The sequence below is a fragment of the Ochotona curzoniae genome, unplaced genomic scaffold (genome assembly GCF_017591425.1).
Source record: "Ochotona curzoniae isolate NIBS_2020 unplaced genomic scaffold, NIBS_Ocur_1.0 contig_908, whole genome shotgun sequence".
Taxonomy (NCBI): Eukaryota; Metazoa; Chordata; class Mammalia; order Lagomorpha; family Ochotonidae; genus Ochotona; species Ochotona curzoniae.
In genome coordinates this window covers 14,558,268-14,801,747 of record NW_024466607.1, presented here as the reverse complement: position 1 = coordinate 14,801,747, position 243,480 = coordinate 14,558,268, and the positions used below count along the sequence as shown (strand labels likewise).

General features: G+C 46.6%; 7 protein-coding genes across 13 annotated transcripts; 5 read left to right on the top strand and 2 right to left on the bottom strand.

Annotated features, from left to right (window-relative positions):
* The first annotated feature begins 7,006 nt into the window (after positions 1 to 7,006).
* Positions 7,007 to 15,384, top strand: SPINK8 (serine peptidase inhibitor Kazal type 8 (putative)). The gene is made up of 6 exons (XM_040994991.1): positions 7,007 to 7,074; positions 7,628 to 7,707; positions 9,528 to 9,577; positions 10,656 to 10,777; positions 12,991 to 13,033; positions 15,237 to 15,384. The coding sequence occupies exons 2-6, from the start codon at positions 7,641 to 7,643 to the stop codon at positions 15,246 to 15,248; spliced, it is 294 nt and encodes a 97-aa protein (XP_040850925.1). The 5' UTR covers positions 7,007 to 7,074; positions 7,628 to 7,640; the 3' UTR covers positions 15,249 to 15,384.
* A 4,671-nt stretch (positions 15,385 to 20,055) lies between these two features.
* NME6 (NME/NM23 nucleoside diphosphate kinase 6) lies at positions 20,056 to 25,914 on the top strand. 4 transcript variants are annotated; one of them, XM_040994391.1, is made up of 6 exons: positions 20,056 to 20,125; positions 21,554 to 21,650; positions 23,320 to 23,422; positions 24,380 to 24,419; positions 25,020 to 25,180; positions 25,441 to 25,914. In XM_040994391.1, exons 2-6 carry the CDS (start codon positions 21,561 to 21,563, stop codon positions 25,605 to 25,607), a joined length of 561 nt encoding a protein of 186 aa, XP_040850325.1. In that variant the 5' UTR covers positions 20,056 to 20,125; positions 21,554 to 21,560; the 3' UTR covers positions 25,608 to 25,914. The 4 variants fall into 4 exon arrangements, with proteins under 4 accessions (XP_040850325.1, XP_040850328.1, XP_040850324.1 ...); XM_040994394.1 differs by having other exon boundaries at positions 20,057 to 20,152; XM_040994390.1 differs by lacking the exon at positions 20,056 to 20,125 and having other exon boundaries at positions 20,207 to 21,650.
* Positions 25,915 to 29,098: 3,184 nt separating this feature from the next.
* Positions 29,099 to 30,691, bottom strand: LOC121165969 (cathelicidin antimicrobial peptide). Its single transcript, XM_040994990.1, has 4 exons — positions 30,454 to 30,691; positions 29,918 to 30,025; positions 29,704 to 29,775; positions 29,099 to 29,279 (listed from the first exon to the last, which is right to left on the bottom strand). Exons 1-4 carry the CDS (start codon positions 30,628 to 30,630, stop codon positions 29,154 to 29,156), a joined length of 483 nt encoding a protein of 160 aa, XP_040850924.1. The 5' UTR covers positions 30,631 to 30,691; the 3' UTR covers positions 29,099 to 29,153.
* A 13,922-nt stretch (positions 30,692 to 44,613) lies between these two features.
* Positions 44,614 to 62,424, top strand: CDC25A (cell division cycle 25A). 2 transcript variants are annotated; one of them, XM_040994388.1, is made up of 15 exons: positions 44,614 to 45,122; positions 45,926 to 46,002; positions 47,131 to 47,173; positions 47,893 to 47,929; positions 48,348 to 48,449; positions 50,217 to 50,336; positions 51,484 to 51,618; positions 51,995 to 52,069; positions 53,585 to 53,758; positions 55,392 to 55,490; positions 57,142 to 57,204; positions 57,296 to 57,394; positions 58,640 to 58,770; positions 60,262 to 60,373; positions 60,569 to 62,424. In XM_040994388.1, exons 1-15 carry the CDS (start codon positions 44,953 to 44,955, stop codon positions 60,707 to 60,709), a joined length of 1,578 nt encoding a protein of 525 aa, XP_040850322.1. In that variant the 5' UTR covers positions 44,614 to 44,952; the 3' UTR covers positions 60,710 to 62,424. The 2 variants fall into 2 exon arrangements, with proteins under 2 accessions (XP_040850322.1, XP_040850323.1); XM_040994389.1 differs by lacking the exon at positions 50,217 to 50,336.
* A 35,591-nt stretch (positions 62,425 to 98,015) lies between these two features.
* On the top strand, positions 98,016 to 202,158 carry MAP4 (microtubule associated protein 4). The gene is given in 22 exon segments (XM_040994382.1): positions 98,016 to 98,113; positions 132,199 to 132,440; positions 138,186 to 138,254; positions 158,040 to 158,162; positions 163,964 to 164,077; positions 167,200 to 167,334; positions 169,298 to 170,509; positions 171,101 to 171,220; positions 172,840 to 172,856; positions 172,858 to 176,092; positions 178,108 to 178,158; positions 189,013 to 189,119; positions 189,758 to 189,976; positions 192,586 to 192,769; positions 193,340 to 193,399; positions 193,517 to 193,806; positions 194,718 to 194,831; positions 196,297 to 196,389; positions 198,497 to 198,578; positions 199,757 to 199,869; positions 201,651 to 201,840; positions 201,966 to 202,158. Coding segments are annotated over 21 exon segments (6,759 nt in total). The 5' UTR covers positions 98,016 to 98,113; positions 132,199 to 132,217; the 3' UTR covers positions 201,974 to 202,158.
* Positions 181,557 to 183,923, top strand: LOC121165668. Its single transcript, XM_040994386.1, has one exon. The coding sequence runs from the start codon at positions 181,959 to 181,961 to the stop codon at positions 183,480 to 183,482; it is 1,524 nt and encodes a 507-aa protein (XP_040850320.1). The 5' UTR covers positions 181,557 to 181,958; the 3' UTR covers positions 183,483 to 183,923.
* Positions 202,159 to 204,289: 2,131 nt separating the features above from the next.
* DHX30 (DExH-box helicase 30) lies at positions 204,290 to 238,425 on the bottom strand. Of its 3 annotated transcripts, XM_040994385.1 has the most exons (23): positions 238,348 to 238,414; positions 236,250 to 236,332; positions 233,036 to 233,090; positions 226,061 to 226,156; positions 225,037 to 225,065; positions 218,364 to 218,494; positions 216,983 to 217,093; positions 211,037 to 211,338; positions 210,552 to 210,672; positions 209,955 to 210,104; positions 208,507 to 208,659; positions 207,396 to 208,232; positions 207,110 to 207,185; positions 206,925 to 207,029; positions 206,534 to 206,709; positions 206,104 to 206,310; positions 205,924 to 206,005; positions 205,663 to 205,856; positions 205,401 to 205,560; positions 205,137 to 205,294; positions 204,940 to 205,043; positions 204,718 to 204,857; positions 204,290 to 204,612 (listed from the first exon to the last, which is right to left on the bottom strand). In XM_040994385.1, the coding sequence occupies exons 5-23, from the start codon at positions 225,041 to 225,043 to the stop codon at positions 204,359 to 204,361; spliced, it is 3,468 nt and encodes a 1,155-aa protein (XP_040850319.1). In that variant the 5' UTR covers positions 225,044 to 225,065; positions 226,061 to 226,156; positions 233,036 to 233,090; positions 236,250 to 236,332; positions 238,348 to 238,414; the 3' UTR covers positions 204,290 to 204,358. The 3 variants fall into 3 exon arrangements, with proteins under 3 accessions (XP_040850319.1, XP_040850318.1, XP_040850317.1); XM_040994384.1 differs by lacking the exon at positions 225,037 to 225,065 and having other exon boundaries at positions 238,348 to 238,425; XM_040994383.1 differs by lacking the exons at positions 225,037 to 225,065; positions 226,061 to 226,156; positions 233,036 to 233,090; positions 236,250 to 236,332; positions 238,348 to 238,414 and adding an exon at positions 220,274 to 220,519.
* Between the last annotated feature and the right edge of the window lie 5,055 nt (positions 238,426 to 243,480).

Sequence of the window (243,480 nt, the reverse complement as noted above, 5' to 3'; positions counted from 1 at the left end):
GGTTATAGGGTCCCAAGGCTTTGAGCCATCCTCAACTGCTTTCACAGGCCATAAGCAGGGAGCTGGATGGGAAGTGGAGCTGCCGGGATTAGAACTGGCGCCCATACGGGATCCTGGCACTTTCAGTGTGAGAACTTTTAGCTGCTAGATCACCATGCCAGGCCCTCCACAACATTTTTTAGAGAGGCTTCTCCTAGTTGGAGTTTGCAGAAACCAATTCATGAATGCTACCTTGGATGGTTTTGGTCCCTTTCTTGTCTTGTTTCCCCACTTCACCTTCATTTCTTGATGTTATCTCCCAAATAAAGTATGTGATTTAAGTCTGAATTTCATTGTCCTCTTTGCCAAAATCAAATCTATGACTATTGGGACAGCAAATGGTAATCAGATAAGTGATCTATTGACAGTCATTGGCACGGTCAGTGGCCTACAGTCAACATGTTCATGATGGCCATTTAGCTAGTAATAACTGTTGTAGGCTAGTCACACTGGACGGAGACCTGGTAAGTTGGGCTGTGGGACAGACAAGAGAGGGAAGTGCTACTTTATGCTTTAGTACTGGTACTTAAGATCTAGGAAGCAAGAGTTTGGGAATATCCTGGAGCTGGGTGTTGGGCAAACCTGAGGACCCAGGCACATGGTGAAAGCCATTATTCCTTTCTGGCAGCATCCGAATAGGTCCTCAGTTCCTGTAGTGAGAAGGAAAACTGAAGGTGGGGCTTGTTTCCAAGGCAGAGAAGTAGAGTTACAGGATGTTGAGGGGTGGGCGTTTGGCCCACTGGTTAAGATATCTGCCTTTCACATCATGGTGCCCAGGTCAAACACTGGGCTCTGGCTCCAGTTCCTGACTCCAGCTTCCTGTTAATTCAAACCCTGGGAGGCAGCAGATGGTGTCTCTAAGTCATTGGGTTCCTGTCACCTGCATGGGAGACCTGGATTGAGTTCCCACTTTGACGAACTCAATTCCAGTCATTTCAGGCACTTAGGGTAAGGGGGGACGCTCTCCGGCTCTCAAATAAGTAATTAACTTTTGTAAAGAAAATGGCATTGGTAGGGCTGCCGCTGGGGCATAGTGGATAAAGCTGCACCCTGCAGTGCTGGCATCCTATATGAGTGTCAGTTCAAGTTCAACCCCTCCATTTCCAACCCAGTTTCCTGCTAATGGCTTGGGAACACAGCGGAGGATGGCCCAAGTGCTTGGCTCCTGACCCCCATGTGGGTAGCAGAAACTCCTGGCTCTTTAAACTGGCCCAGCTCTGGCTTTTGCAGTCATTTGGGAAGTGAACCAGCAGATAGAAGATCTCTGTCTCCCCCACCTCCCGATCTGTAACTCTGCCTTCCAAATAAATTACTGAATCTTAAAAAAAAAAAGGAAAGAAAGAAAGCACCAATGGAAAAATAAAATGGCATTGGTGGGAGAAAAAAAAATGGACCTTATTCTTATTTACTTGTGTCTCCTTGACAACACCATTACATGCTATTTTTACTCCTGTGCTCCTATTTTGCTGTTTCTATCATGAATACCAGGGTATCTACTGTTTACAAGGATACATAATTCCATCTGGAAAGTAGAATTAGATTTTCTATATTCATTTCCTGCATCTGAGGAGATCTGTTTCCCATCACTCTGGAAATTGCTGGAAGTTTTCCCTCCTGCTGACTTCCGGCAGTCTCTGTGGCCATTTTCATTAAGCACTGTTGATTGTTTATGATAATTAACATCTTGGATAATCTTTCTTACAGCATTCATATCATGCTTCCTTGCAACGCTTCAATCCTACGGAGAAGGGTAATCGCAGCTCTCAGAGGAGAGGAGATTCAAGACCATCAAAGATAGAGCCCAGCCTCATTGCACACTCGTGGCCTGGCACCCCTGGGCGCTGTTTTGGCACCAGAAGCAGGTGGATCGGTGTTCATGTTTTTCAATTAAGAGGGATTTCCAGGAGTGATGTGTCCAAGATCCCTAACAAGGAGGGAGCCATTTCCTACAACTGCACAGTGCCCTGGTTGAGGTCCTTCCCTTTGTGGCCGGTGGAGCTGGCTTTGTCTCTTCAACTTACCCACTCTGTCTCTGGGGGGAAAGCCCACAGCCACATTTTTATCTGCAAAGTAAATGTCCTAACACACATCCCTCCTGCCAGGCAAAGATGTGATGAGACAATTAAAGAAAACTTACAGGTACGCCATCCAGGGAAGTGTGGGTGGCCTGAGAAGGAATCAGCCATTGCTGAGTACTGGGAGTTTCACTATGTCAAATGCCACAGAATTGTGAGAAGAATGTAGTCTGACAGCTTGGTCCAGGGGACCAGAGCTGGCACCACTGTTTCTACAGGGCCTACCCAACAGAAGTTTGACCCTTGCGTTTGGCCTTTGATGATCATCCCAGTCCCATCATGCATGCAAAGTGTGACCCTGTTATCTTCTCTAGAAATCTAAGATACTGCAACATTAAAAGTGCCCTATCAGAATTCATCAAAACAGCCTTGGGCCAGCATTTTGGCTCTGTGGGAGAACACTGGTTCAAAAGAAAAATCAAAATGGCTAGTTCTGCATTGTTTCTGTAAAGAAGACAGCAATACTTATCTTCCATCTACTGGTTTACTCTCCTGATGATCGCAACGCTGGGCCCAGTTGATGCCGGGAGCCAAGAGCTTCCTCTGGGTCTCCCATATGTCAGGTCCAGAAGAGACTGGTCCTAACTTGATTTTCTACTCTGGAATCCAAGTCGGACAGCAGTGCTGAGTGCCACAGCCCAAAGGCAGAAATAACCCAAATGTCTGTCAAAGGTGAGGCCAACTGCAGTGTATTCATTCCTGCAGTGAATTCTCATTCAGCCATGGCAATGAAGCAGTGATAGGTGCTACGACGTGGATAAACCTTAAATACATTATCAATGCTGTGACTGTTTAATTAAAATGGTAAATTTTAGGAGTAATTTTATGTATCATGTGGAATTGTATTTTTATAATATGATAATATAATGATACACAGAAAGATTGATGATAGCACAGCTACACCAGGGTAGGCACAGACCAAGTACAAGCTTTCTTTGACTGGTCTCACATTCCCCTTATTTGTTTATTTGCAATTCAATGAACTAAGTAAGTTCTTGAATCTATCCCTCCCAAGAAAAACTAGTAAGGCAGCAGTTACAAATTGCCTCTAAACTGAGCCTGAGGCAAGCACTGTCCTTGCTTCGTGATGTCCATCTGTTTGCCTCATTGGACAGGAAGATAAAACGGAAGCTGTGAGGGGGTCTCAAAAAGATCTTGATTTTGAGGAACACACACATGTTCAGCCAAGCATAAGCAAAGTATGTGGGGATGCTGGGAGTACATACGAACACTAAGGCCCGTCACCGAGATTCACATACAGGTAGGTCATCACACCGTGGTGCCCCAGTGTCAAAGCCCAGGAGGTGAGACCGGAAGGGCAGCATCAAGGCAGCATTTACTCACTGGTTGGTATTCATCATCGCACATGGGAGTAAACACACAGGAATGGGTACTTTCCCAGCACAGCTGTCGGTGGGGACTCACAAAACAGGTTGAAGGGATAAAAACCCTGGGCAAAATCGTGCGTGGTGCCATGGAGGGTTTCACTGAAGAGAATATTCAGCAGAGAAAGTTTCTGACTTCCTACCACACAATCGCAGGTAGAGAGAGAGACCCATCCCAAGAACCCCGTGGGCTGAGGAGGCTGCTGGCCTCTGATCCTACTGCTCACCTCCCCAACTCGCAGAGGTTGTCATCAGAGGGAGTCAGCGACACTCCAAGCGTCATGTGAGGTGGGCTCAGGCAAGGATCCAACCCACCAGCCCTCACGTGGCCATGGCATGATAGGAGCTGGCACTTGCGTTAAGCCAACGTCTAGCATCTGGGTAACACTTTCTCGGGTACACTGGGGTCTAGAGAAGAGAGGTTTTATAACCAAGACTGGGTTCTTTTGCTTTCCAGGAACGAAAAGTTACATAGGTCAATACAATGGATTGTTTGTCAACACAACATAATTGGATTTATTGCAAAGTGATGGCTTTTAAGGAATTCAAAATGACAGGCTAGAGAAGAGTGCCAGGGTAGAGAGAGAAAGCCCTGGAGAGAGAGAGGGAGAACCTTGGGGTTTGTGAACTGTAACTACTTTCACTACTGGGGTCCACATCCTGGCCATCCTAGCCCACAAATAACTGACATGGACCACAACATCCTGATCTCAAGAGCAAGCTGCCTGCCATGGCCGGGGGAGGTGTCCACTCCACTGTGTAACAAGTACAGTCTTAATTAACTATATAAAGATTGTCAAAATAAAAAAAAAAAAAACAAGTACAGTCTTCTAATTGTAAAGACTGATTCCAAGTCACAGCCGACTTAGATAAAGAGGTAAATAAGAAATAGAATTTGGGGGGCCGGCATGGTGCCACAGCCAGTTCAGTCGCCTCTTGCAAAGTTTCCCATCCAGCTCCCTCCTGATGTACCTAAGAAGGCAGCAGTGGATGGTCCAAGTGCTTGGGTCCCTGCCACCACACAAGACCCAGATGAAGTTCCTGGCTCCTGGCTTTCACCTAGCCCAGCCGTGGCTGCTGCAACGTTTGGAGAATGAACCAGATGATGGGACATTTCCCTCTCTCACACACACTGCCTTTCAATAGATAACAATAAATATTTTTTTAAAAAAAAATTATATTTGGGGCCTGGCAAGGTGGCCTAGAGGCTAAAGTCTTCGCCTTGAACGTGCCAGGATCCCATATGGGCACTGGTTCTAATCCCAGCAGCCTTGCTTCCCATCCAGCTCCCTGTTTATGGCCGGTGAAAGCAGTCAAGGACGGCCCAAAGCCTTGGGACCCTGCACCTGCATGGGAGACCTGGAGGAAGTTCCTGGTTCCTGGTTCCTGGCTTTGGATCGGCGCAACACCAGCCGTTGTGGCCACTTGGAGAGTGAACCAACGGACAGAATATGTTCCTCTCTGTCTCTCCTCCTCTCTGCATATCTGACTTTACAATAAAAATAAATAAATTTTTTTTAAAAAAAAAAAAGAGAGAAAGAGAGAGATTTGGGCTTAGCATGATAAAGTCTTCACCTTGCACATGCTGGGATCCCATATGGGCGCCGGTTCTAATCCTGGTGGTTCCACTTCACATCCAGCTTCCTGCTTGTGGCTGGGAAAGCAGTTAAGGACGGTCCAAAGCCTTGGGACTCTGCACCTGCATTGGAGAACCAGAAGAAGCTCCTGGCTCTTGGCTTTTCATCGGCTCTGCTCCAACCATTGTGGCCACTTGGGGAGTCAATCAACAAATGGAAGATCTTCCTCTCAGTATATCTGACTTTCCATTTTAAAAAAAATCTTAAAAAAAAGAGAGAGATTTGTTATGCTCAAACCCTTGACTTCCATCTTTACTCTTTCTTCCCACAAGAATATTCTGCTCAGTTGACTATTCACTCTTCCCACAACCTGTTTCCCAGTGTAGAAAAAAAAGAAGGGGACTGGGTCTCTCCCATCTATCCTGAATCTTATCTTAAGCCTGCTAAGGGTAGAAACTTTCTAGACCATTAAAGGAACAATTTGGAAACCCAACCCTCTGAGGACTAATTCTATGGGAGTAACTCAGAGAGGAGCAAAAACACTGGGCATATCTAGGAGTAATTTTATTCACAAACATTTTTCTGTTGAACCCTTCATATTTACTCAATGCAAGAAAAAATAGTAAGTGTTTGAAGTGATAGACATGTCAATTACTCTATCATCACACCTCATACACAGATATTAAGATGTTATTCCACATTGCGTAACTATTGATTTACTATATTATCATTTAAAACAAAAAACTGAAAATAACTATAATTTCATAATTTAACCCTGTTTAAATTTATGATACAAAATTTATGTGTAATGTCAAAATTGTTTAAGCAGGCACTGAATTTAGAAGAATTGAAAGCAAAAACGTTGAAGACATTGCATTCAGAGAAGTGGCAAGAACATGCATTTGACCTCCTAGAACCGAGTGACATGTCCACAGTTGAGGCCATTCATTCAGGATGTGGTCTAAAAATTAGTGATACACAGGAAGCTCTGAAATTTCCGTTTAATAAAGAGATTGTGGCACAGTGGGTTAAGCAACTGCACAGACAACATCAATAGCAGGAAGCATAGGATGTAGTCCAAATTCCATATGATTCAAGTTTATGTTGATATATATCCTAGGAGGCAGCAAGTGACACCACCCCATGGAAACCTTGCTAGAGTTCTTGGTTCCTAGTTTTAGATCGACCCAAAGTCTAACCCTACCTGAACCTAGCTCTAACCTTATTTGAACCTAGCCTTAACCCTAACCCTAACTCTAACCTTAACGTGCTGTTGTGGGCACTTGGGGAGTGAATCACCAGATGGCATATTTCTTGTTCTGTGTGTCTTCTCTCTCTGCCCTCCCCTCTCTAATGCTCTTGCTTCATTGGCATTTTGAGGAATTTTTATTTTGAGTGGTGGTAAGAACTACCATTTAAGGGAAGAAACACTCTCTCCTAGAATTGCTCAGCTCTACTGAGGCTGAACTCGGCAGATTCTGCATTAGGCAACTTTCCACTTTAAGATTCTATGACTCAAGAGCAATATTCCAAAGTAAACATTTGAGTAAAGTAGAAATACAGTTTTGACTATTGATAAAAAAAATCAACTGCACGTGCAGATATGATCATTTATAGAACTGCATGCAATCTGAAGCCTCCTTGAATATAATAACTACAATACACATAAACAGTAGGAATTCAAACACTAAGCATGACGTATCTCTAAAACAGTAAATTTGGGGTTGGCAAGAAGAGATAGTTTCAGGGTGGAAATGGACAGTCCACACCACTCTCAGAAAACAGAAATCTGAACTCAAAAGAATCAGGCATTACACAACTTGGAGCTGAATAAGCTTACAGTGTGTCCACATTTCCTATCTCAAAAGTTCTTCCAAGGCCAAACATTGCAACTGTGAAAGGACACGTGTCACCCCGCCCTCTTGCTGTTTCATTATTGACAAACTGTCCTGCCCAGCCAGTTACTCAGCGCCACTGCCACCGTGGGAGTCATAGCAGGTAAAGTGGACATCTTACTTTGAAAAATTTGGAATAGGGAAAGTATTGTATTATTTTTATTTCTTAAAAATTAATTTACTTAATGGAAAGGCAGAATTACACAGAGAAGGAGAGACAAAGAAAAAGATTTTCCTTCTGCTAGTTCAGTCCTAAATGGCCGCGGCAGCTGGAGCTGAGCCAGTCTAAAGCCAGGAGCTTCTTCCAGGACTCCCACATGGGTGAAAGGCCCAAAATAGCTTGTGCTATCCTCAGTTGCTTTCCCAGGACACAAGCAGGGAGCTGGATGGGAAGCGAAGCATCCAGACATGAATCAGAGCCCATATGAAATTCTGGCACTTGAAAAGGGAGGATTAGCCAATCTAGCCATTGCATCGGACTCCAAGATGATTTTTTACTAAGTTCAATTGCTCTGGGAAAATGAATGGAGCAATTGCATTTTATCAGACACCATTCACTCCACTCTGACCCGAGGAATCAGATCCTGGTGTATTGGGGAGCCGTGCTTTGGGTGGAACATTCTCTGTCCCGTCATCACAGCTGGATCTTTCCACAGCTCTTCAGCCGCCATGACTGGGATCTTCCCAAATGCTGCCCTTGTTGTGGTCATTGCCGCGTGGGCTGTTTTCGCATCTGGTGAGTTACTTGCTCTTTCGTTTTTTTAATTTATTTTTAAATTTTTATTTGAAAGACAGATTTCACAAAGAAATGGAGAAATAGAGAAAGATCTTCTATCCACTGTTTCACTCTCCAAATGATCACTACAGCAAGCGCTGGGCTGATCCAAAGCAAGGGACCTCCTACAGGTCTCGCACACAGGTGCAGCTTTAGTCATCCTCCAGTGCTTTCCCAGGCCATAAACAGGGAGCTGGAAGGGAAGCGGAGCAGCTAGGACATAAGCCAGAGTCTATATGGAATGCAGGTGCTTGAGGGCGGAAGACTAGCTTGTTGAGCCACGGGCCAGCAGGGGCCCCACGTTTCCCGTGGTGTGGCTGGAATCCTGTAAGATGCACAAGAGGTGTGCCTGAGGTGAGTTGTGTGTAATCCTCCTTTCCCAAATGACAGATGTAGAGAGGATTCACCCAGCAGCAGTAACAGCTTTCTCACTTTTCTTCAGTAATTCACTCTCCATTAGGTCTCTCTCTCCCAGCAATTTTTTTTCAAGTTTTCCTCATCTTAAAACCAAAGGGATTCAGAACTATTCTTTACATCTCTCCTGTCTTAGGGGAAAAACAAAAGACATCATTTCCTTTTCCTCCCTTTCCCTGTCAAATCTGTGTGCCACTGCAGAAGTCCTTACCTTTCCCTGCACCTCACCCTGGGGGGACTGGCGGGGAGGGGCCCAGAGGCAGAGGCTCCCTGCAAGGACACCGCATTCCTCCCTGCCACCTGCACCCTGCCCCGTGCTCACCCTCTGGGAACACACTGTGACTCAGCCACTTCCCCATTCCTGCTTTGAAGGTTGTCTGGCCTTCATGTTTTCCTTCTGTCTTTCTCTCTGTGAGTCTGTATCCAGCGCTAGAGTTCCATGGGCAGAACACTTCATGCATCACATAAATCCATGTCTTGCATATTTCCACGGTGACGTTTTCCCATCGCTGTTCCCTGAGACTATCTGTGTTCTCCAATGTGTCCCTGGCATCCAGCCCACATCCTCCATGCTGCTGCCATGCTTTTCTTTGGTTAGTGCAACTCCTAGCTTTGCTAAACCCAAAAGCTTCTGGGACATGAGGAATCCTCAAAAGTTCATGGAAAATGTGTGCTATGGGGAAAAAACTATACATGGATTTCAAATTCTTTTGCACTGAAATAAGCATGTCTTTAATCTCATTTTTTCCTTGTACTTTTTGAAGAATTATTTTTTTAAAGATTTATTTATTTTTACTGAAAAGTCAGATATACAGAGAGAAGGAGAGACAGAGAGGAAGATCTTCACAATGACCAAAGTTGTGCCAATCCGAAGCCAGGAGCCCAGATCCTCTTCTACATCTCCATGCAGTGCAGAATCCCAAGGCTTTGGGCCATACTTGACTGCTTCCCAGGCCACAAGCAGGGAGCTGGATGGAAAGTAGGACTGCAGAGATTAGAACCAGCACCCATATGGGATCCAGGCGCATGCAAGGTGAGAACTCTAGCTGCTAGGCTAACGCGCCGGGCCCAAATTCAGTGTCTCTTAAAGCATCTCAACCCAACTACTCCACGGTAACCCTCAACGCAGAGCAGGTTTCCTAAAAGCAGCCGGCAATAGTGTCTGTTATTTTTCCATGACAAGTCAGGGCCAGAATTCAGATCCCCGTTTTATGAGATATGAGGGGCAGAAAGTTCCTGACTCTACAGTTCTCTAGAGGGAATCGGCCCCTCTTTAACGAGATCTGACACCTACTGTATGCCAGCCAGCCTTTCCCTCCTCAGATCTCCCTGCTCCAGGCAATCCTCTGTGTGTGTTTGTCTTCCAGATTTCCCTCTCCCAACGGCTTCCAAGGGGGCTCACCTAGAAGAGACAAAGGTGAGCTCTGCTTGCTTGACCTCCACCATGGCAATGGGTACACATCCAGTTTCGCTCCTATCCTAGCTCTTCCTTCTGGGAGTTGGGGAACAGAGGACACTTGTGTAGGAATCCCACAAATCACAGCTGTTCAGTCACTAAGAATATTAGCACATTTTGTATGTTCTGGGCTCTCTTTTCCTGGGCTTTAATCCCGCCAGCTCCAATGACTCTCGTGTGGGGCAGCAGGTAAGGATTCTCACCATTCAAGTTGGTCCTACACTACAGCAGACACTCTTTCCTCCACAATGTGCCCAGTCATATATGCCACCTCCTTCACACCAAGACCCTGTGATCTTCCCGTCAGTTCTCTCCTCTGTCTTATCCCGACTGGGACCAGTTTGAGCCTGCTGCCACCTGAGGCATCACATCTGATAAGCACTCGGCCAAGTTCACAATAATTTCTGACCCTGAAACACATGTCCTACTTTTGTCACCTAACAAGCACATTTTGTGATTGGTAGGTCAAGTATTTTCATCTTTTAAATTTTTTTTAATTCATTTGTTTGAAAGAGAGATGGAGAAAGGAAGAATCATGCATTCACTGTTTCGCTCCCCAAATGGCTGCAACGGCTAGACCCGAGCCCGATCAAAGCCAGGAACCAGGAACTTCATCCAGATCTCCCCTGTTAGTGCCAGGGACTCATTATACTTGGGTCATCTTCTGATGCTTTCCTAGGCATGTTAGCAGGGAGACGAATTGGAAGCTGAGCAGCCAAGACTTGAACCAGCACTTCAATAAGGGACACGGGGGTCACAAGCCACAGTTTTGACCTGCTATGTTTACCTGCTATGTTACACCAGTCCCAGATTCTTAATGAGGAACTTATGGGGGCAACGAGGGAGTTCACAGCTTAGACAGAATACTCTAACTACATACGCACTGTTCATGCTAAGTGCCAGGGTCCAACACCGGCTTCTAAAGGCCACTCCCCTAACTCTGGATCTGCTGCTGCCTCCTCCTTGACCACGCATGCTGAGCATGACCCGAGGGCCTCAGGGAGCGTGTCTGAAGCAGTGGTTGGTGTCTACCCTTCAGGCTGAATGCATGAAGAACATAAACAAGTGCTGGCTTCTGTCCTACTTCAAGCCTAGCGAACCCATATGTGGCAGCGACCAGGTTACCTACAATGGCGAGTGCCATCTCTGCTCCAAAATCCTGTAAGTACTAGTATTCTTTTTCCTTCTCAAGCTGGGAAGGCTAATGGTGGGGGTGAGGGGGCAAAATAGGGGTGACATCCTCATCCCGCTTTCTGTCATCCAGCTGGCTCTCCCCCTCCAGAGACTCCATTGTTTCCATCTTGCCCAAATGCTTTTCCATTTTTTCTTTAATATTTACTTATTTTTACTGGAAAATCAGATATACAGAGAGGAAGATTTTCCATCCACTGAATCACTGCCCAAGTGGCCACAATGGTTGGAGCTGAGCCAATACGAAGCCAGGAGCCAGGAGCCTCTTTCAGTTTTCCCACATGGGTACAGGATCCCAAGGCTGACTACTTTCCCAGACCACAAGCAGGGAGCTGGATGAAAGTGGGACCACCAGGATTAGAATCAGCACCTATATGGGATCCAAGTGCATGCAATGCAAGGATTTTAGCCACTAGCTACTGCTGTAGGCTCTCTGCTCTGCTTTTCTAGAAGGTTTAGGGGTCCCTATTCAGATCCTGCAGGGACAGAGAGCCACTGAGGTGAGAGATCAAGCAAAAGGAACTCAGCAGCAAGTGAACAGCACCCAGATCACAAGACTACAGAACGCCCAGCCCCCTCCCAGGCCAAGGAACTAGAGGATGAAGCCGGGTGACACATATTCCCAAGTAACGGCTTCTTGATCCCTGAGTAGATATTATTCCTCAAAACACCTTCCTTCCATTGTCAGCACAGTTTGGGCCTATACCATGTTGGAAGCTTTAGGAAACACCCTTATAAATTGCCCAACATGAGTCAGGAGATATCGAGGAAGAACCCAAGAGGGGGAGTTGTCCCTGGCATCTGTTCTCTTCTTTAAAGATGAAATCCACACCCTTGTCCAGCTCACATTTAGAAAGTAAGTCCACTATCTTGAGAGAAAAGCAGGGGCCTAGTAGACAGCCAGCCTCTGTGCCTACGGCGCTGGCATCCCACATGGGCATCAGTTTGAGTCCTGGCTGTCCCACTTTTGATCCAGGTCCCTGCTAACATGCCTGGGAAAGCAGTGGAGAATCGCTCAAATAGAAGACTCAACTAGGAGACCAGGAAGAAACTCCTGGCTTCTGGTTTCAAATAGGCCCCGTCTCAGCCATGGTGGTCATTTAGGAAGTGAATTAGTACATGGAAGCTCTTTCTCCTTGTCTCTTCTTCTCTCTGTGTAAATCTGCCTTTAAAGTTAAAAAATAATAATAATAATCTTTTAAAAAGAGAGGGAGAAGCAAAGACACAGCAGGCTAAATTTCTGTCTCTCCTCTTCCTCCTCTTGGCTTTTCCTCCAGAGAAAGAACAATACCCTTTTTGATTGAAATGGGAAACATTTGGCTGGGCATACTCGGGACTTTTCTTTTCATTCCTGGCTGTACAAATACTAAAACTCACACTAGAAAGCACAGAAGAGCTACGAAGTAAACAACTCTGGTGCCTGTCTCAATTGCTGGCATGGACCCTTAGCCATGAGAATGCCTGCAGACCCCCAGCACCTCAGACTCAAAGGACAAGGGAGACATCTGAGAGAGGGCCTCCCAGGGGTTCCCCTCAACTGCATTCAAAGAATGATATTCATAGCAGGTGTTCTGAGGCTGACAAAAAATATTAAATTATCCCAATCTAATTTGGGTTAATGGCAACCTAATTACAGAAGCACTCTTTCATAAAAAAGACTTCTCCAAGGGCCTTCCTTCTCCATTTGCACAGCTACCTCTGCCAAAAGTTCACTTTTGAATGACGACATCAAAACCAAAGGGGAACAACTTACTGAAGGTCTGATGGCTGTGAATGAGCCAAAATGCATTCTTTTTTTTCAAAAATTGGGTTGAAATTCAGATGACAGAATTAATTACTGCAGAATGAACATATCAGTGACATTTACATCATTTATACTGCCAGCTAAATACTACCTTTGTTTAGTTTCAAAGCGCCTCCATCACATAACACAACGCCACATCCATTAGACAGCTATTTTCCATTCCCTCCTCCCATTAGTCCCTGGTAACCAGCAATCTGCTTTCTGTTCTGTTTCTGTGGATTTAGTGGTGTGTGTGTGTGTGTGTGTGTGTGTATTTTAAAATCACTGTGAGCAGAATATCTTCTTCTCAAACTTAGCCCAAGATAATCAGGTAAAATTTGATCATCACATATTATTTACCACAGAGAAAGAAAAATAATTTCACAACATTTTCTTTCAGATTTCAAGGGCTTAACCTAACTAAACTGCATGATGGACTATGTGTAAGTAAAGTTACTTTCATTTTTCCTTTTCAGAGTTATATAAATGTATTTAAGAGCAAATGGTTATAGACAATGTTAATGTTAGGAAAAATTTTAAACATATGAAATGTTACATAATGACATATATAATGAAGTTCATACACCTAGCACATGGATTCAACAAAGTGTAAAGTTTTTGCCCATGTCCTTTCTCGGTTTCTTTTCTATTTTCTTTGATGAAGTACTTCAGCCCAAGCATCAGGCATCGTACCATTCACTCTCATGTAGCAGAAGGTATCTGGAAGAAGTAAGGAAGCATCCTTAACACAATGTTGTTACTACACTGAATTACAGCCTTTTCATCTTCTCGGGGTACCTCCTCTCCAAAGGACCTGATAATTCAATAGTAAAAGGAATGGGCCACCCTCTCTCGTTCTTGTCAGTATCTAAGCTGTTAAAAAAAGAAAAACACTCGGAATGGGAACAATTATGAAACTGGAAGGATCAGAACTTCCCTTAGGCTTGGGTTGAGATATTGTCTTTGAGGCCACTGGAGTTAAACAAGAACAGCTGATGCCATAGAGCTATCTGTGGCATGATGAGGGGCATGGCAGTGAGATTTGGACTAATCATTGCAGAAGAGGAAATAAAGCAGGCAAAGCTGGGCAGTGACATATATAATGTAGTCATAACTGTATTACAATATCTTCCAACACAACCTTCACCATGAGTGCACGGGCTCATCTGATATCAGGGAAACACACACATTTCCTGGGAAGGTCTACAGGCTAAATGTTCTGTAATTCCATTAAGGAAAAATCATAATTCGCAGAAAAGCCTGTTTCATCCTCTCCTCTCACATCTGGATTCCACCTCCATTCTCAGCTCTTGTCAAATGCCCCTCTGGCCTGATGTCTGTTTCAAATTCTTCACAGAGATGCACTGAAAAGTCAAACATATCTACAGAACGGTGTCTACCGTGCTCCAAGCATCACTGCGTACTAAAGTACACATGAATGTAAAACAGGGGAGAAAGGTTTAAGGATCATGGGGGAAGAGGGGTTGACAAGGAAAATACAGAAGTATAAACTAGTAAAATAGCAATAAAAATAAATAAATAATAATAAAATAAAACCTTTTAAAAAAACATTTATTTTTATTGGGAAGGCAGATATACGGAGAGCAGAAACAGAGAGGAAGATCTCCCATTTGTTGATTCATTCTCCAAGTGGTTGCAACAGCCAGAACTCAGACAATCAGAAGCCAAGAGCCAGGAGCTTCTTCAGAGCCTCCCATGTGGTTGCAGGGTCCCAAGGCTTTGGGCCGTCCTCAACTGCTTTCCCAGGCCACAAGCAAGGAGCTGGATGGGAAGCAGGGCTGCCGGGATTAGAACCTGCACCCATAAGGGATCCCAGCACGTTCAAGGCAAGGACTTTAGCCATCAGGCTAACACACCAGGCCCTCTCCCTGTGGTTTTAAAAAGAAGGATTTATTTATTTATTTAGAAAGAGTTACAGAAAGGAAAGGAGAGACAGAAAAATAGCTTCCATTCATGGTTCACTCCCCCCCCCCCCCGCCCCGGCCTCATATGACCCATATGGAATCCTGGTGTATTCAAGACAAAGACTTTAGACGCAGGGCACTGAGCCAGGCCTGAAAATCACTGTTTTATTTTTTAAAGATGTATTTATTTTGGGGCTGGCATGATGGCTCAATTGGCTAGTCCTCCCCCTTCAAGTATCAGGATCATATATGGGTCTAGTTCGTGTCCCAGCTGCTCCACCTCCCATCCAACTCCCTGCTTATGGACTGGAAAAAGTATGAGACGATGGCACAAAGCCTTGGGAACCTGCACTCAAGTGAGAGGCCTGGAGAAAGCTCCTGGCTCTCAATCAGCCCAGTTCTGGCTGTTGCGGACACTTGGGCAGCAAACCAGCAGATGGAAGATCTTTTGTGTATTTCCTCTCTGTAAATCTACCCATCATGTTTTCTGTACCCATGGGAGTTACCAGAGACATTTCTGGGGTCCATGCCCTCATCCAGGTATCCACATGCTTTGCTCCCCTTTTCTCTGCCTAGTGCCACTCCCCTTCTGCAATGAAATTAGAATGTTTCAAGCCTGCAACTGCTGAGTGAAGGGGTATGGTTACCAAAATGATGGCTTTTTTTTTTTTTTCTGAATTCCTCCAAATTCAATTTCTCTAAGCAGATAATTCTCTTGCAGGACAGTTCCTGAACTGATCAGAAAGAATAATCTACACCTCCAGATCATCAAGTACATCCTCTTTGGAGGAAAATTCTGGCAATGGAGGAAACCACTGGTTAGGATTCAACTCCTGGGCTTGCTTTTGCAGTAAATGATTCTCAGCAGATCTCCTGCCTGGCCAGCATGACTACTGTCCCTAAGCTATAAGACTCTTGCCATGGGCTTTCATTGAGCAAACATTCACTTAAACCCCAAACAAGGCACAGGTGCCTCAATGGCAGTGTTTATGGCCTGAGGGCACTGGCCCTTGTGGAGATGAACATAGACCTTTGTGAGTGACCTGGTTTTCAAGACATCAGATTTGAGGTTCAGAATTTTCAACCACTCCAAGAAAGGGGCTCAGATATTCAAAGGGAACTCACTGAGCGTAATACTTGTAGTTGTGCCTGACCAACGTCAAGATTTCTAAATGCTTCACTATTACTAACTTAAATACATTCTCATTTTATAGAAAAAAAGAAACTAAAGCTCATAGATTTCTCACAATTCCATGAGATAATTTCTACCAAAACAAACTGTGTAGATTCTTACATGAAAATCTGAACTAGTTCTTGTCCCAGGGTCACAAGAAATTAGGATATGGGAAGGGGGGCAGCCTTTCTCTCCCTGTGGGCACAAGGTGAAAACAGAAACATCTCTCTGCCCGCTCTACCCCTGTGAATTCCTAATCTTTCCAATAAATTTAAATATATATATATATTCAGTAAAAAAGAATTGGCCATGCTCATAAGGAAACAGACCAAGAATGAGAGTATGCATCTTGTGATACTAAATGTGTTTCATTATATAATATGCTGCAATGCTCCTTTTTTCAAACATTCATTTATTTTTATTGTAACTCAGATATAAACAGAGAGGAGGAGAGACAGAGAGGAAGATCTTCTGTCTGATGCTTTAATGCTCTTTAAAGCTCCCAGGGTAATGTCACCAAGGACTAAGGAAATTCACTCAGCATGATCTACTACTAGTAGGGGAGAAGTTATAGTCCCTTCTTCCAGTTTCTTCTCAGTTCTCAGGACACAGCACAAAAAAAGAACGAGACCACAGGGGTGGCTTGGTGGTACAGCAAGCTGATCCTCCACCCTGTGGTGCTGGCATCCCACCTTGCTGCCAATTCGTGTCCTAGCTTTTCCACTTCTGATCAAGCTTTCTGCTTAGGGCCTGGGAAGGCAGTGACTGGAGGACGGCTCAAGCCCTTGGCTCACTGCACTCACGTGGCAGACCCAGAAGAGGTTCCTGGCTCCCAGCTTTAGATCAGCTCTGCTCTGGCCACTGTAGCCATCTGGTGAATCAATCATCAGATGGAAGATTTTCACTGTCTCATCTCTTAAGAATCTGCCTTTCGGGGCCCAGCACGGTAGTCTAGCAGCTAAAGTCCTCACCTTGCATGTACCAGGATCCCATATGGGCACTGGTTCCCATATGGGTACCAGTTCTAATTTGAGTAGCCCCACTTCAGCTCAGCTCAGCTCCAGCCTAGAGGTTGAAATCAGCAAACAGAAGATCTTTCACTGTCTCTCCTCTCTAAATCTGATTTTCCAATAAAATAAATAAATCCTAAAAAAAAATCTTCCTTTCAATAAAAATAAAATAAACCTTGAGGTATTTTCTTTTCTTTTTTTTTTTTTTAAAGATTTATTTATTTTTATTGGAAAGGAAGATATACAGAGAGGAGAGACAGAGAGGAAGATCTTCCGTCCAATGATTCACTCCCCAAGTGAGCGCAACGGTCGATGCTATGCCGGTCCGAACCGCGTGGGTGCAGGGTCCCAAAGCTTTGGGCCGTCCTCGACTGCTTTCCCAGGCCACAGGCAGAGAGCTGGAAGGGAGGCGGGGCTGCCGGGATTAGAACCGGCACCCATATGGGATCCTGGGCGTGCAAGGCGAGGACCTTAACCACTGCGCCACCGCGCCGGGCCCGAGGTATTTTCTGAAATGAATCTCAGGTAACAAACAGTAATAAAATAAAAAGCCCTCCCAAATTCAGGGACTCTGATGCAAAATCAGATTTCAGCATCATCTTATTCAATTATCTTTGAGTACTCCGATGACATCAATATCCTACAAGTTAAAAAGTCCGATTTGTTTTTTCATTTTTAAAGATTGGGGCCTGGTGTGATGGCCTAGTGGCTAAATCCTCACATTGCATGTGCTGGGATCCCATAAGGACACCAGTCCTTGTCCAGGTTGTTCCACTTCCCTTCTAGCTCCATGTTTGTGGCCTGGGAAAGCAGTCAAGGATCCCCCAAAACCTTAGGACCCTGCACCTGGAAGAAGCTCCTGGTCCCTGGCTTCAGATTGCCTTAGCCCAGCTGTTGTAGCCACTTGAACCAGCAGATGGAAGATCTTTCTCTCTGACTCTCCTTCTCTCTGCATATCTGCCTTTCCAATACAATGTTAAAAAAAAAAATACTTACTTATTAAAGATTTATTTATTTGTATTGGAAAGTCAGATTTACAGAGAGGAGATAGATATTTATTTTAAAAAATTACTTATTTTTATTGGAAAGCCATTTCCTGGCTTCAGATCAGCTCAGCTTCAGCCTTTGTGGCTACTTGGGGAGTGAACCAGTAGATAGAAGATTTTTCTGTCTCTCCTTTCTGTAAATCTACTTTTCCAATAAAAATAAATAAACCTTTTTAAAATATCCCATAAAAAGCCTGAAGTAAAATAGGTAGAGATTGAATAGGATGCTGAAACTCTCTATGAGCAGCAGGAGGGACTGTCTTCCATCTGCTGGTTCAGTCCCCCAAACCTGCGCAACATCCAGGGCTGGGCAAGCCAAAACCAGGAGACCAGAGCTCCACTGGGGTCTCCAACCAGGATGGCAAAGGAGCCACTGTCTGTTGCATTAGCAGGAAGCTGGATCAGAAGCAGAACAGCCAGGACTATAACGGCCACTCTGACATGAGACACAGGCATCTCAAGCCATGGCTCAACTGCAGCACCACAGTACCTACCTCAAGATGGCAATACTTTTAGTCACCACTAAAACACACATTAGTCACCAAAATGCCATACATATCTATTTAGCTGTCAGGCAACAGAACAGGCCAGTAAAAAAAGAAAACATACAGAGGGTTGGTGTTATGGTATAATGGTTTAAGCTTTTGCTTAAGACTTTGGCATTGCTATGAGAGAGCCTATTCAAGTCCTGGTGGCCCCACTTCCTATCCAGCTTCCTGCTGATGCACCCGGGCAGGCAGCAGAGGATGAGCCAGATACTTGTGCCCTTGCCATCCACATGGGACACCTGGATTGAATTGTGTGATTCAGCCCCAACTCAGCCCAGTCCTATCTTTTGCATTTGTTTGGGAGTAAACTGTGAGGAGATGGCTTCTTTTAGTGCTTAGAAAGAAGGCATGGGGCCTGGTGCGGTGGCCTAGCAGCTGAGTCCTTGCCTTGAACACACGGGGATCCCATAAGGCCACCAGTTCTAATCTCAGCAGCCCTGCTTCCCATCCAGCTCCCTGCTTGTGGCCTGAGAAAGCAATTGAGGATGCCCCAAGGCCTTGGAACCCTGCACCGGTGTGGGAGACCTGGAAGAGGTTCCTGGCTCTTGGCTTTGGATCAGCGTAACTCAGCCCGTTGTAGTCACTTGGAGAGTGAATCAAGGGACGGAAGATGTTCCTCTCTATCTCTCCTCCTCTCTGTATATTCGACTTTCCAATAAAAAGAAATGTCAAAAAAAAAAAAAAAGGAAGGAAGGAAGGAGAGAAAGAAAGTAAGTAAGTCATGGAGTTTGGGGATCACTTCTCAATACTGGGCGGCTATAAGAAGTGGTTACAGAAACTGCAAGAAAGCACAAAGTATTAGTTGAGCCACAAGGTGGCATAGCCATAAATGTGACCAACATTTGGCATATACTATGCAGAATTCTACAAAGGAGAGATTTTCATTTTTTACCTAGAATAATATCTAACCTTAGCCGGATTTGGTACTTAATGATTCAGGCATCCTGGATAGAGGCAGGACAATGGTAAGTCACAAGCTGCCTCAAAATTTCATGGAGGGGCCCAGTGCAATGGCTCAATAGCTAAATCCTCAGCCGTGATCCCATGTTCGTGCCAGTTTGTGTCCCAGCTGCTCCACTTCCCATCCAGTACCCTGCCTGTGGCCTGGGAGGGCAGTGCAGTGGAGGATGACCCAAAGCCTTAAGACCCTGCACCCCAATGGGAGACCCAGAAGCTCCTGGTTGCTGGCTTCAGATCGGCACAGCTCCGGCCTTTGCGGCCACTTGGGGAGGTGGGGAAGGACCAGCATACTGAAGATCTTTCTCTGTCTCTCCTTCTCTCTGCCTCATCGTGTCTTCATGGCCCCCCGCCCGTCTCCCTGCTGCCCACACCCCCAAAGCCATTATTAGTACGTGCTTGTCTCACACCCTGAGCACCCCTGGACGCCAGCCAAAAAGGGTCCTCCCGAATCACATTAGTCAAATGCCTTCGGGTTTAGGTTAACAACTCGCAGCTCTGGTCAGACTGCGCCCCATCAACCCCACAACCCAACCACGGACCCCGGATACCAGCCCCTCCGCGCGCCTCCAGACCCTCCTCTGGGAAGCGGTTCCCATAAAGCTGAGCCCACCGCATCCCATCTAGCCCGGGCCAAGCATTAGAGCGCGACGGACACTCCCGAAAGATCGCCCTACATTAAAACGCCCCCACAACACTACCCAACCGCTCCCACTGCCCCGACTGAGCCTCCGTGCGAGGACCCCAAACAGGGCTGCCCAGCCGAGAGCCTGAAGGACCCCTACTAAGGGCTGTGCGGGCTGACTAGTGCGCTGCCTGGCGGCCGGGCTCCGCGACTGGAGGGCCAGAGAAATCCGGACCGAAGTGTTGCTGAAGTACCTCCGAAGGGGGCTAGATCGCGGGTACAAGGGGTGGAGGTCACGCAGCACGGGCGTGGGGGAGTGAGGGGACTGGAGGAAGCCACAGGTAGGGGGACCACAGGATCCCGCCGCACGCCGGAGGACGGGCGTGGGGTGCCCAGGCCGAGGCAACTTTTTAAAGTCTGTAATCGCTCTGAGGAGTGACTCCCTATGTTGAACAAGTTTCTGGGCATGTCTACGTTTGTTTCTAAACCAAGAAACAAGACAGCCCTAACTTGCCCGACCTCAGGAACGGGACTGGGACCTCTCTGCAGACCTTGCATTCGTCCCTGGAATAGTGGGGTGTGTGGTGAGGAACACTACTTGAGGCACTCAGCCGATGCTGCTCCTAGCCAGTCCTGTGCCAGGCACTGTGTATTAAGTTATGAGAATATATGATCATGAGCAAAATAAAATAAAAACAGTGCTGCTTTCAAGGAGCCGGCCTGATAACAAGTTGAAAGCTGCAGAAAAGATAGGACTGCAAGAACCGTTGCACTAGTTTCTCCACTGGGGCCAGACTGCACATCTAATAAGGCTATCAGGGCCACCTTCATGCTGCCCAGGCTCTGACCCTGTGTCTTCTTGGATACCTTCCCCGTGTTTCTTGGCAAATTTGAGTTATTGTGTTGAGACCCTGTCATTACTGCTTTGGAACTGATCGGTTCTTTACAGGTCAACAGGTGGGGGAGACCGTGGGTGCAGCCCAGTGCATAAACACTTGTATGTTGAGTATGATATGTCTACAGGACATTTTACTGGACACTAGGGGACAAGTGAGACTGTGCACATCCGTTGAGTTGGTAAAGTGAGCCTGTTAGTGCCGGGCACTGTCTGCTGCCTCAGACACGTGACTGTCTTCCGCAAGCCTTACTCAGAACAAACTCAAAATCAAACTCAGGTTTGATCTGGGCAGAGGAGGTCCTGGCCTGTCCGTCACACCAGATAAGAGATGGTGGTTAGCCAGGCAACTTCTCTTGTATCGCCCCATTCCAATTCTAGAACTGATGAGAGCACTGTGGACCCTCTAGAAGACAGAGGCCCATCAACAGGGAATCAGGCATTATACCTTACTCAGGAGTGTCAATTATTAGACCTCTGTAAAACACAGGCTTGGAAGGGAAGCACACATTGGCAGAGCTGGGTAGTGTTTGAGCCTAGATTTCTCTTTGAATGGGTACCTCCCTTGTAGAAGTACAAAACAGATTATGTGTTCCCTGGGGCAACTTAAGAGCTGCCTACCACTCTTCTTAAACCTATGAGCCCAGATAGGCAACTGAATAAAATGTAGGCAGCTTCATGCTGACACAGGCAGGTGGCTCAGGAGTGACAGCACGGTGCCTGAATGGGGAGGGGTGGAGAGTGTGACACTCCTAGGTCCCTAACCCAGCTCTCTGTTGGCAGGAGTGAGATGACCTCCATCTTGCGCAGCCCCCAGGCTCTCCAGCTCACTCTGGCCCTGATTAAGCCAGATGCAGTGGCTCACCCACTGATTCTGGAGGTAAGAACAAATGGAAGCAGCCCCAGGTGCTGTGGTACCTGCTGCAGTGCTGTCTGCTATGACGGCCAACAAAATGCTGAGCCAGATGCTGCAGAAGAGAAGCCAGGAGCAGTGGGCTCTGCCTGTTAGGAAACTAGAAATGTGTGGGACGCTTGGGACAACTCCTAAAGACAAGACTCAGTACAATAACAGAGGGAACCAAATGACAGGAAGATAGGAATACATACTGATTACATATTGCTACTTAACAGATGACCACAAACTTGACAGTTCAATGCTTTTTTTTAGCTCAGAGCTCTGTGACTGTGTAGTTCCATTGGCTAGGCTTGGGTGAATACTCCTCATAGGAGCTCACGAGGCCAGATCCACTTCCAGGCTCGCGAAGGTCACTGTGGGACTGAGGGCTGTGTCTCCCCACTAGCCAGCAGGCAGCAATTGCTCTCTCAGGTCCTAGAACCACCAGAGTCCACATCACAGGCTACGTTCCATTTCCCAGACAGCAACAGGGCATCAAGCCCTTCTCATACTTCAGATCTCTGACTTCTAATTCTCTCTCCTGTCAGAGAAAACTACTTTGAAAGGGGCGCCTGTGATTAATTGGGTCCACTCAGATAGTCTCCCTTTTAATGAAAGCAAATTCAACTGATTAGAAACCTTGGGCCCGGTGGCGTGGCCTAGCAGCTAAAGTCCTCGCCTTTAACGCGCCAGGATCCCATATGGGCGCCAGTTCTAACCCCAGCAGCTCTGCTTCCCATCCAGCTCCCTGCTTGTGGCCTGGGAAAGCAGTGGAGGTCGACCCAAAGCTTTAGGACCCTGCACACGTGTGGGAGACCTGGAAGAGGTTCCTGGTTCTCGGCTTCAGGTCGGCGCAGTACCAGCCATTGCACTCACTTGGGGAGTGAATCATTGGACGGAAGATCTTCCCCTCTGTCTCTCCTCCTCTCTGTATATCTGACTTTGTAATCAAAATAAATAAATCTTTAGAAGAAAAAAAAAAAAAAAGAAACCTAAATTAAACCTGCCAAGTTCCCTTTGTTAGGTACCACATCATGATCCTGTTGGATCCTATTCACCGTCCTGCAGATAGGGGTAGAAATCATAGAGTCAGGGTCCCACTATAGAACTCTGCCCGCCCCATCTGTTAAGTACCAACTGAGCAAGCCTGCTAACTCTGCCTTGGTGCACAAGACCACAGTGGTCAGGAATGGTGGCTTGGCAGTGGCTGCCAGAGCCAGCCCTCAAGGGAAGGGTGGAATCCTGGGAATGTCTGGAGGACAGGTGCCTAAGCAGAAATGTGTGTGCCTTGGTTGTGGGAAAAGGACAGAGCACACAGGGTAAGTACTGGGCTAAGGCAGTTGTATCTTATTCTAAAACCGTCTGGCCAGAGTGACGTATAAATTATAGGGTGCTTAGTCTATCTAGGGCCATCATCTGGAGAATGAAAGACTCTCATGGCACTGCAGGCAAGCCCCCTGCTGGGATAGGAGGGACAAAAACTCGTTGTCACCTGCCCCCCCTGAGGCCACACCCTGCATGACCAAAGCGCTTGGCTGCACCCCACCTTTCCACTGTAGCCCTCAAGTCCTGGGCCCCAAGCTCCTCAGGTTTCCTTTCAGTCTGCCTGAGTTTCCTGACTTTTTTTTTCCCTTTGGGGTATGTATTTATCCAGGCTGTTCATCAGCAGATCCTGAACAACAAGTTCATTATCGTGCGGAGGAGAGAACTTCAATTGAGAAAGGAAGACTGCCAGAGGTTTTACCAGGAGCATGAAGGTAGGAGTGACAGCACCATGCCTGAGTGAGGAGGGTTGGGGGCTGTGGTCCTCCTGGTTCCTTATTCCAGCTCCCTGGAGTGAGAGGACATCCACCTTGCAACAGAAATAGGATCAACAGTCCTCCAGATGGGCTGTTTCTCAGTCCCCGGAGGCTTCGATGAGCACTGTTGGTAGGATCACAACTGGCAGGCCCTGTCTGATGCCCCGTGTGAACCTGCTCTCACCGCCTCAAGTCCTGATTCAAACACAAACTTGGTGTGATTATCAGGTTTTTTTTTGTCCTCCTCCTCTATCAGGTCCTAACCCAAACCTTAATTTTTATGTCCTGGTAAGAATATCAGTTGTCAGTACTAAGTGTTTGCTCTGTCATAGTCGAGATGCTCCTGTCATCTCCTGACTAGCCCAAGTGCCAGGTATGACAAAATATCCAGATTAGGGAATTTGGTGAGGGAGGGTCATGACTCACTGCAGCCACACGGATTGGATCGTAGGTAGCAGAGTGTGGTTGCAGATCATAAAGTGTCAGACTCTGGGATCCTTGGTTTTGCTTTTAAAGATTTATTTATGTATTTAAAAGTCAGAGAAAGAGAGGATCTAATATCCACTAGTTCATTCTGCAAAAGGCTGCAGTGGTCAGAGCTGGACCAAGCTGAAGCTGGGAGCCAGGAGCTTCTTCCAGGTACCCCATGTAGGTACAGGGACCCAAATATTTAGGCTGTCTTCCACTACTTTCCCAAATGATTAGCAAGGAACTGGAAGTAATGTGGAGCAACCACAAACCAGTACCCATGTGGGATGCCAGTGTCACAGGTGGTGCCTTTACTCATTGGGCCACAATTCTGACCCCCTTATTCTTTCTTCTAGAATAGCTTCTATGATTCCATTTAAGGAGGTAGAAGTACCCCCAAAATTCTCCTGGATTCCAGCATCTCAATGAAGTTACTCTTTCTTGCAGGGCGTTTTTTCTATCAGCGGCTGGTGGAGTTCATGGCCAGGTATTTCTAATTTTGGTTTTAATATCTTTATCCACTGAGGCATATATTTCCAGCCCCCTAAACAGATTTCTTTTTTTAATTTGCCACTCTTTTTTTAAAAAAAAAAAAAAGATTTAATCAAGATTAGAAAGGCAAATTTTTACAGACAGAAGGAGAGACAGAATGATCTTCCATCCACTGGTTCACTCCCCAAAAGGCCACAATGGCTGGGGCTGAGCTGATCTACAGCCAGGAGCTTCTTCCCCGTCTCCTACATAGGTGCAGGGTCCCAAGGCTTTGGGCCATCCTCTACTGCTTTCCCAGGCCACAAGCAGGGAACTGGATGGGAAGTAGAGCAGCCAGGACATGAACTGATACCCACGTGGGATGCTGGTCTTTAAAGCTGAGGATTAGCCAGCTGAGCCTCTGCATCAGCCCCACAGCCTTTCTTGTATGTGTGCAGGGGCCCAGCCTCTTCCATGTGAAGCAGCCCTGGTACTCCACAAGGAAAACGAGGGCAGGGTGCACAGGGAACTTTGATTTGTACCCAACTCACAGTGGTCTGCAGTCCCTCCTACACTGGACAGCAGGATTCTTTCCATGGGCTCCTTTTGTTCACAGCGGGCCAATCAGAGCCTACATTCTCGCCCACAAGGATGCCATCCAGCTCTGGAGGACACTGATGGGGCCCACCAGAGTATTTCAAGCACGCTACACAGCCCCAGATTCCATTCGTGGGAGTTTTGGCCTCACTGACACCCGCAACACCACCCATGGGTCAGGTCGGTCTGCCTCCTCTGTCCACAGCCAGAATGTTGAGGGGATGGGTTATATGGTGGGACTGACAGCTGGCCAATCTAGCCAGTTCCATCTGTTTCTGGCTCTTTGTAACCATCTCGCAGCTGTGTGGCCTATGGATTTTCTTTCCATGCCCAGGACTGAGGGAGCCAGCAGGGGAAAGTGCATGCCCAGGTCTCTGAATCTGATCATGACCACCTCACTCCTGCATCCTGCACTTCCTGTGTCTGACCTTCCCTTGCAGACTCTGTGGCCTCAGCCAGCAGAGAGATTGCTGCCTTCTTCCCTGACTTCAGTGAGCAGCGCTGGTACGAGGAGGAGGAGCCCCGGTTGCGCTGTGGCCCCGTGTGCTATAGTCCAGAGGGAGGTATCCATTGTGCAGCTGGGACGGGAGGCCCAGGCCCAGCCTGATGGACACGTCAGTCCAGGAAGCCCCTGACTGGGACCAAGATGCCCTCTCTGCTGGGCACCACCACCTGCCAGAGAGCCTGGCTCATCACTACAAACGCTCCAGCACCTTGCTGTCTGTCTACCTCCTCTCTGGAATGTTCATGAATGGCTCAAGAGAACAGACTCCTTTTTGCTGACATGTTCTTCCTTTAAGGAGGAGCAGGCCTAACTGCATACCTAAAAAATGTCGTGACTGGGGACCAGTGCAGTGGCCTAGCAGATAAAGTTCTTGCCTCAAACGTGCCAGAATCCCATATGGGCACCAGTTCTAATCCTGGCAGCCCCACTTCCCATCCAGCTCCCTGGGAAGGCAGTTGAGGACAGCCCAAAGTCTTGGGACCTCGCAGCCATCTGGGAGACCTGGAGGAAGTTCCTGGCTTCTAGCTTCAGATCAGCATAGCACCGGCCGTTGTGCTCACTTGGGGAGTGAATCATCAGACAGAAGATCTTCCTCTTTGTCTCTCCTCTTCTTTGTATATCTGACTTTGCAATAAAAATAAATAAAATCTAAAAAAGAAGGAAGTGCCATGACTCTTTAAGAAACACCTGGGTTCTCTCCCTCAATAAAAGTCAACATTCTGCCGATTCCACAAAGTTGGAGGCACCCCACTGTGAATTCTCTCACACTCAAACCTGACAGCTTTTATTAAAAATAATAATAATAATAGGGTTCTCAAGTAGAAAACACTACCATCAAGGTTAAAAATTATTTTCACAACTGTGGTGCATTTGAGCTTTAGACTGTAGAACAATCTTAGGAAAATTCATTGTTTTATTTTATTCACAGAAATATTTCGTATTCAAAGGAATTTTGCAGACACTGAGCCCTGAGCCAATAAAAGTTTAGGTACATACAGGAGCTTTCAATGAGATGCAAGAATGTAGAATAATTGCTGGTGAAGGGAGCTGATGAAGCCACTGCGCATGACACCAGCATCTCACATAGGCATGGGTTAGAGTTCCCCACCTTTCTGCTCCCCATCCAACCCACTGCTAATGGCCCAGTTGATTGGGCTCCTCCCACCCCATGGGAGACCCAGAAGCAGCTTCTGCCTGCGGGCTTGCCTCTGACCCAGCCCTGGCCATTTTGGGAGTGAACTGGCAGATGGAAGATTTGTTTCACTTGCACCACTCCACTCTCTGTAACTGTCTTTTAAATGAATAAAATAAAAATTAAATATTTTTTAAAAAGGGGAGGGCAGCAGAAGCTAGTCCAAGTACTTCAGTCCCTGCCAGCCACATGGGATAAAGTGATAAGCTCCTGGCTTGACCTGGCTCTACCCTGGCTGTCATGGTCATTTGGGAGTGAACCAGCAAAGGGGAAGATTCACTCCCGTCCAATGATTCACTCCCCAAGCGACCGCAATGGCCGGTGTTGCACCGATCCAAAGCCAGGCGCCAGGAACCTCCTCCAGGTCTCCCACATGGGTGCAGGATCCCAACGCTTTGGGCTGTCCTTGACTGCTTTCCCAGGCCACAAGCAGGGAGCTGGACGGGAAGTGGAGCTGCTGAAATTAGAACTGGCGCCCATATGGGATCCCCGGCATGCATGGTGAGGACTTTAGCCACCAGGCCACCTTGCCAGGCCCCCCATATGGTTCTAATCCCAGTGAGCAAATGTACAAGACCAGGGTCAAGGCCTAGGGATGAGGGTCCACACCTGGGCCACAGCACACAGCCACAGGACTCTGTGCTTAAAGAAATTCTTGAGATAATCACGTACTGACTCTGTGCTTAGGACACACTGCTGCGCCCTAATCCTCAAGCACTCCTTGGCTAACATCAGTGTGGGATGCAGCAATCAACTCTGTGCCACTTGGCTCCCCCAGCCGTTCAATAAGAAATAAAGCAGCAAGCTTCCTGGGTCGACCTCCTTCATCAGAGAAGGGGGCTTCCCTCTGGCACACAACTCCCTTAGTCTTTATCTGCTGTCTGTCTCATTTCTTATTTTCTCAGTTGCACTTCATCCCCTCTTCAACCTTATCCATGCCACACTGTTTGGGATATCAACAAAACCTGCTAATGTGCCTGGAAAAGCAGGGGAAGGCGGCTCAAATTTGTGGTCCCAGTACTGGCGTGGAACTCATGAAGTCTTTCCACAATATGCATTTCCACAAACTTTTTGAAAGTCCCACACACAAGTGCTCACTGACTTACTATGTATGGGGTTTTACCTCAATAAAGCCACTGAATGCATCATTAAGTCAAAAATGTCTCCAAACATCTAAGCTACTGAACATCTCAGCTTCACCTAGCATATTTTAAACCTGCTCTGAAACACACACTCCGGCTTCCTGCTGCGGAGAGCACCGTGTGGCACCCTGCTGGCCCCAGCGGAGGACAAGAACGCAAACTGTGGTTTCTACCATGTACTGCTTCTGCACCTGGTAATATTAAAACATCAAACCATCTTAAGTCAGAGACCATCTGTAAAATTCAACATGCAGCTTCTCACCTGTACGCAGCACATCACAAATGCTCAAGAGCCACCACTAAATGATGACAGCCAGAGAGGGTAGGGCAGACCTTCTGTGTCTTGGAACCCCAGGCCCCGAGCAAAAACAGATGGGCACCCACTTCGCCATCATCAAAATCCCCCAAAGCAGAGCATTGGCTGGGCTAGAGCTGATCAACCAAGGAAAATATAAGGCTTGCACAATCCGAGAACGCACAGGGGACTGCCCACGGACCTCATTCTGTGAGAGTCCTCACCCTGTACCCCCAGCGGGAGTTAAGGCCATAGCCACCCACGCTCCTCACCCTCCACTTTGCAAAAGAAATATCGGCTTTATTCCCCTACCCCGGTGACAAGGGTTGGCTAAAAACGGGAGCTGAGAAGGGCGCACTGACGCAGGGTTGAGAGCTCCACACTGAGGGACAAGTCGTGGAGAAGCGGCTGTGGGAACCGTGGGCGAGATAGGAGGGAGACACTGGCGCGAGAGACACTGGACAGCGCGAGAGGAGCCAGCACCCCCACTCGGCGTCCGTACGACCAGGCAACACGGCGGCGGGGAGGCGGTTTTGCTCTTTTCGACCTGCCTGGACGGACACACTCACCGCCCGCGAGCAACGCCACCCGCTGCTAGGCAGTGGACATCCGGTAGTGCTGCCTTCTCCACTAGGGCGTCGCCGGAGGAAGTGCGTCACCGAACAGCGCGCAGCCTGCCGGGACGTGTACTTCTGGGTACAGGGGCATCTAGCGAAGAGAGCTGGAAGCGCGGGACAGGGACTGTCTTGCAGTCCTGGATCCCTATGATCTGCTAACTCCCGCCTCTACACTTACAATTTTTTTCTTTTACCTCTTGCCTCCTGGAGGAGTAACTGCCCCCGGCTCTTTCTCTCTCTTACACACACACACACACACACACACAAACACTCTCTCTCTCTCTAATCCTCTCTCTCTCTCCCAGAAGTCGTAATCAGACAACAGACCCGACACCTGGAAAGGTTGCGTTCACATCGTTTATTGTTCAGAGTCCCAAAGCCTGAACCAGGACAGAGCAGACTCTATTTACCCCCGGGGAATGGTACACGGGGTATATACGGGAGAAACCTCGGTAATTTCCGCAATGCATTTCCAATCTTCTTCCTAATTCTTCGTAAGGACCTACGAAGCCCGGTGGCTTCCTTGGCCTGTTGCGGGGGAACACCAGTATGGAATGAACACCCTGTGGGAACTAAAACCTCTTTCCATCTAAACTCCCTATCCTGGGCCACCCCACTTGGAATCTTGGGAATATGTGGTTGAGCCTCCTATCCCCCAAAAAACAGGAGAAAAAAACAAGTCCCAGCGAAAGCAAGCCCCCAACACAGGACAGCTCTCGGTCAAGGGCTCGTTACTGTAAGGCAGGCTGTCAGATTTCAGCAGAGAGGAAGTTGGAGGTGTGGGGGAGTAGGAAGATGGAGGGAGGCCTGGGAACCTGCATCTGCAACAAGTTCCCAGCTGAGGACCACACCTTGACAGCCTCTGCTCTAAGGCGCTGCCCAGCTGCCTCTGGAGATGGGGTTCAGGTGGAGGAGACCGGGGTGCCCCTGCATCCCACAACAGCCCACTCACAGCATCACAGTTGAGGTCAAAGGATTCCCGGGCCTGGTTTAGCATCACGGTCCCCGCACATTGCTCCACCAGCTGAGGAGAGAAAACTCAATAACTGGACCACACCCACCCCTTGTGCCCTTCTGCCTCACCCGTGGGGCAGGACATGTTCCCCCGGGAAACCCTTGAGCAACCTCCTCTAGAGGGGAAGCTCCCAACCAGCCCCCAGCCTCACCCCGTCCTCCTTGAAGTCACACTGCTCTGGTAGCTGCTCTGTTGTCTTAGGGCACACCGTCTCCTTCACTGTGAATTTCACAGGCTTCGGGGTATTTGGGTCATTGTCCTGGCCAGAGGGAAAATGGGGAGACCAGGTTTGGCTCTGTTCTTGCCTCCTCTGATTGCTTCCCTCCGCCTCCCCCTACCACAACTGCCAATCTTCCCACAACACCTGCTGTGTGCCAAGCACTGAGGGAGCTGAGCACACACTGGGACCAGCCTCAGTCCAGCGCTCATCTGGACCCTCCAGGCTGAGCAGAGGCAGGGGAATTAAAGCAGGGGAGCCAGTGGCCTCGTCCTTGTCTCCAGGACCTGCAATGGGAGTGGGCACCCATACCACAGCAGGGACTCTGGGACAGGAAGTTCTCATGCCAGGAGAAAACTGAGCTCCAGGAAGCCTTCCTGTGAGAGACAAGCGGGCAAAGCGTAGCAAGAACAGAGGAAGTGCCCTGAGGCTGGCTGGAGCAGAAGTGCATTGTGCTGGCCCCAGCTCACCTCCGGGGGCTGGGATTCCAGATCCAGGAGGCGGAAGAGGTTGTCATGAAAGGACCGCTGGTTGAAGCTGTCCACAGCGCGGAGCACGGCCTCCTGGTAGCTGAGGATCTGGGCGGTGGCCACAGGCATCACCAGGCCCAGCAGCAGCAGGGAAACCGCACGCCTCTGGGTCTCCATACTCCCCAAGTCTGTCTCCGCTCTGCCCCCAGGAAGCCCTTTTATGCCCAACCTGAGCCACCCATCCTCGGCTGCCTGCCAGGGCGGGCTGTGGGGCCACGGCCTTGCCTCAGCTCCTGCCATTGCCTCACAGGCCTGCTGGGCAATGACCGGCTCTGCCCATGTGCAAGATGGCAGGATGAAGAAATGGTTTCCCCATCTCCTGGCCACTGTCCTGGCCTCTCCCAGATCCCGCAGGGGATGGACATAGTCAGGATGGTTACAAGCACCCTGTGCACTCAGCAGGGGAGGAGGAAGGAGAAGTGTGTGCTGCCATACAACCTGGTGTCACCATCCAGGTGTTGCCCCACAGCCTCTTGGTCAAGCAGGATTTGCACACATGAGGACCCTTCGTAGCAGCTGGGGAAGGGGTCACCTGGGGTATTGCACTCTTCCATTCCCTTCACCTTCCTTACTGGCTTCAGAACCCCTAAGAAGACAAAGTGGGAGAGGTGCGGGTTACCAAGGCAGGCCTGAAACAAGGACACGCCTGCCCAGCCCTGCTCTCCTTTTCAGAGCCCCTGCCTGCTGCCAGGAGGAGAAACCACACCTGGTCCAGTGCTGGACCTTCCTGCTACTTACATATGAAGCCAGCCAGAGCCAAGGGGCTTCCATTGGTCCCCAAAACACCCAGGCATCTGGCCTCGAGGCCTTGCCTTCCCTCTCTGGGCTATGGCACAGGGTGCAGGAAGGAGTCCTGGCCAGAACTTGGGTCAGTGTCTTTGTGAAGGAGGTGAACTCTCTTAGACCCTGAGAACTCCATGGCTGCCTCTAGCAAGGGGTGGGGGACTCTCTGTTTGCAATGTGTCACCCCATCAACTGGGTGGTCTGCAGATTCGCAGAGAGGCCCGCATTAGAGAGAGCAGGCCAGGTGTCCCTATCCCCCTCCCCGAACACTGAGCTTTCCCCAAGGCCAGGGTGGTGCTATCCGTCAGGCAAGTTCTGTGTGTGTGTGTGTGTGTGTGTGTGTGTGTGTGTGTGTGTGTGTGTGTGTGTGTGTCTGATCCCCATCTCCTCTGCTCTGAGTGGCTCTAGCTGGCACTGCCATTCCACACTCTGCTAACCTAACAGGCAGCTCCTGCACTTGTGATTGGGACGTTTGAGCCACTAAAGGCAGCTGAAAGTGCACTGGTTAGTGGGAGCTGGAGCCCCTCCCTGACTAGAATCCCCCCTCTTTAGGAAACAAGTCCCATTATAGCCCCCTCTCTCCCTGCCTTTCACGGCTCCCTACGCACTGTTCCAGAGCCCAACAGCCCATGGCTGTCCAGGGTGAGGCAGCCACCCTCAGGCTTGCTGGCCCATGGGCCTTCACCAAGACAGCCAGTTGTTCTGAACAACAGAAGGCCATTGCAGACAGCTTGTCCTCCCATCAGGGAGCACTGGAAAGGGGAATCTCTGGAATCATATCTGTCCCTGGCCTCTGCTGTGGGCAAGCCCCTATCCCTCTCCCACACAGGCTGCCTGAGCTCCAGGCTCAGCCTGCCCTGTCCGGCTGTGTGGTCTTGTACCCCATACGTGGGCATTGGTCCTGCACCTCAGTCTTCTCAGCAATAAATAGGGGTGACCCACACAGGGTCCTGCTTAAACAACTACTGTGTCAGTCGTAATATGGTATGAGCCCAGGACATGTAAGTTACTGTTTTGTGTTAGTGTGATTGTGAGCTCAGCAGGTCGAAATATGAGCATGTCTGAGAATCTGAGCTAATTTCCTTCAGGGGGTAAGGGGTATTTTGGTGACAGCAGAGGTTCAAATCACTGCTTGGCATATGAGCATTCCATATGAGCACTGGTACAATTTCTGCTTCTGATCCAGCTCCCTGTTAACGCACCTGGAGAGGCAGTACAAGATGGGCCAAGAGCTTGGCTGGTGTTGTACCAATCTGAAGCCAGGAGCCAGAAACCTCCTCCAGGTCTCCCACATGGGTGCAGGGTCCCAAGGCTTTGGGCCATCCTCAACTGCTTTCTCAGGCCACAAGCAGGGAGCTGGAAGGGAAGTGGAACTGCTGGGATTAGAACCAGCACACATATGGGATCCCGGTGTGTTCAAGGTGAGGACTTAAGCCGCTAGGCCACCGCGCCAGACCCATGGCCACTAATTCTAATCCCAGCAGCCCCACTCTCCATCCAGGTTTCTGCTTGTGGCCTGGGAAAGCAGTAAAGATGGCCCAAAACCTATGGACCCTGCACTCGTGTGGGAGACCTGGAAGAGCTGCTGGCTTTGGATTGGCTCAACACTGTCCGTTGTAGTCATTTGGGGAGTGAATCATCGATGGAAGATCTTCCTCTCCATCTTTCCTCCTCTTTCTATATATCTGACTTTCCAATAAAAATAAATAAATCTTTAAAGAAAAAAAAAGATTTTAGTCACTGAGCCACACTGCTGGATCCTATTCTTCCCTTCAAATAAATAAATTGATAAATTTAAAAGAAAGCAAAATAAAATGAAGACTTCTACATAGAGTGACTCCCAAAAACCTTTTGAAGTTTTACAGAATTAACTCAAAACAAATGCTGAGGTCCTAAAGGTGGGACTTCAGGAATCAGCTTCAGTAAACTCTTCTCATAGATTCTCAAAGTGTTAGGCTATGGAGGAGAGGGCTGGAAAGTCCCAAGTCCAACATCCAAGTGCCACTACCAGAAGCGTCCCCCTTTGCCACACTGGGTAGCACACATGTAGCTTACGGCAGCTCTAGGGGGTGGGTGCCAAAGGGTGGGAGTCATCCCAGCTTACTCATTAATTTATTCTTGGGCCCTTACCTGCCTGCCTGCTCTTCACTCAGCCCTCAAATGAGGTCTTCGGTGGCAATGAGTGCACGTACAAAACCTGACACAGCCACCACCGGAACAGACAGTCCACCCCCTCCGATGGGTCCCAGCAGACTTAAAACACTGCCCAACAGCTGAACGAAGGAGGAGCAGGACCCTGATAACACCGCCTGTTCAACCAGTGGTCGACAGAGGGCGCCAGCCACCGTTTCATCTTGGTCTCTGGGACTTGTCACTCACTGCAGCCTCACTGTTCGGGAACCTGGGGTATGAGGTCATCTGAACAAATATCCCGTTTTCCAAGGAATGTGAAGCTCTGCAGTGTTTGCATGGGGACAGTGAACGAGACAGCCCATGGCCACTGTCAAATTCCAGGGCATGTTCACAAGCTGTGTCAGTGTCAGGTACCTTGTCTTGTGTAGTCTCAGCCACAGCAGACACTGACAGACAGAGAAGCTGGAGAGCTGGTCCCCCTCTTTACCAACATCACCTCCTGCCTGCAGCCCCAAATCTTCATCACATTTTCACTCAGTGTCAGCCTCTCTGGGGACATCTGTTCCATGTCGCTCCTAGTTCCCATCCTAGCCTGATGCACTTCCCACGGACATCAGGCTAGGAGACAGCTCAGAACCCATTCCTGTAGTCTGGGGCTGTGCCCTTAATCAAACTAGTCGCCGGGGTGGGACCCCTGTCTTTTTAGACAAGACTGCTGGCACTCTGGGAAGCCCTAGGCCCCTGTAGATAGGGCTGTGCCTGCCTCCTCCTGAAGCCAAGCACTCCCTAAATGGAGTGAACACAAGATCTCCCACAAACTCCCTTGTGGACACCTGACCCTTTTTTAAGCCCCTTCTCAGGACCTGGCCCTGGGCTCTGCCCTCAGAAAGAACAAGGTGGGGAACATAGGTGGGCCACAGCAGCTGATGATAGACAGGTTCAAGAAAGACCAGCCAGCACCAGGTGGGGTTGGGTGCTTTCTGCCCACGACATACTTGTTCCCTGGAGGACTTATGAGCAGGCCCTGGGAGGTGGCCAGCAGTGGGGAAGGGCAAGCAGATCCGAGTACTGTCCCAAGACTCCAGCTCACGGGACCCCCTATCTTCTGCAAGGGTAGGGGGTCATGGCTTATCTCTTCTGGGGAAGACTGAGGGTGGGGCAGCCACACCCTGTGTTGTCCAGGAGCATCCACCCAGGGCTAGGGCTCCATTGCATAATCCAGGTTTCCCAACCCAGCACTTGCCACTAAAGAGAAAGATAAAGCCTCCACCTTTTGGCCAGGGGACTTTGCCCCGAGCCCTTCCCTGTTCCCAGCCCTTTGTTAGCCTCCCAGGGGCCCTGAGCAGCTTCAGCACGTCTGTGTCTTCCAGTGCCAGGATCAATGCACCAGACTGTCTGCTGTAGTATCTTGGAATCACACCCCTGGACTCTGTCCCTCCTCCGCAGCCCCAGCCCTGACTGGCTTTCCTCTCCTTTCCTGTTCTCCAGATCTCCCTTGTTGCCACTCTCAGATGAGTTACCTGTGTTGGCCAGTACTGTATGCCACATGGCATAAGCTGGGAGCTGGGTAGAAGTGCAGCAGCCTGGATTAGAACCAGCATCAGTACAGGATGCTGGCTTCACAGGCAGATTTAGTCTAAAACACTATGGTGCTAGCCCCTAGATTCCCCATCTTATATGACTACAGCAACCATCTTCCTGGACGGTGCTTGGTACTTTTTTTTTTTAATTTTTTTTAAAGATTTATTTTTGTTATTTTTTATTGGAAAGGCGGATATACAGAGAGGAGATACAGAGAGGAAGATCTTCCGTCCGATGATTCACTCCCCAAGTGAGCGCAACGGGCCGATACTATGCCGGTCCGAAGCCAGGAGCTTCTTCCGGGTCTCCCACGCGGGTGCAGGGTCCCAAGGCTTTGGGCCGTCCTCCACTGCTTTCCCGGGCCACAGGCAGGGAGCTGGAAGGGAAGCGGGGCTGCCGGGATTAGAACCGGCGCCCATATGGGATCCTGGGCGTTCCAGGCGAGGACTTAACCACTTGCGCCACCGCGCCGGGCCCCGGTACTTTTTTTTTTAAACATTTATTTAAAGATTTATTTATTTTTATTGGAAAGGAAGATTTACAGAGAAGAAGATATATAGAGAAAGATCTGTCTGTTGGTCTACTCCCCAAATGGCCACAATAGCTGGAACTGAGCTGATCTGAAACCACGAGGCAGGAGCTTCCTTTAGGTCTCCCACCTGACTACAGTGGCTGAAGCATGTAGGTTATCCTCTGTTTCTTTCATGTGCATCGGCAGGGAGCTGGATGGGAACTGGAGCAGCCAGGACATGACCAAAGTCCATATGAGATCTTAGCACGTGCAAGGTAAGGATATAGCCACCGAGCCATCACACCTGTACTGGAGTCCACCTCTACAAACTGAACTTGGGGGCTACACTGGGATAGGTGGTTTGTACTCAGAGTGTGTTTCTGGGACTAGATGCAAGATTCTCTGTGAAAAATGTTCCTCATTCAAAGAAGTATATAAAAAATCCCCTTGCTTATTGCAAATTCACAATGCACAATTCACATAGGTATTTATTTATTTATTAAGATTTATTTATTTAGAGGCTGTCACGATGGCTCAGTTAACTAATCTTCCCCCTGCAAACATCAACAACCCATAAGGCCATTGGTTTATGTCCCAGTTGTTCTACTTCCTATCCAGCTACCTGATTATGGTCTGGAATGTGGGTGCAGGGTCTTAAGGTTTTGGGCCATCCTCTACTTTAGCCTCTACTTTACCACACTGGACCCACACAAAAGATAATTTCTTGGGCTTGGCACTGTAGCCTAGCAGGTAAAATCCTCGCCTTGCACATACCAGGATCCCATATGGGCATTGGTTCTAATCCCAGTGGCCCACTTCCCATCCAGCTACCTGCTTGTGGCCTGGGAAAGCAGTTGAGGATGGCCCAAAGCCTTGGGACCCTGCAACCACGTGGGAGACCCGGAAGAAGCTCCTGGCTTTGGATCAGCGCAGCTCCCTCTGCTACGGTTACTTGAGGAGTGAATCATCGATGAAAAATCTTCCTCTGTGTCTCTCCTCCTCTCTCTATATATCTGACTTTGTAATAAAAATTAATAAAATCATTTTAAAAACTCTGAGCAATGCTTCAGAGAAGGACATGTGTAGCTCTGGTTAACACTGATTTTTTTCAAAACACTGACTAGTTCTCTTTTCTAGAAAGCAAGCAAGCCTTCCAGAAGGCCTGTGGGCATGATCTCAGGCTCAGAGGGTTCCAATGGGTCTTGCCTCAACTCCTTTTAGGACAGCCATTGCTCAGGGCCAGGAAGACAAAGATATTGGAAGCCATGGCTGGCCTCTCCCTTGTTCTCTCTGCATCACCCCCACTAGCACCTTGCACCATATGACATTGGTCAACCTGCTCTCAGGAGGATGGTGCAAGAGGCTCCAACTCAAACAGCAAGAGGTAGGGGATGTTGTTGTAGCAGCCTGCCAGTGCAGGTGCAATATGCCAGCCAGTCCCCAGCCCTCCCGGTCACAGCATCCATCTTGCCCTCCCCTGTGTACACTCTGGGAAGGGCACAGCACCCAAGCACGGCTGTAAGGAAGGCTCAGCCACAGCCCAGGGCCTCCGCCTTCCAGAAGCAGGAGCCCAGGAAACCTCACAAGAAAACACAGCCCTTGCAGCAAAGGTTACCCTCTGTCCCAGAACCTCTGATTGGCTCTCTACTGCCCCAGTGGCATCCATGTGCTACCCACAGCCTCTGGCAAACATGAGGCCTCAGCGGAGTGATGCCCATAGGGGGAATTGCCTCTCTCAGAATGCCCGCTGTCAGGGTGTAGAGTTACAGCTTAAGAGGAGGCTTGGGGACAGTGAGGCACAGAGGCCCTCACATTTTACCAGCATACTTTATTCTAACCTTCCAAAGCAGATTTGTGCTTTTTGTTTTGTTTTCTCTTGCCAAGGTCCCTGTGAGACAGACTGACTGTGAAAATGGGGTGGAGCTTGGTCATGAAGTGATCACTGTGAGGTCCATATTGGGGTATAGTGGGTTAAGTGGCTATCTGCAATGCAGACATCCTATATGAGTACCGGTTCAAGTCCTGGTTACTCTACTTCTAGTACAGCTCTCTGCTATGTGAGCCTGGGAAAACAACGGAAGGCCCAAACACGTGGGTCCCTTCCACCTATGTAGGAGGTACAGATGGAATTCCAGGTGGCCATTATAGAATGAAGCAGTGGATGGAAGATTTCCCTGTGTCTGTCTCCTGTCCTTTTTCTCTGTAACTGCACCCTTGAGATAAGCAAAATACCAGGCCTGTCACATTGGCTCAATGCCTAAATCCTCACCTTGCAACTGCCAGGATCCCATACGGGCACCAATTTGTGTTCTAGCTGCTCCATTTCCCATCTAGCTTCTTGCCTGTGGCCTGGGAAAACAACAGAGGTCAGCCCGAAGCCTTGGGACCCTGTACCCATGTGGGAGAGCTGGAAGGGCTCCTGGCTCCTGGCTTGGGATTGGCTGAGTTCCGGCCGTTGTGGTCACTCAGACACTCAGGGAGTGAATTGGAGGATCTTTCTCTGTCTCTCCTCCTCTCTGTTTATCTGGCTTTGCAATAAAAATAAATAAATCTTTTTAAAAAACTCAAAGCGTGCCCTCTGGTGGTCTCTGTGGATGCTACACCCAAGGAGATAAAGGAAAAAGCCAAGAAGAAAAATCTCTGCTTTCAGGGAAGAGAAAAGAGACCTGGAGAAGGCCCAGGCCAGAAGGCGGAGGAGGTCGGGAATGAACCCTAGCATTCTTGGTCTCTATCCTCTGCACACCTTTTCCTTGTGCCTCTGAGCCAGGCTCTAGGCTGCTGCTGGGTTCCAGAGTCAGGAAGCCCCAGAGGAGTTCCCTGCTTATCCAAGAGGCCCAAGGCCTGGATCCCACACCCACTAGGAGGGGCCAAAAGCCTCCTGACAACACCACCATTTTATTAACTATTTTAGGAGCACTGAAAATGTTTTTAGAAGGGAGGGGTCAAGTGCACCCAGGGCCTCCAAGGGGCAGCTGCTGAACTGGGCAGGGGGAAGCCAGGGAGACTCTCAATTGGCTTTGGATTCCCCAAATGAGGTTCCTGCAGCACTTGAGCAGAGCTGTCTCTGGTAGAGGTAGGGGGAATTGTGCGTGAAGTGAGCTCAAGAGAAAATAAAGAGAGAAATAAGGCTTTTCTGAGTTTTCCTGGGAAGAGAAGGAGCAGAGCTGGAAAGGAAAATGGCCCCAGGGAAGGTTTCTGATTTTTTTTTTTTTGTCCTAAATGAAAATATCAGAACAGTCAGGAAATCATGAGGGTGCAGTTCAGTGGATTCCAAAGTAACCACTTCCCTGGCTGCAACAATGGACATATGGCTACTTATGAGGAACAATATTATAGTAATAATACAGGTGAACTCAGTGGGGAAGAGGGGATTTCAGGTGGGGTTAAGGGAAATCCTAGAGTCTATAGAACTGTATCATAAAATGATAATAATAATTAAAAATAAATTTTAAAAATTAAAAAGAAAAGAAAAGGACTGGTAGTTGGGGGAAGTTAGGGAACTAACTTGGTCAGGCCCACTATGTGCATGTAATACTCAGGTATTGCACTGAGTTTTATAAAAATATGCAAGTGCTGTTCTTCAAACAAAAATGGAAAAAAACTTCCAAGAACAGTGTCACTTATTGTTAAACTGCTGCCCTGCAGCCAGGTGCCTGAGTCATGCTTCTGGAATCATTCTAGACTCCTCCCTTGCCTTCCTCTCTCTAATCAAACTCTCAGTTATCAAAATCCAGAGAGATCTGCCTCCTTCCTGGCTCCCTGTCCCAAGGTCAGCTAGGTTCTGGACCCCAAATTGTTAAGTCAGCCCTCTCCTGGATACTCAGGCCGCCCCATCCCTTCCTCATGAGGATCACCCCCTATTAACCCTACTGCAAATCTGATTCTGTTATTAACACTACCCTTTGTACACAAAGTGTGACAAAACCTTTCAGCAAGCTCTAAGGACTGTCCCCTTCCTCCCACTTGGGTCTCTTGCAGCCGCTCCACCTCCTCCCCCCCACCCCCGCCCCCATGCCCATTCCAGGCCTGGGCTGCAGCAATGCACCAGCAGTTTCCAGATCCTGCAGTTCTTTCCCGGTTTCCATCTGCCATCAATGGCTCTTTTCCTCCCTGAGAGCACCCCATTTCCCTTCTCTCCTGAGTCCTCTTTTTCCAACAACCCACACCTTCCAGCTATTTGGAAAGTCTCCACTCCCTCCCCTATTTTCTGCCCCACTTCTATCTAGGTCCCTTCCACCCAGCCACCAAAGGCCTCTTTATCATGGAGATTTGCCTATTCCCAGCACCTTAAACTTCACTGATGGGAGTTCCTTGAGGGGAGGAGTAACTATTTCTATTCCAAGCTCTGTTCTAGTAAAGATCAGCCCATTAGTAAACTACCTCAAATAGGGCCCCTTGTGTTGGCTCAATGGCTAAATCCTCATCATGCACACACTGGGATCCCATATGGACACCATCTATTGTCCCGGCTATTCCATTTCCCATCCAGTTCTCTGCCTGTGGCCTAGGAAAGCAGTTGAGGATGACCTAAAGCCTTGGACCCTGAACCTGCATGGGAGACCCAGAAGTTGTTCCTGGCTCCTGGCTTCGGATTAGCTTGGCTCTGACTGTGACAGCCACTTGAGAAATAAACCAGCATTTGGAAAATCTTTCTCTATATATCCTCTTCTCTCTATAAATCTGCCTTTCTAATAAATTGTAAAAACATAAATCTTTTTTTTTAACATTTATTTATTTTTATTGCAAAGTCAGATATACAGAGAAGAAAAAGAGAGGAAGAGCCTCCGTCTGTTGATTCACTCTCCAAGTGAGCGCAACAGCCAAAGCTGTGCCAATCCAAAACCGAGAACCAGGGACTTCTTCCAGGTCTCTCACATGGGTGCAAGGTCCCAAGGCTCTGGGCCATCCTCGACTGCTTTCCCAGGCCACAAGCAGGGAGGTGGATGGGAAGTGGAGCTGCCAGGATTAGAAGCAGTACCATATGGGATCCCAGCACATTCAAGGCAAGGACTTCAGCTGCTAGGCCATCGAGCTGGGCCAAAACATACATCTTTTTTTTTTTTTAAGATTTATTTTATTTTTATTACAAAGTCAGATATACAGAGAGGAGGAGAGATAGAGAGGAAATGACCACATGGAATCCCGGTGCATTCAAGGCGAGGCCCTTAGCCACTAGGCCACACCACCAGGCTCAAAACATAAATCTTAAAAAAACAAACAAACAAAAACCCTACATCAAATAGGAGAGGAAGGAAAGTTTTCAGAGCTCTGGGGTCAGGGGTGGGAAGTAGAAATTTCTATAATGAGGGAACCAGGATAGCAAGATGCCTAAATAGTGGTTTCTGGAGGCAGGGTGGTGGGTGTGGGCAGCCAGCCGATGGTGCCCAGGCAGCTGGGCCTCTCTTACCTGCCTAGCAGATTCATGCAGCTAAGCTGTTGGACAAACCTCAGCTATTGTGAATCCTTGGAGAGGGAATTAGATGGATGATCTCTCTCTGCCCCCCTCTTTTTGTCACTCTGCTTTGCAAACAAATAGATAAATACATTTTATTAGGGGAAAAAAGACTTCCATGTTCCATTTTGGAGTGCCTGGATTTGATACCTGATTTAGTCCCTACTAGTGTAGACCCTGACAGCAATGGTGATGGCTCAAATAATTGAGTTTCTGGTACATGATTGGGTTCTAGCCTTCAATGCGGTCCAACCCTGGACTCTATGAGCACCTGGGGTTGAACCAGCAAATGCATATGGGATCTAGTGGCTTCTTAAAAAACAGTGAAGCTTCTTGGTTGCCAGGAAATAGCGGAGGCCCCTGCTGAGGGTACCAAATAGAAAGACAGCATTGTGGTCCTTCTCTCAAACCACTAGGAGCCCATACCAAGAACCACCTCTCTCCCTCTGCAGCAGTTCATCTCCCTTCTGGCTCAAGTTCCTTCCTTTGCCACTAGGACCGCTGGGGCCTTCAGCAAACTGGTTTCCAGAGAGCTACCCTGCCTGCTCCCTACTTTATTCTCCACTCCCTGGCAAAGGTTATCTTTGTAACATGTAAATGTGGACCCTTAATTTGTTTGCCCTTGCTTTGAGTAAAAGTTCAAATTCCAAAACCCATTGTACCAACCCTGAGAGTCTGAGCCCCGGGCATTGAATTCCTCTGACCTCCCCTCACCCATTCCAGAAGTCCCTTTCATCTTCAAGGCCTTACTTAGGACTTGCCCTAAGAGCAGTCTTGGCCACCTTGTCAGGATTCATCCCCTGAGTCACTTTCTTTGCATTACCCTGACCCAGTCAGATCCCCTTCTGAACACTTAAAACCACAACATTTTCTTCCCAGCATGCATGCATTCAATCCACAAATATTGGAGGAGATCCCCCCTCAGCCAGGCAAGCAGGAGATAAGGAATAAAAGAAAGGCAAGCTTCTTAGCTCTTTAGAGTTTCTAGTAATTTGCAGAACTTCACCTGGTTAGCCACAGAAACAAGTGTGAACACCTGTTGCCTGGAGGGTGGATGATAAGAGTATTCCCTCAGTCAGGCTATCAAAGAATTTAGGGAGGAAATGTGGGTTGAGTGAAGTGGGTAAACCCCCAAGAAAACACTCATTGTGTCTCTGGGGGTCTAACAAGTTAGCAGATCCTTGGTGGCAGTGGCTGAATCAATGAATGAATAAAGTTCTTTTTCCTTTTATATCATGTCTGAAGATGGTCCTCAAACACAACAAAAACCACCACTCTCAACATATCAGTCTCAGAAAAAAAAAAAAAACTGATACATTTCTGTTGTTTCTGGCAACACATGGATTTTCTGGCAGAATGTTTTAGAAAACAAATCCATTCCGGTGGGTTCCATTCATGGGATATCTGCTTGGAGGACCTTCAATCTCTTTAAATGATTGAGAAGCACACACAAATTCAGAGGTCAATATGTTGACCCTTAGGCCCTGTGTGATAACCTAGTAGCTAATGTCCTCGCCTTGAACATGCCAGGATCCCATATGGGCGCCAGTTCTAATCCTGGCTGCCCCACTTCCCATCCAGCTTCCTGCTTGTGGCCTGGGAAAGCAGTCGAGGACAGCCCAAAGTCTTGGGACCCTGCACCCAGGTGGGAGACCAGGATGAAGCTCCAGGCTCCTGACTTCGGACTGGCACAGCTTTGGCTGTTGCGCTCACTTGGGGAGTGAATCAACAGACGGAGGCTCTTCCTCTCTGTCTTTCTCTTCTCTGTATATCTGACTTTGTAATAAAAATAAATAACTAAAAAAAAATGTTGTCACTTGCTCTGGCTTTTAATTTATGCTTGTCAGTATTTTCCAAGGCTATATTTATCTTTGTTTTGGGGGGGGAGCTATATTTATCTTATATTACTTGCATAATATAAACCATTGGAAGCATTTTTTCCCCCAATTTAACGGTTAGGCCCTGAGCAGAGGCAGTGGAAATAACCTCTATCTGATGCTAAAAGTCAATTAAAATAATATACAATCTTTCCTTTTTGTGTGACATTCTTTCTCCCCCAAGGATTTCTTTTTTTTTTTTTTTAATTGTAAAGCAGAATAATATATAAAGGCATCTTCCACGCATTTAGGATACTTCGCAAGTGGCTAGAATTTCTCAGGCTGGGTTATTCAGGCTAAAGCTAGGAGCTGTCAGGTGAGTGATAGGTACCCAAGTATTGGGACCATCTTCCGCTGTTTTCCAAAGAGCATTAACAGACAGTTGCATCCAAAGCTGGCCCAGCGGCATGGCCTATCGGCTAATGTCCTTGCCTTGAACGCACCAGGATCCCATATGGGCGCCGGTTCTAATCCCAGCAGCCTTGCTTCCCATCCAGCCCCCTGCTTGTGGCCTGGGAAAGCAGTCGGGGAAGGCCCAAAGCCTTGGGACCCTGCACCCGTGTGGGATACCCGGAAGAAGTTTCTGGCTCCTGGCTTTGGATCAGCATAGCATCGGCCATTGTGCTCTTCCTCTCTGTCTCTCCTCCTCTCTGTATATCTGATTTTCCAATAAATAAGTAAATCTTAAAAAAAAAAAAAAGGAACCCCTAATTCTCTTTAAAAAAAAAAAAAAGCTGGCAGTGGCGACTGGAACCAGCATTGAGATACAACTTGGTTGTAGGTTAGGGCTTAACCAGCTTGTGCTACACTTTAGGTCCCAATATACTTAAAAGACCTTTTACTTTACAGCCTGATTGGCGCACTTAAGCTGCTTCCTTCCTTTATACAGTTATTCCAAGAGCCACTCCTGGGGCACAGCCTGGAAATTCACCCATTTAGACAGGGAAAATCCCTTTCTTACAGAGTCGAAAGTTTTAAATTAATATAGACCACGCTTCTGGAATGGCACCTGCCACATCAGCAAGGCATGAGCTCATTAGGGTAAGATGTGTGTGCAGAGACAGCACGATACTGAGGCCCCCACCACAGCCAGGTTACAGCGGAGGGTTACGCTCCACGTGGCCTACTGGCCAGCCAGCAATCAAACCTGGTGGTAAGGTTTGCAGTCCCTGGGGGGTCATTCAATTTCCTCCCTCATTAGGCCCTGGAAGCCTAGGAAGGGAAAACGGAGTTCATAGCACTGTAAGGCTAGAAGCAGAGACTTAGCCGGTTCTGAACAGCCGTCTCTCGCCTCGGGGAGTCGGCTGCAGGCCGAGGGTGGGAAGGGAGGTAGCACCGGTGACCTCACGAGGGTAGGAAGTCACTGGACCGCTGCTCGCGATGGGAACTACGCTTCCCAGCATGCAAGGCGGTCGGGGGGGTCGTCTTTCACCGGCGACTGACGCCTCGAAGGTTCTGCTGGGAGTTTTCATTGACCTCGGGTGCGCCGCTCCTCCGGATCCCCGCCCATCACCTCCAGGCCCCGCCCCCTGCGGCGAGCGGATGACCTCGCAGAGTCCCGCGAGCCGCTGCCTTCTTCCCTTTCTCATTGGTCCATCATAGCTGTCATTCGGGCGCGAGGGGGAGAAGGAGCTTCCTGATTGGTGGGTTCTGTTTGGCGCCAACCAGGAAAGGGGGCGGGGCAGCGGCGGCGCTCACAGAGCAGCTATTACCGCGAAAGCCATCTCGGTTGGCACATCCTGCAAGGGAGGCGGGTGAGGGTCGGGCTGCTTCTCTGCCATCCCTGTCTGGCTACGGGGATAAGAAAAAAGACAAGTGTGCGACTTGGCCCGCTCCTCGTCGGCCCCCCGAGTTTGTTTGGATTTGATCCCGGGGTTGCTGCGGTCCGCCTTCCCGCTCGCCTCGCGGCCTGAGAGGGAAGCCACCGGTGCTTGTGTCTGGCACCTGCCTGTCCGCGCCGCCGCTCACCGGGCGGGGTCGTGTTTGTGTTTGGCCCGTGGGCGCAGGCGGCGGGGGCGCGAGGCCCGAGGCCGGTGTCGGCGGGGGAGGGCGCGGCGGAGGAAAAGAGGGAGCGGGAGCCCCTAGGAGGGCCGGGCGCCGCCATGGAACTGGGCCCGGAACCCCCGCACCGCCGCCGCCTGCTCTTCGCCTGCAGCTCCCCTCCCACGCCGCAGCCCGTCGTGAAGACATTGTTTGGCGCGCCAGCCGCCGAGGGACTATCGCCTGTCACCACCCTGACGGTCACTATGGACCAGCTGCAGGGGCTGGGCAGGTGAGAAGGAAGACGCGGACGCGCCATGCCCCCCGGGGGTCGCTGGCCTCGCAGTGGACTCTTGGGGAAGATCGAGTGGAGAAACGGCCTGGGAGGAGGGCGAGTCGGGTTGGACCCACGGCCGCCACTGGGGGGCTGGGGGCAGGTTGGTCGGGCCGGAGCCCCCGCCATGTGCACCCGGCCACCGGCGGGCGGAATGTTGGGCCGCAGCCCGGAGCAGGGCCCGGGGGCTCCCCACCTCGGTCGTGCCCCCCTTGCGGATGGCCTGGCACTGGGCCCTGGCCACCCTCCGAAGGCGCCTAAACCGCAGCGCCCGGTCTTCGTTTCCTGTAAGCTTTGTCTCTTCTGAACAGAAGAGACGTGGCATTTCCTCTCCTGCTGTTTTGTGCGGAGTCGTCCCAGTCCCTCGGCCGCGCACGTTCCTGGTGTCCGTCCACCCTGCATCCCAGCCCACCATTTTCTGAGCCCGTGTTTTTGGCCTGGGGGAAGCAGGAACTCCTGTCCACTCCTTCGTAGGTCTCTAGCTCAGGCCGCAGGACACATGCTCTCCATTCACAAAAAAAAGCTCGGCTTTCCTCGCCGTCTCAGGACTGGCAATGCGGTCGGGGGACCACCCACCCACTGTAATCGTTGGCTCGGGGCTGAGTGTTCTGGGTGGCGAGGTGAGCTCTGGTGTGGTCCCCATGTGAGGGTAGTTCATGCCAGAAATGGCTACTTGTTAAGTTCCTGGCCTGGTTCCTGCATGTGGCCCTTCAGGAATGTACTAGGAATCGCTCAGGTGGAATTATTTCTCTTGGTTTCAGTGAGTGTGAGCAGCCGCTGGAGGTGAGGAACAACAGCAGTCTGCAGAGAATGGGCTCCTCGGAATCCACGGATTCAGGTATTGCCTGTGTGTGTCTGAGTCATTTTGGTCTGCGCTGTGGGCTGCAACATTGGGAAATGGCTAAAGCGAATCTGTGAGGAGTTAGTTGATTCGTGCTTGTGCTGGAAAAATCGGGTTTACAATTTACACCTCTGTGAATGGCATTCAGAAAAACTTAGTTAAAATACAGGGTGAGGGTTTCCTGCTAAGGCCTTCTAGGAGCCAGCAGGTGATGGCTCAACTGCTTGGGCCCTGCCTTCCACATGGGAGACCTGGGGGAGGCTTCTGGCTGGTGGCTTTGCATTGGGCCCTGTGGAGAATCTTTGTCTTTTCTCTTTGTGACTCTGCTTTGCAAATACAGTGAATTTTCTAATTGTGAAGTGTAATATACAATTCTTAAGAACTGGGTGTAAGATTCTTTTACCTGTGGAAGTGGATGAATGATTATGTGAGCAGTTCCAGTGCCTACCCTGTAAGGCTGTGTCAGCATCCCAGAGAGGTGGGAGCCAAGCAGGTGCTGGTGGGCCTGAGTTGGCACAGAAGAGAAGCTGAGCTGTTGGAGCCAGGGACACCTTTCTTGGTGGGTGTCATTTTGTTAGAAGCAGCTGATGTGTGCCTTGTGTGTGATGATTAATATATTTTTATCTTTGTATATTTGGAAAGACAGAGCTTATGGATTTGTTTCACTTCCCAAATGGGGGCTGGGGCTGGCTGAAAACAGAAGCTGAGGGTTCCGTCTGGGCCTTCCACATGTGTGGCAGGGACCCTGCTTATTAGGGCCAGCACTGCTGCCTCCCAGGAAGTTTCTGAGCTGGAGTTCTGAGCTGAACTTGAATCTGACCACTCTGATGTGGAATGCAGGGATTCTTAGTGTTTTAACTGCCGCACCAAATGTCTGCTCTGTAATTGTCTTTGACAAAACTCAGAATTAATTGGAAAGCTTGATAAAATACTTAACTCTTTCAAAACTATTTCAGAATGTGAAGGAGTTGAAGTCATTCTCCTTAAATTCTCTTTTCCTTGATGATATTGTTAAGAGATGAGGGTTAGTAAATAGACTATGAAAATGTTATTTATTTAACAACAAAATGATATTTTATGTATTGTTTCTGATGTTGGGTGTTTTCCCCCCCACCGCCCTTACAGGTTTCTGTCTGGATTCTCCTGGACCCTTGGACAGGAAAGAAAAGTATGTATTCACTGTTTTTAAATGTTTATACATAGAAAAGATTTTTCTTATTTTAGGACAGTTAGTTATTTATTTGAAATGTAGATAGATGGATCTGTCCACAGATTTACTCCCCAAATGCGCATATGGGTTGTGGCAAGGCTGAGCCAAAACCAGGAGCCGGGAACTCCCTTTAGATCTCCCATGCTCCCACTAGTGGCAGGAGTCCAAACACTTGGATTATCACCTAATTCCTTCCTTGTATTTGAGCAGGCACCTGGGTCAGGAGCACAGAGTAGCCAAGCACTATGAATGGGATGCAGGGAAACAGCTTGGCGCACTGTGCCTCAGGTCTACCCCTCAATTTTTTTTTTTTACTCAAGTTCTTCACGCTCGAAATGGGAGCCCTGGATTGAACTGTTCCCCGAGACACTTCCTTAAGTAGTTTATATTCCCTCTCACCCCTATAGGATTTAATTCTCGTTTTGGTGTTCTCATGTCAATTCTTGCTCCACCTCTGACAGCTTTAAGGGAATGTGTGTATTTGAAGGAAGACTTGGGTTTGCTTTGAATGTTCCTGAAAATAGGACATCTTCTGAAATTTACTGTTGTATTTCTTCTTAAAAATGTGAATGTGTTTGACTATTTTTTCCACTGTTGTCAGTTAAACACATGTATCTGTTCAGATGAACACCTTTACTGGCTTTATTCTAACTATTTACCTTTGAATCTCGTTGTAGTCTTGGAAATCCTGTGAAGAGGATAAATTCTCTACCTGTAAGTTGGTTCTCTTGTGTATTTGGAGATCAAACCTGTGATCCACCTGCCAGCTGCACCTTGATAGGAGACTTCAGTTTAGAAAATGAAAACTACTTGGCTTTGGTCTGGGAGTTCTCAGACATTGCTTAGGGCAGCTTTAATAAGGGCTGTCCCTGGAGGAGGTCTAACTTGCAAAATTTAATTAAGCCAGAAAAGGGGTCCCTTATGCAAATATTTGAGGGTTGATTTGGCGCTGTCCTGCCTACTGAGATCTTAGGAAGTGAGACGTGGAGCCCTATAGTGGGTTCTGTTCTGTGGTATGGCCATATTTACAAGTTATCTACTGGCCGTGTGAAAAGCTATCTCCCGCCCCACTTATGAAAGCTTTCCACAGAATTTTTTATGTTTCCTAATTGTTGCTTTTTCACTTTGCTAGCCGAAGCTCTTGGGATGTAGTCCTGCTCTTAAGAGGAGCCATTCTGATTCTCTCGACCATGACATCTTTCAGCTCATCGACCAGGATGAGAACAAGGAGAATGTGAGTGATGTGGTTGCACTAGGCTGGGGGAGAGCGGCTGGGTTTCTTCCTGGGAGTACTCATGTGGCCTTTGGAGTCAGATCTGGGTTTAGGCACTGCTTGTTATTAACTGTGTGGGTGTGACAAGTAACTTGCTTTTTTAGCTTTCTCTGTAAAGTAGGAATTCCAGTGTCTTAGAGAAATTGCAGGAATTAAACTGGGAAATTAGAAAGTTAAATTGGTGCCTGGAAGGTAAGAGTTGGTCAGTTGTTCACTGAGGAGTAAGAATATCTGCATAGTTTACCTGGGAGATTTGCCTTGGCCTTCCTAGCCTCTGTGCCTTTGCTGTTTGTTTGACTCAGGTGAGTTGTGAACTCAGGAGAAGGCTTCTTGGCAGTGTTTGAAAAAGGAGATAAAAAAAATCTAGAATTTCAAGGTAATTTTGATATGATGGCTTGACCATCTGCAAATATGCCCTGACTATGTCTTTAAGGAAAAATGACATAGCTGGTGGCTAAAGAGGTGTTCATGGGCTCACCAGGCAGCCTGAAGGCTTAGTTTTCTAGGACACCAAGGTCATATTTGTTGGCTAAATGATTTAATACATGGGAAATACTTTAAATTGGTATAAATAATTCTGGTGTTGGTTATTACTGTTTTGGTGCTTATAACAAGTTGTTGGGACCAGCATAGTGGCTCAACTGGTTAAGCTGCTGCCTGCGATGTTGGCATTCCATATGAGCATGTATTTGAGTCCTGGCAGCTCCACTTTGATCTGCTTCCTGCTGATGCATCTGTGATGGTAGCATAAGATGGCCTGAGTGGTTGGGCCCCTGCCATGCATGTGGGACACATTGATTGGGTTCATGCTCCTGGCCTTGGGAGCCATTTAGGGAATGAACCAGCAATCGTAGTTAGTTCTCGCTTGCATGCTCTCTCTCTCTTTTCTCTGTAACTGCCTAAATAAATAATGTAATTTTTTTTAAGATTTATTTTTATTACAAAGTCAGATACACAGAGAGGAGGAGAGACAGGAAGATCTTCCATCTGATGATTCACTCCACAAGTGGCCACAACAGCCGGTGCTGTGCCAATCTGAAGCCAGGAGCCAGGTCTCCCTCCCATGTGGATGCAGGGTCCCAAGGCTTTGGGCTGTCCTTGGCTGCTTTCCCAGGCCACTAGCAGGGAGCTGGATGGGAAGTGGGGCTGCTGGGATTAGAACCGGCGACTTTCCGGGATCCCAGCACATTCAAAGCGAGTTGAGGCGCTAGGCTATGCCACCGGGCCCGAAAACCATTCTTGTTGAGTAAACCACTAGGGTTTTTTTTTCACTAGCCCCTTTCCTCCCTCCTATTGTTTTTCATAACATCATAAGTGAAAAAAATTGACTCCCACTGGGTAGGAAATAGCATAAAATACAGAGGAACCCTATGGATGAAAAGTTGGAGTCTTATTCAAAGGCATGATGGGAAATGATATTGTGATGACGTTGCTTTAGGATTGTAGAAAGTATTGGATGCAACTGTGACTCGTATTTTATGAAGTTGGCAGATACTGTGCATTTATTAGAAAGTAAAATGACAAGAAAAATGTGCAGTTGTTAGCCACTGACACAGCCATGCACATTCTTAGTTACAGATCTAGTGCTTTAATTAGATTAGAAACAGGTAAAGCCTTCCTTTGGCGGCAGTTACAAAGGTGATCCATGTCCCGTGCTTGCTTGTCCCCCCACATCAGCCGAGGCCCTTCTTGAGCAGCACAAGATGTCTCGACTATACTGTCTTTCAGGAAGCCTTTGAGTTTAAGAAGCCAATAAGACCTGCATCTCGTGGCTGCCTGCACTCTCAAGGAATTGAAGCGGGTAAAGATCTCTTCACACAGAGGCAGAACTCTGCCCCCGCTCGGATGGTATGTGCTGCTGCCTTGCACAGGGGACTCTGAAGTAAACAAGCACCCTTTTTGGTCAGGAGCATAAGACTTCAGTAGCTCTAGTTGTCTCTGTCTTTGTTTTCAGAAGCTAGACGGTTTTTGTGGTCTCCGGGAGACACAAATCTTTGACCTTGTTGATTATATGTGCTTGTGTGCATAGTAGAATTTTATCATTTTATCTCTTAAAGCTTGCTCTGGGAAGCTTTTGATTTCTTTTTTAAAAATATAGATTTTTTTGAAAGGCAGATTTATAGAGAGAAGGAGAGACAGAGAAATCTGCATTTGCTGGTTCACCCTCCAAATAGCTGCAGTGGCTGGAACTGAGCCAATCTGAAGGCAGAAACCAGGAATTTTTTTTTTAAACCAAACCAAAGCCCTCCCCCACAACAAATAAAAAGCACCTTGTATGTTAGTTTTATGATGAGGATTTAAAACAAAAAAAGAATGTGTAGGTTAACTGATGAGGTGTTAGCTTTTTATTCTAGGAATGAGCCTCTTTGCTAGGGAGGTAGTATAGTTTAAGTACCTGGGCTTTGGAGTCTGACAAGTGAGGTGTGTGACCTTGGTAACATCATTTAGATGTCTTATCAGTTTGCTGGTAAATAAAAACATTGGGATTACACATGTGAAGATTATATATGTAATGGCTGGCACACAGTAAATCCTTCATCAGAGGCTGAGCAAGTGTTAAGTTCCAAGTCTGAAGACTCAGGGAGAACGCCAGCTGGTGTTCTGTGAGCATTCCCTTGGCCGTCTGTGGTCTCTGTAGACACGTTGCCTGTTCCTGCTCTTGCTCCTCCCAGCAGATCATCATACTGTCCTACCCCTTCTGCTTAGAACTGTTCTGATCCCAACGTACAGAGAAGCTTCTCGTCCTGAGCGGGGATCCCAGTACTGCCTGTGAGATCTCTTGCTTCTGGGGAGAGTTTTTTCCTGTTTGATTGGACTGTACTTAAGGCTCTGTGGATAGCAAATGATCTTCCTTTGCTCAGTAGCTGTTGAATTTTACTTGGGATAACCAATAATATTTTTTTTTTTTTTTTTTTGTCACAAAAGCTAGTGATCTGTACAAGGAAACTTAATTTACCAGGGCTCATTGACTCATCAGCTGTGAATTCTCTTCCAGCTTTCCTCGAATGAAAGAGAGAGCAGTGAGCCAGGGAATTTTGTTCCGCTTTTTATGCCCCAATCTCCTGTGACAGCCACTTTGTCTGACGAGGATGATGGCTTCATGGATCTTCTTGATGGAGAGAATCTAAAGGTACTGTATGTACTGTGCTGTGGGGTGTAGCGCATGTGCGTGTGTTCTTATTCAACTGCTGGGAAAGTCATGTAAAAAGAATAAATGTATCATCCTTCTTACTCTGAAGGAGCTACTGTGTGCTGGATGGCCATGTGTCCTAGAGCTGAAGGGGGACTGGATGTTTCCTCACCCTCCATAGGATGACAGGGTGCTGCTGGCTATGTTCAGCTCTCTGAACTGTTGGGTGATGATCTGCTGACCTTAAGGGAACAGCAGAGCGTACGTTTAAAATACAATGCTTGCCATTAGTATCCTAACTGTACTGTCTTGTATCTTTCTGACATCTAAAGCATTTAAACTTCTGGGTCTTTTTAAAATCACTTTCTCTCTTTAGAATGATGAGGAGACCCCGTCATGCATGGCCAGCCTCTGGACCGCTCCCCTTGTCACAAAACGGACTGCAAACCTTGTAAGTGAATCCAGTGTCTCTGGGCAGCTTCGAGTGGTTGGGTCACTAGGCAGTCGTCCTTACCTGAGTATAGCTGAGATGCACTGCAGTGCTAAGCACTTGGGAACCTAGGTTTTAGAGCTACCTTGGCTGCCGCTCTGACTGCAACCTTGGTAGATACATTTCATTTTTTTGTGTTTTCTAAGCTATAAAATAAGAGTGTGGATAAAGAGCATGTCTATCTGAAGCTGAACACAACTGCCTTTTTTTTTTTTTTTAAAGATTTATTTTTAGGGGCCCAGCGTGATGGCGCAGTGGTTAAAGTCCTCGCCTTGCACGCCTGGGATCCTATATGGGCGCCGGTTCCCATCCAGCTCCCCGCCTGTGGCCCGGGAAAGCAGTCGAGGACGGCCCAAAGCTTTGGGAACCTGCACCCGTGTGGGAGACCCGGAAGAGGCTCCTGGCTTTGGAACAGCATAGCATCGGCCGTTGCGCTCACTTGAGGAGTGAATCATCGGACGGAAGATCTTCCTCTCAGTCTCTCCTCTCTGTATATCCGCCTTTCCAATAAAAGAAAAAAAAAGATTTATTTTTAAATTTTTGTTGAAAAGTCAGATATGCAGAAAGGAAGATCTTCCATCTGATGGTTCACTCCCCAAGTGGCCAAAATGGCTGGAACTGAGCTAATCTGGAGCCAGGAGCTTCTTCCGGGTCTCCCACGCGGGTGCAGGATCCCAAGGCTCTGGGCCAACCTTGACTGCTTTCCCAGACTTCAAGCAGGGAGCTGGATGGGAAGCGGGGCTGCCAAGATTAGAACCGGCACTCATATGGGATCCTGGCCACATGCAAGGCGAGGACTTTAACCACTACACTATTGCGCCGGGCCCATAGGGAAACTTTTAAACAAAAAAGAACTGTGGAGCTATCTCTCCAGGTATACAAGTATACATTCTCATTTATGTAAACATCTACAGAACAGTAGATATCGTCCCAGTGCAATTTTAAAATAAAATAAATAAATCTAAAAAGGAAAAAAATTAAACTTTTGCTTGAAAAGCAGAATTACAGGGACAGATCTCTTCCATCCGTTGGTTCACTCCCCAGATGACTGCAACAGCTGGGGCTGGGCTGATCTGAAGCCAGGAGCCTTTTCCGGGTCTCCCACGTGGGTGCGGGGACCCGAGTACTCCAGCCATTCTCCATTGTTTTTCCTGGCGTTAAGCAAGGAGCTGGATTGAACATGGAGCAGGCCGGGACATGATCGGGCGCTCAGGTGATACTGGTGCTGCAGGCTGAGGTTTAGCCTGCTGTGTCAAGGCACTGGCCTGTTGGTAAGCTTTCTGAGGGTAAGGAGTTAAGGAATGCTTTGCTCATCTCCATATGAGGTCATCCAAGTACATATTCGCTAAGTGACAGGTACTCACTGCCTGCTACCTGATTTAGGGTCTTAAGCTATCCCAGGAAGCCCTAGGTGTATTTGCCTTTATGATTTGAGTGAGCCTATTTTAATGAAAGATGAATCTTTTTTTTCCTAAGGGCAATCGATGCAAGCTGTTTGAATCCCCTTCCCCGTGTAGCTCCAGCACTCGGTTGATGTTGAAGAGACCAGAACGACCTCTAGAGGAGTCTCCACGAGGAAACACAAAGCGGAGGAAGAGCATGGCTGGGGCCGGTTCTGAAGAGGCAGCCAGTCCGGAGAAGGCCCAGAAGGTTAGTTTTGCTGCTTGTTTTGTTTTTGGTTTTGGTTTGTTTGTTTGTTTTTTAATTTAGATTGATTTTTATGTTTATTGGAAAGTCAGATATACAGAGAGGAAGATCTTCCATCTTGGTTCACTCCCCAAGTGGCCACAACAGCCTGAGCTGAGCCAGGAGCCAGGCGCTTCTTCCAGGTCTCTCACATGGGTGCAGGGTCCCAAGGCTTTGAGCTGCCCTCAACTGCCTTCACAGGCCACAAGCAGGGAGCTGGATGGGAAGAAGGGCTGCTGGCAAATGAGCCGGTGCCCATATGGGATCCCAGCGCGTGCAAGGCAAGGACTTTAGGTGCTAGGCCTTTGTAGCTTTTCTTTGAGTAGTGATGCTATATTTTTAAGTTCAGCAGTTCACAGCCCTACCAGCAGCAATAATCTGACCCATTGAACCAAAGTCTGCCCAGCACTGAATGTACTATTCGCAGGAGAACTTTTTGTTGTGATGTGACACATGAATCCCCCTCGTTGCCTTTGTGCCAGTGAACTGTACGCAGTGCGCTGCTGCTCTGGACACCGAGTCCCTTGCTCCTTTGCATTGACTGCTCTGTTGATCCTGTGGCCTACACACATGACCTCATCTGTGATTCCTTCTGTTTTATGACCTTGTTTACATTTTTTGTATTTGTATACTGTTCCTGTCTTCGTACTGACCTTCCTTATTTCACAACATAAACTGAAGAGCAGCCTGTGACTTCTAAGGCCTGAGAAGTTTTGGGTAAAATTTAGTCTTGAAAGTTAGATCGTAGCTGGTCAGTATTGAGACCATTTGTTTCCTTTAACTCATCAAACTGGGGATTAACTTTCTAATTTTTATATGATCTCTTCATATATTTTGGCCTTCATGTTTTGATTTGTTTTCACACACTATAGTTTTAGTATTTTTCAGTTCTGTTTTGCATTACCTCAATGTGTTGCCCTCATGCCTAGCATAGGTAAGGTTTTTTGTTTTTAAGATTTATTTTATTTTTATTGGAAAGGCAGATATACAGAGAGGAAGATCTTCCATCCGATGATTTACTTCCCAAGTGGCCTCAGTGGTTGGAGCTGAGCCAGTCCGAAGCTAGGAGCTCTTCCGTACCCATGTGGGATCCCAGTACTTGCAGAAGCAGGATTAGCCTGTTGCCTCAGTGCTGACCCAATCCCAACCTAGCTTTAGCCTCACTATTTGTAGGAGAGATTGTAGCTTCATAGAAATTAACTTATATACTGGAATAACAGCAGGCCTACAAACAAAAATGCCTTTACCAGAGATGGACATTAGCATTTCAACCTTAGGACGTGCTGTAGGTGAATGTTCTCAAGTCCCAGTCAGGGATTTCCTCTTGGGACTGGCATTGTGGCAGCAGCAAGTTAAGCTACTGCTCATGATACCCGGCATTTCATATTCGAGTCCTAGCTTCCTGCTATTGTGCCTGTGAAGGCAGCGGGAGATGACGCAAGTACCCATGTTAAAGCCCAGATGGACTTCCAGCTGTGGCTGTTGTGACCTACTGGGGAGTGCACCAGAGGACAAAAGATCCCTCTGTCATTGTACTTTTCAAAGAAATACTTCCAACAAACACCTCAGCTCACTCTCTCTCTTTGATTTGTTCCAGCTTATACATCAGTGTTTATCCATGGCATCTTCCCCGAAAGGGACCATTGAGAACATTTTGGACAATGACCCAAGGGACCTTATCGGAGACTTCTCCAAGGTAATTTTGTGAACGGAACTGCTCTGAGTGATAGCCTGTTACCTTCTGACGTGGATTCCCGGGTGCCTCCAAGGGGAAACTGCTAGGAGGCCCATACCCCACACTGAGTTCCAGCTCCATCTCTGAATCCAGCTTCTTGCTATTGCATACCGCAGGAGGCAACAGATGATGCCTCCCTGTGATCTGGATAGGAGCACTCTCCCTGAGCCGGCCGTCCGGGTCACGTGGGGAAACAAACTCAGAGATTCTTTGGATGTACGTTTTGGTGCGTTCTCTGAGACTGCAGCCTTTGTTCTACTGGTAAGCCTTTCAGCACAGCAGTCTTGACTTCCAACCCAAAGCCAAGATTCTCTGGGGATGTTGCTTCTGATCAGAAAAAATGGTACAAAGAAGCAGAAACAAAGCTGTATCCTCACTACAGGTTTATATGTTGAAAGGTTAAGATTGAATTTCTTTGCTGTCCAGAGAATTATAACCTTTGGAGGAAAGGGGCCTCAGGAGAGTATGAAGGAAGATGTGCCTGTGGCCTGATGTGTCACAGGGGAAGGTGGCTGTCTTTCAGCTGGCTCTCGTGGCTGTGGAGTAAGCTGCAGTTTGCAACCCACAGCATGTCTCACGTCGAGTGTGTGGGATGCAGCCCTGACTCAACTTCCAGTCCTACTTCCTGCTGGTCATCTGGGAGGCTGCAAAACATGTTCCAACTCCTTGGGCACCTGCCAGATGGATTTTTGGCACCCAGCTTTTTCCTGGTCTAGTTCCGTATCTTGTGAACATTAAGGGAATGAACCAGTAGATAGGTCTCACTCCATTTTTCTGCCTTTCTTATAATAACGAAAAGCTGTGGTAAGGTATGAGGGTGGAACATAGAGTGAATTGGGATTTTTTTTTTTAAGATTTGCTTATTTTTATTGGAAAGGAAGATTCACAGAAAGGAGATACACAAAGATCTAGTTCGTTCTCCAAATGGCCCCAGTGGCTGGAACTGAGCTGATCATGAGCCAAGAACTAAGGATTTCTTTGGGGTCTCTCACTTTCTTTGGCTACAGGTTCCTAATAACTTGAGCCATCCTCCATTGCCTTTCCCAGGCACAAGCAGGGAACAGGATAGGAAATGGAGTGGCTGGAACACAAGCTGGCACCCATATGGGGTCCAGGCGCTTGCAGGGGATGAGAGAAGGATTAGCTGATTGAGCCATCGTGCCTGGCATGATTGTATTTGTGTTAGTGACTATGGTGACAAGTAAGCTCTTGACTCAGTCCAGAGTAATTGCTGATGTGCTCCTGATAGTCCATGATTGGGCCAGGTTTCCCCCCATTCTTAGCACCAACTCCAGACTGGGTAGGGCTTGAACTTGGAGCATGCACGGAGGATGCTCCCTCACTGTGTGTGCGTGCTTTTCATTCTACCTTCTACCTGCTGAGATGAGGATCCTTGACAACACAGGAAGAAAAGGCAGTTATCAGTTGGGTATTCTTGGATAAGGAGCTTAGAGCTAGGGTCTGCAAATGGACAGTATTGGTTTGTGTCAGTGTTGGGTGTGAATGATGTACCTAGAATAAGAGGCAATGTATTCTGACACAGGCCAGCAGGTGTCAGTGTTAACCTTTATGGGGTTTCAGGGAATCTGAATGGTTTTCCTTTTTTTTTAAGGGTTATCTGTTTCGAACAGTTGCTGGAAAGCATCAGGATTTAAAATATATCTCTCCAGAAATTGTAAGTCATTCTTTAGGACCCTTCTATACATGTAGTATTTGAATATTGCTGTTCCTAATGGCCAAAGTTGAATCTTAATGATTTTCCACAGATGGCGTCTGTTTTGAATGGCAAGTTTGCCAACCTCATCAAAGAGTTTGTTATCATCGATTGCCGGTACCCATATGAATATGAAGGAGGCCACATCAAGGTATGGGCTTTTTCAGATTTGTTTGTTTGTTTGTTTGTTTGTTTGTTTTAAAGGCTTATTTTACTTGAAAAGCAGAGTTAGAAGAAGAGACACAGCTCTTCATTTGTTAGATCACTCCCCAAAATGGCTGCAGCAGCCAAGGTCAAGCCAAAGTCAGGAGCTTCATCTAGTTGACCCATATGGGTACAAGGCCCAATTACTTGGGCTGTGTTCTGCTATTTTTCCCAGTCAGCTATTGGATCGTTGAATTGGAATTCTAACAGCTGGGGCTTGAACCAGTACCCCTGTAGGATGCTGCCATCTCAGGCCGTGGCTTTACTTGCTACACCGTAATGCTGGCCCCATAACAAATTTTAAAGCAAGGTAATTGGTTTAGGAGGTATCTGGCTCCTGTGCACAGAACCAGGTGTCTGGTGTACACTAGTCCTTGTCACTCGGTGCTGCAGATGCTCTTCCTGTTCTGTCCTTGCTGCCATCAAAGGCCTTTCAAGGACCAGAAAAGGTTTCATGGGTTTACAAGTCTTGGGTCCAAGGCTCCTGGCCAGGAGAAGTCAGTGTCTGTGCCAACCTTGGCGATGCCTCCTGAGTTTAATTCAGTTGAGCTGCCTTTTGAAGCAACATGTGGAAACACACTTTTAGGAAGAAGGAACTGGTTTAAAAGATTAAATCTAACCTGTACCAAATAAAATCATTTTAAGGCATAATAAAAGTACATTAAATACACTGTCCATTACAGCCACTATACTGCTTTGTCTGAAATGCTAGAACTCCAGGCTTTAGATTTCTCATTACTGTGGAGTACCAGCATGAACATGATGAGGTATCTTGAGAATAGGGTTATGTACACCTGATATTCATAGCCTGTAGGTAATTTAATGCGCCTGTACTCTGAGGGCAACCCACCATGTGGGTCAAATCTCGAATTTTCCACTTGTATCCCTATGACACTCAGTTTTGAGTTTTGGGTCATTTCAGATTTTCCATGTAGCAATGCTCAAGCTGTATCTTGTGGATTTCAGAAACTGCCCAGTGTTGCATATCTGTAAAGTATACCACAGTGACACAACAGGGTTTGAGGCACCTGTTTGTGGTTCCTCTGTGTGATAATGTGAATAGACCTCTGAAACTGTTGGGATGGATACCAGGAGGTCTACTGGGCAGTCAGGAGACCTTCAAAGTCAGAGTGGTCCTATGGACCCTGATTAGATCACTACTTCAGCTGTCTCAAGGGTCTCACCTCCACAGGGCGCAGTGAACTTGCACATGGAAGAAGAGGTCGAAAACTTCTTACTCAAGAAACCCATTGTGCCTACTGATGGCAAGCGTGTCATCGTTGTGTTCCACTGCGAGTTTTCTTCTGAGAGGGGCCCCCGCATGTGAGTGTTACATAAGGCTTTGGGGAAGAAACCTTGTGATACTCTATGGGGTGCCATGGTGTCTGGGCTAAACTTGGAGCATGTTTTGGTATATCAAGCATTCTTTTGCAAAACCATTAATTATTTCCATGTCTTAGGTCTACACTTGTAAATTCATGGTTTTGTGAAAATACCAATTCATTCATAATAGATATTTTCCTAAATTCTCACCCAAGTAATAGTTTGCTTATTCATTTATTTAATTATACCGGAAGAGCAGATTTACAGAGAGGAGAGGCCTTCCATCAGCTGGTTTACTCCCCAAATGGCTATAATGGCTGGAGCTGAGTTGATCTGGAGCCAAGAGCCAAGAGCTTCTCTCGAGTTTCCCACAAGGGTACAGGGTCCCAAGGCTTTCCCAGGCCACAAGCAGGGAGCTGGATGGGAAATAGAACAGCTGAGATAAGACCCAAGTGGGATTTCTGCACATAAAGGGGGAGATGAAAAAAAAGGGGTCAATATATAGCAGCACATAGTTGTTTACTGTGTCCATGCAAAGTGGATTGTAAACCTGGAACATGCAGTATAGTAAAACACAGCAGTGACAGGACCACGCTGCAGGGCAGGTGGAGAGCTAAAACAGGGTGCAGCCTCAACACTAACTTCCAAAGTGCATGACGGCTTCTGAGGAAGCGAGCTGTCCTACATTCAGAGAAAAGCATGAATACAAGCAGGTGATGTTTGTTCATTCATGAGTATAATTGTTCATTCATGAGTATAATTGTTCCCTTAGCAGATACTTTTTTCTCGTTCGTGAGGTCCTTGGTGTGAAAGGGAATAGCATGGAGAAGTAAGCAGAAAAGCCCTGCCCTCATGGGACTTACATTTCAGAGTAGGCAGAAGGCAGACAAATAACGTTTTATGCAGTCTCTTACAAGGTGCTTTATAGTCACAGGTTGCGTGAGGAACAAGTGGTTTGTTTGGGTGGGTGGGGGTGACAAATTGTAGGCCCTGTAAAGACTTTTGATGCTGATAGTTTGCATGAAGAACCACCAGCCTGATGAGGACAGTGGGGGGGTGCACATTCCACATGCACTCCCAGCGGAGGAGTGCAAGCAAGGCCTAATTAAAAACTACAGGAAGGAAAGAATCCCCCTTGGGAGGAAGGTGAGGGAGACTGGTCAGCAAGAAGTCAGGCGTGCGGCAGGTGCAGAGAATGCAGGGGAGGCGGGCTCAGCAGCCGGTGGTAAAATTGGCTGAATGTAGGTCAAACGCTTGACCTGGAGAAAGGGAAGTTGGGGAAGAGACAACTTCCTGGTGCTGGCTGTGAACACTGCTCACATGATCAGGATGGATTATTTTCAAGAAATACAGGGATTTCCAAGAATTAGTGTGAAGGTGGAAGACATGTAAAGAGCACTGCAGCTACAAGCTCTGCTTTTGCTTTTTCTATGTTGTCTTGTTTCTCTGCACTGAAAGAGCTTACCTTGCTCTGGCCTTCTTGTTTACTAGGTGCCGGTATGTAAGAGAGCGAGACCGGCTTGGTAATGAGTATCCCAAACTTCACTATCCTGAGCTGTATGTCCTGAAAGGGGGCTACAAGGAATTCTTCTTAAAATGCCAGGTAAGACGGTGGTCTCTGAAAAGTGTGCCTTCTATGACCTCTGTGCCACACTAGTGAATCTGCCTGCCGGCCGTGACTGTTTCTTAAGGACAAAGTTGAGGGTCCCAGGAGAAGTAGCTGTTCCCTGGGTAGGGAGGGAGCCAGGTTGTGTGCCTGAGGCAGGTGTACCCTAACTTCATCCCCTCCTGTCCCCAGTCTCACTGTGAGCCCCCCAGCTACCGACCCATGCACCACGAGGACTTTAAAGAGGACCTGAAGAAGTTCCGCACCAAGAGCCGGACCTGGGCAGGGGAAAAGAGTAAAAGGGAAATGTATAGTCGCCTCAAGAAGCTCTGAAGGCAGCGGTATCAAGACGGCAGCAGCCCAAGCCCTCTCCGTCCCTCCTGCAGTCGCCTCTTTGCTGCAGAGAAACTTGAGCAAAGGGGCCAGCTGTGTGGTGTTTACAGAGAAGACCTGCAGCTTCTGTGCCTTCAACTTACCTCCCACACTCCCAAGGTTGGGGCCTCCGAGGCATCTTAGTGGCTGCGCCTCTTCTGCCAGTGTAGGACATCCTCCCTGCACATCAGGACTGTCTCCCAAGGCTGTCACAGGTAGCAGTGCAGGCCCGGCACGCTGTCAAGCTGCTTCTGTCTCGTTATCCCCAACAAGTCCAAGAAGCAGCTGGGGCCTCAATGGGCTCTGGTCTTCCCTTGTGAAGGGAGGAGGAGGAGGAGGAAGGAACAGGAAGAGAAGTGCTGCTGACCAGATACCAAAGACAGCCTTGGAAGAAAAAGTCTTCATGGGACCACTTGTCTCTTTTATTTATTCAACCTCACCAATTATTTTAATTTTTTGTAAGCTCTGGAGACTTTTACTGCTTCATTAAGTCAAAATACTGCCATTCTAAGTAGGGTTTTTATCATCCTGGAACTACCTCTGCTTTTAATTAAAAAAAAAGAAAAGGGGGGTAAGAAAAGGCAAAGTCGGTGTGAGTTGTGGGACAGAGAGCAAGGAGCTCTGTCACCCCCAGGAAGCATCGCGGTACTGGGGCTGCTGCTATTTAAATCCAAGGACTGAGCTACTGGTGGGCTAGACCCCGAGCTCAGGCTTGGCTATCGGACATAAACTACACCTCCCAGACTTTGGCCAGAGAGATCTGTTGGAAGGGAAGGTCCCTATTTTCACCCTAGTGCCCTGTGTTGTTGGCTGGCACAGAAATCACAGTGGACACGTTTCAAGCAGCTTTTCCTTGAACCACTTGCAAGTCAGTCCCAGAATGTAGTGTGGGTACCAGGGTGCTGGTGTGGGGATAGGTGGGCCCCGCCAGGAAGGGAGGAGCTTCCCCACCAACTCTCTCCTTGTTACTCTGATACTCTTAGCATTTATTTTTAGTTCTTGAAGTCATGAGTGAAAAGAGTAACAAATCAGTGTTGAATGGGCCACCCAAGTGTAGGGAGAGGGGCTGGGAGACCTGGGCCTCTGGAGGGAGGGAGCTGGTATTGAGGTGTCTGCGTAGATTGTTTCTCAGGAGGGAACGTGGTGGATTTTGAAGGTAAAACTTTCTGGGTTTATCATGTTTTGATTTGAGGGACAGTGGTGGATCATCGCCAGTTGCCCCCTTATCTAACTCCACAGAAGTAGGAGTGTCAGGATTCCCTCCCAGGGAGTGGGGCTGCCTCGACTTCTCCTACACAGGTCTCTTCTTGGCACCTGCTGCTCCTTGCCCTTGTTGCTCCTGTGGGGGACAGCCAGGCTTTTCCTATCGAGAGTCAGTTATTCTTCACCTCTGATTCTTGTTTTGGGGTGGGGAGGGAGTCAGCAATGCTGGAGATGACGGCTTGCTATGTGATGGGTTTGAGCTGCATTTGGCTGTAAAACAATCTTGTTGGGAAAAGCATGAGGGAAGGGAGCCTCATCTTAACACTTCCTGAGACGTAGTACCAGTTAGTCTCCATTGGGTTCTGTTGGTTGCATGCCTCAAGAGGGAGGAGGTTGGGTTGACCTCCAGATTATACCAGCTTTGTTAAACCAACTGTTGTTGGCTCTGAAAATAAAAATGATCTTGAACCCATGATCTGTTTAGCTTTTGATGCATTTAAACGGAACTGCATTTCTGGGGTCACACTTCCATTTCCTCCACAAGACAGGAGCTCTGATGCATGGCCTGGCAGGAGTGGCAGGAACAACCTCATTAGTCTAGACCCTGGTGGTTTGGACTGGTTGGCAAGATGGCAGTAAGAGCCTTAAAATCATTAATTACTTTAATGGAAGTTAACAGAACAAAGGGAAAAACTAAAAGATGGGAGTGTGTGTTGTGTTCCACGGGAGAGGTGTTTGTCAGTCACATGAAGCCAGAGAAATTTACAAGTGTGACGGATACGAGGGCTGGTTGGCCAGGGTGTGTTACGGTCTTACAGAAGAGAGGGGTGCCTTGGATGGAGAAGTGGCCTCTGTCCCTTTCTGCATATGTATGAATGTAGGAAAGCTAGTGGTTCAAATGTCTGACAGATTGCTCTCTAAGTCATAAACAAGTGCTAAGTGTGATACAGTTTACCAGAAATCCCACTTGGGCTTCATTTAGACATCTGATTTCCATCTCCCCCAGTTCACAGCAGGAAGGAAGCTGGAGCCACAGCCAGGAACGCAGTGCAGGTACTCCAGTGTGGGACACCGGCATCCTAAAGGGCGTCTTCACTACTAGGCCAAAACGTTTGGTAATGTAGCAAGAGGAGGTTCCTTGTTAAACCACATCTCCGTAAGGGAAGGGTCGTTAGAGTAAGCAAGTCCATAGAACTTGGTAATCACCAAATCTTCCCCAGTAAGCACCCCATTTCTGAATTTTAAATTTTTTTCTTTTCTTTTTTCTTTTTTTTTTTTTAATATTGGAAGGGCAGGTATTCAGAAAGAGATCTTTCATCTGTTGATTCACTGTACAAGTGGCTGCAACAGCCAGAGCTAAGTGGATCCAAAGCCAGGAGCCAGGAACTTCCTCTGGGTCTCTGACATGGGTGCAGGGTCTCAAGAGTTTGAGCCATCCTCAATTGCTTTCCCAGGCCACAAGCAGGGAGCTGGATGGGAAGCAGTGCCCACATGGGATCCTGACGCATGTAAGACGACTTTAGCCACTAAGCTATTGCACCAGGCCCCATTTTCTGAGATTTAATCCTTCCAGAGACCACATTCAAGCATTCTCACCTCACAACCCTCCACACACATAGACTTTATTTTCACATATTTGTGAGAATGTGTAAATAATGCAGATACAGAGATGATTTTTCAGTTGCATGGGGAATATGACTACTTTAACTTATTCAATCCATTCCGTAAATTCCCTATACCATATTCCTAATGAGAAGATTCAAATCTTGATTGAACAGACCATGTAAGTTTTAGCTTTGGGGGGTGGAAATTGCCCAGTATCTATTTAGAATCCATTTCTGTACTTGTAAGCACATACTCACCTTTCATAAGAAATGATTTAAGCTCAAGCATGTACTTGCACTAGTTTGAACCCACTTTTTCCTCTTTTTGTAAAGATGAAAGATCTACAGAGAAGAGAGACAGAAATATCTTCCATGTGCTGGTTCACACCCCAAATGGCCACAAGAACCAGAGCTGAGCAAATACCAAAGCCAGGAACCTCATGGTGTCCCACACAAGTGCAGGAGCCCAAAGACTTGGGCCATCCTCCACTGCTTTCCCAGACCATAGCAGGGAGCTGGATGGAAAGTGGAGCAGCCCAGACACAAACTGATGCCCATAGGGGATATCAGCATTGAAAAGTGGAGGGTTAGCCTGTTGGACCATGGTGCTCCCCTCTGAACCCATCATATACCCAAAATAGGTGACATGATACAGTATCATTCTAGTCGTGTGGCAAACATCGGAAGCCCAAGTACCCACTTCCATAATTAGGTTTAACCATATATGTGTGATTTTTGTCGACTACTTCATCTTTTTTAATCCTGGAGAGTTTTAAACATATAAAATAATGAACCTGGATTTTTCTTTTCACCCATTATGCAGCTTCAACATTTATGTACACTTAGCTGATCACACAGTTCATCCTTACCTCACCCCCGAACCTGCTTTGCTTTTGAACAGGTGGTACTTCCCTGGATTGTTGCAAGAGCCGGCTGGCTTCCTGTTTGACCTGTCACAACCCACTTGTAGAAATGGTTAGGTCAGCCTATTGTTCCAGAACTTGATCGTTCTTTGTTGACTAAAACTAAAACCTGGACCCTTGATCCCGTGTGCTAAGGCACAACCTCAGCCTCCTGCTGTGTTAATTTCGTGCCCCAGTACCAGGGCACACTTCTGTTTCCAGAAGGCTTCCTGCTTTCTGAACCTTGTTTGTGTCGATTGGAAGCCTGCCACACGGAAAGTGTACTATAGGAAAAGTTTTATACAGATTACACCCACAAGGTCAAGGGTGGGTTAGCTCCAAGAACTTTAAACTCATTTTAAAATCTAAATGCAACTAGTCAATGTGCCCCAGGTTCAGATGAACAAATTTGAACCGTGCAGAAATGTCTAAGAAACATTCCAACACTCACAAGCCGCCAGTTTAGGAATAAAGGACAGAGCAAAAGGCCCCTCCCTGGATCCTGGCGAGAGCATCAACTCCCCAGCCCGTCACGGAGACCATTAACCTTGCCTGGCATTCTTTTCTGTAGAAGGTCTAGGACTACTTTTCATGTTTTCTGACTTTACATGATACCTTGTTTTCTTTGTGTATTCATCTGCAACTTGTTTTGACTTTATTCCACGCCTTGTCTTCCTTGTCACTTGTTCGGGAAGGGCAAAGCCTCAGTCAGTAATGAAAGGTCCCCAGTTCAGCTCTCCCACAGAGGAAGCTGGAGGAAGTCACGTCTCTCAGGCATTTTCTCATGGGCCCAAAAGCCACTGGAACTGGGTATTTCCCTGCAGCCACTCTTGCCCAAAAGATTGTGGCCATGATGTTAATATGACCCTTTAGGTACCTCCAATACTAATCATTTAAGATCTATTTAGGTGGGCCCCGTACCTAGTGGCTAAAGTCCTCACCTTGCACGCACCAGGATCCCATATGGGTGCCAGTTCCTGTCCTAACACAAACCAGTGCCCATATGAAATCCCGGCGTGTGCAAGGCAAGAACTTTAGCCACTAGGCTATCACGCTGGGCCCAATCTCAAATTTCTTTTTAAAGATTTATTTTTTGGGCCCGGTGGTGTGGCCTAGCAGCTAAAGTCCTCACCTTGAACGTGCCAGGATCCCATATGGGCGCCGGTTCTAATCCTGACAGCTCTGCTTCCAATCCAGCCCCCTGCTTGTGGCCTGAGAAAGCAGTCAAGGACGGCCCAAAGCCTTGGGACCCTGCACCCGCATGAGAGACCTGGAAGAAGTTCCTGGCTCCTGGGTTCAGATTGGCTCAACTCCAGCCATTGCGGCTGCTTGGGGAGTGAATTATCAGATGGAATACTTTCCTATTTCTCCTCCTCTCTGTATATCTGCCTTTCCAAGAAAAATAAATAAACCTTTAAAAATAATAAAATAAATCTTTTAAAAAATTGTTATAAGTGAAAGTTAGAGGATTTTTTTTAGATTTGTTTATATACTTGGAAATCAAAGTTGCAACGATCATACATTCATTAAGTCACCCCCAGAATGGCTGTAATTGCCGGGATGGGCTAAGATGAAGCCAGAATTGCAAACATTTGGACCATCTCTGCTTACCTAGGTGCGTTATCAGGGAGCTGGATCATAAAGGAGCAGTTAGGACACGAACTGGCGCCCTGTGACATGATGGCCTTGCAAGCCGTGGCTATGCCAGCTGAGCCACAATGCCATCTGCATAAATAAAACTTTCAAGAAGCAGCACCAAGGATAGAGACAGGTCCAGGGGTAACTGCCCCAGAGTAGGGGCAGATCAGAGGAGGTCACACTGCGGCTTCATCTCTAATGGGAATTTCATGAGACTAATGGATTCTCAGCAAGAAGGAACACACTGCCAAGGTGAAAAACCAGTGATTCCTGGGGATGAAGTAGGGGCTGGAGTCTGGGGGGTGCGGGCAGAGAATATTCCAAAAACCTTGACTACACAGCTGACAGGTCCATAAGCTCCAGGGACTTGTCAATACTCTGGGAACTTGGGAAGATTCCCATTGAGTCTGCAGCTCTGGAATGGAACCCAAGAATCTGCATTCCTTACAAGCTCCCAGTGTTGCTGATCTGGAGTCTGCTGAGCAGCCAGGACATCTGGCCCACCCATGAAGACTCCTCTTGGGACCCCTACATCCCATTGTGGGTTCCAGTCCCAGCCCTGCTCTCAGCTCCAGCTTGCTGCCGATGCACACCCTGGGAGATGGTAGGTCATGGTTCAGTGGTTTGGTCTCTCCTGCCTGCGTGGCAGACCCGAATTGAGTTCCTGGCTCCTGGCATTCAGGGAGTGAGCCAGTACAAGGAGTGGTAGAGAGTGAGGGAGGTCAATCCCTGAGGGTAGAAAGGGTGGTTGGTGGCGGAGGATTGAGCTGCTGTGCCAGCCACAGTTTGAAATTATTTGAAGGGCCCAGCGCGCTAGTATAATGGTTAAGATTCTCACCTTGAACACCCTGGGATCCCATATGGGCGCCGGTTCTAATCCCAGCAGCTCCATTTCCCATCCAGCTCCCTGCTTGTGGCCTGGGAAAGCAGTCGAGGACAGCCCAAACCCTTGGGACCCTGCACCTGTGTGGGAGACCCGGGAGGAAGTTCCTGGCTCCCGGCTTTGGATCGATGCAGCACCAGCTGTTGCGGTCACTTGGGGAGTGAATCATGGGATGGAAGATCTTCCTCTCTTTCTCTCCTCCTCTCTGAACATCTGCCTTTCCATTAAAATAAATAAATATTAAAAAAAATTATTTCAAAAGAAAATATTCTAAAGGGCCCGGCGCGATAGTGTAGTAGCTAATGTCCTCATCTTGAACACGCCAGGATCCCATATGGGTGCTGATTCTAATCCCAGCAGCCCTGCTTCCAATCCAGCCTGAGAAAGCAGTTGAGGATACTCAAAGCTTTGAGATCCTTCCCCCACGTGGGAGACCCGGAGGAGGATCCGGACTCCTGGCTTCAGATTAGCTGCTCTCTGTATGTCTGCCTTTCCAATTAAAAAAAAAAAAAAAAAAAAGGAAGCACGGTGGTGCTGCGTGGACAGGACAGATTTGGGTAATGGATTATCCAGGTGTCTGGGTGATCAGAGGATGAATGTGAGAGGTGTCCAGAGAACTGTCCAGGCTGATCAGAGTGACTTGTCCAAGGAATCCAATGGCACTTGAAGGAACAGGTGACTGGCATGAAGACCCAGGGAAACAGTAAGGAGAAGAGAGGAAGAGCCACAGGTCGTGAGCCACAGAGATGCAGATGCATCACTGAGGAGCTTGGTAGCTGGGGGGTGTAACATGGAGGGGAAGTAGAGGCAGTAGCTGGGTAGCCCCAAGCCAGTCTTAGCATTCTGCTTATGATCTGGTTGAGGGGTCCAGTGTGTGGAGATCACCATGCTGATGATGAGACCTGAAGACCTGGAGCATTCCTCTTTTCAAGCGATGACCGTTGGAAATTGTCAAAAAGCCAGTCTCGAGCCCCTTGGTTGTGCACCCTCAGGGCAGGGGAGGCAGTCCCTGACCAGGATGCACAGGGCTCTTTGAGGCAGGCGGATCCCTCCACCTGACCCCTCCTGTCTTCCTTTGTCCTCTGGTTTTGTTCACAGTTGACCACCAGATGGCACTAGTGCTCTGGGTCAGTCTCCTGAGGTGGCTGCCTTTCCCCTCCCGACCTCAGAACAACACCAGCCGCAGGAGTGGAGCTCTGTTAGCCCCCGCCCCACCCCTGCCCCAGCCTTCAACTGCATATAATGGCAACGTGCCTGCCCCGGGTGTGGGCAGAGCTGTGGCTTATTCTTGTCCAGGCTGCAATCTCCAATGACCTAGTCTGAGCTTGGATTTCATTAGCACAGTGCAACATCAGCAAAAGGAAAAAAAAAGGGGGGGGGGGGAGTCTGGACTATTATTTTCTTTATTTCATAAATACATCAGAGTAATCATAATGGCAAGTATCCGATGTTTGTTGGGTCATACCTACTTCATAGTTTATTTACAATAATGCAGGGTGGAGTCCATCTCAAACCTTTCAATGCCTGTTTCCCCAGGGGCATGACCTTGAACGCTTGCTAGGCTCTAAACAAGAAATAAAAAAAGGTTTGCAATCTAATTCTGCCTCTGTGCCCTGCCAGCTGTGTGACCCTGGGCAAAACACTTCTCTGGACCTCCTGTGGTTGCCACAGGCTCCTTCTCTGCTCGGCCGGTGTCCCTTCAGCCCCCTCACCCTGACTGAACCTGTGGAGAATATCTTCCTTTTTCCAGATCCCTTCACCTTGTAAAAATAAAAAATGTATAATTGTTGTAATCTAAAACTTAACTGATGATTTCAAGTACAGCAAATATTCAGCCAAAGACAGAATTCATGCACTGGAGAAATATGCTAGACAACTACTTGAACTACAATAGTGACACATAAAGTTACCATGGTTACCATGCTTGCCAGGAAAAGCATGAGAGAGATGGAAAGAAGCAGAACATAATAAGAAGGTCTAACTCCATTAAGTATTTTTAAAGAATGTACTATTATTATTATTTTAGTAAGTCAGATTTACAAAGAGAAGAGACAGAAAGATCTTCCTTCCACTGGTTCACTCCTCAAGTTTCCACAATGGCCAGGTTTGAGTCAATCTGAAGCTAGGAGCCAGGAGCCTCTTCGAGGTCTCCCATGCAGGTGTAAGGCCCCAAGGCTGTGGGCCATCCTTGACTGTCTTCCCTGGCCACAGTCAGGGAGCTGGATTAGAAATAGAGCAGCGGGGACATGTCCTGGTACACATATGGGATCCTGGTGCATGCAAGGCGAGGACTTTAGCCACTAGGCTACCATGCCAAGTCCCATTAAGCATTTTGATTTGTTTATTGTCATTTCTTTACCATTAAGATTTTTTTTTAAAGGTTTATTTTATTGCCTTAAAGGGCAAAGTTAAAGACAGAGGGAGAAACATTGGAGAGAGAGGTATTCGATCTCCTGGTTTACTTCCCAGATGGCTTCAATAATCAGGGCTGGACCAGACCAAAAAGAGGACCTAGGAGCTTCTTCCAGGTCTCCCATGTGGGTGCAGGGGCCCAAGCACTGGGACCATCCTTCGCTGCTTTCCCAGGCACATTAGCAGGGAGCTGGATCCAAAGTGGAGCTCTGGGTCTGAACCAGCAGCCTTTGGAGATACTGGCACAAGTAAGAATTTATCTTACTCTGCCATAGTGCTGGCTCTTCACCACATCAAATGTGAGTCTCATAAGAGCAGACTGTATAGGAAAATGGAAGAAAGGAAATTTTTTCTTTTTGATTTGAGAGGCAAAATAATCCAGAGATTTTTCTTCCATCTCTTGACTTGCAATGGCAACATGGTGCAGGGTGGAGGCCAGCAGCTGAGAGCTTACTCCAAACCTTGCATGTAAGTGGCATGAACTAAGAGTCTGCCATAATGGGAAGCTGGATCCAGGAGCCGGAGCTGGACGTTGTACCCAGGCACTCTAATGTGTGTCGTGAGCATCTTTACCAACAATTTAAACCATGAGGCCATATGTCCACCTGGAAAGGCAATTTTTATTTATTTTTTTTAAAGATCTGTTTTACTTAGCAGTCTGCGTGGTGGTATAGAAGAATAACACTCCTGCATCCTGAGTGCTGGTTTAGTTCTCCACGGCTCTATTCCTGATCCAGCTCCCTGCTTGTGTCCTGGGAAAGCATGGGAGACCTGGAGGAAGCTCCTAGCTCTCAGCTTCAGCTCAGCTTTGACTGTTGGGACCATTTGAGAATGAACCAGCAGGTGAAAGTTCTCAATCTCTCTTCTCTGTAAAATCCGCATTTCCAATAAAAATAATTTTTAAACTATTTTTTTTAAAGATTTGTTTTATTTATTCTTAAGGCAGAGTTACAGAGAGAGAGAAGGAGAGACAGAGAAAGCCTGCATCTGTTGCTTCATTCCCCAATGACTTTTAAAAGCTAAAGCTGGGCCAGGTGAAGCTGTTAGCCTGGAGCTCCATGCAGGTGCACTGGCAATGGGGCTGCCAGTACTTGAACCTGAGCTCCGATAGAAATAAATAAATATTTAAGCAGATAGAAGTATCTGTGGCAATACAGGTATACAGTTGTGTGTTGCCCACAATCAAGTAGATATAAACAATGTCATATTTAAATGTAGATTGCACCACCCATGTTTGTATGCGCACTTACATTTATATTTACATTCTTAGATATCATGTTTGCCAATATATATATATCTATGTATAGCAAAATAGCTTCTTCCATGTCTCCTACGCGGGTGCAGGGTCCCAAGGCTTTGGGCCATCTTCGGCTGCTTTCCCAGGCCACAGGCAGGAAGTTGGATGGGAAGTGGGGCTGCTGGGATTAGAACTGGCACCCATTTTGGATCCCGGCACATTCAAGGCGAGGACTTTATCTGCTAGGCCACGCCGCTGGGCCCTTCAGTGGTCATTCTTTCTCGCTGCTCAATCACCTCCTAGGCACGTGATGAATTTGCCTCTTTGAGCCTGGGCAGACTGGTAAGGAGCTGGAATGGGACATTGCAAGTGCCACCTGTAGCAAGCACTGGGCTCTGTCAGTTGGACTTTCCTGGCTTCTGCCCAGGACCCTGTGCTGTCGCTCAATGAGAAAACCCAGGGCCCAGCCTCCAAACCAATGCTCTGGCCCTGCCACCTGTCTGTCAAGTCCAGGTTCTGACAGGAACAGGAAGGTTGTGTGTTCAGTGGTGTTTCCAGGAACAGCAGAGTAGGAAAATACCTTAGGGCCTCAGCCCTCAGCAATACAGAAGGGAGGAAGGATGGGAATTCCAAGAAGTTGGACTTTAGCCACCAGACTACTGTGCCGGGCCAGTTCCCAAGAGATTGGAAGGCAAATGTCTTGCAAAGTCAGAGTCACCGTCTCCTCTCGTGCAGTGCCGTGCCCTGGCCCACGAGGAGCGTAGGGTTCTTGAGCAGATGGGAAATTATTTTGACAGGCCTTTGTGGAATCCTTGATCTCTTTTGTCTCCTCTTTCTCTTAGAAGCACGTTCACAGTGGTGATTTCTTTTCCCTAACACACAGTTCCCCGATATGGAGGCGTGAGCAGAGGCCGCCCCTCAGTAGCCTTCAGCTTCAAGCTTGAGATTCAACTCCCAGAGCCCAGAAAGCCACCTCTAGTTGCCAACAACGCTGAGTTTCCAGGAGACTTAATTCCTTAAACTATGGCAACAACACCCAACTTTCTGTCTCATTTCTGGCTTCAGAAAGGATTCTGAACAGGCAGATTCAGGGAAAAGAGAAAGAGGATCTGGGACCAGTTGATTTCTGTTTGAATGAGAGAAATGGCCTGAGCCCGGCACTGTAGCCTAGTGGCTAAAGTCCTTGCCTTGAATGCGCCAGTGTCCCATAGGGGTGCCAGTTCTAATGCCAGCAGCCCTGCTTCCCATCCAGCTCTCTGCTTGTGGCCTGGGAAAGCAGTTGAGGACAGCCCAAAGCCTTGGGACCTTTCACTGTGTAGGAGACCAGGAAGAGGCTCTGATCTCCTGGCTTCAGATTAGCTCAGCTTATAGCCATTGCGGGCACTTGCGGAGTAAATCAACAGATAGAAGAGCTTTCTCCTCTCTGTATATCGAACTTTGCAATCAAATAAAAAAAGAGGGCCCGGCGCGGTGGCGCAAGTGGTTAAAAAAGTCCTCGCCTTGCACGCCCGGGATCCCATATGGGCGCCGGTTCTAATCCCAGCAGCCCCGCTTCCCACCCAGCTCCCTGCCTGTGGCCTGGGAGAGCAGTCGAGGACGGCCCAAAGCTTTGGGACCCTGCACCCGCGTGGGAGACCCGGAAGAGGCTCCTGGCTTCAGATCGGCATAGCATCGGCCGTTGCGCTCACTTGGGGAGTGAATCATCAGACGGAAGATCTTCCTCTCTCTCTCTCCTCTCTGTATATCTGCCTTTCCAATAAAAAAAATAATAAAAATAAATCTTTAAAAAAAAAAAAAGAAGGAAGGAAGGAAGGAAGAAGGAAAGAAAGAAAGAAAGAAAGAAAGAAAGAAAGAAAGAAAGAAAGAAAGAAAGAAAGAAAGAAAGAAAGAAAGACAGACAAAAAATAAATGGCCTGTGCAGAGGCCATACTTAGTGACTCAGTGCCTGGACAGCGCGTCTCCTCGTGCCAGCCGGGCATGCACAGGCCTTCTTTTTTCTCCTGAGCCTCAAATCTAGCACAGTTCATGTGGTGATTCAGCCACAGTTCATCTGGGCTCTCCTTGTTTCTCCCCACCCCTTGCCCCATGGCCACCCACACTGGAGGGCAAGGGTGGCAGAGCTCATGGAAGTTGAGGCACCTCATCTGCCTGGTATTCATCAGCACCCAAACGACAGGGTGTGCAGAAGGAAGAAGGACGTGCCCTGGCAGCTGCCAGCTCCACAGAGAGGTGGCCCGGCGGGGCAGACACAGGGTGCGGCAGCTGGTCTGGGAGCTCCGAGGCCTGTGCAGACATCCAGCTGGCTCAGGAGGGCCCGGTGTGTGGGCTGACCCAAAGCAGAGACCACGAGTGCCTCATGAGCCAGGGATTTACGGAGTGATTTAGCAGATGAGGCACTGGGTGGATAGATATTTCAGACTCATTATGCCTAAAACACAGGAAAATAGCAGGGTGGTTTGAGAATTAAAAGACATAATACCTACAAAGGAATTAGTACAGTTGCAGTAAGTATTCAAAAATCCCAAGGATGATGATTCTGAGTCCAGCACCTAGGGGAGGGCTGGTTCCGGGAGGTGTGATCCATCTGCTGTCCTCCACGTAACTGCAAAAAACAACAGACAGAAAAATCACAATGGCAACCAAAATCACCTCTCCTGAGTCACTGCAAAGTTCTCTGAGGTGGACCATCTCCTGGAGCCCCTTGCTCAGATGGACAGACAGGCTGTGTGTCACCACCTATGACCAACTGAGCTGGGGGCGTGAAATGGCCATCCAGCTAAGCACCTGGTCCCCACAGTGGCTCAGGCAGAGCAGGTTCCTCAGCCGGGCTTTCCTCACTTCTCCACCCTGCCCTCTCATGCCGCCCACCAGTGGGCCAGAGCAGCCTGCTGGGGCAGTTGTGAGCATCTCCTGATAGATGATGGGCAGAACCAGGAGCTGACAAGCTTCCTCTCCTGACGTCTTCCACAAACTCTCATATCAGTGACTCCCTGGCCTGGGAGCCCTCTAAGAATCACCCCTATCCCGAGCATCACTGTGGACAGGAAGTGGACAGAGCCTGTCGTTTCCACATCACATTGGTGAGTCAGATACAATCCAAGAGGTATTTCCTGAATGTGTTAGCCCAGGAAACCACCATCTAACAGCTCCATTAAAAAAAAAAAAAAAAAAAAAAACCTTTACATACATATTTAAATATTGGAAAGGCAGATTTGCAGAGAGGAAAGAACTTCCATTCACTGGTTCACTCCCCAAGTGGCTGCAACAGTTGGAGTGGAGCTGATCCGAAGCCAGGAGCCTGGAGCCTCTTCTTGGTCTGCTACATGGATGCTGGATCACAAGGCTTTTGGCCATCTTCTTCTGCTTTGCCAAGCCACAAGCTGGCTGGGAAGTAGAGCAGCTAGGAAAAAAAAACAGCGTGCATATGGGATCACAACACTTGCAAGGCAAGGATTTAGCCACTGAGCCATCATGCCAGGGTTGGGGATGGGGAGTTGCCCTCCCCTTCTCCCCAGCATGTCTTTCAGAGCCTCTACCACGTACCAGGCTTCAGGGAGTCCTCCCCCTGAAAAGCCACAGTAGAGGCACAAGTCCCTAAGTGGGTGACTCAGATAAGTTGCTATGTATCATGATCCTGAGTAGGCCTTTGTGGTCCAGGGAGGGGCTGCAGGTACCAGGTATTGAGGTCAGAAGGGAGAGCCCTTCAACAGGCTGCAATTTAACTTGCTTCTTCCCCTCTCAGCACCTCCTCCCCTTCAGAGAGACTAGTGTAGCTTCCCTCCCATCCAGTTCCTTGCCCCTGTGTTGGGGCGAGGCCAAGGCTGGTGTCCACAGGTATAAACCACATGCGTGGTGTGATGCAGAGAAAACGATCACGAAGCTGCTGGGCCCAGGGTTGTCACCCCATACACAGCTTTGTTCCCAGCACAAATGTTTATTTCCTTTCCCAAAGCCAAATGCCTAAGTCTCCCAAGCAGTCCAGCTTCTTTCTGAAGGTCACGGCAAGGTCTCATGTTCCGTTTTGCCCCACTGGTCTTTCCGGCCTGGCTTCCTGCCTCCCTGGTCATCTTCCAGTCTAACCATGTTTCTTCACTGGCCTCAGCTGCATGCTCGTTGACTGTTCTGTGTCCCCCAAACGTTTTCTTCCAGGGTGCACAGTACTGTTCCCTCCCCTTCTCCATACTGCTCATGCCTGCCAGTTCTTCGTGTCCGGTTCGATCCTCCTCAAAGCTTCCAGAGACTCCCCTGGGCAATGTGGTTGTGACTTCCTCTGTTCTCTGGGGCTTGCCCTACAATTATCTTGGACTTCAACATAGCTGTAATGTCTTGACTTTTTTTTTTCTTGCCTCTGGCTCTCCCTATTCTTAGTAGAGTTCACCTTTAAGAAACTAAGGTTGATACAGGTGTTTTTAGGCTATTGGAATGTGGGAATTAGGATGGACCCTGGAACCCATATTTCAGCTGGGCTCTGGAATATTCCATATTGGGCTCAAATGGTTATTCCCGCAGGTTGGTGTCCAGGCAGGAGCCATGTGCTGCCTGGAAGTATGAGCTTCCTGCTACCCGCAGGAGTGGCTGGCTCTCCCAGTGACCCCTGCTCAGGTTCTCAGGCAAGGCAAGGCCAGGAGGTTGTATCTGTCCATGCCTGTGTAGGGTAAGGCCATCCATCTAGGGTCATCTGGAAAGCTTCCTTGGCCAGCAATTTATGAAGTCTTGAGTTCTTTTTATCCTTTTTAAGATTTATTAATATTTATTGGAAAGTCAGATAAATAAAAAAGAAGGTACAGAGAGGAAGGTCTTCTGTCCACTGATTTACTTCCCCAAATAGCTGCAACAGCCAATCTGAAGATGGGAGCCAGGAGCTTCTTCCGGGTCTGTCAGGTGGGTGCAGGGTCCCAAGGCTTTTGGACTGTCCTTAAGTGTTTTCTAGGCCACAAGCAGGGAGCTGGATGAGAAGCAGGGCTGCTAGGATTAGAAACAGTGCCCGTATGGGATTGTGGTGGTTGCACAGTGAAGACTTTAGCCACTAGTCTACTGTGCAGGGCCCGAAGTCTTGAATTCTGATTCTGAGCCCCTGCAGGGGTGTTTTGACCCTCCTGGAAAGATTCTTCACTCTTACCTTTAGAGGATATTGGTCTCCACATTCACACAGATTCAGACAAGGTAAATCTGACATCCTCTGTGGCCTCCTAGATCCTCTGCATACTCTGCTATGCTGGGGTCTCCCCAACCCTGAGACCCACTTGTCCTAGCAGAAGCCAGACCTTTACTTTCCCAGCATGTGTATAGCTGGTTCTTGCCCATGGTTGGCAACTATGAACCCACATGGACATGGGCCTCATTCCAATGCCAGACCTTGTTCTGGGCAGGCTCCAGGAACACAGAGATGGGTCAGAGCTGTCACCTGCCCCACAAGGATCCCACAAGAGAAGAAGGAATCAGGAAAACAAGGCCCTCCAGTGAGGGGCGGTGTCCTCTGTGCCTGCAGCACCAGAGTGTGGGTGGGTAGGGAGGAGTCTCTTACCTATGAATTACCCCATCCTTCAGGCACTCAAGTATCCTAGAGCTGTGTCAGAAGACCCAAGCTGGACTTTAGGGATCCTGCTTTGTCCATGCCTTGGGCAAATCAGTGCTGCCTCAGCACTTGTGTTTTCTTATCCCTGCCTCCATCTACATCTCCCACAGGAGTGTCAGAGACCCAGCGTGTGCAATAAGAGGAAGTTGGAATTGGATATGGAGGTGGTACTTGACCCTGTATACTCCATTGTAGGGTGTGGGTGTCCCAGCTGGAGTGTTAACTACCAAAGACCTTCCTTAGGAATTTATCTTTTGCCTCTGCTGAAGGTGTGGCCTGAGTTTTGAGCCAGGAAACTACTTGAATGATTTTTACTGATTTTGGAAGGAGGGACTGGCCCCTGACTTGCATCAAAAGGGCCTTTGCTCTGTTAACTCCTTGCAAGGGACAGCAGGTATATGCAGGATCAGCCTTGGTGGCCTTGTCACGTGGCAGATGAGAGGGCTCAGCAGTGGAACAGGAGGAACATTCTCCCCAGCTTGATGGATATAGGTACAGAGTCTGTGTGGAGATCCAACCAACCAGCAGAGAAGGTAGGGGTTTGTGCAGAAGGCCAGGGTTTGGGGCCAGAGGTTGCTCCCCACTGTCTGTGTCCACCGAGAGGATGCCATCTGGGGGGCCAGGCAGCATCTCCTCCATCAGGACCTTAGCAGCCTGGTGATGCTGTGCAGGGATGACAAGCCCCAGGATCTTTCACGAGAACTGGGTCAATCCTCGTTTTTCATTCTTTTCTCTACCGGCTGCTTTGAGAAGTTTAATTTAGCTGAAAGGCCCAAATCCTCTAATCACCAGCTTGAAAGCACACAACATTTGGGATAATGAGGAGGACAGTGACAATGGATGGGCTGAGGCTGTGGGATGGCAGGGTCTAGACTGGCTGCTGGGGACACCAGATAGGGAGGGGGAGTGCCTCCTGCCCTGTGCACTGGAGCTGACTCCTCGTCTTGATCTGCCTGTGCCAGGCGCAGACACGCAGGACAGGAGAGGGCAGAGTTGGAACGTGATGATTTACCTTTAAAGATAGTGTTTTTGAGGAGTGAGTTTTGACATAGCAGCTAAAATGTGATTTGGGACACCCACATGCCACATCAGAGCACCAAGATTCCATCCAGCTTCTTTTGGGAATCTGTGCTTCCCATCCCAGCTTCCACTGGTCTGCATACCCCAGGAGGCAGCAGATGATGGCTCCTATACTTGGGCTGTTCCACCAACCCTGGGAGACCTGGGTTCAGCCTGGCCCAGCTCTGGCTGTTGTGGATATTTGGAAAGTGAACCTACTGATGGGAGAATTCTCTCTCTCTCTCTCTCTCTCTCTCTCTCTCTCTCTCTCTCTCTCCCTTTATCTTTTTGTGCATTTCAAAGCTTGTATATGAATGTCCATAGTAACTTTATCCATAATACCCCAAACTGGCAGCAACTCTAATGACAGTCACTGATGAATGGATAAACACAGGGGATGCATCCATATCATGGGGTTCTCAGTAGCACAAAGCAATGATCAAGGGACCTGCCAGGGTAGCCTCGTGGCTAAAATCCTCGCCTTGTATTCACTAGGATCTCATATGGACACTGTTCATATCCTGGCTGCTCCACTTTCCTTCCAGCTTCCTGTCTGTGGCCTGGGAAAGCAGTAGGAAAGCCCAAAGCCTTGGGATCCTATATCTGTGTAGGAGATCCAGAGGAAGCTCCTGGCTTTGGATCAGCTAGCCTCCGGCAGTTGCAGTCATTTGGGAAATGAATCAGTAGATGGAAGATCTCTGTCTTTTTTATAGTCAGACTTAGAAGAAGAGACAGAGAGGAAGATCTTCCATGTGGTGGTTCACTCCTCAAGTGGCCACAACAGCCAGAGCTGAGCCGATTCAAAGTCAGGGCCCAGGAGCTTCTTCCAGGTCTCCCACATGGGTGCAGGGTCTGAACACTTTGGGTGGTCCCCAACTGCTTTTCCAGGCCACAAGTAGGTAGCTGGAAGGGAAGTGGAGCAGCTGGGACATGAATTGGCACCCATATGGGATCCCAGCATATGCAAAGCAAGGACTTTAGCAACTAGGCTATAGCAAAGGGCCCCTCTGGTGGGGATTTCTTCTTATTGTTATTTTTAAAAGATTTATTTATTTTTATTGGAAAGGCAGATATACAGAGAGGAGTAGAGACAGAGAGAAAGATTTTCCATCCAATGATTCACTCTCCAAATGACTGCAAGGGCCAGTGCTGCACTGATCTGAAGCCAGGAGCCAGGAACTTCCTCCATGTCTCCCATGTGGGTGCAGGAACCCAAGAGTTTGGGCCATCCTCAACTGCTTTCCCAGGCCACAGGCAGTTAGCTGGATGGGAAGCTGGGCTGCCAGGATTAGAACCGGCGCCCATATGGAATGCTGACTGCGTTCAAACTGAGGACTTTGACTACTACTCTATCACACCAGGCCCTACTTAATCACTTTTGAATTGACTGTGAAGGCTGGGGCTGGACAGGTGAAAACCAGGAGCCAAGGGTTCCATCTGGGTCTCCTACATGGGTGGCAGGAGTAAGGAGTTATTTAAATATCCCACCATGGACCCGGCGCCATTTCCTCTTCCTCACAGCTCACAAAATTCGCGCCAGTCCAGCGGTTCACCTGAAAATCTCACCCCCAATCTCCCAGCCCCTTCCCCAATCAATCCACCCGCTTACCAGTCAATTTTAGGCAATCACCTGTGACAGTGTCAGGCACCAATCCCCTTAGGCCTGCCCTCAATCCCTCCCAACCCCTGCCCCCAACACCTTGCAGGCTCACCTGAATGGCATAAAGGTCCCCAGGGGTGGCTCTTATCTCTCTTCCCCTTCCGGGCCTCCTCCCGCCCAAATCTTCCTCCCCTTCCTCCTCACCTCCCCACCACCTCCATCTGGTTCCTGCTTCACTGGAATAAACCTGCTAAGGTGTTTTGGCTCATGGTAAAGAGCCAGGCTGCAGGAATTAGCTGCGCATAATAACGTAACAACCAGAACTTTAACTGTTTAAAATAACTAACAGCAGGGGCTCAGATACTTAAGCCATGACCTTCAGAGTCAGGATACAAAGCTAGACTCCCAACTCCAATGTGGGAGCCTGGCAATTTATCCTCAGTGCCAAACATCTGCCCAAGCTAGTTTCAAAGAATTGTGGGTTCCTTCATCTTTGTCAAGTGCCCTGCAGAGCTCTGGCTGCACTACCTGTAAGGGTTGGTTAAGAGCATCTCTGGAATGCCCTTGCACTCCCTCCTCCCGAGGGAAACAATGGCTGGGTGTACATCATCCAACTCAGTGGACCGGCAGCAGTGCTTGGTGACACACCCCCCAGCCCCTCCCTGTCACAAGGTGACCATTGCCTTCTTGTACTTGTTTCCTAAGCAAGAAGGGAGCTCTTTGGAAGTGCAAATCTAAATCCCGTGACCCTCTGAGGCCTATTGCTTCAAGAGTTCTGTCACTGGAGCCCAGAAGGAGCAGCCTCAACACCTTCCAGGACGACTGTCTCTGGTTCAAGACTGAAAATTGATCTCCAATTCATTGCAGCACGGAGAGTGTGTGAAGATCACCTTTGAAGAGCACCTACTGTGCGCAGCCATCCAGCTGACACACACTGAGACATACCATTCCCGCAGTCACCCTGTCCTTGCTGTGTTATTGGGCCCATTTTGTAGACAAGAAAGTTCAGCGAGGCTGAGAGACTTGCCAATTTAGGGCAGAACTGACATCAAGCCCTCAAACTTCTGACTCAAAGACATGCCTGCTCCACTACCCTACAGGGTCCTGTGAATACAAGCCACTCTCACAGTTTTCTGGAAGTTCAAGGAGGGGACAGGAGAACTGCGATCAGTGTGGCTCCTGCAGCTTCTGTCTTGGAATAAAATGTGTATAGAAAGGAATAAACAGCAGGCACAGCACTCACCATGGCCCAGCATTTTCCTGAAGGCTGAGGCAGTGGCCTTTGTTTAAGGTTATATTGTTTACTCCCAAGGGACAAGGGGCGGGGAATTATAACAAGCTGGATGGGAGCCCAGGAGGTCCCAGATCATTTCCTTGGGAGCCTGGAACATGAAGGGCAGGGGACAGAGAGAGCGGAACTCAGGGATCCTGGCCAGGGTGCATGAAGGCCCCTGGGGACCCAGGAGGGCGGGGCTGCGGTTTCCAGATGTGCAGATGACATAATGTCTGCCTGACTTGCAGACATAGGTCCCGCCCCACCTCACCAAGTAGCCCTTTCAAGCAGCAGGGCCCTGGGACCCTGTCCTGGCTTTGACCAGCTGCTCAGGGCACAGGCTTCACCCCAGAGCTGTATAGGATCTTGAGGCTGACACGCTGGGACCTCCCTACTTAGTCATTGCTGCCAGAATCTTAGGCAGCCATGTGCGGAGTCACTTCCTCTGCTTAGTCAGTCCTGATGCCTGCCACCAATTTTCACCTCCCATAGGTGTCCAAACCGCACCTTTCCAGCCAGAACCACTGACAACTGACAGACTTGACAACCAAGGCCTGACACAATGACTAAACTGGTTAATCCTCTACTTCCAAGTGCCAGGATCTCATAGGGGCACCGGTTTGTGTCCCGGCTGCTCCACTTCCTATCCAGCTCCCTGCTGATGCTCGGGGAAAAGTAGAGAATGATCCAAAGCCTTGGACCCTGCACTCACATGGGAGACTTGGAAGAAGCTCCTGGTTCCTGGCTTCTGATGGACTCAGTTTCAGCTTGTTGTGGCCACTTGGGGGAATGAATCAGAGGATGGCAGATTTTTTAATAATAATAAAAGCAAAAATCCAGACTTAGTGAAATGGAAAAGATATTCTAGCCTCTCCCTATCCCCCTAAAAAAGGAAAGGTGGAGGGGGTACTTACTTTGGGCCAGGACAGGGCCAATGCCAGAATCCAGAGACCCCAGCTTTTTCACCTTAGCCGTGCCTATCATTCACACAGACATTCATGATTTCCAGATGGTCATTTATAAATGCTTTCATCTCTCTGACTGGCGAAGGAACCATGGGAACCAGAGGATGTGAAACTTCTATGTTTATAGATGAGCAACCTGGAATTTACGGAGTCTGACCCGTCTGCGCAGCATCACCCACTAGAAGCAACAAAGCCAGTGCCAGACACTAGGGCTCCCAAAGCACTTGCTCAATGCTGCCTTCCTGGTGATGTTAGCGATACCCTGGATGCCCAGAAGTTCATGGAGGCACCTTGGCAGAATCACAATAAGGGCAGCCCCAATGAGTTATAATTCGAGGCTCCTTGGCTGAGCGGGGTCCTCTCCAGTGACTGGGCAGGTGAGTCATGATTTGGGCAAGAATTCCCCTGACCCCTGAGAACAGGCCCAGCATTTCTGGGTGAGCTGCAGCGTGGAGAGAGATCCCTGTTGTTGATCTGGATTCCATTGACCAAGTCCCCACTGGGTCCTGGTGCGTTCCACAGGAGCTACAGGCCTCAGCGTTCTCCAGTGTGGGAGCCAGGATGCAAGGCAGGTGCCAGCCGACTTTGGAGTGCATAACATCATCCCTCTCCCTCAGGTCTTCAGAGAAGGATACTGAACACGCCTGTGGGCCTTGGGCTGCGATTTGACAGCTGCATCTGTTTGCCTTACCTAGCCTTTCCAGAGCTTCCCATCTTCCTTTCCTACCACGAGCCTTGACAATTGTTCAACTTGGGATAAACAGAGACCTTCCAGTCCAACAATGGATAGAAATGGATCTGGCCGTGTTGGCCCCGAGACTCCCAGGTGTGCTTAGTGTTCTTCTTACTAACGTGAAGGAGGAGAGAAGTGGCGCTGTGTGCTCCAAAGTTCACCTGGATCTGGCTTCAGTCTTAGAGCCTTTACTCAGCCACTTCAGTTTGGCTGCTGCGTGCAGCTCGTGGGACTTCAGCCAAGTTCTCTGGGGCAGAAACTTCTGTGTGCGAACCAGTTTGACATGGCTCTAGGCACTGTTTTTGCCTTCTGGGTGCCCTAGAAAGCCCAACAAGGCTGTGTGTGTGTGTGTGTACGCTGTATACCATGGGCTGGGTCCTGGACACGAATGCCAATTCCCTTGGGTTTCCCCGCTGCTATCAGTATGGATCTTTGGCTGGCTCTGGGGTGGGGTGATGTGTGCCAGGAAAGATGCCCAGAGGTGGTTTTCACCCAGCTGGCCTGGGCAGGAAGGGGAGTTGCCTGTCCTGAAGTAGGCTCAGACGTGAACTCCTAGGTATGATCTTAAACACCCCTTACTCCCTGTGATGGGCTTCGGCTTCCTTGAGTATAAAGGGTGCTAACCCAGACCATGTCTCTTCTCTGTCTGGAAAACCAATGGTCTACTTCCTCTTTCTATTCAAATATGAGATGGAGAGGCGGAGCCCAAACCCTCAAGGAAGGTTGTAGTCATAAAACTGCAACATGGACAAAAGAAAGATTGGGAATATCAGCACTAAGGCATCAAGACAGACTCAAGGGGCCCCAGTGCAATGGCTCAATTGGCTAAAGTCCCCACCCCCATCTGGCCACCCCCTGCAAGAGCAGGATCCCATATGGGCAGTGGTTCATGTTCTGGCTGTTCCACTTCCCATCCAGCTCCCTGCTTGTGGCCTGGGAAAGCAGTAGAGGATGGTCCAAAGCCTTGGGACTTTGCACCTACATGGGAGACCAAGAAAAGGTTCCTGGTTCCTGGCTTCAGACTGACTCAGCTCTGGCTGTTGCGATCACTTGAGGAAGATCTTTCTATCTCTCCTTTTCTCTGTGAATCTACCTTTCCAATAAAATAAATAAATGTTTAAAAATAAATAGATCTTTAAAGAAAACTCATATGAAATATGTATTATGAAAAAAGTACATACTCTAATTAACTATGTAAAGATTGTCAAAATATTAAAAAATAAATAAAAAAAATTTTTTTAATTTAAAAAAAGGAAAGAAAAAAGTACAGAGATTTTTAAAATTGGAAGCAAAATAAACTTATCTTTTTTTTAAGATTTATTTTTTATTTTTTTTATTGCAAAGCCAGATATACAGAGAGGAGAGGTTGAGAGGAAGATCTTCTGTCCAATGATTCACTCCCCAAGTGACCGCAATGGCTGGAGCTGAGCCCATCTAAAGCCAGGAGCTCTTCTGGGTCTCCCACGCAGGTGCAGGGTCCCAAGGCTCTGGGCTGTCCTCAACTGTTTTCCCAGGCTACAAGCAGGGAGCTGGATGGGAAGTGGAGCTGCCAGGTTAGAATCGTCACCCATCTGGGATCCTGGCACATTCAAGGCAAGGATTTTGGCCTCTAGGTTACTGCACCGGGCCCTAAACTTATCTTTTTAATATTTATTCACTAATTTTAAAACTTATTTATTTTTATTGGAAAGGTAGATTTACAGAGAGGAGAGATAGAGGGAGAAAGATCTCCCATCTGCTGGTTTACTGCCCACCTGGCTCCCAGGATACATTAGCAGGAAGCTAGATCAGAAGTAGAGGAACTGGAACCCGAACCAGTTCTCCTGCAGGAAATGTGGACATCCCAAATAGCAACTTGATCTGCTGTGCTGTATTGCTTGCCCCTGCCCCCCTCAAGTTATTTTTTTTAAAGAAAGATTTAGTTATACTTTTAAAAGATTCATTTCCTTTTTATTGCAAAGCCAGATATGCACACAGAGAGGAAGATCTTCTGTCCTATGATTCAGTCCCTAAGTGACTACAACAGCCAGAGCTGAGCTGATCCGAAGCCAGGAGCCAAGAACTTCTTCCGTGTCTCCCAGGCAGGTGCAGGGTCCCAAGACATTGAGCTGCCCTTGACTGCTTTCCCAGGCCACAAGCAAGGAGCTGGATGGGAAGTAGGGTTACCAGGATTAGAACTGGCGCCCATATGGGATCCTGGCACATGCAAGATGAGGATTTTAGCCGCTAGGCCACCGCACTGGGCCCCAAGTTAACTTTTAATTCCACTGCCATGACCTTTTTGAAGTCCCCTTGCATAATTAATGGTATTGGAGTGTGATGGAGTTTGGTTCAAATTGCTTTCCAGTTCTTCCTCTTGGTAAGGCGTGTCAGCCCCTCTCCCTCCACTCTGTCCCCCATCCTGTCTCCATTGCATTACTTTTTCCCCCCTTAGACATTCACTTTCCTTCTGTTTTGTTATGGTGAAATGATTGACGTGTTCATCTGCAGTGTGCACTTTTTGTTATTGTTTGATAGAGAGGCAGACAGAGAGAGCTGCCCCAGTACCTGTAAACAGCTAGGGGAAAGCCGGGAGCCAAGTAGTCAATCCAGGTCCCCTGAAAAGAGTTGGCAGAGACACAGACTACTTTAGCCATCAATGCTGCCTTCAGATCTACTTCAGCATGGAGCTGGATCAGGAGGCAGTGAGAGGAATGAACCTAGGCAGACATTCAGGGGATACAGGACCCTTAACTTCTAGGCCATATGCGTGCCCCAGTCTATTTCTCCGGTGCACATGGCACTATGACTAAGACAACCATCCCAAAGGACAAAATAGCAACTAATTAGAGAGTGATATACACAAATAATCACAACACAAGAAGAGACTAGGTGGTCAAACTAAGGGTGAATAGAGCCGTAGAGGGGCCCAGAGAAGAGGAAGATAATTTCCATTGAGGTAATCGGGAAAGACTGCATGGAAGAAATGACACTTGGTTCAAGGCTGAAGAGGCAAAGCCAATTCCAAAATACTAAGAGTGGGGGATGGCACTGTGGTGCAACAGGTCAAGCTGCCATCTTCAGTGCTAACAACCCAGATGGATGCTCCAGTTCCAATCCAGCTCCCTGCTAATGTACCTGAGCGCGTGGACCCCTGCAATCACATGGCAGACATGGGTGAAGCTCCTGGCTCTTGGTTTCAGCCTGGCCCAGCCACAGCCATCGCAGGTATTTGGGGAGTGAACCAGAGGATGGAAGCCCTTTCTCTCTCTCTCTTCTCCCCCCACTCCTTTTCTACAGGTACTTCTGTCTTTCAAGTTTTTTATTTGTTTGTTTTTGTTGTTTTGTTTTTTTCAAAATTGCTGTGTTGAGCTGGGACAACTTTTTTGGATGGAGGACACAGAATGAGTTTAAGCAGGATCCATCAGTGTTTACAGTGTGTGACCTCCTAGGCTTGTGAGGCCATCTATGCCGGGGCAGTTGCTCACTGCCGCGTCTCCAGCATCCAGAAAGGCTGGCAGGCAGAAGGTACTGAGGACACAAGTGGCCCTGAACAGTGAGTGGGTGCGGTGGCTGGAGTGGAGGCAGCCTGGGGAGGCTGTAGAAATGCTTTAGTTATTTGTTGGCGCACAAATAATTCCTTCAAAAACTTATGGCTTAGGGCCCGGCGCGGTGGTGTAGCAGTTAAAGTCCTCATCTTGAATGTGCCGGGATCCCATACAGAAGCCACTTCTAATCCTAGCAGCCCAACTTCCCATCAACCTCCCTGCCTGTGGCCTGGGAGGGCAGTTGAGGATGGCCTGGGGCTTTGGGACCCTGCACCGATGTGGGGGACCAGGAGGAATCTCCTGGTTCCTGACTTCAGATTGGCTCAATTCCAGCTGTTGCGGCTGCTTGGGGAGTGAACCATCGAAGGAAAGATCTTCCTCTTTGTTTCTCCTCCTCTCTGTATATCTGCCTTTCCAATAAGAATAAAATGAATCTTTGAAAAAAAAAAAAAGTATGGCTTAGCACAGCAATCAGTATTTATCATTACATACTGGGAATCTGGGTACAGTTTGCAGGGGCAGTGCTAACTCAAGAACTCCCAGTCATATGATCTGAAGGCTTGACTATGACTGAGGAATCCCCCTCTACCCAGGTTCCCTTACACAGATGGCATGTGAGTGGGTGCTGACGGCCAGGGGAGAATCAGACCCTCCCATGTCTGCTCCTCCTGGGGTCTGTCTATCCTTCCCACAAAGCCACTGATTAATTTCCCACCCGCCTCACCTGCATCAGACTTCCACAGAACAGAGCCAGGAGTTAGCACTAAGCTTTCGTCAGGAAGCTGCTCAAGTCAGCTAGCATTGCTTCTGGCACTTCCCTAGCAGCAGCAGAAGCCTGTCATACTCAGAAATAAAAGAATTAGGCTCTACCTATAACAGGGAAGTTTGTCAAAGAATTTGTATTAATGTATTTTAACATCACAGGGAAGCAAGGCAGGAAGACCTGTGGGAACTCCAGACCCACAGATCAGTGTGGGGTCCAGCCCAATGGCTCAATTGGTTAAAATCCTCCCCTTTCAAGGGATCCCATTTGGGCACGGGTTTGTGTCCTGGCTGCTCCGCTTCCCATGCAACTTCCTGCTTGTGGCCTGGGAAAGCAATGAAGGATGGCTCAGGTCCCTGCACTGTTGTGGGCTCTTGGGGAGTGAACCAATGGATAGAAGATCTTTCTCTCTGTCTCTCCTCTCTGTAAATCTGATCTGCCTTAAAAAAAAATATGTGCAGGAGCTGGGACTCAAAGCAGCACTTCTCTTAAGGCAGGCAATACCTTAGCCCACAGTGTCGTAATAATAGCCCCAGGTATCAGGATGGATTTACACCCTAAAGGGAGGAGCCTGTGGAATACCTACTGTCCCTGAGGAAGCAGCAGATGCCACCTCAGGGCCTTCTCCTTTTGCTGTCCAACTCTGAGATCTGTTCTATCAGCTGTGGGATTATCATTGTGTATCTGTTTAACAGTCAGTGCTGAGTGCAGAGGACACTGAGTAACCAGTCCTTTGGATGTTGTAGTTGTAAATCTCATCTGACCGTGTGACCTTGGGCAAGCTGAGTAGCTTCCTGAGCTTTCAGTTTCTTATCTGTCAAAGGGTGAACAAATTCCAACCTCAAGTGAGAATGAAAGACGATGGTATGTGAAAAACTTTGATCTCTTCCTAGACCTTCACCAGGGTTCAGACAATAGGACCTTTTCATTCTGCCCTTCTTGCAGGGCGAATCTGAGCATGGGACCCAAGGTGCTGTGGCCTAGGTCTATGGGGGGCTGTGATGATTTTTGGAAACAGTTACTGCAAACTCATTGTTAGCTCTTTCAGTCACTCACACTCCCTGATACAGAGACTCTGATCAGCCAGCAGGTCTGAGCCAAGCCACAGTGGCAGTGAGGACCAGGGAGCAAAGAATTAAAGACAGCTCCACGGGGCAGAGGTGCGGGAAGACACCTGCATTTGAAAAGGACTCAGGAGGCTGCTCAGGAGACAGGATCAGGGTGCCTTGAAAGTGGCTGGAAGCCTGGAGAGACATCCAACTGAGGACCTAGGAATGCAGTCAGAGCAGGGCTGCAGGCCAATCCTGCTCCCCTGGGCTTGCTCAGGCTGGAGCTGCAGCCCTGGGTGGTGGCTTAAGGCCCCCTGGGGGAGTGTACACCACCTACCCTCCCCACCCCCCACCCCCAACTTCAAAACGAAGAGGGAGCCCAGAGAGAGAGAGAGAGAAGTGGGAATTAGCACAGGTGAAATTATCTTTGCTGCCTTGTCTCTGAAAAGGCCATGCGAGTAGCCACCATTTCCCTGTCAAAGAAATGGCCCTCATGGTGAATAAAACAACAGGCGACTTTGACCCCCAGTCTTGCTGCTCTCCCCACTGCTGGCTCGCTCCCCCTCCTTCGTTTATTCCTATTGCCAGATGGAGTTTTTCAAGCAAGCCTTTCTCTCTCTTTCTCTTTCCACTCTCTCTCTCCTCTCTCCTCTCTCTCTCTCTCTCTCTCTCTCTCTCTCTCTCACACACACACACACACACACACACGCATGCACACACCCTAAGTTCTATGGTCCCAGCCCCCTGAGTTCTGTGGTCCCAGCCCCCTGGTCTTCTCTGGCACCGTGTGTCACAACATTCTATTTGCTGTCTTGCTGTTTCCCAAACTGGCCTTGCATTTTCATGTTGTCCTGGTTTCTGCTAATGGATTTGTCCTTTCTCCTCCCACCCCCCCTTCCTCTGCTTTTAAGAGCTTATCTTTCAGGCAGTATCCCTAGCCCTCCACCTCTTGGGACTCTCCTTGACCTTGCTACCCTCCTTGCCAGCAGAAATAATCACTTTCTCCTATGCTCCCACAGCAAGCTGGTTATTTGTCTGCCACACCATTCATTAAGTCAGTGCTGAACTGTACAGCATTGTGTTCAAATGTCATTTACCTTTCCAACATTTTATTGACAAACATTTCAGATAGAGAGCAAAGTTGAAAGGACTACGCAATTAGCATGCATATCTCTAGTACTGTGTCTGTCCTTAACACTTTTCACATACTTGTTGCTTCACACAGCTAGTCATCTTTCCATGCCTCTGCCTGTCAATCCACATGACTTTTTATACATTTCAAAGTAAATAATTGACATCAAAATTTTAGACATCAAAGCGTTTCTCCCTAGGGACTGGCATGGTGGCATAACGGGTAACATCTCTGCCCAAAATGCTTGTAACCCATAGGACCACAGGTTCCAGTGTCAGTCCTGGATGCTCCACTTCTGATTGAACTCCCTGCTAATATGCCTGGGAGAACAGTGGAGGACGGCCTAAGTGCTTGGGCCACTGCACCCATGTGGGTGACCCACAGGAAGCTTCTGAATCTTGGCTTAGGCCTGGATCAACTCTAGCTGTTGCAAGCATTTGGGGAGTTAACCAGCAGAAGGAAGATTTGAAAAAAAAAAAATGAAGATCTATCTCTTCCTCTCTCTCAGTAACTGTCTATCTAGTAAATAAATAAATCATAAATTGTTAAAAAAAAAAAAAAGAACACATGAAGGGCAGCAAACTGTCTGGGAGAAATGATTGATTCTAGTTTTTCACAGCACAATGATGGTGCAATGAAGTAGCAGTTGACCTTCTGCCTGTGGGTGTGGCATTCCAAATGGGCACTGATTTGAGTCCTGGCTGCTACACTTCCAATCCATCTCCCTGCTAATGGCCTGGGAAAGCAGTGGTAGATGCCCTAAGTGTTTTGACTCCTCCATCCATGTGGGGGCAACTGGGAGAAGCTCCTGGTCCTGGCTTTGTCTTGGTCTAACCCTGTCCATTCTGACCAAATGGGGAATGAGATAGCAGATAGGAAATCTCTCTCTCTCCATCTTTCTCTGAATCTCTGACTTTTTTTTTTTTAAGATTTATTTTATTTTGGGGGCCTGGCACAATAGTGTAGCAGTTAAGATCCTTGCCTTGCATGAACCAGGATCCCATATGGGCGCCGGTTCTAATCCTGGCAGCCCCACCTTCCATCCAGCTTCCTGCTTGTGGCCTGGGAAAGCAGGCGAGAATGGCCCAAAGCCTTGGGACCCTGCACCCATGTGGGAGACCTGGAAATAAGTTCCTGGCTCCTGGCTTCAGATTGGCGCAGCACTGATCATTGCAGTCACTTGGGAATTGAAGCATTGGACGGAAGATCTTCCTCTCTGTCTCTCCTCCTCTCTGTACATCTGCCTTTGCAATAAAAACAAATAAATGTCAAAAAAAAAAAAACCCTGCCCCCAAAACTGCTTGAACAGGACCCTTTTATTTTTATTGCAAAGTTAGATATATACAGAGAAGAGGAGAGACAGAGAGGAAGATCTTCTGTCCAATGTTTCACTCCCCAAGTGGCCACAATAGCCAGAGCTGAGCCAATTCGAAGCCAGCAGCCCAAAGCCTCTTCCAGGTCTCCCACACGGGTGCAGGGTCCCAAGGCTTTGGACCGTCCTCGACTGCTTTCCCAGGCCACAAGCAGGGAGCTGGATGGGAAGTGGGGCCACTGGGATTAGAACTGGTGCTCATCTGGGATCCTGGCATATTCAAGGTGAGGACTTCAGCTGCTAGGCCATGGTGCCAGTTTTTGTTTATTTATTTATTTATTTATTTATTTATTTATTTATTTATTTATTTATTTATTTATTTATATTGCAAAGTCAGATATACAGAGAGGAATACCTTCTGTCTGATGATTCACTCCTCAAGTGACTGCAATGGCCAGTGCTATGCCAATTTGAAGTCAGGATCCAGGAACTTCCTCCAGGTTTCCCACGCAGGTTCAGTTCCCTGCTTCCCATCCAGTTCCCTGCTTCCCATCCAGTTCCCTGCTTATGGCCTGGGAAAACAGTCAAGGACAGCCCAAAACTTTGGGATCCCGTGTGGGGGACCCAGAGGCAGCTCCAGGCTCCTGGCTCATGGCTTTAGCTCAACTCAGCTCTGGCTGTTGTGGCCACTTGAAAAGTGATTCAGCAGACAGAAGATCTTCCTGTTTCTCTTCCTCTCTGTATATCTGACTTTCAAATAAAAATAAAATAAATCTTAAAAAAAAAAAGAAAGGTAGAATGACAAAGAGACAGGGATTTGTCCACTGGTTCACTCCTCAGTTGGCCATAGTGACTAGGATTGGGTTGAAACCAGGAGCCTGAAGCTCCATTTGGGTCTCTCATGTGTGTGGCAGGGGCCCAAACACCTGCATCATCATGTTCCACTGCCTTCTCAGGAACATTATCAGGGAGCTACGTCAGTGGTAAGGCAGCTGGACCCAGAACTGACTCTCCGGAATGAGATGCTGGCAATGCAGGCAGCAGCTTAATATGCTATAATACCAGGCAGGCCCAGGCCCCAGTATTATGTTATTAAGGAATACAAACTGATATATTGTTTAGGGATAGATAAAAATCCATTGCATATGTGAGCTATATTCAAGTCTCTAAAAAATATTAGTTGTATGTGGAATTTGTGTATAGCTGGTAGTTGAGTGGGCAAAATATGAAAAATCTGTGACTTTTTAAGGAATGTGTAGATATTCCAAAATCTTTTATTCTTGTCACTTCTCAATAAGTTTGACCTCGTTTCCAAATAAAGCATGTTAAAAGGAAAAAAAAAAAAAGGCTCCCTTGCAGAGGTTCCTGCCTCCTAATTGAGTTAGTGCAGTCTGTGCCCATGGGAATTCCAGGAGTATGTGCAACTCCTTCCTAAATAGAAGCAATCTTGCCTAACCTGCCAAATGTATGGTTGCTAGCTCATTAAAAGGAGCAGTGCCAAGAGCTAAGGGGAGCATCTTGCAAAAATCATCCCTTCTTCTTTGTCTCCTTTCAGAAAATCTCCCTGGAGCAAGCATATGCCAGAGCCTTGCTGAACTGCCCAGAGATGCTTTCTGGCTTTTGAGTGGCTTATACCGAACTCTCAAAAAAAGTCCATGGTTTGGATCTGGGCTCCCTCTGCCTGCTTGCTCAGCCAACCCCACAGGGGCCTCCTTCAACTTGGGGAGAGATGGGAACCAGAGCAGAGGTTGTGAATTGTTAAAGCAAGAGCCCCTGGCCCACAGATGTGTTTGGCAGAGGGAGAGGAAGAAAGAGCTCTTTTCTACATCAACTGATTTGTTCCTAGATCCTTACATACTCAGTCAGGGCTGCTTCAGGCTGAACCCAGAATCTTAAAATTCCATGTGGGTCTCCCAAGTGGGTGGCAGGGTCCAAGTACTTGGGGCATCTTCGGCTGCCTCCCAGGGTCCTTGGCAGAAGCTGGATCTGAAGCAGAAGATCCTGGACTGAATTCCAGGGTACTCCAGTCTGAGATGCAGATGTCTCTGGTGGCATCTTTTTTTTTTTTTTAAAGGTATTTATTTTTATTGTAAAGTCAGATATACAGAAAGAAGGAGAGACAGAGAGGAAAATTTCCTGTCTGATGATTCACTCCCAAAGTAGCCGCAACTGCTGGAATTGTGCCCATCTGAAGCCAGGAGCCAGATGTCTTTTCCAGGTCTCCCAGGTGGGTACAGGGTCCCAAGGCTTTGGGCTGTCTTTGACTGCTTTCCCAGGCCATAAGCAGGGAGCTGGATGGGATTAGACCTGGCGCCCATATGGGATCCTGGCAGCATGGATGAGGCAAGGACTTTAGCTACTGGGCTACTGTGCCGAGCCCCTCTCTGGTGGCATCTTAAATGTTTCACCAAAAGTCCACCCCCTAGCTTTTGTGGTGTTTTTAGAAATGTTCAATTCAGGGGCTTGGGGATTGCACCCATATGGGAGACCTAGAAGATGTTCCTGGTTCCTGGCTTCAGATTGGTTCAGCTCTAGCCTTTTAGTGAACAGATGCTTTTTCTCTTTTTTTTTCTTTGTGTAAATCTGCCTTTCTGATAAAAATAAAATGAAAATTAAAAAAAGAAATATTCAATTCATCACTGACACTCAATAATCAGGATGTTTACACACAAATTTGGCTTCATCTTCTCTGGCCAACTGGAGTCATATTATTATTTTTTTTCCCTTAGGTTTTTTTTTTTTTTTGACTCACATTGTTAGCATCTGGCAGTAACTTGCTGGAATGAGGGTGTGTGCCCTTGTGCTCCTCACAGTCCCTCCCTGCCCTTCTAGAGGGTTAGTAATGACCTTGCTCATTTACATCTTCTACTTGGCTTCTGCACTGGACAGTCTCCAAGTGTCTTTTCAGCTGTCATGCCATTTTTGACCAGCAGTCTTGTTAGTGATCGAAGAGGCTGCATGAGCTGAGAGTAAGGGGGAGGATGACTACTCACTTCCAGGATGAGCCTGGCTCAAGGACAGTGACAGGCAGGTTGAGAGTCTGGTACCAGAGGCTCAAGTAGAGGCCTGGATTCAGGGTGACCCTTAAAATTAGAGTTGGGAAGGAACCCCAGATTTACATGGGGAATGAGGGGGTTCAGAATGGAAGAGGAAGAATTGAGAGAAGACTAGTTTTATTCATTTATTTTTTAAGATTTATTTATTTTTATTGAAAAGGCAGATTTACAGAGAGAAGGAGAGAGTCTAACCACTGGTCCACTCCCCAAATGGCTGCAACAGAGGGAACTGAGCTGATTTGAAGCCAGGAGCTTTTCCCATGTCTCCCAAGCTGGTCCCAAGCTTTGGGTCATCATCTACTGCTTTTCCATGATGGGAAGCAGAAAAGCTGGGCTATGAACAAGTATCCATTTGGAATCCTGCCACTTGCAAGAGGAGGATTCTCCAGTTGAGCCAAGTGCCGTCCTGAAAGCTAGGTGTTTGCTGAGCATGCCATGTGCCTGGAATTGAGGAATATCACTGTGAACAGTTTGGGGTCACAACCAATAGTAGCTAAGATTTGTGGCCTGACAATGGATCCTGAAGAGAAAAAGCAGAGAGAGGAAAAGAATCGAAGTATGGTAGACGGAGTACTAGGCAAGGAGTCCAAGGATGTGTCCCCCAGTAGTTGTGTGACCTTCAGCACATCACTTCACATCTCTGAACTTACTTCCTCAATATGGTGTGGCGGGTGGTGGAGAGAGGAGTTGCCCAGTTTGTTTCAGGTTTGTTTTTTTTTTTTTAATTTATCATACTTGTTTTCTTAAAAAAAAAAAATTATTGGAAAGTCAGATATACAGAGAAGAAAATCTTCCATCCACTGATTCACTTCCCAAGCGGCCGCAACAGCTGGAGTTGAGCCAATCTGAAGCCAGGAGCCTCTTCTGTGTCTACCACAAGGGAGCAGGGTCCCAAGGCTTTGGGCTGTCATTGATGCTTTCCCAGGCCACAGGCAGGGAGCTGGATGGGAAGCAGGACTGCCAGGATATGAACTGGTACCCATATGGGATCCCAGCACATTCAAGGTGAGGACTTTACATAGCATGACACATGAATGAGCAAGCTCTTAGCAGCCGTGGAAGTGACCTCACCGCACGAGGTGGACTTCACAAATTGTGCATCAACTTTGCAATACCAGGGCTTGAAGGCCCCTTCTGAGATCTGCCCCCCAGACCTGTCTCCCCTCCCTGCGTTTCACCAACTCTTCATTTTAGGCCACAAGAGGAGCAATCTTTCAGTCAGTGGTAAGGAGTAGAGATGGGCAGAGTGCTCCATTGTTTAAGGAGTCAAAGCCACGCCTCCCTGCCTTGCTTCCTCCAGGGGCGGGTCAATGAAATGAGCCCAAGAAAAGGAGAACAAGTACCTAGTTGTGTGTGTGTGTGTGTGTGTTCCTTTGTATCCACAAAATGACCCAAAAGTGTTTCCTGACTTTCTTGCACATGGTGGGTTGAAGGAGACTGGCCCTTGGAGTTAGTGCTGAAGTCACAGAACTAAGGAAGTTTGTGAGTTCCCAGAGTAGGGAGCTGGATGGGAAGACAGGCTGCAGGGATTAGAACCAGCACCCATTTGGAATCCTGGCACACGCAAGGTGAGGACTTTAGCTGCTAGGCTACCGCGCTGGGCCCCAGAGTTAGTCATATTTTAAGGACACAAAGGGCCACTGTTATATCTAGCCCAGCATGAACAATGATGAGACTACAGGATGCCAGCGATGGGAGAGAACATCTCTCTCTGCTTCCCCCGACAGAGATGAGGAACCAGAGATGAGAATGGCTTGGCCCGGGACAGCAGTGGGGTTTCTCAATCTGCAGTTCTGGGTTTTTTAAACTCTATAAACTGGTTGGGGTTGCAGCGAGCTACAAATGAATGAGACAAGAACCATTTTATTGACAAGGAGTTTCCTGGTTGATGAAGAAATTGAGAGAGGTTGACATTTTCACTGTACAGGAGGCCCAGAGGTCAGAGGTGTGTGGAGTTGTTGAGGGCCATTAGGGACCTGGTGTCTTCCATCATCCTGCTCTTCACCCTCAATCTGAAGTTTTGGTCCTCATTGTCTCAAAATGGCTGCTTTGCCTCTGGGTATTGTCCTCATTCCAGGCAGGAGGAGGAAAGGCAGCTGAGTTTGTATTTTATTTCTTTTTTTCTCTCATCTACTTGGAAGATCAAAAGAGAAAGAGAGAGAGAGAAGGACTATCTGTTGGTCTACTCCATGAAAAGTTGCAATAGGGCCTGGTACAGTAGCCTAGCAGCTAAAGTCCTAGACTTGAATATACCAGGATCTCACATGGTCACTGGTTCTAATTACAGCTGCCCTGCTTCCCATCCAGCTTCCTGCCTGTGGCCTGGGAAAGCAGTAGAGGATGGCCCAAAGCCTTGGAAACCTGCACCGACATGGGAGACCTGGAAGAAGATTTGGGCTCCTGGCTTCGAATTGGCTCAGCTCCAGCTGTTGAAGTCACTTGAGGAGCGAGGCATCAGACAAAGGATCTTCCTGTCTCTCCTCTCTAACTTTGCAATAATAATAATAATAATAATAATAATAATAATAATAATAATAAAATAGATCCTATAAAACAAACAAAACCAGGGCCCATAGGGGATCTGGTGCGTTCAAGGTGAGGACTTTAACCACTATGCCATTGCGCCAAGCCCTGTCTCTTCTTTTGATTCCTTTGTATTTGTATAAGCTCTTAACACTTTTTTTTAATAGTCACTGTGATTTTAACAGGAAACTCTAAGTGCTTATTAAGTACTGTATACCAAACTAAGCACTTTTATTACATACTATCAAGTACATCCATAAAATAACTCTAACAAGGTTGGTGCCATTATTACCTGTCTTTTATGGCTGAAACTGAGGTATGGATGGATCCAATAGCTCCTGCAAGCTCACCTAATTTGCAAAAATAGCAAGTGTCTGGATTTGCATAATGGAATCTGGGTCCAGAGTCCACTGTAAACATCTACTAGAAGCTGCCTCTAGGTCATCTGATTAGAGACAGAGAGGCTGGCCACTATCATCTCAATTTTATAACTCATGCAGCAGAAGCTTCACCTTCCCCAAGGATGCACAGGTGGAAAGCAGCAGAGCTGGGTCTCCAACCCAGGACATTCAATCATGTGTTCTTTGCATTAACCAACGCAGTGCTCAAGGAAAAGTGTGTGGCCCCAGCACCTGGTTACAGAGCAAAAGCTCCATTCATGAAAATACTGGCCTGTTGAGACTAAGTAAATGACTAAACTGTTTCTTTTTCACTAGTAACATGTGAATAAGCCATCATATAGGATTGATGATGATGAAATTAACTATGTTTCTGTACTTTCAAGAGTGCCTAGAAAGTGAACATAGTATATATTAGGTGGCACTAATACATTCATGGACCAGTGCTATCCAGTTGAAGTAGCAATTTTAAATTCTCTAGCAGCTACATTTGAAAAAGTTTTTTTTTTTTTTTTTTTAAGATTTATTTTTATTATTTTTTCATTGGAAAGGCGGATATACAGAGAGGAAGATCTTCCGTCCGATGATTCACTCCCCAAGTGAGCGCAACGGGACGATACTATGCCGATCCGAAGCCAGGAGCCTCTTCTGGGTCTCCCACACGGGTGCAGGTTCCCAAAGCTTTGGGCCATCCTCGACTGCTTTCCCAGGCCACAAGCAGGGAGCTGGAAGGGAAGCGGGGCTGCCGGGATTAGAACCGGCGCCCATATGGGATCCCGGGCGTGCAAGGCGAGGACTTAACCACTTGCGCCACCGCGCCGGGCCCCATTTGAAAAAGTTAAAGAGGGCTCCCAGTGGACCCAGTGACTAACGGCTCAGTGACTAAATCCTCACCTTGCACAACCGGGATCCCATATGGACGCCATTTCATGTCCCGGCTGCTCCACATCCCATCTAGCTTCCTGCCTTTGGCCTGGGAAAACATAGAGGATGGCCTTGAGATCCTATCCGCATGGGAGACCTGGCAGAGGCTCTGTGCTCTTGGCTGCTGGCTCCGGATCAGCTCAGCTCTGGCTGCAGAGGCCACTTTGGGAGTGAATTAGTGGACAGAAAATCTTTCTATGTATCTCCTCCTCTCTGTAAATCTGCCTTTCTAATAAAAATAAATGTTTAAGACAAAAAAGTAAAACGGGGTCCAGTGTGTTAACTGGATCCTTGTGATACCAGCATTCCACATAACCTGCATTTCAAGTCCCCATTTGTTCCTCAGCTTCCCATCTGGCTCCCTGCGAATGTGCCTGGAGAATTGGGAGATGGCCCAAGTGCTTGGGCGAAGCAGATACAAGATCTCTTCCTGTCTCTCCCTTTGTCTCTGCCTTTTCCCTACAAATAAATGTTAGGAAAACCTTTAACAGGAAATGTAAATACAGATACACATATATATATTTTAAATATTTTGTTTACTTTTATTTTAAGTCAGATTTATAAAGAAGAGATAGAGAAAAATCCTATATCCCCTGGTTCACTCCACAAGTGGCCACAACAGCTGCAGCTCAGCTCTTCTTCCAGGTCTCCCAGGCAGGTGCAGGGTCCCAAGGCTTTGCGCCCTGCTAGATTGCTTTCCCAGGCCACAGGCAGGGAGTTGGAAGGGAAGTGGAACAGCTGGGACACGAAACAGCACCCATATGGGATCCCAGCACATGGAAGGTGAGGGCTTTAGCCACCAGGCTAGCGAAGCCGGACGTAATCAGTAACAAAAATGAGGCTTTTTTTTTTTTGTAGTAAGTCTCAGAAATCCAGTGTGTATTCTCCACTGAACAGCACTTTTCAAAATCTGCATGGGCCACGTATCAAGAGCTCACTAGCTACTCCTGGTTGGCAGCTGCGGAGGCCCGTTGGGGTCCCCCGGTCGCGTCCTCTGGCGCCCCCTTCTCTCTCCCTGCTCTGTCCAGTCATCAGCCGTCTGCCCCAAGGCGGGCCTCGCGCCCCTCCCAGATGACATCACAGAGCCCACATGCCGACCGGCCAGGAAGACCCAGACTCAGGCCGCCGGCGCCCTAACTCACATCCTCCCGGCACCAAGCAGCGAAGTTCTCTAAGGAAGCGGCAGTCATTAGAGAGCCGCAGAGGTGGTCGCCCCGAGCCCCCGGTCAATTCGGGCGTTCGTGGGAGGGAGGGGGCGGCCCGAAGCTCCCATGCGCACCTCGCCCCCAACCGCCCGCCGCTCGCGCTGCTTTCACGGAGAGGTCGAGGCTGCGAGGCCGGCCCCCATTGGCTCATCGCGGCTTTCTGCCCGCCCTCTCGCTGCGCTGATTGGCTGGAGCGGCGGCGCCCGCTGGGTAGTCGGTGGCGGCGTCCCGCCCTCGCGCTGGCCCTCAAGAGGGCGACGAGGAAGCGGCCGCCTCCCTGCGCCCCGCCCCTCGGACTCGCTCGCTGCCTGCCGGCTCCTCCCGACTTCTCCCGGCTCCTCCCGGCCCTCTCCAGGCTCCCTCGGGCTCCGGCTCCTGCTCGGCGGCGGCGGGTAAGTGCAGCCGCGGGCATGCCTCCCTTTCCTCTCGAAGGGGCGGCCTCCCCACAGCGCGGGGGCTGCCCAAGCTTCGCCCCGCGGCCACTCGGGATCCCCTCAAGGGCCCGCTCGAGGAGGAGAAGGGCGGTGGCTGCCCGCCTGTGGGACGCGGGGGTGGCCGCGGGAGGGGGCGGGCTGGCGTGTGTTGTGTGTGTATTGGGGGGTACCTTTGTTGGAGTGACTTTCGGAGCCTTCGGGCGCGATCTGGGGAGCGCCGTGGGCCGGGTGGGAGGAAGGGGTCGGTGTTCGGAGGTCCGGCGCCGTGGGGCGGAGCCGTGCGCCTCGGGCTCTGGATGGAGCTGAGCCCGGGAGCGAGCGAGGGTCGGCTGCAGCCTTGGGCCCTGGGTGGGGCTCGGGGAGGGCGGGACGGGTGTCAGAACCCTGGCGTGGCTCTCTGAGGCTGTGGGGGAGGGCAGGTCAGGGGGTGTGGGACTGAGGTGAGCCTTAGCCTGGGTGCCCGTAGGGGTTATGGGTGGGGCTGAGGGGTGGTCTGGAGAGTCGGCCGAGCCTGGACCTTGCTGTCTGTGCGCTTCTTTGGGCCCTGGTGCGTTTTGGTGACCCGGGCGTGTGTGTGTTTGGCTGCGAGGGTGGGACGGGCGGCAGCAGGGTGGGTGGGTGGTGGTCTATTAAGGCTGAGGTGGAAGGAAAAGCTCAGGGACTTTGAGGGGCCATTGGAAACTGTCCAGAGCAGATTGTGATGTTGCACATGGAGCAGGTTCCTCTGCCGTGTGTAGTCTGAAACTCCTCTGATTTAGTGAAGTTGCCATAGCGGGGATTTTTTGGGAGTAGTTGGTAGTGTTGGGGGGGTTCCCTGCTTACCTTCAGGAATATGTAAATTTGATGGCGTTCACTGCTTTGGGGAGGAGACCTTGATGACTTTGAAGTTTGGAGCTTTGGGGACCCAGTCTCGGGCCGCAGCCATGTGCTTCTGGGGAAAGGTTAGCGTTACCCAGCTTTCTACTGGAAAGCCCCTTTTCTGCGTTCCCTCCTGTGGTCCAGTTACAGTATCCAGGGCCTCTCGGGTCTCCCTCCCGCCGGCCCGCAGAGCCCTGCAGCGTAGCTCGCTCCCTCCCGCCCATTTCCCAGCGCTGAGCTTTTGGCAACTGCCACCGCTTGTTCCCAGGGATGGTTGTGGCATTGCATCAGGGGATATTTGTGCTTGCAATTTGCGCACTCAGCCTAGGAGGAGGGAGGGTAGTATGCTGCGGAGATGGTTGGGGGTTGGGGGGGACGCCATGCGCTGCCGGCAGCTTGGCTGGTTAGGCAGAGAAATAAATGGGTGTGGTGAGGGAAATACAGCTGCTCTGGGCCTATAGGGTAACACTGCCCAGTCATGGGCGCAAAGAGATTCAAAGAGCAGCAGCGGCTATTTTTATAAATCAATCCTGAATCCAAGCTGGCACTTGGATTTAGACTGAACAGTTGTCACGCTCTAACTATTACAGGCCGGGTGTTTGGTGGACAACATTAGAGTTGCTAAGCTGGAGATGCCATCTTTTTTTTTTCACCTTTGATTTTGTCAACACTCTAGTATGGGATTGTCCTCAGGCACCCTGTCTTTTATGTTGATGCAGTTTGATGGTCCATACTACTTCCTTTCAAAAAAATATATGTATATATACACATATGCTTATCTTGCTTACATTGTTTTCAAATTTAGCTTAATGATAATAACAATGCTGTCCTATCTCCCAGGCATTAGTTTTATTTGTTGACAGATGAGGAAATGACAGCAATAAATCAACGGATAGTGAAGTGGCAAAAATCACAAAAAGCAAGGTTTCTTTGACCTCACCTTGGCAGAATTCAGGTGTTTGAGAATACAGCTGCCTAAAGTGGGAACTCAGCAGGGACAGATAAGCCAAACACTAGCTGACTGAGACCCAAGGTATTGGGTTCCCTGTGTACAATTGGGTTTAATTATTCTCTGGCTGGGACGCCGCCATTGTTTCAGGCCACCTAATCAGGAATACAAAGGAAGTTGATTGCAGAATTGGAATGAAGGGCACTGGATGTTCTTTGGGATGTTCTTATCAAGTCTCTGTGAATCTCTTGTTTTCTTGTGGTGTACAGGACTGGGGAGTGCCTCCACTAACATGTCTTCCCTTCCCACTGTCCACTTTTTTTTTTTTGGTCACTTCTTCATTCTTTGGTTATCCCAGCATCCATCTTAAAATTGTTAAATTACAAAGACATTTAGATTAAATATCATTGTTTGAGGGCAGTGAAGGAAGTACCTGCATTTTCTCATCTTGGTAACTTAGTTTCTGTCACAGAATTGATTCTTCTTGATGTCAGTATCTTCTGTCTTCACATCTGGTTTCTTGTCTCTCAATTCATTGATCCATCATTTGATTCTGTAAATTTTTGGTGTGCCATTTCACATATTTGATCTCACTTTTCCTCTTTTTTTTTTAAACGTTAAACATAAGCTGCTGATAATTTTGGTTTTCTTAAAAAAAAATCTGAAGAGTATCTTGACACAGTGGAAGACATTTTGGTGGTTTTCTTAGTCAATTTGAAAAGGAAACTTAGTAAATATTGCTTTCAGTTTGCCTTTCTAAGTGGTTCATTTAGAACAAGGTTACTGTGGATTTATTTATTTATTTTTATTTATTGGAAAGGCAGATATACAGAGAGGAGGAGAGACAGAGTGGAAGATCTTTCATCCAATGATTCACTCCACAAGCGGCTGCAATGCCTGGAGCTGAGCAAATCCAGAGCCAGGAGCTCTTCTGGGTCTCCCACGCAGGTGTAGGATCCCAAGGCTTTGGGCCATCCTCAGCTGCTTTCCCAGGCCACAAGCAGGGAGCTGGATGGAAGCTGGGCTGCCGGAATTAGAACCGGCGCCCATATGGGATCCTGGCGTGTTCAAGGCGAGGACTTTAGCCTCTACATATTCTCGCCTGGCCCGTTATTTATTTATTTTTAAGAGTTATTTATTTTTATTGTGAAATCAGATATACAGAGAGGAGGAGAGACTGAGAGGAAGATCTTCCATCTGCTGATTCACTCCCAAGTGACTGCAATGGTCGGAGCTATGCTGATCCAAAGCCAGGAGCCAGAAGCCTCTTCTGGGTCTCCCACATGGATGCAGGGTCTCAAGGCTTTGGGCCGCCCTGTCTGCCCTCCCAGGCCAGAAGTGGGGCTGCTGGGACCAGAACTGGGGCCACATGGGATCCCGGTGCGCCAAAGGCAAGGACTCTAGCCTCTAGGCCACTGTGCTGGGCCGCCATTAAACTTTTAGGTTTGAAAGCTTAATCTAGTTTCCTTTTGCAATTCTGAGTAGGAAAAACAATCTTGCACAACACCTATCTTACTACTTTGTGTGTAGTTATGTATCTTTTCATTTACTTATAACTTTGGAAAATAAGCCAGATTTGCAGAAAAATTGTAAAGGTAGTGTAGAATTAGTACATACTTCATCTGGCTTCACATGGTATTTTTAAATATAATGATGATACACTTATCAAATTTAAGAACTCAGTATTGTGGGCTGGCCCTGGTAGCCTAGTGGCTAGGGTCCTTGTCTGACATCTTCTGGTATCCCATTTGGGTGCCGGTTTGTGTCCTGGCTGCGGCACTTCCCATAGGAAAGTGGTGGAGGACAGCCTGGAGCTTTGGGACCCTGCACCCACGTGGGTGACCTGGATTTGGCTCCTGGCTTTGGATCATCTCAGCTCTTGCTGTTGAAGCCATGTGGGGAGTGAGCCAGAGGCTGAAAGATCTTTCTCTGTGTGTCTCCTTCTGTCGATAAATCCTCCTTTCCCATAAAAATAAGTCTTCTAAAGATTAATTTTTAAAATTTTTATTGCAAAGTCATATATATAGAGAGGAAGAGAGAGAGTGGAAGATCTTCCATCCGATGATTCATTCCCCAAGTGAGCGCAACGGCTGGTGCTGTACCAATCCAAAGCCAGGAGCCAGGAACTTCCTCTGGATCTCCTACACGGGTGCAGGGTCCCAAAACTTTGGACCGACTTGACTGCTTTCCCAGGCCACAAGCAGAGAGCTAGATGGGAAGTGGAGCTGCCAGGTTAGAACCGTCACCCATCTGGGATCCTGGCACATTAAGGCAAGGATTTTAGCTGCTAAGCTGCATTGGGCCCCCAGTAAAGATAAGTCTTCAAAACAAAACAAAACAAAGAAAAATACTTCAGCATTGTAAGTTATACTTTTTTTATTGTTTCCCTAAATTTTCCACTAATGTCTTTTTTCTGCTACCGGATCCAGTCCCAGGATCCCATTACATTTAAATGTTAGGCTTCCTTAGTCTCCTTCGGTTGTGTTAGAATTTCTTTGTTTCTTCTTGCCTGTCATTCTTTGATACCTTTGAACATAGTGGTCAATGTATCTATAGAATATGGTTGCTAGTTTTGGATTTTTTCCAGATTGACCTGAGGTTATGCATTTTGGTGAAGAATACCAGAGTGATGGGCAGTAATATACGCTTGTCATTTTTTTTTTTTTAAGATTTATTTATTTACTGGAAAGTCAGATATGCAGAGAGGAGGACAGACAGAGAGGAAGATCTTCCTTCACTCCACAAGTGAGCGCAACGGCCGATGCTATGCTGATCCGAAGCCAGGATCCAGGAACTTCTTCCGAGTCTCCCACGTGGGTGCAGGATCCCAAAGCTTTGGGCCGTCCTCGACTGCTTTCCCAGGCCACAAGCAGGAAGTTGGATGGAAGGCAGAGCTGCCGGGATTAGAACCAGCGCCCATATGGGATCCTGGCGCATTCAAGGCGAGGACTTTAGCTGCTAGGCTACCACGCCACTGGCCTCCGCTTGTCATTTCTTAACTGGGATACTTCTTACTTGCTCGACTTATTGCTAATGTTAGCTTTGATAAGTTGGTTAGGATGTTTTTCATGGGCCAATGGTTAACAGTGAAGGGGCCCCAGTGAGGGGGCTCCATATCCAATTACCAGGGCTTGAGACCAAGCTCTAGTTCCTGACTCCAGCTTTCTGCTATTGCAGAGCTCTAGGTGGAGCAGACAGTGGTTCAGATGAATTTGAGTTCCTGACTCTTAGTTTTGGGGAGTAAACCCTTTGTAGTTCTCAAATAAACAAAATTTGAAGAACAAAAAAGCTTCTGTCTGGTAAGATGACATTTGGTATTTTACTTTACTTGTTGGCCACAAATTAGTTAACAGAGTGAAACTGAATCTTCCAGGGAAGGGAATTAGCTCTGCCTGTGAAGAGAAGAGTATTACGTAGTTTATGGGTCTGTGTTAAGATCACCACAGAAAGTAGCTGATACTTGGCACTAGATTTTTGAGGCTGTTTCCTCTGTTCTGGCAGACATCTAACCTAGTGGTTAACACGCTGCTTGACATTCCTGTGTCTCATGTCGGAGGACCAAAGTTCAGTGGTCTCTTCTGGTTCCTGATCCTGCAGGGGGTCCTGCCACTCTCCTGTATTAGGGGTGGCATTCCCAGCTGGTGGTTTGGGCCCTGACTGAGCAGTTGTAGTTGGACAGGGAGGCGATGGATGGGATCTTTTTTTTCTACAAATAAAATAAATGTATCTTTAAAGCAGATTAACCCACTCATTTTAGCCTTTATCAGTGCATTTTGCCTGAAGCAGTAGTTGTCTTGTTCCAGGGATGCTTTGTATTTGGGATGGTTGAGAAGATTGCTGCCTCTTCTCTATTTATTAAGTTTTGTTAAGTTGAACCCATGCCTTTTTTTTGGTTGTGATACAGTATCTTTTTTTTTCTTAGAGTGTTCTAACTCTGGAGATTTTAACATTGGCATCTGTTTTTTGGACTTGTCAACAATTTTTTTTTTTTAATTTTACCAATTTTTATTGGAAAGGCAGATTTTCAGAGAGGAGAAAGAAAAAGAAAGCTCTTCTATCTGCTGGTTTACTCACTAAATGGCCGCCAATGGCCAGAGCTGAGTTTATCCGAAGCCAGGAATCAGGATCTGTTTCTGGGTCTCTCACGTGGAGATGGCTCAAGGCTTTGGGCCATCCTCCACTGTTTTCCTAGGCCACAAGCAGGGAGCTGGGTGGGAGATGGAGCAGCCAGTGCCCATATGGGACCTCAGTGGCTTCAGCCCCAGACTCCTGTTGGTCCCAGTATCTTTAGATGATATTAGATTAGCAACCATGTTGCATAACCTGGAATCTAGTCTGATCTTCCCATGTGAATTACAGCCAAATACTGAAGCCGGCATCTGGCTTCCTGGGTGTGTGTTAACAGGAAGCTGGATATGAAGTAGAGAAGCCTGAACTTTGAAATGCAGAATGTGGGTGTCCCACAGAGTTTTTTTTTTTTAATAAGAGCTGTATTTATTTATTTATTTTTAAAGATTTATTGGAAAGGCAGATATACAGAGAGGAAGAGAGACAGAGAAGATCTTCAGTCCGATGGTTCACTCCCCAAATGGCTGCAACGGCTGGAGCTGAGTCATTCTTAAGCCAGGAACCAGGAGCTTCCTCCTGTCTCCCACATGGGTGCAGGATCCCAAGGCTTTGGACCGTCCTTGATTGCATTCCCAGGCCACAAGCAGGGAGCTGGATGGAAAGTGGGGGCTGCTGGGACGTGAACTGATACCCATATGGGATCCCAGTGCATTCAAGGAGAGGACTTTAGCCGCTACACTATCGTGCCGTGCTCTAAAAGTTTTATTTAGTTTTCTTAAAAATTCTAAGTTAGAGAGATATATCTTCTTTACTTTGGTTCACCACCCAAATGACTGCATTGGCCAAAGCTGGGCTGGTTCAAAGCTGGGAGCCAGGAACTTCTTCCTTGCCTCCCACGTGGGTTCAGGGGTCCAAGGATTTGGACTGTCCTCTTTTCCTGGCCATAAGCAAGGAGGTGGATTGGGAAGTAGAGCAACTGAAACTTGAACTGGTGTCCTAAGGGATGCACCAGCAGAGGGCATTTTAGCTGCTGTGCCCAAGACCTGTTCATCCTTTGTTTGCTGAATGCCAGGGCCCTAAACCTCGTATGTTATAAATAGATTTTTTGTATTTTTTTTTAAAGGGGAATGTGTTCTGGCTTCATTCAAAAAATATTTTTTTTCATGAATCTAGAAATACTTAGATAACACAGTTGTTTATATTGATTAATTTTTTTTTATCTTGGTGGTTAAATTCCATGTTTTTTTTTTTTTTGTGGTTAAATTCACACTTACTCATTTTCTTTTCTCTCTTAATCTCTTAATTACAGGAAGATGGGTGAAAAAGCATTTGTGGTTGAAGGACAGGATCTGACCTGTTCTCTTTATTGTTTACCTTTTCATGGCTAGATTTATTTATTTTATTTGGAAAGGCAGATTTATAGAGAGCAGGATAGATAGAGAACTTTCGTTTTTTTTTTAAAGATTTTATTTTATTTTCATTCAAAAGTCAGATATACAGAGAGGAGGAGAGACAGAGAGGAAGATCTTCCGTGCGATGATTCACTCCCCAAGTGAGTGCAACGCTGGTGCTGTGCGGATCAGAAGCCAGGATCCAGGAACCTCCTCTTGGTATCCCACGTGAGTGCAGGGTCTCAAGGTTTTGGGCCGTCCTCAACTGCTTTCCCAGGCCACAAGCAGGGAGTTGGATGGGGTTAGAACTGGTGCCCATATGGGATCCTGGCGCATTCAAGGCGAGGACTTTAGCTGCTAGGCCATGGCGCCAGGCCCAGAGAAAGATCTTTTATCTGCTGGTTCACTCCCCAAGTGGCTGCTGTGGCTGTATCTGACCTGATCTGAGGTCAGGAGCAGGAGCGTCTTTTGGGTTTTCTAACTGTCTGCATGGTTGCAAGGCTTTGGGCTTGCCTTACTGCTTTCCCAGACCACAAGCATGGGGTTGGATGGGAAGTGGAGCATGCTGGCGTGCATCTGGGATGCTGGCATCCCAGGATGGAGAATTATGGGCCTGGTGCCATGGCCTAGCGGCTGAAGTCCTCACATTGAACGCGCCAGGATCCCATATGGGCGCCAGTTCTAATCCCAGTAGCTCCAGTTTGAGGACTGCCCTAAGCCTTGGGACCCTGCACCCATGTGGGAGACCTGGAGGATGTTCCTGGCTCCTGGCTTCAGATCGGCATAGCACCGGCCATTGCATTCACTTGGGGAGTGAATCATGGACGGAAAATCTTCTTCTTTGTCTCTCCTCCTTTCTGTATATCTGACTTTGTAATAAAAAATCTTTACAAAAAAAAAATAGCTAGCTGTTCTACTATGTTGCTCCCCTTGTATTCAGTTTTTTAGTAGACAGCTTTTCAGAGACATGGGTGATGTAGAGTCTGTTAAGAAAAAGTCTGACAGATGCCAGGAATAAATTGAATGATTTGATGCAGTTAGAGATGTTTCATTTAGAGATGAAATTGATGCAGACAACCATTTGCAGTCATAACAAAGATTTGATAAGAGGGATTAGATTTAAAATGTGTTGGGCCAGGTGCTGTGGCATAGTACAGAATGGAGTTTTGGCTCTTCACTGTTGATCCAGTTCCCTGCTGGTGTTCCTGGGAAAGCATCTGAAGATGGGCCAAGCTCTGGACCCCATGCTCTTGTGGAAGACCCCAAAGAAGCTGTTGCTTTAGGATGTGTCCTAAACCAAGGTCTGGTCGTTCTGGTCATTTTGGGAGTGGACCACTGAATGAAAGGTTTCTTTTTGTAATTCTTCCTGTCAAAAAAAAAAGTTTAAAAAAATGAAAAGTACTCTGTTAATGGGAGAAGTCCCTGGGTGTAGTGAAAAATGTGGTGTTGCTTGAGCTGTGAAGAGGTGTGGTAGGGTGTCTTCTTACCAGGCTGGGGGTGGTGACGGGGAGCTTGCTTCTGGATTCATGTTCTTGCTCTGTGACTTGAAGTGAAGCTGTTGATCAGTGTTTCTCAGATTTCAGTGTGCAAACCAATCTTGTGATCTTATTGTAATGTAGATTTTTCTTTCTAAATGTTTAGGGTGGGATCCAAAGTTTTGCTGTTCATAATTTTGGTGTTTTATCTAAGAAGCCATTGCCAAACCCAAGTTCAGCCAGATGTTTTTCTACTAGGAGTTTTATATTTAACATTTGGAGCAGTGGTTTTTCTTATGATCTGGTGCTCTGGTTTTCCATTGTTGCATGCATTCTCTAGGATTTTATTCTGTAGTGTTTGTGGCCTTGTGCAGTTCACTGGAGTGAGTGATAAAACAGCCTGAAAAGTCAATGTAATCAGTTGCATTTTTGTTATCATGGTGCTGAGAGACCATGTGAGTAATAAGTGAGTTGCTGAGTTTGTAGTTACTGAAATTTGATGCATTTACCTTTGGGGACAGAACTGTTCATTGTTGCAGAGTTCAAACTCCTAACCTCATACTTAAAAAGCTATGTAATTTGGATTTTAAAGCTGTAGGGAGAGAGGTTCAAGAGTTGAATTCTGAAGCAACTGAAACTTGTGTTCATTTGTATCATGCTGATGCCTTGGTTTGATTTTTATCATCAGTTCGTGTGGTATTGGCCTTACTCTTTTACTTTCATTGTTCAGTTGTGAAGTCTGTTTATTGGCTGCTAACTCTTTCACTTTCATTATTTAATGATGAGGACTATTTAAAGTAATACTGCACCTAGATTTTCAGATCAAATGTCCATGAGGTGAAACTTAAGCCAAAAAAGATAATGGTTTTATTGATTGTAACAAAATGACAGCATAAGATCTTTTATTTATTTTTTTTTCTTTAATAAATTATTTGGTTCTTTGTCAGAAGTGACTTTCATATTATCTTGATATAAAGGGTACTGTGTTCAGTGGAAATAGATGCATCACCAACTCTCATGGTTAGCTTAAAAGATGCTTAAAAATATATTTTTAATGTTTATTTATTTTATTACAAAGTCAGATATACGAAGAGGAGGAGAGACAGACCATAAAGATCTTCTGTTCACAGATTCACTCCCCAGGTGACCTGCAATAGCCGGAGCTGAGCTGATTCAAAGACAATAGCCCTAAGACTCTTTCAGGTCTCCTATGTAGGTGCAGGGTCCCAAGGCTTTGGGCTGTCCTTGACTGTTTTCCCAGGCTACAGGCAGGGAGTTGAAAGGGAAATAGAGTAGCTGGGATTAGAATCAGCACCCATATGGGATCCTGGCGAATGTAAGGGCGGACTTTAACCACTAGGCTACTCCACCGTGCTGTAGATGTTTAAAATATTTAAGACAGATCTCATTCAGCTGTACCTGGGCCACAAATTCTATTGAAACATGAACAAGTAGAATATAAATTTTGGCCTAAAAAATTGTTGAGGGCCCAACGTGATGGCTCAGTGGATAAATCTTTGCCTTACATGCGTTGAGATCTCATATGTATGCCTGTTTGTGTCCCAGCTTCTCCATGTCCTATCCAGCTCCCTGCTTGTAGCTGGGAAGGCAGTGGAGTGACCCAAAGCCTTGGGACTCTGCACCCGCATGGGAGACCTGGAAGAAGCTCCTGGCTTTAGTCTGACTCAGTCCTGGCCATTTTGGCCATTTAGGGAGGAGAATGGGAAGGAATCAACAGATGGAAGATCTTCATTTCTCCCTCTGTCTTTGTAACTCTTTCAAATAAAGAAAAAGCACATACTTTGTGTTTAGTATTTAGAACCTTATTTAAAAAAAGAACCTTAAAATAAAATCAGAATACTTTGTTCATACCGCTTTACAAAATGCCATTTCGATGGTTCATACTTTCCATTGTACTGTAAGAGGAGTTATACTTTTCAGAAGAGAGTGTAACAATGGCTTTCTTGTTTGTTCTTAGAGGAAGTAGGAGATGATCATAGTTTTTCTCAGTGAGCCTTGGCATTAGTTTTCTGCTGAAATTTGCAGCACATAAGTGATTTGAATCTTTTCCATACTACAGTTTTTTCCCTAATTATTGTGCAGTATGCTTCCAGATGTCGAGACATGTTGGAAAATTTAGATTTTTTAAAAAAGATTTATTTTTATTTGTATTGGAAAGGTGGATATATAGAGAAGAGAGACAGAGAGGAAGATCTTCTGTCCGATGATTCACTCCCCAAGTGAGCGCAACGGCCGATGCTATGCCGATCTGAAGCCAGGAGCCAGGAGCTCTTCTGGGTCTCCCACGTGGATATAAGGTCCCAAGGTTTAGGGCCATCCTCAACTGCTTTCCCAAGCCACAGGCAGGGAGCTGGATGGGAAGTGGAGCTGCTGGAATTAGAACTGGCGCCCATATGGGATTCCAGAACATTCAAGGTGAGGACTTTAGCTGCTATGCTGTCGCAGGCCCGATATTTCTTTGAGCCTTCTATGTAGGTTTTGCCTGTGGTTTTCATTGATTTTTTTATGCCTTCTGCCTCTGTACTTTTTGGGAAATTTGTTTTTTTACTTTTTTTTTTGCTTCTAAACTGCTGTGGTTTTGAAGATGAGAAACTAGAATTGGTTTTTGTGGGAGCAAGTTTTCAGGTTTTTTTTTTCATATGTATGTGCTTATAAAATTCAGTTGGGTATTTTGTGATTTAACTTTGAGTGACTTGTATTGGATGTTTTGCAAACTGATTCAGTTCTTTGCATACTGTATTTTTAAGATTTATTCATTTTTATTGCAAAGTCAGATATATACAGAAACGAGGAGAGACAGAGAGGAAAGTCTTTCATCTGATGACTCACTCCCCAAGGGGCCGCACTGGCCAGTGCTGTGTTGATCTGAAGCCAAGAGCCGGGAGCCTCTTCTGGGTCTCCCACATGGGTGCAGGTTCCCAAGGCTTTGAGCCATTCTTGACTGCTTTTGCAGGCCATAAGCAGGGAGCTGGATGGGAAGTGGGGCTGCTGGCACATGACCTGATACCCATATGGGATCCTGGGCACAGTCAAGGCAAGGACTTTAGCCCCAATGCCACTGCACTAGGCCCCTGAATACTCTTTCTATGTAAATATTTTTCTTGTCTGTTTTAATTGGGGATGGGGCACAACACAGTAGCCTAGTGGCTGAAGTCCTCACCTTACATGTTCTGGGATTCTATATAGGTGCCGGTTTGTGTCCTGTTAGCCCCTTTTTCCTTTCTAGCTCCCTGTGTTTGTCCCGGGAAAACTGGAGGACAGCGCAAAGCAATGGGACCCAAAAGAAGCTCTTGGCTCCTGGCTTTGGATCAGCTCAGGTCTAGTTTTTGCGGCCACTTGGGGAGTGGATCAGTGGACGGAAGATCTTCCTCTCTCTCGCTCCTCTTTATATTTGCCTTTCAAATAACTAATTCTTAAAAAAAAAAAAAAGAGAGAAAAGAAAAGAGACAAATGCTAAGGATGATGGGAGGCATAGAAGGTGAGGACTGAGGTTACACAGACAGTAAAAGAATTAGGGTCAAATTCCAGATCTGTTTAATGTTAAAGTGTGTGTTGCAACTTTGCCTGCTAAGTCCTTCCAGGCTCTTTTTCTATTGTTCTTAAAGGCTAGGTATTGCCAAGCACTTGGTGATGCTTTTACTAGATGTAGTTTGGAGGTTCAGCCTCCAGACAAGTACATGAGATTGTAATAGAAGAAGGCGCTGGCTGGCTGCATTATCTGGCTTTCCTGTGTTGGTGTAATGGGAGATTATCAGTGTTCATCGTCATCTGGTTACAGGCAGCAGCAGCTCTACAACCTATCTTAGTTTCAGAGTTATTATTGTCTGTTTTTTCTTTGTTCTTGTCCTTTTCATTTGCTTTTATTCTTTCATCTTCCGTACTTTCTCTTTTTAAGAGAGAAAACATGGACATGTTGTTGAACCAGCATGTTTTAGATTGTGAGTACTTGTGCAGTGGTGATTAGGCTTCACCAAGCATTTCCCTTTTGAGAAGTTTGAGAAGCTGCCATCCCAATTGAAATTTATTGTGAAAGCAAATATAGTGAAAGCCAGCGTTGAGAAATTAAGAAAATAAACAACTAACAAAATTCCAATTGCAGCTGTTTCCAATTGCAGCTTCCTGCTCATGCACACCATGGGAGGCCACAGTGATGCCTCAACTATTTGGATCCCTGCTAGTTCAGGTGGGAGACTTGCAGTTCTTGGCTCCTGGCTTCACCCTGGCCCAGCCCAGATGTCTTGGGTATGTGGGGAGTGGTCAGTGGCTGAAAGATCTCCGTTCATTCTCTGTCTCTCTCTTTCTCTCCCCATCCCCCCCGTACCTCTCCGTTCCTGTATTTCTTTTTTTTATTTTTTATTTTTTTTTTAAAGATTTATTTTTATTATTTTTTCATTGGAAAGGCGGATATACAGAGAGGAGAGACAGAGAGGAAGATCTTCCGTCCGATGATTCACTCCCCAAGTGAGCGCAACGGGCCGATACTATGCCGATCCGAAGCCAGGAGCCTCTTCCGGGTCTCCCACGCGGGTGCAGGGTCCCAAAGCTTTGGGCCGTCCTCGACTGCTTTCCCGGGCCACAGGCAGGGAGCTGGAAGGGAAGCGGGGCTGCCGGGATTAGAACCGGCGCCCATATGGGATCCCGGGCGTGCAAGGCGAGGACCTTTAACCACTTGCACCACCGTGCCGGGCCCCGTTCCTGTATTTCAAATACAGTGAAAATAAATGATTTTTTTTAAAGAAAAAATACCAGTTTATTATCAAGAAGCTGGAATTACTTGAGTTAAAGAATGCTTACACATCTTACAATGTATTTTTTTTTTGTTTGTTTTTTTTCTTCCCCCCCCCCTTTTTTTTTAAAGATTGATAAATTTTTATTGGAAAGGCAGAGTTTACAAAGAAAAGAAGACAAGAAAGATCTCCATCTGCTGCTGGTTCACTTCCCAAATGGCCACAGTAGCCAGAGAGAAGCTTGCAGCCAGAGGTTTCTTCTGGGTCTGGTATCGTGGGCGCAAGGGCTCAAGTACTTGGGCCATATTCTGCTGATTTCTCAACCACATTAGCAATGAGCTAGATCAGAAGTGGAGCCAGGCTGGCACTGTAGTGTTGTAGTCTAAGCTTGTGCCTTCAGTGCCAACATCCCAATCTAGCTCCCTGCTAATGTATTCCAAGGTACAGAGAGAGGAGGGGAGAGAAAGAGATGTTTTATCCACTGGTTTACTTCCAAAATGACTGCAAAGGGCAGAGCTGTGCAGTTCTGAAACCAGGAGCTTCTTCTGCATGTGTGCAGGGGTCCAAGGACTTAGGCCATTTTCCACTGCTTTCCTAGGCACATTAACAGGGAACTGGATTGAAAGTGGAGCAATCAGGACTGGATATGAACTGTACTACTGCAACAATATGGAGGAATTCAATATGGGGGAATCCCAGAGCCTATGAAACTGTGTCATAAAATGAAATTAATAATAATAAAAAATAAAAAAAATAAATTAAGTGGAGCAGCTGGGACATGAGCTAGCACCTATATGGGGTGCTGGCACTGTAGTTGGTGGCTTCACCTCCTATGACACATCCCCATCTCCAAAACCATGTGCTACTGTTCCGCTATCAACCCTTAATACTCTCAACTCCAAAACTTAGAAAGCCACTAATTTGCTTACTTTCTATGGATTTACTGATATTTTATATCTAATATTTTAGTTTATTTCTAAAAATATTTCTTTTATATTGGAAAGGCAGATTTACAGAGAGATGGGGAGACAGAAAGAACTTCAATTCACTGGTTCACTCCATATGTGACTGTAGTGGCTGGAGCTGAGTAATCCAAAGCTAAGAGCCTGGAGCCTAGAGTATCTTCCGGGTTTTCCAGTTGAATACAGGGTCCCACGGTTTTGGGGCCAACCTCTACCGCTTTTCCAGGCTACAGGCAAGGAGCTGGAATGGAAATGGAACAGCTGGGGTACAAATTGGCACCTGTATGGGATCTTGGCAGTTGCAAGGGGAGGATTTAGCCACTAGGTTACCACTCTGGGCCCTTGTGTTTCATATAAATGGGATAATAATCACACGTGACCCCTTTGGTTGTTTTTCTTGGTATAATGGTTTTAATGTTCAATTTTGTTTTTCAAAGAGCAAGTGAAGCAACTGACTTAAAAAAAAAAGATTTACTTATTTTTATTAGAAAGTCAGATAGAGACACAGACATAAAGATCTTCCATCTGATGGTTCAATCCCCAAATGACTGCTATAGCCAAAACTGAGCCAGTCCGAAGTCAGGAGTCTGGAGCTTCTTCCAGGTCTCCCAGCCAGGGTCCCAAGGCTTTGGGTCATCCTTGAATACTTTCCTGGGCCACAAGCAGGGAGCTGGATGGGAAGTGGGGCTGCTGGAGCATGAATCGTTGCCCATCTGGGATCCCAGTGCGTTTAACATGAGGACTTTAGCTGCTAGGGTACTGCACTTGTCCCTCCTGTCCCCAGCTCTTACTCATAGTACAATTCCTGCTGGTACTTGGCTTGGTGATTACAACACCAGTTAGAATGCCTGCGTTGCATACTAGTATACCCGTATTCAATACCCACCTCCTGACTCCAGCTTCTCTAGTGCAGCGCTGGGTTCCTGCCATCTCTGTGGGAGACTTACATTGCCTACCTGGCTCCTGATTTTGGGGCTCTTGCCTAACTCAAGCCATTGTGGACATTTCGGGGGAGTAAACGCTGATGAATAGAAGTTTGCTTTCTCTGGCTGGCTCTCTGTTTTAGAAATCAATTAAGTAAAATTAGAGTTAGGAATGCTGGTATGCAGCTCTTTTACTTTCTCAGTAGACATTGAAAAACTGCTTTTGGGAGTGAGGCCATTAATGATGTTGCTGAGAGGGTTGATCCCAGTATAGGTGGGATTGGGTAGTGTGGGTGGAGGTCATGGGGGACTTTATAGCCTTTGACTTTGAGTTTACTTAATCTTTTCTTGCCTAGAACTTGGCTATAAAAATTTTGTGAGAAGCAGTCATTTAAGAATTAAAAGCAGAATTAGAATCCACCAGTTTATTAACTAGATAAACTTTTGGGATGCTATTTAACCTTTAAGCATCTTTTTTATGATTTGTTTATCTGAGGGAGATATAATATGAATCTTTATCTGCTAGTTTACTTCCCAGGTGGCCATAATGGCCAGGGCTGAACTATGTTGAAACCAGGAGCTTCTTTCTAGATGTGCTATGTGGGTAGCAGAGGGCCAAACATGTGGCCATCTTCAGCTGCTTTTCCTAGGCCTTTAGTGGAGAGAGAGATAAGAAATGGAGCAGCAGGACTTGAACCTGTACCCATATGGGATGCTGGTATCACAGGTGGCTTTTTTTTTTTTTTTACTAGCTGTACCACAGTGATGACCTTGGTGTCCTTCTTGGAGGAGATGTTTAGTGAATTAACATGTGAAGGCTCTTTCCAGAGTTCATGGACGATGCATATTATGAAAAAAATGTGCACAGATTTCAAAGCTTCATGTAGCAAAATTTGATTCTATTTTGTTACTTTTTTTTCCCTTAAGTTATTTGTTTTTATTGGAAAGGCATATTTACAGTGAGGAGAGAGGGAGAAAGATAAAGACCCTCCATTCCCTGGTTTACTGCCCAAGTTGCAACAATGGCTGGCTGGCCAGAACTGAGCTGATCTGGAGCCAGGAGTCAGGAGCGAGGAGCCTCCCCTGGGTCTCCCAGTGGGTCAGGGCCCAAGGCTTTTAGCCATCTTCTACTTTTTTCCCAGGCTCTAAGCAGGGAGCTAGGTGGGAAGTGGAGCAGCCTTGACATGAACCGGCCACCCATATGGGATCCTGGCATTTGCAAGACAAGGATCCAGCCACTGATCCGTGGTACCAGGTTCTTTCTGTTGCTTTTTAAAGCACCACTGTGTATAAAGTGATTGAAATGGCTGTAATATAAGCCCTCTTAATATTATTACTTCTCTGTAAGTCTGAGCTGTGTATTTCTTTAGGTGATACTGATGAGAAATCCTTTTTCATGCAAATCAGACCCATGGGTTAATATTTGGACTAGAATATGAAGTTTACCTTTTAATTATCACAACAATGATTTATTTAGATTTAAATCTGTAAGTTTTTTTTCATTTGCAGCTAGACACCAAAAAAAAAAAAAGGTTGTGAGGAATGTCTGTAGAATATGGCATTTTAAAAAAATCATTCCGGTGTATTAGCTATTTTTCTTGATTTCTTCTTTTCCTTTTCCTTGCCATAACAGTAAATATAGATCTTGTTTCCTGGGTTATCACAGCTTGTAACAAAAAGCTTTTTGATAAAGTTGGCTGTTGGGTTAGTGGGATGAGATCATTTCTTTCTAAGTAGTGTGCAGTGTTCTCAGTATTAAGACAAAAGCCTGCCAGATAGGCAGATAGACTGGCCACACAATGAGCCTAACCTTGTGGATCTGTTCAGGGCAAGAGTGAATTTTCTGTGATAGAATGCCACTGACATGCAAAAGATCAAAGGTACTTGGCACAGTATCTGTGCACTCTAGCTAGCCACGTGTCGAAAGAGAGTAGAGTGATAAAATGGGCTCAGGATACACTTGAGGTTGTAATCTGGGCTAAGGCCATCATATCAAGAGAGGGGATGAATTAATTAAAGGTCTTTTGGATTTGTATCAGAGCATCTCTAATTATAGGTTATTTAGAGGGCCAGGTGCAATGACCTAGTGGTTAAACCCTTGCTTTTCATGTTCCACCATCCCATATAGGAACTGGTTTGAGTCCCGGCTGCTCCCCTGCTTCCCATCCAGCTCCCTGCTTGTGGCCTGGGAAAGCAGGACGGCCCAAAGCCTTGGGACCCTGCACCGACAAGGGAGACTTGGAAGAGGCTCCAAGGCTCCTGGCTCTGAATTGGCTCAGTTCCGGCCATTGCGGCCACTTGGGGAGTAAATCATCAGATGGAAGATCTTCTCTGTCTCTCCTCTTTGTATATTTGATTTTCCAGTAAAAATAAATCTTTATTATACTCAGTATTTTTTGTGAATTTTAATGAAAGGCAAATAAAAAAATGATGGACCAAGAAAGAGCTTTATGTACCTTTCCACCAAATGAGGTGACTTGGCGGCAGTGTCTCATCTGGAGTGCTCAAATTATACACCCAGTCTGATTCCAGTGTCCTGCTAATGCAGATGCTGACAGACAATGGTGGTGGCCCAAGTAATTGGATTCCTGCCACCAATGTGGGATCTTAGCTGTAACTCCAGTGAGGTTGGTTCCCGGCTCCTTACCTCAGTCCCCGCCTCACCCATTGGGACGTTTTGGGGAGTGAAGATGGAGCTTTGTTTGCCTGCCTCTCAGATTAAATAAATAACTCAATGTTGCATTGTTTTAATTTTTATTTTTGACAGTGATTTATTTGAAAGAAAGAAATATGAACAGAAAGATACAGTGAGAAATGAGTTGGTCTTTGCTGGTTACTTCTAAAGATGCTCATGCTAAAAACAAAAAAAGAAGACAAAAAATTGCTCATACTGTTTGTACCTGGCTCAGAGCAAAACCAGGAGTCTAGACTTCCATATGGGAATGATCTACATGGGATAGTCTGCACTGTGACACTCTTGCTGTCATGCTTTATACCTTTTCCAGTGCATTAGCAGGAAGCTAAAGCGGAAAGAGTAGCCAGAATTTGAGCTAATGCCCTAATGTGGATTTATTTATTTATTTTAAACATTTTTTTCTGTAAATGAAAAGGCATACTCACAAGCTATATGTTTTAGCATAGACCTAATGGGCATGGCGCAGTGGCCTAGCAGCTAAAGTCCTCACCTTGCATGCGTCAGGATCCCATATGGGCACCAGTTCTAATCTCGACGGCTCCACCTCCCATCCAGCTCCCTGCTTGTGGCCTGGGAAAGCAGTGGAGGTTGGCCCAGAGCCTTGGGACCCTGCACCCACGTGGGAGACCCGGAAGAAGTTCCTGGATCCTGGCTTCGGATCGGCATAGCATCGGCCGCTGCGCTCACTTGGGAAGTGATCATGGGATGGAAAATCTTCCTCTCTGTTTCTCCTCCTCTCTGCATATCTCTGACTTTGCAATAAAAGTAAATAAATCTTTTAAAAATTACATAAATATTCTGCATAGGAATATTACCAGGCTCGGCGCTGTGGTCTGGTAGGCTAAATCTCTGCCTATTATGCTGGCATCTCATGGGCACTGGTTTGAGTCCTGCTGCTCCACTGCCCATCTAGCTCCCTGCTTATAGCCTGGAAAAGTAGTGTAATATGTATGACTCAAGACTTTGAGCCCCTACACCCAAATGGGAGACCTGGAAGAAGCTCCTGGCTCTGGCTTTGGATCAGCTCAGCTCTGGCCATTTCAGCCAGCCGGGGAGTGAGTCAGTGGATAGGAAATAATCTTTTTGTCTCTCCTCTTTGTGTAATTCTGCCTTTCAAATGGATATAAGTAAATCTTTTAAAAAATGATTACTAACATGAGCTCTGTATGATATACTTACGAAATACTTTAAAAATAATTCTTAAATACTGAAGAGGGTATTAGAGTGACACATTATTTAATTGCTAATGTTAAACATAACATTTTGAATGGGTGTCTTCGATTTTTCACAGCTTTTTTTGTAAATATATTTTTGTGGTTTTTTTTTTTTTGGTGTGTTAATATTTAGGGTAGAATTTGATACTGTACAGCATCTTGCTGAGTTTTTGTGGTCTTGAAACAAATATCAGGATAATACTTTTTGCTTTTAAAAGTAGCATGTAGGGCCCGGCGCGGTGGCGCAAGTGGTTAAGGTCCTCGCCTTGCACGCCTGGGATCCCATATGGGCGCCGGTTCTATCCCGGCAGCCCCACTTCCCTTCCAGCTCCCTGCCTGTGACCCGGGAGAGCAGTCGAGGACGGCCCAAAGCTTTGGGAACTTGCACTTGCGTGGGAGACCTGGAAGAGGCTCCTGGCTTAGGATCGGCATAGCTTCGGCCGTTGCGCTCACTTGGGGAGTGAACCCATCGGACGGAAGATCTTCCTCTCTGTCTCTCCTCTCTGTATATCCGCCTTTCCAATAAAAAAAGAAAAGTAGCATGTAGCATGCAAATATCTTATTTTTTTTTCCATTAACTTTTTTTTTTTTTTTTTACTTTTGACAGTTTTACAGCAGTAGTACCAGCGAGGAGGATCTCTTGAAATAGACTTGTTGCCAAGCTTACAAAGCGTTGATAAGAACCTTGCCAGAAGAGATGTACGAAGTGTTATCTCTGAGTACTCAGGGAGAAGGACCAGGGTGGCTTTCTCGGCCATGTCCCTCCACAAATCATTCTTCTTTGCTTATATTGCTTTTTGTATTTGCAATTACTCAGAATTTCTGTTTTCTTGGATGGGATTTAGTTTGTCAGTTTAAGTAGCTCTTTGGTGCTTGCTCTGTTTATGAGGGTCCCACCTCCTTTCACATCATGCTTTCATTTGTAATTTAAACTCTTTTTATCTACTAATGCCTTGTAATTTTTTTTAGTGATTAAAAATGCATCTGTTGCACAATTTTCTTAGTGCTTGTATGGAAAATACAGTGGAATAATGAACACAGGCAGAATGGGAGCCTCAGTGATTATCCACCCATGTTCAGTCTATCAGCCCACTAGCAGAAGCGAGAACAGACAAACCTTACACTGTCTCTTAAAGGTCAATGCATGTGGAGTTTCAGACCAATAGAGAAGCATTTCAGTGAAGAGGCAAAGTTCTCACTGCTTTCTGCCCACTTAAGATTAAGTGGGGACTCAGCAAAGTCTTTGAATTGAATTCATCACCATCCTTCCTCATCTCCTCCCCACCCCTTTCTGTGATACATTATACTTTTTTTTTTATGTAAGTACAAAACATACGCTTCTTCATGGATTCATTGTATATTAGTAAATTTGGTGAATGTTATTTTCTGAAATGCATGGTTAGTTCAACATAATGCCACTGTTCAGTTTGCATTGTATTTGAAGCAACACTGTTTTCTGTGGTTCTCTTTTGAGTAAATTGCTTCCACACCCATATTTAAATGCTTTTTTGTTCAGATTCCATCTTCATAACATGTTAAAGTCATTCAGCTTTTTAAATTGTGCTGGTTATTGAAAGGTTAATTTTGAATAGAGTTGCTTTTACATCTAGTGTATCATCTTAGGATTTCATTTCTCCTTATTGGCTAATGGTGCTGTTCTTGGATCTTGTGGCTTTCCTAGGGTACTGGATTCATTTTTTATTTTCTTGGAGTCTGTATTGATGATCACTTACAGAAAGGGTACCCAGCAAATGAGGCTCTTGATTTTATTATATATTTGAGTTTTCTATCTTAAACTTCACTAAATGATTTGTGTACCAAAATTCAGGTTGAAATAGCAGGTCTTAAAGCATTACACTACTGTGTTGTCTCCTCAGTGTTGTTAGAAGATGCTGATACATTCCTCTAATGTGATAATGTGAGAGGTGCTGATTAGGGGAATTTTTGTTCTGTTTTGTTCTTTTTCCCTTCTTATCCCTGTCTTCATTATGTCTCCTTCATTTCTTCCTTTCCTTCCTGATCGTGAAAAACTTCAACATGTTATTTGGAGGATTTACTGTTTTCTCCTCCACATTTAAGCTTGCTCTCCATCTGGAATTCATAATATGAGGGAGAACTCGGTGTCTAGCTGGGAGGTGAGTATTTGATGTTTAAGACAGTGAAACAGTGATTTGGACACTTACTTTATATAGTAGTGAATCTTATGAGGCAATGTGGTGTTGGCTTATTTGGCTCCCTGTCACCCAAATGGGACACCTGGATGAGGTTCCTGGCTTCATCTGGTCTAGTCATGATGGTTGTAGGCCTTTGGAGAGTAAATGAAAAGATGAGGGTTTGATTTTCTGCCTCTCAAAAAATAGTAAAAAGAAACTTACATTAAAATAGATTTGGGCCTGGCACTGTAGCTGGGGGCTAAAGTTCTTGCCTTGTATACACTGATATCCCACATGGCTGCTGGTTCCCATCCAGATCCCTGCTTGTGGCCTGGGAAAACAGCTGAGGATGGCTGAAAACTTTGGGAATCTGTACTTGCATGGGAAACCCAGAGGAGGCTCTGGGTGCTGGGTTCGGATTGGCTCAGCCCTGGCTAGCCATTGGGGATGCTTTGGGAGTGAGTCAATGGACAAAAGATTTTTGTCTCTCCCCCTCTCTGTTTATCTGACTTTCCAATAAAAATATATAATTTTTTAAAAAAAAATATTTAGTGGGAACTTGTAGTCCATGTCAATTCGTGCATTGGTGGCAGGGATACCAGCACTTGGGCTGTTCACCACCTTCCAGGTGCGTTAGCATGGAGCTGAATGAGAAGTGGAGGAGAGGCGATATGAACCACACTCATGGGAGGCTGGCATTCCATGCTGTGGCTTAACGCCTTACACCACAATGCCAGCCTGAGGAAGAGGAGGAGTTGTTTTTCTTTTAAGATTTATTTTTTTGAAGGAATGTTATGGAGACAATGAAAGAATGTGAGAGAGACGTTGCATCTGCTGGTTTACTCCTCCAAGATGTCCACAGCTAGATCTGGAGCAGGTTGAAGCCTGGGCTCATTCCAGGTCTCCAACATGATCAGAATGAGATGTGGCTCAGCCATGCTGCCAGGGAACACTGCTCTCTTCAGAGTTCTTTTTGCAGTAAATGTCTTGCCAACATCATTTCCTCTGGGACATCTTCAACTTTTTCAGGAAACCACTCTCCTCAGTTATGTCAATAAGTTCACTTTCCTTAAATCTTTTGGCTGCATATCCGGTCTTTGAATGGTGGCAGAATCAACATTCCCACACAGTGATTCTTTCTTGTTTAACTCTATTCCATTCCATTTGAATATTAGCTTCCAGTGTTACTTTTGGTTTTCTCCTGAAGCTTGATCTTTGTTGTCTTGTTTCCATTTACAATTGTTCATTCTTTTAAAGATTTATTTAAAAATTTTTAATAACTTCTTTTTATTTTCTCAGTTATAGTTAGCAAAATACAGTGTTTTGATGATTTTTACATTGCTGATTAGGGTGCAAAGGGCCAAGGGCTACAGGAATGTGAATGAGACCATTATTTGCATATTCTCTTTTATTCCTTCCTGTGTCTGGGAAAAGGAAGAGGATAAGGGGAGAAGCCACACTCAGCCCCCCAACTGTCTTAGCACCCTGGGATGGGGGATGGCTACCTGACACTGTCAGATATACAGAGAGATGGAGAGACAGAGAGGAAGATCTTCCATCCATTGATTCACTCCCAAAGCATCCACAATGGCCAGATCTGACTCCATCCAAAGCCAGGAGCCAGCTTCTTCCAGGTCCCACGGCTTTGGACTATCCTTGACTGCTTTCCCAGGCCGCGAGCAGGGAGCTGGATGGGAAACGGGGCTGCTAGGATAAGTGCCTGTGCCCATATGGGATCCTGACATGTGCAGGGTGAGGACTTGTAGCTGCCAGGCTACTGTGCTGGCCTCCAGTTGTTCATTTTTGTGAACTATCCCATGCACTTACCACTGGAAGATGAGTTGACACATCCCCATGCTTTGCTATATGCCTATCAATTAAATATTAGATGCAACCAGTCACAGGAGGTTTTCAAAGTGGCATGATCAGTGCATTTAGTAGTTATATGGTTATTTGTAAGTAGAGGTGCTGGCAGCCAATTCAGTAGTTTATATATATTCACAGTTAATGAACTTTGGCACCTAAAACATAAACTGTGTTGGGGTATAGTGTTACTTAATAAAACCACTATAATTGAAATTCATGCATAATAAAATACTGGTGATGGGTAAAGCCTATATTTGTGACAGATACTAATGGGTCACAAAACTTAAGTAGCTATTTTAAATTTTAATTTTTTGAAAATTTATTTTAATTTGAAAGATTTATCGCTTCTCGGCTTTTTGGCTAAGATCAAGTGTGGAAAGTCAGATTTATAGAGAGAAGGACAGACAGAAAGAGAGGCTCTTCCATCCACTGATTCACTCCCCAGGTGGCTGCAACAGTCATAGCTAAGCCAATCCAAACCCAGGAGCCAGGAGCTCCCTCCAAGTCTCCCACACCTGTGCTGGGTCCCAAGGCTTTGGGTCCATAGCTGCTTTCCCAGGGCACAAGCAGGGAGCTGAATAGAAAGTGGGGCTGCCAGGACTAGAATTGGCACCCATATGGGATCTTGGCGCATGCAGAGTGAGGACTTAGCCACTAGGTTACTGTGCTGTGCCCAAGCAGCCTATTTAGAAAAAAAAAAAAAAAGATTTAGGAGGCAGTCACAGATAAGGAAAGAGAGCAAGTGAGCGAGACAAGGGTCTTAAATCTGCTGGTTCACTCTCCAAATAGCCTGGAAGGCTGTAGCTAACCTGAAGCCAGGAACCAGGAGCTTACTCCAGGTCTGTCACATGGGCACAGAGTCCCAAGGACTTGAGGTGTCCTTTGCTGCTTTCCCCGGCAATAAGCAGGAAGGTAACTTGGAAGCAGAGCATCTGGGACATGGCTAAGTGTCCGATATAGGATGCTAGTGTTGGAGACAGAAACGTAACATGCCACACCATGGTGCCAACCCTTTCCCCAGCCCCAACAGCCAATTCTTTAAAGAAATCTGAGCTTTTAACTCAGTTTTGCTTATAATTTTTCATTATGTTTCTTGTCTTCTCTTGGTATTAGAAGTATGTTATCGGGCCAGGAGTGGTAGCCTAGTGACTAAATCCTTACCTTGGAACCACCAGGATCCCATATGGTGCTGTTTTATGTCCTGGATGTTCCACTTCCCATCCAGATACTTGTTTTTAACTTACTTAGTTCATGGATATAGATTATTAATAATGATTTTAAAATTTTGAGGTTTTCCTTGTCTTAGTATATATTCATTAACATTATTTAAAACACGGTATTTTGATGTTGCTGGTTTATTAAACCACTTATCTGTCGGCAAGTGCCAGCATCCCATATAGTTGCCACTTCGGGGTCTGGCTGCGCCACTTCCAAGCAATTCCCTTATGGCCTGAGAAAGCCATGGAAGATGCCTCAAGTCCTTGGGCTCCTGCAACCATGTGAGACTTTGGAAGAATCTCCTGTATCTTGGCTCCAGCTTAGCTCAGCTCTGGCTATTGAGACCATTTGGGGAATGAACTAGAGGACTGAAGATCTCTGCAAAATCTGCCTTTCAAATGAAAAGAAGACAATCATGAAAAAAATTTGCATGTGTGCTGAAAGAGAAAATGTCTTCTCCAGTGCACTGTATGGTCTGTTTGCTGAGACTTATGTTGCTCAGGTGATTTTATGGGCACTGAATTGTTTTTTTTTTTTTTTGTCTCATATGTCAGTTAACTGAGCATGGTATATCATAAAGGATTTGCCTTAATTCCCTTTGCATTCCTGACATTTTTAAGTATTTGAAAGAGTTAAAGGGAAAATGAGAGGGAGAGAGGGGAGATCTTCCATTTGTTTATTTACTCTCTGCATGACTGTAGTGGCTAGCCTGAAGCCACTTCCATGTGGGTGCAGCTAACCAAGTACTAGAGCCATGTTTTCTGCTTTGCAAGATGCATTAGCAGGGAGTTGGATTGGAAGTAGAGCAGCCGGGGTTCAAACTAGCACTCTCTTTTTTATTTTCTTAAAGATTTATTTTTATTTTTATTGAAAAGTCATATGTACAGAGAGGAGGAGACACAGAGAGAAATATCTTCCGATTCACCCCCCAAGTGGCCGCAAGGGGCTGGTGCTGTGTGGATCTGGGGCCTCCTTCAGGTCTCCTGTGCCAGTACAGGATCCCAAGGCTTTGACTGGTTTTACACACTGCAGGCAGGGAGCTGGATGGGAAGTGGGGCTGCCGGGGTTAGAATCGGCGCCCATATGGGATCCTGGTGTGTTCTATGTGAGCCGCTAGGCTACCACGCCAAGTCTGGACCTGGGTATCTTGACATCTTAACCAGTGTGTTAGCTGCCAGGTTATGTAACCACTGTTAGAAATCTGTATTGAATGGATTGGATAGATTAATACAACAGCTGGGTGTGTGGCAATAATGGACCAAGTAATCACCTTTGCTGGCATCCCCTATGGGCACCAGCTCAAGTCCCAGATGCTTTGCCTGTGATTCAGCTTGCTGTTAATATTTGGGAATGCAGCAGAAGATGAGGAGTGAACCAGAGGATGAAACAGCTCTGTCTCTTAACTCTTTCTAAATATTTAAGTACACCTAAAACATGTGGATTGTTAATTAATACTTTGAGTTTGAATTGTGTATACACTTCAGAATCAACTTGTATAAATAACAGACTGATAGAATTGTGACTGCCTATGAAGGGCTGCACTGTTGTAAAAATATGGGGCAAATCAATCAGGATGGGAAAATGCGGAAGTGGGGAAATCCAGGGCTCTGGAATAGTAGCATAAAATTTAAAAAAAGGAATCAACATGTAAAAACTGAGATTGATTCAACTCTATCACTTAGCAGCTCTGTTCCTCTGCCTTTTTTCTTCTACACTTTTTTTTTTTAAATTGGAAAGTCACATTTCAATCCACTGTCACAGGATCACGGTGGAGGTACCTAGTCGTTAGATTATCGCTCCAGGCTCTTGAATCAATCTGTTTCTACATCACATTATGGTGTTATCATTTTCTCAAAGCAGGGAAGGATATTTTTATAGCTGTGCCTTAATGATAAGATGACCAAATGGAAAGGCAGGTTGAATGGTTACTCCCTGTTGGCATTCTTTCTGTAATTATAGACAACAGGATTGCTATGGCATAGGCTATTTTTGGAAAGTTGAAGAAATAAAATGACATTCATGGCCTTTCACCTTTTTTTTAAAAGATGTATTTAATTTTGTTGTAAAGTTAGATTTATAGAAAGGAGGAGAGACAGAGAGGAAGCTCTTCTGTCTGTTGATTGACTCCTCAAGTGGCCGCAACAACTAAAGGTGAGCCGATCTGAAGCAAGGAGTCCAGACCTGCTTCCAGATCTTGCACATGGGTACAGGGTCCTAAGACTTTGGGCCATTCTTGACTGCTCTCCCGGGCCACAAGTAGGGAGCTTGATGGGAAGTGTAGCAGCTGGGATTAGAACTGGCTCTTGTATGGGACCTTGGTGTGTGCAAAGTGAGGACTTTAGCTGTTAGGCTACTGCACCGGGCCCAGCCCTTCACCTTGAATCTTTTATTTCTTAAAGCTTTATTTATTTTTTATTGGAAAGGTGGATATACAGAGAGGAGGAGAGACCATCCGATGGTTCACTCCCCAAGTGGCCACAATGGCTGGAGCTGCGCCAATTCGAAGCCAGGAGTCAGGAGCTCTTCTAGGTCTCCCACACGGGTGCAGGATCCCAAGGTTTTGGGCCATCTTCAACTGCTTTCCCAGGCCACAAGCAGGGAGCTGGATGGGAGGTGGGGCTGCCGGGATTAGAACCGGCGCCCATATGGGATCCCAGCATGTGCAAGGCGAGGACTTTAGCTGCTAAGCTAAATAAATAAATCTTTAAAAAAAAATCTTAAAAAAACCAATCACAGAAAAGGTGATACGTGGTTGGTGACAAGCTGAGGTTGAACTCAGACTAGGGGCAACGAGAAGGAATTTAAAGTGCAGAGAACAGTATTAACAGGTATAGAGTGGGAGCATATAGGTAGCAGGTTTGTAAAATGGGAGATGGTCCCATGTGACTGAGTGTAGTGGTGGTGCTGATTGTGCAGGTGATAGAACTTTATAATATGGCGATGTTGTTGTCAGGTAAAAGAAGAAATGCAGAAATGGCAAGGTCTTGTTCATTTTATTTTTCTGCTTCTGTTCCTGGCATTCTCAGCTCCTGTCAGCCTAATCCTTAATCGTAACCTAATTTATAAGTTTTTCTCTTTTCCTCCTGTTCTCATTTTTGTTTTTATGTTCAGGTAAGGGGATTGGATTGTTGATCATTTGACCTGGTATTTTGGATAACTTTGTATGTAGGCAAACTCCCAGTGTTTTCCATGTTAATTAGTTGGAGGGCAGGGAAGTGGGATCTATAATAGTTTTAAAAACGTACTTTCCATTTTTCAGTTTTTTGAGAGTTTTGCTGTTGAGCATTGTCTTAAGATTTGCTTTATTTTTAATTGAGCTTTGTAAAAAGATTTCTGTGAGGATTGGTTGCAATGTAACTGCTGTGTCATTGTGATGTCTTGGTCCAGACATTGCCAGACTTCAGTAGACATGTTATCTATGTCACATGGCTAACAGTGGGAAGTCTGTAGTACAGATTACTCTTCCTGCAGAAATAGATTTGAAGTTCACTTTGGCAGGAATGTAGCGGGCAGATGACTGTTTACAAACAGAAAATGCATGAAACAGGACCTATCACAAACTGCCTGTATAGTCCTGGTAGTGAGTAAGCAAGCAAGCTGGCTAGGCTTTTATCCTTTCAATTCAAATATTTGTATATGTGGACATGTGTGCACATAGTGTTTTCATATGTAGAGGACAGGTTTCACTAAAATGGGGGATGGTAATAGGAAACCTTTGTTTTGAGAACTATATGTGGAATTAAAAAAATTTTTTTTTCATCTTTTATTAAATATTTGACAATCTTTACATAGTTAATTAGGGTAAAAAGGTTCAAGGGCTATAGGAAAGTGGGTAAGACTTATTTCCGTATTGTTTCCTTCATGTATCTGAGGTAAAGGGGGATATTGAGGGAGAAGCCCCACCCAGTTTCCCACCCATGCCAGGTCCTGGATGTGGGGCATGCTTTGAGATACTTGCTCAAGTGGTTTCAGTAGTTCACCAGTTATGAATCGCTGCCAGTCTCACCACTCCAAGCATGATGAGATCATTGAAGAATCCATTGATTGACATAGTCCATCATAGAGTCTCCATTTGCCCATTATTTCACTGCCAACATATAGCTGAGGAGGTTGATTGGCTTCTGTCTTCTGTCTTTTCATGGTTAGGGTTCTAAGTCCAGCATTTTGATTGGGGATATCCCCAAAGAAACTTTGTCTGCGGTGTTCCCAGACCAGATTCTTGTATGTACTAGCAAGTGCAGGGCCCGGTACAGTCCATCGCCCCAATCAGCTGGGTTGGTTCTGTTTTCACTCCCGACTTCCACTGGAATCAATGGGTGTTGCAGTCCAGCCTGGTTCTGCCCAGCACATACTCGGCCCTCACATAAACCAGTGGGAGCTGCAGCATAGTTGGAGCGATCCACAATAACCCCCACCAGGGCCCCCTACCCTGGTTTGCCAGTATGTGTAGCAGACGATTCCAGTCTGTCCCACATCCAGTTCGACTCTTGTACATGTCAATGTGTATTAAAGCTTAGTTCCATCTAACTAGCTCAACTATCCAGCCCTCACGGATGTTGCTGGGTGCCTCTGTCTAGCCACCCCAGCCCCTGTCCTAGTGTTCGTGCCCTTGCGTGGGAGTGGTAACCCAAGAGGGAGGAGCCCACTATTTTCCATTATTTTCCTCACCCCTACTGAGCCATGTGTGACCTATATGTGGTTTTGGACAAGCCATGGCTGGGCTGAAACATCCAACAGCAAGAATCAGTTTGGGTTAAAGGCCAGTCAGGAAAAGCCACTGTTCCTGCTAGGACAGGAGGTAGACTGAGTAGGGCTGGCTCACAGACTCCCTGGTATGCGCTAAATCTGGCATTGGGAGAGGTTCTGATGGAGGAGCTTGGGCAACTCCTCTGGCAGGACACAGACCTGGCAGGTACGCGCAAGAAGCATGATAGGAAATAGCCCAGAACAGGCTATGGAAAGTTACCCACTGGCATACATTTGGCTTGGGTGGGGGCAGACCAGGCTGAATCAGTTCACGTCATCCACTGGCAAATCCGAGCACCGGAACAGCGTGTGGGTCGAGCCAGGTTCGGTCGTGACAAAAACCAGTGCACAATACACATTGCCAAGGTGAGGTTGCCTGTACCGGAAGGGACCGCAGCGCCCAACCAGCATGCTAGAGAACCAGGAAGGGAGGGAGCGGAGCCGGCAGAGGGAATATGGGTGAGTTCCCTTGCTGGACAGCTACTCCCCCTGGCTTATTTCTAACCTTGAGAAATGAGCATTGCATTTTGGCTCTCACATTCTCAATAATGTCCTGGAATAGCAGCTTGGTATTGGCTTCTTGATTGTCCGCAATTGTTACAGTCATTTAAGAAAAAAAGATACATAGATGAAAATATTAGCCTACGTAATCAGTGCAGTTGTGTGTGGCCTATTACTCCCATACTACTACTGAAAGACCAAGATACAGTGAAGAAAATTGAAGTGAACATTGTGAGCAGGCTCTAACCTTTAGTAATAATTAGAATTTTTATCCATGAAATTAATTATTTGCAGATTAGAATGTATTTGTCTCAGAGAAGCAGTGTTACAAGTCATGATTTTGTCTCTAAGCTAATCCAGGTCACAGATAATTTTTTTTCTATCAAGGACAGGAGATGACATTTTGAAGGATGCCATGCTTGACTTTGCACTGCACTACATTGCCGGAGTCCTGCTCCAGCTGAGTTCCGAACTTGCGAAGGGTGCGTGGATGGAGGCGCAAAGAGGAAAGAAAGACGGACCACTATGATTTCATGATCATAGTGGACAATGCAGGAAAGCTGTCCGCTTTATTTATACAAAATCAGTCAAACTTTGGCTCAGACTTTTTACGTCATGGTCAAGTTGGGAATTTCTAAGGATAATTCTGCCATTAGTTTTACCCAGAAACAATAGAAGTTCCTGCTACAATTCTTACCCTACAACCCAATCTTGTATCACAAAGAAAAGGGGAATCTAAAAAATGAGGAAAGAATGAAAGCCTAAATATAGGTCCCTTGATTAGCATAAGGTCAATGGGGACAACCAAGACAGTAGGAATAGTAGAAGGCCCCTTTGCAAGATGCTATCACCTACATTAACCTCCGGGCTCACACTGAGCAAAAGGCCAGCCCCACAGTAGCAAACAATGCTTGGAAGGATTGGAATTCCCTGGCAGGGTGGTCCGGTGTCCATGCAAAAGAAGGTGGAGTTGCATTCAGGTGGCTGCAGAGAGGTCCTCGGGGCCCTGCCAAACAGTGGGAAGTTCCCTGCAGCCCTGCCTGCAATGGAACAATACTCTTCACACCTTCTGTGTCCCCCACATCCACTGCATGGACCCTAACACTACCTCCTTTTTCTTTTAGGTCTCCTTCCAGCCTGCCTGCCTGCCTAACTGCCTGCCTACCTTCCTTCCATCCTTTCTTCCTTCCTTCCCTCCCTCCCTCCCTCCCTCCCTCCCTCCCTCCCTCCCTCCCTCCCCCCTCCCTCCCTCCCTCCCTTCCTCCCTCCCTCCTCCCCTTCTCTCTCTTATGTCTATTTATTTGATAGAATTCCAGAGAGATAGAGCTCTTGTATCTGCTGGTTCACTCGCTAAATGGGCACATGGCCAGGATGGGCCAGATTGGAGGCGGGAGCTTTTTCTATTTCTTCTACACGTGTGACAGGAGCCCAAGCATTAGCACGGAGATGAACTGGAAGTGGAGCAGCTGGGACACAGACAGATGTCCATATGGGATGCCTATGTCACATGCAGTGGCTTTACCCTTTGCACAATGCTGGTCTCAAGATTATATATTTTTGAAGAGAGTCTGATGACTCCTACAGATGAACTGTGTTGAAAATCTGGCTAAGAGCTACCAGCTAATGGCCTAGGAAAGCAAAGGATGGCCCCTAGTCATTGGCCACTGCATGTGTGTAGAGACCCAGAAGTAACTCCTGACTGGCTCTTGGCTTTGGAATAGCCCAGCTCTGGTCATAAGTAGCCATTTGGTGGTTGGACCAATGTTTGGAAGATCTCTCTCACAGAAATTCTGCCTATCAAGTAAAAAGGCTGTGAAATTCCCAGTGAGTGTTGGAAAAAGTGAATCTGATTGTGGGAAGCAGCTTCTGTTCTTGAATTTTCTTGATTTTTTTCTTTCCACTTTACATCCATAGCAACTCTCTTCAAGTGGTCACTTAGGTGGGGAAAGAGGCTGGAGCAAATTAATTGTAAACTAAATGGCTGATTTCTTGCCAGCCAGAATGAGCCAGAGAACCTGATTTAGTTTTATCTCTTTCTCTCTCTTTTTTAAAGAGTTGTTCATTTTTATTGAAAGCAGGATTTACAGAGAGAAGGAGCTATATAGAGAAAGATCTTCCGTGCACTGGTTTACTCCCCAGGTGGCTGCCACGGCTGGAGCTGAGCCTATCAGGACCAGGAGCTTTTGTGTCTTCCATGCGGGTGCAGGGTCCCAAGGCTTTGTGCCATACTCAGCTGCTTTCCCCTGCCACAGGCAGGGAGCTGGATGGGAAATGGAGCAGTGGGGGCACAAATCGTTGCCCATATGGGATTCCTGTGTGTAAGGCCAGTATTTAGCCACTAGGCTATTAGGCTGGACCCAGACTGATCTTTAGTTTTCAAGAGGCATTCCTGGAGCTTAAAAAATTGTCAAAAACTAATTAAATACGAATATCATGTAATCTGTAGAGACCTGGAAGCTATTTTTAGTTTAATAATTTCAAATGTTATGATCTGTCTAAAGGAAATCATACACAAGAGAACATATTCCTATTTACTATTTATGAACATGTGACTATTAATAGCGATTTAGCCACCAGGCCAAGATCCTGTTACATGCTTCATCATCGTGAGGTCATTCAACTTCCTCTTGTATTACTTCACCTCGTTTCAATTCTTTCTCATCAGGTAGTTTTGCCTCAGACATGGTTATAACGAAGGATCAGATGTCCAAACTACTGTGCTTGAAAACTGTGTGTTCTCTCGGTGCCTTGTTAAATAATAATATGGGATTTATTTTCTGGTACAGTGATACTGAGTCTCCTTTGATGCTAGCCAAAACTGGGTGGAGTTTTTAAAGCTCCAGTCCGATTGATTCAAACAGGGCATGGTGAGTTTGATTTTATCAAAAAGCCTTTGCCTTTTAACATGCCAGAGCCAAGTTATTGCTGGAAAATCCTATGCGTCTGTATTGAGGATCTGTATGAAGTTTATTTATATTCAACTGAATGATGAAACTGAGTTGTAAGTATCTGCAATGTAATTAACCTTGGGAGTCACTAAACATAACAGTCTCATTTTACAAATTAAGGAACTCGGTTCCGGAAGGTGACTCAGTCAAGGGCATAGTGAGTGTCAGATTAAACTAGTGCTTCATGAATCACAGAGGCTTCTGTACCCAGCTTTTAGATTCTCTTGCCTTCTACTTATAAATCCACTTTTCTTTCTTTCTCTTTTTAAATGTGCTTGTTTCAGAGGGAGCAAAAGGCAGACAGCACTCCTGTCTACTGATTCACTCTCTAAACGCCCACAACAGCTGAGGCTGGCAAGACTATAACCAGGAACCAGAAACACTATCCTGGCCTCCCACAGAGGTGGCAGAAACTCAATTACCTGAGCCATCATTGCTGGCTGTTGGAGTCTGAGCTAGCGGAAAGCTGGCCTCGGCAGCCAAAGCCAGGAATCAAACTGAGTTCTCTGATGTAGGGCATAGGCAACCCCAGGACTAGGCCAAACATCTGCTCCCATTGCAAACCCACTGAAAGTTAACTTCTTGTCCTCATGTGCAGAAGAGGAATAGTATATGTAGTGGTCAGTGAGACTTTCCTGAATGTCCAGATTCGAAAATAATGCTGTTATATTCTTTTGCCAGTAAAATATATATAACTAAACATAAATGATATGATTATTAAATCACTTCAAATGATTCTGGCTTCAGATGGGCGCAGCTTTGGCCATTGCAGCCACGTGGGAAGTGAACCAGCAGACGCAGACAGAAGACCTTTCTCTTTGTCTTTCACTGTGTATCTTCCTTTCCTCTGGAGATAAATTTTCAAGGAAAAAAAGTAGGGGAGGGAGAAAAAACAAGAAAAAGTTCTTCACTTGCTTGATACTAATATAACTATTTTAATGGAAATATTCTACTTTGACCTCTGTATATTGCTTAAAAAGTTGCTCTGGCAGATGATATATAAAGGAACAGAAGCTATGAGGTAGTTGAAATGGTGTATGATTTGAAATTTAAAGAGTTGATTGGAGTCTTTACTGGCTTTAATTTTGGGGGTAAGTTATGTGGGTTTTTTTTGCACCTTATTGTTAATGAAAAGGGCAAAAACGACATTTTGTGTGCACATTAGATGCGTTAGAAAAAATAACACTGGATTTTCTTGGGTAAGACTATTTCTGAGCTTATTTTTCAAATGTGGGAATATTAGCTCTGAACCTTCAGAGTTTGATTCTTTGTAGGAATGTTCCTTTGGCAGCATTCATCATATAAACACCTTTGTTTCTCTGGAACAGGCCTTTGCAGTGCTGCAGAATGGCTGACCTCAGTCTGGCAGATGCACTCACAGAGCCATCTCCGGAGGTTGAGGGGGAGATAAAGCGAGACTTTATTGCCACGCTGGAGGCAGAGCCCTATGAAGATGTTGTGGGAGAAACTGTTGCAAAAACAGACTATATTCCTCTCCTGGATGTTGATGAGAAAACAGGGAACTCAGAGTCGAAGAAGAAGGCCTGCTCAGATACTAACCAGGTTGAAGGTAAGTGTTTCAGCCACATTGGGTATACATGGGTGTGTTTGGGAAACAGAAGCTTATGCTTTGGGTCATTATCTTGGGAACCATGAAGAAACCAAGCTGAATTTTTGGTGTTCACTGGTAACTTTCTTTTTACTTGAATTTGTTAGGCTTCAAGGAACTAAATCTCACAATAGTTTAGTTGGCTCAATTTTTAGTGTTCACTGGTAACTTTTTCTTTACTTGAATTTTTTAGGCTTCGAGGACGTAAATCTCACTGTAGTTGAGTGTTGGTTATGAAGCTGTAGGTTAGTTTTAACTCTAAGGTTATTCTGGTGTAACATTTCAGCTATCATGTAGTATGCTGTTTTGTTTTTTTTTTTTTAAAGATTTATTACTTGGAAGTCAGAATTCCTGAGGAAGAGGCAGAGATTTTCCGCCTGCTGGTTCACTTCCCAAATGACTGCTATGGCCAGAGCTGGGCTAGTCCAAAGCTGAGAGCCAGGAGCTTCTTTTGGGTTTCCTGTGTGGACACAGGGACCCAGGGACTTAATGCTTTCCCAGGCTGTAAGCAGGGGGCTGGGTCACAAGTGGAGCAGCCGTGTGGGATGCTGGTGCTGTAGGCAGAACCTGAGTGTACTGCACCATGGCACTGGCTGCATATCTTCTCCTTCTTTAAGATTATTTATTTGAAAGGCAGTTGTGTGTGTGTGTAGGAGAGAGAGAAAGAAAGAAATGTTTCATTTGCTTGTTCACTCCTCCAATGGCTGCTATGGCCTGTGCTAAAATATTCCTGAGCTTGAAGCTTGGAGCTTCATTTTTGTTTGACTGTTTCCTATAGTTTGCATGGTTTTACTAAAATTACCTGTCTGTTCATACTTGTTCTACCTTTTTTTTTTTTTCTAAATTAGAATCTTTTGGGGGAAATACTTTCTAAAAATGAAAGGTTTGATGAATTTCCTATTTGTTTACTTCTCATATACCTATAACAGCTAGAGTTGGGACAGGCATATGCCAGGAGCTCAGAACTCAATCTGCATCCCCCGTGAAGGTGGCAGGAACCCTGGTACTGGAGCCATCAGCTGCTGCCTCCGACAATACCCATTAGCAGGAAGCAGGATTGAAAGTATAGCAGCAAGGACTTCATTATGGGATGCTTGTACTAACCATCAAATTAGTCTCTGTATTTCAGATGCCTGCTCTTAGGTACACTTGGGTCAGTGGCTAAAAACATAAGTCTAGGGGAAAGGCCTTAAAATACTACTGGAAAGATGGTAACTAGATATTCAGAATTTCTAGCCTGGAGCCCAGCAGCGTGGCCTAGCGGCTAAAGACCTGGCCTTGAACGCGCTGGGATCCCATATGGGCGCCGGTTCTAATCCCAGCAGCCCCACTTCTCATCCAGCCCCCTTCTTGTGGCCTGGGAGTGCAGTTGAGGACGGCCCAAAGCTTTAGGACTCTGCACCACGTGGGAGACCTGGAAGAGGTTCCTGGTTCCCGGCTTTGGATCGGCACAGCATCGGCCATTGCGGTTACTTGGGGAGTGAATCATTGGACGAAGATCTTCCTCTCTGTCTCTCCTCCTCTCTGTATATATCTGACTTTGTAATAAAAATAAATAATAAATCTTTAAAAAAAAAAAAAGAATTTGTAGCCTGGCCTTTTCATGGCCAAGTCTTGTAGCCTGCCTAATGGTACAGTAGAGGGCAGTGTTGTACTTGACTATGATGAATTTTCTGTAGGTCCCCATGTCCCAATCCTGTAACTGATTTACTGTGATGCTTTCTCACAACGTCTTAGTTATTCCCTTTTGACAAATTTGTGAGCCGTGGGAAAGAATCTCCAGTCTTTTGAAGAGAAGGGGTTAGATTTTAAAAAGCTTTTGGATTTGAGTAATTTAGACAAATGTTATTAGTTTTGGAAATCTGTGCTGATTTTTAAGAGGTATATGTACCAGGAGAAATTTTTCATGAGTTGAGGAGGATCTTCTTTCTTGGGAACTTAGTGAGAGGACATGATACAGCATCTTTTTGGTGAAATTTTATTAGAAATACAGAGAGGAGAGACGGAGAAAGATCTTTCATTACTGGTTCACTCCCCGATTGGCCAGAATGGCCAGAGCTGAGTTTATCATAAGGCAGGAGCCTGGAACTTCTTCTCGGTCTAGCACATGGGTGCTGGGTTCCAAGGCTTTGGGCCATTCTCCACTGCTTTCCCAGGTCACAAGAAGGGAAGTAGATGGAAAGTGGAGCAACCAGGACCCAAACCTGTGCCCATATGGGATCCCAGAGTGTGCAAGGCGAGGGCTTTAGCAACTAGGCTACCAAGGTGGACCCAGTGAATTCTGTTATCTTTTGCTTCACTCTGCAAATGCTCTCAGCAGCTGGGGCTGAACCAGGCTGCAGCCAAGGACGTCAACTCAAAAACGTCTTTCCCATAGGACTTGGACTGTCATCCACTGTTTTTCAGACAACTCAGGCAGCTGTGTTGGAAATGGAGCAGGCAGGACCTGATTTGGTGCACATATGGGGATCTGGTATTGCAGGCTTCACCTGGTATGCCACAGCACCAGATCCTGATGTTTTCTTTTTAAACATTTTATTTGTGGGATTGGAGTTGTGATATTGCAAGTGGAACTGCTTGTAGTGATGTCAGCATCCCATTCCCTTTGCGAACATGTGGATAGTGAACCAGCTGATCAAAGACTTGGCCTCTGTGTAAGTTTTTCAAAATAAACAAATCTGTCAAAAGAATTTATTTGCAATGTCTGCATTGTTGGCTTCGGTGATATTTGTTCTCTTTGAATGTGATACTCTTGGGGTGTTAGTTTTCTTTGGTGATTCAGCAGTGCTGCCTGTTGAAATATAATGTGGTGTGATAATGCTTCCTTGTTGATCCTAATTTCTCATGCACTGGAGCTTCTCTTCTTGATTCCTAATTCTTTTATTACTTGATTATTTTAAACAATCTTGAGCTTTTTCAAGCATTTCTGTGTTAGTATGCTGATTCTGTCACACATGTCTCAGTTGGCCATCTTCATCCATCTTAAAAATTTATTATTATTGGAAAGGCGGATATACAGAGAGGAGAGACAGAGAGGAAGATCTTCCATCCAATGATTCACTCCCCAAGTGAGCGCAATGGCCGATACTATGCCGATCCGAAGCCGGGAGCCTCTTCCGGGTCTCCCACGTGGGTGAGGGTCCCAAAGCTTTGGGCCATCCTCGACTGCTTTCCCGGGCCACAGGCAGGGAGCTGGAAGGGAAGCGGGGCTGCCGGGATAGAACCAGTGCCCATATGGGATCCCGGGCATGCTAGGCGAGGACCTTAACCATTTGCACCACTGCGCCGGGCCCAAAAAAATTTTTTTAAAGATTTATCTATTTTGATTGGAAAGGCAGATATACAGAGAGGAAGAGAGACAAAGATCTTCCATCTGCTGATTCACTCCCCAAGAGACTGAAACGACTGGAACTGTGTCAATCCAAAGTCAGGAGGCTGGAACTTCTGGGTCTCCCACGTGGCTGCAGGGTCCCACGGACTTAGGCTGTTCTCTACTGCTTTCCCAGAGCACAAGCAGGGAGCTGGATGGGAAGTAGAGCAGGTACCATATGAAATGGCACCCATATGTGATCCCAGCATGTACAAGGCGAGATCTTCAGCCACTAGGCTATCGTGCTGGGTCTAAAATCAATAACTTGTAAGTTTAACACTGGAAGAAAATATTTGTGAAGCTCATTTGATAAAAGGCTAATGTTGAGGCAGGTATTGTGGCATAGCAAGTTAAGTTTCTATGTTTCATACATTCTCAATTTCCCATCCACCTCCCTGTTTATGTCCTGGGAAAGCAGCAAAAAATGGCACAAGACCTTGGACCACTGCACCCACTGGGAGACTTGGAAAAGCTTTTGTGTTTGGACCAACTCAGCTCTGGCCCTTAGCTGCTAATTGGGGAGTAAACCAAAGATATCTGTGTGTGTGTGTGTGTGTGTGTGTGTGTGTGTGTGTGTGTGTGCGTGTAACTCTTTTAAATGGATAAGTGTTTTAGTTAAAAAATCTCTGATACTTAGAATTAATCTCTAATAGGAAACCCAAACAATCCAGTTGAAAAATAGCCCCAAAATCAAAATAGACCAAAAAAATCAAGCACCAAAATCCTTATCGTTTCACTTCATCACAGAAAGTAAGTGAAAGGATGGCAGACACATCATAACAAGATGGCCAGTGTCCTCAGTCATTTGAGGAGACCTAACTGCCTTGTTAGCATACCTTTGCAAGGAAAGGAAACCTGCTGTTCTAAAAGTGCTGCTGCTGACCCCGTGTGGTCCTCAGTGTCAGAGTAAGGCAGTTGCCTGGAGTCCAGCGCGTGGGAGTGGTTAGGCAGTCATCTACACTGCCGGTCTTTGAGGCATTTAGTTTGAATTCAGTTGCTAAACCTGTGGTGCTTGATTATGGCCTTGCTGAACTTAATGGTAACCTCTGACAACTTACTAAACGTAAGTGTGCTTTTAGGAAGGGTTCTTTATGCAGTGAAGCATAACAGAGCTTTGGCAATATGGGCATTAATGATTCTATTCTGGTTCTGAGATTCCTTTTTATGAAGTTGCTAATTAATTTGAAAGAGTAATAGGGAGGTGAAACATTGGCTGGCCAGGCAATGCACATATTAATTTCCAGTTCAGGTTTTTGTCTTTCACAGAGATAAAGGTTCTAAGCAGAGACTAGTAATGTGCATGAAAGGAGCAGGAGTGAGTGAATAAGCAGACATTCATGCACAAATCTGGGCTTCCTCTCACAGAGAAATATCCATCATGAATAGGCAAAGAGAAACAGAAAGTGGTACCTCTAAGTATCATCTATGGTAGAGAGGTGCCTCTCCAACTTTTCACCCTCCTGTGTGAGGTAGGGGATGGTGCCTTCATGGCACCATGTACAAATGGGTAGGATCTTAGGATGCACCCAGGTTTCTGACACGACGATTAAGTTCTAAAAGGTGGAAGTATTAAGCTGATAGTTAAGGAGTTATAAAGGTTATAAAAATTAAGGGTTAAGGGTTAAGGCCTGGTGCAGTAGCCTAGTGACTAAAGTCCTGGCCTTGCACATGCCGGGATCCCATATGGGTGTCAGTTCATGTCCCAGCTGCTCCACTTCCTGTCCAGCTCCCTGCTTGTGGCCTGTTAAAGCAGTCAGGGATGGCCCAAAGCCTTGGGACCCTGCACCCGTGTGGGAGACCTGAAAGAGGCTCCTGCTTTGGATTGACTTGTCTCTGGCCGTTGTGGTCGTTCAGGGAGTGAGTGTGCAGATGGAAGAAATTTCTTTCTGTATCTCTTCCTCTCTGTAAATCTGTCTTTTAAATAAAAATAAATAATTCTTTTAAAAAAAACCCCCACAGATTATGAGTTCCAGTTTACAAGCTGGCTGGTTGAGTTGTATTACACTGACTGGCCCTTTCTCCAGAACTCCATGCAGGTCTGGCATGTGCGTGGCAGGGCTCTTGGCACTGTCCCAAGTGTTTTAGCGGTGAGTTGTATATCAGCAGTGGAGCTGGCTTGGCACTCACTTGGGATGGTGGCTCACAAGCTGTGGCCTAGCTACTGCATCCCTACACCAACCCCCCTCTGTTACCTTTTATTGAATCTTTAAGTTCCTGGTTGTTTTCGTGTGCTTTAAGCTATGAAGAGTGACAGCAGTTCCACTAGGAAGGCAGAAGTTGGCTGTGCTTTTCATCTGTCTGTCACAGTAGGTAATTATTCTTTGTGACTGCTGCAGGTTCTCCATCTTCTAAAGCAACAGTACTGGCCAACGGTGATCATGGACTAGGAGCGAATGTCACCACAGGTAAGTGGTCCTGGGATTCCCCAGGTATGTGGGTGGACCCTTCATAAGCTCCTTTGGGAGGGTTGCTGATGGAAAACACAAGTTATTCCTGAGGTTATTGGTCACGTGGAACCTCCTACAGTGAAGAGGAAAGTGAGCTTCCTGTGATAATCCTTTCATATTTGTTAAAGTTGTGCCACACAAAAGCTTGATCTGTCTTAAAATTACTTATGTTCATTTGGTGCAAAAAGGTTTTGAAATTCACATGTAGTTCATCAAGTTTCCTGTGAACTTTGTGAAGTCTTCATTGATAGGATATGGGAGACATTTGTCGTCTACAACCTGTAGCCTATGTGAGAGTCACCTGTTGTCTTTTTATAAATAACTGGGTTTAACTTGTAGATGTATTCGGGCTACCACTGTTGACCAAGTGAGTTGCCTTGTAATGATCAAGCACACTGTTGTTTGTGGTAGAGTTCTGAACTAGGGTGTAGTATTTGTTTCACGCAAGTGTAGGATTTTTTATTTCTCTTCATGTTTGCATAGCTCAGCCATGAAAAGTCTTACCTCAAACCTCTTTAGGCTGTCTTGGTTTCTCAGGCTTCCAGAAAGCATTGTGTTAGCAATAACAGATGTTCCTGGACTTTTCCCTCGTTCTTTGGCCCTAGGAAGTACTGGGTATTTATTGGTAGCTCAGCTTTATTGATGATGTTCTATTGCTTGTCTTAGTTTTAAGCAGTGACATTAGCATCCTCATTAGCAAACTCTTGGATTACATGTCCTTTAACTTTGAAAACTAGGAATACCACTTTATCTTCAGGCTTTGTGAATTGATGTTTTTATATGTCTTTGGTAATATTATTCATGGGTAGCAATGACCAGATGGTGTACATTTTGAAAGCAAAGCTGTTTTTGTGGATTGCTTTTTAAAAAGTATGCAGATATGCACTTGATTAAAGATGATTAAAGAAGAGAATTGAATATGAATTTGTTTTTGAATGAGTATCATTTGAATCAGCTTTCTTTAACCAAATGGCAATATTAGGGGGAAGGAAGGTTGGAAGAGATCAGTTTGATTAGATGATTGCTTGAAAGAGTGGGTGCCAGGAAGAGGAGACAGTAGGCTCCAGAGGGGGGGGGTGGAAATGTTGATTGCCTGCTGTGATCAGTTTATACTCTGTGCATGTTGAAGTACTGCACTGTGTCACATAAGAATGTAGGAGTATTACATGGTGAAGCAGAAGGGAGGAAGGAAGTGGGTGCCATTTTCATCTGGGAAGGAACCAGCTGTCAACACTACTCCAGCAGGATGTCAGGACTGAATGCAGCAGGCTCAGACTCTGTGCAGCAGTCAGTCGCCGCTGCCAGGTCTTAATGGTGTAGACAAAAAAGAATGAGGAAAGCATGTTGCCTGGCCCTTTATTCTCTGTGCTGAGAAGATCTTCCCCATTTCTGCTCCGTGGCATTATGAGAGCAGGTCCGCACATCTGTCCACCCCTAGGTGGAATCCAGTTTGCCTACCTGGGTTATTTGGGTTCTGCATTTTGACTTCTTAATTGCAGTAAAGCAGGTATTTTATTCAAAATGTGCATGATTAATGGAGGATGGGGTGGGATTCAAAAGGGGTGAAGCAAAGCGCATGTTTTTTTTAGCATAATATGACTTTATTCTATCTAATATGACCCTCACTAACTGGAATGGGTAACTAGCTAGGTGCTATTTTGAAAATTCCTATTTCTGTTTCACTCCAAATGTTATCTGTAGCCCCGAGAACAGAGAAGCTACTAATGCATACAAAACATTTGTGAGCATCTTGTGATGTTGACCTTGCTGTTTACTAATGACCTGTGCTTTTTCTGCCCTCTCTTTCCCCTTCCTGCTTCTTCCTCCCTTTCTGTTTTTCTCCTCCTAGAAGCCTAGAGTGTGTCTCAGCACTGGGGCTCCTGCCATCACCAGACCAGTGATCTTTCCTAAGCACCGTTACACTTCTAAAACCTTCAGCATTTTGCAGAGCTTTGCTTTTCCTTCCTGGACACGGTATAGAAGAAGCTGAGGGTAGTTCTTCGGGGCCTGTTTCTGCTGATGCCTGAGCAAACCACCTGCTTCTTCTTGTGTCTTCAGGGCTTAATGGAACCCCTTTTCCTTTTGTGAACACAAAATGCACCATGAATTCTTTATTTTTAGTATTTTTATATAAGATCACCTAATGTCTTTTATGTTTTGCTCTTTTAAAATTCATTTTCTCATTTAACCCACTCTCATTTTTTCTTTAATTTCAGCATTTCAGTTGCCTTTTTTCTTGTGATTTTTGAATCCTCAGTATAAATCAGGATACTATAACACCAAATGAGAACATGTGCTTCATAAAGGGGTGGAGGCCACCAGTACTGCATTGAATTTCTTTTCCTTCTTTCTCATTTTCCCCTTGGCAGGCTTGCTTTTAGAGAAAATTAGTCTTGTAAGTTTCCTGGGTTTCTCTCCAGCCTACTACAGCAAGATTAATGATAGCTATTTCAATTAATTTAGTTTCCTAATTTAGAATAACTAATTAAAGCTGGAAATTTATTTCTTCAAGTTAAATCATCTTTTGTGATTTGCAAGGTGGGCCAAAATTATTATCTGTCTGGGCTTTGGTTTGCCTGAAAATTTGGCAACTTTATCATTGTATATGGATTTTTCAATGGCAGTAACTAATCATGACAGTTGAGAAATTAAAGAAAATAGATGTAAGTTATGATGTTCTTGGATCATATAGTAGAATGTTGGGATGTTGGTACAGATTTAAAAAGAGCTTTGTGCAACAATGCCAGTGTAAAAGGAAATTGCAACACATTTAATAATCATAACCAATTTAATTGGCTTCTGTTGGGAAATGATTTTCTGACTGGGCTTGAATTTTATTCAGTGTTAGTACCTCTGAACTCTGAAGTGGCCTTTTTATGTAGTATGTCAGTGGAATTGGTTGTTCTCTTTGTAAAGTCCTTTATCATGAGTGTTGGCATTCCTGTTCATCCTTTATGAGGATTGCCTCAGTATTTGTTTCTTACTCTCCCTCTTATTATCAAACTGCTTAAAAATACAGAGCCATTGGAAACCATTACAGTGATAGGCTTTCATTGAATTTTCAACGCAGTGCATTTAAGGTCTGGAAATGAAATACTCTTAAACTTCCTATTTTGTTGATTATGCAGGCTTTTTTTTTTTAAACAACCTCCATGGTAATGATGTTCTATATTAAAAGAAATAATCAGTAATTGGTTCATGTTTCGAGGAAGATTTTGAAATACAAATTATTTTAGATCCTCTGTCATAAAATTACATTTAAGTTGTAGAATTAGACTGTCAAAAACATTTTAATTGCGTACCTGTAGTGACTTTTGGAATTTCGGAAGCCTTTTGTCTTTGGGGATCTGAAGGTGAGGGTAGACGTCTTTGCCAAGAGTTCCTTCTCTGGATTTTACAAGAAGGCCTTTGAGGAAACATGCTATAGGAGGGTTTTTGCTTATCTTCTAAGCAACTGATAAAATAAGAAAACTCCTACTGTAGGAGAAGACACCAACAAATAAAACACAAATCATTCCCTTTGGTGTGCAGTTGTTTAATATGCTATTTTGGGGACCAAGTAGCTTTTGAAACTGTTGGCATTTGATATCTTCCTATTGCTTCCCTGTGGCCTAAGTGACAGGAAGGAGAAGCCTGGGTGAAGCTTTTTGGAACACATTCATACTTCATGGTTAAGGTTTGTTTATTCCACTTTTATTTCCGTTTGGTTGTTTATTGTTATTTGAATTTTTTTGTTCCAAATAATTTTTTTTTGAGTTTATGGTATTGTTAAAATTTCCTATCAGCAACCAGAAGTTGATATGTATTGTTAGATCCTTTTGTTTCACTTGAATATTTTATTTTGAAGAAATCAATGTAATGTTTCGTATATAGTTCCATATGAAGCAGCCAGTCCCACGATGAAATGCTGTATTGCCATGATGGTCACCTTTGAGTGGCCCAGGATGTCACTGGTAAGGCAGCTATGCTAGACAGTACTGTGGAGTGGGTGTTTCTGTTATGCACGTTTATCTTTCTTACTTATTGTTTTTGGCCCAATGTTGAAAACTTTGTTTTTAAATAATATTTTTATAACTTTGTTCATACACCTAAGTTTGTATTTTTGTGATTTAGACTTCCACACTTTGTATGTTGGGACATTTTAATGTGATCATTGTGCTGAATAAATTATACTAATAAACATCTTAAATTAACACTTTATAGACTGGATTTTGGTTGAGTCTCAATTATTAAAGTAGAGTATGTCTAATCACTGATTGGGTAAATAAAGGCTCTCGAGGTCTGTGTCCTCAGTCTGACAAGCTTATGTTTCACTCATAGCAGTGGTGTAACTGTAGACTTGTTACTTTTGGTCAAACACCTATTTATTTATTTATATATCTTTCCTTCTTAGTGTTAACTTTATTTTATCCAGATTCTGTAAGAATTTAGAAGCTCAGTTAACTCTTGCTGTTCAGTAACACCTAGTAAGCTAGAGTTGACAGAGGGAAACAAGAAGTTATTCCAAAAACCAGTTTTCATGGCATATTGGTTATTAGTTATTGTTGTTTTTAAAAAAGAAGGATTTTTTTGAAAGGCAGATGTTACTTAAAATTACCATTAGCAATCTCTATAAAAAAGAGATTTATTTATTTTTATTAGAAAGTCAGATTTTTAAAAAAGATTTGTTTATTTTTGAGCCCAGCTCAGTAGCCTAGTGGCTGAAGTCCTCACCTTGCATGTGCCAGTTTCCCACATGGGCACTAGTTTGTATTTAGCAGCCCCACTTCCCATCCAGCTCCCTGCTTGTGGCCTGGGAAAGCAACCGAGGGTGGCCCAAAGCTTTAGGACCCTGCACCCACGTGGGAGACCTGGAGGAGACTCTTAGCTCTTGGCCAGATTGGCTCAGCTCCAGACATTAAAATAAATGTGTTGTTGTTGTTAATTTTTTTAAAAAGGTTTATTTATTTATTTGAAAGTCAGCTTTTCCAAACCACAGGCAGGGAGCAGCTGGGATACGAAGCAGTGTCTATATCAGATCCTGGCACATGCAAGGTGAGGACTTTAGTTGCTAGGCTGCCATGCCAGGCACAATATTTGCAATCTTGAAGTGCTTTCTAGATTATTAAATAAAATTGGCAACATTTGATAACAACTGATTTTGTGATGGATTGAATAATTCATTGTGATCTGGTTGGGAATAATTCAGACTAATACCTAATTTCTGAGCTATTTTGAGTTAGTGTTTCTTTACAGTAGAAATGTTTGCAGATGTAGCGTGTTGCCTCGGTTGAGACTCTGCAAAGATTCTATGCCTAAGGTAAATTTTGGGCCAGACAGACATTTCTTTAAAGCGTGCTTTAATGTTCTTTGATTTAACTTAAGAACCACAGTAATGCATTTTAGATTTGAAGCACAAGAATTTAGATATTAAAACCAAGATTCGCAGTCTTGAGTGCTTGTATTACAGCTGTACTAGGCTTAAAACTTTTGATTACAGGAGCAGTTCTTGGGCTTGTATTAGTGTGTGTTTTTGAAGAGAGATGAAACTTGACTGTATGTGGGTTCCCCTTTGCTGGTGTCATGATGAGAGTATTCTGTCCAACAAAGGGCTTGTGGAGCCTTCTCATTGATTTGCTGCACAAGTAGGACTGCTGGCTGTGTTGCCTGTACCAGCACAAGCACATGATGTATTAGCAGCTGTTCTTCTGAACATCATGTGTCAGCCCCCAAGGCTGTGCCCGCAGTGATACCTTCTGAGAATGTCATGGATGCAGAAGGTGCCCTGCATGCTTCATTGCTGTCCCTTGCATCAAACGTAAGACTGATCTCTAAGGATTTAGTGCCAGAAAGAATTCAGATGCACACCAAAATGTGAGATCGGAACAAAAAACTGTGGTGTCTTCGAGTTTCTGAATAGCAGTTACAACCAATTCAAGTTGACATAAAAGTTTCATAAATGAAGTTTGAACGTAAAGATAGATAGGACGAGACATCTGCCCTGCCCTACCCTACTCACTACCCTAAATTCTGGAAGCACAACTTTAGTCCTTTCCATTGATTTTTTTTTTCCACACTGAAATTTGCATGCTGGAACCTCTTCATGAGCCAACAGCATCTAAGTGTTGAGGTCTTTTTTTCCCCCAGGTTTCTTATTTTTTTTTTTTTTTAAATTGGAAAGTAGATATACAGAGAGAGAGAAGGCGAGATAGAGAGAAAGATCTTCCATCTACTGATTCATTCCCCAAGTGGCCACAAAGGCCACAACTGTGCTGATCTGAAGTCAGGAGCCAGGAACCTCTTCCAGGTCTCCCGGGTGCAGGGTTCCAAGGCTTTGGGCCATCATCTACTGCTTTTCCAGAACATAGGCAGGGAGCCAGATGGAAAGTGGGGCTGCCGGAACATGAACTGTTATCCATATGGGATCTTGGCTTGTTCAAGGAAAGGGTTTTAGCTACTAGGCCACTGCACTGGGCACTGTTTTGCTTTCTAATTAAAATATGGACTGTATGGTTAGAAAATGCACATTAGCAAGTAATATGTGTACTATATATAACAAGTGAAATATGTTATTTATAGTTTGATTTGGAAGGTGTTTAGGACTCTCTTTAAGCTTCCTTAAAGAATAAAGTTAAGAACTTTAAAGAAAGCATTTAAGTACATCGGGAGCCACTGGATTTTAATTACAAATGGAAATTTTAAATAAATAAGTCAAATTCTACCTAAGCATTTAGTGCATACATAATTCTTACATTTTAAGCTATAACTTTATGTGATTTATCCTTGTGGAATAAAACTTTATACTATGCCAAAAGCCAGTGATAGTGCATGCTGATACTACATCCGCCTTGTGATGTGGCTGGTTAAGCTGGTACCGCGACGTTAGCATTCCTTGCTCGGGTTGGATATCTGGCTCCTGACTCTGCTTTCAGTCGAGCTTTCTACTAGTGCACTTGGAAAGGCAATGCCTGATAACTGCAGTACTTGGGCCTCTGCCACCCATTTTGGAAGACCAGGATGGAACCCTGCTACTAAGTTTCAGCAAGATCTAGACATAAGGAGAAAGATGCCATTGGACTTGTCAATATTTTCTTGGCTATTAAAAGTAGGCAGCAAAATAAGTAGCTAAATTTAGCTGCATTAAAATTTAAGACTTTTACATATTTCATTACAGTGAAAAAGACAGCACATGGAATAAAAATATTTTCAAATCCTGTATTTGGGCCCAGCACAGTGGCTAAATCTTCGCCTTACACGTGCTGGGGTCCCATGTGGGCATTGGTTTGTATCCTGGCTGCTCCTCTTCCTGCAAGCTCCCGGTTTGTGGCCTGGGAAAGCAGTAGAGGATGATGCAAAGGCTTGAAAGCATGCATTTGTGTTGGAGATCTGGAGGAAGCGCCTGGCTTTGGATGGGGTTGGCTCCTGTTGTTTTAGCCACTTGGGAAGTGAACACTGGACAGATCTAATGTTTGTCTATCCTTCTCTCTGTAAATCTGCCTTTCCAATAAAAATAGTTAAACATTTTGAATAAACATTTCTCCAATGAAAACACACACCACCCCACCAAAAAAAGCCCCTATAAAGATGGTTAATATTACTATTGTTAGGGAAATGCAAGTCAAAACCACAAAGAAATATATCTTGCACTCACTAAAATGATGACACAAAAATACCAAGTATTTGACAGGAATATTTAAAAAGCTGGATCCTTATGTACTGCTGCTAGAAATGTAAAATGATGCAACTTTTGTGGAATAAAGGATTTTGGTTTCTCAAAAAAGAAATGAGTGGGAGAAGTGAGTTGCAAGCAGACCTCCCCCCGCAGTCCCATTACTGTAAGGTAGAGGAGTGAAGGTGATCCCGCTGTGCTGTAACTAGAGCTGCAGTCAGTGCTGCAGTCTTGAAACCAGTTCTGATGAGTTTTCTTGACTGTGAGAGGAACCTGATTTCCCACTTATTCTCCCGATGTCTTGAGCATTGTAGGCTTAATAGAACGTAGGCATAACAGAGGCCACTGGACCCACTCAGGTTTGAATCAAGATTTCCGAGGCAGGGCCCGGTGCGATGGCGCAGTGCTTAAGGTCCTCGCCCTGCACGCGCCAGGATCCCATATGGGCGCTGGTTCTAATCTTGGCAGCCCCGCTTCCCATCCAGCTCCCTGCCTGTGGCCCAGGAAAGCAGTCTAGGATGGCCCAAACCCTTGGAACCCTGCACCCGCGTGGGAGACCAGGAAGAGCTCCTGGCTTCTGGCTTCAGATTGGCCCAGCTCCAGCCGTTCGGCCGCCTGGGGAGTGAATCATCGGACGGAAGAGCTTCCTCTCTGTCTCTCCTCTCTGTATATCCGCCTTTCCAATAAAAAGATAAAAAAATAAATCTTTAAAAAAACAAGATTTCCGAGGTAAGGGTGCTAGCCTGAAGAGGGGACGAAGGTATTTCTCTGTTTCTGTCTCTACCTCCTGGCAGTCCCCCAGCCCCCAATCTCATGCATTCTTGCTGTTGCTTAACCACTAAGATGAAAGTTAAAAGAAGTTGAAAGGTAAAAGAAGTAAAGCTTCTACCTATGATGGCAGCAGTCCCATATGGGCGCCTGTTGGTATCCCAGATGCTTCACTTTCAATTCAACTGCCTGCTAATGTGCCTAGGAAATTACTGGAAGACGGCTATATCCTTGGTCCCCTGCATCCAGGTGGGAGACCCGTAAAAGATCCTTGTTTCACACTAGCCCAGCTCAAGCTATTGCAGCTATTTAGCGAGTGAACCAGTGTGTGGGAGGTCTCTGTATCTTTTCTTTGTGTAACTTTGTCTTTCAAATAAAAATAGATCTTTTGAAATTTTTATTTTTGTTGGAGAGGCAGATATACAAAGAGAAAGAAAGAAAGATCTTCCATCCTCTGGTTCACTCCCCAAATGGCCACAATGGCTAGAGCTGAGTCAATCCAAATTCTCACACATAAGTGCATGGTTCCAAGGTTTTGGCCGTCCTCCACTAGTTTCCCAGGCCACAAAGAGGAGCTGCATGGGAAGTGGAGTAGTTGAGACACGAACTAATGTCCAAGTGAGATTCCCAGTGCTTGCAATTTGTGGGTTAGCCAATTTAGCCATTATGCCTGCCCTCAAAGAAATCAAATCCCTGTTTGTAGAGGATGACCCAAGGCCTTGGAACCCTGCACCCATATGGGAGACCCAGAAGAAGCTCATGGCTCCTGGTTTCAGATCAGATCCGCTCTGGGCCCATTGCAGGATATTGAGTTGGAGAGTGAACCAGCCACTTGGGGAGTGAGCCAGCAGACAGAAGATTCTCTCTCTCTCTCTCTCTCTCTCTTTCTCTCTCTCTCTCTCTCTCTCTCTCTCTGTATCTACCTGCCTTTCCAATAAAAAAGATAAATAAATCTTTAAAAACAAAACACAAGGGCCTGGAACTGAATCTGTGTCTCCCATTTCCGTAGCAGGAATCCATATACTTGAGCTTTCACCTGCCGCTTTTCCAGGCCTTATTTGAACAGGAAATTGGATTAGAAGCTCAGTGGCTGACGCACTAAAACTTGGGCATTCGAAGTTGCTATCTGAATACCTGTTCCACAACCTTTGATTTTACTGCAATGCTGGCCCAAGGAGATGCGTGTGAACTGAAAATGCTCCTGAGGAGAAAGCTGCTCTGTGTAAGACATGACTAGCTTCAGGGTGGGATCAAAGTCGCCATTTGAACATATCCTAAAAATTTAATCCTGGTATTTAGTTGAGTAGGAGCTAATGGTATGTTATCCAGTGTTCGTGTTGCACTTAAGAGAGATAATTAACGCAAAATGTGAAATTTTGGGGTTTAGATCAAGATTGATTAACTGTGTCACTGTATCTATAAAGGTATAACTTTGGGGGAAATACTTTGGGGGAAGACTTTGTGGTTTGGGGATGCGTCCGTGCAGTATCTGGGTACCAGTTTGAGTCCTGACTTCTCTCTGTACTAATGTGCCTGGGAAGCAGCAGATGAAGACCCAAGGACTTGAATCCCTGCTACTCCATGGGGGAAACCTGGATGGAATCCTTGGCTCCTGGTTTCAACTTTGCCTTTTACATGATTTGAGGAGTACAGTAGCAGATGGATGATTTTCTCTCCATTTTTCTGTCAGTTTGCCTTTCAAACCAATAACCAAATAAATAAAATATTTAAAAAGAAAAAAAATGTTTCAATGTTAGAAAACTAAATAAGTAAGCTTTGTAGTATGACAATCTCAGATAGTAAATGAATGAACTTTAAGAAATAGTCACTGGTGCAGTTGCCTAGTCGCATTGCATGCATTGGGATTCCATATGGGTGCTAGTTCCTATTCCGGCTGCTCCACTTCCCTTTCAGCTCCCTGCTTGTGACCTGGGAAAGCAGCAGAGGATGGCCCAAAGTTTTGGGACCCTGCACCTGCATGGGAGACCCGGAAGAAGCTTATGATTCCTAGCTTAGTATTGGCTCTGGCTGTTGTGGCCACTTAGGGAGTGAACTAGTGGATGGAAGATCTTTTTCTCTGTCTATCCTTCTCTCTGTAAAATATCACTTTCCAATGAAATAAATCCTAAAAACAAACAAACAAACAAAAAACTTAAAATAGAATTGTGTGGTCCAAGACATTCACTTGTATTTAAGGTTTTTATTCTTTATTTATTTGAAAATATCACGGAAGATCAGGTTGTCTTCCATTCACCTGTTCACTCCCTATGTAGCTGAAAAAGCTGGAACTGGACCAAGCTGAAGCCAGGAGTGCTGCAACTTGATGTGGGTTTTGCATGTAGGTGGGCAGGACCCAGGTAACTTGGGGCATCTTCACTGCTTTCCTCATTGCATAAACAGGAAGATGGATTAAAAACAGAACACCTGGGACTCTAACCAATACACTGATACAGAGTGTTGCCAATGCAAGAAGTAACTTCCCACCGTAAAACAAAAGCCAACCACTCACTTAACCATAGGGGTTTTCAAATTAACTACCAGGCATAATAAATAGCTCTTTTTCAGAATGATCTTTTCTGTGTTAGCTGTGTTGGATTTGCTCAAGTTTACCTCGTTACAAAGAAAAGTGTACACATCTGTCAATATTAGATTAGTGCTGGACATCCAAATATTATTGCTGAAAATCCAAATATCTTAAAACAAGTTTTTTTTAAGATTTATTTTTATTATTTTTTTATTGGAAAGGCGGATATACAGAGAGGAGACACAGAGAGGAAGATCTTCCGTCCGATGATTCACTCCCCAAGTGAGCGCAATGGCCGATCCGATGCCGATCCAAAGGCAGGAGCCTCTTCCGGGTCTCCCACGCAGGTGCAGGGTCCCAAATCATTGGGCTGTCCTTGACTGCTTTCCCAGGCCACAGGCAGGGAGCTGGAAGGAAAGCGGGGCTGCCGGGATTAGAACTGGCGCCTATATGGGATCCCGGGCGTGCAAGGCGAGGACTTAACCACTTGCGCCACTGCGCCGGGCCCCTTAAAACAATTTTTAAAGTTTATTTTTATTGGAAAGGCAGAAGTACATAGAAAAGAAGATGCAGAGAGAAAGATATTCCATTCACTTTTTTAAAAAAAGATTTATTTATTTTTTTATTACAAAGTCAGATATACAGAGAGGAAGAGAGACAGGGGAAGATCCTCCATCCGATGATTCACTCCCCAAGTTAGCCGCAACGGCTGGTACTGTGCCGATCCGAAGCTGAGAACCAGGAACCTCTTCTGGGTCTCCCACGCAGGTGCAGGGTCCCAAATCATTGGGCCGTCCTTGACTGCTTTCCCAGGCCACAGGCAGGGAGCTGGATGGAAAGTGGAGCAGTTGAGGTAAAAACCCAAATGGGATCCCTTCGTGTGCAAGGTGAGAACTTTAGCTGCTTAGCTACCTTGCCAGCCCTCAGATGGAGTTTAAAACATTAATTTTATCGAAAATGTCTGTAGAACAGTACATTGGAGCCAGCAGAGGACATTGGGCACCATAACAGAGGATGTGTAGGACAGAACAAATTGATCAAGTGTTGGCAGTGAATATGGGAACAAATGAAGACCCTAAGATGGACTATGTCGGCCAGTGGATTCTGGAGGAATTTCATTGTGCTTGGAGTGGCGCGATCCACTGCAAGTAAAAACTGTTGATCAGAAGCGCTTGAGGTGGGACCCTTCATGCATGCTCCACATCTGGGATCCTGGGATGGCATTGGGTAGCCTTCCACCATCCCAGGTTAAGAGGCAGTGGGGAGGCTGGGTGTGGCTTTTTCCCTTCCTTCTCTTCTTCCCCTCTAGCCCTTCACTCTTCCCACCCTAATCAACTATGTAAAAGTGATCAAAAGTAAAAAATATTTAAAAACGGGGGAATCTTAAAGGAAGTTGAACTAATCCTATGCTTTGCTAATCATTGTTTGGCTGTCAGCCTGTTTGTCCTACTTAAATGATTGTGAAACAGCATTTTAATTGGTTGTAACCCAAGCTTATCTTGCCCTGTGGAACTGAAATACTGTTGTTTCTAGGGGACAAAACTGAGATGAACCTCAAAAGTGAACTCCAGACCGAAGGAGCTTTTGATTTGTGTCTTGTGAGAAAATTAAGGTTTTGTTGCTGCAATGTTTTTTCAGCATATTTAAATAGTTAAGAAGATTCAGAAATGTGTGATTTACAAATTGAAGAATTGGCATACCCTTTAGAGGTTTTAGCTGAAGAGCCGTGCTTGGTGGTTCATGAGCGAATGCTTCTGGTGAAACGAGAGGACATTCTGCTTTCTGCTGCCATGAATAATGCTGAGCATCGAAGACACAGAATGTTCTCTTGCACAGGAGGCCTTTTAAAGCATTTAGAGATTAGCATGTGCCTTCTGTTTTGTTTTTTCTCCATTGCGTTAAGCATCTCTTCTTTCCACCCATTTTTGGAATTTGAATATAAGCTATTTCATGTTTTTAAAACTGCCAATATTTGGTTATCTGCATAGGGAGTTAATTACTCAGGGGGAAGAAAAGTATCAAGAATACATGGAGCAGTGTGTATCCCCAGGGTTGAGACCTAAAATAAAGGACTGCTCCTTGTAGTCACTGTATCCATTGTTGGATGTTTATCAGACCTTAGATCAAAGTTCACTGGATATTCTGCTAGTAAGAGCATAAGTGTAAATTTTATCTTCAACAGTTTATATTTGAAATAAGACTTATGCCAGATGTCATCATTCTTGTTTTCCTTGTGTAGCAGCAACCCAATTTCCGCTTGATGATTAAGCTCAGTCATTCTAGCCAGTAGGTTCCATCTGGACAGTTTAGTGGTGTTAGGAGTTACACACGGCCGTGTGGCCATTTCATCTTCTGATCCAGTTGAATTGTTATTGTATATGCCACTAGGTATATTTCTTTCCTGGGGACTAAGATCTCTTAAACAGCAGAACTTAGTTGTCAGAAATGAAAATAAAGATTCTATGAATAGATTAATAGTGAGCGGATTGCTGCCCAATTCTAGCCTTTTAGTTGCAGACGCAGTATTCTGGCTGTGGAGAAAGATAACTTAAAAGGGCCTCTAATTTAAAGCATTACCCTGTCCTTTTCAAGATTTTGTCTCCATTCTGAAACTGGAAGTCTTCAGTAATCAGGCCAGCTGTTCTGAGTGATGGTGTATGGTAAGAACAGGTCATTTCTGTGGGTGTATACCCATTTTTACCCATGCTGGCTTCGAGTGTATGCTTTATCCCAGAGTAATCCGGGAGTAGGATCAGGACTGAAATCCAGATGTGGGATGCAACTGAGATCTTAACCGCTATGCCAAACACATTCCTCACTATTGAAAGATTATGTATTTAGCAGGAGTTTAATCCAGTTGAGTCTTGTTTGATGGGAGGCCATATTGTTGAGTTCATACGTATAGCCTCTATGGCAGCTTTTTCATGGACCCATTGAGTAATATTCACTGACTATGAAGTATGTCATTTTGTCAGCCTTTAAGGTTCACGTTGGACAAAATTATCTGCATTATCTATGCCCATTTCAAGACATTCGTCTCCTTATCCTTTTCCCAGACTTTCTTGTCATCACTTTTTTTCCCCCTGTACCTTTTTTTAAAAAGATTTATTTTTATTATTATTTTTTCATTGGAAAGGCGGATATAAGGAGAGGAGAGACAGAGAGGAAGATCTTCCATCCGATGATTCACTCCCCAAGTGAGCGCAACGGGCCGATACCATGCCGATCCAAAGCCAGGAGCCTCTCCTGGGTCTCCCACGCAGGTGCAGGGTCCCAAAGCTTTGGGCTGTCCTGGACTGCTTTCCCAGGCCACAGGCAGGGAGCTGGAAGGGAAGCGGGGCTGCCGGGATTAGAACCGGCGCCCATATGGGATCCCGGGCGTGCAAGGCGAGGACCTTTAATCACTTGCGCCACCGCGCCGGGCCCTCCCCCTGTACCTTTATAACCAACCAGCAGAAACCTTAATAAATGTTCGTGAATCATTATACATCTGTTTTTCTGGCACCTGCTAGAATGCTGCCTTACTGCTGTCTTCAGGGTTACCTTTAACCTGGGGCAGTAGTGTTGCAGTTGTCAGATTTTGGATGATGCTTGTGTGTTAACACAGACCCCTGTATAAACCAGCCTTGACATTTTTTCTTTTCTTAGTCATTTGGTCATATGGGCATTAATATGCATTAAGACAGAAGAAGCAATGTGTTTCAGGAATCTGCGCCACCTGTTGGGAAATTATTCATATCTCTGGACCTCCTTTTAAATTATTTATTTGAAAGACAGAGTTAGAATGCACACAAGTACACATACTTGCATCTGCTGTTTCATTCTCTAAATGGCTGCAGCAGCCAGGGCATGGATTCCAGGCTAAAGCCATGAGCAAGAAAATTTCTGAGTTTCCCCTGTGAGTGTCAGGAACACTAGCAAACCAGGCTCATGAGTTGCCAGCGTCCCTGGCAGTGTTTCACCCATTGTACCCCACCTTTCTTGAATTTGCTCTCTTCCTATCCTCACTTGGTTGTAGACTGTGGTGCTCTATATACCAAAGTAGCCTAGTCTCGGAAATCCTAAAAGACCTACCAAATCTGTCCCCCCAAGCCCCCTGTTTTTGTGACACAAGTTCTAGCAACTTGCTTTTCTGCTTGGAAGAAAAATAACTGAGATAATGGCACAGTCAGTTTCAGTGGGATTTATTGCCTGGTCTGTTGTTTGTGTGTACCTTTAAGAAAGCATCTAACGGGCCCAGCGCAATAGTGTAGGGGTTAAAGTCCTCACCTTGCACACGTTGGGATTCCATATGGCGGCCAGTTCTCATCCCGGCAGCCCTGCTTCACTTCCCATCCAGCTCTCTGCTTGTGGCCTGGGAAAGTAGTTGAGGACGGCCCAAAGTCTTGGGACCCGGCACCCATGTGGGAGACCAGGAAGAGCTCCTGGCTCCTGGCTTCGGATTCGCTTAACTCCAGTCGTTGTGGTCACTTGGGGAGTGAACCATCAGATGGAAGATCTTCCTCTGTGTGTCTCCTCCTCTCTGTATATCTGCCTTTCCAATAAAAATAAATAAATCTTAAAAGTATCTAACATGCTTATCACTTTATATTCTCAGAGCCAATTAGCATAATGTCAGTATGTTGTATTAATGTGATGGGGCTAAATATTTCTCCAGGCCCCATTTTAGTAGGGCAGATGCAAGGTTCATAGGCTTGTGAGAGGCAGGTAATAGCGGAATGCATTTTGTCCTTGGTATGGAAAGAAAAGCTAATAGCCATGTACCTTGTAGAGTCCCGCATTGCTGTGTCTGCTCCACAGTCTGTACCTATGACCCTTCCAGCTTCTTAACAGACCAGATTTAGAATGTAAATAGAAATGTTACATATATAATACCACCCCTTGTTTCTTTTGGGCCCTCTTTTTTTGGCATTAATCTCTAATTCTGTCATGTGTGGCATTGCCTTTCACTTTATATATTAGTAAGGAGGTAATTTCTTAAGTATTTCCGCTTAGGCCTTTCTATTGTAATAACTCTTATCAGCTGGCTGACAGGTTGCTAGCAGCCAGTATATCTGTCCCAATTTTTCGCTCAGTTACTGAGGAAATAACTGCAAAGTAGGTGCCCTGTACAGCACCCGCACCATTACATGATTGCTCTAAATACTCACTTTGATAGGCTGCAATCACATTTTGAATCTCCAGGAATTAGGAAGCCCTGAGAGGTTTAATTCCTGTTCTCTGAACCATAGCCATTTTGGTAAATTGCCTTTTGGCAAGCTTGGATGAATGTTTGCATGATGTACCTTTGGAAATTCTACAGGTTGTTTGTCCCGGGGACTGGATCTGTGAAGTTACTTACCTGGAAAATGGAGCAGACATCATGACTTTTTAAGTCAGATTTTTATGATCAGAGCCAGAGTTGTTACTCAATTTATTCACTTTAAAACTAGGCTGCCTGTGAGGAAGGGAGAGCAGGGTGAGAAGTATCACTGTGTTCCTAAATTTGTTTTGTTAAATATGTGAAATGTGTGCACATAAGATAAATGTTCGAAAAACCATCAAGTAGGCTGCCTGTGGAACATCATAATCTGTTAGCTGCAGCTGAAATTCCTGTGGGCCAGGGCATTCTGATTGCTGCAACAGCCCACTTATCTGTATAAGTATGGAATCTGTATTATCTTTGATGACTAATTGCTGCCATTTGGCCACTACTTTGCTAGAATGCCAACATATTGAGATTAGGGACAGCAGTCTGGTGATGACGTCTCATATGGTCAAACTAGGGCTTGTAACGGAGAACCAGTATGGCTCTAGGCCTGTAAAACCTAAACTGTTTGTTTGTGTCTCCTTGCATAATCTTTACCAAACGAGGTGTATGGTACAAGAATACACTTCAAAGGAGAATGGCTCAGATTTTCAAGGATGGATTATTTCCCCTCATAGCTGTGTCATTCTGCCATCTTTATTTCCTTCCTTCCTTTCCTTTTTTTTGGAAAGATTTATTTTTATTACAAAGTCAGATATACAGAGAAGGGAGAGGAGACAGGAAGATTTTCTGTCCGATGATTCACTCTCCAAGTGACCGCAATGGCCACTGCTGTGCTGATCCACAGCCAGGATCCAGAAACTTCTTCCAGGTTTCCCACATGGGTGCAGGATCCCAAGGCTTGGGGCCGTCCTCGACTGCTTTCCCAGGCCACAAGCAGGGAGCTGGATGGGAAGTGGAGCTGCCGGGGTTAGAAATGGCACCCATATAGGATCCCGGTGTGTTCAAAGCGAGGACTTAAGCTGCTAAACCACCGTGCCGGGCTCCCTTTCCTTCCTTCTTACCTCCCTCCCATATTCCTTCTGTAAAAATAATCATTTGTTTGAAAGTAGAATTAGAGAGTGAGATAGATAACTTCATTCCCAGATGACTGCAGCAGCCAAAGCTGGGTCAGGCCAGAGCTAGGAGTTTCAGCTGGGAATCCTGTGTGAGTGGCAGGGACCCAGGTACTGGAGCCATCACCTGTTGCCCGCAGGGTACACATTGGCATGAGGGTGGAACTGGATTCTATCTCGGGCACTCCCAAGTGGGGTGTAGGTGTCAAAAGCTGCATCTTGATTCCTGCACCAAATGTGCACTACTATTATAATTTCTATCATCATTCTCAAGTGTTACGTCAGTTACCTTCTATAATCAGATTATTAAAGATCTTTGAGTAATTTGTCCTGCTGAGAATGATACTTCATCCTCAGTTTAGAACTGTACTATCAATTTTACGTGGTTGCCTGGAATAAATTGGTAGAATGAGTAAATGTCTTTAACAGTGAGGTATGGATATAAATGGTGAATGATCATGTAATTGCCACTCCAGTGAAGTTTATGGCTAATTGTATTCATTTTTCTGGCTTTAAACCATAAGTTCTACCATAACTTAAATACTTCTATGCACAAATATAACCTGGTGATGTGAACCTAGGAATAAGTTTCATTATTAACTATTTAGATACTTTTGAAGAAATGTTTTAGTTACTATTTTAATTACTATGGAATTTAAATTATTAAAATAATGATACTTCATTTTTCTTTTTTCTTTTTTTAGTAATAGTACTTTATTTACTAATCTGAAGAGCCTAGTTTCTCTTTTTCTCTAATTAGGTTGGTTATACATCATGTCATGGATCTGTGACAGTTCTGATTTAGCCTGTTACCCTGACCTAATTGTTAGTAGTTGCTTTTCCTCTCAAATGTGTTAGAGTACTCTGACCAGGCATATATAGGTCTGTGATCCTGATTTTTTAAATGTAAGTGTATGTTGTGTGCTAGTTCTGAACACTTAGATAAATCATTGTACATGTGGATCATAATATTTAGCAGTTATTCTGAATAAAATTAAATGTAACAACAAGTATTGCAAAAAGCAGATTCTTAATTGTAAGTTATATTTAAAAAAAAACAACCTTAGAAATGGTCATTACTGGGCCTGGTGCAGCGGCCTATTGGCTAAAGTCCTTGCCTTGACAGTGCTGGGATACCGTATGGGCACTGGTTCTATTCCCAGCAGCCCCACTTTCCATCCAGCTCCCTGCTTGTGGCCTGGGAGAGCAGTCGGACGGCCCAAAGTCTTGGGATTCTGCTTCCATGTGGGAAATCTGGAAGAAGCTCCTGGATCCTGGCCTTGGATCAGCTGAGTTCTGGCTGTTGCAGTCATTTGGGGAGTGAATCATCGGATGGAAGATCTTCCTCTCTGTCTCTCCTCCTCTCTGTATATCTGACTTTGCAATAAAAATAAAATAAAATAAATTTTGAAAAAGCTTCTAACAGAATAGTTATACTGACAGCAAGTTGAAATATCTATGACTTTTTTGGTTAATATTATTCTCGCAGTTGAGAGCCTGGTGTAATAGCATAGTGGTTAAAGTCCTCGCCTTGCACGCAGTGGGATCCCATATGGGTGCCGGTTCTAACCCTGGCGGCCCTGCTTCCCATCCACCTCCCTGCTTGTGGCCTGGGAAAGCAGTCGTGGATGGCTGAAAGCCTTGGGATCCTGCACCCATGTTGGAGACCCGGAAGAGCTCCTGGCTTTGGATTGGCTCAGCTCCAGCTGTTGCGGTCACTTGGGAAGTGAATCATCTATCTTTCCTCCTCTCTGTATATCTGACTTTCCAATTAAAAAAAAAATACATAGTTAAAAGGCATTCATGGCCATAAAATTAAACTCTTCTTTGGGAAGATAAATTAGCATAGCAATTAAAGTGTTGATTGCTTGTTTTAAAGATTTACTTATTCTTATTGGAAAGGGAAATCAGATTTATGGAGCGAAGAAAAAAGATGGAAAGATCTTCCACCTACTGGTCCACTCCCCAATGGTTGTAATGGCCGGTAATGAGCTGATCTGAAGCCAGGAGCCAGGAGCTTCTTGTAGTCCTCCCATGCAGTTGCAGGTGCTGAGGCTTTGGGGCTGTCCTCAGCTGCCTTTTTTAATTCCAGGTTTCTGTTAATGTGCAAGTACCTGATTCCCTGTCACAAATGTAGAACAAGTAGTTGTGTTCCTGACACCTAGATTGAGGTCACAGCTGCCAACTTTGGCCAGCTTTCGCCCTGGTTGTTGCGGGTATTTAGGGAGTGAAACACTGGGTGAAAGTTGCACTTCTCTAAGATAAATGTTACAAACCGATGTTTTCAGAAATGTGTATTGCGAAAAATGCATGGATTTCAAATTTTTTGTTCACCAAAAAAAAAAAATTCTTAATTATATTTATTTCGTAAACATTTTGGAATATGCTGTGTGTTTTAGAAACTTGACTGTAATAACTGTTTTTGTATGTCTGTTTTAAGGATTTGCAACTCAATTTTTTGAAGAGAAAATGGCCTACCAGGAATACCAGAATAACCAAACCTGGCCAGAGGATACAAACTTTGGTTTCCAGCCTGAGCAGCTGTTGAATCCTGCCCAGAACGGTAAGCCCAGGCTTCCCGACGGCTGCACTTGAAAAGCTGCAGTCAACACTCGGGTGAAACATTCTGAGTCTCACTATGGCTCAGAAAACACAACTAAGGCATAATGATTAACCCAGAACATTCCATTGATCCTTTCTTTTCTCTGTTCATTGTTTCTTCTGAAACACCAAATACCCTGCAGTTCTTTTTCTTTGAAAACTTATTTTGTATAACTTATCTAAGCTTCATGTACTATGAAAAATAGGACCTTAATTCTTCCAGAAATAATTACAGCAATAAAGTAACATTTGTTGTGGGCCTTTTGTACTAGACACCATGCTAATGGCACTTATTGATATTATCCATGTTCCTTACCTAACTGCCAAATATATGGTATTATCCTCATTTGACAGCAGAGAAAACTGACTTGTACCCAATTCCTTTAATTAAAAAAAAAAAACTGATCTGTAGTTACCCAGGGCTAGATGCAGTAGGCGGAAGGAACTGCCAAGGAGCCTCAGCGGAGTAACTTTGCTGCCTCCATTTCATGTGGCCAAGTTCAGAGCCAAGTTATTTGTTTCCATTGTTTATGATATAGATTTTTCCATCTAATTTATAATGGACTTATGGTTAGTTAAAAAAGAACTAGTATTTATGATGTTTCCATACCATTCTCTATATAATTATTAACCTTGCTAGATATAATAATTTTTAAAATGTTAGAATGACAGAATGAGTGTTTACAGTTCACTTTCAGAATGTCTTCCATGGTAAGGACCCTGGAAACCCAATTTGGGCCTCTCACGTGGGCCTCCCATGCCTACTTTGGAAGGAGCTAGAATTGGGTATTAAACACAGATAAATCCACTGTGGAAAGCAGGTACTCTAGGCACTAAATTTAACATTCACTCCATAATCCCATTTAGCACAGTATTTTTAAGGTTCAGGTATTGGGGCCGCTTGTACCGTATTTCAGTTATCTTTAAATATATACAATACTTCATTGGCTGGAGCATGTTTTGTTTATCTGGACATTTGGATTGTTTCCTCTTTTTTTTTTTTTTTCCTGGCTTTCTATAGGGTTTTGTGTGGCCTTGGTTTTTTGTGTGGGCATGTGTTTCATTTCTCTTGCAGTGATGTCTAAATTGGAATTGTTACACATATGGAGACCATATTTAATCATTTGAGAAATTGCTACGCTGTTTCCAAAGCAACTACATAATTTTACATTTATACTGTAGTGAGTAGTATGTTTTTGCATCTCTCCACAACCTTAATTGTGTTTATTTCCTTTAGAAAAAAATTCTACCCAACTTAATGGATTTGAAATGATCAACCTTTTGTGAATTTTGTTTATATTTTACTATTTTCTGGTGATGTTGAGAATAATTTTATGGGGTTATTGAGCATTTGGATATATTCCTTAAAAAAACATGCATTCAGAGCTATCAGAGCCATTGCCCCCCCTTTTTTTAAAGATTTATGTATTCTTAGAAGTTTTTTTTTTTTTGATGATTTTTTACATAGAGATTTATTAAGTTTATTTTTTTGTTGTCTGTTTTTTTGGGAAAGTCAGATTTACAGAGAGGAAGATCTTGCGTCCAAACATTCACTCTTCAAGTGGTCTCAAAGGCTGGAGCTGAGCCACTCCGAAACCACTTGGTTGCTAGGCTACGTTGCCGGGCCCTAATCTGAATTCTTACATTTTATGTTTTGATCCTTTATGTATTAAGGAATTTCAACAGTTTATGATTGAGGTAGGTGTTGTGGTTCAGGGAGTTATCATAGGTTGGAATGCCAGAATGCCATATCAGAGTGCCTGAGTTCAGTTCCACCTGCTCCTGTGCTTGGGAGACAGCGCTCCACGTACTGCCTTCCCACCACAACTTCACAGACCCAAATAGAATTTTCAGCTTTGGGCCCAGAACAGTAGCTCAAGTGGCTAATCCAAAAAGTACTGAGATCTGCTGTGGGTGTCTGTGCGCATCATGGCTACTGCACTTCTCAATCCAGCTCGCTCCTTATAGCCTGGAAAGTAGAAGAGGATGGCCCATGCCCTTTGGACCCTATATCCACATGGAAGACCCAAAAGAAGCTCCTGGCTTCATCTCACCTCAGCTCTGGCCATTGGCAGCCACTTGGGGAGTGAACCAACAAATAAAAAATCTCCCTTTGTTTCTTCTTCTCTCTGTAAATCTGATCTGCCTTTCCAATAAAAATTACATAATTGCTAGCTTTATCTTTTAGGCATTTGGGGAATGAACTACTTGATGGAAATTATTTGCACTCTGCCTTTCAAATAAACAATTAAATCTCTAAATCAGAAAAATAAAATTAAAGCATTAGTTTATTGCAGAAGTGACATTAGCCTCATAGTTAAGATAACATATTCCACATTCAGTACCTGATTCCACTTTCCCATCAGTGCATACATACCTAGGCCCTGGGAGGCAGGAGCAAAGACTTGAGTAATTGCTTGCTCTGTGCAATTTGGACCACAGTGGGCATTTAGAAAATGAAACAGCAGTAAGGAGCCCTCTCTATTGCCTCTTTCTATTTTGTCTTCCTCCTATATAAATAAATAAATAAACAATATTTCTATTTTTTTTTTTTGAAAGGCAGATTTACAGAAACAAAAGAGAATGTTCATACACTGGTTTACTCCCCAAATGGCCACAGCTGCTGGAGCTGGGCTGGTCTGAAGTCAGGAGCCAGTGACTTTGTTCTGGTTCTGTTTAGGTGCAGGAGCCGAAAGACTTCACCCATCCTTTGTTGCTTCCCAGCCCATAAGGAATTGATTCAATCAGAATAGGAGCAGCTGGAACTTGAAATGGCACTACTATGGGATGTTCGTGCCAGTCGGAACTTAACCTGAATGCCACAGTGCCTAGTAATTAAAAATAGGCATTTTTCATAAACTGTCAACCACTCAAGCAATACCCTCGGAATATTCTCCTCATTGGGGCTTCTAAGATGACTTCAGGTAGACATACAGCATCACTAGATATTGATGTAGTTTGGCAGCTGGGAGCGTCCACCTCCCCTACCCTCTCCCAGAAAACAGGAGAAAAATGAAGAAAAGGAAAATTGGAAGCATTTGTCCCGCCCACCTTCCTGTATACCTTGACCTAAAGAATGTAAACAACATCAAAACTTAAAAAAAGAACTGGAGTAGCTGGGGCTTGAAGTGGCACTTATGGGATGTTGGTGCTACAAGCAGAGGATTACCTTGCCTGCAATCCTCTTCTATCTTGACAGTTTCTACAATAAATTTGAAGCTGGAATCTGCATAGGAATTGGTGTTGCATCTGTACGTCATTTAGAGGATATTTCCATTTCATTTTTTTAAAAGGTTTTATTTATTTGAAAGAGAAAAGGATAAACAGAAATGCAGTCGCTGCAATGGCCAGTGCTGGACCAGATCCAGGACAGAAGCCAGGAGCTGCTTCCTCCTGTCCCACATGCCTTAGGGGTTCTAACACTTGGTTCATCTTCTGATATTTTCCCGGAAGGTAGCAGGGGGCAGGACCTGAAGTGGATCTGCTGAGACTTGAATTGTATTGCAGACAATGTCTTTACTCACTATGGCACAAAAAATGCCCCTGTATTCCCATGTTTTTTTTAATAATTGGAAAGGGATGTATGCAGAGAGGAGGAGAGAGGAAGATCTTCCGTCAGTGTTTCACTGCCACAATGACCAGAGCTGAACCAATCCAAAGCCAGGATCCAGGAGCTTCTTCCAGGTTTCCCACATGGGTTCAGGAACAGGCTTTGGGCCATCCTCTATTGCTTTCCCAGGCCACAGGCAGGATTTAGAATGGGAAGCAAAGCCACAGGGATTAGAACTGGTGTCTAAATGGGATCCTGGCTCATGCAAAGCGAGAACTTTAGCCACTAGGTTATAGCTCCAGACCCCGAATTCCCATCTTAACAATATTCTGTCTTCTAATATGTGAAAATAAGATATTCTATTTGCTTATAATTTTTCAATACCACTTTGTAGTTTTCAGAATATTAGTTTTAGACTTCTATTCTGTATTGTACTGAATGTAATTGCTTTCTTAATTTCCCTTAGAGACTCTTCTTTACATGTGTATGGAAATATAAGTATTTTTGTTTATTGATCTTATCTTCAAGCCTCGGTGAATTCATTTATTAGTCTCAGTTATTATTTTTTAATGATTATTTAGGTTTTTCTTTTGTTTTACAAGTTTATTTAAAACATGAGCAGATCAGAGATACACTTGGGGGATGCTCACAAGTACCACATTTTTTTTTTTTTTTAAATAAAGGATAGGACCGATGTTTCATACTGGGTGAAGCACCACTTGCAACGCCAGCTTTATGTGTTGTTGAGGTTGCAGATCTAATCCAGCTCCCTATAATGGCCTGGGAACAGCAGTGGCACGTGTTCCGAGTGCTTGGGCCCCTGCACCCACATCACCCACATGGGAGACCTGAAGGAAACGCCTGGCTTCTGTCTTTGGATCTTCTCATCTTTAGTTGTTGCAGCCATTTGGAGAATATACCAGCAGATAGAATAACTCTGCCTCTGTCTTCTTTCTGAAATTCTGTCAAACAAATAATCTTAAAAAAAAAAAAAAGTAAGAGGAAGATGAGACAGAGAAATGTTCACTTTTTAAAAAAGATTTATTTATTTATTTTGGAAAGGAAGATACACAAAGATGAGGAGAGACAGAGAGGAAGACCTTCCGTCCCATGAATCATTCCCCAAGCAACCACAATAGCCAGAGCTGCGCTGATCCGAAGCCAGGACCTTCCTCCATATCTCCCATGTGGGTGCAGGGTCCTAAGGCTTTGGGCCATCCTCGCCTGCTTTCCCAGGCTATAAGCAGCGAGCTGGATGGGAAACGGGGCTGCTGGGATTAGAACCAGTGCCCATATGGGATGCCAGCGCATGTGAGGTGAGGACTTTAGCTGCTAGGCTATCGCACTGGGCCCAGAAATACTCATTCTTAAGGAATGATGTAGATGTCTGAAACAGTTGAGGCTCTGAACTGAAGTGATGCAAGGGAATAAAAAAGTAAAAGATATTTGTTGTCAAGGTCCATCCACCATTATTTATAGGAATTTATGGTAGTTAAGATATAAACCAAATTTTAAGATGGCTTCCTTAATTGAAACGCATAATTCTCAATCAGCCTCATTGCTGACTCTTTGCCCCCCCCCCCCCTTTTTTTCTTTTTTTAATGTTGGGAAACACTAAAAGTGCTTTTATGGATGCCTTTATTCATATCAACTCTGAACTTGAGAGACAAAGCCTTTATCCAATCGTTCATTCCCAAAATACTTAGGAGCCAGGAACTCAATCCAGGTCTCCCTCAATCTCCCTTAGGATGATTCGCTCCTCAAATGGCCACAATGACCAGGTTTCGGCCAGGAAGAAACAAAGAGCCAGGATCCTCATTTGGATCTCGTTTGTGGATGAAAGGGGCCCATCTTTCACTGCCTCCTCAGGGGGATTAATGGGGAATTACTTCAAATGAATGTTTGTTTTATAATTGTTACTATGTATTTATTTTCTCGATAGAGATGAGCATCAGCTTTCCTTTCTGTTGCACATATTTGTTCACTGTCTCCTTTAAAAAATGAAATTTTACAGGGTAATGGAATTTATCATATTTAATCATAACAAGTCCATTAATAAACATTGATCCCCTCTGTTGTGCTGTCTCATTAGTTCAACTTAATTTATTTATTAATTCTAGCTAGTTGATGTTCATCATAGGATACTAAGAAATGTGAACCTTTCCAGTCACATTCATTGGGAATGAATTGTGGATTTCTTTTTGTTACTTCAGATTCCTTTCAGATGCACCATGATGAAGGCCTGCAAGACTTGCTCTTTCTCTCCAGTGGGGCAGCCAGTGCTTCAGCATTTACTGGGCAGAACGATCCCCTCAAAGATAGCTATGGTAATGGGCTCTTTAACGGGGTTTGTTCTGTATACAAAGAGAAGTAACATTTCCTCTGTGCATCTGTGTTCATTGGCTGCAGCCTGCACTGCGAAAGGCAGATTACTAACAGAAGAACTGAAGTTTAATGTGTGTATTTCATTTACTCAGAGATCACATAATTCTGAAGAAGGGAGCTTTAGAAGTCTTCAGAGAGCAATAGGCTCTTTGCAAGGCAAAAAGATTAAGGAAAAAGATTTGGAGTCGTTAGGAAAGGCAGCTAGTGGGATCCAATCAATAGACAAAGGCTGGTCAGGAAAGTGTACGACACCGATACCTCTGGTGCCAATTCCTGGCTGATGAGGACATAGAGTTATTTGCAGTAATCTGTCTCTCCTTTCTCCTAACTGGAGAAGTAAAGGGAACACTTGAGAATGTATGTCCTTTTTTGGGGCCAATAAGGAGAGAGCAGAGAGTTTTTTTTGGCATCCTGCTTAATTCCTTTAAACAATCCTTATGCCAAAGGAGCATATTGGAGGGTGATATATTTTGGTCTCCCGCAACTGCAGCTGACAGAGTGGCCTTTTCACCTTTCACCCTTGGAGTTAACCAGGTGACAAAGTGAAATATAGGTGCCCTGGCAAAATTCTCTCTAATCAAAGGATAGACGTTATGTTTGAGCTCAGAGACTGCTAACTTCCTGATGTAAAATCTCAAGTTACATAATTTACATTCTGTGCTCACATTGTACTACTTCATAATCTTGAGCATGTTACTTCCCTCATTACATTTGGCTTCTTTCTCTATAACATATCGACCTTAAAAATGTGATAGCTAGTAATTATGTACAACTCATGTGCCATAGTATATTGCACATGGTTAAGATTTAATATATTGTAGTTATCTATAAGTAATAGTATCTTCTGTGCTGGTTTTATGTAATATGAATGTGTCCAGGACACCCATTGTTGGCAAGTCCCACTTGCAGTTTTGTATTTGTAAGGGTCCAGATTCATAATCTCTTTGCTCTGTACTCATCTTTCCCTGAAGGCCTCTCAGGAAGGATGTTAAGAGAAGTTAGTCATTGGTATTGACCATGGTCCCTAACACTTGGATGCTGGTTTGGAATGGTGGTTTCAGCTCAGTATGTAGTGAGTCATTTGTCTGTGTTGAATTTTTACATCATTTTTCCTTCATGTACATTCCGCTTGCTTTCCCTGTGTAAGCCTCCATTATTTTGTATCCTGACCACCTCCCCAGTAATCAAATAAGCCTTCGTTCTCAACATCTGTTCTCATCTGCTTTGACTGTACCCACTGATCATCCTGAATCACCCTGTTCTCTGTTTATCTAATTTTCACAATTAAGATCTTAACTGACCCCCTGCTCACTTTTTATTTCAGAATTTCTCTGCCTTAATTGCCAAGATCCATTTTTGTCAAATTTTCTAATCCTGTTTTTATTTATTTATCTATTTATCTATTTTAATTGTAAAGGCAGATTTCAGAGGAGGAAAGACAGAGAGGAAGCTCTTCCATCTGATGGTTTATTCCCCAGTTGGCCACAATGGCCATCTGATCCAATCTGCAAACAGGAGCTCTTCCAGGTCTTCCACGTGGGTGCAGGATTCCAAAGCTTTGGGCCATCCTTGACTGCTTTCCTAGGCCACAGGCAGGGAGCTAGATTGGAAGTAGGGCTGCCAGGATTAGAACTGACACCCATATAGGATCCTGGCACGTTAAAGATGAGGACTTTAACTGCTACGCTAAGGCACCAGGCCCTAATCCTATTTTCTTTTTCTTTCTATTTTTTTAATTTTACTTTTGATGATGCTTATATTGTTAATTAGGGTGAGAAGGATCCAGGATTAAATGAATGTGATTGAGACCTTTGTAGATCCAAATTTTCTTTTTCTTCTTTATCCGGGGGAAGGGGCAGAAAAGTGGAGAAGTCACACCCAGCCTCCCAAATTGCCTCAATACCCAGGGATGTGGAACTGCCATCCAATGTCATCCCAGGGTCCCTGATGTGGAGCAAGTTTGAGGGTTCTGTGCAAGTGATTTCCATGGTTCTGAGATGCTGTCAGTCTTGCTGATCCAAAGATGAGGAAATCCTTCCAAGATCCATTGGCTGACATAGCCCACCTTAGAGTTTCCATTTGCCCAGATATTTGCTGTCATTCGCCTGGCAGGGTTAGTTGTCCAATTTGTTCTGCCGTCTTTCCTCTGCTATGGTTACCAGATGTCCTCTGCAGGCTCCAAATGAACTGCCATATTCTCCGTGTGCATCTGGGTATACTGTCCACTGTTATAAGCCGCTGAGGATGCCCACATTGCTGCGAGACTTAAGGACTTCAGCCATCCTCTACAGGCTTCCCAGCCCATAAGCAGTGAGCTGAATTAGAAGTTGAACAGCCAAGTTACAAACTGCTTTCTGTATTGGATGATTGTGCCACAGGCTTAACATACTATGCCATGGAGCCAGCCCTAAAATAAACATATCTTTTACTTGAATTTTTATGAAATTTCTGAAGTTTTAATCAAATTAATCTCATACTGCCAGAAACATTATTGTTCTATTCGTGTCTTTATGTAGTGTTCAAAATGTTTTTCCTTGAAATTGAAATTGAATACCCCCTCCTATATTTGTTTTTCTCTCTCTTCTGAACCCTTTTATATGTTTTTTGGTCCTTGAGGTTCTTTTTTGAACTCTATAGCACTTAAGTCCATACTATAGACATTTATTATTTGATATATGTTAGAATTTCTCTGATCCTTTAAAACTTGCATTTCCACATAGTTTTGTTTTAATGTTGGCAAGATATTATTGTCATTGATGAAAAGATTAAGGCTCACAGTACCTTACTATGCACTGTATTACATTGGTCATGGTATTCGAGGTAGAGCTCAATATGTTGTGTTTGAATCTTTATAATATGTTGTAAAAGGTAGTCTGTAACAATGCTTAATGGCTCTAGAAGAGAATGTTGATAATATACTATCAATTAGTAATTAGCCAAAACCTCAAAATTGACAGTAATGTTTCCTTTGAGGCTTTAATGCCTAGTTTTTATTGGTCCTTAGATTTAAATATTTTGCCAATGATGGCTAAATTTGAAAAATTTGCTTATTTTTCAATATTAGGTCTGTCTCCATGTGATGTCTTGGCTGCTGAAGCAGTTGTGCCTCAAGGGTGGTCTGAGGAGGCTGCCAACTCTCCACACTCAGCATCATTTGTTTCCTCAGAAGCCACTACACAAACACAGCAGCCAACAACAGGTAAGTTAATAAAAACTCAGTTTATCACTTCAAGGTTGTAATAGCAATAACTAGTGTAAATTATGAGATATATTTTTAGCAGCTTGCAATAGATAAAAAGTTCAGAACTATCAGTGTGTTTATGTCAGTGATATTATAGTGTGAGGAATTAAATCGTGGTTGAAATGCAACATTGAGGTAAACGGGCAAAGAATATTCCTTTAGTGCAGTCTTCATTCTGACTTATTTGATAAAATACTCATCTGCAGATTGGTGCGATGGCCCCACTGGCTAATCCTGTAGTGGCAAACGCCGGCATCCCATAAGGGCACTGGTTTGAGTTCTGGCTGCTCCACTTGCCATCCTGCTCACTACATATAGCCTGGGAAAACAGTTGAGAACGGCCCAAAGTCTTGGCAGCCTGCACTCATACAGGAAACTTGGAAGAAGCTCCTGGCTTCGGATCAAATCAGCTTGGCTATTGCAGAAGTTTGGGCACTAAACTAGCGAATGGAGAATCTTTTTCTGTGTCGTCTTCTCTCTATAAATCTGCCTTTCCAATAAAAACAAACCTTTTTTTTTTTTAAATTCTAATTTATTGGGAGTTGACCTAAGCAAAAGCAAAAACAGTAGCAGTCCATGAGTCAAGCATTCCTTCAGCAAGAGCAGAGCCAGAGAACTCCAGCCAACAGCATGATCAGACAGTTCTCATAGTTACAGGTAATCCCATGTGAAGCATTTTTTATTTGGGCTGTTGAGCCAAGTGCATGTACACAGTTGAAAGTGATAGCCTCTTAACAAATCAGTTTAACGTATTTTAATTTACTAAAGGTTGGAGCTGTGAGAGTAAGGAGAGTAATTTTTTTTTTAGAATAAATATTTATAGGCATTAAATTAGAACTCCCAGAGTGGGAGAAAAGAAAAAATACATATTTATTTATTTACTTGAAAGGGAAAGACAGAAGGAAAAGGATTTTCCATCCTATTGTTCACTCTCAAGACAGCTGCAACGGCTGGAGCTGGACTGATCTGAAGCTAGGAACCAAGAAGTAGAGCCATCTTCCATTGCTTTCCCAGACTCATTAGTAGGGAGCTGGGAAGATAAGTGATTCCCATATAGATGGTGGCACTGCAGTCAGCTGCTTCACCTGTTAATTGCGTCACTGTCCCCTGGGCAGAGTATCTTAACTAGACAAATTCTTAGTTTATGTTTAGGCTTTTTTTTTTTTAAAGATTTATTTTTGTTATTTTTTTATTGGAAAGGCTGATATACAGAGAGGAGAGACAGAGAGGAAGATCTTCCGTCCAATGATTCACTCCCCAAGTGAGCGCAACGGCCGATCTGAAGCCAGGAGCCTCTTCCGGGTCTCCCACGTGGGTGCAGGGTCCCAAAGCTTTGGGCCGTCCTCGACTGCTTTCCCGGGCCACAGGCAGAGAGATGGAAGGGAAGTGGAGCTGCCGGGATTAGAACCGGCGTCTATATGGGATCCCAGGCGTGCAAGGCGAGGACCTTAACCACTGCGCCACTGCGCCGGGCCCAATTTAAAATTTTTTTTAAAGATTTATTTATTTTCATTACAAAGTCAGATATACAGAGAGGAGGAGAGAGACAGAGAGGAAGATCTTCCGTCTGATGATTCATTCCCCAGGCAGCTGCAACAGCCAAAGCTGAGCCTATCAGGAGCCAGGAGCCTCTTCTGGGTCTCCCACATGGGTGCAGGGGCCAAAGGCTTTGGGCTGTCCTCAACTGCTTTCCCAGGCCCCAAACAGGGAGCTGGTTGGGAAGTGGAGTCGTTGAAACACAAACCAGCGTTCATATGGGGTCCTGGTGTATGCAAAGCAAGGACTTTAGGGCAACTAGGCTATCACACCAGGCCTTATGCTTAGGCTCTTGTCACAAAAGCTAAATACTCTAAGAAAATATTAAGTGCAAAGTAGTGAGTAGGCAGTAATGAGTCCTAAATTTCCAATTTACTTTCTTTAGAGCTGGCTGAGCGGATACATGTAATATCAGCAGAGGAATCATCGGAAATAGCGATTGGACCGAAGACTGCTGACAAGGCACCAGTCACAGAAACAGAAATGGCGTTGATGAAAGATATGGAACCACCCACAAAACCAGAAATGGCCTTGGCTGAGGAGATTGCACCAACCACAGAATCACAGAAGACACTGGGTGAAGATACAGAATCACCCACTAAATTTGAAGTACTGGCCAAAGACATGGCACCAACCATAGAATCAGAAATAGCATTGGCTAAAGATACAGAACTACTTACTAAATCGGATATGGCACCATCCAAGGACTTGACACCAACCTCAGAATTAGAAATGTCATTAAATGAAGATATAGAACTACCTGTCCAATCAGAAGTGACACTGGCACAACCATCCAATGAATCTGATATGGTCTTCTCCAAGGACACGGTACTCCCTGTAGAAACAGAGGTGGCTTCTGATAAAGACATTGTGTTAACCAATGAAACAGCGCTCACCCCAGCCAAGGATGTGACATTGTTCAAGGAAACACAGAGGGCACCATCCGTAAAAATGGACTTGACCCCAGCTGAGGGCATGACTCCACTCAAAGAAAGAGAGCTACTCCCAGAAATAGAAGTGGCAGTGGATAAAGAAATGGTATCATCTCCAGAAATACCCTCAAATAAGGAAATCACGCTGTCTGGGGACTTGACACCACCCCCAGAAACCCAGGTATTCTTGATGAAAGATGCTGAGCTTCCCCTGGAAAAAGAAGAAACCTCAGTCAAGGACATGACTCCAACCCCCGAAGAAACAAAAGCTGTCACAGGCAAGGATGTGACTGTGCCTCCAGAAGCAGAAATGACCCTTGTCACCAGTCTGAGTCCATCCCTGGGGAAAGAGGAAACCCCAATCAAAGAAGCGCCTCCGACTCCGGAAGCAGAGGTGGCCATGGCAAAAGGCCTTCCTTTACCCCCAGAAGCAGAAGTAGTGCTGGCTAAGGATGTGTCTCTTTCCTCTGGACCAGAAGTGACTCTGGCCAACAGTGTGACTCCAACCAGGGATGCTGCAGTGCTCTCAGAAATAGAGGTGGCACCAGTTCCCGTTGAAGATGTGGAGATCACAAAGAAAGGGGAAGGAATGAGTGAGGATTCCCCAATAAAATCCCTCCTGAATGTGGGACCATCAGCTGCACCTCCTTCCATGACATCATCAGGTAAGGATTCTGCTTGTTCCCAATGTTTCTGTCACACCGCTACTTCTGCCGATGACTGAGACAGACACCATGCCAGGTGAAAGTGAAGACATCACTCTGTTGAGACTCTTTGTTCTGCTACTCTAGTAGTCAACTCTTCCAGCCTCCCAAACTTTATCCATCCTTATTCCCTGCTTATGTTTCTGTTTTTCTTTCAGATAAAATGGGCAATCACTGGCTTCTATTACCTCATCTGCCCAAGTACTTGTGTCTGTCTCCACACACTGCCTTTGCCCCTGTTTTAATAACTGCTCTTGCTTAGAGCCCATCTGTTTCTTTTTTTCCTGCTCAAGTATGTCATCCTGTTTCTCTGCTTTTTTGCCTCATCAACTTAATCTTCTTTGCACTGCAAATATTTGTTATATTCCTCATTTAAAAAATTTTCCCCAACTCTACTTTCCCTCCTACACCTTCCAAATGTTACCTTTCTACCTCTCTGTTGCATACTATAGGTGAATTTATCCAGAGCTACTCCTGCCTCTAGTTTCTGACAAATGGAAAATATAGCTGAAGTAGTGCTTCTCTGAAACTTGTGATTTTTATTACCTTTAGAACCAGTCACCACTGAGGGCCAAAAGTGCAGCTTGCCAACAGATGGGGACTCTGTGGAGAAATTGGAGCAAAAGAAACCATTCAGCAGTCAACCTCCTGAACTTTCTCTGGAGACCTCAGGTAAGTTGGGATCAGCAATTTTTGAAATCAGTTTTCTTTCTTTGAACGATTTCATCTTGTCTCACCAGAAAATCGGTATACTATGTATTTTTAGATGACAGCAGTTCAGGATGCCTAAATTCTGATCCACCTGTGTATTATTCTTTCTTATGAGGTCTTAGGCCTGTTAACTGCCCGTATCTTGGCTTACTCAGCTCTAAGATAACTATCTTGGCCAAATATTCTCTGAATTCTTGCTCATTAGAGTGTTCAAAGCTCCACAATATCTGTGGTGCCTGGGAGTTTGTTAGAAATGCAATCTTTGGTTCCCACTGCATCATTTTAACAAAATCACTAGATAATTTAAACTTTGATGAACTGCTCCATAATTTGCAACTAGGAATTTTTATCATTCAGTGAACTTTCTAATCAGATGCTTTTTAATAGTAAATGAGAAATATATGCATTTTCTTATCAACTTCATTTTCTGTTTACTTTTCCGGACAATTGGGATATGAATGCCTTGTCATATGCTTCTTGTATATAAAATACACCCGGCTAAGGTATACTTGTAGCTGCTGTATCCTGCTTCTTATGACTGAGGTGGAAAGAGAAGTTCGTAAGCATAAATTCTTAAGGTCAAAAGTTACCTACTAATTGCATAAAATAGGGTAAAAAATGACACCCAACTAGCTGTTGATTGCCAAAATCACTACCTGGGATGCTATAGAGTAGGAGTTTTTTGAAGAAAAACAATGATTTATCTGAGATATTTAGAAAGATTGGGATTTAAATACATGGGATGATACAGAATCAATACAGTAAGTTCCGTGTGAATATTTTAATATTCTTTGAAACCAGGTCATTGGTTCGGACTTGACAGAAACCCTAACAGACTGGCTGTTTGGTGAGACAATTCCAGGAGTCTTGCATTTACATCATGTTGACTTGAAGGCAGACACTTGGACTAGATCATTTCTTGAAACTTTCCAATGATGTTCATTTGCTGAAATTCATTAATTTACTTCACATTATGTAGATTTCTCTTTTGCGAAGTACATTTTGAAATAGAACATTGAAATCTTAACACATTTGTGTATTTTAAAGTAGGATGTTCTGGAATGATATTTTTTCTCTGGCTAAAATACTTTCTCATGTTCTTTCTTTTCTTGTAAGAATCATATCTTTAACCTTCTGGTGTGTTTCCCAAATCGATCTGGTTAGGATAACTAGATGTATGATTAAGTCAGATAGATATTTAGTCAACCAATAAATGTCACCAAAAAGAGACAAGCATGAGAAGCTTATATTATTGCAAAACTGGAGCTTACTTACCTATTTATAATTACAAATACAAGATTTGCAGCCAATAAAAGCTTATTGTATATGTTAGAATGTTTGAAATATTTTATAACAATATGCGAGAAATAATTTTTACCAAAATTGATGGTCTTTGCTAAAGATTTACTAAAATCCCAGTTCAAGATGAGAAACATTTTTTAAAAAAACCTGCTGTTTAAAATAAACTAGTATACGTACTGGTAGCAATTAAGTGAGTAGCTAAATGGACTCTTTTTTTGTTTTTTGTTTTTTTTTTTTAATAAAAAACACAACAAGGAGTTTGTTGTTTGGAATTTTAGCCAACTTCATGTATTGCAGGTACCCCTCCCACACAAGCCAAACAAGTGTGCAGACCCAGTGGCCGCAGGTGCATCCGGCCCAAGCCTGCCAAGCTCCTGCAAGAGCTACCAGCAGGCTCCCATCCCTGGAAGACTCTTGATCCTAGGCCGGGCCCCTTCCCTGTGTCTGAGTTGGGTTGGGTCTCCGGCTCATCTTCCAGTGGTGAGCCTGGGAACCAAAGGAGAAGTGTTCATGGTGACATCCTTGAATCCCAGAGGGATCCTGGCAGGGAGGCCTGGGATATTGAAAACACTGCAGTGATGGTAAAGAAGAAGAAGAAGAAACCAAAGCAGAAGAGATATGGTCAGCCCCGGATTGGGGGGGTTTGGGATGATGATGGTGCTGATGACCCTCAGGGTCATTGCATTGCAGCCGACCCACGAGAGGCTGCTCTTCTCCCTTGCCAGTCTGTCACACTGGGCCCAAGGATAGCTGACCCCAGAGCAATCAAACTGGCACCTGAGGACTCTGTTTCTGAGAGTCTCCATGTGCCATCATGTCCCTCAGAAGAACCTCTTAAAACTTCAGTCAGTTCTCCACCGAAGTTTGGGCTGAAGCATACGGGCAGAGATGACAAGTCTGTTCCGCAAAGCCAAGATACTAGATCGTTGCCGGCGCCCAACTTGAAGGCTTCTGTGGCTCAAAGCCCTCCCCATCTAGAGGAATCCCCGACAGAAATTTCTGCTCCCAAAAGAGAGACGCTTGTAGAGGCCAGATCCAAAGAAGGTGGCTCTCCTATCTCGAACCAAAAAATTATTGCTGAAGTTTCAAAATCCCCAGCAGCAAAAGAACTATCTGATTGGATTCCCACTTTGACAGCAAGTAATCAATTAGAAAGTAGTCTTAAGCAGGGAAATAATGACAGTAAAATGACTACCCTACAGAATTTCAGACAAAAAGAAACAGAGGAAATTAAAGGACAAAAACAGAAAGCATTTCCCAAGCAAATAGAAGAGATCAGCATCTTTACACCTCAGAAGCTAGAAGACCAGGTGTTAGTTGAGGGCCCTGGGTTAGGGAATGAATCATTTAAGACAATTGTGGGTGATGGCAAAAGCAGGAAAGGCAGGATAGGTTCAGGAAAAGTGAAGCCAAATTCCAGCAAGATAAAAGAGAAACCTGGCCGGCCACTGTTTCTGGACAGCCAAAAGGATGGAAAGACCGCCATGGTGCCAAATGATCCAGGTCCTGCAACTCATAAAGGGACCCCTGGGAGTCCGAGTGAGGCCCAGATCCCAGACCCTTTAAAACCAACAGAGAGCAGGTTAGATCTTACTGAAACAGTGGTTATGAGGGAGTCTAAGGAGACCACTGACCCTAAAGGGGCAGACACATTGAAGCCATTAACTTCTTTGGATTATGATTCCAGTGTGACTCTGGCTTCTTGTGTTAGGACAAAAGAAGCAGCGCTAGTCGAAGGTAAGGGTGTCAGTAACCAGAGCAAGAAAGAGGAGTGTCCTTGCATGGATCATGACACATTGACTTGCATTTCTGAAAAGCCTAAGAAGAGAGGCCGTGAAGGCAAAACCAAAAAGTTTAAAAATAATTATTCAGTACAGTCAGCTAAAATGGAGAGCAGGGAAGAAATCCTCAACCCACCTTTGGTGGAGAAAAATAGAGGAGATACCACTGATGGTGTTCCCCATAAAAATAAGGACTTAGACCACATTTCCCCAAAAATGCATAATGCTTTGTTCTCACATGCACCAGTGGTTGACAGCATCGATAGAAATGTTGAGGTTGGTTCTGTTGAGGTTAGCATTCTTGAGGGAGGCAAAGTAACAACAGTTAAGAATTCTGCTGTTACAGAACCAGCTGCCAAGAAGACAAATGTGAGCTGCCCAGAGCAAATACAAGGGGCAGAATTTATTCCTTTAGCACTGTCTGAGGAGAGCAAAACAGACACAACCAAGGAACATACTGCAGTGGTGGATAAACCAAGTAAAAGGAGCAGTGATGGAAAAAGTAAAAAGATTAAAAATGGTTTTCCCCAGAAGCATATTCTAGAGAGTAAGATAGATACAACAAAAATACTTGTTCCCATGGAAACCACAGGGGACCACAGAGTTGAAGGAATGGGCTATGTAGATGAAAATAGAAATATTACATTTACCTGTCCTCAGACAGCAGTCGGGGTAGTGAATCAGTCAGTTCCTCTAGGGGCTCTGGAATCAGCAGCCTGTGAAAAACTGCTCATCGCTACTGCTCAGGGTGTAAGGGAAGGTAGCTCCCACCCAGACACCTTGGCAAAAGATGGGCAAGAGAAAGCCCCAGACGAGAGTTCCAAATTATTAGTAGTCAGTGGATGCAACAATGATGGAGTCCCAGATCCAGAAAAGCCCACACCTGTCTCTGCGGTTTTCCCCTCACCAAGTGCAAAAGGAATTGCCTTGACTTTTTCTGCAGTTATGGAAACAGGGTACAGTTGTGGAGACCACTATCTTAAGAATAGAGGTGAGCTTGCTGGCCCCATCAAAAATGAAGCAGGGATAGGTGAAGGGCATGTGGGAGGGGAATCTGAGTCAGTGCACAGTGTGGTATCTCAGCAATTAGTGGACAAAGTCACAAAGCAAGACAAGGAACACCTTATTCCTGAAGTGCTCAGAGAAGACCAGAGCCTGCCAGGAACGGCCAGAGTCCCAGAGGCACATCCCACCAGGGACAGTTGCTCCACATTTCCAGGAAACAATAAGACCGAAGCAGATCCCACTGCAGTTCAAAAACCTGAGTTAATGGGAAATAAGGGACAAAAGCTCAGTTTTTGTGAGGACCAAAATGCTAAGGATAGAAATTGTAAGGACGCAGATAGTTTGAATAAGGAAGTGGATGTTACTCTTCCACCTTCCAAAAGTGAAAGGGACAAATTGAAAGAAAGCACAGAATTGGAGCATGTTTCCTTGCCAACCTCAGAGCTACCATCAGATACTTGCTCTGGTGAAGTTGAAGCTCCACCAGAAGTGGTAGAAACATTAGGAATGACTGTTTCCAAGGATGGTCAGTGCTCAGAACTCAAAGATAAGAGTGTGGAATCACCTCAGGACATGACTGCAAAAGTTGAACCAAAGACACTGAGTGAAAAGAAGAAGGAAGGTAAAAGAATGACAGAACCCATGAAAGGTTACATGAGACCTACCAAGTCCCGAGGACTTACTCCACCTTTGCCAAAATCTACAATTCAGGAACAAGAGAAGTCCAAGCAACGAAAGTCCAGTGGTATGAACCTGCCATTGTGGAATGTGTTTGCTTACTGTGGCTTTTGAGTCAGCATTGAAACGGTGGAGTTTGTGCCTTGGTTGCATCCAGACAATAATCCCTTTTGATTGCTGATGTGTTGGCATGATATCCTAATAACTGCTGTTTATATGTTTTCTGCGGCCAAGGCATGCCTTGTGTCTAGCTCATAGAGGCAGGTAGTTTGGTTGCATGCCTTGAGTTTTAGGGAAATTGAATTTCAAGCAATGAATTTTTAGCAGACTGTTCTGTATCCTACAAGGAAAGCTTACAACCACATTTTCATGAGTGTTTGGTAAAAGGACGCATAGGAGGAAAGAAAATATTCCATCTCTTGGTTTGTACATGAGGTTTGTTTGGTCAGTGTGTATTGTACTGAGTGTATTGAGTTTCCAGATTGCTTTTGTGTTAAATGTCAAAGATCTGGTTTCCATTGGGAAATGGTAGCCTCAAACCAGCAGGGGTAGACACCAATTGTGTGTTTCTTCTGGAGGAAAATGACGTCTCAGATGTGCAGCCATGCTTTTTGATCAGCTCATTGCTTGCATCCATTGGCCACTAGTTGCTTGTGGGTTAGAGTTTTGGACATTGCCTGTGTCCATGGAATTGCCCATAAAATGTGCCCATGTTGACTCCTTCATAATTTTTTCCTTTTTAAGTTCCAGTAAGTGAAGTAATTGGAATGAGGTTGATGAAATGGTTCAACTAATCAAGGTTTTCACAACCTACAAATGAAATTTTCTCCACCACTGCTTCTTAGCTTGCATGATGCAACTACTAACTTCAGTAACTCTTTTAAAAAAAAAGTGCTTGCTCTGGCTGGCCAGTCAGGCTGGAGAAGCTCGTCTTAAGCTCATGTTCCTCATGGACATGTTCTTTTGCATAAAACTTGTGCTCTGCGTGAACTTATATCCAGTTACAAACTTTCTGTGTGAGTTAAGCATGCTGAAGGTTTTTATTTGCATGATTTTTTTTTTATCTGTTCTCTTTTTGTCTTCTTTCTATTAGCAACCATAATACCAAGGCAGAATTATCAAATACGGTAGTATCATACATGGTAGCTCTGCTGCCCCCAGATTGGCTGTGATTCTCATGTCTTGTACTCTTTTTTTTTTTTTTTTCTGTCTTGTTCTCTTTTGTTCTGAGAGTATATGTTCTTACCTGTAGTTTTCAGTGTTGATAGTAAAGATACTATTATTATTGACATTAATGAAGACAATAACACCTATCATCAATTGTGAAGATTATGTATCTGATTATCTGGGAGCTAATCGCATGTGATTCATTTCATAGATGAGATCATTGTGACTCTGGAAGTCAGGGTTACGTAGGTCGTAAAGAGGCAGGGCTTGAGTGTGAACCCAGGTCTTCCTGACGCTAAAGCCCAGACTTTATTTGTTCTTGAAGTTTCAGATGCTTCCAGATGTAAGCTGATGATTAGTAATTAAATGTTTTTATTTTGGTAGCTTTGCACTTTCCTAGCTGGGGTGCATAAGTGGTGACTCAGAGGTTTGTTTTGAATGCAGTGAAGTCTAGATCTCCTGAGAGCCCAGTGTTTTATTTCCCAGAGTCTGTATTTCGCATGTTCAGGGGCTGTTCTTAATACGTAGCCTAGAGCTTTATGTGCTTCTGTTGCCCAGTGACACTGTTGGTACTACACACAAATTATCGCTTGCTGATCTGAATCTGATATAGAAGTAGAGGAAGTGTATATATCAGTAAAGTCTCTTCTACCTTAAACTTCTAAGTTTAAGGGATCTTTTTTGGAAGAACCCTTCCCATATTAGAGAGATTATCATAGACAGGAAAAATTAATGGGGTATCTCATGGAGGATGAACTCAAGTTGTCAGAAAAGGACTTCTTGGCTGTTTTTGTGATAGGATGCGTGTTTGGAAGGATGTGACATTTTCAGATAGGTTCCCTGTAGACAGGCCCTTCCCTTGCTATTCTGAAGCCAGGCTTCCCTTTTAATTTGACTTAATTTCTTTTTCTTCAGTTTGCTTAAGGCCGTCAACTGCCTTCCAGCAGCTGGGAATGTCAGTTTACAGTAGGAAATTTTCTTGGTGTGAAACTTGAAGTAATTTATAGACCCAGAATTCTAACAGTTTCAAGGCCCTTGTATATAAATAAAATATGCTCAGCAGATGAAAAATCCACTTGTAATCTTAGTACTTGCTACTATTTTACTACTGGAGAAATACCCATTTGGTGATGTCTTGTCTTAATGATAGTACAATTTGTGAAGTTCTCTTCCATATTGCTCTCCTTCTACTCCTGTCTCATTCTGTTTTTTCTTTGCACTGGTATATAATGAAAGTTATTGGGACTCATAAGTGCAACAGAACTAAGAAATAGCTACCATTTATTTAAAATAACTCATGCTTTAAAAATTTTTTCTATTTGAAAGGCAGTTACAGAGATAAAAAGATAGGAAGTGAGATAGCGAGATCTTCCAGGCATTGATTCATTCTCCAAATGACTGCAGCTGCCAGAACTATCCTGATCTGAAGCCACAAGCCTGGAGCTTCTTCCAGATCTCCCACATAAGTACAGGGGTACAAGGACTTGAGCCATACTCTTCTGCTTTCCCAGGTGTATTAGCAGGGAGCTTGATAGGAAATGGGGCAGCCAGGACTATTTCAACTTTAACTATGAAGGAATTCTGTGTAGTCAATTCTCCTGTTACTGTTTATCCTACTTTACAAGGGGGTGGGTCTCCTCACATTCTCTTGCCTCTCACTTTTGTCCTCTGACAAGTATCATTGGAGCCATCAGAAAACAAATGAAAAGATGCATAACTTACAGCTTCTTATTTCGGTGCTGCCAGGTAATTTTCTTAAAACACAGAAAGGATGGACCCAGTGTGGTAGCCTAGCAGCTGAAGTCCTCACCTTGCACATGCCAGGCTCCCATGTCCTGGCAACTCCACTTCCCCTCCAGCTCCTTGCTTTTGGCCTGGGGAAATAGTCGAGGATGGCCCAAAGCCTGGGGACCCTGCACCAGCGTGGGAGGCTCAGAAGAGGCTCCTGGCTTCAGATTAGCTGAACTTCCGCTGTTGTCGCCACTGGGGGAATGAGTAATCAGATGGAAGATCTTCCTCTGGCTTTCCTCCTCTCTATATATCTGACTTTCTAAATAAAATAAATAAATCTTTTAAAAATATATGGAAAGGATATGACAGATTGATACAGTAGGTAAGCCTGCCACTCTGGATGCCTGCAGACCATGTGGTAGCATGGTGAGGTGGAATCCTGCCTCTGTTTCTCCAGCTTTCTTGTTAATGTGTTGTCAACAAGCTAGTTTATGTTGTGACTTCACACAGATCAGATGATCATCTTTAATTTTTGTTCTATTTGTTTTTCAATGTTTGTAAATAAATCAGAATAGTGACTTTCTGATTTAAATGTACTAAGAAATGTTTCTATAATTCTATAGGCTTTGGTTTTGAAATCAATTTGCATACTCAGGTTCTTAAGTAAATACGTGCATCATTTAATTCTAGGTAAGAAACCAGTTTGTAAGAACACCACGTTCTAGTTTTGTAAGAAAAGAGCATCATGAGTCACTATAATCAGTAAAATTATTGACTTGGATAATAATGATAATTTATTAGAATTGTTTTGAGAGACAATAACAATGAACAGTTGGTCTGTTCAGGAAACTAATGTTGCCTTGGTAACTGCTAAAAATGCAGAGAAACCAGAGCCACAAATGCAAAAGCAAAGCCCTGAACAGGTTAACTAGCTCTAGGCACAGTGTTAAAACAGAAACATCTGCCACTACATCTGCTGTGACCAGAGAGCATAATCTGCTATACAAGGCCTGGAGATTGGATGTGTCATTGTATGTCTGAGTCCTAGAAAGCACCTTCTGATCAGATACCCAAGCACCTATGCACTTTGTACTCAGAGTAGAAGAAAACCTCAAAATCTTAAGCTTAAAGGACATTCCAGATTGCAAACCTTTGGGATGAGTTAACAGAGTTTTAATGATAAAGGTTATGCATAAAGAATGCAACCAGGATCCATCTATTCTTCTGTCAAACAAATATTTCTAGAGAGTCAATTTATAGCTAGCAGAAATGGACAGCTCCAGAAAAAGCATATAAAATCAAAAAATTATTGTGTTATGGCTGCACAGTGACTCAACAGGCCAGTCCTTCCACTCTACAATGCTGGTATCCCATTTTGGTGCTGGTTCATATCCCAACTACTCATTTATCATCCACTTATGGTGACCCAAAGCCTTGGGACCCTGCACCCGTATAGTGGACTCAGAACTCCTGGCTCCTGGCTTTAAATTGACTTTATTCCTGCTATTATGGCGATTTTTGCCGTTTGTTTTAAAAGAAGATTTATTATTTTTTATTGCAGAGTCAGATTTATTGGGAGGAGGAGGGGAGGGAGGAAGAGAGGAGGGAGGGAGATTTTCCATCTGATGACTCGTTCCCCAAGTGGCCACAATGCCTGGAGTTGCGCCAATCTGAAGCCAGGAGCCTGGAGCTCTTCCAGGTCTCCCACATGGGTGCAGGGTCCAAAAACTTTGGGCCATCCTCAACTGCTTCCCCAGGCCACAAGCAGGGAGCTGGATGGGAAGTGGAGCAGCCAGGACCCTGATACACACTGCTGGTGCTTGCAGGCTAAGGATTAGCCAATTTAGCCTGCACACTAGCTCCCCATCCCTAATGTTCCTGGTAGAATATTTCACAATATTCTATATTAATAAAAAATTAGTGAACTACATACAACTAGACTACAAAAATATGCCTTGTTCTGAGAATGGACCATTCTTACAGGGAACCTTTGTCTAGGAATTTTGCTTTATGGGTCTGACAGTCCTGAATGTACAGTTCCTAAGCAATGAGCCCAGGACAGTAAAGGAACATAATGAGTTAAACGGGACATTTGTTCTGGTGGGTGAGCAAGTGAACTCCAAGCCACAGATGAACAGAGTGAATGGCTGTCCCCAACCTGCTACCTGCTATGTGTTGTCAAGCTTTGGAGAATAGTAGGCTAAAAGGGAGATGGATGGGGTCAGGCAGTGACCCAGCTCATCCAAGGAGCCAAAGGGCCGAGATCAGGGAGAGGACTCAGTGCTTTGTGATTGGACGAGTGTCCAGTACCATGCGTATTTTATATCTGGAATACACATCCCCAAAGCCCTGGTCACCGGAGTCTTTAAATGAACCATGTGTTAAGCGCTTTCGTGATGCACAGCTCCAGGTGGGCCCTCACTGGGATTTAGGAACCCCATCTAGTCAATTTGCAAGTGAATTTGACAAGTTGCTGTAACAGCTTTATCTTAGAAAAGAATACCAGCTGCTTAATTGCTACATTGAAGATTTTTTCCTCCCAAAAATTTGTTGGCCTTGTTTTTATTTATGGGTTATAGCTAGGGATTTGGCAAATGACTCTTGCTTATTTTTACAACAGTTTTTTGAGTGGGCGAATATAGAAAGGTAGGCATAATATGAGATAAGTAAATGTGTGGATAACCATGTATCTATGCCAGTGAAAGCCGGAATAATTACTGTCTCTGTGCCTGGATTGGCACCGTACTGTATTTTAAATTGAAGATCTAAACAAGTGCAAGTTAACAGAAAATTGCAGATTTCAGTGTTATTTAGTTATGCAGAAAGCAGCAGTTTCCTTCCTTTTCATTCGTACTTGATTTCTCTTCATTTTACTAAATACACTGTACCCTTAACTGCTTGAGAAGCAGAAAAGTTGGGGGAAATGCGGTTTTGTCATGACTACTGGGGACTTGTGACGTCACTGTAAGCCCTGTGTGATCGTAGGTGGTGTTAGCGCTCCAGGAGCGAGTGGGGGGAGAGCAGTGAAAGAGACGATGTCGCTGTCTGAGGAGCAGCCAGCCTCTCTCACTGCCGCGAGCAGCCAGCTCTGTCAGGGCAAGCCTGCACAGTGCCAAATGGACTCCCTAAAAGAAATGCATCAAGCTGGATTCGAGTGGCAGAGGACAGAGGGAAAGCTGAATGAAATCGGGCTGAGTGTCAGCATGGACGGGCAGCTGAAAGATGGGGTTGTGAAGAATGCCAGCTTCCTGGAGCAGAATAAGCTCTGCTTTTTTGAAGGCAAGAGAGACAAAGAGCTCAGCAGTGAAGTACAGGACAAGGTGTATCAAGCAGCTTCAGGTCACCTTGAGAGCAGGTATGTGATTTCAGAAAACTGGCATCCCTCGAAGGGTAACTCGGTGCACCAGAAGGCAGCCGAGTTCCATCCGGAACTCACACAAGAGCCAGACAAAAACAAAGCCAATCCAATTCAGGGGGAAGTGGCAGGGGGAAATGGGGTAGAAACCAAGAGCCAGCCAGATCTGGATTGCCCTGGAACCACTGATATCCCCACTGGGTTTGCCGAAGATCAGGAAACCACTGTTTGGAACCCCAACTTTCATCCTGTGGCTCCGGGATCAAAGGAGGCAACTCTAGGAAAGGAGAATGGCATCATCCCTGGCTGCACAGTGATTGGGGTGGCAGATGATATTACGGGACGACTTGCATGTGAGTCCCCACTAGTGGTGGCCATAGGCCCCCCAGACCCTACATCTGAGCCTTCCCCTCCTGCTTCCCCCCGCAGCACAATGCTGGCGCTCTCCCAGGAGTGTTTGAATGCAGGCTTGCCCGTCAGAGGCCATGATAAGGAACTGGAGAAGCTGAGTTCTACTGAAGAGGGGACTGTGATTCACCAAGCCCCTCAGCAGAAAAAGGCAATGCGCAGGGCTTTGTCTGAGTGTTCTCACCTTTCAGTTCCCCAAGCTGTCAACCTTACAGATAAGTACCCTGAACTTCCTGCCCGAGAAGAGTTTCCCTCTGGCCTATCGCCTCCTACTAGTGGCCCAGTACCAAGTCCTCTGCCCAGGAACCTGGGAGCCCCTGCTGTAAGGCGCTCCATGACAGTGGCGGAAGAACAGCCAGCTGTCCCCAGACTGAGCCCCTCAGAGCCGTCCGTCTTGTCTGCTACCGAGATACCTCCTTTGATCTGCGAAGACTCTGCAGCCAAGAAAAGAGAAGAGTTGACCCACTTGAACAGCAGCAGCAGCAGCCCTGGGAAGAAGGAATTCGGTGCCACTGGCTTGTATCTCCAAACTAAGCTAGAGCAGATTCCTGAAGCAAGCAGCAAGGAAAAGGAACAGGAAGGTTTTAGTGCAACAAAAATTGATTCATGCCCCCAAGCCTGCCAGGGAAGTGAGAAACAGCCAGGACAGTCGGCTCTGGCAGGGAAGAAAGAAATTGAGGTCACTGCAACCCAGAGTACACCATCCCTCCTGTGTGAAGAGAGCCCACGTGATGGTATGTTTCTAAATTTTGCTTCCCTTGGGAATAAGCAGACAGCAAGAAAGGGAGCAGTGTGATGGATTACCGGCAGGAGAGTTAGGCAGCTTATTGCTGTTGGAGTCTGTGACAGCTGGGGGAAAGCTTTTTCCGTTATATTGGAATCTTGCTGGGAGTAAGGGAGCAGAACAGAGTGAATCTGGCTGGGTCGAGCTGACTTGACAGTGTGGACAGAGGGTGAGGGCTGACTGGAGTGCATGTGAGTTGGCATCAGAAAGTGGTGGGCATACAAGTGAAAGCCCCTTCCTTACTTGACCTCATGTCACATGCCCACTTCACCCGTATGATCCCACCCTGAGCTTCCCATTCGTGTGAACTGGGTGACTGCTGAGCTCTAAATCATCCAGTCACAAAACGGTCCCTGTGTAGCTTCACAATGGCTGTGTGAGCACTGGCCCAGCTGTCGTTCTTACACAAGCTGTGGAAGCCCTCGTTTCCATTTTGCTTTTGAGAATGCTTCATTTTGTTCAAATTGAAAAGAGGTATCTCCAGCTGATTATTTACATTTCTTTTCTAAATGTTTGACCCAGTATTGCTGCTGGTTTTCTCTTTTACGTGTTTTGGGAGGATTTGTGGGGAGAAAAAAAAAGGGAAAGCAGACGTGGGAGGAAAGACTTTCCCCTAATAAACAGCAAGTGTGGCCGTCTTTGTGCCCGCCACCGTCTGTGTCTTTCTTCCTGGCCTTTTCTTTTCTTCCCCATCCCCCAGTAGTTCTTATTGTTGGGATCTAAAGAAGCTTGTTGTCCACAGTGAGCACAAAGGGGCATCATTCACAAACTTTTTAACAAGGGTGTAAATATATTTTGTTTGCCAAAAATTATGACTTTTTCACTTGAATCCTGTTTCCTCTGATAGTCATTCCTTTCAGCACATTTCTCTGAAGATTGTACTCTCTTTCTTTGATAATAAAAAGCAATATTTTCTAGCACAGTAAGTGGAACAGAACTCCTGTTTGCAAATGGAAATGGGTAGGAAAACATCACGCAGTTCCTTCCTGATGCTTAGGACTCCAGGACCACAGAAATGCAGTTGTCTTCGTCTCTTGTTCTCTCTGACTCTGGCAAGTTGTGAGCTGCTCAGTGGCCCAGTGCAGCACGACGTACTTTCAAGGTGGTAGTGCAGGAAGACTTTCAGTGTACCTTAGCAGAAATTCCTGCTTATCAAAAAGAGTCCCAGCTGACCGATGTATCAGCTCATCCATTCACCAGTCAGTGTTTAAATACTGCATGCTAAAGAGTGTGCAGATAAAACTATCTAAAGGTTTGCCCATTCATCATGCCTCCCATTTGCCAGTCACCAACTAGACATTGTGAATTATTCTTGTCCTCAAGCAGTTTATGGTAGACGAGATGGGAGGGGGTGACAGGAGGGAAGATTGTGACTCACAATAATGTTTTCAAAGAGGTGGTATTTGAGCTGAGCCTTGGAAAACTAGTATGCTAAGGTGAAAGCAGACCTTTCACACAAAGGGTCTCCTGTAAGCAAAGGCTTAAATAAGGTGCAAACTGTTAGGCTAAACAATGGCAATGAGTCTTTAATAGGGTATTCTTATTAGGTAGGTATTTGCAAAGAAAGAAGCTAATACTCAGAAAAACTGATTTTTTTTAAAAAATTTATTTATTAATTTTTATTGCAAAGTCAGATATACAGAGAGGAGAGACAGAGAGGAAGATCTTGCATCTGCTGATTCACTCCCCAAGTGGCCGCAACAGCTGAAGCTGAGCAAATCTGAAGGCAGTAGCCAGGAGCTTCTTCCCGGTCTCCCACGTGGGTGCAGGGTCTCAAGGCTTTGGGCCGTCCTCGCCTGCTTTCCCAGGCTACAGCAAGGGAGGTGGATGGGAAGTGGGGCTACTGGGACATGAATCAGCACTTATATGGGATCCTGGCACATTCAAGGCAAGGACTTTAGCTTTTGTGCTACTGCACTGGGCTCCTGTTTTTTGTTTTTTTTTTTTTTTAAGATTTATTTTTATCATTTTTTCATTGGAAAGGCGGATATACAGAGAGGAGAGACAGAGAGGAAGATCTTCCATCCAATGATTCACTCCCCAAGTGAGCGCAACGGGCCGATACTATGCCGATCCGAAGCCAGGAGCCTCTTCCAGGTCTCCCACGCAGGTGCAGGGTCCCAAAGCTTTGGGCCGTCCTCGACTGCTTTCCCGGGCCACAGGCAGGGAGCTGGAAGGGAAGCGGGGCCGCCGGGATTAGAACCGGCGCCCATATGGGATTTCGGGCGTGTGAGGCGAGGACCTTAACCACTTGCGCCACCGCGCCGGGCCCTGGTTTGTTTTTTAAAAGAAGTGTTTGTATATACTCTTACATGTAGAAAGACTCTGAGGACAGTCCTTTGTAGCTAATGGGTATGTTTCCGGAATTTATTCCCTCTACCCCACACACTTGTCTCTTTGTGTTTCCTTCTCAAAATTATGTTTTTTCTGTCTTAACTGGATTTTTTGGTATATAATGGGGTGAGCCGTTACTCCATTTCCAACTTGTTTAAACATTAATGTCCCTTAGTAAACCTCTTTATATATATATGTATATATATACACATACACACACACAGCTATATTTTCAGTTTTTATTTGAAAGGCAGATTTACAAAGAGGAGAGACATAGAAAAGCAGCTCTTCATCTGCTGTTTACTTCCCGAATGCCTATAATGTCAAGGGTAGGTAAGGCCAAAATGAGATACAGTGAGCTCCTTCCAGGTTACTCCAGTGGGTAGCAAGAACCCACTTAGCTGGGCCATCATCCACTGCCTTCTAGGCACATTAGTAGTTAGTTGGAACAGAAACACAGAGTAGTCTCAACTTGAACCAGGCAACTCTATAATAGTTGTAGCTGTTGTTTAACCTCCACTGTGCCCCAGTGCACACCCTCATGATTTTCTAAAACTGCCCAGCATAGTAGCCTAGTGGCTAAAGTCCTCACATTGCAAATGCCAGGATCCCATATCAGTGCTGGTTCAAATCCCTGCATCCCCGCTTCTCATTGAGTTGCCTGCTTGTGGCCTAGGAAAGCCTTGTGATCCTGCGCCCATGTGAGCAACACAGAGGACGCTCCTGGCTCCTGGCTTCAGATCAGCTCACCTGCAGCTGTTGCGGTCACTTGGGGAGCGATCAGCGGATGGAAGAACTTTGTTTGTCTCCTTTCTCTGTATATCTGACCTTGCAATAAAAATATGTAAATATGTTTTTAAAAACTGCTTGGTAATTGCACAAAAATAATAAAATGCGCAAGACTGAGAGGTTCAAGTCATAACTGCTCCACTTCCAGTCCAGTTACCTGCTAATGTGTCTAGAAATGCAGCAGATGGCCCAAGTGCCTGGACCCTTGCCACTCGTGTTGGAGGCTGCAAGGAGACTGCTTTTGACTGACCCAACCCTGGTCATTGGGCCATTTGGGGAGTGAAGAAGTGAATGGACGGTAACTCTTTATCTGTGCCTCTCTTTTTCTTCTTTCTTCTTTCCCTCCCTTTTTCTCTCCTCTCATCCTTTCCCTTCCCTGTCTCTGCTTTTAGATAGATTGAATGCTGCTATGAAGGTGGAGATCACATGATTGACTAGTTGCCTAAGCTTTAGGGTTTTTCCTTAGAAAAAGGTCTGAGGTAGATAGGGCTGAAAGAGTTGTATCTTGATAGTTGTTAGTGATGGTGCAAAACATATTGTAAAATTGCATAGAACTGCACACACAAATGAGTATTTGTAAGACTGGAAACATCTGATTAATCTCTGTGGACTGTACCGATTGATACCAGTGTCCTGATTTTGATAGTATACGGTAGTTATGCAAATAACATTATTGTGGTACATTCTATGAATGTCTAGTTATTTCCCAAAAAGCTTTATAATTTTCATTAATACATGCTTTTGAAAAACAAAGAGACAAACAGGTGTACAGAGAACTGAGAGAGTTGACTCCTATCCACTGATGTGTACTGCCTGAATGGCCACAACGCCGAGGAACACAGCTGAAGCTGGGCATTCAGGCAAAGTCTCCTGTGTGGGTGGCAGGAAGCCAGGATGTGGCTGTTGCTTCCCAGGGTCTGCATTAGCCAGAGGCTGGAATGAAGAGCCTCTGCAGAGAATTGATCATGATGATTTTAAACTCTGTGTGTGTGTGTGTGTGTGTGTGTGTGTGTAGTGTAGTGTAGTGTAGTGTAGTGTAACCATCCTTTCTTCCTGCCCGGTCCCTTTTCTGAACAAATGGCTTCATGATTTACATATTGCTCACCACCTTGTTTTTGTTTTATGGTTTGTTGATTTAACTTAGTAGGATCATTTCATATCTAACCAACAAAAGAGTTTCTCCATGATTCCCTAACTAGTTTTTTATTGGCGGATTTGGAAGTTGTTCATCCCTAGATGCTCTAGATTCTAGTTTGTCACTTTGCAGGTGTGCATATCTGCCTGTGAGTTGGGTTTCTATAGCACTTGCCCTTGGTAAAACTGCTGCCAGACTACCCTGCCTATGAATTATACCAGTCTTACACAACCTCCCCTTGTGGTCCATGTTGTCTCCTGTGGTTATTTTCAAGTATATGTTTGGTTAATCATGGAATTTCAGTGTCTTCATTTATTTTTTTGTACTTACTATCAAGCATATTTTTGTGTTTTCAAAGCACATTTGTATTTTTTTTTAAAATAAACTGTGTTTTACTCATTTATCTGGTGAATCATTGACCTTTATAGGAATTACTGATTTGTAGAGATAATTTATGAAATGGGGTCTTCAGTATGAGGTTTAGGTAGTTTTGTTTGTTTGTTTGTTTGTTTTGCCTGTTTGCGAGTTGGCTTTTGACTTGAGTTCTGTTTTTGGATTTTTTTTTCCCATGTTGAAGTTTGGTATTTTCCTTTAGTAATGCTTAACCTTTTGTGCTTCTGGCTTTTGTGCTTCCCACACTAAGATTACCAAGTTGCATGATATTACAACACTTTCAGATCTGAGTCTACAGAAGCTTGCCACACAGAGGAGGCTATGCAGCCTGAGACTGTAGATCTCCTTTCTGGTCCCGGGTAGGGTTCCGTAGGTCCCCTCAGCCTTGTTGGAAATTTGGGTCACTGCTAGATCTAGAGCGAGTTAATCTTACATCCTCTATAAAATGATTCTTTGCAAGGAGAGGAAGTAAGGGGAGGACATTGAATGACCATCTGGCTGTGACCCCATCTCTTCAGCCACCTTTGTTCCAAGACTCTGGTTGAATAGTGTTGTCCCCTGTGTTCCAAGGGCTGGTAGTTTGGTGATAGAACCCCTTTTACTGGTCTCCAGGGAAAGGAAGCCAAACTTGAAGAGCTGTTTCCTTCTTATTATTTGTGCAAATTCGATTTAGATTACTGCTCCACAGGGACAAATCACCTAAGTATCTGGAATCTGAAACTGTCCTCTGTCACAGTGAGAACCTGGGCGGCTTGTCCATGTTTTAGCAGCACAACCCGTAGATTTTTTTCAGAATGAGGTGCTCGTGTGGTCTGTCTTTGCTAAGCCATGCATTTTCAATATGGATATGAAAAGCATTGGCTTAGAATAATTCCCAGTCATTCCACTTAGGAGTAGTCCGCCCAGATGAAGGACAGCCTGCTGTGAGTGTGACCGGAAATGACATCACCACCCCACCAAACAAGGAGCTCCCACCAAGCCCAGAGAAGAAAACAAAGGTAAGTACCCAAATGCCAGTTATCTTTCATTGCTGTGGCTTGGGTTTTTTTTGTTTGTTTGTTTGTTTGTTTTGTTTTTGGGTTTGTTTTTTTTTTTTTTCAGTATCTTCTGCTATTATTGCTCAAATCATGAATGAAATGTCTTTTTTTCTGAGCTGTTTTGAGTCCTTTTTTAAGCTTGGATATTGTTAGAAAGTATCTTACATTCCTATTTTACTATAATAGCCTCACCCAGACTTACCAGGTGCTGGCACTTACTGCAGTGTTCTGATGCCACACTTAGGAATGAATCATAATGGCTTAATTACTTGCTAATAATTTTCTGTATAGAATTACTGCAGCTACCAAAAATTAGCTATCTAAAGCTGCTACTGAATTTAAATCTTCAAATGTGAAACTGCTGAAATTTGTGGCACTGTCATTAAGGCGGTATCCATCCTGGAGTTGCCACTATTTTCTAAGCTCAGAAGAAAAGAGTGCAAGTTTTCAGTTGCATCTATCCTCATTGCTTGTAATTTTACTTTGAATTGCACAATTTATACTTTATTTTAATTTGTTTTTATTCTTGTCTGTGTGTTTTGATGTTCTTTTTTTCAATCAAAAATTTAAATTAAAAAAAAAAAACCACCAACCTAAAGGTTTTGGCCACTACTCAACCTGCAAAGACTTCAACAACATCGAAAGCCAAAACACAGCCCACTTCTCTCCCTAAGCAGCCAGCTCCCACCACCACTGGTGGGACGAATAAAAAACCCATGAGCCTTGCTTCAGGCTTAGTAGCAGCTGCCCCACCCAAACGCCCTGCTGCCTCCACTGCCAGGCCTTCCACCTTACCTGCAAGAGACGCAAAGCCAAAGGTAAGCCACCCTCTGAGGACTGGGCCAGGGAAAGATATTCTTGTCCTCACCAGATGATATACTCGCCCTAGTGGAAGTGGGAAAAAACATGGGCAAGGGGGAAGGGTTATTTGGACAGGGACTGCTTTGATGGCAGCCGTAAACACCCCCCACCCCCTTTTCTTTTTAAAAACCTTTCCCTAATCTGGTTAGAGGCCATTGCCCTCCTCCCCCTTTCACAACTGTTCTTACCCTTAACTTACTAAACAACTTATTAACTAGTTGCCCTGTTCCACATACTACCCAAACACTACTTTCATTGTAACTCCTAGTTTGACTTCAGTTCTTTGTCTTTTTTTTTTTTTAAGATTTATTTATTTATTGGAAAGTTAGATATACAGAGAGGAGGAGAGACAGAGAGGAAGATCTTCCATCCAATGATTCACTCCCCAAGTGAGCACAACGGCTGATGCTATGCCGATCCGAAGCCAGGATCCAGGAACTTCTTCCGGGTAACCCACATGGGTGCAGGGTCCCAAGGCTTTGGGCCATCCTCGACTGCTTTCCCAGGCCACAAGCAGGGAGCTGGATGGGAAGTGGAGCTGCCGGGGTTAGAACTGGCGCCCATATGGGATCCTGGCGCGTTCAAGGCAAGGACTTTAGCTGCTAGGCCATGCCCCCGGGCCCAGTTCTTTGTCTTCTTGTTAATGTTCCTGCAGAAATGAAATGTAGCCATTTATTGTAGCAATACAGTTGAGCTCCTCCCACTGGTCTCATCATATTCCAGGACCTTGTGATAATTTCTGACATCAGGACCACCTCTCCTGGAGCTCCTTCGTTGCCTAGGAACTTCCTGGTAGCTTTAGGATTGTCCCGGAAGAAGAGGGTGGGTGGAGGCTGTGGCAGTGTTCCTTAGTATTCTGTTTGATTTGAGAAGCACTTTGAGGTCAGCCTGGTGGTACTGCTAAAATTCATGAGAGAATTAGTATTGTATGTTAAATTGCCAGGTATTGTAAGTCACTCCTATAAAGACACATGATGGGACCTAGGAATTGTAGTCTAGATTAAAACTGCACGAGAGAGACACTAGGAAGACATATTATGGAATAGTTTATAAAATCTCACCAATTTACCTCTCACTTTCTCAGGTCAAAGATGTATTTATTTTTATTGGAATGTCAGATTATTTTTTAAAAGAGAGTAGAATCAAAGAAAAAAAACCCTGCATTTGCTAGTTCACTGCCCAAGCAGCCGCAGCTGTTGAACCAAAGCTGATCCAAAGCCAGAATCCAGGAGTTTCTGGGTTTCCCACATAGGTGTAGGTTCCCAAGGCTTTGGGCCATCCTCTACCAGCTTCCCAGATAACAACCAGGGAGCTGGAAGGGAAGTCCAGCAGGCAGGATACAAACTTACACCCATATGGGATCCTGGCTCATGCAAGGCAAGTTCTTTAGCCACTAGGCTACTGTGTTGGGCCCTTTTCTGTTTAACTTGAGGAAGCAGTTTGAGGGCATCAGGGAGGTGCATAGAAGTGCGGTGCAGGTGCTTACCAGGGCTTATTTAGCAGCTTTATATGGAATGGAAGAAGGTTGCGGGAGAAGGTGCCGTGCTCAGCACCTCCATTTTTACCCGGATGAGGAAGCAAAATCATCCTCAGACAATGTGCTGAAGTTGCCGAGCTGTGTTGGAGCCGGGACCTACACCAGAGCCAGTGCTTGAGGGCCTTGTATTTCATGGAAATACATGTTATGAAAACTATGTAGAAGTTTCAAAATTGTTCGCAGTAAAATAGGCTTTATCATTTAATTCCATTTTCCACAGACTTCTGATATACCCACACATATAGCTCTTCAGGCAGCAGTTTAAAATACAGCTAACCTAAAGAAGAGAATCTACATTATAACTGTTACTACTTGTCTTTTAGATAAGCAACGGAAGTATTTTGAGAGACAGAAACTGAAGTCTAATACACGCTCTCTTGGTATGTTGGTAGCTTTATAGAAGCAAACCAAGGAGGAGGAAAAACCTATTCAGAAAAATAAGGTGGAGGTGCTCACAACAGTAGGATAGTGGCTAAAGTCCTCACCTTGCACAGATCCCATTTGGGCACCAGTTTGTGTCCCAGCTACTCCACTTCCCATCCTGCTCCCTGCCTGTGGCCTGGAAAACAGTTGAGGACAGCCCAAAGCTTTGGGACCCTGCACCCACGTGGGAGACCTGGCAAGAAGCTCCTGGCTTTGGATCAGCGCAGCTCCACCCATTGCAGCCGCTTGGGGAGTGAATCATCAGACAGAAGATCTTCCTCTCTGTATCTCCCCCTCTGTATATATCTGACTTTGCAATAAAAATAATATATGTAGGTTAGGCTACAGTACCTGTATCCTTCCTTGGCTGTCCATTTTTAATATTTCATTTGGTTAGTGGTAGTTTGACATTCTGTTTTCCAGTGTAGTCCCCACATGGCTACTTTCAGGTGTTGTTAGATACCTTTGTTCTTAGACACCTGTGTATTTTGCTTTTGGAAGCCATTCAGTCCATAGCCCCACTGTTGTCTGCCCCATGCCTGTATTGAGCCCTTATTTGGCCTCACCTGGACTGTTGCTGACCTGCAACTCTTCTCCTACCTATAGTCCACTGCAGAGGTAAAGACTGCTGAGAAGCGGACTTCCCCAGCCAAGCCAGCCTCTGCCCCAGCCCTCAGACCTGGATCCAGGAGCACCCAGACTGCTCCAAAAACCACAACATCAGCCACTCCTGCTTCACCTGGGCAAAGTAGTAGGAGCCCCCCAGCACCTGTGCCCAAGAAGCCCACTAGTGAGTATTGCCTATTTTCCTTACCTGGGTTCCACTGAGCAGCTCTTGGGCCCTGCCTTTGTGCCTGCCTTAGCTTCTTCTGCCAACACCCCAATAAATTATGCAGGCCAGCATCGAACAGTGGGATTCGATGCTGTTGGCCTGATATGCATGGAAGCTTAGCAGTTGTGTTGATTCTGGAAAATGTTAAATGACTGGGACTTGGCTTTCTTGTTCCCTTCTTAGTGACTGTGGCACCTAGAGCCCTGTGTTCATGGGCTTGCATGATGACAAGACAGAAGTGATGTAGCTGCACGAGCGTGTGTTGATGGCCTACTTCTAAGGCCACATGGAAGGTGTTGTCAGGGCTGAGGGGGAAAGAAAGACACAGCACCTGGTCTGGTGCTGCTGCGGACCAGCCTTTATGTGACTCAGTTGCTACTCCACTCCCGAATACTAGCACCATGTCTGTTGGAAAGTGGACCTTTAGTCATTGTTGAATGAATGATGAACCCCACTTCGTGTTGGGTGAGCTATCCGACAGGTCAGTAGGTTAAAGGTTAGGTTAACACCATGTGTTTGCCTGTGCAGCCATCAAGCCTGAGGGTAAACCTACAGACGTCAGGAAGGTGACTGCCAGGTCTGCGCCAGGTAATTCTATGCCCCTACTTTGTGGAATCCTTGAATGAACATCCACCTGTCCCCTGGTTTTAAGAGTTCAGTTTCCCTGTCCCTGAGCCATGGTCTCTCTCCCCCCTGCCATTGCAGTCGACCTGAGTCGGTCCAAGAGCACCTCAGTCAGTTCTGTGAAGAAAAGCAATACTGTCCCTGGAGCGGTTCCCTCAGCAGTGGCTCCCACGCGAGTCAAAACCACACCCCCGGTACCCCGGTCCTCCACGACTTCCTCAGCTGACAAGAAGCCCAGCTCCACCAAGCCCAGTGCCTCTGCTCCAAGGCTGAGCCGCCTGACAACTACTACTTCTGCCCCTGACCTGAAGAATGTTCGTTCAAAAGTCGGTTCCACAGAAAACATCAAGCACCAGCCTGGAGGTGGCCGGGTAGGTACACAGCTTGGGGTCCTGGGGGTGCCAGTCTTGGCCTCCTCTCCTGCCACAGGCAGCTAACTCAGGGTCTTGGGCATCCCAGCTTTGGCCTCTTCACCTGCCAAGTGCAGCCACCACAGCAAGGAAACTATAGGGACATCAGCTTCATATCAGCCAATTTCTGCGTCAGCCTCAGTGAAAGGGTGGCTTTAGCTCCTGTATGCTCTTTCCATCTCAAGTCAGAAGGAATTCCTGTTTTGTGTGTTGGGGTTTACGTTTCCAGTATTGCTTGAATTCTTAATGGTTTTTCTACTTTACGGAAGAAACAGAAACTAATGTATACCTCTTCCAGGTAAATTGATACAGGGCATGAACCCAGCTCTTCATTTTCTGACTCCTGCCCTGATGGGCAGGAGGAAGAGCATCTCAGTTCTGCCTGGCATCATTTGGGTGGAGTGTCTGAATGCGGACTAGGGCGTCCTCTTGTGGCCAAAATGGATTGTGTTGTGAGCCCTGGCTTTCATAAACCCCACGCACGCCACAGCATCCACTTTACAGTTGTCTGGTTGTATGTCCTCCCAGAGCTCCTGTCAGCTGACAAGAGGTACTGGTGACAAAAGTCCATTTAAGTCCCTACAGGAGTGGCTTTCGGGAAGCAATGGTGTCTGGTGTTCCCATTTAGTCTTCTCGGCCTGCTTTGGTGCCTGATTTTGTCAGTGGTGTCCTGCTGTCTTCTCCTGCCTAGAACTTGGGTCTGTGGCTACTCTCTGGACCTCCACTCTTGGTCTATCCTGGAAAATATGCATCTTTCCTAGAAGCAAAGATGGCCTGCTTCTGCCTCATGGCCTGTTCAGCCTTCTTCCTTGTTTGGCATTTGGCTGTCATCCTCTTGGTTTGAAACTTGCCCTTCCTTTATCTCCATCCAGGCCAAGGTAGAGAAAAAAACAGAGCCAGCTGCTCCGGCTCGAAAGCCTGAACCCAATGCAGTCCCTAAAGCAGCCGGCCCAGTTGCGAGTGCACAGAAATCACCTGCTGGGAAAGTGAGTTTTATTTAGATTTAACCTCTGGAAGGTAAAAGATGGTAAAAAAAAAAATCTTCTTCCAGTCTGAGTCACTTTCCCCTCTCCAGCACTGTTTTCCTACCCTTACCTATAATACTTCTTCCTTGCATTCCCTTCTCTGTGTTTGGTGATTCAGCCGTTGGAAAATGTTTATACCAACCCTGAACATGTATGGCATTGGGAACCCATTAACCCTTCAGGGAATCTTCATCTGGATAAAATGCATCCAAAACGTCCGTCCCCTTTGTCACACTGACTTTGTTCCAAATGCCACCTGTCCGTCATCTGACCTAAACTGGAAGGCTCATCAGGAAAGAGGATACGGTGGCTGCTGGAGGACAGGGCCAGCGTGGTTTCTTGCCTTCATACCAAGAAGCCAGACTCCTGCCTCTGGTGGGACCAAAAGATCCACAAAGAAGCCCGAGTTAACCCTGTGGGGCCAGGACAGGAAGTCTTGTCCCAAAGAATTGCTCCAGTGGATGGATAGGAAGATGAAGACTGCCCCCATGACTTCCAGTGACTGCCAAGGACAAAACTCATTAGGACGTGGAAAGTTATGCATCTTTCAAGTTGTAAAGAAGCCAAGACTCTGCTTGAACTACATTTATGTTTGGTAGAGGACTCTGGTCTAGAGGCTATGGCGTTGGCAAAGAGCCTGTAGCTTCATGGTGGTGGAAGAAAGGGAACTTGGAAGTCCCTTATCCGGAGAGATGCAGGCCCAGCAGCCTGTATCACTCAGTTCCAGGGGAGTGTTAGCTGCAGTGCAAGTGAGCAAGCATCATTGCAGCATTGCCCGGAGTCTCTTCCCTTTCTGGAGAAACTCACAGAACAACATGCAGTCTGGCTCAAGAACGTGTTTTACTGCAGAATCAAAAATAGATGTGGGTGAACTTCTGCTGTCCAATGTCGTGCCTTCTCAGGCTCTCAGATGAATGGGCTGAGCAACAGCTGTTGAAGCTGCATCCATACCACCTTGTAGTGTCCTGAAAATGTTAGCAGATCCTTAGTGTCGCCAGCACTTTTCAGAGCATGTGTCTGGCTGCAGCAGTGGTAGGCCCTGGTGTACAGAAACATGCCCTCCTTGGGTGAGGACAGGTCCAGATGACCCAGGTCCCTTGCAGGAAGGAGACCATCTCTCAGGGAACGTGGGGCTGGTCCTGGGTGAGCACAGCCAGCCCCCCAGAAGCAGGAAAGGCAGCCAGGGGCCACCCGTGCACAATTCTTTCTGTCTTGTGGTGATTGTCACACTTCACTTCCTTGCTTCCTCTTTCAGAGTCCTTTTCCTGTTCTTTTCCACAACTGCTCTGTGGACGGTCGGGGTGGAGGTTTAACAGCACCCTTTATTGTTCATTGTGATCATGCGTGGACTCACAGCCTGCCCTGTGTTGGGTCTAACCAGTCCTCCCTTTGTGTTTTTTTTTCCCCCTGTTCTCTAACACTCTAGGTCCAGATAGTCTCCAAAAAAGTGAGCTACAGCCATATTCAGTCCAAGTGTGGTTCCAAGGACAATATTAAGCATGTCCCTGGAGGTGGTAATGTAAGTATAAGCTCTGGCCAGCTGGCCTCCGAGGCACAGACCTCTGAGGGGTACACTGGGAAGAGGGCCATGGAGAAGCAGTCCAGCAAATGAGGGGGGCAGTGGTGCTGAGCCCCTAGGGCAGCCTGGGGCTGTGGCCTGTTCTTACTCCACTATGTTAGAGGCCTGGTGGGCAGCAGCAAGCTGATGGCCCATCCTGAGTCCATTCTTGGACTGAGTGCCCATGTGGCACCGAGGTATATCTACTCAGATGTCCAGATCTTCCCAAAGCTCATACTTGAGTTTATTATCATCTCTTCCTACCCCTTGTCTACTTATCCCTACTCTCTTGTTGCTCCCCACCCACATATGCACCCACCTTTTATGTGTGTATTTATCTGAAAAAGAGTAATATAGAATCTACTCTCTGCTGGCTCACACCCCAGGTAGCCCCAGCAGCAGGTTCTGGTGCATAGGTGAAGGGGCCCAAGTATCTTGGCCATCTATCCCTGCCAAGATGCACCAGCAGATAACAGAATAACCAGGACTTGAACTAGCTCTCTCAGATGCCAGTGGCTTACCATACTGCACCACAATACCCATCCCTCCTTCCTTCTCTCTTTTTCCTTTTTCTTATATTGTTTTATCCCTATTCCTTCCTTTTTTTAGTCCCTTCCCCCTTGTTGATTGTTTCCCTTCCCACCTTCCAAACACCTTTATTTCTGTCGGCTGCTGTTTCCTACTGGCTGTTCAGTCTGTTGGTGTCACAGCTCACAGGGGGGAGACCAGTGGAGTGTAGCAAGCAGCACTCTGCATATACCCATGCCAGGTTTATCACAGAGCCATCCACAGCCCCACTGCATCTCTTTCAGCTCTCAGGGAGAGATAGTCCTGCCTCAGTGTCTCTTAGCTCTTACGCCATCCTTCTTTAGCTCTCCTGAACCATTGGGCATTCTGTACTTAGTCCTCCTTTCAGACATTTTGATCCCAGCCACCTGTTGCCTGGACTCAGGGCATTCTCCCCATGGTCTCCAACACGCTCACAGCTCTGGACATCTCTTGTGCATCCCTCTGACCCCCTGTGCATCAGTCCTCACTTCTGTTCCTACACTTCTTCCTGAATGCCCTCATAAATCACAGCAACCTTTCTTGGCCTAGGTAGAAGGTGTGTCTGTACTCGGGTAGTACCTGTCTGTTCAGCTGATGTTAATGGAACTGGAAATCAACTAAAAAGGGTGAAACTTTAAAAAAAATTTATTTGGAAGAGATACATACAAAGGTGTTCTGTTTTTGGTTTCATTTCCCGAAAGTCCACAGTAAAAACCTGGTCTGGTCCAGGCTGAAGCAGGAGTTAGGAATAGTCCTTCCTGGTCTTTCATGTGAGTGGCAGGGACCCAGGCACTTGAGCCACCGCTTGCTGCCTCTCTCTCAGGATGGGCATTGGCAAGAACTGGGAATGAAGTGGAGGTGGGACTTGAATGCAGGCACTCAGACATGGGTTGCCTGTGTCCCTGAAGGAACCTTTCAGAAGTAGTATCTGGTTAATGGGATAAAGATCAACGCATTCAGATCTCTGCATGGACATGGCCCCAGCTTTCCGCCTAGGATTTTGTCCTGGGTGAACACCGGAGGTGAGCAGGGAGGTATTCAGAGGAAGTTGGGAACTAGAGTGTCCAGAGGCCGCAGTGAGCAGTGTTTCCAGGGGGCCCATGGAGTCGGCAGCTACAAGCCACAGTCTGTCTGGTCAGAGGTTCTCTACTTCCTTCCAAGCCTTCTGTCAGCCCGTCTGTAACACCACCACAAATAAAGCAAGCATAGGGCGCCAGCATTGCAACTTAGCAAGCTAAGCTACCACCTGTAGTACTGGCATCCCATATGGGCACTGTTTCAAATTCCAGCTGTTCCACTTCCCATCTGTCTCTGCTGATGCACCTGTAAGCCCCTCCTCAGTTTGTTCAAGGTCAGAGTCATCTCTGTTGGCCAGGGCACAACCTCTCCTCCCAGTGCCCTGGTGGCATTTACAGTGGGAGAGGAGACGATAAAGGCTCGAAGAGTTTAGTCCTGGAGTTCTCTCTTCTCCAACTTCCCTACCCCCAGGCGATAATAACACCTTCATCTTCTTCCCTAGGTTCAGATTCAGAACAAGAAAGTCGACATCTCAAAGGTCTCTTCCAAGTGTGGGTCCAAGGCTAACATCAAGCACAAGCCTGGTGAGTAACCTCCCAGGTGTCCCCAACCCCCCATGGTGGCTGCCAAAGGCTTCCTCCGGCCCTGCTCACTACTCAAGGCTGGGGACCCACCTCACACCCAGGACATGGGAGAGAGAAAACAGTGTGGGCCCTGAAAGAGGACCTGTGGTGGAGCATTTGCACCTCCTCCCAACACCTACTGTGGGTCTGGGCTGAGGAGCAGGGCCCACAGCACCCCCTCACCCACGCCCCACAGTAGCTCCTGAGCTGTCTCCCAGGGCCAGGCCGCACATTTGGATAGGAAGGTGTCAGCAGTGCAGCAGGTGTCCTGGAGGGCAGGGCAGGTTTCAGGAGGCGACGACAGCTGCCTGCTTCTCAGCTAAGAATATGGCCTACTTCTAAATACTTTCTCTTAAAAGATCATTGGCTTTAGCTAATTAGCTTTTGTTGCCTTCCATTTACCTGAAAACTCACACCTGGGAAATGCTTCCTTCCAAGTCAGGCATTTGCTAGGGCTTAAGCTCCTGTGTGTAAGACAAGTGGAGCATGGAGCGAGGAGCCACGTGTTGAGGTTTCTCATGTGAGCTGAGAGACAATGGAACAGAAGGCCTTTAAGGTGGCCAGGGGTGGGCTAGGTGCTGGTCCTCCAGAAGGGCCTTAGTGTGTGGCAGGGCAGCCTGGCCTGAGCCGTTGCCTGCTCTTAGGGCCACTCTTGGAGTCCTGCCCTTGATACCATGCCAGGAAGTGGCCTTGCAGCTGGTCAGCATGTATCCTGGTCACCAGGAATCCTCCTCAGCCCAGAGTTCAGAGCTTTTTCCAGGTGACAATCACATCCTGCTCCCGTCACCCATAACTGATGGTGTCTCAGGCAGGTCTCCTCCCTTTTTTAGTATACATTTTAGCAGCTGTGAAACAAGGGCTATGGCAAGCTACTCGTGACATTGTGCAACCCACAGTCAGGAGCAGCTGCTCTCCTTGGTGCTCCCTGGGGTGCAGTGTTGTACCCCAGGCTTGCTGTAGCTTGTTGAGCAGCTGGCTAGGGCACACGTACATCTGCTGGTGCCCAGTGGCCCGCAGAAGCAGCCCGAGAGAGTTGTGAATTCCCCCTTCCTATATGGAGCATGAGGCTAAGGCTCCTGGCTTGGCCTGAAGGGCTATTTGTCAGTCACCCTCCGTGACCAGTTCCTTTTCTGTTCCAGGCGGAGGCGATGTCAAGATTGAAAGTCAGAAGCTGAACTTCAAGGAGAAGGCCCAGGCAAAGGTGGGATCCCTCGATAATGTGGGCCACCTTCCTGCAGGAGGCGCTGTGAAGGTAGCGAATGGGACCAAACTGGGAGGGAGGTTGTGCAGCCAGGGTGGAATCCCAGCAGGGTGGTACCTGTCACCGCCCTTCAGCCTCCTCAAGAGTGCCTTCCTCACCCCCACGCCCCTAGCTGTTGTCTCATCATTCCTCAACAGTCCTGAGTGAGGCAGAGGAGGTGGAGAGGCCCCTGCCCTGCCAGCTGGAGACAGTGTGTTCCCAGGAGCCAAGGTGTCCTTCCATAGCCATCTCAAAAGCACCATGGGCTGTGCCCTGGCCCCAAGAGGGTTCTCCCGCACATGCGCTTCTCCCAACTGCAACATGGCGCAGGGAGCAGCCTGCTTGTGGCCTCATGCATGTTCAGTTACCAGCCAGTGCAGACCTGCTGCTTCCAGGTGGCCTTGCCTGTTGCCCCTCTCCATGGGGCTGTAAGGTCAGGTGGGGAGGGGCAAGACTTCCTGTCCTCTGTGCTGGTTGGGTCTCTCCTCCCTCTCTTCCTCCCCACTCCTCTGTGAGACCCTTTGTGTGCCAAGACACTGTCCATTCTTTGTGCCATGTCTTGGGGGCTGGGGAACACTTGTGATGATTCAGTCACTGCTCAAGGATGGTGAGGCCAGGGAGAGGGTATGAGAGCACCTCTCCCATCCCCATGTGTCCCCCTCCCCCACCTCCTTCCCATCTTCTGTCACTGCCCTGGCTCAGCCCTGGCCCTGCCTGCCCATTCCTGTGCTCCTGGCTGCCGAGGCTCTCAGTCCTTGTGCCCCACCTCTTGTGAGGATTGCGCGTCAGCACTCAGGCTGTGTGCCTTTTACTTTTTTTTTTTTTTTTAATATTTATTTTTATTGCAAAGTAAGATATACATAGAGGAGGAGAAACAGGAAGATCTTCCATCTGATGATTCACTCCCCAAGTGAGCGCAATGGCCAGTGCTGCGCCGATCTGAAGCCAGGAGCCAGGAACTTCTTCTAGGTCTCCCCACACGGGTACAGGGTCCCAAGGCTTTTGGCCATCCTTAACTGCTTTCCCAGGCCACAAGCAGACAGCTGGATGGGAAGCTGGGCTGCTGGGATTAGAATCGGCGCCCATATGGGATCCTGGCGCATTCAAGGCGAGAACTTTAGCTGCTAGGCCATGGCGCCAGACCCTGTTAAAGGCTTTTTTAAAGAGTTGTTTTATTTATATTGGAAAGCCAGAGCTACAGAGACAAGAGGCTACCCTGCAGGCAGGTGCAGACCAGGATTCTCACTCAGGCTCTTGCAGCCTCATGGCCTGAATTCTTTTTTCTCTCTGTGAACCTTCTTGTCATGATTATTTGTGGAGTTTTCCAGTAGTGACCCTATTTCACTTTCTGATTAAACCAACCCTGGACATGATCTGGTCCAGAGCATAGGGGCTCCAGCTCACCAGTGACTCCCACTGTCATTGCTGTTCTTCTACTCAGTGTCCCTGAATGTCCTCCTCCTGTTAAGTCCTCCAGGTCTCTGAAGTCTTTTGGGTCCCACCTCCCTGCCTCTTTGTGTCTGGAGCAGGGACCCTCCCTGAGTTAGGGTCCCTTGTCACACATGCCATGTGCTAGGGTCCACACCTGCAGCCGTCACCATCCCAATTCCCTTGTGTGGAGAAGCCAGTATTTCTCACCTCAGTTCTCCAGTTCCAGAGACCTCCTGCCCGCTAGGTCGAGGGTACCAGTTGGGCAGGGGCAGTGGGCTGGGGTTCTGTGTGAAGTCACCGTCATCACTCATTTCACCCCCTTCCCGACTGACCCTGCATTGTCTCCCCATGTTTCATTGTAGACTGAGGGCGGTGGCAGCGAGGCCCCTCCGTGTCCCGGCCCCCCCGCTGGGGAGGAGCTGGCCTGCTCTGAGGCGGCGCCTGGAGCTGGCACCCCCACTTCAGCCAGCGGCCTCAGTGGCCACACCACCCTGTCAGGGGGTGGTGACCAAAGGGAGGCCCAGACCTTGGACAGCCAGATCCAGGAGACAAGTAAGTGGCTGGGCTCAGCCTGAGGGCCAGCCAGGGACCCTGCCACTGGCCGCAACCTCAACGCTCCTTTGTTTTCTGACAAGAGTGTGGCCTCAATTTTAACAAAGTAACCTTTTATTTTCCAGGCATCTAATGATGACATTCTGGTCTCGTCTTCCATCTCCCCTGTGTTCCCCTCTTGTCTCCCGCGTCCCCCTCTCCTTCCCCTCCTCCCGTGTCACTACAGATTGAGACCTACAGGCTGACGTTCCGGGCCAATGCCAGGGCCCGCACCGACCATGGGGCCGACATTGTCTCCCGCCCTCCCCACTTCCTTGGTGGCCCCAGCTTGGGCTCCCGGGCCCTTGGCCACCTCCCCCGGGCTGTCCACTAGAGCTAGAAGCACTTGGGTGCTGGGCTGCCCTCAGGTGCCCCCCGTTCCCGTTGCGCTTGCTTAGGGCAGCAGCAGCAGCCCATCCCTGACGGTTCCTTCCACTCCCTGCTTCGTCCCCGTTGCCATCATCCATCACGCCACTGCTCAGCCAAGGGCGGGAGGGTGGGGGTACGGTCTGAACTGGGATCTGCGTGGGGAGGACCGGATTCCAGCCAAATTCTGAAGAAACTGACACATCCCTCCTCCCTGGAGCAGTGGAGTTTGCTTCCACATGGTGGCCAGGTGCTGCCCTGTCCCCTGGAGCCCTAGAGCTCAGTAGGGTGCCCACTGCTGCAGTGCAGGCAGCACTAGCCCCACGCTGCCTTGCCCTAGGCTAGTTAGGGTAGGGCTGTCTGTCCTACTGCTACTGCGTCTGCCAGCTGCTCTCACACACGCTTGCATTTTACCCTTTTCTTCTAATAACCTAAAACCTGGTGGGGTAGTTTGGCAGATTGAAGCCATGTCTCAGTGAGTGTCCTCAGTAGGTGTAGAAGGAGATGGGGGAATGTCCTTATGCCTCTACCTAAGAGGATGTCAGGCATCATCGGGGCTGTCCTGCAATGGGCGGCCTGGGGCTTGGAGGTGGGTGGACAAGGACTGTGGCCTGGTGAGCAAGTCAGGCACATGAGAGACTGATCCATGTGGCCTGGTGCTGATGGCGTTCTGCGAGTGTGCTACTTGTCTAACCCTGTTTTGGTGCCTGCCCCCATTACCTGGGATGCAGAGTACAAGGCCAGGCCTGGAGGAACAGGGAGAGGTATGGAAGTCAAATTCCTTCAGGCCTACAAGCAAGTCTAGGCGTTGGACTCTCAAGCCCTCTCACTCAAGGAAGCCTGGGGTGTTGGAACAATTGTGATGGGGAATCAGGTCTGGAAATTTAAAAATCAAAGGTGTAAGGCTGAGGCCACCCTACTTCCCTGATGGCCAGCTTATCCGGGAGATCCCAGCATGCCCAGTGTTAGTCTAGGAGCGGCTGTGGTGTTCCTGGAAAATGTATTGACACAAGATTATCTTATTGCACTTGTACTTTTTGTATTAAAGTTTGCATGGTTTCTAATAAAGGATTAAAACCAGAATTTGTAGTGAAGTGGCCTGGGAGTTCCCAAGGGCTTCTCCAGAGGGCACCTTCTGTGATGCAGCATTGCTCAGATGACCCCTCTGGCCCTTTTGTGCTCCATCTAGCTCTGCCCAGGCATCCCCTGCAGCTGGAGGTAAGGTGGAGGCTTCACTGTGCCTCCCAGCTACTGCCCATTTCTGAGGCTGCAGTTCCTGCAAAGTAAACAGAGTCTAGAGATTGTGTCATTGTGCCTGAACCTTAAGGTTCTAGTGTTCTGTCAGCACACAAGAGGCAAGATCAAGCTACAGGAAAGACATCTGGTAACCCCAGGGCCACAGAGTGCTGTGCAGTTTGGCCACATGAGCCCTCCAAGAGGGCAACTATTGCTGTTCTTAGAGGTTGGCTGGAGACAGCTCGTTTGGAGGGTCTCAGAGCTGGAGAATATGAACTGGCTGCCTGGCAGGCAGGGGAGCAGCTGCCAGCACAAGATGTGCACTGCTCTGCAGCCACTTGAGCAGGGGACATTTCTGTGCTTCCAGATTTGCTTACTGCCCCAGCCCAACCTTCCTGTGTCAACCCATCAACCTGTTGTAATGGTTTCAAGAGTAAATAAAGCTGCCTGATATCTTACCATGCAGGCCTGTGCTCTTCTGTCTCTACTACCATCTGTGATAGCTCATCACCAGGGAAGAGCTCAGCCCCTCATCAAGGGTTTCTGGCAAGAAGACTGTGGTCCAGGCAGGATTGGTAAGAAGCCACTCCATGCCCAAATACATCCATGTTGGCCAATGGTGGCTGATTGGAGGCGCTGTGCAAGCATGGAAGCTTTAACTTTTGAGGGTGGGGAGTCTATAAACCCCTCTACTCTGAGGCTCAGACCTGTCCCCACCACAAAATCCAGTCCCCACAGTCTAGCTTGACTCAAGGAACTGTGGCCCAGGGCCAAGACCCCAAGAGGATGCCCCAGTGGGTAGCAATGCTCACAAGGGATAAATAGAACTTTATTTTAAATAAACATTTGCACTCTGTACACAGCCCCAGGGAGGGGCTCAGTCGTCCGCTGTCTTGCGCACATCAAAGCTGCCACAGGGTCCTCGGAGTAACTCTGCCAGCAGTGCCAGCAGCTGCCCATGCTCCTGCTGCACACTGGGGGGAAGAGCTGCTAGCTCACTGCGCAGGCTCCGCTCTACCATGCGGCCCAGGGCCCGTCGCAGTTCCCTCAGCAGCCGCACAGTGCGTGAATCACCCTCCAGTCGCAGAAGGTCACTGTCACTCAGTGAAATGGTGGCACGGCGCCCGTCATCTGTGGAAGAGGAGAAACCAGGGACTTGGGTAATGCCAGGCCTTTGAGGACCTGGACCTGTAGCGGCCCGCAGAGCGCTGCAGCCTTGGATCCACAGCTACCCACCACGGATGTGCACATCGCCATCAGTCAGGAGCAGCACAGCCAGTGGGTGCACCTGGGAGGAGTCCCGGACAAAGACGCTGCCGTTGGACTTGACTGCCATGAAGTACGTCAGCCATCGGCTCCGTAACCGTGTGGCCTCCCTGGGGAACATAGGCAGGCTGTGGTGAGACCACCCTGCTTGGCCCTACCCAGCTACCAAATGCACTCAAGCGTACTACACACCTGTTAATGGTCGACTTGTGGAGCAGGATGTTGCCTGATTTGGTCCTATATGTGACACTGTTGGGCTTGAACTTCCCCTGCCGGGTCACCTTACCCTGCCTCACCTGCAGGGTTTTGCAGAAAAAGATGGGTGGGGTCAAGGAAAGAAGGTTGTGTGACAGCCAGACCCTTGTCAGCTCCCACCCCAGCTGCTGCACCTGGATGAGATTTGGGTAGAGACCAGCCATAAGCACACCCTTCACCAACTCCTCCTCCTCACTGTACTCATTGCACTGGGCAGAAGGTAGCGTGCAGTCTGAGGGTTTCCCCACCAGGAAAGCCTCATAAATATTCTCAGAGAATTGCTTGATGAGTCCTGCAGAGAAAAGCATTGCATGAACCAGGGCTCAGGGACAATAGGCAGTACAGTGTAGGTGAAAATGGGCATGAGGAGTTGGGGGGGGGTAGGGGACTCTGCTGACCATGGATGAAGCGTAGGCTGGGTGCATAGAGCAGGTATTCCTCCAGGTAGTTCTCCCGGGAGCTGCGGTCCTGCCAACGCAGCACCTCCTCCCAGCCGGCTACGGCCCGCACAAAAGCCAAGTGGTCGCTGCCGCTGTCATGGCTCAACAATGCCTTGACCTGGGGGGTCGGGGGTGGAGTACCCAGGGTCACAGTGGGTCAGGACAAGATATGGAAGGCTGGAAGGGATGACAGAGGCCTTGGGTAGGGACTGGGTCTGACCTTGTCCACTTCCGCTCGGTTCTGCAAGCTGCTGCTGAAGGGGTCTCGGGTGAGACAGGAAACTACCACCAGCAGTGGGTGCAAGCAACGAAAGATGGCAGCCAGCACGATGGCCTTAGCCAGCCGGGGATCGGTGGAGATGTGGGCCAGACGCTGCCCCAGAGTAGTCAGGTACTCTCGCTGGTCCAGAACCCCTGCAATGGCTGAGTTGTCAGTCCCACCTGAGAGCAACCCCATAACCTTAGCCCAGCCCCTACTCACCGATCTCTTGGAGCAAGATCACGGCCTCATCTACCGCCTTGATGTTGGGACTGTCCACAGCCTTGGAGAGGAACTCTACAGCCTGCAGAAGGAACAAGCCAGAGCCCCCCGCCCAATGAACCTACACCTTGCCAGCCTTCTCCCAAAGCCAGCCTCATCCAACCCCCAATCCCTGCACACCGTCTTCTCAGGCATGTGGATCTTGGCTTGCAGCACCAAGTTCTCAAGAGGTGTGCGCAGGATCTCCGGCACTTGGAAAGGAACCATCTTCTCCAGGCGGCTCCGTGGGAACAAGTGGTAGGCAAAGCCTGACTGACAACGTCCTGCCCGGCCCCGGCGCTGGATCACATTTGCTCGTGACACCCACACGGTCTCCAGGCAGGATACCTGGGGGAGGGGGCAGGTGAGCAGCTACATGGACACAGCAGGATGTTTTCTCTGCATCCCCATTCCTGGAATAACTCAATGGCCCCCTTGACTTGGACAGTGAGGCCCCAAGGGCGTGGCCTTCTGGAGACCCAGAGCAGGTGTATGGCAGATGTGGGCTAGGGGCCACCTCGGAACTAGTTATTCCCCCAGGGACTGGCTGGACCCAGGAAGTAGGTGTCACCTTGGTCTTCAGGTCGTATCGTTCCTCCTTGTGCAGACCACTGTCCACGACATGCACAATGTCATTAACAGTGATGGAAGTCTCAGCAATATTGGTGGCCAAAACAATCTTGCGCACCCCAGGTGGAGGCTGCTGGAATATGGCCTTCTGGTCCATCATGGGGATGTTGGAGTGCACTGGGGGCGAGATGCACACTGTTGAGGGCATGCACCCAACCACTGAAGCAGGGCAAGTATGCGGCCCCATCTTATTGAAACTCAGGCCTATGCCCAGCACAAACTGAGGCAGCTGGATCACCAGCATGGGCCTCGATTGCACTTGGGTGAGTTCCCAGAACTTGGGGCAAGGCCCCTTTGTAGGGGGTGAATGCTTCCTTGTAGCAGGCTCTCACCTGGCAGGATGAGGTACTTGCTCTCGTGCAAGCCCAGGGCCTCCTGGAGGCGTTGCTGCACTCCTCGGATCTCCTGCCACCCAGGCAGGAAGCACAGGATTCCACCTACAAGAGGCACTGCAGGCGTGAGCAGTTGCTCCTGCTCAGTTCTCAGACAGGGCAGAGGGCAGAAGACAAGCACCTACCTGGCTCCCCACAGGCATCAATATGCAGAACCAGATCGGTTACGAGGTCCAAGTCGAGTGCACATTCATCCTCTGACTGGGGTAGGGAAGAGAGGCCCCGGTCACAGCCCCAGGTAAGGGCTTGTGCACAGGACACAGCCATGTGACACAGAGCCAGTGACACACCAACACCAACCCCTCACGAGCCTGCCACAGAGGCCCTGCCAAGGTGATAGGCCCCAGGGTCCCAGGGAGGGAGGGACTCCTCAGAGAGGCCTCTGTGAGCTGAGGGGACAGGGTTCCTCACCTCATGGTGCCGGTGCCGGTGTGGGTACTGGTGCTTGCCCAGCTTGAGCAGGATGTCCTCCAGGTAGTGCTCCTTGACAGGGTACATGAAGCCAGGCACCTTGATGACAGGGCAGCCACCAAAGTAACGGGAGAAGCGCTCATTGTCGCCTGTGGCACTCATGAGCACCAGGCGCAGGGCCGGATTGAGCCGCTGCAGGCCCTTGAGCAGAATGAGCAGGAAGTCTGTGTTTACGTCCCGCTCATGCACTTCGTCCACAATGACATGGCTCACGCCCTCCAGGCTGGGGTTGCTCTGCAGCTTCCGCAGCAGGATGCCCACGGTGCAGAAGAGCAGCGCCCCACCACGGGCTGGAGGTTTGCTTTCCAACCGCACCTGGAAGCCCACGTTCCGGCGCAGGGAAGGGCCCAGTTCATGGCTCACGCGCTGGGCCACGGACACGGCTGAGATGCGGCGAGGCTGGGTGATGATGACGTTGCAGCGGGCACCACGGCCCTCGGTCACGTAGCGCTCCAGCAGCAGCTGCGGGATTCGTGTGGTCTTTCCACAGCCCGTGTCCCCAGAGATGACCACCACTGGGTGCTGCTCAATGGCATTGAGGATGGTGTCCCGATGGGGGTCGACAGGGAGCTGAGGGGTCTCTTGCCAGACTGGTCCTCGCCGTCGCCACAACTCTAGCAGGTTCTGGCTCAGCCGCACTTCCTCTGCTTCTGACAGGGGCATGTAGGGCTTGCCCGTTATGGGGTCACTCAGGGGCCCCGAGTCCTTGCTCAAGGGCAAGATGTCATCGCTCTGCAGCCGCAGCTCTGGAGAGATCCATGAGTTGTCCACAGGGTACTGGGGGGAGGGGACAAACCACTGAAGACAAAGACAGCCTTCCGGCCCGTTCCCACACAGGCCCAGCCTCATCCCATGAAATTGGCTCAACTTCACCCCCACCCCCAGATACAGAATGCAGTCTTTGACTGGCCTGGGAACCATGTGGGCAAGACTAGGCTGCTTGAGCGGGGTGGGGGTGGGGGGGGAGTGTTCATCATCCATGGGGAGGAGGAGGGAAGGGTGGTTCCCACTGCCTGCCGCAAGTGGGAGAGGGGTGCCCAGATCCTCTTACATGATTCAGGAAGGTCTCTATCTTGCGGAGGATGGGCTCGGGCACCTGGATGGTGCACGGCCGACGTTGGGTTTCCCCTAGCTCCCGCAGGGAAGCCAGATTATACATGGCGTGGGTGAGCGGCTCGTTGTTCCTGTCTACCAGGCCCAGGCTCTGCAGAGAGGACAGGCGAAACTCAGTGTGCACTCTGACCCCAAGAACTGGCCAGGAGCCTCAGGAACACTAAGGCCGATGCAGGACCCATCAGCCTTTGCTAAGAGACTGGCTTTCTGCTGACACGGTAAAGCCTCAAGAAACCAGGACCACAAAGATTCTACAAAATATTTTTAACTTAGCTAGTTACAAATCAAGAAAACCTAAATCTAAAGTAGCAAAGTGGAGAAATGCCCCAGAAATTTCACTCCACCCCTCAAAAGCAGACACCCACCTGCCCACAGATTTTAGCATGTCACATCAGCTCAGTCCACTGCAGCTGCCTAGGACTACCTCCTAGTCTCTGCATGGCCTTCTGTCTGAGTTTGCCACATGCATACATACATGGCATCTGCTGTCAGTGTCCACTTAAGTACCAGGATAAAATGTGCCAGGTGAACACTACCTTGTTTCCTAAAATGCCTTACGGACACCTCACCAAAAAGCAAAGCCATTTTTATCCTCAGGCAAAACACAAGTGCTGTCTCCTAACACCTGCAAGGTGTACACTCTATTCCCGCTCAAATGCCTAGGTCTAGTGCTCCCTTCAGGGACCTGTCCTTCATTGAACTTCCTGTGAGGTGTGAAGACTCATCCAGAAAGTCAGCGCCTGGACCAGCCAGGTGGGTGCCATACTGGCCCTGTGCTTCAGGAAAGGTCTTCACCCTCTCCTGGCTCTTGGGGTCCATCAGGCAGCCTCACTGATGGGGAACAACAACCCAACTTCTCAACACCTTAGCCAGTAGGGGAAGCTCGCTCCTAACCAGGCAGGTCCGTGCCACACACCCAGATTGCCAGAAAGTCTCCTGAGACGGGGCAGCAAGGTCATTCAGTTCCACGCTCCTCTCGCCCACACCTGCTTGCCCTTCCTCTTCTGTTCATCCCATCAGTTGTGTTCTGCCCCAGGAGCACAATGGCATGCTGGACAGCACAGAGCACCACGGGCCTGCCTGGCTCTCACTGTCTGAAGCAGCTGGTACAGTGAAGACTTCTGCTCCTGTGCCCCGGGACATTACTGGCTTCCAGAATACACATATAGCTCAGGTCATCAGGATCTTTGTGGGCAGAGACTATCATCCCACCACCACAGCGAGCATCCTGTCACTCAGGCAAGTCTCTTGGCTTTACCAGGTCTGACCAAGTTCAGAGAAGGCTGAGGTGGCAGGCAAAGGTCCTCCACTGGGGTGCTGAGGGAGCCACAGACACAGCAGCCCACCAACACATGCATGCTGCAGCAGGGACCCTGCTAGACTTACCTTCAGTTTCTTGCAGGCCAAGGCTGCTGCCTTGTTCTCAGCCTCTGCTTTGCGGCGCCCCTTGGCAACAAAGGTCATAGGACATGGCCAGAGCAGGGTGAGTGTCGACAGCTTGGTCTTGGTGCCCACAGTATGGAACTGCATGAGGTTCTACATGGAAGGCAAGTGGAGATGGTGACAAAAGGGAATGCCAAATGATGCGTGATATTCTCAGAATGCCTGGGATGGTGCCAGTGATGGACTGTTTCAGTGGTTACCTGAGCACAGCAGGACCATCAGGACCCAAAGGGTGGGGGGCATTTAACCCAGGGTTAGCTGATGCTGTGCTCAGCATCGACAGCAGCAGAGGTGTCTGAGCAGTGCCATAGGGCCTTCTGTCCTGCCCACTGTGCTTTCAGCCTCTGGACAGAAGGCTTATTTGCCCAAAGTCCCTCAGCCTGGCAGCAATGATGAAATGATCACATAGCAAGATGACTGCCATCCCCCCATATCCTGCACTTGCACAATCCCCAGCCTACTCTCTGGGCTCCTGTATGTAGACTTGGATGTTTTCCTGCAACCCCACCCCACCGTGCACTTGGAGAAGGCTCAGCTCACCTTGGCTGTGGAGGAGGACGTTGCAATCTGAATCACTTTGGCCAGGAGGTTCTTGGGAAGTGGAAACTGAGTCAGAGCCCTGATAGCACTGTCATCATCGGTCATTTCCAAGGAGCCCCCCCTGGGAGGGACAGAAGGTCAGGTGAAAAAGCGCTCTCTTCTCGAGACCTGGAGGCCAGGATGCCGCAGCCAGGGGGCAGGGATCAGCCAGCAGGCTGGGCCTCACTGCCGTGCCCCTTAATATCCCTCCTTCAGAGATACCCAAAGGGTAGAGAGCAGATAGAGCCCCCCTATGAACTAACAGAGGGCTTGTGTTGTGAAACAGGAAAGCTCTGACACAGCACAGCACCACAGTGGCCATCCCCCAGGAACGAGAAGCCAACTCAACAGGGCATGTAGTGCAGCACAGGGGCCCCAGGAAACACGAACCCTTCCCCATGTCACAGTGCACCACTGTCCCCTGTATACCCCACCTCCAACTATACCTTGAGTCCCTGAGTGGGTTGTGGGAGTCTTGCTGGGTCATAGAGAGAAACTCAGTAACATCAATGGTCCCCTCTTCTAGCTCCTCCTCTTCCTCTTCCTCTTCCTCCCGACCCAAGGAGCGGGATAGGCTGCCCGGTCCCCCTGGCCGAATGTTCTCAGGATTCAGCTGCCGCCAGGAAGTGGGGGGCATGGTGGGTTCCGGACGCCACCAGCTGTCAGCTGGTGAGCCAAAGCGGTCAGCTAGCACTCGGTACTTGGCTGCATCAAACAACTCATTGCGGGGACCCAGCAGCCCCCAGCCCTAGGGAAAGGAAGGGAACTGTGAGAGTCCATGCCATCTTTTTACCTGGGCCATGCCTGACAACAATAGTCCCCAAATTATGTATCTACCCACTTCAGCCGTTCTTCGAGAAATGAGCACAGAGAATGCTTAGAAACATCTACCTTTGATGCCAGTGCTTTAGTGCAGCAGGTTAATACCAGCTGGTGATACCAACACCTCATCTTAGAATGCTAGACTGAGTCCTGGCTCTTATGCTTCTAACCCAGCTCCCTGCCAGTGTGCCTGAGAAGACAGGATGATCTAGTTGCCTGGACAGCTCCGCCCACATGTGAGACTCCAGTGGAGTTCCAGGCTCTTAGCTTTGGCCTGGCTCCCATGTGGTGGTTGCAGCATCTGGGGTAGTGAACCAACAGATCAGTCTTTTTCTCTGTCTTCCAAATAAATCTTGGGCCCAGCACGATAGCATAGTGTAGCGCTTAAAGTCCTCGCCTTGAAAACACCAGCATCCCACATGGACATAGGTTCTAATCCTGGCAGCCCCACTTCCCATCCAGCTCCCTGCCTGTGGCCTGGGAAAGCAGTCAAGGATAGCCCAAAGCCTTGGGACCCTGCACCCATGTGGGAGACCGGGAAGAAGCTCCTGGCTTGGGATTGGCTTAGCTCCCGCCGTTGTGGCTGTCTGGTGAGTGAACCATTGGACGGAAGATCTTCCTCTCTCTTTTCCTCTTGGTATATCTGCCTTTCCAATATAAAGAAATAAATTTAAAAACCGAGCTTGTGCCTGGGGCGATAGCCTAGTGGCTAAAGTCCTCACCTTGCATGCACCAGGATGATCCCAAATGGGTCCTGGTTTGTATCCCAGCTGCTACACCACTTCCCATCCAGCTCCCTGCTTATGCCCTGGGAAAGCAGTCAAGGATGGCCCAAAACCTGGGGACCTTGCACCCATGTGGGAGACCTGGAAGAAGCTCTTGGCTTCTGGCTTCAGATCAGCCATTGCAGACACTTGGAGAGTGAACCAGCAGATGAAAATCTCTGTCTCTCCTCTCTGTAAATCTGACTTTCCAATAAAAATAAATAATTCATTACAAAAAAGAAAAAAAAAAAGCCTTGTGCCTGGCACAGTAGCCTAGCAGCTACAGTCCTCACCTTGCACACACCATGATCCCACATGGGCTCTGGTTCTATTCCCAGCAACTCCGCTTCCCATCCAGCTCACTACCTGGGAAGGCCGTCAAGGACGGCCCATAGCCTTGGGACCCTGCACCTGCGTGGGAGACCCGCAGGAGGCTCTTAGCTCCTAGCTTTGGATCTTGGTTCTGACCATTATGGCCACTTGAACAGAGAGAAGTGGACAGAATATCTTCATTTCCCCTCTTCTCTGTATCTGACTTTCCAATAAAAAGTGAATCATTAAAAAAAAAAAATCCTAGCTTAGATAGTGAAAGGTACAAAATAAATGCTTCCATCAAGTTTAAAACAAAACCAAGCCTGGCACAGCTCCCTGCTTGTGGCCTGGGAAAGCAATTAAGAACAGCCCAGAGCCTTGGGACCCTGCACCCGTGTGGGAAACCCAGAGGAGGTTCCTGGCTTCTGCTTGGGACTGACTCAGCTCTGGCCGTTGTGGTCACCTGTGGAGTCAGTGGACTGAATCAGTGGACTGAAGATCTTTATGTCTGTCTCTCCTCTGTAAATCTGACTTTCCAATAAAAATAAATAAAATATTAAAAAAAAAAACCACACACACACAGAACTCTAGGAGGCTTCAGTGAACATTACAATTGAACAGTGGACACAAAAACTATGCTAGGAATACAATCACAGAAATTCTAAATAATCCTAAAAGAATGTATATAAGGGGCGTCACATTGGCATAGCATGCTAATCTTACACAAGCAGTGTAGCAATCCATATGCTGGTTGCAATCACAGGTGTATTAATTTTGATCCAGCTCTCTGCTTAAGGCCTGGGAGGGCAGCAATGGATGGATCAAGTCCCGAGGTCCCTGCACCCACATGGAAGACTCAGGAAGCTCCTGGCTTTGGATCAGCATGGCTCTGGCCATTCTGGCCATTTGGGGAGTGAACCAGCAAAAGATATCTCTCTATCCTCATTTCCTCCTTCTTTCTCTGTAATTCTTTCAAATAAATAAAATTTTTTAAAAGCCATAATATTCTCTCATATTTGTTCAATGGCTATAATCAAAAAGATAAGTGACAAGAACTAGTGAACAACATGTTAAGAACACAGCAGTTATTACAAAATAAAGGCAGAGGATCCTCAGGTGTCAACACAGGTACCATGCATCCCTGCAGTACCTCAACATCAGCCCCTCGCAGATGTAACTGCACCCCCATTTTCACTGCAGTGTCATTCACAATGGCCTAGACATGGCAACAATCCCATGTCTGCCAGTGGAAGAGGGGCTAAAAAGGCTGTGGTACATACAAGGATCCTTCCAAAGTTCATGCAAGTGGAATTAAAAGATCAATTTGTCTGTGGGGCAGGAATTTGGCCTAGTGATTAAGAAGTCATTTGGGATGCTCACACCCATGCTGAAGTGCCCGAGTTGTAGTCCCACCTCCTCTCCTAATTCCAGTTTCCTGCTGATATACACCCTGGGAGACAGATGATGGCTCAAGCCATCAAGCCCCTGCCACTAGTGTGAAAGACCCTGACTGGCCCTGCTAGCCCTGGGGAGAGTGAAGCAGCAGATGGGGAAACTACCTTTCTTGCTCTCATACACACATACATTTTAAAGGTAAGTTTACAGGCCACTGTTACAGGATAGTGGTAAAGCCACTGCCTGTGTAAGGGCGCTGGTTCAAGTGCCAGGTGCTTCACTTCTGATCCAGGTCTCTGCGAGTGCACTTGGGAAAGCAGCACAGGATAGCCCATTTCCTTAGGATGGCCCATTTCCTTAGGCGCCTGCACCCACATGGGAAACTCCTGGCTCATCTGGCTCAGTCCTGTCCGCTATAGGCATTTGGAGGGTAAACCAGCAAGATTTCTATCTGTCTCTCTCCTCTTTCTCTGTAGCTCTGCCTTTCATACAGTATTTTGGTACTATATATGACTCATGAATTTTCTCAAGTTACCTCATATGCATGGACTACAAAATTTTATGAACTAATATCAACTTTTCTATTTTCCATGAGCTTTCTGAGTCCCTGCATATATTCAATGGAAAGTTCTTCAGCCTTATGAAAGATGATCCTACCAATGGCAACATACCGATGGACCTAAAGGACATTCAGCTACGTGAAGTAAGCCAAATGCAGAGAATCAACTACTGTATCAGCTCTATCCAACAGGTGGACAGAGCAGAGAGGCAGGAAGGGAATGGAGAAGGCGACGTGGCCAGAGGATACCAAATTACAGGTATGGAAGATCTGTAAGTCCAATGACCTAAGGTACAGCACAGGGCCTATAATAATGACAGTATTATATCTTGAAAACTGATTAAGGGGATGTATTTTAAATTTTCTTAGCACAGACACACACAAATCAAAGTAACTATATAAAGCAATGGATACATTAATTTGCTATGTGTGTGTATGTATGTGTAGATAAAGATGACTGATATAGACTGCCCTGGGGGGCAAGATCATCTCCAGGTAAGAATCACGAAGGCAGAAACAGCTTACTGGAGATGGAGATTTTGAGACATGAAACATAGGAAGATAGCTGAGCCTGTAAGGGGTAAGATTTTTCAAGAAGTAGTAGAGAAAAAGAGCAATGTTTCAGGGAGTGGGATAGAGTGGCGCATACACACACACACACACACACACAGGAAGGAGGGATCAAGGAGAGAAGCAGGGATCTTGGGAACTGGGAAGAGAAGTCTGGTGGGGCCAAAGCCACACTGCCCTCAAGCACAGAAAACTGAGAACAGGAGAGGTCTGGCCAAGTGTTGCTGCAATCACTGATAACCAGTGCCACATGCCAGACAGTACAGGGACCCAAAGTGACCAGAGGCCAGAAGACGGCCTTTTCTGGGAGAGAGAAAATGCTAACCACCAGCCCCCAGATTGGCCTGCGCTGGAAGAGGGGCCAAAGGAAAAGCTCTGAATTTCTGTGCAGCTACAGAAAGGCATCAGTGGAGGAACCCCAAAGAGAGGGGAGGGTGAAAGGAGGGACAGAGAAGCAACACAAAAAGACAACAAAGAAAAGAAGCGGTGATGCGTGGGTACAGAACAGCACGGGGAACCTTCCTCTGCAGGGCAGAGAGGAAGTAAGATCAGGGGAAGCCCAGAAATGGGAGGCAGAGGAAGACCCATGAAGGTGAGATGTCTCCAGGCTGGCAAAGCTACAAAGGCAGTCTGTTAGGGATGCAGAAAAACTGGTGGGGCCAGCACAATGGCTCAACTGGCTGATCTTCCACCTGATACTGCCAGCATCCCATACAGGGACCGTTTAATGTCCTGGCTCTACTTCCTTTCCAGCTTCCTGCTGGTAGTGTGGGAAAGCAGTCGAGGATAACCCAAAGCCCTAGTACCCGGCACCCACATGGGAGACCCAGAACCAGCTCTTGGCTCCTGGCTTCCTAACAGCTCCAGCTGTTGCAATCATTTTGGGAGTAACCGAGCAGATGAAAGATCTTTCTGTCTCTCCTCCTCCCTGTAAACTGGCAAGCCACACCAAAAGCCCTGTAAAGGCCAGGTAACTTATGCAAAGTGAGACAGCCAACCATCACCTTCCCATTACAGCACAGGATCATGGGGCTGGCACAGTGACAATGGGTAAGCCAACACCTATGATGCCAGAATCCCCTATAGGCAGCAGTTCAAGTCATAGCTATTTCACTTCTTATCAAGTTCGCCACTACTGTGCCTGGAAAGTTCAGGCTTCCTGGTTTTGGCCCAGCCTAGTCCCAGCCATTGTAGCAAGTTTGGGAGTGAACCACATGGAAGATTTCTCTTACCTTGTTTTTCTGTAACTCTGCTTTTCAAATAAAAAAATATTTGGCTATTGTGAATGCTACTGAATTTCCTTTTCTTTTTTTTTTTTAAATTTGTAAGATGGAGTAAGAGAGAGATTTTCCATTCTTCCATTTGCTCACTTGGATGCAGATCACCAATGAGCTGGGCCCTGCTCCACTACTTTCCCAGATTCATTATCAGGGAGCTAAATCAGAGCTAAAGCAGCCAAGCTTTAACCAGTGTCCATATGGGATGCTAGCACTGCAGGCAGAGACCTAAGCTGCTACACCACAAAGCCAGTTCTAATAAATACATCTTAAGACAGGACGATGAAGGCACTTTAAAAATCTGTGGAAAAATAGGAGTTAAAAGGTTATTCTGGAGCACAAAATTTTGAAAATTTTTCAGCATGTGTGTGCCTCATGAATTTTTTTTAAGGCCTCTCATTATGTACAGTTACACGAAAAAAATCCACACGAAACACTGAGAAAAAACGGAACTGGAACATATCCATGAGGTTAGACACTAGCAGCTTTTCATGAAGGGTTTCTGAGACCACTGGATAGTTACCTCAGCCCTCCTTCCTTGGCTGAGCAGTACAGAAGGTACCAGAAGCAGGAAGGGCTCCTAACAGGTGACTGGTTGAATAGTGTCCAGCTCCCCCAGGATGCACTTGGTGCCAGTACGAGGCAAGGGCTTCCCAGGGCCATGTATGTATTTGTGTGATTGCTTGTGTGTACCTTGAACAGCTGGCAGGCAGCAGCTGCAGCTTGCCGCTCCGCGTCAATCTTCTTGCTGCCATAGCCTTCTACCTCCACGCTCTTGGGCCACTTGATGTGCAGAGTGACTTTCTAGAGGAAGAAAAGAGAGAATCAGGCCACACATTTCTCCAAGGATGGAGGCGCTGCAGACCCCATGGAGGATCACGAGCCAAGCCATGTACCTCCCACCAGCAACAGGCCAAGCTGAGGTGAGTCAGGAGCACCACCCCCATCACCAACTCCTCCTAACACGAGAGCCCTATCTCAGGTTCTTCTGCTTCTTCAAGGCACTGCTCTACCCAAAGGACAAGCTAGGACTCGTTTCTCATCTGTTTCTAAATTTAATATTTATTTTTTAAAAAGATTTATTTATTTTTATTGGAAAGGCAGATACACAGAGAGGAGGAGAGACAGAGAGAATGATCTTCTGCCTGATGGTTCACTCCCCAAGTGACCTCAATGGCTGGAGCTGAGCCAATCCAAAGCCAGGAGCCAGGAGCTTCCTCCAGGACTCCCACGCGGGTGCAGGGTCCCAGATGGGAAGTGAGGCCACTAGGATTAGAACCTACGTCCATATGGGATGCTGGTGCGTTCAAGGTGAGGACTTTAATCGCCACGCTATCGCACCGGGCCCTTATTTGATATTTATTTATTCATCTTTATAACCTTGATTCAGATGGTGTGCCTGTGTGTTTCTGTGGGACTCAGGATCTTCAAATTTCTCATTTTTTTTTAAGATTTATTTATTTTTATTGCAAAGTCAGATGTACAAAGAGGAAGAGAGACAAACAGGAAGATCTTCCATCCGACGATTCACTCCCCAAGTGAGCGCAATGGCCAGAGCTGAGCCAATCCCAAGCCAGGAGCCAGGAACTTCTTCCGGGTCTCCCACACAGGTGCAGGGTCCCAAGGCTTTGGGCCATCCTCGACTGCTTTCCCAGGACAGAAGCAGGGAGCTGGATGGGAAGTGGGACTGCCAGGATTAGAACCGGCACCCATATGGGTTCCCGGTGCATTCAAGGTGAGGACTTTAGCTGCTAGGCTATGCCACCAGGCCCCAGGATCTCCAAATTTCTAACAGCAAGAATTCTCACAACTACTGACTTCCTGGAGTGCTACCCAGCTGTCAGGTGTCTGTCTCACACCAGGTGAGCACTCAGCACCACACTCCCTGCCCCTAACACAGGCAAATGTATTCTCTGACTCTTCTTCAAATCTAACTGTGCTGAGACTCTCTCGTGACTATTTTAATTCAGGAGACCCACCCTTTCCCCTCCTTGACAGAGAAACCTGAAACAGTAAAAGGCTGCCCACCTCCTGGCTGAGTCAGACCAGCGGCTCCCCAGCCACCGACAGTTACCTTTTTCTTCGGTCCATTTGTGTGCACGTAGACAAGTTTGTCTTTCGCATGTGAGATACCAAGGGCTCTTCCAATCACACTGTTCAGAAGATTTTTGGGCTGTGGGAACTCTTTTAATAGGTCCCTAGAAGCTAAGAAAATAAGAACAAAAGCATTACAGTAGTTCTTCTTTTTAAAATAAGACAAAAACCCATGGAATATGCATCGAGACAAGCCTGGGCTGGATTGAGGATGCTGGCTCAGGATCCACAAACACCTGGGAAAAGGACACAGGGACGGCTCCAAGGGCTCACCGAGGACAATGGGGTCAGAGAGAAGGACCAATGACCCAGCACCCAGGAGAGGACCAGCCAGCATCCTCTGCCTCCTAAATTCATCCCTTAGCGTCAGACCCCCTGGAGTTTACAACCACCCCTGCTATGACACGTGAAGAAAATCATCAAACAAGAAACAAAACTGAAATACACACACGCACAACTACCACCACCACCACCCTTACTGGGATCAAGACAAGGTAAGGCCACTCCTTCTGACCAATACTTGAAAAAGGACATCACCCCTGCAGTTTAGTGAGGAGCTCCATGGTGAATGCCAGACTACTAATGGAGACCTTCAGAGTCAAGGGCAAGAAGGTCTCCCAGACACAAGGGGTATGTGCCAGGCAAAGAGAAAGCTGCCAGAAGCAGCCAGACACAAGAGATAGGACCTCAAAGTCAAGTGACCCTTCAGGAGACATGAGGTCAGACACCTGCACAAGAGACGCAAAACTGCTTTTTGGCAGCACCCCCTAGTCTCTGGCATTATATTCCACAACAAGGAACTTAGTTGGACTAGGACTACGTACATGTGTGCTTGCTTCATCATAATCACCTGCAGAGCTTGTGCGTTCCCTGTAACACACCTGCGAACAGTGGCGGGGTGAGGTAGCCTCTGATTTTAAAAATGTTCTTCCACCAATGGGGCTGGCAATGTGACGTAGCACGTAAAGCTGCTAGCTGCGATGCCTGCATCCTATAGGGGTGTCAGTTTGAGACCCAGCTGCTCCGCTCTCGATCCAGCTCCCTGCTAATGTGCTTGGGAAAGTAGCAAAAAATGGCCTAAGTGCTTGGACTCAAGACCCACATAGGAGACATAGAATTAGTTCCTGACTCCTGGCTGTAGTTTGGCACAGCCCCAAGAATCCGAGCCATTTGGGAGGTAAAGCATAGATGAAAGATCTCAATTTCTTCCTCCCTGTGTAACGCTTTCAAGTAAATAAAAAATGAGAAGAGAGAAGAAAGAAGAAAAAGATTTTTCCAGGAATTCCAATGTAACCCAACCATCAAGTTTCAGACTGTATCTTGCGGCGGACTCCCGTTTCAACTTGCCAGAACGAACAGTCCTGTTAAATGTTGACCTCGTAGACCAACAAAGATTCAAGCGCTAAAGACGGATCCCGTAGGTTTTGGGTAGGAGTAGACCCCACAGAGCAACCTCCCTACCGGCCCACTAATGGCAAGGACGTGCGCCGAGAACCCGCCCCCCGTCGCCCTAAAAGGCAGGTGGGGCGGCTCCACCCACCCTCGTGGGGCGGGGACGCGCCAGGGTCCGTGCGCTCTGGTCGGAGCCCGTAGCCGAGTGCATCCCGAGACCGCTGTCTTGGCGATCTTGGACTTAAGGGGAGAAGCCGTGCCGACCCCGCAGCCAGGCCCCTGTCCGAGCGGTGAGGGGGCGTTTACCTGTCTCCCCACTTGCCACTCATCTTACCAGGTACGGGCATCTCCCGGGTTCACAAGGCCTGACACCTGAGCTCACCCCAGCGCCGCCGCCAGCCGCTCTCGTACGGCTGCCTGGCCGTCCCGGCTGCCCTGGCCCGGCTATCCCCGGGAGTCAAGGACGTCGCGGCCCACTCGCCCCGCCACGGCCCTCACCGTTCACCATGCTCCCGTCGCCTTCCCCGGGCCCGCCAGGGACCTCCCCTGCCTCTGCCTCCGCGGCCTCCTTGGTGGGGTCGCGATGGGCGCAGCTTGATGAGAGGCCGCGCGAGCGTCCCTGTCGCCAGGCGGCGCGGGGGCCCGGCGACCGCAGGCGCGGAGAGACGCCGGCAGCCAGCGCCATGAGTCTCCTGGCGGCCGCCATCGCGCTCCCGCCGGCCCCCGCGGCCCAGCGCGCGGCAGGGCCCCGACTGAGCGGGAGCCGAGGCCCGCGCGCCCCCTGCCGGCCGGCGGACCTGAGCCCGCGGGCTCTACACTGCCCGGGGCCTCTAGGCTCCCCAGCAAATCCAAAATTCAAACCGCAGATTCGTCAAGGGATTTGAGGTGGGATTTTTGGGTGGAGAGAGGCGTGTAAACAAGCGCGTCTAGTTCCTTCTCGGTCCTACCCATTTTATTGTTCCAAGCATCTAACTGGCTTGCACTGCGGACCTGACTGTGGAGTGTAAGGTGATTGCTAAACTGTGGAGTGTAGGGTGAATGAGGTGATCCCACCTCATTCAGGGGTTTACAGTGTAAACCTGAGGAATAATCTGGAACCTGGGCAGGGCCAGCCTCTTCAACACAAGCAGAAAAGCTCTAAACCCCAGGGCTGGAGTCAAAGACAAAAATACCTGTGACTTCTGCCAAGGACTGAGTGGGCTCCGGTGCCACCATCTCAGCTGTGCCTCCCTCATTGCAAAGATGGGATTCCATTTCCAACCCATGAGGACACCTGGGCTTTGGGTCACCAGGGAGTCGTGCTGTGTTGTGTACCATCGGCTGTGACAGTGTGTGGCAGGGGCTTCGAGAGCTCTACTCCCAGGAAGGAAGCGTGGGTCAGAGGTGGACAGTGACAGGTGGGGCTGTATTGGGAGGGAAGGCTATTCTGGAGTGTGTTAAAACACACTGTGGGGTGCTAACTCCATCAACAAGTTACAAGATGCTGGCTCGGGACCCAGGCAAAGAGCACAGGATTTGTTGGGCTTAGTCTCAACTCTAGCAGCCTAGAGCCAGGGAGAGTTCCACTACAGGGATAAATTGGAATAAATGCTGCCTTTGCGTAGCGGTGGGAAGGATCAGAGAAGACATCTTTGCAGAGTGCCCTGTGAAGGAAGCCCCTGGGACGGTGGGTGACAACCCAGGACAGGGCACTTCCAGACAGACCTGGGCAGTGGGCACAGCTTCAATTCCAACTCCTCCACTGACTCCTGGAAGGGGCTGAAAGGGAAGGTGACTCTGGTGACAACTGTTTGACACAGCTGCTGTAACCAGGGGATGCATCCATACTGGGCATGACGGGACTCTGGTGCAGTGCAGATTTCACTGCCCAAAGCCCAGGTTCCCACCCTGCCGGCCAACTGCCCTGAGGCCGCTGGAGAATGCAGATGCTTACCAAGCCCGGCAGCAGCCACAGTGGCCAAGGACAAAACTGTGAAAACTACAGTGTGGTAGCTAACCAGTGGATAGACAGGAAGTGGGCCCAGCCTGGCATGACACCTGGCTGTGACAGTCTCTTAGTATAAGGCTGAAATACTGTGATTTATTGTATTTACTCCTCTAGGGAGGTCAAAACAGAGGGAGAGCCACAGAGCAGGACAGGCCAGGAGCTGATAAGAGCTGGGTGACGGCTACCTGAGGGCTCACTAGACTGTTTTCCTGTACTTGAGAAGACACAATCCAAGCAGGTGTTAGAAAGTTTAAGGGAAAGGAAAGCTACAAGGCAATACTAACCAGCCAGTGGGTTTCCGGGGGGAGGCTTCACAGGTTCCTGAGGACTCTAACAGTCTTTGTTCCCCCTAGGCCCACAAGTCACCTTCTCAGCCCTCAAGGCCCCACTAGCTTTCACTACCTGTCTGGTTCCGTGACCTCCCTCATGCCTCTGGCGCAGCCCACAGACCAGAGCCAGCCACCGCCTGCTGTGAATATTCATGAGGTATCCTCTGTGGTCACTTCCACACTGTCATGAAAAACTGTGACAGCATGCCTGTGGCCCAGGAAGCCTAAAACAGTTATTGTATGATCCAATTCCTGCTCTGTAGGTCCTTGAGGGAAGCTGGAAGGGTAAGGGTTAAGGCAGTCTCCCTTCCTCCCACCAACATTAGGGGTTTCCCCTTCACATCACTAGGGGAGAGAAGTTATTTTCCTTGCCTGTGAAGAAGGAAAGAAGTCCTGGGGCCACAGTGCTGTGATGTTGCAGGTCTTTCACCATATGGGTGCAGGCTGATGTCCTGGCTACTCTGCTTCCAGTCAAGTTCCCTGCTAATGTGCCTAGGAAATCATTAGAGGATGGCCCAAGTGCTTCGGCCCCTGCACCCATGTGGGAGACCTAGAAGAAGTTCTTGTCTTTAGCCCAGCCCTACCTCAGCTGTTTGAGGTGAATTGGCAGATGCAAGGTTTTTATTTATTTTAAAGGCAGTTAGTGATTAGGATTCAGAAATGGGGAGAGGGGGTTGATGTTGTGGCATAATGAATTTAAGCTGCTGCCTTAGACAATGGCATCCCACATACGTGAAGGTTTGAGTCCCCTCTGACCCACTTTACCCAGGCTGTTCCCAGCTAGAGTATCTGGAAAATCAGCACAAAATGGCCTGAGTGTTTGGGTCCCCAGACCATGTTGGAAAACTGTAAGAAGCCTCTAATCCCTGGCTTTGACCTGGCTCAGTCCTGGCCATTGCAGCCATTTGGGACATGAACCAGCAGATGCAAGATTTCTCTCTCTCCCTTCTTCCCCCTCTAACTCTGCCTTTCAAATATATTTAAATATATACATATATACATATTTTTAAAGGAAGTTCTAAAAACAAACAGTTTACTAGTGCAGAGATATCTCCAACAACTGTGGGTCTAGGCAAAACATTTGGTCCTATGTGTGCTAAACAACCACACTGAGCAGCATGGAATCAGGGTATTAAAGTCTGCTGAGGATTAAAGCACTGATGCACAGCAGGTTAAGCAATTAGTAGCTTGAACTACTCAAGCCACAAATCAGAGGGTCAGTTGGAATTCTGGCTGTTTTGTTTAGGAGCTATCTCCCTGCTAATGCACCTGGGAAAGCAATGGAAAGTGGCTCAAGTCTTGGGTCCCTGCCACCCATGTGGGAAACCATGGTGGAGCTCCGAGCCCCTGTCTTCCACCTGCTCCAGCCTCAGCTGTTGTAGCTGTTGTAGCCATTTGGGAAGTAAACCAGCAGATGCAAGATCAGTCGATCTGTCACTCAGCCTTTCAAATAAATAAACCTTAGAAAAATAAGAGAATGCTAAAAAATAAATAAGATGGGTATTTTCAAATTTTCATTTTTGGAGACCTTGGGGAAAGGAGATAGGAGGAATATCAAATAGTGCAGGCTTTCTGGCAGACAAGAACACCTCTGGAGGGACAGTGGGAGAATCCAAGGACAACTGAGGAACCAGGAACCTTAGTTGACATCTTGGCAACTTACTTAACCATAGTTAAGCATTTTATGGAGGATCAAAAAGCCAAGAAATGGTCACATGGGTGGTAGTGGGGATGCTGACACCCCATATCTCCAGACCAGGTCACTGCCTTCCCTTCAGTGCATGTAAAGCCACAGGTCCTTTAAGATAAACTGCAACATCAAGAGCAGGAATGGGAGCCAGTACAGTGATGCAGCGTGGTAATCCTCAGCCACGGCATCAGCATCCTAGATGAGTACCAATTCAAGTCTCAGATGCTCCACTTACGATTCAGCTCCTTGTTAATGGTTTGGGAAAGCAGTGGAGGATGACCCAAAGCCTTGGAACCCTATACCCACGTAGGAGACCTGGAACAAGTTTCTGGCTCTTGGGCCCCTGCACTTGTGTGGGAGATCAGGAAGAAGCTTCAAATCATCCCTGGCCATTGCAGCCATTTAGGGAGTGAACCAGCGGATAGAACATCTTTCTGTCTCCTCCTCTCTGTAAATCTGCCTTTCCAATAGAAATAGTCTTAAAGGGAAAAAAAAGGGGGGGGGGGGCAAAAAAAAAAAAGTAAGGAAAACAACAGGTGCATTCCTGTTAGGGGATGGGCAAAAAAGACCAGTTGACCAGTTGTGGGCCCCAGGATCCTTCCAGAAGGCTGTATTGTGCCATGCTGCTTTCTAGTACTCTTAAATCTCAGATCTGAGTAGGTGGGGAAAATTCAAAAGAGAAACTGAGAATAAGCTTCTTAGTTTATCCTTTTATCTTGGAGGGCAGCTTCATTAAGAAGTTGGCTAAAAGAGTACTGGGGCAAGGCTGAGGGGCTTTCAAGTCCCAAACTGATTCCAGAGGACACTGGGATCAGGACAGATGAGCACAACTTCTGGAGCCCTGCTTTCCTGAGGGGAACACCAGAGTGACTGTTTCTACCACATACCTCCTTCTTCAAGGGAGAAGCACCGTGAAACCGCTTGGGAATTAGAAAAGCATGGAAGAAAGGCCACAGTCACACACAGGCCAAGAGGTCTGTGCTTCTAGTAGGAGAAAAGGAAAGAGAAGGCCAAGATGCACACACCTAGGGATGCCCTTGGGAGGCATCATGGGGTGGGGTGGGGTGTGGGGTCTGTGCTCTCCACAGAAGATAGGGGAGGGTGCCTGTGGAGCTGCTCCCTGGTAGACAGCTGCCCGCCCCACTAGCAAGGGTGTGTGCTCAAGGAGGCACTGCCCAGCTAGCTTGCTGGGGGACCCCAACTGACCATCTTCAAGCTTAGCCAAAGCAAATCTGACACTCTCAGAGCCACTCACCTGCCATGTTGGAAATGTTAACGTTCAGCCTTTTCGAGTTACAGGGCATTTTAAGAAAGAAACAAAAAAAAGGGCAATCAACTCTTGTTTTGGCAATGATAGGGGGGTGGCATTTCTTTCAAGCCTAAACCAAAGGGTCCAAGGGGTTGGAAGTTCTCATTGCTACACTGCTGCCAGTAGTCGGGGCCACTGCAGCAGCAGGGACTGCACAGACTGAGGTGTTCTGTGCTCCCGGCATCCTTCCTGAACTCTCGACCTTCAAAGCACTTTACAGACAGAGACAAAAAGCGAACACGTGCCCTTGAGATGAAACAAAGATCCTATGACCTAAAACAGCACTCTTTCTGCCAGGCAGAGGGGTGAGGACAGGCAGGCACAGGGCAGAGAAGAGCAGCTGTCAGGACAAAAAGGCTGCCAGACCTGGCACAGATCTGAGCCCCATGTAGAGACGCTTGCTGAGATGTCCCATTTCCAGCTAGAGCTATAGCCTGCCGTGGGCTGTCACTTATCTGGGTGCTTTGCCATTCTCTCTAATCCGAGGACAGTCCACCTGGCCCAATGACCTGGCAGGCAGATTTTAATGTCAGTAAAGTGCTTTGAGGTGCTGGTGGTGCAGGGACAGGGAAGTGATTTGCGGGGTATGCCCAAACCCCCCAGGATGGAAGGCTTAGACTGAGTCAGGGCTTGCCGTTCCAGCCTGCTACAAGCACCCTGGAGCCAGGGACTTCTTAGCAACCTGGGAGACCCAGGCCGAACAGACTGTCCACACTGAGGCTGAACACACAACACGGCTTTGTTCCAGGTGACACAAGGAGGCCCGAGGAGACTGAAGGGGTCCAAGCTGTGTGATCAAGGATCAGGGAATAATAACCTGGACCCCCCCACCCCAAGAAATCTCTCCGCCAAGTCCACCCCTGCCCCTCTTACCAAAGGCCCAAGACCCTGGCAGCAGGAGTGCCCACCACCACCCACTGCCCCACAGACCCTGGACAAGCTGTTGCTGGGAGCAAGGCTCCTCCCTTACCTCGAGAGATGGTCCCTCCAGGGGCAGGGTTGACACACATGGGTGGAAGGCGGGGTGGGGGAAGTTTGCACTGACGCTGCCTGTGCTGGGCCCGATCTGGAGAAAAAAAGAGGGCATCAGGATGGCGTGTTCTCACCCCGTTGGCTGCAGACCCTCCAACTGTTTCACCTGGAAGCACCTGTGGGGAACTCTGCGCCTGCAACCACTGTGCAGTCGTGGGAGTCAGTGATGGGGCCTGAGGAAAGGACCAGCTCTGCCACCAAGGAGAAAAGGAATGACTCAAGAGATGTGATGCATGACTGCCTAGGGGAGAGCCCTTCCTTCCTCTCACAAAGCCCTCACTGCCTTCCCAGGCTCATCCGAGCCTCTGTGAGTTCAATCCCCATCCAACATCCTCTTCAGCCATGGGTCGCGAGGAGCAGATAGGACGGCGGTGAAAACTGAAAGCCATGGTGTCGTGGAAACCCAAAGAGCAACTACCGATGCTTCCACGACGGGATCCCCAGGTGACCACTCAGCCACCAGGCCTCAGGTTGCTCTTTCCCTCTGAGATTGGAGTAAGGGACATCTGCCAGGGTCCCTGTCTGAGCTACAGGCAGATCTACACTTATTAGCTGTCTCCCTCTTCCTAAAAAGGCCAGCTGTTTCCATTCATCTGAAACTAAATGTTAGCTACCAGGGACCCACAAAGCTAATTTTCAAAAAAATGCCAAGAACATAGAGGTCCATGAACTAAAATGAAGACACCCTCTGAATCACCCATGAGAAGATAAAGATTCAGGTAGGTGAGCCTAGGGTGTTTTAAACCACATCAATGATGAAAAATATCAGAGATTCACCAACCGGAGGAAAGGCCCAGAGTTCTCTGGCCTCTCCTTTCAGCACAATCTGCAGGGCAGAAAACTGCCACACACACTCAACATCTAACAAACCGCCCACCTCTGTAAAAGCAGTAGCAACATTACCTTTAGCAGGAAAAGACCCATCCAGCTGCAGTCTGCATTGTTGTGGCCTTACTGTTTTTTAAACTTATGTATTTATTTACTTTAAAGGACAACAAACACAATTGCTCCAATGGCTGGTTCGCTCTCCAAATGCCTATAATATTCAGGGCTAGCTAAGCCAGACAGAAATCAAGTGCTCAGAACCCAATTTAGGTCTCCTACGTGGGCAGTGGGGACCCATCTGCTTGAGCCAGGACCTGCTGCTTCCCAAGGACCACATTAGCAGGAAACTAAAGTCAGGAGCTAGAGCCAGATGTTAAACCCAGGTACTCCAAAATGGGACACAGGCATTAGTCACCAGGCTGCTCACCCTGCCTCTACTGTATTTTTAATTAAAATACAGATGGTAAGTTGATGAGTGTTTAGTTTGCAATTACCACAACAGTTTAGCACTTGTGAACATGTTCATAACATCTGGCAAGGGGAGCGAGGACCTGCACTCCCACACCACCAGCTCTCAGTCCCATTTCCACCTGCACTGTGCCACCACTACCAGTTATGTTCTTATTAGAATGTTCTTTGAACATTTTTAGCATCTGTTTCAACTCTGTTTTCTACAGTTCCCCTCAAGATACAGATGTGTGGCTTCACAGAACACACATGCAGGATTACAGCACAAATGTCAACTGCCTAAGATCAAGGTTTATCCTGAAACTAAATCCAGGTCTTCCTTAACAACAAGCTGAAAGTAACCAATCTAGCTATTCATTCCTTATCGAGAAAGGTCCTCACTTATATCCAGTGATACTGGACTGAAAGAGAGAAAAAAAATTTGATTTAGTGATGATGGTCTCATTAAGCATTTTCAGCAATTGGGAATAAGTTGTTTCGATGCCAGAGCATCACCAATTCCTCTTCTAACCATGTAGCTGAAGGAAAAATACAAATCCCTGCCATGGATCCAGTAAGTTTTGGGTTGACTGGAGATGGCTCAGCTTGCTCTCCGTGGCCTAATTCTGAGACCATCATAGCTGATATCAGATGCCTGCGTTATGATGCTGGCAGGGACAGTCACAAGTAAGTAACTCAGGAGGCATACTCTCATTCCAGATGGGACCCGCCCTGCCCAGCAGCTCTGCTGAACTGTATACTAGGACCCAGCAGATCACAGTTCACAATGCCTCCTGGAGTGCCTGTAGCTGTTCTCACAAGAAGCAAACAGCCCATCTGGTGAGTACTGGGGAAGTACCTTTGAAGCAGCTGTCTTCACCCTAGCACCTCAAAGCACACACAGCACATGCCCAATCACACAAGCTCACCACACACAGCAAGCTTAGGCCAGGCTGTAGCTCTCCTGCTCAACACCAGGTGCAGGGCTGAATCCCAGAAAGAATAATCTGCTCGCAACCTGTTTATCACATGCATGCTGGCTCCAAGACTAAGGGCTAGGCACAGACCACAAAGCGACTACATCACTGCTAACGGCTTCACTACACTGCTAAGAATGGGGTTTAGGACACAAGATCCTGGGTCCTGGCTCTGGGCCAGCCAAAATGGCCATTTGGGAAGTAAATGAATGGATGGAAGATCACTCACTCCTCACTTCTTACCTCCAGGGTAACTCTAATTTTCAAATAAGTAAATAAATCTTAAAAAAAGAGAGAGAGAGAGGAGAAGAAGAAAACAAAAGATAGTGCTGAGCACTGAGCCCTATAGTTAAGAAACCAGGGAAAAATCTGCCTGAAGAAAATTCTAAGGCAGTGTGCAGATACCAAAGTACAGAGGGGTTAGCTGCAATACGCCTACATCCCATATCAAAGGGCCCAGTTGAAGTCTTGGCTACTCTGCACCTGATCCACCTTCCTGCTCATCCATCACAAGAGGCAGTAGATGACGACGACCAAAAGCATTTGGGGCCATGCCACCCACATGGGAGACTCAAAAGGAGCTCAAAGCTCCTCGGTTTGGCCTGGTCAAGCCCTGGCTGTGGTGGGCACTGGAGTAGTGAAACAGTGAATGGAAGAGCTGTGTTTCTTTGGCGCTCTCCCTCTGTCATTCTGCCTTTCAAGTAGATAATAAGTAATAAACATTAAAAATTAAAAAAAAAAAAGCTCAAGACAGTGTTTCCCTCAACTTCTCGAGCATAAAGTAGTTTTTAGTAATACATGATATCAAAATCACAGTCCTGAAGCTACTTAATGAGGATGTGCAAGGGTCAGGCCCCGTGCTAAGCTCTTAGCAAGCACTGACTCACATGACCCTTAGAATAGCCCTATGACACAGGTACTGTGATTTTTTTTTAAAGATTTTTATTTATTTATTTTATTGGAAAGGCTGATGTACAGAGGAGGAGAAACAGAGAGGAAGATCTTCCGTCCGATGATTCACTCCCCAAGTGGCCGCAATGGCTGATGCTACGTCGATCCGAAGCCAGGAGCCAGGAACTTCTTCCCAGGTATCTCACGTGGGTACAGGTCCCAATGCTCTGGGCCATCCTCGACTGCTTTCCCAGGCCACAGGCAGGGAGCTAGATGGGAAGTGGGGCTGCTGGGATTAGAACCAGCGCCCATATGGGATCCCAGCATGTTCAAGGCAAAGACTTTAACCGCTAGGCTACTGCCCCGAGCCCCATTTACCTTTTTAAGTAAAAAAAAAAAAAAAAAAAAGATTTACTTATTTTTGGGCCCAGCATGGTAGCCTAACAACTAATGTCCTCACCTTGCACATGCCAAGATCCCATATGGATACCAGTTCATGTCCTAGAGGCCTCACTTCCCATCTAGCTCCCTACTTGTGGCTTGGGAAAGCAGTTAAGGATGGCCCAAAGCCTTGGGACCCTGCACCCACATGCGAGACCCAGAAGAAAACTCCTGGCTCCTGGCTTCGGATTGGCTTAGCACTGACTGTTACGGTTACTTGGGGAGTGAACCAGCGAATGGAAGATCTCTCCTTTCTGTCTCTCCTTCACTCTGTAAATCTGACTTTCTAATAAAAATAAATAAATCTTAAAATATATTTATATATTTATATATATTTTTATATTTAATATATATTTAATATATTTATATTTATACTTATATTTTAAGATTTATTTATTAATTTTTATTGCAAAGTCAGATACAGAGAGAAGGAGAGACAGAAAGGAGAGATCTTCCATTTGCTGGTTCACTCCCCAAGTAACTACAACAGCTGGAGCTGAGATGGATCCAGGGGCTTTTTCTGGGTTTCCCAATTGGGTGTCAAGGCTTTGGGCTGTCTTTGACTGCTTTCCCAGGCCACAAGCAGGGTGCTGGGTGGGAAGTGGAACAGCCAGAATATGAACTGGCACCCATATGGGATGCTATTACATACAAGGTAAGGACTTTAGCCACTAGGCTACCACACCTGGCCTCATTTACCTTTTATAAGTGAGCAGATAACACCTGTGAGCACACATGAGCTCTGTTGCAGGAAGCCGACCTTGTAATGGAGACTCCTCCTGCTAGGCCACAGCTCCTGCTGGTGACCCCAAAATCCAGGGTTGGGGCAGGCCAGACCAGACTGGACTGAAGTATTGTGTGTGCTGCACACATGTAGGCCAGATCAAGGAGCACAGTGGTTTGGACCAGTCCACAGAACACACTAGCACAAGTGAGAGCAGGAGAGGGTGCTGGTCAGGCCTGGTTGGATAAAAACAGCCACCAGTTCACATGAGGATTGTTGCTGGGAAGCCCACCGGGCTGGGGTGGGCTACTGCACCCGCTGCCAAATGCCGAGACTAGGGGTGGGCCATCTCAGACTGGGACAAGCAGCCACTGCTGGTATGCACAAGACCCAGGCATGGCAGAGGAGCCTCTGGGATTCACCTGCTGAGTCATTGCCTCTATGTGAAACGAGAGTTAGGACTGGGGTTGGGCCAGGCTTGGCGAGGTTATTACACCCATTGGTGTGCACAAGAATGGGTATGGACTGGCCAGGCTAAGCCACAGCACCAGCTGTCAAGTGTCAGCACTGGTACAAGTCATGTAAGGCCTGAGTACAGTACTCCCTGGCAGGCACAAGATCTGAGACTGGAAGTATGCCTGGCAGGTGAACCGTCAACACTTCCTTGCTAGGTTGTACTTACCATTGTTGAGCACAAGAACCAGGGTTGGGGGAAGCCCAAGCTGGACAAGGCGGTGGCACCTATCAGCATACCTGAGGGACAGGTTGGGCTGAGCTAAACCACAATACCCATGGAGGTACAAAAGAGCCAGAAAGGGATGTTGGCTGGACCAAGCTGGGCCACAGCAGAGGCTGGCATGACCAAAAACCAGGGCTGGAGGTGGACTTGATGGGGGTTATTGGCAGTCATCCTGCCTAAGCCATTGGCACCCACTGGTACACGAGGATCGAGTCTGTGGCAGACTGGCTGGACTGGGCCTCAATACCTGTCAGTCTGCATGAGGTGCGGGATTAGAGGCACTGGGCAGGCAACTGCATCCACTGGTACGCGTGTTGGTTGATGTAGGTGACAGACCAAACCTGACTCTGCACTGGCTGGTGCAGGCAAGAGTCAAGTTAGAGGTTACCCCAGGCAAGGTTTCTTGGGCCTGTGTGGTAGACAACATGCCCAGATGCCACAAGGAACATCTAGACCAGCATGGAATACCAAGTGGTTGTGGTCCAACATACTTCCATCTCGCCAGAAGATGGAAAGCAGAAAAGGTTAGATAATTCTGCTGGCCAAGCTTTGAAGCATGTTTTTGGGCCTGTCGATACACTAAGGTGGACTTTGTCAACCAACAGACCTTGGAGAGATTTTCACATCCCTGGAGCAATGAAGCCAACAACTTCTCAGAACTATTAAAACCACTTAATTAACATCCTCAGAACATTCTTCCTCACATCAGAGTCTCTAAGATGTCATCAAATGACCATCCCGCATCCCCGGGTGCTAATGTAGTTTGACAGCAAGGAGCCACCCTCCTCTTCTATGCACATAGGAGAAAAAGACTGAAACATTTGTCCCACCCACCTTACACCATACCTGACCTCTCCACCCTAATCCAGAGGCCCACATGGCCTGCATTCCTCTCAATTATGTAAACAATATTAAAAAGAAAAAAATTTTAAAAGTGAGCAGACAACAAAATCCAGTCAACAAGTCAACAAGTCTATCAACAATTTTCACCTCAAATAGTGTGCTAACAACATATTTCTCATATTTGATTTTTTCCTTTTTAGATACAGTTAGCCAAAATATTTCTCCCTTGACAATATGGAAATAGTCTTACCCACTTCCTTATAGCCCTTGAACCTTTTTACCCTAATTAACTATGTAAAGATTGTCCAAAATATAATTTAAAAAAATGAAAAAAATTAAATTAAATTAAAAGAATAAAAATATTTCTCCCTTGAAGGAGAAAAGTTATGATCCTATCTAAGACATTCAAAGCTCTCAAGCACCTAGGGTCCTTACCAACTATGGTATATCCTGTAAGTGGACCTTGAACTTTTCTAGCCTAGCAGCCAGCCACAAACCAATTCCACCATTGCTTACACAACTCCCTTTGCTAGAAAGCACTGATTTCAAGGCTTGCCAGAGTTTCCATGACCACAAGTGCAACAATGGCTCAACATACTTCCTCCCAGTATTTACTGAGGGTTATCACCTGCTAAAGACTGTAGATGATAGAAGAACATAACCATCCTGGTTTCAGGGAATTTCCAATCCAGTGACACAGCGATCAACTCAGAATGGACACAAGAAACAATGGACATGATGCTGGGAAAAGTCAAAGACTGCATTTAGTTAATGCAATCAAAAAGGTTCATGCAGGTAACGGTACTACAAAACCTAGCTCAGCCCAGCAGGATTTTAACAGAAGGTATTTGATAGACAGGTGGCAAACCTACACAAGTCAGGGCAAAGGGTCGCAAGCACCATGCAAGAAAAAGACATGGAAAAACACTTTGGAGACAAAGGCACAAGAACTACACACTGGTGAGGGCTTTTCCCAGCACTTACTGCTGCCCATCACATGGAGCAGGAGGTTGTAAGCATAGTTACCTTTTCTGAATGAGTCCAGGCTGAACATTTCTGGCCAGGTAAGAAAGCTGGAATCCTGCAAAGAGGGAGGACCACGAGGCAATGGTTAATATTCCTGCTCCAGGATCCTATACACTCTAGAAGAGCCCAGTGCTGCCCCCAGTCCTAAAGATGAAAAAGCCAACTCTGGAGTAATTACATGAGTTTGCGTTTAATTGAGTACTCATAAACTTACTTCTTCTCTGAGCCCTTCAATTCCCTAAGCCCTGCTAAACAGAAGGGGACACATTTCATCACAAGACACATAGAGTTCCAGCTCGCCACAGAATCAAGAGATGTCCTTGGGACGTGCAGGAAAAAAACTAAATTCCATAGAGACCCCCAGGACTGCCTGGACAGACTGGCTTACTGGGCTTTAACAACACCTTACCAAGTGCCTAGAAATGAGATCTGACTGAGAGTGTCAAAGAATAATTATAGAATGTTAAAGAACAAAAAATTTCTCAGGGACTGGTGTTGTGACCCATCAGATCAAACCACCCACTTCAACACTGGAATCCTTATGGGTACCAGTTTGAGCTCATTCTGCTCCACGTCCAATTCAGCTCCCTGTTAGTGTACCTGGGAAAGTAGGAGAAGACAGCCCAAGTCCTTGGGCCCATGCACACATGTAGGAGACCTGAAAGGCATTCCAGGTTCCTGGTTTCCAGTCTTGGCCATTATGGCCACTAGGGAGTAAACCAGCAGATGGAAGATCTCTCTCTGTCCTTCTCTTTGAAACTCTGCCTTTCAAATAAGTAAACAAAGCTTAAAGAAAAAAAAGAAACTTTTCATAGCAGAGTCTGTAAAATAATAAACACAAAATTAACACATAACCACTGGTCAAAGGCTTTTTGCCTTTTAGCACATTTAACTCAGGAATACACCTACAAATCACCAAAACAACAACAACAACAACAAAACACACAGAAAAGTTAACATCTCTGGTTCAATAATTTAATTTAAAAAAAATACTGAAACTCAAACATGTTTTGAATAACACAACTGTAAATGGCCTTAGTTTGTAAACAGCTAGATAATGTTTTGATAAATCAGCACAATTTTCAACTTTATTAGGAATCTGGGGTGGAGGAGTCAGTCCTACTCATGCTGGCCTTTCTTGTCAGATCTTGAGATCTTAAGATCGTGAGGTGGGGAGTGCAGAGCTGGCCTGGGGTCAAACCCTTCAGAGGACAGGACTTAGAAGCTGAGAAAGAAAACTTCTGTACAGTATCAACAATTATAAAATGTAGAAGTTAAATCCTATTGACTCCTAAGAAAATTGATTTTGAAGGAAATCTAAATGTGATAAAATCTAAAACATTTTTTAGATGACTACTACTTACAAAGAAATACTTTCTGGTTAGGACATTATAAAAATAATTGTTTATAAACAGCTCCTCAATTCTGCTTTTTATAAGTCTCTAACAGAGCAAGTCGCAGTAGACTAGCAGATAAAGTCCTCGCCTTGCAAGCGCTGGAATCCCATATGGGAGCCAGTTCTAATCCTGGCAGCTCCACTACCCTTCCAGCTCCCTGCTTGTGGCCTGGGAAAGCAGCCGAGGATGGCCCAAAGCCTTGGGACCCTGCACCCACATGGAAGACCTGGAAGAGGCTCTTGACTCCTGGCTTCGGATAGGCTCAGCTCTGGCCGTTGAAGCCACTTGGGAAATGCATTTTCAGATGGAAGATTGGAAGATCTTCCTCTCTCTCTGGCTCTGCTGCTCTCTGTATATCTGCCTTTGCAATAAAAATAAATAAATCTTAAAAAAAAAAAAGTCTCCAATCCTCTCCATGCCAATCAAGGATGATGCTGCCATTTTTTTTCCACATTGGCCTTAAAAATACAGGAAGAGTTTCAAGATAAGATTTTTTTAAAGATTTATTTATTTTTATTGCAAAGTCAGATATACAGAGAGGAGAGACAGAGAGGAAGATCTTCCATCTAATGATTCACTCCCCAAGTGACTGCAATAGCCAATCCGAAGCCAGAAGCCCAGATCCTCTTCCGGGTCTCCCACGTGGGTGCAGGGTCCAAAGGCTTTGGGCCATCCTCGGCTGCTTTCCCAGGCCACAAGCAGGGAGGTGGATGGGAAATAGAGCTGCCAGGATTAGAACTGGCGCCCATGCGGGATCCCAGGGAATCAAGACAAGGACTTTAGCCACTAGGCCATCATGCTCGGCCCAATACAGGATCTTTTACAGAAATTTTACAAAGCTCTAGAATGTTTTGCAGCTAGTCAAATATTGTTCCAACATTACTTGCAACAGAGTAATATTTAAAGTCCCTGGTTTGGTTCAGTGACCCTTTAACTCACAGACAAGTAAAATTCTGTCACGTCAAGATTTCTTAGTGGGCCCAGCACAATAGCCTGGTGGCTAAATTCTTGTCTTGCATGTGCCAAGATCCCATATGAGTGCTGGCTCATATCCTGTCAGCTTCACTTCTCATCCAGCTCCCTGCTTGTGGCCTGGGAACGCAGCTGAGGACGGCTCAAAGACCCTGCACCCATGTGGAAGATCTGGAAGAAGTTCGGGGTTCCTGGTTTCAGATCAGCTCAGCTCTGCCTGTTGGATAGACAGAAGATCTTTCTCTATATATCTCCTGTCTGTTTAGCTGACTTTCCAATTAAAAAAAATGAAATAAATCTTAAAAAAAAAAATCTTCTGGGCCCAGCACAATGGCTCAATGGCTAACTCCTCACCTTGCAAGTGCCGGGATCCTATATGGACACTGGTTCATGTCCCAGCTCCTCCACTTCCCATCCCTGCTTGTGGCTTGAGAAAGCAGTGAAGGACGGTCCAGAGCCTTGGGACACTGTACCCACATGGGAGACCTGGAGGACACCGCTGGCTCCTGATAGGCTCAACTCCGGTTGTTGTAGTCACTTGGGGAGTGAAAAAGTGGATGGATCTTTCTGTCTCTCCTTCTCTGCATACATCCAATCTGCTCTTCCAATAGAAATACGAAAAAAAAAAACAAAACAAAAAAAGATTTTTTCCATAAGAAAATATAACCTAATTCCCAGTGGACTGACTAGGGGATGATACCAAGAAAAGAGATTTCTTACTCTCTAGCTGAAAACAGTCCTTTCCATGACAGCCACACATGGACTGAAGTCATTCCTCTTGCTTTACCAGGTGGCTGGGCAGGAGATCCACCATTGCTGTACCTGGGGTGGCTGAAGCGACTTACCTTACAGAAGCAGAGGCACTCTGAGATTTCGCAGGCTGTTGAACTGGAGTTGAAGTCTCTCCTTGCTCTTCCTCATCACGAGGCTAGGAAGTACAAAGCTCGGTCACTGGCGTTTTGGCCCCGACGGGGGAAAATAGAAGAGCTCCGATCACTGAAATTCAGTTACCGACTCCAAGAGCAAGGACACATTACGTTAGCGGCATGAAACACATCCCTGGGACTCAACAGCCTGACTTCAGGACCTGTGGGGCCCCTTCTAGACCCATCAAACAGGGAGCCGTCCTAAATCAGCACCTCTCAGATACCAGGAAAGAGATACTAAAGTAAAGAAAGGACTTGTCGACCTGAAAAACATGTTTTCCAAGCCCAGCGGGAAAAAAAAAAAAGCTTGCTTTTAGTTGGGAGTTCTGAGCCTGTAATGATTATCGTACCCATTTATCTAAGGCAGAAAAAGAAGTGAGGATGCTTTCCCAGGTGGGGAAAATAACCATAACTCAATGCTCAATACCATTTTTACATGGAACAGAGTGTTTGAGAATGCCAAAAAGTTTATACAAAATGGAATTAAATGATGAACTGGGTGCAAGAAATTCTGAAATCCTTTCACAGCTTTTCCCATTACATGCACTCTCTCCATGAACTTCTTGAAGACTCCATCGTACTGCCATAGATTTTATCCCATCAAATCCATGCATCCACCTCGTGAGGAAGGAATAATGTTTCCCTGAAAAGGAAATGTAAAGCAGGAAAGGTTCTGCAACTTGCCCAAGATGCCACAGCTGCCTCTGGGGAGAATGGAATCTGTACTTAAATTGTTCTGACTTTAAAGTTCTCTGTGATTCTACCACACTGCTACTCTCCTAACCCAAGACATCATGTTGTTGCATAAACATTCCAGGTCTATTTCTCAAGCTAACCTTCTACATCAACATCTTCAAAGATCTTCAAAGGGGCAAGAAGGGCTCAACTGCTGATACAAATCTGGGACCACAGTTAGACTAAGTAAAACACCTGAAGATCGTCGGCTAGGGTATAGATGTTTAAACAAATGCAACCAAGAATGCAGCTTCCGCATATCAGACAGATACCCAAGAAAATAGCACTACCAGTGATCCTGAATATTACCAGAGTCCTTCTTACTGGAAATTTGAAGACTCCAAAATCGAAGAGTAAACTACAAGATGCAATCAAGACCACCACCATGGGCAGGAACACGTGCCACCAGACAATGTCTTGCTGCATCCGAGCCAATAAGCTGCAACCAGAAACAAGGAAGAAAGCCTGCAACTGGCCCTTCCTGCAAATCCCCCTGTTGCAGGGTGCAGCAAACCCCCCAGCACGGGCTGGGGTCCTACAGTGGGACAGTCTCCGCCTTGCAAAACATCAATCAAGCTGACCAACGTGGCTACACGAGGCCCTGCTCGATAGCACACTGACGCCATGCTCAGGGATTGGGGAACCCTGGGGACCCCTGGGACTCCAGTGCACTGCAAACAAAGGACCCAACATGCATTAGGGCTTCCCCCTGCGAAACGGGGCTAAGCACCCTCCGCAAACAAAGGACACCTCACCCCTTGGCCTCCCCCGGCAACAAGGTCGATGCAAAAAGGGTACACCAGGGAGGCCAGGGTGCACCAAGCCTCCCTCAGGACGAACGGTCCAGGCAGCCCGGCATGGTAGGGACGGAGAAGGAACAGACAAAGGTCTCAGGGCACTCCATAGACTTCCTCCAGGCCTTGCCTTGGGGAAAGAGCATCCACTAAGGCGAAGGCGTTGATGCGCCAAAGAAGCTGACTCTCCCGCGGCCTCCTCCAAGCCCCAGGCGGCGAGGCCCGCCCCGGCGGACCGCTCTGGCCCCCGCCCCCGCCCCGGCTCCATGGCAACGGCAGACCGAGGCCTGGTTGCCCACGGCTGGGCCCTGCCGGCTTCCTGGGCAGGCCTAGGATGCCCGGCCTGCTCCTCGAGCCCTCCAACTCCTCCGCCCCACTCTCCCCGAGGCCGGCCGCCGGATCCAGGCCCCCTCCTCGCGCCGACCACCCCCGGCCGCGACAGGCTCCCCCAAAGGGCATGAGAAAAGAGAATAAAAAGCCCAATTCACCTGTTGTTACAGATGTGAAACAAGCCTCTGTGCACCGCGCATGAGCCGCGGCCCCCCCCAATCACGGCCGGACTACAACTCCCACCAGCGTTCGCGCGGCCCTTTCCGGGTCCGGAACGGAAGTCCCCTCCGGCCTCCCTGGCACTGCCCGCCTTCGGCGCCTTGGCCCCGTGCCCGACCCCCGCACCTCAGCGTGTCACGCAGCGCGCGCTTGGGGCTCGCGGTGGCTTGCCCAAGGCTTACGGTGCGGAGCAGCCAAACTCCGGCTTAGACCCGGGGCAACCGGCCCACTGGGATGCGGGGTGGCGGCGCGGGCGGGACTTCCGGCAGGGGCGCGGGGGGCGCGGGCGAGCGGCTCCGGGGTCGCGGAGCGTGCGGGTCGGGGGCGGGCTTCGCGCAGCCGCCACTGTGGCGGCGACTTAGCTTCCGACTGTGAGGGCGCGGGGAGGGCCTTGGTGTCTTCTGCGCACACGCTGGCGCCGGGTCGGGGCTGAGCCGTGGACGGTTTCCCCAACTCGGGCCCCTTCCCCGCCATGGGCGGCTGCCACGCCTCTTCTCTCCTCATCTCCCCTCAGATCTTCCCGTATTGTTAGGGAGGTGAGCGTTTTCGCCTCACAAAGTTGTGGCGCCGCGGCGGTGGACTGTAGGGCGCTAGGGGAGGCACCGGGTGGCACTTTCTGGTCGCCTGGAGGCTTCTGGGCGGGTCTGGAGATCCCCGCCTCCGGCCACATCACCCCTGGCGACTAAGAGGGCATGGCCACGCCGGGGTGCTGTGCGAGAGGCCCGGTGGGGGATACAATGGTGCGGACTCTGAGGCGGGGTCGGAAATTCAGAACCTTCCGTCATCTTTGCGGAATGGCTGCCATATCCCCTGCAAACTCACCACGTTGTGAATTCCAAAAGCAAAGAGAAAGGACCATGTGGGCGCAGATGTCCACGTGGAACAAGGGGCGGATCCAAGAACGGACAGACATTAAGCGTGACCAAAGGGCTGGCTGTATGTGTATAGGCTTTTAGAGGTGGGACAGAAAAAAAAAAGTATTGAGAATGCTCTATAAGGGATTTTGATCTATTTTAAACCATTCTTTATGGAACAAAATACTGTATGGCAGGATAGAATTGACTAGGGAAATAATAGAATTGGATCCTAAGAGGAAATGAGAGATTGAACTATGCTCATCAGTGAAAAAAAAATGGCAAAGGAAAAGAGAAGATGATTATTAACTGGCAACCCACAAGAATGTAGAGATGACTTTGAGATCTGTATGCTGGTGGAAGATTAGACATTCCTCTCAGGATTACAAGCAAACAGAAGTTAAGAGAGATTCAGCTTTATGTAGATGATGTTTGGAATGCTGTTGGGGGACATTAGCAAAGATGTGATCTCTGCTCCAAAGAAATTATAGGCTAGCAGAGGTTGCAGATTGTGGAGTAGCAACTTAAACTGCTACTTGGGATGCGCAGCTCCACCACTTAGGGTCCAGTTTCCAGAAATTGAGCCCAGAGGGCAGCAGGATATGTACTTGGGTCCCTGTCACCCGTGTGGAGTCACAGGTGGAAATCCTGCTTGGGGCCAGTCCCAGCTATTGTGGCCATGGAGAGGGAGGAGTGAGCCAGCCAACTGAAGGTGTGTGTGCTTTCCTGTCTCCCTCTGTAAGGTTCAACTAGCAAAAGACTTTAGTAGATGTTTCTCTAGAGAAGTTCTACAATTGGAAATTTAGCACATGGAAAACACAACACCACATATCTTTACAGAAGCAAATCTAAACCATAGTAAGATACCACTTAACATTTCTTAGCATGGCCACCATTAAGAAGACAAAAATAGGGCCTGGTGCAGTAGTCTAGCAGCTAAAGTCTTCACCTTGCATGCACTAGATTCCTATAGGGTGCTGGTTCTAATCCCGGCAGCTCCACTTCCCATCCAGCTCCCTGCTTGTGGCTTGGGAAAGCATTTGAGGACACCCCAAAGTCTTGGGACCCTGCACTCAATCAGGAAGACCTGGAAGAGGCTCCGGGCTTCAGATTTCCTCAGCTCCAGCTGTTGCAACCATATCTGCCTTCCCAATAAAATAAAAATAAATATATCTTTAAAAATAAATAGATAAATGGTGGTAGAAATATGCAGAAATTAGAAACCTTGTGTCCTGGCTGAGGAATGTAAAATGGCACAGCTGCTGTGCAGAACAATATGTCAGTTCCTCAAAAAGTTAGAAATAGAATTACTAAATGTTCAAACTTGTGGGTATATTCCCAAAGGAATTAAAAGCAAGTCTTTTTTTTTCTTTTTAAGGTTTATTTTTATTGGAAGGTCGGTGTTGAGCCAGTCTGAAGCCAGGAGCCATGAGTTTCTTCGGGTTTCCCACATGGGTGCAGGGTCCCAAGGCTTTGGGCTGTCTTCAACTGCTTTCCTAGGCCACAAGCAAAGAGCTGGATGGGAAGTTAGACAGCTGGGACACCAACAGTGCCTACATGGAATCCCAGCGCTTAGAAGGTCAGAATTTAGCCACTAGGCTTTTTGGGCCCATGATTTTTTTTTTTTCCTTAAATTAAGCTTGTGTTAAGATTTATTTTTATTTTGGGGCCTTGGCACTATCACGCCAGGCCCAATAAATACCTTTTTAAAAAAAATCTGAAAGGGCCCAGCACGATAGCATAGCACTTAAGGCCCTCGCCTTGAAAACACCAGGATCCCATATGGGCGCCGGTTCTAATCCCAGCAGTTCCACTTCCCATTCAGCTTCCTGCTTGTGGCCTGGGAAAGCAGTTGAGGACGGCCCAGAGCATTGAGACCCCTCACCTGCGTGGGAGACCCGGAAGGGAGTTCCTGACTTCTGGCTCCTGGCTTCGGATTGCCTCAGCACTGACTGTTACAGTCACTTGGAGAATGAACTAGTGAGTGGAAGATCTTTCCTTTCTGTCTCTCCTTTACTGTGTAAATCTGACTTTCCAATAAAAATAAGTCTTTAAAAAAAGAAAAGAAAATCTGAAGGTACCACCTATAATGCCAGCATCTCAGATGAGTGACAGTTCAGTTTCACCCTGTACCACTTCTGATCCGGCTTCCTGCACCTGGGAAAGTAGTAAAAGACAGCTCAAGTCTTTGGACTTTTAGTTCCTTGCCACCACTGAGAGACCTGGATGAAGCTTCTGTCTTCTGGCTTCAACAGCCTTCTGGCCAGTGAATGAGTAGTTTGAAAATCTCTGACTCTCCTTCTCTCTTTTGTAACTCTCTCAAATAATTTAATAAATCTTGAATAAAGAAAAAACATGCGGAAGTCATAGGCATGCTGTATAGTGGATAAGACACTGGAGTGTTTGCATCCCATAACAGAATGCCTGGTTAAAGTCCCAGCTATGTTTCCACACTGGCTCTCAGCCAAAAGACAGAGAAGTGATCACAGCTTCGTTTCCACCCAGCTACATGCTAATGTATTCTCTGGAAGGCAACAGGGGTAGCTTTGGTACTTGTGTCTCAGTCACCCATGCCAGAAGTCTGGATTGGGTTCTTGCTTCTGGCTTTGGCCCAGTCAAGATGTTGCAGGCATTCAGGGAGCAAACTAGTATAAGGGAGATCTCTGTCCCTGCCTGCCTTTCCAATGAAAGCTGGTAACAATGTATGAAAGCATATCTAATATCATAAGCCAGCCAGTGGGAGTTTGGCAGGACTTTTGAATATGGACTGTAATTCTTACATTAAGCACTAGAGGTCAGCAAGAACATTAATTACTGTATTTCCCTATTGGATTTGCAGGTCTTCTGTGAATAATCCACAACATAAGCAGTTCACTTATTTTTTTTTTTTTCCTTTTCTTCTCCTTTTTTTTTTTAAAGTTTCAGAAGGAGAAGAGACCTCTACAGGGGATGGCTAGGGCTGGGACAGAGCCCTAGATACATTATTGCTATGAGGGTAGCAAAAATCTAACCTCTTGATCCATTATGGCTGATTTCCAGGATCTGCATTGGCAGGAAACAGGAGTCAGGAGCAATAGGCAGGCAACCAATGCAAGTGTTCTGTTCTGGGATGCAGAAATCCAGCCAGTGTCTTAGGTGCTAGGCCAAACACAATTCCTACCATTTCTTGTCAAATTGACACAGTCTTTTTTTTGTTTTCAGATTTATTTATTTTTATTGGAAAGTCAGATATACAGAGAGGAGGAGAGACAGAGAGGAAGATCTTCGTTTGATGGTTCACTTCCTAATTGACTGCAGTGGGCGGTGCTGTGCTGATCAGACGCCAAGATCCAGAAACTTCATCCTGGTCTCCCATGCAGGTGCAGGATCCCAAGGCTTTGGGCCGTCCTCAACTGCTTTCCCAGGCCACAAGCAGGGAGCTGGAAGGGAAGCAGGGCTGCTGGGATTAGAACTGGCGCCCATAGGGGATCCTGGTGTTTTCAAGACGAGGAATTTAGCTGCTAGGCCACGACGCTGGGCTCCCCCTCCATCACTCTTTCAAATACACAAATCCATCTTAAACTAAATAGCCTTTCCTCATTACTGTAGAACACACTTTAATGATCTATTAGATTGGAGTAGCGAAGCTAGCATTGTGGTGCAGTAAGTTAAGCTGCCAGCATTCCATAAGCATGAGTTCCAGTCCTAGGTGTTCCGCTTATCTGCTAATGAGCCCAGCAAAGCAGTGCAGGGCATGGATGGCGTTCTTGGCTCCTGGCTTCTCCTTGGTCCAGACCTGCCTATTGTAGTCTTCAAGGGTTGGGGACTGGTGGTGAGGGTAAATGAGGAGAGGGAAGTTTTAACTCTGCCTTTCAAATGAATATTAAACAGAACAGGTCCTCTTCTTAGACACATCTGCGAATACGATCCGGTTTCACACGTATTTTATGTGCACATACAAAAATAGTAGTCAGAAGGGAAGATCTAGGAGTTTGCCCCACAATGCAAAGGCCGGGATGCAGGAATGCACACCGCGTGGCCGGGAAGGCCCCGGGAGGAGTACCACGAGGTGTGCAGAGCGTTGGAGAAACCTGGGCGACCGACAGGATGGGGGCGCAGCAGCACCGTGCCCAAGTTCCAAGGTCCTTTTGAGCCCAAGGCTTTCTCCCTGCGTGGGGCGTGGGAGTGGGGGCAAATCACAGGACAGACCCTCGCCAGGGCTGCACAGCAGTCGGGACA

What these genes read in the sequence shown, in the direction of transcription:
- SPINK8 (XM_040994991.1), top strand. Translation starts at nt 7,641, where the DNA reads ATGACTGGGATCTTCCCAAATGCTGCCCTTGTTGTGGTCATTGCCGCG. An exon ending in GTGGGCTGTTTTCGCATCTG is followed by an intron (nt 7,708 to 9,527) that starts GTGAGTTACTTG and finishes TTTGTCTTCCAG; the next exon opens with ATTTCCCTCTCCCAACGGCT. An exon ending in CTCACCTAGAAGAGACAAAG is followed by an intron (nt 9,578 to 10,655) that starts GTGAGCTCTGCT and finishes TCTACCCTTCAG; the next exon opens with GCTGAATGCATGAAGAACAT.
- NME6 (XM_040994390.1), top strand. Translation starts at nt 21,495, where the DNA reads ATGGGGAGGGGTGGAGAGTGTGACACTCCTAGGTCCCTAACCCAGCTC. An exon ending in CTCACCCACTGATTCTGGAG is followed by an intron (nt 21,651 to 23,319) that starts GTAAGAACAAAT and finishes GTATTTATCCAG; the next exon opens with GCTGTTCATCAGCAGATCCT. An exon ending in GTTTTACCAGGAGCATGAAG is followed by an intron (nt 23,423 to 24,379) that starts GTAGGAGTGACA and finishes TCTTTCTTGCAG; the next exon opens with GGCGTTTTTTCTATCAGCGG.
- LOC121165969 (XM_040994990.1), bottom strand. Translation starts at nt 30,630, where the DNA reads ATGGAGACCCAGAGGCGTGCGGTTTCCCTGCTGCTGCTGGGCCTGGTG. An exon ending in GTGACTTCAAGGAGGACGGG is followed by an intron (nt 29,776 to 29,917) that starts GTGAGGCTGGGG and finishes TTCTCTCCTCAG; the next exon opens with CTGGTGGAGCAATGTGCGGG. An exon ending in TTGACCTCAACTGTGATGCT is followed by an intron (nt 29,280 to 29,703) that starts GTGAGTGGGCTG and finishes CCCCCGCAACAG; the next exon opens with GCCAAGGAAGCCACCGGGCT.
- CDC25A (XM_040994388.1), top strand. Translation starts at nt 44,953, where the DNA reads ATGGAACTGGGCCCGGAACCCCCGCACCGCCGCCGCCTGCTCTTCGCC. An exon ending in ACTCTGCCCCCGCTCGGATG is followed by an intron (nt 50,337 to 51,483) that starts GTATGTGCTGCT and finishes ATTCTCTTCCAG; the next exon opens with CTTTCCTCGAATGAAAGAGA. An exon ending in TTGATGGAGAGAATCTAAAG is followed by an intron (nt 51,619 to 51,994) that starts GTACTGTATGTA and finishes TTCTCTCTTTAG; the next exon opens with AATGATGAGGAGACCCCGTC.
- LOC121165668 (XM_040994386.1), top strand. Translation starts at nt 181,959, where the DNA reads ATGTCGCTGTCTGAGGAGCAGCCAGCCTCTCTCACTGCCGCGAGCAGC.
- DHX30 (XM_040994383.1), bottom strand. Translation starts at nt 220,481, where the DNA reads ATGGCGGCCGCCAGGAGACTCATGGCGCTGGCTGCCGGCGTCTCTCCG. An exon ending in TGGCCTGCAAGAAACTGAAG is followed by an intron (nt 208,660 to 209,954) that starts GTAAGTCTAGCA and finishes TCCTCTCTGCAG; the next exon opens with AGCCTGGGCCTGGTAGACAG. An exon ending in TCTACCCAAATCTCATCCAG is followed by an intron (nt 205,044 to 205,136) that starts GTGCAGCAGCTG and finishes AAAACCCTGCAG; the next exon opens with GTGAGGCAGGGTAAGGTGAC.